General features: G+C 51.9%; 9 protein-coding genes, 1 long non-coding RNA gene and 2 pseudogenes across 27 annotated transcripts; 9 read left to right on the forward strand and 3 right to left on the reverse strand.

Moving 5' to 3' along the window:
• Positions 1-7,950: 7,950 nt before the first annotated feature.
• On the forward strand, positions 7,951-31,179 carry NRBP2 (nuclear receptor binding protein 2). 3 transcript variants are annotated; one of them, XM_062492689.1, is made up of 18 exons: positions 7,951-8,240; positions 20,098-20,220; positions 20,458-20,559; positions 20,676-20,765; positions 21,577-21,617; positions 21,701-21,795; positions 22,307-22,330; positions 22,911-22,994; positions 23,210-23,265; positions 23,424-23,519; positions 25,038-25,170; positions 25,735-25,837; positions 25,929-25,979; positions 26,442-26,577; positions 26,771-26,824; positions 27,647-27,710; positions 28,360-28,415; positions 29,179-31,179. In XM_062492689.1, the coding sequence occupies exons 1-18, from the start codon at positions 8,124-8,126 to the stop codon at positions 29,245-29,247; spliced, it is 1,494 nt and encodes a 497-aa protein (XP_062348673.1). In that variant the 5' UTR covers positions 7,951-8,123; the 3' UTR covers positions 29,248-31,179. The 3 variants fall into 3 exon arrangements, with proteins under 3 accessions (XP_062348673.1, XP_062348682.1, XP_062348691.1); XM_062492698.1 differs by lacking the exon at positions 22,307-22,330; XM_062492707.1 differs by lacking the exons at positions 27,647-27,710; positions 28,360-28,415; positions 29,179-31,179 and having other exon boundaries at positions 26,728-26,824.
• Positions 31,180-31,308: 129 nt separating this feature from the next.
• PUF60 (poly(U) binding splicing factor 60) lies at positions 31,309-53,945 on the forward strand. Of its 4 annotated transcripts, XM_062492649.1 has the most exons (11): positions 31,309-32,688; positions 38,940-39,035; positions 40,348-40,437; positions 41,369-41,419; positions 45,310-45,471; positions 46,511-46,603; positions 47,502-47,715; positions 48,192-48,382; positions 50,278-50,413; positions 50,895-51,130; positions 53,159-53,945. In XM_062492649.1, the coding sequence occupies exons 1-11, from the start codon at positions 32,662-32,664 to the stop codon at positions 53,456-53,458; spliced, it is 1,596 nt and encodes a 531-aa protein (XP_062348633.1). In that variant the 5' UTR covers positions 31,309-32,661; the 3' UTR covers positions 53,459-53,945. The 4 variants fall into 4 exon arrangements, with proteins under 4 accessions (XP_062348633.1, XP_062348643.1, XP_062348652.1 ...); XM_062492659.1 differs by lacking the exon at positions 41,369-41,419; XM_062492668.1 differs by lacking the exon at positions 38,940-39,035.
• A 124-nt stretch (positions 53,946-54,069) lies between these two features.
• Positions 54,070-56,040, forward strand: CCDC166 (coiled-coil domain containing 166). Its single transcript, XM_062515329.1, has one exon. The coding sequence runs from the start codon at positions 54,955-54,957 to the stop codon at positions 56,038-56,040; it is 1,086 nt and encodes a 361-aa protein (XP_062371313.1). The 5' UTR covers positions 54,070-54,954.
• Positions 56,041-57,607: 1,567 nt separating this feature from the next.
• On the reverse strand, positions 57,608-58,930 carry LOC134058206 (NAD(P)(+)--arginine ADP-ribosyltransferase 2-like). The gene is made up of 2 exons (XM_062515342.1): positions 58,189-58,930; positions 57,608-57,693 (listed from the first exon to the last, which is right to left on the reverse strand). Exons 1-2 carry the CDS (start codon positions 58,928-58,930, stop codon positions 57,608-57,610), a joined length of 828 nt encoding a protein of 275 aa, XP_062371326.1.
• Positions 58,931-72,176: 13,246 nt separating this feature from the next.
• On the forward strand, positions 72,177-73,911 carry LOC134058212 (erythroblast NAD(P)(+)--arginine ADP-ribosyltransferase-like; annotated as a pseudogene).
• Positions 73,912-80,737: 6,826 nt separating this feature from the next.
• On the reverse strand, positions 80,738-82,070 carry LOC134051363 (erythroblast NAD(P)(+)--arginine ADP-ribosyltransferase-like; annotated as a pseudogene).
• Positions 82,071-86,081: 4,011 nt separating this feature from the next.
• SCRIB (scribble planar cell polarity protein) lies at positions 86,082-181,423 on the forward strand. The gene is made up of 43 exons (XM_062492721.1): positions 86,082-86,399; positions 103,502-103,619; positions 103,829-103,907; positions 105,256-105,345; positions 106,017-106,073; positions 109,512-109,575; positions 111,129-111,203; positions 111,284-111,428; positions 111,772-111,890; positions 112,474-112,673; positions 113,343-113,509; positions 114,020-114,159; positions 115,293-115,418; positions 116,007-116,228; positions 116,727-117,044; positions 119,476-119,538; positions 130,778-130,867; positions 131,410-131,487; positions 132,647-132,961; positions 133,675-133,755; positions 138,405-138,650; positions 139,231-139,341; positions 140,535-140,711; positions 141,083-141,199; positions 142,713-142,901; positions 143,663-143,782; positions 144,028-144,084; positions 148,054-148,137; positions 153,928-153,996; positions 156,062-156,112; positions 157,037-157,078; positions 157,881-158,006; positions 159,696-159,809; positions 161,038-161,085; positions 161,440-161,605; positions 163,708-163,873; positions 165,260-165,349; positions 165,712-165,903; positions 171,074-171,213; positions 171,606-171,643; positions 172,599-172,673; positions 174,343-174,394; positions 179,251-181,423. Exons 1-43 carry the CDS (start codon positions 86,238-86,240, stop codon positions 179,409-179,411), a joined length of 5,340 nt encoding a protein of 1,779 aa, XP_062348705.1. The 5' UTR covers positions 86,082-86,237; the 3' UTR covers positions 179,412-181,423.
• Positions 181,424-185,044: 3,621 nt separating this feature from the next.
• FAM83H (family with sequence similarity 83 member H) lies at positions 185,045-208,200 on the forward strand. The gene is made up of 5 exons (XM_062505095.1): positions 185,045-185,069; positions 200,969-201,429; positions 202,697-202,861; positions 203,184-203,308; positions 205,377-208,200. Exons 2-5 carry the CDS (start codon positions 200,983-200,985, stop codon positions 208,024-208,026), a joined length of 3,387 nt encoding a protein of 1,128 aa, XP_062361079.1. The 5' UTR covers positions 185,045-185,069; positions 200,969-200,982; the 3' UTR covers positions 208,027-208,200.
• Positions 208,201-208,796: 596 nt separating this feature from the next.
• MAPK15 (mitogen-activated protein kinase 15) lies at positions 208,797-223,637 on the reverse strand. The gene is made up of 14 exons (XM_062505107.1): positions 223,569-223,637; positions 220,141-220,239; positions 219,860-219,889; positions 217,493-217,583; positions 217,213-217,343; positions 216,486-216,649; positions 215,401-215,540; positions 214,205-214,262; positions 213,296-213,433; positions 212,970-213,075; positions 212,248-212,551; positions 211,855-211,997; positions 210,199-210,426; positions 208,797-208,922 (listed from the first exon to the last, which is right to left on the reverse strand). Exons 1-13 carry the CDS (start codon positions 223,635-223,637, stop codon positions 210,220-210,222), a joined length of 1,680 nt encoding a protein of 559 aa, XP_062361091.1. The 3' UTR covers positions 208,797-208,922; positions 210,199-210,219.
• A 6,364-nt stretch (positions 223,638-230,001) lies between these two features.
• Positions 230,002-244,890, forward strand: THUMPD2 (THUMP domain containing 2). 6 transcript variants are annotated; one of them, XR_009933203.1, is made up of 12 exons: positions 230,002-230,259; positions 230,531-230,663; positions 231,896-232,311; positions 233,218-233,295; positions 233,650-233,702; positions 234,010-234,097; positions 234,688-234,759; positions 235,352-235,466; positions 237,179-237,296; positions 238,763-238,975; positions 241,713-241,960; positions 242,443-244,890. XR_009933203.1 is itself a non-coding variant. In XM_062492749.1 (11 exons), exons 1-11 carry the CDS (start codon positions 230,161-230,163, stop codon positions 241,906-241,908), a joined length of 1,581 nt encoding a protein of 526 aa, XP_062348733.1. In that variant the 5' UTR covers positions 230,002-230,160; the 3' UTR covers positions 241,909-244,890. The 6 variants fall into 6 exon arrangements, 4 of the variants coding, with proteins under 4 accessions (XP_062348733.1, XP_062348719.1, XP_062348746.1 ...); XR_009933206.1 differs by having other exon boundaries at positions 242,545-244,890; XM_062492749.1 differs by having other exon boundaries at positions 241,713-244,890.
• A 4,173-nt stretch (positions 244,891-249,063) lies between these two features.
• MIS18A (MIS18 kinetochore protein A) lies at positions 249,064-255,040 on the forward strand. The gene is made up of 7 exons (XM_062515369.1): positions 249,064-249,075; positions 249,806-250,196; positions 250,278-250,344; positions 250,976-251,098; positions 252,136-252,229; positions 252,824-252,941; positions 254,819-255,040. Exons 1-6 carry the CDS (start codon positions 249,064-249,066, stop codon positions 252,902-252,904), a joined length of 768 nt encoding a protein of 255 aa, XP_062371353.1. The 3' UTR covers positions 252,905-252,941; positions 254,819-255,040.
• A 1,267-nt stretch (positions 255,041-256,307) lies between these two features.
• On the forward strand, positions 256,308-264,915 carry LOC134043955 (uncharacterized). Of its 8 annotated transcripts, none has more exons than XR_009933209.1 (7): positions 256,308-256,441; positions 256,952-257,097; positions 258,449-258,555; positions 260,255-260,473; positions 261,202-261,289; positions 261,721-262,963; positions 263,318-264,915. It is a non-coding gene; the product is annotated as an uncharacterized LOC134043955 (long non-coding RNA). The 8 variants fall into 8 exon arrangements; XR_009933212.1 differs by lacking the exons at positions 256,308-256,441; positions 256,952-257,097 and adding an exon at positions 257,112-257,947 and having other exon boundaries at positions 263,318-264,493; positions 264,617-264,915; XR_009933213.1 differs by lacking the exons at positions 256,308-256,441; positions 256,952-257,097 and adding an exon at positions 257,112-257,947 and having other exon boundaries at positions 263,318-263,472; positions 263,644-264,915.
• The last annotated feature ends 12,193 nt before the right edge of the window (positions 264,916-277,108 follow it).

The raw sequence follows: 277,108 nt of genomic DNA on the forward strand, positions 1-277,108 counted from the left end.
GGGGCAGCCACAGCTTCTCTGGGCACCCTGTGCCAGGGCCTCGCCACCCTCACAGGGAAGAATGCCATCCTGATATCCAATTTAAATCTCCTCTCTTCCGGCACAAAGCTGTCCCACCTTGTCCCCTGTCACTGCATGCTCCTGTGAGAAATCCCTCTCCAGGGACCCAGGGGGACCACACACCTCTGCAGCGGTGCCCCTGAGTGTGCGACGTGGTGCCAGCCTGGCCCAGGACCCCCTGGGACCCCCCGGGACCCCCAGCCCACCCAAGGGGGATGGCAGAGCTGCCCTTCCTCTCCCAGCAGCCACAGACGTTCTCTGAGCGTGCAGCCCGATCTCCTCCCGAGCAAACCCCTCCATCCGCCGGAGCACACCCACTCCTGGCCCTCTGTGTCCCTGATAAGGCTGCCCTGGGCACTTTTATCTCTCTGTCACATCCGTCCTGCCAGAGCTGCTCCTGCCTTGTCTTCCTCCCCCCGCTGTGTCTCTGCCCCTTTTCCACAGCGAACCCACGGGGGTTTGGGCATGGCTGGGGCTCAGGCTGCACGCAGAGCCCTGTCTGCCCCTCTGGAAACACCTCCCGGGGCAGCTGAGAACATTACCCTATCCCCACCTCCCTGCTGAGGCTGCTGAACCCGCACAGGCCCTTCCCTCCTCATCCTCACTCGCATGCCATGTGCTCCATGGCACGAGTGTTTGCTCGGGGGCTGCGGGGCATGACTGTGCATTCGGGTTCCTCGTGGTCCCATGACTGCTCCTCCGGCTCCAATGTCACCTGTCCCAGCCCTCTGCGCTGCCTCAGCCCAGCCTGCCCCCCTCACCTGCTGCTTATTGACAAAGCTCTTGATAAAAATATTAAATTGGGCTCCAAGAGCCCCCATTCTCCCTTACAGCTCCCTCCCAGCACACCCCAGTCTCCGAGGCACACAGGGCATGGCTCATGTCTCTGTGTCCCCGGGGCAGCAGTCACAGGGGACAGAAGTTTTCTTTTTGGCTTTGCTGCCACTGGGATCTGCTGGGGAGTGTAAATCGTCCTGGTTTGTCCCAACAGGACAAAAAGAGGGCTCAGCAACGGAGCCCTGGGGTCTCCAGCACCTTTTCCCCAGCTCCAGAGGTCACACCTGACACCAGCTCTGTTACATTTCTCTGCATGGAAGGTTTGACCTGGAAGATAAAAAGGAAAAAAACAGACTGTTATGATGAACCTTTGTCCAATTTTCCACTGAACTGGCTCCAAGTCTTGGTGCTAATCAGAGCTCAGAGAAGTGTTAAAGGTTGTTGGGACAGAGAATTCCCCAGCTGTGATGTGACAGCCCAAACTCCTCCCTCTGGGACAGCCAAGAGAGGTCCTGCAGCCCTAAGTGCTCAGGCTGGAGGTCGTGATGTCCTTCCTGCTCATCCTGCCTGGGTGGGAGAGGTTCTACCACAAGTGGGACAGGGACTGTCCCATCCCTGCCCCCCTAGGAACTGCCCATCCCATCCCATGGATCCCATTGATCCTATCCCATCCTATCCCATAGATCCCATGGATCCCATCCCATCCCATGGATCCCATTGATCCCATCCCCCCACATTGCCTCGGTGTGGGGAGCAGGACAGGGACCTCGGCCAGCTCTGTCTGGGGACAGGGCTCCTTTGGGGGTCCTGGGGAGCTCAGGATCATCACAAAGGGCCGGGGCTGAAGGAGCCAGCGGAGATTTCCAAGTGAAACCACAGCCTGCAGGAGCAGGGAACGAACGCCCTGTCCGCCAAACACGGAATTCGGGGCACGGACACTCCGGGATTGGGGTCTCAGCCACACTCAGCACTGGCTGTGCCCACCCATCCCCACCAGGAGCTCCAGCAGCCTGGCTCCCGGCCTTGAGAGGGGTCCAGGAGTCAGGAACCCCAAGCAGGGCTTTGTGGATTCTCCCAGGGGCTGCTGAGGGCCAGTGGTGGCAGCAGGGGCTGGCACAAACCAGGAGGCCTTTGTGAGTGAGCAGCTGCAGGCAACAGGCAAAGTCTGACTGCTGTGTCCAAAATCCAGCTGTGTCCAAAACCCAACCAGCTGTGTTCAGCACCCATCCAGCCTGCTCCAAAATACAATCACTCTGCTCCCAGATGCAATTCCTGCACTCCAAAATCCGACTGGGCTGCTCCCAAGCACAGCTGTCCCCAAAACGCAGCCAGGCAGCTCTGGTGTGAGCAGTGCCCTGCTCCCGCCTCCCTCCGTTACCTCTGCCCTCAGAACCATGGAATCCTGGAATTGCTGAGCTTGGAAAAGCCCTGTGAGCCCGCTGAGTACCCCCAGCACTGCCGAGGCCACCACTGTCCCTGTCCCTAAATGCCACATCCACAGGGCACAGAAATCCCACAGGGATGGGATCCTGGGCAGCCAGGCCAGGACTCCACAGCCCTTTGGGATCTCGTCCCTCAGTTTGTCCCATGTTCCGGGGCTGTGCCCTGCTATCCCATCCCAGATCCCATCCCATCCAATCCCATCCCAAATCCCATTCCATCCCATATCCCAAATCCCAAATCCTACCCCATCCCCTGCACCCCCACTCCAGGGGCAGCTGAGCCCTCCCAAGGGGATTCTGGCTATTCCTGGGTGGATTCTGGCTATTCCCGAGGGGATACTGGCAGTTCCTGGGTGGATTCTGACTATTCCCGAGAGGGTTCTGGCTATTCCCGAGGGAATTTTGGCTACTCCTGGGTGGATTCTGGCTATTCCCGGATGGATTCTGGCTATTCCTGGGTGTATTCCGGCTACTCCTGGGTGGATTCTGACTATTCCTGGGTGGAATCTGGCTATTCCCGAGAGGGTTCTGGCTATTCCCGAGGGGATTCTGCCTATTCCCGAGGGAATTTTGGCTACTCCAGGGTGGATTCTGGCTATTCCCGAGAGGGTTCTGGCTATTCCCGGGTGGATTCTGGCTATTCCCGAGGGAATTCTTGCTATCCCATTTTCAGCCGTGGCCAGTTCCAGCCCATGCCCTCATCCAAGCCGAGCCGAGGTTCAGCCTCACCTCTGTGCACACCTGGCTCCGTTCCCGCTCTGGAAGCACTTGGGGAAGAGCTGGGGATGCGTTTCCTGCCCGGTAGGAGCGCGGGCAGGGCCGCAAGGAGCAGCAGGAGCCGTTCCGAGGCTGCCGCCCCCCTCCCGGCTCCAGGCACGCCCCGTGCCCCGGGAGGATGGCGGGGATGGTTCCAGCAGCTGTGGAAGCAGCTCCAGAGAACGGCTCTGCCCCCTCCCAGGATCGCTCCGATCCCGAGTGTTGTGTTCCTGCTGAGCTGAACCCCACCCCCTGTCCCCCGAGGTGCTCACACCTGAGTTACCTGCGAGGTGATGCTGCAGGTGAGGATCAGAGCAGGTCGGAGCCCGGTGCAGCTCAGCCACACAAACAGATCCTGCCCTGTGCGGCCCCCGGAGCCCCCGGAGCACTCAGACAGACAGAGCAGCGGGAATCTGTCTGCCAGATCCACGGAGACGCTCTGGCACCCAAACCACCGAACTCGGCACAGAGCGAGCTGTGCAACAACAGTGACCCCATCCATCACAGCGGGTAAAAATAGACCCAGAGCGAGAGGCAGAGAGAGAGAGGGGCCTCCCTGCAGCCGGAGGGGAAGGGACACGGAGCTTTCCCCAGCCCTGGGACCCCCAAACCGTACGGAACCAGCACGGGAGCAAAGCTGGAACTAGAACTGGGGGCGTCCTGATCCTTGGGGAGCAGAATTGGGGTGTCCTGATCTCGGGGGGCAGAGCTGGGGGTGTTCTGGTCCTCGGGGACAGAACTGGGGTGTCCAGCTCCTCAGGGAGTGAAGGTCCAGTGTTCCCCCAAACCCCAGGGCCTGCGTAGGTTCCAGGAAGGGATAAAACCAAACTGACCTGAGAGAGGCTCAGAAATCCCCTCAGGTTCTGCCAGGTTTGGGGGTCCATACCTGGGACCCACATTACAGAACGCCAGGAGCTCCAGGCTGGCTGTGGGATCCCCCCCTCTGCATCCCCATGCTGGGAAGCAGGTTCAGCCCCTGCCAGCCCTGCCAAGCTGGGCAGCACCTCGGGCGGGGTCCTGGTCCAAGCCCTGGCCCTGGGGGACACCTGGGGACGGGGAGGGGGGTGACAGGAGCCCCAGCTCCACACTCCCAGTGCCACCTGACAGGGCAGTGAGACAGAACACAGTAAATCCTGCCTGGCTGGCCTCCCACACACCCCAGTCCTGGATGGAAATCAAAACCTGAACCTTTATACCCATAATCTCATTGCTGAGATCCCCAAATTCCTCAGCTGGGAGCTCTGGCCTGGCCCTGTGCCCAGAGCAGCCATGAGGGAGCTGAGGAAGGATGGGCTGATGGCAGCACAGCCAGGTGAACTCACCTGCATTCCCAGCAGCATTCCCTCCTGGAGCCTCCCAGAGGCAGCCGACCTTCCCGGGGTCCTTGACTGCAAACCATGGCGGGACAGGGTAAGGCTGAGCAGAGGGACAGCCTGGGAGGGGTCAGCAGAGGGAAAGGACAGAGTCTGGAAAGGACAAAAGGTCTCTGCAGCTGCCCCACACCGGGGCAGTCCAGCTGGAAACGGCCTCGTAGGGGCTGGGGAAGGAAATGCAGGCAGCTCCTGGGCATGAGGATCCTGGAATCAGTCGGGTTGGAAAAGCCCCCTGAGCCCATCAGGGGCTCCCCAGCACTGCCAAGGCCACACTGACCACATCCCCGAGTGCCACATCCACGGGGCTGTTAAATACCTCCACGAATGGGGACTCCCCCCTTCCCCGGGCAGCTGTGCCAGGGCTGCACAGCCCTTTCCAGGGAGGAATTTTCCTAACACTCCACCTGAACCTCCCCTGGCACAGCTCGAGGCCTGTTTCTCCTGTCATTGGTGATTTGATGGCTGGGACAACCAGAGGAAGAAGGACCTGCCTGGAAAGGAGCAGCAGGACAGGAATTGCTGATGGGGAAAGACCCCGTGGATGGGACACTGAGAATGAAGAGGTGACGTTGTCTGAACAGGAGATGGTCACTGCTGTGGGAACAGCCACTGCCCCACACCCGTCCAGAGCAGCTGAGGACTCCCACACTGGGAATGCGGAGCTCAAAGTGACCAACCCTGAACAAGGAGATCCAGGGCTGCTGGATCTACTGCTGCTGGATGGGATTTATGTGCCTGAAAGGACCCTAAGGATCCTGTAGGAGCTGCTGGGCTGGGCCAGGCCAGGGACACGAGACTCTCTAGCCATGGATGTGACAACACATGGGACATCCACAGCGAACCTCTGAACACCAAACACTTCTCCCCACGAGGCTGGAAGCAGCTCCCCAGCTCAGACCTGAACCCACTGTGTCCCTACACCCCCTGTGTCCCTACACCCCCCGTGTCCCTTATCCCTGCACCCCACTGCCAGCAGTGAATCCTGAGAGGAAAAGCCCAAGGACTCCATCAGGGGCCAGGCTGTTTTTCATCAGCTGCAGCTCCTGGCAATCCGCAGCGTGGAGCCTCTGGAGCCAGAAGCTGCATCTGCATCTCTGGTTAATAGCCCTCAATCAATTTTTCTCCCACAAATTTGCCTAATGGCTTTTAAAAACCCTTTAAAATCTGCTTGGGCCGCTGCAAACTCCCTGTGGCAACAAATTCCGCCGTGTATCACACCGAACGCTCACCCCAAGGAACAGTAAAAGATTTCCACAGCTCCATCAGGTTTCCAGCCGCTGCCCCGTGTGGAATGAGAGGCCTGAAGAAGCAGGCAGGACAGATGTGCTCTGCTCGGTGCTCCCCAGTGACTGAGAAGGGAGCTGGAGAGGGAAGAGGGAAAAAAAGGTGTGGGATGGTGAAGAGCCTCTCCCCATGCTCACTCCAGCCCTGCTCGTGCCCAGCCCAGGTGCTCTCCCAGCTCAGTAACTGGTTTCCCACAGGAGCTTGTCCACACCTCTGCCACCCCTCCCTGTGCCACCAGAGCCAGAACCACCCAGAAACTTCAGTGGCATCAGCAAACTCCGTCAGCTCATCATTCATCCCTTTCTGGGGGGTGCTGGAGGTGATGAGGGGCAGCTCCACGGAGAAGCTGCTGGCCACAGGCAGGAGATGGCCCCAGGAGCGCCACTGGGAGCCGGAGTCAGCCCAGGCTGGGAGGTGCTGCAGGGGCTGGGAGGATGCAGCAGAAGGGAAAGGTGCCTGGGTGTGGTGAGAGGTTTGTGTTTGGTTACAACAATTTCATTCTTTGTCCTTGAACCTACTGCCAGACTTCACCGTGATAAGAACCAGGGGCTGGCTTCCCTTCCAGCCTGTCTGGCACACATGGGACAAGGTCACCCACCGTGAGAGCCTGTGGCACCTGGCACAGAGCACGGTGCTGTAACAGGGCTGGATGGGCTCTGGGACATGGCTGTGGCCCAGGGGGTGATGCTGCTGGGGGGGCTTTGCCAGGGCCAGCTCGGGGTCACGGTGGCAGCGGGGACTCAGCCAGGTGGGCTCAGACGTGGGGCCCTGTCAGTGCCCACGACAGTGCCACAGGAACATTTACCCTGCTCGGTGGCCCAGCAGGACCTGGTGGTGGCCCGCTCCAGGAAACACCTCCGGTTCCCTTCTCCCGGTCGGGGCCGTGATGTTTGTACCATACCTGGTGTGCACTTCCCGTGTCACCTCAGAGCCACCCTCGCTGTCCCCTCGGTTAACCACAGCAGCCACAAGCTGGAGGGGGGAGGACGTGCCCAAAGCCAGCCAGGCGCCAGTACAGCACGGAAGCAGGGTGGGACAAGAATGGTCGGGCTAAAAGTAACTGGAGAGTGCCAGAAAAAGAAAAAGAAAAAAAAAAAAAAAAAAAAAAAAGAAAAAAAAAAGCCATCTAACGAGCCAGAGACTTCCCAGCGGAGGAATGAAAACATCTGCCGGGCGCGGGGTGGGGGCTGGTCCGGACCCTTCGGGGTGCCCAGGGCCCAGCCAGGGGGTCCTGCAGAGGTCCAGCCCCCGGCACTGGCACGGAGCGGTGACTGCTCGGGAAGATGCCGCGGTGGCCCCGGCACGTCCCGGGACTACTGCGGGGGACAGGATGGGAGCCCCCGAGATGGGGCTGGAGGGGGCAGCGGGCGGGAGGAGGCTGGGCAAGGTAGCCCCAGCGGGATGGGACGGGCCCGGGGCTCCGAGGGGTGGGACAAGTCCCGGGGCCCCGGGCGGGGACAACCGGAGGGGCTGGGATTGGCGGGAGGAGGGCACGGACACGAACCGGACGGCTCCGGGGCGGGCCGAGCCAAGCGGCGCATCCCGGTGCGGGAGGTTCGGGAGGTACCGGGAGGTGCCGGGGGGTGCGGGGTTTCGGGGGGTGCGGGGTTTCGGGGCCCCTCCCGGCGGGGCGGGGCGTGCGTGGCCGCACGTCCGGAGCGGGGCGGGACGAGACCGGGCCGGCCCCGCGCGGCACCGGCAGAGCGCGGCGGGGCCCGGGGCGCTGCGGAACCGTGCGGTGCCGCTGCGATTCGCGCGGCTCGGCTCGGTTCCGTTCGGTTCGCTCCGGTTCGGCGCTGCATCAGCTCGGCTCGATGTGATTCAGAACGGCTCGGGTCGGATCGGAACGGATCGGGTCCGATCAAAGAGGATCGGGTCGGACTAGAACTCGGCACAGCTCGGCACAGCCCGTACAGCTCGGCACAGCCCGGCACAGCCCGGCACAGCTCGGCACAGCCCGTACAGCTCGGCACAGCCCGGCACAGCTCGGCACAGCCCGTACAGCTCGGCACAGCCCGGCACAGCCCGGCACAGCTCGGCACAGCCCGTACAGCTCGGCACAGCCCGTACAGCTCGGCACAGCCCGGCACAGCCCGTACAGCTCGGCACAGCCCGTACAGCTCGGCACAGCCCGGCACAGCCCGTACAGCTCGGCACAGCCCGGCACAGCTCGGCACAGCCCGTACAGCTCGGCACAGCCCGTACAGCTCGGCACAGCCCGGCACAGCTCGGCACAGCCCGGCACAGCTCGGCACAGCCCGGCACAGCCCGTACAGCTCGGCACAGCCCGGCACAGCTCGGCACAGCCCGGCACAGCTCGGCACAGCCCGTACAGCTCGGCACAGCCCGGCACAGCCCGGCACAGCTCGGCACAGCCCGTACAGCTCGGCACAGCCCGGCACAGCTCGGCACAGCTCGGTTAACAGCCGGGATGGCGGTGCCGGAGCCGGACGCGCGGCTGGCGCAGGAGAAGGAGGAGGAGAGCGAGGAGGAGAGCGAGGTGCTGGAGGAGAGTCCCTGCGGCCGCTGGCAGAAGCGCCGCGAGCAGGTAGGACCGGAACGCGGGAGAGCGGCCTTGGGAACGGCGGGCACGGGGACGCCGGGAATTGGGATGAGGATGCGGAGAAATGGGGATGGGGACGCGGCCGCCGGGCCCTGCGGGGCCCCGGGCGGTGCAGGCGCGACCCTCGCCCATCGCGCAGTCCTCGGGCGCGGGCAGCGCCCGCAGGTGCCCCGGACACGACGATGGCCGCGACTGGAGGGCGACGCAGGGAGCGGCTCCGCGAGGAAAGAGCCCCCGGGGGCGGCCGGAGGCGCGGGGAGCCCGGGGAGGGGAGCCGGGCTCGGTCATGCCCCGGGCCGGGAGGTGGAAAGCCGAGCTCGCCTTGTCTCGGTGCGGGCTGTGCCGGTGCGGGGAGCCCGGTGCAGGCTCACCGTGCCCGGGTGTGGGGGGTGCTCCGTGCGGGGAGCCGGGTTTCACCTGGTCTGGGCTGTCTGGAGCACGGATTCGGGCTCACCGTGTGCCAGTGCAGGTGCCAGGTGCTGTAACCGGGCTCATTGTGCCCCATTGGGAGCTCCCCGGAGCCCTGTGGAGAGCCGGGCTGTGCCCCGGGGCAGTCCCCGGCCGGTCCCGCGGCGTGGGGGCTCCGATGCCCGAGGGATGGGACCAGTCGTGCTGGGACCAGCCGTTCTGGGCTGCCCACAGCCACCCCACGGGGCTGCTGGAGGCTCCCGGAGGGTTTTGCTGGTCTGAGCTGTGCCCGGTGACAGCGACACAGGTCACAGAGCGGTGACCCTGGAGCTCCTGCGGGAACGGGGACTTGCCGGGTCACTAGGTGGGGTGTCGGGGCTGCCATCACAGCCCTCCCCAGAGCTGGAGAGCCCCGTTCCTCCTCCCCAGAGAAGGGGCTTAGTTCACTTCAGCTCATCTTCCTATACCAGCAGCATCAGGACTGTCTCCCCATAAATGGGGCTGTAGTCAGCCTGGCTCTGTCAGGGTGCCCAGGAGCAGGGACCAGAGCCAGGGGATGAATCCTGACCCCAGCACTGAGGAAGAGTCACAGACACTGTCGGGCCTGAAGGGAAAAGGCCCATCCAAGGCCAGAGTTTTTAATCTGTCCCTTATCTCCCCTCTCCCCATTAGGACCCGGCCCCAGCACTCAGCTCTGCCCGAAGCTGCATCTCCCAGCCTGTATTCTCAGCCTGGGCTTTGCTGAGATCTTGATAGCCTGCTCCTGGCTGATAAGCTGCTCCTGGCTGATAAGCTGCTCCTGCCAGCGCCGTCAGCACCTGCTATTCCTTCCCTCATGATTCCACAGCCACACATCCCCTTTTCCCGCCATTCCTGCCCCCTCCTCCTCTCTGGCAGACCCCTGCCCCACACCAGGGTTCCTGACCCTCATGAAAAGGAGGGCACTGGGGAGCTGGGGCATGTTCAGAGACAGGAATGGAGCTGTGAAGCGGCTGGAGCACCAGGAGAGGCTGAGGGAGCTGGGAATGGGCTGGAGAATTCCTGAGGGAACTGGAAAGGGACTCAGCCTGGAAAAAAGGAGGCTCAGGGGGGACCTTGTGGCTCTGCAAAACTCCCTGATAGGAGGGGACTGCTGGGGGGGATTTGGGCTCTGCTCCCAGAGAACAGGGACAGGAGGAGAGGGAACGGCCTCAGGCTGAGCCAGGGGAGGCTCAGGTGGGATATTGGGAAAATTCCTTCTGTGTGTTCTGGTGCACGGCGATGTTTAATGTGAGCATTCCAACGCTGATATTGTGCAGATCTGGCCCAGGGGGGTTCATCCTCCCGTGCAGGAGTGGCACAAGTGGGAACCCCCCAGTGCCATCCCCACACCAGCGCTTTGTGTCACCGTCCCTGCGCCGCGCTCCCCATCCACAGGGATTTTCCAGCTGGAGCAGTGGGAAGGGTGGCCTGGCCTTTCCAAGGGCGGCTGGAACAGCTGTTCCAGGAGAGCTGCAGTGGCAGGAAGGCTCCCTGATTGCCAAGTGGAGGAAGTTTTGTGGAGGAGCTGTGTTTGTGCAAATTCACAGATGGTTCGTGACGCGCAGGAAGGAGCCAAGCGCTGGCAGTCCCCTCTCACTGCCCTCAGCACTCCTGGGATTTGTACCCGTGGGGAGCTTCCCTCCCTCTCCTGACCATTCACTGCCATTCCTTATTTCCCTAATCTGGTTTTGCCAGAGGAGTCGAACCCTGTGTGGGACCTACAGAGCTGAGCCCGGGCTGTGGTTTGGAGAGTAGTGGGGTGGCAGTGTCCTGTTGTGCAGACCTGGGAGCTGGGAATGCTGAGGGAGCACAGGCAGCTGTCCCGGGGTCTCAGCCTGGAGAAAAGCAGGCTCAGGAGGGACCTTCTGGCACTGCACAACTCCCTGACAGGAGGGAGCAGCCAGGTGGGATCAGGCTCTGCTCTCAGGGAACGGGGACAGGACGAGGACAAACAGCCTCAAGTCGTGCCGGGAGAGGTTTGGGTGGGATTTTGGGAAAATTCCTCCTGAAAAGGCTTCCCGGGGCAGGGGTGGAGTCCCCACCCCGGGGAGATTTAACATCCCTGTGGGTTTGTGGTGGCCTTGGCAGTGCTGGGGACAGGATGGACTCAGTGGGCTCCAAGGTTTTTCCAACCCAAACCTTCCCACAATTCCATGGTTCTGCATGAAAGGTGATATATTAAATTTAATGTACATTAATGGTGTGGACACAAGGACTGCAGCTTGTTTTCACACACAGGGCTGTGCTGGGCCTGCCCTGCCCCCCAGGAATAACCTCTCTTCCCTTCCTCCTTTGCCTATTTATGCTTTTTTCGCCTATTTATACCTATTTATGATCCTTTATTCCTGGGGGACTTTCAGTCCCAGGTGCCACGAGCAGCTCAGGGAAGGTGTGAGGAGGAGCCCCAGCCCAGCCCCTCTCTGAGCTCTCCTGTTGTTTGTGAGCTGCTGCTGGCGCAGGATTTCCCACGTGGGAACACCGGGGCTCTTTCAGCCTTGCTTTGATGACCTCATTTGCTTTTCCCACTCACCCTGCGGAGTAGGAGCAGAAGGGAGAAGAAACTTGGTTTTTTGTTTTTGTGGAGAGTTCTATGCTTTTGCAGGTGTGCGCAGGGCTGTGGGGGAGCCCCAGCAGCTCGTGCTGGGACCAGTGTGGTTTGTCCCCGTTTGGTTTGGGTTCCCAAACCCTCAGCCTGCCCAGAAATGGGGGCTGTGACGAGCAGGTGTGTGATGCTCACGTGTGCTGGTCCCACCAGGTTCATCTGTGACATATCCTGGGTCCAGGCTGTGATTTCCACACCCTCCCCCTCACCTCTCCCACCCATCCCTGCCTGTCAGCTCTGCCCATGGTGCTCCCTGTGGGAACGCCCTGGATACAGTGAGCTCTGGGATCCTGAAGGCCTTCCCTTGGGATGGGAGTGGGGTCAGGATGAGAGTGGGGATAGGATGGGAGCAGCTCAGCTGTGCTTCATGGACAGAACTTTGGAGTTGTTCCTATAATTTATTCCTCTGTGTGACCCTGGAATTGTCCTTTCCTTGTAATTCTGCTGCTGCTCCCAGTGTGGGATTTGCTTTGGAGCACCCTTGGAGTTCAGTGAGGGAAGGGATGAGGCTTCCAGAGGGACCTGGACAGGCTGGGGAGGTGAACCTTGAGCACCTGGGTTGGGCCCGAGCACAAACACGGGAAGGGGGGCTGGCTGGAGGGAATTCCTAGGGAGAAGGACCTGTGGGTGCTGGGAAAGGCTGGACATGCCCCAGCCATGAGCACTGGGATCCCAAAACCCCCCTTGCTGGGCTGATCCCCCAGCGTGGGCAGCAGGGCACGGGGGATTCTGCCCCTGTGCTCAGGTGAGACCCCACCTGCAGAGCTGCCCCAACCCTGGGCTCCAGCAGCACAAGGAGCTGGAGCTGCTGGAGAGAGCCCAGAGGAACCACGGAGCTGCTGCAGGGCTGGAGCCCCTCTGGGAGAGCTGGGGGTGCTCACCTGGAGAGGAGAAGGATCCAGGGAGAGCTCAGAACCCTTTGCAGGACCTAAAGAAGCTCCAGGAGAGCTGGAGAGGGACTGGGGACAAGGGATGGAGGGACAGGACACAGGGAATGGCTGTCCCAGGATTAGATGGGATATTGGGCAGGAATTGTTCACTGGCAGGGTGGGCAGGCCCTGGCACAGGGTGCCCAGAGCAGCTGTGGCTGCCCCTGGATCCCTGGAAGTTTTCCAGGCCAGGTTGGGATAGGGAAAGGTGTCCCTGCCTGTGTCACAGGGTGGGACTGGGCGTCTTGAAGATCTCCCACTCACATCCCCATCCTGGGATTCTCCAGTTCTAACATTCAGCTTTAACTCATCCTGCAGGATGAGAGAAGGGAAAGAGGGAAACAACATTATAAATGCAGAGAGGAAATGCTGAAGCAGCATTTAAGGAAAATCAAGGGATGTTAAAAAATCGGCAGCACGGGGAGGTTTTGGGGTGTTTCTGTGTGTTCCCACAGATCAGCAAACAAAAACAAACCATGGAAAACCAGTGTAAGCTCTGGAATCCCGTGAGGTGCAGGGGGTTCCCATTTTTAGGCATTAATGAGGTTTGCAGTTGGCAGCAGGATCGCCGGTTCCATGCTGGATGATTTGGGAAGGCTCCAACTATGCAATATCTGCCACGGGGTTATTTTTATTCTTAAAGGCTGCTTTGTTGCCAGCCATCCCCAGGGATCTGGGCTAGGAGTGTGAGGAGCTTTTCCAGTGCAGGGGGATCAGCTGGAGGACTTGGCTCCTTCTTTTCCTGCCATCTCTTTTGTTCCTGCCTCCTCTGCTTCCACAGCTTTTGTGTGCCACGGGTGAACTTTGCAGGGTGAGTTTGGGGTGACTGCTGAGCTCAGCTGATCTCACAGCTGGACTTCCAAGACTTTTGGGTTAATATTCAAGAATTCAGGCTGGTATCCAAGAATTTAGGGTTAATATCCAAGAATTTTGGCTAATATCCAAGACTTCAGGGTTAATAGCCAAGAATTTAGGGTTAATATCCAACACTTTAGGACAGTGAAGGAATCATCCTGCCTGTGCTCTGAACAGGGGTTTTGGGGCTTCTAGTTAAGGATAAACCAAAAGGAAATGAGATTCTAGTGGAAAAAATCACATAGATAAATGTTGCTGGAAGAAGACAGTGGAGTTCTGTCCCCAGCACATGCTCCGGGGGTCTGGCAAGGAACAAGCCTTGGCTGTGCCAGGTTTAGAGTCCTCCCCATCACCCTCTGAGCTCGAGCTGGTGTGGGCAGAGCAGGGCCTGTTCTGGATGGTGCCCCGGGGCTGCTCTCCCGGTGCCACGTTCTCCATTTCACGGAGCCTTTAATCCCTGGGGATCTTACCCAGCCACAACAATCCTGAGCCTTGTTCTCTGCTGGGGAGGGGGCTGACGTCAGCCTGCGGTGAGGCTTCAGTGCAGGAACTTGTGCTTTTTCATGCAGGAACACGTTCCTTTATCCCATCCATATTCTGTAAGGAATTCCAGGCTGCAGCCTCTTTATCCCATCCATATTCCATATGGAATTCCTGGTTACAGCTCCTTTATCCCATCCCTGTCTTACACAGGAATTCCTGGTTACAGCTCCCTTATCCCATCCCAGTTCTGCACAGGAAGTCCTGGTTACAGCTCCTTTATCCCATCCCAGTTCTGCACAGGAATTCCTGGTTACAGCTCCTTTATCCCATCCCTGTCTTACACAGGAATCCCTGGTTACAGCTCCTTTATCCCATCCCAGCTCTGCACAGGAATCCCTGGTTACAGCTCCTTTATCCCATCCCAGTTCTGCACAGGAATCCCTGGTTACAGCTCCTTTATCCCATCCCTGTCCTGCACAGGAATCCCTGGTTACAGCTCCTTTATCCCATCCCTGTCTTACACAGGAATTCCTGGTTACAGCTCCTTTATCCCATCCCTGTCTTACACAGGAATCCCTGGTTACAGCTCCTTTATCCCATCCCTGTCTTACACAGGAATCCCTGGTTACAGCTCCTTTATCCCATCCCAGTTCTGCACAGGAATTCTTGGTTACAGCTCCTTTATCCCATCCCTGTCTTACACAGGAATTCCTGGTTACAGCTCCTTTATCCCATCCCAGTTCTGCACAGGAATTCCTGGTTACAGCTCCTTTATCCCATCCCAGTTCTGCACAGGAATTCCTGGTTACAGCTCCTTTATCCCATCCCTGTCCTGCACAGAATTCCTTGCTGCAGCCCTGTGCTCCCTGCCTGCTGCACGGATGTTCCTGTCTCCTGACTCTCTCCCGTTTCTCAAAGAGGCTCCTTGGCTCCCTGACCGTTCCTTCTGTGCTCCCCCCACCCGAGGTGTTACAATTCCTGGCCTTTGCCATGTTTTCTTCCCTTTCCTGTCTTTATCCGAGCTCTTTTGTGCCTTTCCCTCTCTTTCCCGAGGGATGGTTTTGTTTGCAGGGCCCAGACGCAGCAGCTGAGTCCGGCAGCCTCCATCCCCCTCGGTGCCCCTCGGTTCCTTCCTGCTGCTCTGCTGTAACCAGAGCCCTCTGGCACTCCCAGCGGGTTTTGTGTTCCACTGCTGGGGCTGGGGGTGTCCCAGGCCGTGTTTGAGGACTGGGATGAGGCTGCTGGAATGCTGGGGGTCCGCTCTGCACTGAGTGCTTGGATGGCAAAGCTGTGGCTGAGCTTTCTGCAGGGATGACAGACTGGTCAGATAGCAGACTGGAAACCACGGCTCTCCTTGGCATTCCGGGAGCTGCTCTGCTGATGGCCCAGCTGCTTACAGGGCAACAACACAGAAAATTGGGCAAATTCCTCTGAGCTGGGCTGGTTCCTGCTGTCACTGCTTCTGCCTGGCCCATGGAGGCTGCTGGGCTGGGCTGGGGTGCTTGTCCAGCACAGTCTGGGGTGTCCTGGCCAAGCACTGGAAAGGCTCCCTGGGCACTGTCCCTGCCTTGGACTGGTGGGCACTGGGAGCCTGTGCAGAGAGATGGGGCACAGCGTTGCCGTGGGATGGGGCACAGAATTGCCATAGGATGGGGCACAGCGCTCCCATGGGATGGGGCACAGGATGCCCAGGGATATCAGGATGCCACCTGCTCACCCTCTCCTTGGGCACCTGCTGCTCCCACCTTCCACCCCAAACCCTCTGGGCTCCACTGGCCTGGAGCAGGCTGGCACAGGGATCCTCTCCCAGATCCTTCAGAGCCCTGTGCCACTGCCAGCCCCATTTCCTGGGAGAGGGTGCTGGGCTGGGATGATGCCAGGCTTGTGTCACCTCCCCAGGCTGGGCAGTGCTGGGCTGACCCCAGGTCTGTGTCCCCTCTCGGGGCTGGGTGACCCCAGGTTTGTGTCCCCTCCCAGGGCCATGCAGGGCCTGGGGGTAAAGCAAACATCTCTCCAGGCTCAGGCTGCAGGCTGTGCAGGGAACAGCTTCTCCCAGGAAATAACAACCCTGGTGCTGCCTCATGCAGGATTTCTCCTGGCTCTGCTCTGAGCAGTGGAAAAATACTCCTCTGTCCCTTCCCTGCAGGAGAACAGGGACCACAGTGTTTGCTTGGGCAGCAGGGAAGGGCAGACGTGGGCACGGAGGGAAGCAGAGGCTTCCAGCCCTCCCAGCTGTGGGCAGGGGCAGCCTCCAGCAGCGTTCCCGAGGAGCCCTGCTCGAGATCCTGCTCAGGATCCCACTGGGATTTCACAGCCCAGTGCTGCTGGGGCTGGCAGGCAGGAATCTCTTGGGAATGGACAGTGGCTTCCCACTGCCAGAGAGCAGTGCTGGATTTTGGGACAGGATGGGATTTTGGGAAGGAATTCCTCCCTGAGAGGGTGGTGAGGTGTTGCAATGGAATTCCCAGAGAAGCTGTGGATCCCTGGAAGTGCCCAAGGCCAGGCTGGACACTGGGGCTTGGAGCAACCTGGGATAGTAGAAGGTGTGTCCCTGCCATGGCAGGAGGTGAAATCAGGTGAGATTTAAGGTCCCTACCGACACCATCCTGGACTTTGATAATTCTGCGACAGGGAGAGTTCCTGGAGAAGGGCTGGATGTTGTGGGTGGGGCAGCTCTCGCACTGCCCATCCCGCTGGGCTGCCCCGGCTCTGTTTCCCTGCTCGCTCTGCCAGGCCAGGAGCACAGCCACGCTCTGGGGTGATTTTCCCGGTTTCCCAGCTCTGCTGCTTTCTGCCCCAGCTCTGCTCCTTCCTTGATGCTCCAGGACAGAACTGGTCACCAGTACCTGTCTAGGACACCACAGCTGTGCCAGTGGCAGAGCTCACCCCGTGAGCACACCCTCACCTGTCGGGCACAGAGTTGAATTAGTGCTGAGCTCATGGGTTTGTGACAGACAGGATCAAATGCTTCACTGGAACCAAAATATTTTCCCTCCCGTGCATTCCCCTCACCTGCTCATTGTGTAACAGGATGGCAGGGACAGAACAGGTTTGTCTGGCACCACGGATTCCTGGCAGAGCTGCAGAGCTGAGCTGCTCTGCCGTGGGCCCATGGGTGTCCCCAGCCCTGAGTGCCCCTGCCACGGGGACAGCTGCTGGCAGCGCAGGGACAGGCACCTCTGTCATTGCTGCTGGTTCCAGTCCCCTCGCTGGGGACACAGGGACTGCAGGTGACCCTTCTGGTGTTGAATGGGGGCAGCAGCACGGAGGGAGCCTGGAGTGTGTTCCCAGCTCGGGACAGGGGGTGTGATTGTGTGGCAGCCCCTCACCCAGGGCAAGGGGCACAGGGGGGTTGGTGACCCCTCACCTCCGGGGCCCACGGGCTCTGCCTGTGCTGCCACTCCCCGTCCCTGAACCTTGGGGACCTGCAGGACACAGCTCAGGTGTCCCTGACTGGGGCCTCAGCCCTCTCAGCTCATTTTTTTTTCCTTTCCTGTGTTTTCTGAAGCGATTTCTGTGTTGCAACAACCACCCCTGCCCTGCCTGGGGCCACAGCTGGGGACGGCAGGGCACAGCCTCAGTCAGGGCCAGGGGACACAAGGTTTGGGGGGACAGGGGGTTTGGGGGGACACGGGTGGCCCAGCGCCAGCAAAGGCTCCCCACTTCCCTGCTGCCCACGGGGTGTCCCCGTGGCCGGCGCTCCCTGCTCCCGTGTCCCAGCGGAGGCAGACAGGTGACACTGTCCCTGTCCCTGGCTCCAGGGACACTGAGGTGGGCACGCCAGGCTGGCATTTGCTCCAGAAGTTTTCCAGGTGTGCCGTGCTCGCTGCCCAGCCCCGGGCTCCCCCAAATCCCACCCGTTCCCAGCACCCAAAGACACGGTGGCACCCAGGGCTGAAATAATCGGTGCCCGCAGGGAATGGAGACTCGCGGGATACTCGGTTTGGGTGGGAAGGGACCTCCTGCCATGGGAGCAAAACCTCCTCTCCCCGGTATTCCCGGCCTCAACTCCCAGCTGCTCCCGCAGGCCCCTTCCCGGGCCTGCCTCAGCCCTCGCTGCCGAGAAAAGCCCAGAAGGGAGCGATTGATTGGAAGCTGCAACCCGATCTTTGGGAAACCAGCCCGGCCCAGCGGTGGCCCCGGCCGAGCGCGCTCCGGCAGCAGCGGAGCCTCCCCCGGCCCGGGGCTGGAGCCGCGCGGTGCTCAGTGAGCAGCACCCGGAGCCACCGGGACGGGAGCGGGGGATAAATCACGGGAAATAACAGGGGATAAACCACGGGGGATAAACCACAGGAAATAACGGGGGATAAACCACGGGGGAAAAACCACGGGAAATAACGGGGGAAAAACCACGGGGGATAAACCACGGAGGATAAATCACGGGAAATAACAGGGGATAAACCACGGGGGATAAATCACGGGAAATAAACCACAGGAAATAACGGGGGGAAAACCACGGGAGATAAATCACGAGAAATAAACCACGGGAACTAACGGGGGATGAACCATGGGGGAGCGACCACGGGGGATAAAACACGGAGACCTGCGCCGCTGCCTTTAGTCCCGGTCAGGCAGTGCGGAAACCGCCGCGTTTGTTTATTTATTTATGGAGGCCAGGCCGGAGCTGGGAGCGGGAGCAGCTGCTGGGGATCGGCTTTGTTCTCACCCAGCACAAGACGGAGCACGTTCGTGTCCGCGCCGAGCGGGGAAGGTTCCTCCCCGTCACGTTCCAGAGCCTCCCAGGTCCTGGCAGATCCACCGCCCGAGCCCTCGGACTCACAAAGCAGCTCCTTTGGAGCTGGGAGGAACCCCCCCAGGGCTCCTGCTGAGCGTTACCACGACGAGATGGGCTTTAAGGTCCCACCAACCCAAAGCAGTCTGTGGTTCCAAGACGATTCTGTGATTCCCACTCTGGCTGTGTTTGCACTGGGCTCACTGGGAAAGCTGTGGCCGAGCCCCTCACCGTCCGTGCTGGGCTCTGTGCGGAGCCTGTGCCGGGCAGCAGCAGCAGCAGCAGCAGAAGTGCTTTGTGTGGCTGCAGCGTGAGCTGGGTCGAGAACTGCCTGGGCGTGTCCTGCTAATGAGCTGGGGGTGCTGAGTGCCCATGGCTGCCCGGAGCCCCGCAGGGAGCGGCCCTGGCAGTGGGATGAACCTCAGCAGTGGGATGAGCCCCAAATGTGGGCAGTGGGATGAACCCCAGGAGTGGGACCAGTCCTGGCAGCAGGACAAGCCCCAAACCCGGGCAGTGGGATGAGCTCCAGCAGAGGGCTGAGCCCCAAGCCCCAGCATCAGCACAACACGTACCTGCCCCAGAGCAGCAGAACAATTCCTCTTTTCTTCTGGCTGCCCTTGCTGTGGCACACAGGGTGGGTACTGAGCCCCTCCTCCAGCTGGCAGGAGCTGATGGGGGCACAGCCCAGGCCTGGAGCCCCCAGCCCCGCAGGAAGGGGCAGGAGCAGTTAGGGGCTGCAGTCCCACTCCCACAGGGATGTTTTGGGGTAGGCAGGGTCAGGATGCAGGTCAGGATGCAGGTCAGGATGCAGCAGGCACCACTGCTGGGATGGAGGCTGGAGCCCTGTCCTGGGGTGGGGTCTGAGCCAGGTGCCTTGGAGGATTTACCTGGGCTGGAGGTGGGTCCTGGTGGTCATGGGGACCAGGAGGGTCCATGCAGGATGTCACCTGTGGAGGTGACACCTGCAGAGCTGCTCCACTCGGGGTCCTGGGCTGGGGCTCTGTGGCCTCTGGGGTGGGAAGTCCTTGAACAGATCCTGGGCCTGCACCCAGGCTCCTCAGAGATGATGTGGTGGCTTTGGTTTGTCCAGACCTTCTGCTGTTGCCTGCACAGTGTGGATGTGGGTGGCTCCCCCAGGGCTGCTGGGATGGGGGTGCAGGGCACGTCTCCACCTGTGTGCAGGTATGGAGCCAGTGAGTGTCACACCAGTGAAGAGCCAGAGGGGCCAGTTCAGGACCTGCTCAAGGGGCTGGTTCTCCTGCTCCCTCCTGGCCCAGAGCTCCCACAGGACAGGCACCAGCTGGAGATTTGCTCCACGCTCCAGTTCCCAGCCAGAACCTCTTCCGTGGCCGTTCCAGGGACCTTAATTCCAAAAAAGCTTTATTTATAAGCCAGTGCCATGTGGCCGTGGCAGGGAGTGTTGTAGGAGCATGGAGACTCTGCTCTTCCTGGGCAGGAATCGGGTTTCAGGCTGGTTCATTTATTTTCCATTTGTTTATTTATGCATTGACTCTGGGACGTGTCAGTGTCAATCACTCACTGCTCTGCCAGTGACGCCGAGGTGACTGTGCAATGTGGAACCTCCCAAAGTGCTGGGTTCATGTGGTCAGAGACTCCCCGAGTTCCTAGAAATGCCTGGAAGTGGCTCTATGGGTAAACCAATCACATTAACCAGTAGGGTCTGGCAGATCAGGCCAGGATGGGCTTTTCCTGTGCCAGAGAGAAAAGAAAATGGATTTTTTTGGTGAGTTGCCTGTGCAGCAGGCGGTGCCATCCTGCCCTCAGCATCCCTCAAGCCTTCCCTTTGCCCAGGTGAACCAGGGGAACATGCCTGGCATCCAGAGCACCTTCCTGGCCATGGACACAGAGGAGGGAGTGGAGGTGGTGTGGAACGAGCTGCTCTTCACTGACAAGAAGGCCTTCAAAGCCCACGAGGTGAGACCCTGAGACCCCCACACTGCTCCTGTCCCCTGGCACTGCACCTTCCTTGGCTTCTCCCTCACAGGAAGGTCCTTTGGACATCAGCCCGGTGTCCCTGTGCTACCCCCAGCTCTTAGGGGTGCCCTGCCACACCCCAGCACCTCCCACCTCACCTGTCCTGCCCCATCCCAGGACATCTCACCTGTCCTGCCCTGTCCCAGGACACCTCACCTGTGCTCTGTGTGCCCCCAGGAGAAGATCAAGACCATGTTTGAGCAGCTGGTGCTGGTGGATCACCCCAACATCGTGAAGCTCCACAAGTACTGGCTGGATGTGAAGGACTCCAAGGCACGGGTAGGGGGCCTGGGGGGCACTGGGGGAGTGGGTGCGGACCCCAGCTCTGCTCCTCATCCTGCTCCTCGGCCTCCCTTCCCCACGTGGGGCTGAGCTGAGCCACTCTGCCCTGCCAGGTCATCTTCATCACGGAGTACGTGTCCTCAGGGAGCCTCAAGCAGTTCCTGAAGAAAACCAAGAAGAACCACAAGGCCATGAATGCCCGGGTGAGTTCCTGGGAGCACCCCAGGGGTCCCAGCTGGAGCTGTGTCCCTGGCCCAGGGAGAGTCTCTGGGATTCTATAGGGCAGAGCAGAGAGGGGGTTGCTGTTCCTGGGTCACAGGAGAGCCCAAACTGGATCCCACTGGCCCCAATGTGGGAGTGGCTGTGGTGGGTCACACTGGCCCAGTATCTGTCCCTGCCCAGGGCTGGCACCTGGGGGCAAGGGACCAGCACCACCTGCAAAGCCACTGCCCAGGGCTGGTGTGAGGGACCTGTGGGATGATCCAGAGCCACTCCTGCCATTGGCAGGGCCACTTTTCATGGGACCAGGCTGTTCCAAGACCTGTCTAACCTGGCCTGGAACACTTCCAGGGATGGGGCGGCCACAGCTTCTCTGGGCATCCCGTGCCAGGGCCAAAGCACCCTCAGAGGGATCAATTCCTTCCCAAGATCCCATCTAAGCCTGCCCTGTGACAGTGGGAGCCATTCCTTGTGTCCTGTCCCTCCATCCCTAGTCCAGAGTCCCTCCCAGCTCTCCTGCAGCCTTGAGCCATTTGCCGCAGGGATTGGAACAGGGGACAGGGGCTGCTCCTGTGGGACAGCATGAGGGACACCCCTGAGCCTCAGCCGGGCATAGCAGGACGTCCTTGTCCCTGTCACTGCGCAGGGGGATGTCCATGTCACTGGGAATGTCTGGGAGGGACCCTAAGCCTCAGCCGGGCACAGGAGATGTTCCTGTCCCTGAGAATGGTGGGAAGCCCTGGCCTGGCCCTGGGTCTGTCCTGGCTGATGGATTTCTGTCCCTGCTGTCCCTAGGCCTGGAAGCGCTGGTGCACCCAAATCCTCTCAGCTCTCAGGTGAGGCTGCCCTGGCTCCCTGCCCTGCCCTGCGGGGTCCCAGGGGTACGGGCTGTGCTCGGGACACCTCTGTGCCCCCCCAGCTTCCTGCACTCCTGTGAGCCCCCCATCATCCACGGCAACCTGACCAGCGACACCATCTTCATCCAGCACAATGGGCTTATCAAGATCGGCTCCGGTGGGGCAGCACCGACCCCGCCCGGGGGTCCCCGGGGATCTGGGGGGGTCTGGGGGGTTCAAGGGGATCTGAGTGGCCTGAGGGATCCAATGGGATCTGAGGGGTCTGAGGGGATCTGAGGGATCCAGAGGGGTCAGAGGGGGTACCAGGGGTCTGGGGTGGTGTAAAGGGGTCAGAGGGGGCACAAAGGAGTCAGAGGGGGTCTAAGGGGTCTGGGGGGTGTAAGGGGTTCAAGATGGTCCAAGAGGGCCAGAGGGGTCTAACGAATCCAAGGGGCTTCAGAGGGGTCTGAGGGGGTTCAAAGGGGTCCAAGGGTGTTCAGAGGGGTCCAAGGGGGTCTGAGGGGTCCAAGGGGGTTGGCAGGAGGAAGGGGGCAGGGTCATGCAAGGGATCCTGGCCAGGCAGGAGCCCTGAGAATTGTGGGGTCCCTTTTTGGGGTGCCAACCGTGGTGTCACCTGTTATTCCCCTCTGTCCTCTGCTGCCTGCCCAATGCCTGGCTCCACCTGGCAGTTTGGCACCGGGTGTTCGCCAACGGTGAGTGACCCAGGGCCACCCCCCAGCAAGTCCCCTGGCCTGGGGACACCCCCTGATTCCCTGACCCCCTCCAGTGGAGCACTGCACACAGGGCATGGTCCTGGGTTCTGTGGGGAGGGGGCACATTCATCCCTCTAGGAATTGCTCCAGGGTGGGAGCAGAGGGGTGTCCTGGTTTGGGGTGTGGCTAGGGGGTGGGCGGGGGGCACACACAGACCTCCCCCATCATCTGCTAAGACCCCACGGGTGGGCACACACAGACCCCACGGGTGGGCACACACAGACCCCATGGGGGGCACACACAGACCCCACGGGTGGGCACACACAGACCCCACGGGGGGCACACACAGACCCCACGGGTGGGCACACACAGACCCCACGGGGGGCACACACAAACTCCACGGGGGGCACACACAAACTCCACGGGGGGCACACACAGACCCCACGGGTGGGCACACACAGACCCCACGGGGGGCACACACAGGCCCCACGGCTGGGCACACACAGACCCCACGGGTGGGCACACACAGACCCCACGGGTGGGCACACCAGCCCCCCTCAGCCCCTGCCCCTCCCTCCAGCGCTCCCGGACGATCTCCGCAGTCCCATCAGGATCGAGCGGGAGGAGCTGCGGAACCTGCACTTCTTCCCTCCGGAGTATGGCCGTGAGTGGGACTGGGACAGGGACGGGAACGGGAACAGGGAGGGCAGGGGAGAACAGGTGAGGGCAGGTGAATGCAAGTGAGGACAAGAGTGGGTGTCCCTGGGAATGGTGTGAGGTGGGGTCTCCAGCTGGGCTCTCCATCTGGGGTCTCCAGTTGGGATCTCCAGGTGGGCTCTCAGGTGGGCTCTGTGCTGACGTGCCTGGTCCCTGTTGCAGAGAGGGCAGACGGGACAGCTGTGGACATCTTCTCCTTCGGGATGTGCGCACTGGAGGTGCGGAGTGGGATGGACCCCAGGGAACGGGGGGACCCTGACCCTCTCCGGGGTTGTCCCTTGCCCCTGCCTTGCCCAGGGGTGTCCCTTGTCTGGGGGTGTCCCTGTCCAGGGGGTGTCCCTGGGAGCCCGCCAGGACTGTCCCTGTGTCCCCCCAGATGGCCGTGCTGGAGATCCAAACCAACGGGGACACGCGGGTGTCAGAGGAGGCGATTGCACGGGCCCGGCACTCCCTGGATGATCCCAACATGAGGGTGAGTAAATCCTGTCCTGGGCCACTCCTGGGTGTAAATCCAGTCCTGGATCACTCCTGGGGGTAAATTCCTGTCCTGTGCCACTCCTGGGTGTAAATCCTGTCCTGGGTCTCTCCTGGATGTAAATCCCTGTCCTGTGTTACTCCTGGGTGTAAATCCCATCCTGCCAGTCCCCAGTAGGTTCTGGTGGGCTCTGGCCCTGTCCCATGAGTGTCCCTGCTGTCCCTCACACCTGGGGACACACAGGGGGTACCTGTGTCCCCTTCCCCAGCTCCATCTCACTCCTCAGCAGCTCCAGCTCCATGGTGGCTGGAGGCCCACATGGATCCCAGGGGACAGAGAACATAAAGCTGCCCCATAAACGCTTGGGAACAGGGTTTAATAATGGGACAGGACAGTTTGGGGGACAGTTGGGATTTGGCCAGAGGAAGGCATGGAACAGCTGGAACCTTGGATCCCCATCCATCTACCCTTCCTCTTCCTCTGGCAGTCTCCAAAACATCCTGTAATGAGTTTGTGCATTCCCCAGATTCTCTGGTTTGATCACAGAGTTTCTCCAGGCATCCCACAGTAACTCCTGCCCCTAAGATCCCAGAGTTCCCACATTCCAGGAGAAGCAGGGAGGTTCTGGGAGTGCTTGGAGTCACACCCAGGGGGTTCTGGGGCAGCTGGTCCTGGAGGATCCAGTCTGGGGCCGCCCACCTCGCACCCCTGGGATAATTTCTGGATCTATCCCAGATATCCTGGCCCATTCCCATTCCTGCCCCTTCTCCTGCAGCCTTTGCTGGGCTCACACCCGGGATGGGTCCAATGGGGACCCCCTTCCCACCTCTGCCCACCCAGAAATCTGCTGCGGCTCCCTGTCCTGGGGCTCCTGCTGCACAAAGAGCCCTTTGGATCCCTTTGGATCCATTTCCTGGGAAATTGTATCACAAATAGTGTGACCCCAGGCCTGGGGCAGTGATCCCTGTGCTGGCACTGCTGGGGCACCCCCAATCCTGAGGCAAGTTTGGGGTCCCCAGGTAAGGATGAGTTAGGGGCTAGAATGTGTCCGGGGAAGGAAACGCAGCTGGGGAAAGGTGAGGAGAGGCTGAGGGAGCTGGGAAAGGGGCTCAGCCTGGAAAAAAGGAGGATTGGGGAGACCCTGTGGCTCTGCACAGCTCCCTAACAGGAGGGGACAGCTGAGGGGGGATTTGGGATCTGCTCCCAGGGAACAGCGACAGGAGGAGAGGGAACAGCCTCAGGCTGGGTCAGGGGAGGTCAGAGTGGACACCAGCACGAATTTCTTCAAGGAAAGGGTGGTCAGGGATTGGAAGTGCCCAGGAAGGTGTCCCAGGAGTGACACTCAGTGCTCTGCGTTGGGGACAAGGTGGGCATCAGGCACAGGGGGGACTCAATGGGCTGGGAGCTCTTTTCCAGTCTCAGGGATACAAAGACTGTGATTGTGTGAAATGCTCCATTGAGAGGAGCAGGGGTACGTCCTGCTCTGCTCCAGCTCGTGGCCTGCTCTGATCCCAGGAGTTCATCCTGTCCTGCCTGACCCTGAACCCCGACAAGCGCCCGACCGCCAACAACCTCCTTTTCCACCGGGTGCTCTTCGAGGTGCATTCCCTGAAGCTGCTGGCAGCCCATTGCTTCATCAACCACCAGTGTGAGTGCCCGGCACCACCCCGAGCCCAGCTTATCTTCTCCCGAGGAGCCAGGCTGGCAGAGCTGGGAACGTTCACCTGGAGAGGAGAAGGGTCCCAGGAGAGCTCAGAGCCCCTTGCAGGGCCTGAAGGGGCTCCAGCAGAGCTGGAGAGGGACTGGGGACAAGGGATGGAGGGACAGGACACAGGGAATGGTTTCCCACTGCCAGAGGATGGGGTTAGGTGGGATTTTGGGAAGGAATTCTTGGCTGTGAGGGGAGTGAGGTGAGGCCCTGGCACAGGGTGCCCAGAGAAGCTTTGGCTGCCCCTGGATCCATGGCAGTGTCCCAGGCCAGGCTGGACATTGGGGCTTGGAGCAGCCCAGGATAGGGGAAGGTGTCCCTGCCATGGCAGGGGGTGGCACTGAGTGGGATTTAAGGTCCCTCCCACACAAAACATCCCGAGGTTCCCTGTGCAGAGCCTGGGGAGGGAGGTAGTGACTCCCAGCCCCTCCCTGGAGCAGGGGCTGCAGGACAGGACCCACCCTGCAGGACCCCCAGCCCACACCCCCCGTGCCTCTGCCCCAGATCTGATGCCAGAGAACGTGGTGGAAGAGAAGATCAAGGAGCTGGACTTGAACATGGTGATGGCCGAGATCCGCAGGGAGGGTCGGCCCGGGGCACAGTGGAGGTGAGAATGGGGGAGGTTCCAGCCTGGAGATCCCGGTGCCATCGGAGCAGCCCTGCAGCCCCTGAACTCTCCTGTCCTGTTCCCTGCCCAGGTACTCCGAGGTTTCCTTCCTTGAGCTCGACAAGTTCTTGGAGGACGTCAGGTGGGTTGGAGCTCCCAGCTCTGCCTCAGCTCCCCGGGAATGTGGGGCCAGGATGGGCACAGGGAGTGTCCCTGTTATCCCCTGCTGTCTCCAGCTGTGCCTCATCTCCACAGTGCCCCCGACTGGGAATGTGGGGCCAGGATGGGCACAGGGGGTGTTCCAGCTGTCCCCTGCTGTGCCCTTGGGCTCGAGGAGCTGCCCATCCCCGTTCCCCATCCCCGCTCCCATCCCTGCTCCCCATCCCCGTTCCCCATCCCTGCTCCCATCCCCACTCCCCATCCCTGCTCCCCATCCCTCCTCCTCATCCCTCCTCCCCATTCCTGTTCCCCATCCCTGCTCTCCATCCCTATTCCCGTCTCAGTTCCCCATCCCTGTTCCCCATCCCAGCTCCTCCCAGAGCCAGCTCTGCCCAGGCCATAGGGGATGGAATCAGCTCTTTGTCCTCCCTCTGTCCCATGCCAGGAATGGGATTTACCCCCTGATGAACTTCGCTGTCTCCAGACCCCACGCCCTCCCACGAGCCCTGTCCCAGCCCCAGGAGGATCCCCAGAAAACCAAAACTCCCACACCAGAGCCCTTCGATGTGGAGACCAGGAAGGTAAGGGCAGGTCCAGGTGAGAGCCAGGTGAGACAGCTCCATCCCTGCTCAGGGCCACCTCTCCTGTCAGCCACGGCCCAGGGGACAGCTGGGAGGGGAAGGGTGGGCTTTCGGTAGGACTTCCAAATTCAGTGGGAATTCCAAATTCAGTAGGAATTGCAGAGCCAGAGGGGCTGATCCTGGGCTGTTGCAGGTGGTGCAGATGCAGTGCAACATGGAGCTGAATGAGGACAAGAGCCAGTGGCACGTGAGTTACGGGATCGTGACCCGTAATTGGGAATGGGAAATGGGGCCAGGGAAAAGGGATTGGGAAATGGGGCTGGGGAAATGAGGCTGGGAAAAGGGGTTGGGAAATGGGGCCAGGGAAATGGGGCTGGGAAAAGGGGCCAGGAAAAGGAGCTGGGGAATTGGGGCTGGGGAAAAGGGGACAGGGAAAAGGGATTGGGAAATGGGGCTGGGAAAAGGGGCCAGGAAAAGGAGCTGGGGAATTGGGGCTGGGGAAAAGGGGACAGGGAAAAGGGATTGAGAAATGGGGCTAGGGAAAAGGGATTGGGAAATGGTGCTGGGAAATGGGATTGGGAAATCAGACCAGGAAGTCTGACAGGAAAATGGAAAAGGGAAATCTGCCTGGGATGCTGGACTGGGAAATGGTACTGGGAAGTCTGACTGGGAAAGGCCTCAGCCACTTTACCTGGTACTGAAAGAACTTACTCCTTCCTGTTCTGTACAATGAAAGAATTCCCAAAGAAGCCACAGATTCTTGTGGCCTGTGGGACACAGACCTGCAGTGTCTGGATGTTTCTGTCCCTGGTGTTTCCAGACACTACTGGACTCCTGTTTTTTCTAGTCCAGCTCTTGCAGGGAGCTGGAATTGCTCCAGGGCACCTGCAGTGCCCACAACTCCCAGTTCCAGCCCAGAGCTCCCAGTTCCTGCAGTGCCCACAGCTCCCAGTCCCAGCCCAGAGCTCCCAATCCCTGCAGTGCCCAGAGCTCCCAGTCCCTGCAGACCCCAGCACTCCCTGTGCCTCTGGAGGGGCTGGGATGATCAGACTCTCTCCTGTCTCCACAGCTCACACTCTTGCTCATCCTGGAGGACAAACTGCACAGACAGCTCAGCTATGACCTGCTGCCCAGTATGTACCCACAGGGAACACTGGGGGATCCCTTTCCATCCCTTTTCTTTCCCCTTTCCTTTCCTTTCCTTTCCTTTCCCCTTGTGGTCCCAGCCCTTGCCCCCCTGGGCCCTGTGGCACATGGGAGTCACCTGTTCCCAAAGTGCAGTTGGGAAGGCAGCAGTCCAGGGCTCATCCCAGAGCTGCATTCCCACAGGACCAACAGTGGGCAGGTCCTGGGGTCCCCATGGGGAGCTCCACTCTCACTCCCAGCACTGGCACAGTGTCCCCAGCACTTTTCCAAGGGAAAGCTGAACCCTCCTCTGAGGAAAACCTGCAGGTCCAGCTCTGTCCCGGAATATCAGGAGCTTCTGGAGGCCACACAGCCAGAGCACTCAGCCAAAATTCCCTCCCAAAGCTGGGGAATGGTGCCTGGGAGCTGCTCCTTCCCCAGCCCCTTGTAGGCTCTGCCACAGGCACTGCCCTGGGACTCTCTCTGCTGAGCCAAACAAAGCCCAAAGCCTTTCCAAGGGACACATTGTCCAGAGTTGTGTTTTGGTAGCTTGGGAACCTTGTTCCACCTCTCTGCCCCATTTTCCCAGCTCTCCCAGGTACAGGAGTTCCACGAGCTGTATTCATGTTCATATTCTCCTGCTCCTTGTCTCTGCAGCTGATAACTCCAAGGATCTGGCCACAGAGCTGGTGCATTATGGATTCATCCACGAGGTGAGTCCCTGCTGACCCCAAATCCACAGCTCCCCCAGCACAAGCCCCAGGCAGGGCTGGGATTTCTGTTCCCTCCAGACTCTGCTCCAGGAGTTGCTCCAAGGGGAACTGCCCCTTGTGGCACATGTTAATTAGGTGGACCTTAATTAATTCTGAGTGGGAGAACCAGGGGAGCACCCAGGGAAGGAGGCTGATTCCTTACTTAAGCAGAATCATTAATTTTGGAAAATACCTCCCAGATTATTGAGTCCAACCTGTGATCAAACATGCGAGGTCACCCTGATGACATCCCCAAGTGCCACACCCATGTGTTTATTGAACTCTGCCAGGGGCGGGGACTCCACTGGGACAGGCCTTTCCAGGAGGAATTTTCACAAGACCCCTCCTAAACTTCCCCTGGCCCAGCATGGGGCTGTTCCCTCTCCTCCTGTCCCTGTTCCCTGGGAGCAGAGCCCGATTCCCCCCCGGCTGTCCCCTGCTGTCAGGGAGTTGTGCAGAGCCACAAGGTCTCCCCTGATCCCCTTTTCCTCCAGGCTGAGTCCCTTTCCCAGCTCCCTGAGCCACTCCTGGTGCTCCTTTCTCCACCTCTCTTCCCTCCCCTGGACACGCTCCAGTTCCTTCATGTCCTGTACTTGGGGACTCCAGACCTGCTCCAGGACTGGGGCAGGCCAGCCCAGGAGCAGCTCAGGACTGGGGTTGTGGGAGGCTGGAGGTCTCTGGGATAGCCCAGCAAAGGGAGGATTGTCGCATGTCTGGATTTCAGGACGACTGTGAAAAGCTGGCCACATTCCTGGAGAGCGCCTTCCACAAGCACCGCTCCCAAGCCCTGTGAGCCGGGCACCCCCCTTTCCCAGGGGATCAACGTGCCAGACTGGAGGATCCCAAAGGGCTCCTGAGCCACCAAAGTGCAGCAGGACTCACCTGGCCGGGCCTTGGGCCCACGGTGATTTGCCCAGTCCGTGCTCTGGGAAGACAACAGCTGGCAGAGGACTCTGCAAACACCAGGAATTCATCCCAGAACACTGGGACTCGTGTTCTGGTCCCTGCTCCCAAGGGGAGGTGTGGGGGAGTGGGCAGCACCCCCCAGCAGCCTCTTCCCACTGGGGTTTGTGGAGCTGCTGCAGGAACCCCCATGGGATCCATTTCCCTCTGGGAATGATTGGCCTTTCAAAGCTATTTTTTCCTCTTTGCCATCTGGAATGGTCCTTGCTGAGGGGAGGGGAGGAGCAGGCTTGGAAAGCCCCGGTGTAGCTTCCCATCTGCCACATTCCACTGCCAATCCTGAATTTCTCCAGGTTTAAAATCTCCCCTGTGCTGCCTGTGCTCAGAATCCTCACGACAAGCTGGGGCTGTGTGAGCTGGACATGAAATGGCTTAAGAAGAAATTCCAGAAATCCTGACCCACCACCTGGATCCACACATGTGGATCAGCCGGAATCTCCATGCTCCACAGAGTCCGTGTCATTCCCCAGCTCCTCCTACAGCCTTCCAAAATCTCTCGGCATCTTCAGGAGAACGCCCTGGTGCCTCTTCCTCCCATTCCTCCCTCGGTGATTGCAATGCCAGTCCCTGACTGGAGATGGGAGAATTGGCACCGTCACCACCCCAGGGCTGCCCTCTGCCAGGGACATGCTGACCTGGACAAAAGTGCAAACAGGAATTTGCAGGAGCCATGTCAGGCTGCTCCTGATGTGCCAGGGAAAACTGGGTCTGATATCCTGCTCTGTGCTGTGCCAGGGAAAACTGTCCCTGGCATCCTGCTCTGTGCTGTGCCATTGCTGCTCCTGCTGTGCCATAGGAAACTCGCTTTGGCACCCTGGTCTGTGCTGCCCTGTGCCAGGGTTTGTGCCATTTCTCCTCCTGCTGCTCCTGCCATGCCAGAGGAATCTGCCTTTGGCATCCTGCTCTGTGCTGATGCTGCTCCTGCTCTGCCAGGGAAAACTGACCCTGGCATCCTGCTCTGTGCTGATGCTCTGTGCTGGTGCTGCTCCTGCTCAGACTGTGCTGGGGGAATCCAGCAGGTTCTGGTGCTGTCCTGGTGATCTGCACCATGCTGGTGTTTCATGCCACTGCTCTGTACCAGTGATGCTCCTGCTGTGCAGGGAAAACTGCCCTGGCATCCTTCTCTGTGCTGTGGCAGGGAAAACTGGCTCTGGCATCTTGCTGGTGTTCTGTGCTGGTGCTGCTCCTGCTGTGCCAGGGAAATCTGCCTCTGGCATCCTGGTCTGCACTGCTCTGTGCCAGTGTTCTGTGCCAGTGCTGCTCCTGCTGCTCTGTGCTGTGCCAGGGAAAACTGGCTTGGAAATCCTGCTCTGTGCTGTGCCAGTGCTGCTCCTGCTGTGCTGGGGAAATCCTGCTCTGGTGCTGTCCCAGTGATCTGCACCATGATGCTGCTCTGTGCTGTGCTGGTGCTGCTCCTGCTGCTCCCACTGGCCATGGGAAGGTGCCTCTGGCCTCCTGCTTGGTGCTGATGTGGCACTGCTTGCCAGAGCTCTGTGTGCCACCGCCTGCCCTGCACTGCTCGTGCTTTGTGGTGCTACTCCAGCTGCATCCCACTGGGATTTTATCCATGCTCGGCCAGCTTGGGTTGTATTCCCAGCTCGGGCTGCATTCCTGACTGGCTTGGGCTGCATCCCTGGCCTGTGCTGCATCCCCAGCTCAGGCTGCATTCCCAACCTGTGCTGCATTCCAAATCTGTGCTGCATCCCCAGCCCATGCCAATGTTCCAACCTGACAAATCAATAAAGCAGCCAGTCCAGTCCCACTGGAGGGCTCTGCTCGTAATTCCTTACTCCAGTGAAACCCAGGAGGGATTCAGGGGACACCTCACAGCTGCAGATTCCCCATCCCTCCAGAGCAGACCTGACCCAGGCCCCAAACATTCCAGCACACCCCAGCCCCTCCTTGGCACTTCCTTAACACAACCCTCCCATAAATCCATGGATTTAACACAGCTGCTCTGACCCTGCAATTCCCTGCCCTTGGTGAATTTTAGTAGTCCAAACTTCCCAAATTCTTCATAAAACCTGGTGGCTCTGTGAATTCCTGGGGGGTTTTCCTCAGCCTTGTGAATATTCCAGAGTGGGAATACAGAATCCTGGTGCCAGTTCCACTCTGGAGATGCTGGGTGTGACAGGACCTGTGTCCTGCTGTCCTTCCGGGGCTGCTTGTCCTTGGGGTAGAACCCACAGCTGGCCAAGGACATCTGCTGGGACCATTCCAGAGCTGCACTTCCACCCCCTGGCACTGAGGATGGCTGGGTGGAAAGGGACCTTCAAGACCCCCCCCAGTGCCATGGCAGGGACACCTTCCATGGGACCAGGCTGCTCCAAGCCCCATCCAACCGGGTCTGGAACACTTCCAGGGATGGGGCAGCCACAGCTGCTCTGGGCACCCCGTGCCAGGGCCAAAGCATCCTTACAGGGAAGGATTTCTTCCCAATAATCTATTTATCCCTACCCTCTGGCAGCGGGGAGCCATTCCCACTTGTCCTGTCCCTCCAAGCCTTTGTCTGGAGCCCCTTTAGGCACTGGAAGGGGATCTAAGGTGTCCCCGTAATGCTCTCCAGAACATTCCCAGTTCTCCCAGTCCGGCTCCATTCCCTGTGCCATGGTGTGGCCTTGGCTCTACAATGAAACGTGCACACCAGGGACTCGAACAGAACCAAGAGAAGGGAAAGAGACACCAGGACGGGGACATCCCACTGCAGTTCCCAGCAGCCAGTCCTGCTCCGCCCTCCCGTGACATATCCAGCACCTCCCGGTGCCTACGGCCGGTACCGGGGGGGTTTCCGCGGCCCCTTCCCCCGGCTGCGACCAAGGGCCACACGGTACCAGTCGTATTTATCACGTTTTCTCCCATTTTAGCTAGATTTACCCGGGTTTAATGTATTTTAGCCGGCTTAAGCTCGTTTTACCCGGGACCCGGCCAGTTACAGCCCTGCCCGGGGCAGCGGCAGCTTTAGAACTTCCCAAGGCACCAGGAACTGCTAGCGCGGCACCAGCCCAGAGGCACTGAAGGCCACAGCAGCCGAACTGGAGCCCTGCTCCCTCCGGAATCACGCCACACCATGCCTCACGTATCCAGCAATGACGACTCCAGAGCAGCGCCATCTTAACAGCCGCTCAGGTCACATGACACTCTCAAGCTCTCGCGATACTTTTTCTTGGACGGCCTCCCGAACCCCTTTTCCCGCGCGCGCGCCGCGGAGATCTCGCGAGAGCCGCGCGCTGTAGACAGAGAGAAGATGGCGGCGACAACGACGATGGCGCTGGTGAGGGGGCGATGGGGTGACGGGACTAAGCCGGGCCGGAGTAGAGTGGTGGCCGCCAAGGGGGTCCGCCCGGACCAGGCCCTCTCCGGGTCCTCGGGGGTGAGACGTGGTGGCTCTGAGGGGACAGCGCCGCTGCCCGCCAGTTCTCCTCCGTTTCTGGGCTCCTGTCGCGGTCTTCTCCGTGTGGGGAAGGTGTCGGTGTTTCCCCTCCCGGTCCTGAGCTCCGACCCCGCCGGTTCTCCCCAGCTCCCGCCCCTCTCCTAGGCCTTGCAGGAAGCGCGCTCGGGGCCGCGCCGGCCGCTGTTCCTGGGCGGCTGTGTCCAAATCCATCGATTCAAGCGCTCCTTTCTGAGCTCCTGTTCCCAAATTCGCATGTTTTTAATACTCGGTTTGGGCTAGGTTTCCCAAATCCGCTTGTTTAAACGCTGCTTTTGGGCTCCCGTTCCTAAATCCGCTGGGATTGTGTTTTATGGGAGTTCTTTTGTGGGCTCTGGGTCGTTTTTAGAGCTTTCCTGGATGGGCCGCGGGTGTGAGAGAACAGGAATTTCCACGCTGTTGGTTTTCCTGGGACTGGGCCGTGACCAGAGCCATGGAATGCTGCCGTGGGGCTGCCGGGCTGGTTCTTGGCTGGCTGGGAATGGTGTGAAATGGAAATTGAGTGCTCCGTAGGTACCAGAGCTCGGGGAAGGAGCCCGGGAATGCCTGTGGGGGCTCGTGGTGAATCCCCAGATCTGATGGAATACTGGGCTGGATCCGCAGTCATTATGGTACAGCAGGAATTTATTGTGGTGTTTGTTTCCTGCTTCCCCATCATTGTTTCCATGGAAAATACGGGATTTCTCTGAGGAATAACTGTGATTCCAGAGCAGCTCAGCCTTACTCTGGGAGGCTGCTGGTGTTTCCAGAAGGAATTGTGTGTCCTGAAATTCCTTTTGGGAATTCCCAGGTGTTGGTGCTCCCATTTGGGAGTGAATATAAATAACTCTCACTTAGTTTCCTGCCTCACCTTTCCTTAATCCATTAGATTAGGAAGTTGCCCAGGTCAGTGCTGGGAAGGAGGGAGCAGGTCTTGTTTAGTGAGGTTGCCTATGATTCCACAGGGGATGGGAAGTAAACACCTGGCCTCAGAATTCCCATTTATCCTGGGGACACACCTGCACAGGGATCTCCCAGGTGTGGGTTAGGGTTAGGTGACTCCCTCTGGACACACGTGCACAGGGATCCCCCAGGTGTGGGTTAGGTGAATCCCTCTGGACACACGTGCACAGGGATCCCCCAGGTGTGGGTTAGGTGACTCACTCTGGACACACGTGCACAGGGATCCCCAGGTGTGGCTTAGGTGAATCTCTGTGGGCACACCTGCACAGGTGATAGGCTAAGGGAAGTGGCCTCGGGCTGTGCCAGGGCAGGCTCAGGTTGCATTTCAGGAGGAATTTCCCCATGGAAAGGGTGGTTAGGCCCAGGGAGGTTTGGAGTGCCCATCCCTGCAGGTATCCAAAGAAGGGCTGGATGTGGCACTCAGGACAGGTGACATGGTGGATATGATGGTCTGGGAGGTGTTTTCCAGCCTCAGGGGTTCCATGATGCCCAGAGCAATGGGAATCCCACACAGGCAGGTGTGTGGCTGCCTTTCATATGCAAAAATCAGCTCTGGTGGTTCTGGGGTCCATTTTCCCAGCCTGGAGCAGGTGTTGGGAGTTCCCTGGGAGGCTGGGGAGTGAGGACCTGTGAGAGTCCATTTCACATTCCCTCCTTTTTCTGACCCAGAGGATTTGAGGAACAGCCCCTGTGGTGTTTGCACCTTCCTGGGCTGCTGTCCCAGACTGGCTGTGCTGTGGGACAGAGCAGGGATGTGTGTGGGATTCTCAAGGAACCTCTCTGATCCTGGGTGGTTCCTGGTGTCACTGTTGGCTCTGGGATCACCTGTTGCGGCTGGCCCAGGTGGGATTCTCAGGGAACCTCTCCATTCCTGGGTAGTTCCTGGTGTCAGTGTTGGTTCTGGGATCACCTGTTGAGGCTGGTCCAGGTGTGGGGGCCTTGCCGAAGGATTCTCTGCACTCTGGGACGTTGGGTGGTACCATGGCAGTGCTGTCATCGTGCTCCCCATTCAGTGTGCCCCTCATTTCATGGGTTCATTCCCACATCCTTTGGGATTTTTCCTTTTCTCTCTCCTGACTCCTGGCAATCTTTGGGCTCTCTGCACCCCTGGGAATGGGCACAATGTTCTGGGCACCTCACCAGAGCCATTTGGGAGAGTAAAACCTCTGGGGGGATTTTGGAGCATTCGCTGTCACTATCAGCCCTCACATCTACTCCTCTGTCAGTGCCTGGCTTCCTTCTGCATTCCTAAATCCCAGCTGGGTTGGGTGGGTGGTCTCCAATGGGGACCTCAGTAACAGCCACAGTTCATTCTCTTGGCTGAGCTGTGCACTTTGGCTGAAGTCACTTGGGAGCCTGAAAGGATCAGTCATGGGATCACGGCATCAAAGCCTGCTTTGGAAGGGGAGCACGCTGAAACCTCCCCCAGTTCCACCCCCTGCCCTATCCCTGGGAGTGTTCCAGGTCAGGTTGGACAGGGCTTGGAGCAGTCTGGGACAGGGGAAGGTGTCCCTGCCATGGAGGGGCTGGATCAGCTGTGAGCCCCCTTCCTCACAAACCATTCCATGATTCTGGGTCACTGGCCACATCTGCAGCTGGGGGAGCCACTTGCTTCACAAAGGACCTGTTCTGGGAGGTTCTGATTCCTGCCAATCTCTGGGAACACATCTGGGAAGTAGTGGAGAAGCTTTGGGTGTGCCCCATGCTCTGGATCCTGCATGTGCCAGCAGGAACTGCAGTTCCCAGCTGGGAAGGAGCATTCCACGGGGTGTAGGAAAGGATGGGAAGGAGTATTCCATGTGGGAAAGGAGCTGCTGAAACCATTGAGGAGTACTAAAGGTTGCCATTCCAGAGTTCCCCTGGAATCCTCAAGGGCTTAGATGGAAAACAGGGACAAACTACTGAAATATGGTTGTATCCACCAGGAAGGGCCTTCCCTGGACACTGACCTGTCCTGGAGGAATTTCTTTCTGGAAAGGTGGTGGGGCCATTGGAAGGGGCTGCTGCCCAAGGTGGAAGGAGGTGTCCATCCTGGGAGGTCCAAGGAAGGAGTGGACATGTCACTGTACTCTGAGGCAGGGGTCACGCACGGGTTGGACTCCAAGCTCTTGGCATCCTTTCCATTCTGTGCTGCTCTTCCAGCCTCTCTGCTGAGTTCCTGTTCACCTGTGTGGGAGGTGGAGCAGGGATGGAGCCAAATGCCCTGGCCATGCTTCATCCTTCCTTCTGCACTTTTCTCCTTAAATCTCTGTGTTTTGCTGCTTGTGCTTCCCAAATAAACGGGATTCTGTCCTTTTTCTGTGTTTATACTTCAGAGAAGTCCTCAAGCCTGTAACAAATCTCCAGGAATGTCTCTGAACTCCTGGATTTCAACCCCCCTGAAAGGGCCCGGCCATGCTCAGACACCAGAATCACAGCAGAAATCCAGTTCCCATTTATTTCTTTCCAAAGAAGCTCCTGTTCTCCTGCTTCCTCTACCGACTTTTCTTTTTTTTTCCCACTTTGCTCACTTCCTTCTGGCTGTTACAGGGAATCAGGTTTCAGGGGAGGAGCCTGAGCACAAAGCCCCAGGTTCTAGGAGCAGGGTTATCCTGAGGTGCCTGGAAAGGGCACAGCAGCACTCCAGGCTCTCTGAGGTTGGGGTGGGTTTGCACCATGTGCTGCTTTCCAGGGAGCCCTGAGTGACAGGGTGATGTTCCTTGGGGAACGCCCCATGGTGAGGGGTATGTGGTCAGGAATTCCTGTTGGAGCCATGCCAGCAGTCAGCAAAGATCACCCCTGGATCCACGGGTTCTTCCCAGAGTGATGTGTGGTGGCAGAGAGCCTGGAGCCAGCAGTGCCTGCGTACTGCTGGGTCCTTTCAGTCTCAGCTTTGCTCTCTGTGCTGGAGCTGGGATGTTCCGGAGCAGTTTTTGGAAGCTGTGCCTGTTAATGAGCCCAGCTATGTAAATTTTATTAAACTCAGCTGTGCAATGGGCTGGGTTTGGAACAATCACAAGAGATTGGGCTCCTGACTTTTTTATTTTGAATAGTTACACTCAGCAGCCTTTCACTCTTGTTCTTCTCCTCCCACATCTCAGAGCTCCTAAATTGGAATAACTGAGCTTTTAAAGCTGGAGGAGATGGGAGCAGCAGTGGGGAAAAGAGTTGGTGGACTTTGAAGTTGGCCAGGGAGAGCTCTGGGCCTGAACATCCAATGGCAGAGACAGGGACAGCTGGTGACAAACAGCACTTCAGCCAGGTGGGAATGGACAAGGAGGACTTTCTAAATTAATTTATTGGATGTTCCACAATCAGAATAAATGTTGGAGATGAGGGAGCCTGCTTTTATAAACAAATCAGCATTTCTGCGTTGTGTTTGTGGCTGGGTGGAGGTGGCATGTGGGGACATGATCACTGCTGGCCTCGGCAGTGCAGGGGACAGTTGGACTCGCTGGGCTGTGAGGCTTTTCCAGTCTCAGCAATTCCATTATTCCATATTGCTTTGCTGGTCTTGTTCTCAGCTTGGGTGTGGCCTGTGCAGTGGCTTTGTGCACTTTTGGAGTTTGCCAATTTGTGGCTGCAGTCACCTCTGTCCCCGTGTCAGCTGCCTGTTGGTGCCCTGGTGTTCCCAGGGTATCCTGTTCATCCTTGGGTTCCTCGTGTTCCAGTCCAGCCATGGACTTGTGGAGGGAGCAGGGAAACAACTGCAGCTCTGGATACTGCCCAGACACCTGGAGAACAGCATTTGGTGTTGGGAGGGTTTGTTTTCTGTCTGCTCCATGTTCACTGATCCTGGAAAATGCTCACAACCCCCACGGGGAACTGGAGGCTGCCCAAAAACAAGAATCTCATTCTTGCTGTAAAATAAGAGTCAGAGGATTGAGGATATATCCTAGAATCCTGGAATGGTTGGGGTGGGAAGGGAAGCTATGGCTGCCCCATCCCCGGGAGCATTCCAGGCCAGGTTGGACAGGGCTTGGAGCAGCGTGGGATAGTGGGAGGTGTCCCTGCCCATGGCAGGGGGGGAATGGGATGAGCTTTAAGGTCCCTCCAACCCAAACCACTCCATGATTCTGTGACAATCCAGGAGAAGCTTTGCTTTTGGTGAAGGAAAAGCTCCAAGTCTTGGTTCCTGCTCTGAACCATGGAGGTTTTTCCATGCTACTTCTGCTCAGAGCAAAGACTTCCCACGGGAATGTGTCCAGGAGCACAGGCTGGGTTTGGCCCTGCTGGTTTTGGGGTGGTTGATGGGAAATGGGGAGTTTAGAGAGGGAACCAGCTCTGTTTTGGTGGATGGTGCTGCCAGAACCCACATGAACACCAAAGGCAGGGCCGCATCCTGCTGCTGGGGGCTGAGCTGGGGCCCAGCAAGTGGGATCGCCTTGCTGGAACCCCCGTCCCAGCAAGTGGGATCCATGGTCCCAGCAGTGGGATTGCTGTGCTGGAATCCTAGTTTCAGCTGGAGTGGGACTTCAGACAAGGGCTGTAGTGACAGAACAAAAGGGAATGGCTTCCCACTGCCACAGGGCAGGGTTAGGTGGGATATAGGGAAGGAATCCTTCCCTGGGAGGGTGCTTTGGCCCTGGCACAGGGTGCACCAAGAAGCTGTGGCTGTCCCTGGATCCCTGGAAGTGTTCCAGGCCTGGTTGGATGGGGCTGGGAGCAACCTGGGATACTAGAAGGTGTTCCTACAAGTGGCAAATGGTGGCAGTGGATGAGCTTTCAGTTCCCTCCAAAGCATTCCATGATTCTGTGATTTGGGAAAATTTCAGAGGAAGTTTTAAAGTGAAAACTTGAGAAAGCTGGGTCAGCAGAGCTGGGAGGGAAAAGTGGGAGGAGAGCACTGATAGAGACATTAGTCAGTGGATCTGTTGAGGGGATGGAGATGATGTGAGCAAGGATTGGGGGTGATCTGATCATCTGTTCACAGAAAACGTGGTTGGAGAGCTCTGTCAGTGTCCAATGCATCCCTTGGTTTGTGCAGTTGCTGGGATTGCTTTTCCCACAGCCAGTGGCAGGAATATGAGCTGGTGTTCCTGACAAAAACCTGGGTTTAGGAAGGGGTTTTAGCCAATGCTATGTTCTGACGTGGAGTGCTTTGGTTTTCTGGCAAGGACCAGACAGGTCACTGCCATGAGAACAGTTTTCCTGAGCATTTTCTGTTTCCTTAGGGTACAGAGTCCATTAAGATGGAAAATGGGCAAAGCACAGCAGCAAAGCTGGGGCTGCCCCCTCTCACCCCAGAGCAGCAGGAAGCTCTCCAGAAAGTGAGTAAAACTCATTTTTTAATGAGTTGGGAATTGGCTGTTTTGGGGGGTGGTGGTGTTTGTGTTTTCAGTGAGCCTCTGGCACTGCTGGGGACTCAGCACCGGATCTCTGGGATCGTGGCCATGCTGGAGGGTCACACAGCCACATTTGGGTTCAGTAATTACTTGGTTTGGTTTAGAGTTCATGGGCACTTCGGGGAGCATGATGGGAAATTGTTGTTGGGGTGGGTGAGAATGGGTTTAATTGAAAAAGTAAATCAGTTCAGAAAGATTGCATCCACAGTCAGATGGGAATTCTGAGCTAGGTGTGGGTGCCACAAAGTCACTGGGGAGCAGGACTGGAATTGGGATCTGCTCCAGCTGGCCTGTCACTCTCCACACCAGCACACATCCCAGAATATCCCTGTTCTGGGAGGCTCCATGTGGATGTGCCTGTGCTGTCCCAGCTGTCCCTCTGTGTGTGGTGCTTGGCTCCTGCCCTCATTCTCTCTGGTTTCTCTGGAGCCCAGGGCTGCAAACCCCCTTGTTCATGCCTCAAAGACCTGGGTTAGATCCTCCCATTCCCTGACAGAGGGGCATTCCCAGACACAGCCATGGAGAGCAGGTGCCCAGGGGATGGCTCAGTGTGTGCAGAGGAATGTGCCCAGGTGTGAGCGTGAGGGTTGCCTTGGCACAGAGCCTCCATAGCTGCAATCTCTGGCTTTGCCAGGCTTGTAGAGGACTGAGAGAAACCCCAAAGGAGCCTTGTGAGTGCAGGCAGGGCCAGAGGTGAGCTGGGCATTCAGGGAGCAGGGCCAGAGGTGAGCTGGGCATTCAGGGAGCAGAGCCAGGGAAGAGCCTGGTGTGTTTTGGGAGCAGATCCAGAGCAGGCCAGGTGTGCTGAGAGGGGAGAGCCCAGCCCAGGGTGGCCGTGGGGAGGTGGAGCCCCTTCCCTCCTGTAGCACCTGTCTGTGCAGACGCTCTCTGAGAGGAGAGGACTGGAGGAGGCCGTGCCCCGCCCCAGGCCCTGCAGGTAAGGGGCTGCGGTGGGCTGCGAGGGCGGAGAGGGGAATGCTGAGCTCCCGGTGCATGCTGCTTCCCTGCACTGCCCCTCACCACATCCTGCTGTGTCCCAGGGCCTCCAGCTGCTGGGGAGCTGTGGGCAGTGCCATGGTGCTCAGGGATGGAGCCCAGAAGGTTCTGAGAGCTGTGGGCAGTGCCATGGTGCTCAGGGGTGGAGCCCAGAAGATTCTGGGAGCTGTGGTGCAGAACCAGGCGTCGTTCTCTGCCCCTGTGTGCTGTGCTGCCCCTACAGCCCCTGTTTTCCTTGCAGGCCAAGAAGTACGCCATGGAGCAGAGCATCAAGAGCGTGCTGGTGAAACAAACCATCGCCCACCAGCAGCAGCAGCTCACCAACCTCCAGGTGAGACCCCCCCTCCGAGCTGCTCCCTCTGCCTCGTGCTCCCCCCGACACGGTGGAGTTCTCAGGGCCCTCGGAACCAGAGCACAGCCCTGAGCCTGCAGCTCACCCAGGCCCCCTGACTCACCTCATAAATTGTCCACAGATCTCTTTAGTTCCAAGAGGAAATGGTTACAGATTCCTGTCCTGTTGCACGTCCCTTCTTGAGATATGAGAATCCAAAGACTTTGCCGCGGGTTTTGCTTCTGAGCCATGTTTAAGGTGGTGAAGGCGGAAGGGATCCTGGAAACAGTGTCCTGTCACCATCTCCTCTGCCTGAGGGAGGGTCCCTGTGTCCCAGTGCTGCCCCATTTCTTTCCCCTGCACCCAGGTGCTCTCAATTTTGAAGAAGTTCTGTTGCCTGTTCCTCCTTGTACTGGAATGCCCATACTGGGAGAACCCTTTAACTGGGGTTTGACCTCCCCTCCTTCAGAGGTTTCTGGAAAACATCTCACTGCCTTTCCTCCAAGTCAGGAAGCCCAAAACAAGGGCTTTGCCTGAGGAATCCCTGTGGATGTGCTGAGGCTGGGGCTGTGCCTGGTTCTGAGGGTCTGCTCTAGTCGAGGGGCTCCTTTAAAATGCTGGGGGTGAATCAACGACAGTGGTCGCAGAGGTTACTATTGCCTTGAGTCCCCCCTGGGATCCCACCCTGCTTCCCGAGGCAGCGGCAGCAGCACGAGCCCACCCTGGCCTGGTGGGACCGGACTCGGCAGGGTCCTGGACAGGTCCAGGTGCCCTGGACTCGCCGGACAGTCCTGGGGACCAGGCAGCGAGGGCCGAGGAAGGAGAGGCCTCTCCGCAGGTGCCCCTGTGCCGCCGCTCTGCTTGAGTTTGTACAAACAGCCGTAGTATGCTCAGCTCCAACAGACTGAACTCTGTCTTTACTGTCTTTCAGATGGCAGCAGTGACAATGGGCTTTGGAGATCCTCTCTCACCTTTACAATCGGTCAATAGACATATTCACTTCTTCTGGGGCACTTGTCTTAGTCAGGGCCTAGCGTGGGGACGTTCGTAGTGGTGCCAATGCTCTTGTCCGCGCCCAGCACAGCCCTCCCACATCCCCACCTGTACTGGACACGCCCAGGAGCAGAGCGAGGTGTCACTGCCCCGAGAAGACCCCAGGCTGTGCAGTCTGCGGGGACACTGCCACTCGGGGGCAAAGACAGCTTTAGATTTCCACCAGTTCTGAACACACCCGTGAAATTGTGGGAGCTGCATTTCTAGGGATGCTACAGTTCTGAGGTCCCGACCTCAAACTAACGGCCAAGGTAACTCACCAAGGGGCGATTTCTGGTGGAACGACCTCCCAGCAGCCAGAGCCGGCCGGTGCTGGGGAGGGCCGGGGTGCCGGAGGTTGGCAGAACATGCTGGAGCCCAGGCTCAGACTCTCTTTACTGTGCATGGCCCACACCAGGGCAGGGTGGCACGTTCCAAGTGCAGCAAAAGCAGGATGGAAGGGACAGAACCTTCTGGCAGGACTGAATAGAGAACTTATGTGAACCTTTGTGCCCCTTCTAATCAGAGGCCACAAAGAGCTGAATGACTTGGCACGATCCATCCCCTCCTTTTTCTACAAGTGCTCGACAAAGCGTCCTAGGACTGCTCTCTTCACCCAAAGGTTCATTTGTAAATTCATTTGCACAGTTGTAAATACCTCTCCGTCTTGGTGGAGTGCAGGATTTGTGCTTGCTGTAAAACACAGATGGAGGTTTGAACTCCAAGGAAAAGGGCACTGAAGTGAAGTCCCCCAGAGTTCCTCCTTTGGCAGTGGTGGTGTGTCAGTGGGGAGCTAGAGTGGGTGTTCTGGGGCAGGGGAAAGTTGGAATGGAACAGAGCAGCCATCTTAGTGTGGATTTGGCACAGGTGGTGCCAGAGCTCTCATGCCTGGGAACTCCCCCATCCCTGGAGCTGCTGTCTGACAGTGCTACTCCAGCAATTTAGCCTAAATTTGCTTTGGTTCATTCTCCCCTGCTAGGCACAGCTGAGTTGGTGGCACAGGAAAGTGTTAATGGCTTATGACCCCCAGGGCACCAGGCTGTGACCCCTTTTCCTCAGCCATTGCTCCCTCGGGAGTAACAGCCCAGGAGCAGGAGCCTGGTACAGTTCAGAGCAGTCAGGATGTCCCGTTCTTGGCAGATGCTTCATGCCAGAGCCCATTTGGAATGCACAAAGTGCAGACAGCCCCTGTCCAGCACTTTTCCTGTTGACAAGGCTCCCCAGTTACTTTGTGGAGGCAGCACAGCCTAAACTCCCTGAGCTCTGGGACTCGGGGCCCAAGTTACAGCTTCCCATGGGCTCAGTCCTCCCTGCAGGTGACACATTGTGAGATTCCCATGTCCCTTCACCATCCCCTGGTGTCACTGTGTCATGACTGGTGCTCGTGGTGAGGGCTATGCATCACCTGCTTTGGTTACAAGAGCACCCCAAGGTGGGTTTTTGGCCTGTCCTTAAAATAACCCCCAAGTCCTTTTAGAGCAGCCTTGTACAGCCACAGGTAGGGGCTGCTGCCTGCCTGAGGCTTCAGGTGTTTTTCCATGCAACAGGAGGAGAAACAGGCACAGGGTCCAGTGAAATCAGCCTGGGGCCTGCTGAGAGCAGTGAGATGTCCAGGCAGGAGGCCCTGACCCCAACCTGTGCTGAGCTCAGGTGCCCAGGGCACATCCCCCACCTGGATGCTCCTGTTGGTGACCCACAGATAGCTGGAACCAGCAGGGCCCCTCTCAGCTCTGCCTTCTGCAGCTCTAAAATCCCAGGGTCATTAAGGCTGGAAAAGGTCAAGGTCATCAATTCCCACCCTGTGCCTGTTCCCTACGTTGTCGTGTGCCAAGAGCACCGAGTACCATGTTCAGGTGTTCCCTGGAGGAGTGGGGACTCCACACCTCCCTGGGCAGCTTCTTCCAATGCCTGACCACCCTTTCCAGGAAGGAGTTCTGCTGTCTGAAAATCCCGAGTCCTCCTCCCTCCCCCACCTCTCTTGTAGAGTCCTGTGGCAGGGCAAGGTGGGGATTTCCTCCTGCAGAGGACACCCAGGGTGACACTGGTGCTGCAGACTGAGGGGCTTTGCTGCACCAAAGCTGGGGATGGGCTGGGAGCCCACCCAGGCACTGTCTTGCATGTGTACGTGCCATAGTGCTGCTGGTCACAGCCTGCAGAGTAAAGAGAGCCATAGCCCAGCTGTGCTGGGAAAGCCTAAAGCCAGGCAAGGGGCAAGCTGGATGTCACCTCAGGAGCAGCAGCTGGGGTTTGATGTCACCTCAGGAGCAGAAGTTGGAGCTCAGTGTGACCTCAGGGGTAGAATGCAGCTTGATGTCACCTCAGGAGCAGAAGTTGGAGCTCAATGTGACGTCAGGGGTAGAGTGCAGCTTGATGTCACCTCAGGAGCAGAAGTTGGGGTTTGATGTCACCTCAGGAGCAGAAGTTGGGGTTTGATGTCATCTCAGGAGCAGAAGCTGGGGTTTGATGTCATCTCAGGAGCAGCAGTGGGGGTTTGATGTCACCTCAGGGACAGAGTCTGGGATGGGAGCTGTCCCTGTATGGAGTGGCAGGAGTTAAACCCTCGCAGGTTGTTCCCTCCTGTGGCCAGTGGCAGTCCTGGACAGGTGGAGCAGGAGTCCCTTGGGTACAGGCTGTATCCATGCTGCTGTGCCTGTCACAGATGGCTCCTTTGGGGCTGCAGCATCCCCAGGCAGGGCAGAGCTCATGTGCTCCTTAGGGCACCCCAAAAATCAGCCTTGAGAAGGCCCTGAGTGCTTTCCCTCTGCCCCAGGGGTCCCCAAGCATGGCAGAGCTCTTTAGGGCACCCCAGAAATGGTTTCCTGAAGGCCCGGGTTGTAGCCCCTGTGCCCTGGGGGGGATGCTAGGGAGGGAAGGGGGTGCTCAGAGCTCCCTGCTGTGGTGCTGGGCAGGGCCCGAGGCATCACCTGCTGCTGAGCACGTGCTCTGCACCAGCCTCTTCCTGCCCCAGGTGTGTCCTACCTGCCCCAGAGCCATCCCCTCACATGCAGACAGTGACTCCTCCAGAGCTCCCTCTGCAGTTCTAGAGTTGCTCTGGGGGTGACAGACATGAAGGACACACTGTGCTCTGCTTTTGGGATTCCCTCCTGTAAGGAATGGCTGGATTTGTCTTGAAAGCAGGTTTCCAGGCAGGCTTAGGACACAACAGCAGCAGCAGCAGCCCTCTGTGCAGCACCCGTGGTTGGGGCTGTACCAGTACAGCCAGTGCCGCCAGGCAGGGATGAGTACTGGCACCACGCGCTTCCCAGGAGTCCCACTGGGCCATGGGAGCGTTTGGCTTTGCTGTTGAGCTCTGGAAGTGGTGCCTAGTACTGGATCTCGGACTGCCAGGGGTGGGGGGGAGGCTCTGGTGCCACAGGGAGCGGGGGGAGGTTCCCAGTTTTCCCAGTTCCAGACCCTCTGCTGCCGGGGAGGACGGGACGGGGGTGGGAGTGCCCAGAGATGGATCTCTGCTCTTGGAGGGGGGGGGAAGTGGGAGGGATTCTCCCCGTGCCCAGAGCTGAGTCCTTTGCTGCCTGGAGGGGGAAGCTGCCCTAGAGCCAAGGGATTCCCTCCTGCTGCAGGTGTGGCTGGAGATGAGATCAGGCTGGGGGAGACCCGGCCAGAGGGGCTGGAACCCTGCGTGTGCCCCAGGATGAGCCGGGCTTTATCCGGGAGTGAGCTCCGCTCCAGCGCCCTGTGCAGCCAGCAGGGAACTCCTTCTGATCCAGGCTGTGCCAGAGCTGTGCCAGGGCTGGCTCCGGGAGGGAAGCAGCAGGGGGAGGAGGCCCCGGTGGCCACGGCCAGCCTGGCACTGACCGGCCAGTCCTTGTCTCGCTACAGATGGCAGCTCAGAGGCAGCGGGCACTCGCCATCATGTGCCGGGTCTACGTGGGCTCCATCTACTACGAGCTGGGCGAGGACACCATCCGCCAGGCCTTCGCCCCCTTCGGGCCCATCAAGAGCATCGACATGTCCTGGGACTCGGTCACCATGAAGCACAAGGTGGGGCGGGGCTGGTGGGAGGGGTGGATCCGGGGGAGCTTTAAGGTCCTGTCCCACCCAAACCGATATGGGGTTGCCTGGACCTGGCAAAGAGCACGTGAGCTGTCCTGGGAAGGGGTGGAATTCCCTGGGGGCAGCGAGAGCTGGTGCCAAAGCCCCAGTGATGAGGCATTTTGGGGTCCTCTGCAAAGACATTCCTTTCAGCAGTGTGTCCTAAATGCAAAATACCCATCTTTTCAGGATTCTGGATGGGATACAGGGAAGGAATTCTTCCCTGTGAGGGTGGTGAGGCCCTGGCACAGGTTGCCCAGAGAGAATCTGTGGCTGCCCCATCCCTGGAAGTATCCAAGATGAGGTTGGATGGGGTTTGGCGCAGCCTGGTCTAGTGGAAGGTGTGGAACTGGATGGGCTCTGAGGTCCCTGCAACCCAAACCTTTCCATGATTCTGTGATTCCCAGTCCTCAAGGAACATCCTTCTCTCTTCAAGGCTTTCCAGATGCAGCCAGGAGAGGAAAGGGCCTCTATCCTTATGGAGAACAGGCTCATTTTAGCACTGGGGGTGAATGTTTGCAGCTCCCTGGTGTGCTGTGGGCAGGATTCTGTGGTGGGAGCCAGGAGTGTGCAGGATGCAGTGCACGGAATCACAGAATTGCTGAGGTTGGAAAAGAGCCTTGAGTGCCACATTCCTTGGTCACCTCCAGGGATGGGCACTCCAAACTTCCCTTCCAATGCCTGACCACTCTTTCAGTGAAGAAATCCCTCCTAGTAGCCAGCCTGAAGCTCTGCTGGAAGTGCTGACAAGGCAGCAGCCCTTAGCTGGGGTTTTGCTGTGGGACCTCAGAATCTGAGAGGCTCCAGAATCAGATGTCCTCGGGGGAACCTCTGCAGGCATTTCCTGCCATAATAAAATGCTTCTCTAAGGAGCCTTCTTGGGCCACAAGCAGGAATCAGCGTGGTGGGAATCAATTCCATCTGATCTGTGGGAAGCTTTGGCTGTGGCGAGATTGGAGTGATTGACAGGGGTCTTCTCCCATGCCAGGGCTTTGCCTTTGTGGAATATGAGGTTCCTGAAGCTGCCCAGCTGGCCCTGGAGCAGATGAACTCTGTCATGCTGGGAGGCAGGAACATCAAGGTGAATAACGTGAAAATTCCTAATTCTCTTTTCCTGGGAAATAACGGTGTTACGGCTGGAAATGCTCCCCACGGTACTGGGAGTGGGGAAAGAACCCAAAGCCTTTTCCCTACTGGACCTTGGTGTCCAACATGGAGTATACAGTGGCTCTGGGTCCCTCCTCTCTGAGGAGAAACCCCCGAGTCCCACCTGAGATTGGCTCCAGGGACTCCATTCAGGTTTTCCCACCCACACGTGGAATTTTCTTGAGGATAAAGCAAAGGTGATTCTTTATATCTTATGTGATATCTCTGAAACTCCCTGAGTGTGTACAGAGTCCTGTGCCTGAGGGGGGTTAGGAGCCCTGAAGGAAAGGGGTAGGAATGCTGTGATTTGCTTGCAGAATCTTCAGTCCCTGGAAGTTGGTGTTTGACAGGTCAGGGAAGGTCAGTGGGAGAGGTACAGGGAGGAGGGAGTAGAGCCCTGCTCCATGGATTGTCCATATCACACAGTAATGGAACTGTTCAATGGGAAAATCCCTCCTAGCTCGCCAAGTCCAGTCTGGGACCCATCCCCACCTTGTCCCCAGCCCAGAGCACTGCATGCCACATCCAGGCCTTCCTTTGGCATCTCCAGGGATGGGCACTCCAAACCTCCCTGGGCAGCCCCTTCCAATCCCTGACCACCCTTTCCTTGAAGAAATTCCTGCTGGTGTCCAACCTGAGCCTTCCCTGGCTCAGCCTGAGGCCGTTCCCTCTCCTCCTGTCCCTCTTCCCTGGGAGCAGAGCCCAACCCACCCCCCCCCCCCGGCTGTCCCTTCCTGTCAGGGAGTTGTGCAGAGCCACAAGGTCCTCCCCGATCCTCCTTTTCTCCAGGCTGAGCCCCTTTCCCAGCTCTGTTCCCATCCCTGTCCCTGCAGGTAGGGAGGCCCAGCAACATTGGGCAGGCTCAGCCCATCATTGACCAGCTGGCAGAGGAGGCCCGGGCCTTCAACCGCATCTATGTGGCCTCAGTGCATCAGGACCTGTCTGATGATGACATCAAGAGCGTGTTCGAGGCCTTTGGGAAGATCAAATCCTGCACCTTGGCACGGGACCCCACGACAGGGAAGCACAAGGGCTACGGCTTCATTGGTACGGCTGGGACAGGGCAGGGCTGGGAGTGTCCTCTGCTCTTGGGGCTGGCTTTAGGGCTTGGGTTTTCCACCCTAGTGAAGGAGTTTCAGTGGGAACATCCTCTTTTCTTGGGGGTGGCTTTAGGACTTGGGTTTTCCACCCTGGTGAAGGAGTTTCATTATGTGGTAGGAATAAATTCAGAGCAGGTCAGGGCTGGATTTAGAAATACAATTGATAGTGGCTGTGAGGGTCGTGAGGCCCTGGCACAGAGTGCCCAGAGCAGCTGTGGCTGCCCCATCCCTGGCAGCATCCAAGGCCAGGTTGGACAGGTTTGGAGCAGCCTGGAACAGTGGAAGGTGTCCCTGCCCATGGAAGGGGGCAGAGAGTGGGGCTGGATAGTCTTTGAGGTCGTTTCCCACCCAGAGCACTTCGTAATTCCATGACTGAACAACAAGAGGCTCATTGTGGATGATGTTGATGACTTCTCCCCACAGAGTATGAGAAGGCCCAGTCCTCCCAGGATGCCGTGTCCTCCATGAACCTCTTTGACCTGGGGGGTCAGTACCTGCGGGTGGGCAAGGCTGTGACACCCCCAATGCCACTCCTGACCCCTGCCACACCTGGGGGGCTCCCACCTGCAGCTGCTGTCGCTGCTGCTGCTGCCACCGCCAAGATCACAGCACAGGTGAGACTGGGGGATGGCTCAGGTGAGACTGGGATGGCACAGGTGAGAGAGGGATGGCTCAGGAGAGGCACAGGGACAGCTCAGAGTACACTACAGGTGAGACATGAGGATGGGAGAGGGACAGCAGAGGTAAAACACAAGGACAGCTCAGGGCACAGCTCAGGTGAGGCACAGGGGCAGCTTAGGGTGCCCAGAGCCACTGTGGCTGCCCCTGGATCCTTGGCAGTGTCCAAGGCCAGGGGCTGGATAAGGTTTGGAGCAGCCTGGCACAGTGGAAGGTGTCCAGACCATACTCTACCCAGGATTTCATACATGGAAGCTTGTCCCTGGCACCTGGGCAATTTGAGACACCAGATTTTGGAATGATCTGGCACAGCTGATGAGAACTTTATTTCAAGAGCTGGTAGGGAAGGGTGGAGAGAATTCCCAGTCTGGAAATCAAACCAACAGTGAGGGAGAATTTCAGGAGAGGCTGAAAGCAAGCAGGGAAGGTCATGGAAGGGGGACAGGGATGTGGGCAGGAGCAGCTGTGTGAGCAGTACTCTGGTGGAAGGTCACACCTGTAGCAGGGTGGAACAAGTCTGGAATGGCTTTAGGCTGTTGGGAAACAGGGAAGGGTGGTGGTGTGATGGGTTGGATATTGATAAAGAATTTGAGTTTTCTGGTTTAGTTTTCTGAAGTAACTGGAGCTCCTGGGTTGGGATCACTGGGCACAGATTCCCATGGCTGTGCCCCCATCCCTGCCTTGGGCAGCAGGATCCCCTCCCATGGCACCGTAGCCCATGGAGAAAGAAAATTCCAGTATGGTTTTGGGATTTTCTTGGGCAGGAATTTCTGCTCAGTGCAGCCTCTGGTTCTGCTGCAGTAGAGCTGAGGCTCCAGGTTTTTTGGGGAATGTGTCCCTGAATCAGAGGTGTGAGGAGCTGCCCCTCATGTGGAACTCACAGGTCCCCAGGGAAGATTCCACAGGTCTGGAATCCTCTGCAGACAAGGGAAGGGAGGAAATTGAGGCATGGCTGGAATTGCTTAGATCAAAATCACTTTGGGAAAGAAGTTTGGGGTCTGCTTCAGTCTAGAGATGTGATACAGACACAGATAAATCCTGCTGTTTGGTTAAGAAACTGCACGATCTGCTCCTGTGAGGAGAGTGGCACTAAAGAGAGAGGAGCAGGGGTCACCCCTGTCTACCAGAGGTGGAAAAGTCAGACTGGCAAGGAAGTGAAGCAGGAGGAGTTTTTCAGCCATTTCAATGAGAAGTGGGGGGCAGCTAATGAGCAGTGCAGCCAGAAATTCCAGTGGTTTTATTCCAACACTTTCCCATTACCCTTCACGAGGAGCTTCATTTCCAGTGGAAATACGGAAATTGAAACTGGGAGCAGAGCCCTGGTGGGATGGGTTGGATCCCAGATTTATGTAGAGGAGAGTTGGGATGTCACAGATCCATGAACATGTGGGAGTGGAGGGACAAAACCTTGGGATCTTCTGCTCTGCCACATGAGGGGTTACAGGAGCCCCAAGAACACAAGGATGTGAGCAATTAAATCATGACTACAGAGGCCTGGAAAGAAACAACAGCGAAAACCATTAGGATCCTGGGGTGTGTTTAGGGACATCATTTTCAGTACTCCTGTGGGAGTTGTTCAGCTGGATGCTGTTGGGATTCTGGGCACCTGGAGTCAGGATGTTTGTTGGGATTTGAGTTCCAGGAGAAGGTTTTTCAGAGTTGCTGTTCCCCTGCTGGGCTAGGTGACACCTTGACCTTCCCCAGCGGCACTGGGAGCTCTGGGGAGTGGCAGTATCTGGATTTCCCAGGTGTGGGACATCCAGCCTGGCTGGGTGTTCTGCAGGGAGGCTGCTGGGCAGGGCTAACCCGAGCTTTTCCCTGTGTCCCACAGGAAGCCGTGGCAGGAGCCGCAGTGCTGGGCACGCTGGCCACACCAGGGCTTGTGTCCCCTGCCCTGACGCTGGCCCAGCCCCTGGGGGCTCTGCCCCAGGCTGTGATGGCTGCACAGGCCCCCGGTGTCATCACAGGTGGGTCCCTGTCTGTTGGCACCTGTGTGTTGCTTCCTCCTGGCACCTGTCTGTCCTCTTCCTTCTGTCCAGTGTGTGCTCTTGCCACCTGTGTCCCCTCCTCCTGTCACCCATGTGTTCTCTTCCCTTGTCACCTATATGTATCCCCTTGTTCCTGTCACCTGTGTGTGCCCTGCCTCTTGCCATCCATGTCCCTTTTCCACAGATGGGATTCTGTGCATGGGCTCCACTTGGAGCTGGAATCCTGCTCGTGGCCTTGCCTGGGCAAGAACTTGGATGGATTTTGTTTTATGGATTGATTTTGGTGTCCACTAAATGGGACAGGCCATGGTTTCCCAGCAGGAACACCTGGCATGGGGAGGGGAAAGCTGGATAATTGGCACTGGGTGTCATTGACCACAGCCTGGGTGTCACTGACCATCACCCAGGTGTCACTGACCACAGCCTGGGTGTCACTGACCATCGTCCCTGTGCTCTCCAGGTGTGACCCCTGCCCGGCCGCCCATCCCGGTGACCATCCCACAGGTGGGGGTGGTGAATCCCATCCTGGCCAGCCCCCCAGCATTGGGGCTGGTGGAGGTCAAGAAGGAGAAGGAGGAGGAGGAGGTGTTCCAGGAGTCGGAGCGGCCCGAGATGCTGAGCGAGCAGGAGCACATGAGCATCTCGGGCAGCAGCGCCCGGCACATGGTCATGCAGAAGCTGCTCCGCAAGCAGGAGGTGAGGCCAGGCAGTGACAGCTGCCAGCTGTGTGCCAGCAGCTGGGGGGGCTCAGGGGCACCTCAGAGCTCGGGGGTCTCAGAGGCATCTCGGAGCTTGGGGGGCTCGGGGACACCTCTGAACTCGGGGGGCTCAGGGGCACCTGGCCTTGCTCTTCAGGTTGATTTACATGGGCCTGGAGTGCCAGAACAAGGGGGAATGGCTTCCCACTGCCACAGGGCAGGGTTAGATGGGATTTGGGAAGGAATCCTTCCTTGGGAGGGTAGGGAGGCCACTGGAGAAGCCGTGGCTGCCCCTGGATCTCTGGAAGTGCTCAAGGATGTTCAACATCCTTGGATGTTCAACATCAGCAGGGCTTGGAGCACCCTGGGACAGTGAAAGGTGTCCCTGCCTATGGCAGGGGGTGGAACTGGATGGGCTTTTAGTCCCTCATCCCAAACCATGCTGGGATTCCACGATCTTCCCCGAGTCCCTTGCAGGGCTCAGTGCAGGCCCTGGTTGTGAGAAATGGATTTGTGAAGGATTACAGGTGATTTTCCAACACCTGGTGAGGTGTCTTTGACCAAACTCTCCCTGGTGTCACTAAATCAAACCCTGGTGGGCTTTGGGCTAGAAGGGTGGCACTGGAATGGGCCAGTCCAGTCTATCCCAAATACCAAGTTTACCTTTTCCCCACACCATTCCAGAGTGGGGAGAGTCCTGTCCAGAGTCCCAGAGGAGCCCCCAGTCTGGGGGACAAGGTGGGCATTGGCCACGAGTTAGACTCAGTGGTCTTGGAGGTCTTTTCCCCACCTTGACTGATTCTGTGAAACCCTGAGGTGTTGATCAAACACAAGTTCATGGGTATGGCAGTGAGGAAGAGAACAGGAATGAGGGATGGAATAGAACGTGAAACAGAACAATGGATTCATGGATTTTTGTGGGGACTTTTGGTAACCTTGCTCGGGCATGTCCAGTTTGTTCCTTTGCTGGCATTTCTGACAGATTTTCTGAGCTTTGGCAGGGAATCTGCAGTATTCCTTCCCCATTTGCTAGTAGGGACAATGCTGGCAGCATTCCCTAAGGAATGAGGGCTCCCTCCACTTCCAAGGGGTGCCTGAAGTTAAACACACCTTTGAGATCCTGTTCCAGCAGCCACAACCTCTGACACAGCCACGTTTCCCAGAAACTCATTCTCTGGGACAGCCTGGCTTGGGAAAAGCTGAGCAGAGCTAAACAGCCTTATTTAAGGCTTAAAAAAAAAATAAAACAAAAAAAAAACCAAAAATTTTTAAGTATTTTTAAATAAAATGCTCCATCCCAACCTGTTTGGAATTCTGAGCCTACGAGTGCCCTTGACTACTGGGGCTGTGAGGAGCAGGCACAGGAAATGTGTTCACATGGAGCCTGGAGTGCCCCAGGTGTGTCAGGGCCAGGTGCACAGAACAGCCTGCCCAGAGGGGTGGTGGAATTTCTATCCCTGAAGGTAGCCAGAGGCCACCTGGACATGGCCCTGGAGCTCAGGCCAGGTGAGTTCAGCTGTCCCTTCTGAGATCACATCTGCTCAGATCTGTCCCTTCTGATCTGAGGTTCTGAGGGGCTCAGTCATAGAAGGGCTGGGTGCAGCTGTGTGACCTATCTGGGTATCCTGTTGGGAGCACCCAGAACACCTGGGGAATCCTTCAGCTTTATTGGGAGGGGAGGAAGACAAAGAGAATTGTGATGGAATTGATTGAGGAATTGTTGAGGAAAAGCCAACAATACCTGGATGGCAGCAGCACAGGGAAAATGAGAGTGGTGCCCGAGGCTCATTGTGCTTCCAGAAGAGCCCAGGGGATGGCACACAGCATTTCTGACCTGGGGGGAATTCAGCCCCTCACAGCCATCAGCAAACCTGGAAACTCAGTAATTAATCTCAGTAATGAGAAACCGAGCCATCAGTCCCATGGAACATGCCTGGAACAGCCAGCCTGGGGATTGGGGTGCTCGGCTGTGTCCTCTCACACAAGAACTAACATTTAATTAACTCCCTCATCCCTTCCCTTGCAGTCCACGGTGATGGTGTTGCGGAACATGGTGGACCCCAAGGACATCGATGATGACCTGGAGGGAGAAGTGACGGAGGAGTGCGGCAAGTTCGGGGCTGTGAACAGGGTCATCATCTACCAGGAGAAGCAGGGCGAGGAGGAGGATGCCGAGATCATCGTCAAGATCTTTGTGGAGTTCTCCATGGCCTCAGAGACTCACAAGGCTATCCAGGCCCTCAATGGGCGCTGGTTTGCGGGCAGGAAGGTGGTGGCCGAGGTCTACGACCAGGAGAGGTTCGACAACAGCGACCTCTCTGCATGAACTGACCCCATGGATCTTGGGAATGGGTTTGGGTCTGGGGAACGGCCCCAAATCTGAACCCAGGGCTTGGGTCTGGGGAACAGCCCTGAATCTGAGCCCAGGGCTTGGCTGAGCTTGGTTTCTGGGAATTGGTCCAAATCTGATCCCAGGCCTGGTTGAGCTCAGATCTGGTGAGTCAGCCAAACTCAGGTCCCAGAGCTTGTCCAAGCTTGGATCCAGGGAAATGGTCCAACCCTGGTCCCATGGTTTGGCCAAGCTCAGATCTGGGCACTCAGCCCAGGTCTGATCCCAGTGCTTGGCCAAACTCCAGTCCAAGGATTCAGCCCAACTCTATTCCAAGGAATTCGCCAGGCTCTGCTCCTGGACTGGCCCTGCCCCCCTCTGCCTCCAAGGATTTTTGTAGCCTTGTGTAAAGGACATTCCAGGGCAGGCACAGGGATCTGGTGTCTGGGGTGCTGAGATAAAAATGCAAAGGAAGCTGGTGTCACTTTGTGTGTGTGTGTGTGTGTATGTGACAGGGCTAGTACCTCCCCAGCCCAGGCTGGAAACCTAAGGAGCAAGGCTGGGCCTAAAGAGGTGCTGTGGGTGCCCCTGCCCAGCCCTGAGCTGCCTCCAGCCACACTCAGGTCAGGACCTGTGGCACCTTCAGGCCAGGGGCAGTTCCCCTCCAGGATGGACCCCAAGAGGTACCTTGGGATGGGGGTGTCACCTCTGGGGGCTCCTGTCGTGGCAGAGAGGGGTGCTGGGAGGGAGCCCTGATCCTAGGAACTGAGCTCAGCCTGTGCTCAGGAATTCCACAGAACCGGGATCCAGCAGGAGTCCGGAGGAAATGATCCTTTTCCTTAAGAAATGCAAATCTGAGCAGAATGACTTCCCAGGAACCAAAATGGAATTCTGAGCCGAGCTTCCCTGTGGGAGTGGCTGCCAAGCCTGGGGGTGTCCTGAGACATGGGACAGAACCTGGGAACCACCCAGGAATTGGAAGGGCTCAACCTGGAGCATGGCCTGGACACTGAGATTCCACATCTAGGCTGTAGGGATGGGGGGACCTATGGCACCTGGATGATATGGTGATTGGGGGATACAGAGAGGCTGTGACCACAGCACCTGGGATTTGGACATGCAGACATGTGGGGATGCTGTGCCTACAGCAGCTGGGAATTTGGGATGCTGGGATTTGGGGATGCTGTGCCCACAGCAGCTTTGGTGCTGTTTTGGCAGCCCCGAGCTTTTGGGGTAGCTGCACAAACTGAGCTGCTCTGTCTGGGACACCTGCCAAAGGAGGCTCTGTTGTTCAGGGAAAACACCCCAAAAACGCAGGGTGAAGCGTGGGACCTTGAGTGCTGGAGCTCAGGGGCTGGGCGTGGCCAGGCTGGGCTAGGAGGGGCCCCAGGCCACCACTAGTCCCTGCCCACTGCAGAGCTCAGCTTTAAAGGTCCCTCCCAGTCCAGACCATCCTGCAGTCTCAAGAGTCCAGGTTTTGCAATTCCTGAAGGATGCAGCTCTGGGGGGAGGCACAGGCCAAGAGGCTGCTTGGGATGGGCTTCCACAGCAGAGGGCTCACAAACTCCAGCTCTGGGTTGGAGGAGGGGTCTGAAACTCGAGCTCTCCTCAGACCAGGGCCCCCTGTGTGCTCGGAGCTTGACTGTGATATCCAAATCCAAGGGGAAAGAATAGCCTGTGACTATTGGCAAAAACAAGGAATGGGGAGCAAGGATGCAGTGGCGCGTGAAGAAACAAGTGACACAGAAGACCCTGTCCAGGAGAGGAAGCTGTACCTGCAGGAGGAGTGCAGGATCCTCACACAACACCTGGACACGTACCTGGGGAGAGCCGAGCAGCTCCTGCAGGGAAACAAACGCCTGGAAAAGGAAGCCCAGGGCACTCAGGAGCAGAGCCAGTCCTACCTGTCCTGCGGAGCAAAGCTCAGCCAGGACCCTCCGGGTATGGTCATCACCCTGAACGAGCAGAACTGCCAGGATCTGGCCCAAATCCAGGCGCAGAAGGAGGAGCTGGTCCCACAGTACACTGGCAAGGAGCAGGAGGTGAGGAGCGCCCTGAAGGACACGGAGGCCGAGGCCTCGCTCCTGGACACGGAGCTGGGGGAGCTGGAGCCCTACAAGGAGCAGAAGGTGTGGGCGGAGCAGAAGGTGAAGGCGCTGGAGAAGGAACTGCGGATCACCAGGATCCGCTGTGCTGAGGAAACCCACGCCATCAGGAGCAGGTTCCTGCAGGAAAAGGCGGATTGCGAGCAGGAATTCCAGCAGAGGATGCAGGAGCTCACCTGGGGAGCAGAGGAGGTGGCGCTCCAGGCTCTGATCCAGCACGTGGAACAGGTGAAAGCAGAGAACAGGCTCCTGCGCCAGGAGCTGCTTGGCCTCCTGCAGCACTGCCAGCTGCTCAGGGACACCAAAATCCAGCTGCACGACCAGCAGGAGCAGCTGCTGCGGGAGAGCCAGTGCGCCCAGCGGGCAGCGCGGCTCATACGGGCACGGGGCCCACGGCAGGGACCACCTGCCCTGCTCACCTGCCAGGGGGGCCCACGGACCCCAAATCGCCTGGCTGCCACCTGGAGGAACTAAACATGGCAGCAAGCCAATCCTTTGGGCAGTGGAAGCACCGAGGGCTTGGAGCTCTGGTCGCACGGATCCATAAAATGCATTTATGGACTAGGTCCATATCGATGTTCTCCTTCTGCCCCAGAGAGGTGGTGGCTGCCCCGTCCCTGGAAGGGATCAAGGACAGGGTTGGATGGGCTTTGGAGCAGCCTGGTCTAGTGGAAGCTGTCCCTGTCCCGGCAGGGCTGGCCCCGGACGCGCTTTAAGGTCGCTCCATCCCGAACCATTCCCGAGCCCCGGGGCCGGGCCGGGCGCTCGGCAGCGCCACCAGCTCGTGCTGCCGCCTGCTGTTGGCACCCGGAACTGCAGCTGATGTCCCGCGCTCGCTGCTGCCCTCCGCTGGGCAATTCCCGAACCGCAGCTCCGGGGCGAGTTCAGGAGCTGCGCGATCTAAAGGAGGAAAATCCCCCGCTTTGAACGGGAAAAGTTTCCTGAGCGAACACCAGGTGTTTTCATCAATAAATCGGTGGCGGTGCCTCTGTGCCCTTTGCTCTATTTTATTTTTCATCCTTTGTCTCTTTGTTCTTTTTTTTTTTCTCCCAATGCTTCTTTTGTTTTGTTGCCTCAAATCAGGAACTTCGGAACTGATCGTTCTCCCTTTTTTAATTGCACTGAGCAGCCCCCGGCAGCTCCCTCAGCCGCTCCTGGTGCTCCAGATCCTTCCCCAGCTCCGTCCCTTCCCTGGACACGCTCCAGCCCCGCCAGGTCCTTCGTGAGGGGCTGCAGTGAGCAAAGAAAAAGGGATGAACATTTCTCCATCGCCTCTTTGAAGATAGTGGTTTGGAAAACAAAGCTTTGAGTTGCCTTTAACAAAAATTCCAGCAAATGCTTTATTGTGGGAAATGAGGCGCCCTGCAGGAAAGTCGCCAAAGGAGCTGCAGCAGATTCATTAAGCCATCCAGAAGCAAATTTTGGGAAACTTTTGTTAAGCCAGGCCAGAAAACTCAAATTTTTTAAAACTTTTGATACTCCAGGTGAGCCAGCAGCAATTTTTTTGATACATCAGGTAAGGTAGCCAAGGAGCTTTAGGGGGTGGCCGTGCCGTTGCCACTCCCAAACCCCTCCATGGGAAGTGGCCAGCCGGCCCCAGGCGCTGGCCAGTCCCTGCTGTCCGTCTGTCCAGCGCTGTCCTGGCAGCTCCAGCCCCGCCGTGCTGCTCCTGCTGCCCTGGCACCGCTCCCTCGCCGGGCAGCTCTCGGAGGGGCTACCCCAGGACGGACCCCTCCTCACAGTGACTGCAGTGGCCACCATGGCCACTGTGACCTTGGTAACCACGGTGGCCATGGTGGCCTCAGTAGTTACAGTGATCACAGTGGTCATGGTGGCCACAATGGCCATGCTGATGATGGTGGTTCCAGTGCCCAGAGTGGCCAGAGAGGTCATAAGGACCAAAGTGGCCACAGTGGCAACAATGGCCACAGTGGCCACATTGGCCTTGGTGGCCTCATTTCTCTGGGTGTCCTGGTGGCCTTCATGATCGTGGTGGCCACAGTGGCCTTCAAGGTCACTCTGGTCTTGGTGGCCTCGTGGCTCAGAGCCTTCCGGTGACCACTGCCATGGCCACAGGGGCCAGGAGAAGCCCCCAGAGGTGGGGGGAGGTCCTGGGGAAGGTCCCACCTGCGGGGACAGAGAGCGGGGTCAGAGGGCCGTGGGGGGAGGGACAGGGGTGACAGTGGGGGGGCCCTGGGGGTGTGGGGGCCAGAGGGGGCCATTACAGAATCCCTGTCCCCTGTGCCCAGCCGTGAATGTCCTTGTTCCCCCACCCCCAGGGGGTGTCCCCAGCACGGGATGTCCCTGTCCCTCTCACCTGGCACTGATGTCCCCATCCCCTGTGCCCAGCAATGGCTGTCCCTGTCCTTGTCCCCAGCACTGGGTGCCCACAGTGGGTGTCACCTCTGGGCCAGAACTGGGTGTCCTTGTCCCCAGCCCTCACCGAGTGTCCCTGTCCCCCCTCAGGGAATGTCCCCCTGTGCTGTCACCCCGCAGTGTCCCCCTGTCCCCCCTGTGATGTCACCCTGCTCTGTCCCCCTGTCCCCCCTGTGATGTCACCTCGCAGGGTCCCCATGTCTCCCCCATGATGTCACCTCGCAGTGTCCCCCCCTGTGATGTCACCTCGCAGCCACTCGCAGTTGTAGTTGCTGAAGTTCCCGGTGGAGCGCAGCTCGATGTTCATCATGCCCCCTGCCCGAGTGACATTGGTGACGTCAAAGGTCTCGAAGGGTGGGATCAGCACCTCCCTCTCGCTTGGATTGAAGGAGAATTTCTCGATGTCTGCGCCGTGGCAGGTGTACACGTGGAAAATCGTGTCCGTCCCGTACGCTGCCGAGACCTCTCGGCTCCGCGACGTCGACGCAAACTGACCAAAGCGAACTTTGTCGCCGGTCTTGACCTCGAACTGGAACCCGCTCACCCCCCGGAACACGTCCTGGCACTCCTTGGGGTCTCTGAGCTTCTGGAGGGCCTGGGTGAGCAGAAAATGCAGCGTTTTGAAGTGGAAGCTGTTCCGGTATTGCTGGCGGGAGCTCCCGGCCTCGCGCACGGCCGCGTTGAACTGCCTGTGCACGTCCTTCATGGTGTAGATCATGATGGCGATGGCCTGCTCCTGGCTAAGAGGGGTCACGGGGGTCCCCTGCTTCTGCCGCTCGGCCCTGGCCTTAGGCCAGACCCGGGCAAACTCGACATTCTGGAGGAACTCGGTGCTGTTGAGTTCTGGCAGCGTCTTGGCCATGTCATGGCCACAGGTCAGGTACTGGTCATCAAAGGATTTCTGAGCCATGTCCAGGGGCACCACTTGGATGGCCGCGGTGGCCACGGCCGCTGCCAGCAGTGCCAGGGTCTGAGCCAGGGGGGCCATGGAGAGGAGAGTCGACGGTGGACACTGGGGGACACTGGGGGACACTGCGGGGACACAGAGTGGACACTGTGTGACACATGGGGACACTGATGGGACGTGGGGGATGATGAGGAACATGGGGGGACATGGGGAGGTTTCCTTGGTGAGGGGCTGAGGAGGAAGAGTGGGGTCAGCCTGGAGAGGGGCTGCAGCCCCGGCCAGGAGACCCCTCATCCAAAATTCTGGAGTCACTCCTGAAGCCTCCCCAGTGTCCCCCAGAACCCCAATCCCACTCTCACAGTCCTGTAATCCCCTTCACGGAGTCTTCTCAGCTCCCCTGCAGGACCCTGATCCCAAATCTTGTGGTCACTTTGTCCAGCAATCCCAGTGCCCCCCAGCACCCCAATCCCACTCTCATAGATCTGTGTCCCCCCTCCCGGTGTTTCCCAGTGCCTCTTGTGACCCCAATCCCTCCCCCAGTCCCTTGTAACCCTCCTGGTGACCCCCCTGCCCCACAGGACTCTGATTCAAGGTCTGGGGTCCCCCAGTGTCCCCCTTGTTCCTTCCCATACCCCAATCACACTCCCAGTCCCAGGAGATTCCCGGTGATCCCTCAGGACACTGATCCAGTGCCTTGTGCCTTGTGCCCACCAGTGTCCCCGAGTGCCCCCAAACCCCAATCTCACAGTTCCCTGTCTGTCCCCTCCCCCCCTCCCAAGTGTCCCCAGTGTCCCCCCCGCCCCTGATACCGAAATCAGCCGGAGTGAACTCCCTGGCACACTCGGAGGTACCAGAGAGCCATAATTCTTGATCAGCTCGGACTCAGCAGATCTCTCCTGGTCCTGACCTCGGGGGGAATTTGCCACAGGGTATGTATCCACCCTAATTATAAATATTCATTAAAATGACCTTTTTAGCTAATACAGAACCAGGGCTTTTCCCGTAAATAATTTGCATGGCTCCGCCTCTTTTAAAATAGGATTTTACTGCCCTGGAGGGACATAAAAGGGGCTTCAGGGCGTGGTTTTCCTGAGTGCCCCAATGTCCCTGATCACCTCGGCTTGACCTTTCGCTTTCGGCAGGCGCTGCCGCTTCTCTGTTACAGAACTTGCCAAAATCCCATCGTGGGCTCCAGCTACCTTTGCCCTGCTCTGTGCACGCTTTTACATCCTTTTACATTTTTCTGATACTGCATCTTTCAGCCCTATCCAGCACGTTGAGGAGAACTGAAACTTTCTCTTCTCTCTCTTATTTCTCACCCCCCAGATCCCCAATCCCACAGTCCCACATCCCCCCAGTGCCCCCAGTGTCACCTGTTCCACTGCTCACTGAGTTGCTGTCACACCCCAGACACCAAATGGGGTCCCCTACCTGATGACATCCCTGTAGGCACCCCGAGCCTGGCCATGATCTCTTGGGGGAGTTCCCTGGCTGTGTTGGTGTGGCAGGAGAAGTTCTGGACCCCCAAAAAAGGGATCCACCAACACCAGGAGATATCTCAACCCTTGGCGTGGTAGCTCAGAAAATCCATTTTCCTGCAGTCCCCTGGAGTGTTTCGTCTTTCAGAGGTCCCTGGAGGTGATGGGTTTGAGTTCAAAGGGTTAATTTAAGACATGCCTGGCATTGTGCTGGAACAGACCTGACAGTTCTGTCCTAGGGACGCTGAGTGTCTGAGGCCGCACACCAGTCCCCATCCCATCGACTCCCCTGAGCTTTGCTGGTGCTTCTGTCCTTCCCCAATTCCAGCATCAGTCAGGCTGGGCCTGGCCTGGTTATTGGGAGTTACCACCCACCCACCCTCTTTACTGGGGCCCTTTCCATAAGCAGCCAATTTTCAATTTGCCCAACTCTATCCAGGCCTCACCTCTGGCTGTGGAATTCCTTTAGCAGGAATTAACACCAGGGTGTTTTAGTGCAGGGCTATTTCTGCACCAGATTTGGCAATCCCCAAGCTGCTGTGCCCTGGACTGTGGTACAGCCACTTCTTTGGGCAGCTGGGTGCTATCCAGGAGGGACAATATTTCCTGTTCATATTTAATCAGAGATCTTTCTGCTGTTAATGGATTTCTTTCTTTCCATGTGGCTCCATGGGCATGAGCAATGCCCAAAGCAGAAGTCAAGTGAGTTCCTATGTTTGTTCTTTTTCCTGCTGCCACTTCCAGAGCTCTTGGTGACACTGTGAGCTCTGCTCTTGGGTCCACATCTTCTTGTGGTTATGGTGCGCACAGTAGAAACCGTATACCAAAACCATGAACTTTTGTCCCAATCTGGATTTCCTGGCCCCTTGGATGATGAGAACAGTCGCTGCTGTGGCTCGTGGTCGTTTTGTGATTGAGTTGTTCTGAAAAGCACCCCACAGGTCTCCTGACGTGTCCCCCACAAAGGTGGCCCCGGAGTTCCTTTGATTTGGACTCCTGAGGAAGGACACGTGTTCTGTAACTCAGAGATGGCCCCGATGTCCACATCTCCCATGGGATCTCCAGACTTTCGCAAAGCCTTTTGAGCTTTTTGTGTTCCAACGACAGGACCTGGCCGTGGGAGTCCTGGCTCAGAGGTTTTATTTTCTTGCACAGTTTTGAGATTCATTTTGGCAAGCCCGGTAGCAGAGAATTCCCTGCCTGGCTGCAAGGTTCACTGCAGATGTGTAGTCCCTTGGTGTGCCCTGAGAATCTCCCAGAGGGACTCTGTGCTTCATTGGCTCTCTGCAGGGGGAGAGACGGATAGACTGTGGGAAATTCAAGGTATTTGTTGATTGCTTTGAATTTTCCTTCTGGTCTTGGTTCATTAACTCCTGTAAGATGGGTGTGGTGACTCATGCAGGGCCCTGGAACAGGGGTGAAATTCTCCACATTGATCCATAACGGGTTGGAGTCTTTTAGGGGTTAGAGCCCCCTAAAGGAAGTCTGATGACTTTAGGTATCGGCCCAGGTCTTGGAATTTGGGGTTTGATTGTTGTACATGCTATTCTGTGCCTTCTGTACATGTCCATGCATCTGTTAATAAGATTTCATCTTTTGCCTGAATTTCTGTGAAAAGGTTTTTGGCTTGTGCCACAACATCCTCCGTTCCCCTGGCGGATCAGGACAGGGTGGATTGTGTGGGACTGGACCGTGTAATCCTTTCCTGTTAATTGTTCATCAGTGCTGAAAAAACCGGCACTGGTGCAGGTCAAAACTCAGATTCCCAATCTGTGGTTGGTGCAGTGCCCGTGGAGTAAGAGTTAAGAAAGGAGCACGAGTGATAATTTTCACTGTAAAGTGAGGGCATCTGGATAGCACCAGGAGTCGGCAGCACCAGCAGTAAGGAGATTGTCCAAAAGAGTCCCCTGGAGTGAGTTTTGGAGAGCCATGGAGGAGAGAGGCCACAGGAACCAGAGTGGACACTGGGGGACACAAAGGGGACACTGGTGGTGACACAGGGGGACACTGAGGGGACACAGAGGTGACATGGGGAGGGTTCCTCAGTGAGGGACTGGGGAGGGGAGTGGGGTCAGCCCAGGGGGAAGGGAGGCACTGCTGGCCAGGAGACCCCTGGAAATGTCTGGGGTCCAAGATCCCAAATCCTGGGGTTACTTTTGCCTCCCCAACATCCCCCAACCACCCCAGGGACCCCAATCCCACAGTACCATGCCCCCCCTCCCCCCCCCCCAGAGGCCCAATCCTACTCCCATGATTACAATTCTCCTCATCCCACCCGGGAACCCAGACCAAATCCTGGAGTCACTCCCTAAGCCCCTCACTGTTCCCCTTGGACTGTCACCAGAACCCAGTCCCACTCCCAGTCCCCAATTTCTTTGGTGGCATGCCAGAAACTCAAATCCACGCATCACCCCCTACCCCCATTTTGTGTCCCAGTCCCCCCACAACCCCAATCCCACCATCCCATGCCCACCCTCTCTTCCCCACCAGTGCCTCCCCAGACCCCAATCACACAGTCCCCTGTCCCCACCCCCTCAAGTGTCCCCAGGGTCCCCTCAGCCCCTGATACCGAAATCAGCTGGAGCGAAGTCCCTGGCACACCCAGAGGTACCAGAGAGCTGGAATTCTTGATCAGCTCGGACTCACAGCAGGTCTCTCCTGGTCCTGCAGCTCAGGACTTTCCCCCCGGGTATTTAGCACCCTAATTATGAATATTCATTAAAATAGCCTTCTTAGATAACACAGATCCAGCACTTCTCCTAGAAATAATTTGCATGGCTCCGCCTCTTTTAAGAAATAATTTTATGGTCCTAGAGAGTCATAAAAATGAGTCTTCAGGTCATGGTTTCACCGAGAGCCCCAGTTTCCCAGATCACGTACCTTGAACTTCTGCTTTTGGCCAGCGCTGCTCTTTCTGATCGAGATGTTCTGAAAAGCAACCAAAGGTCTCCTGACATGTCCCCCACAAAGGAGACCCTGGAGTTCCTTTGATTTGGACTCCTGAGGAAGGACACGCTTTCTGTAACTCAAAGATAGCCCCGATGTCCACATCTCCCATGACATCTCCAGACTTTAACAAAGCTCTTTGAGATTTTTGTGTTCCAATGACAGCACCAGGCCCTGGACTCCTGGCTCAGAAGGTGGTGGAGACGTCAGGAGACCTGTGGGGTGCTTTTCAGAACAACTCAATCACAAAACAACCACGAGCCACAGCAGCGACTGTTCTCATCATCCAAGGGGCCAGGAAATCCAGATTGGGACAGAAGTTCATGGTTTTGGTATACGGTTTCTACTGTGCGCACCATAACCACAAGAAGATGTGGACCCAAGGGCAGAGCTCACAGTGTCACCAAGAGCTCTGGAAGTGGCAGCAGGAAAAAGAACAAACATAGGAACTCACTTGACTTCTGCTTTGGGCATTGCTCATGCCCATGGAGCCACATGGAAAGAAAGAAATCCATTAACAGCAGAAAGATCTCTGATTAAATATGAACAGGAAATATTGTCCCTCCTGGATAGCACCCAGCTGCCCAAAGAAGTGGCTGTACCGCAGTCCAGGGCACAGCAGCTTGGGGATTGCCAAATCTGGTGCAGAAATAGCCCTGCACTAAAACACCCTGGTGTTAATTCCTGCTAAAGGAATTCCACAGCCAGAGGTGAGGCCTGGATAGAGTTGGGCAAATTGAAAATTGGCTGCTTATGGAAAGGGCCCCAGTAAAGAGGGTGGGTGGGTGGTAACTCCCAATAACCAGGCCAGGCCCAGCCTGACTGATGCTGGAATTGGGGAAGGACAGAAGCACCAGCAAAGCTCAGGGGAGTCGATGGGATGGGGACTGGTGTGCGGCCTCAGACACTCAGCGTCCCTAGGACAGAACTGTCAGGTCTGTTCCAGCACAATGCCCGGCATGTCTTAAATTAACCCTTTGAACTCAAACCCATCACCTCCGGGGACCTCTGAAAGAGGAAACACTCCAGGGGACTGCAGGAAAATGGATTTTCTGAGCTACCACACCAAGAAGGGTTCAGATATCTCCTGGTGTTGGTGGATCCCTTTTTTGGGGGTCCAGAACTTCTCCTGCCACACCAACACAGCCAGGGAACTCCCCCAAGAGATCATGGCCAGGCTCGGGGTGCCTACAGGGATGTCATCAGGTAGGGGACCCCATTTGGTGTCTGGGGTGTGACAGCAACTCAGTGAGCAGTGGAACAGGTGACACTGGGGGCACTGGGGGGATGTGGGACTGTGGGATTGGGGATCTGGGGGGTGAGAAATAAGAGAGAGAAGAGAAAGTTTCAGTTCTCCTCAACGTGCTGGATAGGGCTGAAAGATGCAGTATCAGAAAAATGTAAAAGGATGTAAAAGCGTGCACAGAGCAGGGCAAAGGTAGCTGGAGCCCACGATGGGATTTTGGCAAGTTCTGTAACAGAGAAGCGGCAGCGCCTGCCGAAAGCGAAAGGTCAAGCCGAGGTGATCAGGGACATTGGGGCACTCAGGGGAAACCACGCCCTGAAGCCCCTTTTATGTCCCTCCAGGGCAGTAAAATCCTATTTTAAAAGAGGCGGAGCCATGCAAATTATTTACGGGAAAAGCCCTGGTTCTGTATTAGCTAAGAAGGTCATTTTAATGAATATTTATAATTAGGGTGGATACATACCCTGTGGCAAAGTCCCCCTGAGCTGCAGGACCAGGAGAGACCTGCTGTGAGTCCGAGCTGATCAAGAATTATGGCTCTCTGGTACCTCCGAGTGTGCCAGGGAGTTCACTCCATCTGATTTTGGTGTCAGGGGCTGAGGGGACCCTGGGGAGACTTGGGGGGAGACAGGGGACTGTGTGATTGGGGTCTGGGGGCAGTAGGGGTGTCATGGGAGTGGGATTGGGGTCCCGGGGGGACTGGGAAGCAATGTGGGGGTAGGGGGTGATGCCTGGATTTGGGTTGAGGCTCTGGGGTGGGTAACACCAAAGAAATTGGGGTTGGAAGTGGGATTTGGGTTCTGGGAACAGGCCATGGGGTAACCGTGAGTGGCTCAGGGAGTGACTCCAGGATTTGGTCTGGGTTCCTGGGTGGGATGAGAGGAATTGTAATCATGGGAGTAGGATTGGGCCTCTGGGGGGGGGGGGGGGGGGGATTGTACTGTGGGATTGGGGTCCCTGGGGTGGTTGGGGGATGTTGGGGAGGCAAAAGTAACCCCAGGATTTGGGATCTTGGACCCCAGACATTTCCAGGGGTCTCCTGGCCAGCAGTGCCTCCCTTCCCCCTGGGCTGACCCCACTCCCCTCCCCAGTCCCTCACTGAGGAACCCTCCCCATGTCACCTCTGTGTCCCCTCAGTGTCCCCCTGTGTCACCACCAGTGTCCCCTCAGTGTCCCCCAGTGTCCACTCTGGTTCCTGTGGCCTCTCTCCTCCATGGCTCTCCAAAACTCACTCCAGGGGACTCTTTTGGACAATCTCCTTACTGCTGGTGCTGCCGACTCCTGGTGCTATCCAGATGCCCTCACTTTACAGTGAAAATTATCACTCGTGCTCCTTTCTTAACTCTTACTCCACGGGCACTGCACCAACCACAGATTGGGAATCTGAGTTTTGACCTGCACCAGTGCCGGTTTTTTCAGCACTGATGAACAATTAACAGGAAAGGATTACACGGTCCAGTCCCACACAATCCACCCTGTCCTGATCCGCCAGGGGAACGGAGGATGTTGTGGCACAAGCCAAAAACCTTTTCACAGAAATTCAGGCAAAAGATGAAATCTTATTAACAGATGCATGGACATGTACAGAAGGCACAGAATAGCATGTACAACAATCAAACCCCAAATTCCAAGACCTGGGCCGATACCTAAAGTCATCAGACTTCCTTTAGGGGGCTCTAACCCCTAAAAGACTCCAACCCGTTATGGATCAATGTGGAGAATTTCACCCCTGTTCCAGGGCCCTGCATGAGTCACCACACCCATCTTACAGGAGTTAATGAACCAAGACCAGAAGGAAAATTCAAAGCAATCAACAAATACCTTGAATTTCCCACAGTCTATCCGTCTCTCCCCCTGCAGAGAGCCAATGAAGCACAGAGTCCCTCTGGGAGATTCTCAGGGCACACCAAGGGACTACACATCTGCAGTGAACCTTGCAGCCAGGCAGGGAATTCTCTGCTACCGGGCTTGCCAAAATGAATCTCAAAACTGTGCAAGAAAATAAAACCTCTGAGCCAGGACTCCCACGGCCAGGTCCTGTCGTTGGAACACAAAAAGCTCAAAAGGCTTTGCGAAAGTCTGGAGATCCCATGGGAGATGTGGACATCGGGGCCATCTCTGAGTTACAGAACACGTGTCCTTCCTCAGGAGTCCAAATCAAAGGAACTCCGGGGCCACCTTTGTGGGGGACACGTCAGGAGACCTGTGGGGTGCTTTTCAGAACAACTCAATCACAAAACGACCACGAGCCACAGCAGCGACTGTTCTCATCATCCAAGGGGCCAGGAAATCCAGATTGGGACAAAAGTTCATGGTTTTGGTATACGGTTTCTACTGTGCGCACCATAACCACAAGAAGATGTGGACCCAAGAGCAGAGCTCACAGTGTCACCAAGAGCTCTGGAAGTGGCAGCAGGAAAAAGAACAAACATAGGAACTCACTTGACTTCTGCTTTGGGCATTGCTCATGCCCATGGAGCCACATGGAAAGAAAGAAATCCATTAACAGCAGAAAGATCTCTGATTAAATATGAACAGGAAATATTGTCCCTCCTGGATAGCACCCAGCTGCCCAAAGAAGTGGCTGTACCACAGTCCAGGGCACAGCAGCTTGGGGATTGCCAAATCTGGTGCAGAAATAGCCCTGCACTAAAACACCCTGGTGTTAATTCCTGCTAAAGGAATTCCACAGCCAGAGGTGAGGCCTGGATAGAGTTGGGCAAATTGAAAATTGGCTGCTTATGGAAAGGGCCCCAGTAAAGAGGGTGGGTGGGTGGTAACTCCCAATAACCAGGCCAGGCCCAGCCTGACTGATGCTGGAATTGGGGAAGGACAGAAGCACCAGCAAAGCTCAGGGGAGTCGATGGGATGGGGACTGGTGTGCGGCCTCAGACACTCAGCGTCCCTAGGACAGAACTGTCAGGTCTGTTCCAGCACAATGCCAGGCATGTCTTAAATTAACCCTTTGAACTCAAACCCATCACCTCCAGGGACCTCTGAAAGAGGAAACACTCCAGGGGACTGCAGGAAAATGGATTTTCTGAGCTACCACGCCAAGGGTTGAGATATCTCCTGGTGTTGGTGGATCCCTTTTTTGGGGGTCCAGAACTTCTCCTGCCACACCAACACAGCCAGGGAACTCCCCCAAGAGATCATGGCCAGGCTCGGGGTGCCTACAGGGGTGTCATCAGGTAGGGGACCCCATTTGGTGTCTGGGGTGTGACAGCAACTCAGTGATCAGTGGAACAGGTGACACTGGGGGCACTGGGGGGATGTGGGACTGTGGGATTGGGGATCTGGGGGGTGAGAAATAAGAGAGAGAAGAGAAAGTTTCAGTTCTCCTCAACGTGCTGGATAGGGCTGAAAGATGCAGTATCAGAAAAATGTAAAAGGATGTAAAAGCGTGCACAGAGCAGGGCAAAGGTAGCTGGAGCCCACGATGGGATTTTGGCAAGTTCTGTAACAGAGAAGCGGCAGCGCCTGCCGAAAGCGAAAGGTCAAGCCGAGGTGATCAGGGACATTGGGGCACTCAGGAAAACCACGCCCTGAAGCCCCTTTTATGTCCCTCCAGGGCAGTAAAATCCTATTTTAAAAGAGGCGGAGCCATGCAAATTATTTACGGGAAAAGCCCTGGTTCTGTATTAGCTAAGAAGGTCATTTTAATGAATATTTATAATTAGGGTGGATACATACCCTGTGGCAAAGTCCCCCTGAGCTGCAGGACCAGGAGAGACCTGCTGTGAGTCCGAGCTGATCAAGAATTATGGCTCTCTGGTACCTCCGAGTGTGCCAGGGAGTTCACTCCATCTGATTTTGGTGTCAGGGGCTGAGGGGACCCTGGGGAGACTTGGGGGGAGACAGGGGACTGTGTGATTGGGGTCTGGGGGCAGTAGGGGTGTCATGGGAGTGGGATTGGGGTCCCGGGGGGACTGGGAAGCAATGTGGGGGTAGGGGGTGATGCCTGGATTTGGGTTGAGGCTCTGGGGTGGGTAACACCAAAGAAATTGGGGTTGGAAGTGGGATTTGGGTTCTGGGAACAGGCCATGGGGTAACCGTGAGTGGCTCAGGGAGTGACTCCAGGATTTGGTCTGGGTTCCTGGGTGGGATGAGAGGAATTGTAATCATGGGAGTAGGATTGGGCCTCTGGGGGGGGGGGGGGGGGATTGTACTGTGGGATTGGGGTCCCTGGGGTGGTTGGGGGATGTTGGGGAGGCAAAAGTAACCCCAGGATTTGGGATCTTGGACCCCAGACATGTCCAGTGGTCTCCTGGCCAGCAGTGCCTCCCTTCCCCCTGGGCTGACCCCACTCCCCTCCCCAGTCCCTCACTGAGGAACCCTCCCCATGTCACCTCTGTGTCCCCTCAGTGTCCCCCTGTGTCACCACCAGTGTCCCCTCAGTGTCCCCCAGTGTCCACTCTGGTTCCTGTGGCCTCTCTCCTCCATGGCTCTCCAAAACTCACTCCAGGGGACTCTTTTGGACAATCTCCTTACTGCTGGTGCTGCCGACTCCTGGTGCTATCCAGATGCCCTCACTTTACAGTGAAAATTATCACTCGTGCTCCTTTCTTAACTCTTACTCCACGGGCACTGCACCAACCACAGATTGGGAATCTGAGTTTTGACCTGCACCAGTGCCGGTTTTTTCAGCACTGATGAACAATTAACAGGAAAGGATTACACGGTCCAGTCCCACACAATCCACCCTGTCCTGATCCGCCAGGGGAACGGAGGATGTTGTGGCACAAGCCAAAAACCTTTTCACAGAAATTCAGGCAAAAGATGAAATCTTATTAACAGATGCATGGACATGTACAGAAGGCACAGAATAGCATGTACAACAATCAAACCCCAAATTCCAAGACCTGGGCCGATACCTAAAGTCATCAGACTTCCTTTAGGGGGCTCTAACCCCTAAAAGACTCCAACCCGTTATGGATCAATGTGGAGAATTTCACCCCTGTTCCAGGGCCCTGCATGAGTCACCACACCCATCTTACAGGAGTTAATGAACCAAGACCAGAAGGAAAATTCAAAGCAATCAACAAATACCTTGAATTTCCCACAGTCTATCCGTCTCTCCCCCTGCAGAGAGCCAATGAAGCACAGAGTCCCTCTGGGAGATTCTCAGGGCACACCAAGGGACTACACATCTGCAGTGAACCTTGCAGCCAGGCAGGGAATTCTCTGCTACCGGGCTTGCCAAAATGAATCTCAAAACTGTGCAAGAAAATAAAACCTCTGAGCCAGGACTCCCACGGCCAGGTCCTGTCGTTGGAACACAAAAAGCTCAAAAGGCTTTGCGAAAGTCTGGAGATCCCATGGGAGATGTGGACATCGGGGCCATCTCTGAGTTACAGAACACGTGTCCTTCCTCAGGAGTCCAAATCAAAGGAACTCCGGGGCCACCTTTGTGGGGGACACGTCAGGAGACCTGTGGGGTGCTTTTCAGAACAACTCAATCACAAAACGACCACGAGCCACAGCAGCGACTGTTCTCATCATCCAAGGGGCCAGGAAATCCAGATTGGGACAAAAGTTCATGGTTTTGGTATACGGTTTCTACTGTGCGCACCATAACCACAAGAAGATGTGGACCCAAGAGCAGAGCTCACAGTGTCACCAAGAGCTCTGGAAGTGGCAGCAGGAAAAAGAACAAACATAGGAACTCACTTGACTTCTGCTTTGGGCATTGCTCATGCCCATGGAGCCACATGGAAAGAAAGAAATCCATTAACAGCAGAAAGATCTCTGATTAAATATGAACAGGAAATATTGTCCCTCCTGGATAGCACCCAGCTGCCCAAAGAAGTGGCTGTACCACAGTCCAGGGCACAGCAGCTTGGGGATTGCCAAATCTGGTGCAGAAATAGCCCTGCACTAAAACACCCTGGTGTTAATTCCTGCTAAAGGAATTCCACAGCCAGAGGTGAGGCCTGGATAGAGTTGGGCAAATTGAAAATTGGCTGCTTATGGAAAGGGCCCCAGTAAAGAGGGTGGGTGGGTGGTAACTCCCAATAACCAGGCCAGGCCCAGCCTGACTGATGCTGGAATTGGGGAAGGACAGAAGCACCAGCAAAGCTCAGGGGAGTCGATGGGATGGGGACTGGTGTGCGGCCTCAGACACTCAGCGTCCCTAGGACAGAACTGTCAGGTCTGTTCCAGCACAATGCCAGGCATGTCTTAAATTAACCCTTTGAACTCAAACCCATCACCTCCAGGGACCTCTGAAAGAGGAAACACTCCAGGGGACTGCAGGAAAATGGATTTTCTGAGCTACCACGCCAAGGGTTGAGATATCTCCTGGTGTTGGTGGATCCCTTTTTTGGGGGTCCAGAACTTCTCCTGCCACACCAACACAGCCAGGGAACTCCCCCAAGAGATCATGGCCAGGCTCGGGGTGCCTACAGGGGTGTCATCAGGTAGGGGACCCCATTTGGTGTCTGGGGTGTGACAGCAACTCAGTGAGCAGTGGAACAGGTGACACTGGGGGCACTGGGGGGATGTGGGACTGTGGGATTGGGGATCTGGGGGGTGAGAAATAAGAGAGAGAAGAGAAAGTTTCAGTTCTCCTCAACGTGCTGGATAGGGCTGAAAGATGCAGTATCAGAAAAATGTAAAAGGATGTAAAAGCGTGCACAGAGCAGGGCAAAGGTAGCTGGAGCCCACGATGGGATTTTGGCAAGTTCTGTAACAGAGAAGCGGCAGCGCCTGCCGAAAGCGAAAGGTCAAGCCGAGGTGATCAGGGACATTGGGGCACTCAGGGGAAACCACGCCCTGAAGCCCCTTTTATGTCCCTCCAGGGCAGTAAAATCCTATTTTAAAAGAGGCGGAGCCATGCAAATTATTTACGGGAAAAGCCCTGGTTCTGTATTAGCTAAGAAGGTCATTTTAATGAATATTTATAATTAGGGTGGATACATACCCTGTGGCAAAGTCCCCCTGAGCTGCAGGACCAGGAGAGACCTGCTGTGAGTCCGAGCTGATCAAGAATTATGGCTCTCTGGTACCTCCGAGTGTGCCAGGGAGTTCACTCCATCTGATTTTGGTGTCAGGGGCTGAGGGGACCCTGGGGAGACTTGGGGGGAGACAGGGGACTGTGTGATTGGGGTCTGGGGGCAGTAGGGGTGTCATGGGAGTGGGATTGGGGTCCCGGGGGGACTGGGAAGCAATGTGGGGGTAGGGGGTGATGCCTGGATTTGGGTTGAGGCTCTGGGGTGGGTAACACCAAAGAAATTGGGGTTGGAAGTGGGATTTGGGTTCTGGGAACAGGCCATGGGGTAACCGTGAGTGGCTCAGGGAGTGACTCCAGGATTTGGTCTGGGTTCCTGGGTGGGATGAGAGGAATTGTAATCATGGGAGTAGGATTGGGCCTCTGGGGGGGGGGGGGGGGGGGGGGGGGATTGTACTGTGGGATTGGGGTCCCTGGGGTGGTTGGGGGATGTTGGGGAGGCAAAAGTAACCCCAGGATTTGGGATCTTGGACCCCAGACATGTCCAGTGGTCTCCTGGCCAGCAGTGCCTCCCTTCCCCCTGGGCTGACCCCACTCCCCTCCCCAGTCCCTCACTGAGGAACCCTCCCCATGTCACCTCTGTGTCCCCTCAGTGTCCCCCTGTGTCACCACCAGTGTCCCCTCAGTGTCCCCCAGTGTCCACTCTGGTCCCTGTGGCCTCTCTCCTCCATGGCCCTCCTGGCTCTCACCCTGGCGCTGCTGGCAATGACCGTGGCCACCACAGCCATCGAGGAAAAGCCCCTGGACGTGGCCCCGAACTCCTTTGATGACCAGTACCAGGGCTGTGGCTCTGCCATGAACACGGAGTTGCCGGCCCTGAACCGCACTGAGTTCCAGAAGAATTCTGTGTGTGCCAAGGCCTGGCCAAAGGCCCCAGCTGAATGGCAGAGTCAGGGATCCCCAGTGTCCCCTCTGTCATCCTCAGCCCAGGCCATCGCCCTCATGGCCTACACCATGGTTGAGCTGTACAGTGAGTTCAACAGGAACCTGAGCCTGGCCAGGCACTCCAGCCAGGAATACCGGGACAAGTTCCACTTCAAAACTCTGCATTTCCTGCTGACTGATGCCCTGGCCATTCTGAGGGCCACTCAGAAGGAGCAGAAATTTCGTTGTGGGTTCCTGTGGGTGGATTAGAACCCGTACAAGGCAAGCGTTGGGAACACCATCCGGTTCGGTCATTTCGCGCTAGGGTCGCTTTGTGAAAGTGTCACCTTTACGCTCGGGACTGCCACGTTTTTTTGAGGTGGACATGTCACAGCGTGGACATGTCACGGCATGGACGTCACGGCATTCTCCAAATATCCCTCAGAGAAGAGGGTGCTGATCCCACCCTTCGAGAAGTTCAACGGCACCCAAGTCATGCGGAGCAGGGACAATGCATTCAGTATTCAGCTCGAATCGATCGGGAACTGCGGCAAAGACAACTGCGAGTGGCTGAGAGGTGGGGACAGCCTGGGGCCATGGGACACCCATGATGAGGCCCAGGGGACAATGACACTCCCTGAGGATGGGGGACAGGGGCAGCCACGATGTGTGTGGGGACAAGGACACCCTGTGCTGGGGACACCAAGTCTGGGGACAGGAATGCCTGTGACAGGGCACAGGGATGGGGACCCCCAAATGTGGGAGGGGATGGGGAAAGGGAAAGGGAAAGGGAATGGGAATGGGAAAGGGAAAGGGACAGTCACAGGGACAATGACATGGACCCCCCTGTTCCAACCCGGTCCCTCCTGTCCACAGTCACTGCAGTGGGGACAGGTCCTGTGTGCTGGATGTGGGTGGGCCGTGACCCCCTTGGCATCACATGAACCCCTGTCACCCCCCCATGTCCCCCCCTGTCACCCTGACCCCTGTAACCCTTAAGCCCACCATGACCTCCCCTGACCTCCCTGGCTCCCTCAACCCTCCCATTCCCCCCCCCCCCCCACCCTGTCACCTGTCACTTCATGGCCCCCATCTCTCCTGTCACCCCTTGCCCCCGTTATGGCCGCCCTCGACCCCCTCACTCCCCCATGGTCCCCCTGACTCCCCTCTTTGTCCCCCAGGTGGAAGCATCCCCAGGGCCTCCTGCCACCTTTGAGGACTCCTCTTGGCCACCACAGCCCTGGCACTGGCCAGCGGGATCCTCTGAGCTATGAAGCCACCAAGGTCACTGAGGTCAGCGAAGTCACTGTGGCCACTACAATCACCAAGACCACCAGGACACCCAGAGAAATGAGGCCACCAAGTCTACCAAAGCCACCACTGCCACTATGGCCACCTTGGCCTCTGTGGCCTCCATGAGGTCACTGTGGCCATTGTGGCCACCACAGCCACTCTGTCCACCATGGTCACTATAAGCACCAAGGCCACTGTGACCATCATGGTCACCAAGACTCTCTGAGCCACAAGGCTACCAAAGCCATTGTGGCCACAGTGCCACAAGGCCATTGTGCAAAACAATTCTATTAAATAATTCTATCCAGAAAATTGCACCCAAAGAATTCTATTAAATAATTCTATCAAAAGAATTCTGCTAATTAATTCTACTAAAACAATTCCACTAATTCCTTCTATCAAAACCATTCTATTAAATAAGTGTATCTAATCAATCGTATCAAAGAAATTCTATTACATTATTCTATCTAAACAATTCCATTAAATAATTGTATCAAAACCAATCTACTAACTGTTTCAAATCAATTATACCAAAACAATCCCATTAAATTATTCAATCAAAACAATTCTATTAAGTAATTCTGTCCAAGCAGTTCCATTTAATAATTGTATCAAAACAGTTCTATTAAATTATTCCATCGAAACAGATCCATTAAATAACTGTGTCAAAGCCAGCAAAGAGAGACAATTCCCAAGCAGGGCTCGATGTGGCTCCCTGTGGAGGGCGCTCAGCCCTCAGACCCGGGGGTGTCTGCGCTCCCACGGAGGGAGCAGACCTGAAGGCCAAAAATTTCAGACACAGCTCTAGAGAAAGGCCCTTGGGTGGCCAAACCCCTCGGTGTGATGGAGACACAAAAATCCAGCCCAGTGTGCCTTGCAGTTTGTCTTATACAATTGTCTTGTTCATCTCCCATGGCTCCAGCTCCATCCCAGGGTGTCCCCATGTCCCAGTGTCCACCAGGGCTGGGGGAGCTGAGGACATCCTGGGGACAGGAAGGCTCAGGGGGGACCCCAGCAGGACACAGCCAGGTGAGGTTGGGTCCTGATCCCAGAGAACAAGTGACAGGAGAAGAGGAAACGGCCTCAGGGGAGGTTTAGGTTGGATATTTGGGAAAATTCCTTCCTGGAAAGGGCTGTTCCACCCTGGCACCGCTGCCCCGGGCAGGGCTGGAGTGCCCATCCCTGGGGGATTTAACAGATGTGTGTGGGACACTTGGGGACATGGTCTGTGCTGGCCTTGGCAGTGCATGAGCAATGCTGGACCCAAAGGTGGGCTCAGAGGCTTTTCCATCCTGCCCAAACCATTCCATGATTCCTTGATGCCCAGTCCATCCTGGCAGCTCCTGACACTCTCCTTGGCAGCCACCAGCCCTGGCCAATATTTCTGTCTCTGTGTTCTCCCTCGAGAGGCATTCCCTGCTCTTCCTTTGCCACTCCCAGGTCTCTCCTGTGTTAAGAGAGTTTTAAGACCAGCTTTTAAGGGTTTTAAGGTGGCACCAGCAAAGGCTTCATCAAAGGCAGGTTTAAAATAAAAGCCAAAGCACAACGAGGTTGGTTGGCAAAGCTCGCTCTGCTACTCACTCAATGATTAAAGCACACAGAGAAAAAACAAAAATCTGACATCAATCAGTCTAACCCCAAAATGAGCCCATTTTAGGGCTAAAGGATCTGACAGGGACAATCCAGCTGTGTTTGCTGCAGTCCCAGAGGTATTAGTTTACCCCCACAAGATCCCTTCGTTTTGGCCCTAGAGAAGGATGGGAGTAAAAGAAAAATGAGAAGGTGTTGTTCTGCAGGTAGTACAGGTCAGAGACGTCTTCAGCTGAGAGAGAGAGAGAGAAGAAGACGGTGAGGTTGATCTTTCAGAATTGTAATTTAATCTCCTCGGGAGAGTTCTCTTCTACTTAGCCAAAGTAGTGGGCCTGAGATATGATTTGCAAGGGTAATAAAGCCCTTATTTTATAGGGCTTTACCTATATGCAACATCTCTCCTGGTCCTGCAGATCAGGGGTGACTTTGCCACATGCAATCTCTCAATCCTAATGATAAATATTCATTGAAATGGGCTTCATAGCTACAACAGAATCAGCACTTTACCTGTCAACAATTTGCATGGCTCTACCTTTCTCAGGAATGAATTTTATTGTCTTGGGGAGTCATAAAAATGGGGTCCCTGGGGGTCATTTTCACTGAGTGCCCCAATATCCCAGATGACCTCACCTCAAACTTTTGCTTTGTGCAGGCACTGCCCCTTCTGTGGTACAGAACTTATCAAAAACCTCACTGGAGCTCCCTTTACCTCTTCCTCCATTGGTTCCAGCCCCATTTATTGTCCTGTGTAAAGACTTTTACATCCTTCTATCATTTTTCCGGGTCAGTCTTGAACCTCTGCCAAGCACCTTCAGCGTGACGGGAAAAGCCACACTGTGGAAAGTCAGGTGTCCACAAAGTAGTCTTGAAACTGTCTTCGAATACAGGGACAGAGTTCCCACAGCCATGCCCCCGTGGGGTTTCTCTCTTCAGGTTCCGGAGGGCGCAGTCTCCTTTTATCCCAAACTCCCGGCCACACGTTGCCCTTCTCCTTCCCCCATTGCTGAGGTACTGGGAAGGTGCAGCCTTCCCAAACCACCTGCCCCTATCCCCCTTGGACCTGGCATTTCCCCCCAGCGTTCAGAAGTTCAGGCTCTCTGGGTTACGCAATAGACTTTGTGGGGACCCACTTCTGCTATTACCCTGAAGTTTGGGAGTTCAGACTCTCTGCTGAAACCACCTGGGTGCTGTGACAAACTTCTGCCTTCTCCTGTGGAGGCACCAAGACCCGTTTTGAAGACAGAGACAACCATTTCTCCTCAAGACCCCGACCCATCCAGTCGTTTTCCAAGGACATCACCGCCCACGTTCCTATAAAATCCTGCCCCGCGAGGCCGCTGATGCCCTGGCGCAAGCTGCCCGGAGAAGCTGCGGCTGCCCCGTCCCTGGCCGTGTGCCAGGCCAGGCCGGGCGGGCCCTGGAGCAGCACGGCCCAGGGGAAGGTGTCCCTGTCCCGGCAGGGCTGGCCCCGGACGCGCTTTAAGGTCGCTCCATCCCGAACCATTCCCGAGCCCCGGGGCCGGGCCGGGCGCTCGGCAGCGCCACCAGCTCGTGCTGCCGCCTGCTGTTGGCACCCGGAACTGCAGCTGATGTCCCGCGCTCGCTGCTGCCCTCCGCTGGGCAATTCCCGAACCGCAGCTCCGGGGCGAGTTCAGGAGCTGCGCGATCTAAAGGAGGAAAATCCCCCGCTTTGAACGGGAAAAGTTTCCTGAGCGAACACCAGGTGTTTTCATCAATAAATCGGTGGCGATGCCTCTCTCTCCGAGCCTCGGGCTGCTCTGTCATCTCAGAAATTCTGTCAGACCCCCGAGGAGCAGCACCTGTGGTGAGCTCCTCTCGAGCTTATCAGGAACAGTGTGTGCTCCCAGGAATTCCTACATGGTAATGAGCAAGAATTTTAAGAAACACCCTTAGGAACTAATTTTTCTGGCCAGAAGAATAGCCCAAGTGGAACATTTTTGCTATCAAACAATGAGTTCCTAACCCAGACTGTAGCTGGGATGGCAAACAATGACAGGACTTAAGAGCCCACCTCATCTCACCCCACTGCCGGGACAGGGACAGCTTCCACTAGACCAGGCTGCTCCAAAGCCCATCCAACCCTGTCCTTGATCCCTTCCAGGGACGGGGCAGCCACCACCTCTCTGGGGCAGAAGGAGAACATCGATATGGACCTAGTCCATAAATGCATTTTATGGATCCGTGCGACCAGAGCTCCAAGCCCTCGGTGCTTCCACTGCCCAAAGGATTGGCTTGCTGCCATGTTTAGTTCCTCCAGGTGGCAGCCAGGCGATTTGGGGTCCGTGAGCCCCCCTGGCAGGTGAGCAGGGCAGGTGGTCCCTGCCGTGGGCCCCGTGCCCGTATGAGCCGCGCTGCCCGCTGGGCGCACTGGCTCTCCCGCAGCAGCTGCTCCTGCTGGTCGTGCAGCTGGATTTTGGTGTCCCTGAGCAGCTGGCAGTGCTGCAGGAGGCCGAGCAGCTCCTGGCGCAGGAGCCTGTTCTCTGCTTTCACCTGTTCCACGTGCTGGATCAGAGCCTGGAGCGCTACCTCCTCTGCTCCCCAGGTGAGCTCCTGCATCCTCTGCTGGAATTCCTGCTCGCAATCCGCCTTTTCCTGCAGGAACCTGCTCCTGATGGCGTGGGTTTCCTCAGCACAGCGGATCCTGGTGATCCGCAGTTCCTTCTCCAGCGCCTTCACCTTCTGCTCCGCCCACACCTTCTGCTCCTTGTAGGGCTCCAGCTCCCCCAGCTCCGTGTCCAGGAGCGAGGCCTCGGCCTCCGTGTCCTTCAGGGCGCTCCTCACCTCCTGCTCCTTGCCAGTGTACTGTGGGACCAGCTCCTCCTTCTGCGCCTGGATTTGGGCCAGATCCTGGCAGTTCTGCTCGTTCAGGGTGATGACCATACCCGGAGGGTCCTGGCTGAGCTTTGCTCCGCAGGACAGGTAGGACTGGCTCTGCTCCTGAGTGCCCTGGGCTTCCTTTTCCAGGCGTTTGTTTCCCTGCAGGAGCTGCTCGGCTCTCCCCAGGTACGTGTCCAGGTGTTGTGTGAGGATCCTGCACTCCTCCTGCAGGTACAGCTTCCTCTCCTGGACAGGGTCTTCTGTGTCACTTGTTTCTTCATGTGCCACTGCATCTTTGCTCTTTGTTGTTTTGGATGCCATATCCCAATCAAACTGTGAAAAACTGAAACAGAAGGAGAAAAGACCAGCTCAGAGGGAACATTTTTGCCCCAGTCCTGCCCTTATGTTTCCAACTGGCTCTTCCATCTGCTCAAATGTTTGACCCAAAACTGTTTGGGGTGGAAGAGCAGATGCCATACCTGGATTTGCATTTCCCATCCTGAGTTGCCTCAGGAGAAAACCAAAAATGCACATTTTAAAAGATTTCTCTTTTTTGTCTTATAATGTTGCTATATTCCTGCAGTTTGGAGGAAAAAGTGGAAGTCTGCCTAGTTCCTCCCTCACTGATTCTGGTCTTTGAAGAGGCAACTGCATCCCAAACCAGTATCTGCTGTCCATAACCAGTTTCTCACATCCCAATTTCAGGAGATTCTCTTTAAAAAAATACTTATCAGCATTAATTTAATGGGATTCAGGTTTTTAAACTTTTAAAGCATTAATTTCAGGATTGGCTGAATTTCTGAACAATTTATTCCAGTGTGGAATGTTGGAATTCAGGATTTAAAGCTGAAGTCTGACCAGTTTGATTGTTTTAGTGAATATTTGTAATTAAAAATTCTCATTTCCTAATACAACTCATGTCAATTCTTAAGGAGAAAAAATGCAAAATTCCAGGGGGTGGGTGAAAAACAGAATAAATCCACTAAAATCCCAGCACAGGCTACACTGATGCTGGAATTTTTGGGGGGTTGGTGCGGGGGATGTGTGAGGGTCAGAGAATTCCCATGTCCCCATGGGAAAAGGACAAAGCTGAGATTGTACAAAATTTGATATTTGAAGGCACTGACCTCCCCGGCTCTCAGGTTTTCCCTGGTCCCAGCGCCTCCCGCTCGCTGCTGGCCGGGTCCTGGAGTGTTTGGAGCTGTGTCCATGGAGATGAGGAGGTGAGGTCACAAGGGGAGGCTGCAGTGAGAAACCCTGCAGTGAGATCCCACCCTCTGCCCGTTCCCCCATGGATCTGAGCCCCAAGGAAGCTCCACAGCAGGATCCCATCCCCTGGGGATCTCCCAGCAGCACCCCCAGATCCTTTCCCAAATTTCCAGCCACTCTGTCCCAAGCCTGGATCCTCCCAGGGGGTTGTTGTGAGCCCAGGGCAGGACAAAGCACTCGGTCACACTGACCCTCACACCACCGACCCTCACTCCACTGACCCATGGATCCCATTCTGGTGTCCAGTCTGGCCAGAGCCGTCTGCAGGGGATCCAGTGTGAGTTGGGAATGGGCATGTGGCTGATGGAAGGGGTCAGGAGGCTGTGCAGCTCCTGAAGGTGATTCAGTTGAGTCTTCAAACCTTCAGCTTTCCCTGGGATGCCAGCTCCCAGGGCAGCATGCTGGATTGAATTAACAGGCTTTATAGAATTTATGTATCTCAAACAGTTAATTATTATTTTAGTAAAAATAATAATAATTTTAAAAAACCTTGAAAACCTTGCAAACTGGATGTGTGCAAGGGTGGGTGTTGAAATAAAAATAAGTTGTTTCCACTTTCACTGAGATGGTGGCAAAGATCTGCAGGAATCAAGACGAGTTTTGTTGTAACTTGAGGTGGAAAACTGGGAAATAAAGCTAAGAGAGGTAGGGGAGGGGGGAAAAAGGATGGAAGAAGCAGGCAAAATATGGGAAGAAGCAGGCAAAATATGGGAAAAAGCTGAAATGGATTTCTTGTTCTCATTCCATATTGTCATGGGATTCCAGGATGGCGGCAGCTTGGAGGGCTTTAAAGCTCCTCTTGTTCTACTCCACATCATGGACAGGGACACCTTCCTCCAGCCCAGGGTGTTCCAAGCCCCATCCAATCTGGCCTTGAACACTGCCAGGGATGGGGCAGCCACAGCTGCGCTGGGCACGCTGGGCCAGGGCCTCACCATCCCCACAGGCAGGAATTCCTTCCCAATATCCCATCTAACCCTGCCCTCTGGCAGTGGGAATCCATTCCCCTTGTGCTGTCACTCCAGGCCTGTGTCCAAAGTCATCAGAGCAGCATCAGGTGGAGAAAAATGAAAACGAAATTCATGGATTGAGTAAGAACCAGTTTCATAATTCAAATGAAAATTATGGGAAGGGAGGGAAAAAAAAATAAATTCCCCACTGTGCCCTTTCCCCCCCAACCCCATGAAGCTGTACCCTGACACCCCAGCCATGGCTCAGGGAGGGTGTCCACAGGGCTTGTCCAGTGTCCACCCTGCAGGGGCATCTCTGCATCCCCAGCCAGTTCTGCCATCCTGGTGACACCAGTGGTTCCATCCCTGACTCCTTGTCTTCACCAAGTACAATGCTCTCATGGCTCAGGGAGTGCCAGTGACAGCTGCCAGTGCTGCCAGGAGGAGTCTAGTGAGGCCTGGGGGGTCTCTGGGGAGGCTTCTGCCTGGGGAGGCCAGAGAAGTGAGTCAGGGGGAGTTCCCTACTTTGTACAAACTAGAATAATAAATAGAAATTCCTCACCTCGAGGTGTAAAGTAGAGCTGCCTTCTGGAAGCAAGCCCAGCATTGGAACAACACCATCCCATCCCACTGATCCCATCCCATCCCATTGACCCAATTGATCCCATCCCATCCTATCCCATCCCATCCCATCCCATCCCATCCCATCCCATCCCATCCCATCCCATCCCATCCCATCCCATCCCATCCCATCCCATCCCATCCCATCCCATCCCATCCCATCCCATCCCATCCCATCCCATCCCATGACAGCAGCTGGAGCTGTGTGATGCCACACACTTGAAACCCCACCACCCCTACCACCTGTCCCTCCACCAACCCTCGTGTCCCACCAGAGCTGGAGCCCTGGTGCCCTCACAGACAGCTGAAGTGTCCCCAGCCCAGGGACATCACCTCGGAGCCAGGTGCAGTTGTATTTGCTGTGCACGCCGTGGGAGCGCAGGTGGATGTGGATGTCATCCCCTTGCTGGGTGATATTGGTGACATTGAAGGTCTCAAAGGGTGGGATGAGAACCTCCTCGGGGTAGCTGGAGAAGTCCCAGATATCAGCACCATGGCAGGTGTCCACCTCGAAGGTGGTGGTGGTGCCGTAGAACTGGCTGACATTTCTCAGCAAGGAGGTGAAGGCGAACTGGCCGAAGCTGATGATCTGTCCGGACCTGCTCGTGAAGCGGATGCCACTGACACCCCGGAACACGTGCAGGCACCGCGGGTGGCTCTGGGCACCCCACAGGTCACTCAGGGTCTCGGTCAGTAGGAAATGCAGCACCTTGAAGTGGAAGGTGTGCAGGTATTCCCGTCAGGAGCGCCCGGCCACGCGCACGGCCCTGTTGAACTCCAGGTACAGGCCCTCCTCCATGGTGTAGGCCAGGAGGGCGATGGCCTGCTCCAGCCGCACACCGAGCCTGGAGAGGGCTGGCTGCCCCACAGGGCCACGGCCTTGCCCCAGGCCTCGGCGTAGTCATTGAGGGGGACAAACTCCAAACTCCGTGCGGTTTAGCGCTGGCAGTGCCTTCACCATTTTGAAGTGGCGGTGCCGGTACTGGTCATCGAAGGAGTTGGGGGCCATGTCCAGTGCAATCTCCTTGATGTCGCTGCCATGTTCCCACCAGTGTAGGTGGATGCTGGTGGCCAGGGTCCCAGCCAGCAGCAGCAGCACCAGTGACAGGAGTTCCATGGTGGGCAGAGACTCACCAGGGATGCCCTGGGCACTGCAGGGACTCTGGTGGGGATGTGCTCGGTTCCACTGTGAGGGGATGAGGAGGTGGGAACAGGGAGAGGAGACAGCTTGGGAGAGGGGACAGCCCAGGGAGAGGAGGTGCAGCCCAGGCTGCACCGCCGGCCAGGAGCCCCCTGGCCATGTCCCAGCACTGCCCTGAGCCCAGCCCTGTCCCATTGTCCCCCCACATCCAGCGCCCCAGCCTGGTCCCCGCAGCTCCATGGTGTCACTCCCAGGACCCGAAAGCGTTACCTGTGCTATGTTCTGGCTGCGGCGTCTGGTGCTGCTCTCAGTCTCTCTCTGTGCTCTTGGACAGGGGACCTGTGGTTCCTCCAGCTTTTATAGCTGGGATGGCTGGGCTTGAATCCAGACACTCTCCCTGCTCCTGGGCAATTTTACTGTCCCCCCCACAGGACTCGGAGAAGCCACCATCCTCTCTAGCCCTAAGGATGGGCAGGAACCCCCTGATAAATCCTCTCAGCCCCCACCCAGGTGGGGAGAGTAGAAGTAATTCAGCAAAAACACAAGCAAAAACTAAAGGTTGCATAAGCAAAGGGGGGGAAAAAAGGATTTTATTCTCTACTTCCCATGAGCAGGTGAAGTCTGTCCACTTCCCAGAAAGCAGGGCTCCAGGACTTGGAGCCATTTCTTCAGAAGGCAAGCATTACAAATAACAAATTTTGTCCCCCTTCTTCCTCCTTTTCTGAGTTTTTATATCTGTGCCAAGGTCATGTGCCCTGGGATATCCCTGTGGTCAGCTGGGGTCCCTGTCCTGGCTGTGTCCCCTCCCAAGGTCCAGGCGCACAGATGAGGGCTGGAAGGTCAGGGAGTCGGTGCTGCTGCAGCGCCAGCCCTGCTCAGCTGCACCAAAGCTCAGGGGTGTCACTGGCACCTGCCCAGGTCCCACTGTGACCCCAGCACTGGGAGGGCTCCAGGGGAACAGGAGATCCAGCTCAGTCACACCCAACACAGCGGGGCGAGTGAAGGTCCCACTGCAGGGCCCAGGAGGGAGAGATGGAGGGGACACAGCCCAGGAGGGGCTGGGGCAGCACCTGGGGATCCCCCAGGAGCTCGCCCCATCCCCAGGCTCAGCTCAGAATCCCTTGCAGAAACCCTTGAAGCTTTCAACAGTGATTAACTTGCGTTTAGACTCTGCAGAGCCAAGGCCTATGGGATGAGGTTCAATAAGGCCACGTTCTGGGTCCTGTTTCTAGTGTCCCCACAGCCCCGTGCAGTGATCCGGGCATAGGACAGAGCAGCTGGGAAGCTGGAAGAGGAACTGGGGGTGCTGGTGACAGTGGCTGAACAGGAGCCCAGGTGTGCCCAGGTGGGCAAGAGGCCAATGGCACCTGGCTTGTATCAGCCAGAGTGTGGCCACAGACCCTGGGGAGGCCTGTGTCACCTCCAGTCACCTCCAGTCCTGGGCCAGTTTTGGGGTATCACAACTAGGAAGGATATTGAGGAGCTGCAATATGTGCAGGGAAGGGCAACAGTGCTGGGGAAGGGTCACCCAGCCTTTCCAGAGCCCTCTGCAGAGGCTCCTGCCCTCCAGCAGATCCGTGCTCCCACCCAGCCTGGTGTTCCCTGTGAACTGCCCTCTATCCCCTTGTCCAGAGTACTCAATATGAAACAGGCCTGGCCCCAGTACTGAGCCCAGGGAATTGCACTGGTGCCTGATCCCAGTACTGAGCCCAGGGAATCCCACTGGTGCCTGATCCCAGTAGCAAGTCCAGGGAATCCCACTGGTGCCCAGTCCCAGCTGGATGTGGCCCATCTCCCACCACTCCCTTGGCCCAGCCATGACCCAGTGAGCAGGGCACCTGTCCAGGCCAGGAGCAGCCAAGTTCTCCAGGAGAATACTGTGCGAAACAGTGTCAAAGCTTTACTCAAGTCCAGGCAGACACAACCACAGCCATTCCCTCAGCCAGTGAGGAGGTCACGCTGGCACAGAGGGAGATCAGACTGGTCAGGCAGGACCTGCCTGTCGCAACCCCGGACTGGCCGGGCTGATCCCCCGGCTGTTCTGCCGTGTAATGGCACTCAGGACCATCTGTTCCATGACCTTCCAGGCACCAAGGCAGGCAGGCCTGGAGCTCCCTGGGTCCTTCGGGCCATGCTTGTGGATGGGCATTACACTGGCATCTCTGGGCAGCCAGGACAGATGATAAATGATGGAGAGTGGATGGGAAAGCTCTCCCTTGACACACACATTGTGTCAAACCCCTGAGCCTTTTGCAGAACTGTGATTCTTGTCTTTGTCCCTGACATGATCTTGCACTTCTGCTGAGGCTTAGGTAGATCAATGAAACCATCCTCAAAGCATCACGTTTGCTTCATTGTACTGCCTCTCCATTTATAGGAAACAGAGCTGGGACCATCCTACACTTGCAAGTACTACACTTGTACAAATGCTCAGAGCTGTCCTAAAAATTTAAATTTCACCTTTTTAATTCTTGATGGCCAGCTTATTGTCTCTCTCACACCACCAGCCACCACGCCCATATTTCCTGGCACCCTTGGTGATTTCTTACAGGGCACAACACCAGCTGATGCATCACCCTAAGTACTGCCCCAGAAATAATAATTAGTATGAAGTCACAGGTTCATGTTCCATGTGGCAGGATCACACTACTACAGGATTGCTGTGACAAGCACAGTAGAATATCTCTGTTACAGACACTGCAACTAAGGCAAATGAAAGCTCAGTAAACCCAAATGTTTAAAAATGGAGTTCCGGGACAAGAGGGGAATGGCTTCCCACTGCCAGAGAACAGGGATGGGATATGGGGAGGAATCCTTCCCTGTGAGAGTGGTGAGGCCCTGGCACAGGGTGCCCAGAGAAGCTGTGGCTGCCCCATCTCTGAAGTGTTCAAGGTTAGGTTGGACAGGGCTTGGAGCAACCCGGGATAGTGGAAGGTATCCCTGCCCACGACAAGGGCATGAAACTGGATGTGCTTTAATGTCTCTTCCCATCCAAACCCTTCTGTGATTCAATTACTTCATTAATTTCTTCTTTCCTTCCTTCCTTCCTTCCCAGCTTCACAGCCTCTGCCCGTTGTGGATGCTGAAGCTGAAAGGTCAATGGCCACTTCATCCTGCTGGCACAAGGACCAGTCCCTCACCAATGTCATGCCAGTGCCCCACCAGTGCCCCGAGCTCTGGTGTCACTCAGTTGTTAGTAACTTTCTGTTCATTGCAGGACTATTTCTGACTCTCCAGTCTGAGGAATGCAGTATCTTTCCTGGCCCGGGTTGGTGTCCCAGACTGTACCTGGGGCAGAGGGCTCTGCTCAATGTCACACAAGTGTGGGTGTGAAGAGTTGTCACCGTCAGACTGAGAGGAAGGAGGACTTGATCTCTGCAAGATAAATAAGAGAAAAATGAGAGAAACAACCACGGCAGGAGCTGGTGTAGAGCTGTGTGCAAGGCAAAAGGAGCTGGAACAGAAAATTGGAGAGGAGATGGGTCTAAGAGCCATGTGACAGTGCTGGGTAAGAGACAGAGCAGGGATAAAGATCAATGAGGACAGACCGGACAGGAAAGAGTGCCAAAGCAACCAGGAAACAAAGCAGGAGAGGGTAGAACAGGGAGGACTGCAGTGTCCTGGGACACTTCGGAGACGATGACTCCCTTTTCATATTGGCTTTTGTCACGAAGCCGTACCTGGGCGCTGTGTCCCAGAGGGGACACATGTGGGCTTTACCGCAGCTGCCGTGCCCAGTGCCGGGACAAGGGATGGAAGCGGCTGCTCGTTGTCTACCCCTACCGCAGAGCGGATTTCCCCGGCCGCGGGTCCCGCCCAGGCACTGCCGCTGTCGCTGCCAGCCCCGGGGCGGTGCCGGGCGGAGCCGTGCAGGGCGGAGCGGACTCCATTTCCCAGCGACTCCGGTTTCCCAGGCACACCCGCGGAGGGCGGTGCGGCCCCGGGCGCAGGCCGGGAGCGGCCCCGGGAGCGGCTGCAGGCCCGGGCGGAGGGAGCGGAGCGGGGGCGCTGCCGCAGGGGGAGCGCGGCCGCCGCTCGGGGCGCAGCCCGGCCCGGCCCGGCCCGGCCCCCGCACATCCGGGCGCTCCCGCAGGCCCGGCCCGTGCTGTGCCGGGGCGGCTCGGCCCGGCCCGGCCCGGCGCGATGCTGCGCTGCATGCCGCCGCTCTGGCGCTGCAACCGGCACGTGGAGGCGCTGGACCGGCGACACTGCTCGCTGCAGGCCGTGCCCGAGGAGATCTACCGCTACAGCCGCTCGCTCGAGGAGCTGCTGCTGGACGCCAACCAGCTCCGAGAGCTGCCCAAGGTGAGCCCCCGCACCGGTACCGCCGCCCCGCGGCTCCCGCAGCGCGGCTCGGCCCGGCCCGCGGGGGCCACCGGGACCGGCACCGGGCCCGAGCGCTGCCCCGGCCACCGACACCGGGCCCGAGCGCTGCCCCGGCCTGCTCCGGCCGCTGAGCCTGAGGCTCCGTGCGGCTACCACGGACTGAGACCCGGCTGAGGCGGAGCCCCTCCGCCGCCGACGCCTTCTCGGCTGCTGATTATCGGGATAAAGGGGTCTCTGCCCGCGGGAGAGGTCGCTTTACCCGAGTCGGTCCTGTGACTCCCACTGCCAAGCAAAGCACGGCATGAAAAAACTCGCATTTAGTCAGTAAATTGCAAAAAGTGTTGAGTAAGTTAAAAGCGATGGAGCTGTTTTGTAGTTGTGATCACAGGGCTGTAGAGATACTCCAAGAGCTGGAGCATCTCTGCCATGAAGACAGGCGGGAGAGCTGGGGGTGTTTGGCCTAAAGAAGAGAAGCGATGGTGAAACCTTAGAGCCCCTTCCAGTACTTAAAGTAGAGATGGAGAGGGACTTGGGACAAGGGCCTAGAGAAATTGGACAAAGGGGAATGTCTTCATACTGCCAGATGGCAGGGTTTAAAGGGGTTATTGGGAAAAAATTATTTCCTGAAGGGTGGTGAGGCCCTGGCACAGGCTGCCCAGAGCAGCTGTGGCTGCCCCATCCCTGGCAATGTCCAAGGCCAGGTTGGATGAGGCTTGGAGCAGCTTGAGATAGTGGAAGGTGTCCCTGCCTGTGGCAGGATGGTCTTGAACATCCCTTCCATCCCACATAATTCTGTGAACTGGTGCCCCAACCTGCACTTACAGCTTCTGTTGCTGTTCTGTTCAGCTGCAGAGCTCTGCACACAGGGAGTACCAGGAGAAACCCTCCATCTGCTGTTCCTTGTCACCGTGGTGTCTGCAGAAGCAGAGAACTGGAGATCTGCTCTGCTACCAGCTTAGCCCAGCATCTTGTGACTCCCAAGGGTTTTATTTTGCAGGGCAGGGCGTTAGCACAGGGTGTGTGCTCATGTTTGGGTCCTGAAGTACCATCCAGCAGGAACCCAAGCCATCATGTTCCCATTCTGCCTGGTAATCTGGTACACAGGATGCTGCAGATGGGAATTTGAACCTGCCTCTTGGGAAGGAAAAGGCCTCAAGACAGGACCGGGCTGTGGGATACTCCAGAGGAAGTTATATTGTATATCCCCTTTGGAAACAGTATGATTTTTTAAAAGCCAGAGAGAGAAGGTGTTTGTGTGTGTTTGGAGAGATGGTCTTCAGGGTATATAGACTGAGTTGTGTGTTTATTAAAAAAATTGAGTAGTAGGTCATTATTTTTATGGAACACTGGTATGTTACAGAATTTGTCATCAAATCTAGATAAAAAAAACCCCTTACAAACCAGAAACTCGGCTTTGATTCAAACAAGTAGTTTGCTTCAGTTTTGTTAAAACATACAGTTGGCGCATCTGCATCTGTACAGATTTTCTTGTTTGGAAGGAGCACTTCTTGCTCAGGTATTTTTGGGTTCTGATTGTCTTTCCTGCTTGTCTCTTCCTGAACTCTGATGAGCCGGGCTGCCTGTGGGATTCATCTCAGAGGTTGTTCAGGGATGGAGACACCAGTGCGATACTCTGAGCTCTTCTCTCAGGTAGCTCAGCATCTTGTTGTACTTTAGGCGGGGAGATTCCCCAGACTACTGGAAAATGTGTGGTATGGGCAGGCTGGCACATGGGAGTGGGTGTAAGTCTTCTGCCGAGGAGGGTGATTGCAACACACCTGTGGAGAACCTGCTGGTCTCTCAGCTCTCAGCTTGGTGTATCCTGCTGAGAAGTCACAGCCTGGCCTCGTGCTGCACTGAGCCCCTTGGAACTGGGACAGACTGGGGTTTGTGAGCTTGGAAGAACATCTTTTGGGTTATAAATGTAGATTTTATACCAACTTTCTACTTAGCCTGTGATGGTGTGGATACAATCCTGCCTGTGATCACAGGCGCTGTGTGCAGGCCCTTAGTGCCTTCCTGAGCCCCCCAAAGGGCTTCTGTTTCACAGAGCTGTGGCATCTGCTTGGCTTGGAGCGACAGAGTTCTTGCCATGACCTGTCCTGGGCTCACAGATTCCTCTGGTGTGTGAGTTCCCCTTTTGGTGTCTTCTGGCAAACAGTTATTAGAAGAACAAGTTGGAAAGAACAGAGAGATCCTGGTCCCCTGGTCTCAGGAGATGGAGTACATCAGGAGAGGCACAGAGAATGGGGAGCAGCAAAGGGTGTGACCAGAGCCAGTGTATAACAGGTCTTGCACAAGGGAGGTGAATACATTCAGGATGTCTCCATCTGTCTGGGAGAGGCAGTGAAACCTGGAGCTGCTCCCCATCCCGTGGCAGAGGCCTAGAGTGTAAATAATGGCCTGGAGGAGTGGACAGGGAGCGACTGACTGCTGCCGCTGCTTGCAGGAGAGCATTGAGTGAAACCAAAAAGGGCTCAATTCAGAGCAAATGGAATTATTTTTTATGTAAAATGTAGTTTTACTGAGCTGCCGAACTGCTTGGCACATGACATAACAGTGCTGTGAGTTAACATGAGCTCAGGAGAGAAGTGGAGCAGTTCACAAAGGAGAAAACCGAAGATGAAGATCTGCAGAGGCACCATTGTGTGTTTGCACTGCATGTCCTGGGAGAGGTTTAGAGAGAGTTTGGCTTTGGACTTGCTGTGTTCACACTCTTCCTTCTCAGCTCCTGTCTGGAGCTGCCAAGGGCTTTCTCTGGCCATGCCCAGTGTCAGCCTATCCCCAGCCAAACCGAAATTCCCTCACAAGGCAGGTGAACATCAGGTGCCTGCAGCTGTGGACAAGAAGGGAGACAGGCAGAGCAGCTCTGAGTGCTGCTGCTCCTGAGAACATCCAGGGAGTTTGGGGGTGCCAGAGCCTTGGAGACACACACATGGGGCAGAGAAAGCAGAATCACACCCCGCTGTCTCTCTCTTCTCCAGCTCCTCCAGGTTCCCTGTGCCATGGTTGGTCCAGAGGCATGGGAGGAGGAGGAGGAGGAAATCTGCAGTTGGTGGAACAAGGAAGCAGGTTTGATCCACCTTAGGTTTGACCCGATGTGTGTAGAAGGTTTGTGTTCACAATGCTTCCCTGAGCTGTGCCAAGGTGTGTTTGGTCCCAGGCACAAAGGTCACTGCAGGAGAGGCATTTTTTGAGGATATTCCTGTTGGTAGGGATAGATACCTAAGGCAGAAGTAGGAATGTGTGTGTAGTATGAGGTGAATATGGTGATGAAAATTGAAAATAAACCGCCCTTCCACCAGGAGGAGGGAAGGTGAGAACATTGGGTTTAGGCACACACTGTCCCTGAAGGAAGGTGGTGAGAAGGCTCTTTGGTGGGGCCAGGGGGATGTTTTCCAGGTGAGGAGCCCTTCATGGAAATGGCTTTTTTGAGAAAGAGACCCTGGGAGGAGGGTTTGTGCTTACCATGAGGGAAGGTGGAGAAAGGGCAGCGTGCTTGTTTCACAGAATGGGACTGCATATGTGGGAGAAGGTCTGAAGGACACAGATGTGCCTGTGAAGATCCGTCAGAAAAGTGGGAATGAGAGAGTGTGCACAGCACAGTTTGTGTTTGAGGGCTCAAGAAGGGTTTTTAGGGAAGACTTATATGTGGAGGTTATTTTTGAGATGAAATGATTGGAGGGGTGGCTTTTGGAAAGGTCTCTTTTGGAAGGCAGCTCTCTTGAAAATGTGTGAGTTTATATGGTTCCTCTTCTGTGGAGCTTCTTACCCAGCACCAGGCAGGTGTTTCAGATGAGCTTTTCTGTGTCCTTATTTCACCTGTTCCAGAAACATGGGATCTCTTGCTCTTTCTGTGGCACCATTTTCCTCTGCAGGATTTCCAGTGCCCTTTGTGCTGCTGCTGTGCTCCAGATCTGATGGGATGCTCTGCCCATCTCCTGGGATTGCTGAGTGACACTGCTGTGCTTTCCTTGCTTCTCCCTTCCCAGCTGCTGAAGTCAACCTGTGTTTCTCTCCATCCTGCAGTGCTGGGTCCTCTTCTGTCTGCTCTTGCTTCCTTGTCACCTGTCCCTTGTAGAAACTTACCTGTTTTGAACCTGAATTTCCCCTTAGGTGTCTCTGCTTGGGCAGTTTGAAGGGATAGATTAAATCTGTTTGGGAGCATCTGCTGCCCCATTGCAAGGATTTGCTGCCAGGGTGATAACACACGATTTAATGGAAAATAATAAAATCCCTTTGATAAGTTGCATTTGCTTCTCACGAGGGTGGTCTGAATTCCAGAGGTGGAAATGACTTGCTCTGTGCTGACTTCTGCTACACCTGTCTTGCAGAGAGTGGTATCTGAAGGATGTCAGCAGGAGCAGGGTGGAGAGCAGGTCCTGCATTAGCAGTGTGGGTGTTGGAAGCACACCTGGCTAAATCACTGTGTTGGAGCTGCGTAACACCTAAGTCATGCAGGCCACTCCACAAGCACTTGAGAAGCACAAGTCTCACCAGGAAGGAATGAACACCAGATGAAATTTGGAACAGACAGAGCTGGTCACAATCCAGAGGGATCCAGAGACTCTTGGTGTGCTTTTGGAGGAGTGTTCCAGTTTGGAGTATGGGGAGGTTGGAGGAAACCTGTGGGGAGCAGAGCTGGTAGGACCTGGTGTAGGAGGACAAGAGGGTGGAGCTGAGTAGGAGCTGAAATCCTGAACAAGTCTGTGCAGAGGGAGGAGACCTCAGAGCTCTGGTGTGTCAGCAGGAGTGTGCACAGGGTCAGGCTGCTGGACATCTCCCACAGGAGTACTGGGCTGGAAATGTCTGAAGCTCTGGGCAGGCTGTGGGCTGTGCAGAGGGGAAACCCAAGGGCTGGCTGTGGTCCCAAGAGTTTTAGCGGTGGTGGTACTGAAGAGGGAAACCCCGGGCATTTCTAATGTAGGGGCTGCAGTTCCTCTGCTTTGTTTTTTCCTCAGTACAGCTCCCATGATAAACTGAGCCCTGTGCAGAAATCACTCTTCTCAGTGCTCAGGGAGCTGATATCCACTTGCACTGGAGATTGTGGGAGACAGACACTGGGGAGAGGAGCCTGTTTGTGCCCATTTCCTGGGCAGGTCCTTCCCTGTTTGGGCTTGTTGCTGTTTGCATCATGGCAAGGCCCTTTGAAACTGGCTGGGTTTCAGCAATTCCTCCTGTGTGGCTGCTGTGGCCTGGGGTGAGAGCATCCCCATCCCATGGCTGGAGCCAGGATCCCACTGCACCCAGGTGAAGCTCCAGGCCATGGTTGCCACTTTCTCAAAGCAAAATGGGGCCTCGCAAAGTTAATTAAGAGCGGCTTTTAGTTTCCTGGCATCTGAGTGCTGTAAGGAGGATCTCGGGGTTTATTTACTTCCATGAAGACTAAAGCTTCTCCTTCAAATCTCTCTCTATTAATAGCCCTTCCCTAAGAAAGTCGGGGAGCCGGGAATCCTCTGTGTCTCTCTGTGTGGAGCCAGCCTTGGAACCTGCCAAGGCTTGGTGTGTGGTGGGCACCTCCTCTTGCTCTGGATATGGTTCTTTCCATCCCAGGCTGTCAAAGCTGTAGCTGCATTTGTTTAACAAAACCAGCCAACAAACTGGTTTCACTCGCTGGTTGTGAGACTTGTGTGCAGAGCTGGTGTGGCTCTCCGTGCTTTTCAAGAGCTCAGGAGTCCTGTGGGTTAATGGGACAGCTGGATGTGTGTTTGTCTCTCCAAAAGCCATATATTCTGGATTGCTGCTGCCCAGAAGTTAGAATAAGTGCAGGCCATCTCCTCTGGTGACAGCAGAAGGTGTAGGATCTGTGCTGGGGTGGCAGGAGCCAAATACAAGCTCAGTCATGGAGAAAAGAGCTGACAAAATTTTTGGATATAGAAACAGAGAACAGGAGAGGCGTACAGGTGGATTTTGCATTTGAGATCTATGGAAGGGAACTGTTTATATCCAGTTCTCTGAGCTCAGCTGTATGTGACAGCTGGGTGTGCTGCCCAGCCTGTGCCTCCCCACCAGCTCAGGTCTTGGAGGAGGTTCAGGTGCGTGGAATAGGAGGTACAGAGGCAGCTGAGCAGGAGAGAGGTTTAGTGGAGTAAAAGGTTCATGAAAATTCAGGTGGCCATGGTTAGAATGGCTCTGTCTCTCACTAGACCTTCTTTGGCACTGGTCTAGTATCTGCAGGTCACTGGTGGAAGCACCTGCTCAGTCTTTCCTGGGTTGTTATAAACCTCTCTGTAGGTCTCTGTCGGGTGATTTAACACCTGCCCTGTCTGTGAGTGCATGGCTGCCAGCTGGGTTCAGGTTTGGCCCTTTGGGGTTCCTGCTGTTGCTTGTGGCTGGTGGTCCTGGGCGAGTTCCCCGGCTTGGGGCTGGTGGTCCTGGGTGAGTTCCCCGGCTTTCTCTGGTGTTCCCAATGCTCTCTGAAGCTTGAATGCAGCATTGCAGAGGCCCTGCCTGCTCCTCTCAGGTGTCTCAAGTTCCCTTTGGCTGCTGCTGAGTATATGCCAGGAAGGATTAGTTCATTGATGGCTGGAGGTAGAGGCAGGGCTGGGTTAACCTCTTCAGGTCTCCTCTGACCTGTTCTGTGTGTTTCCTGCATTTTGGAGCTCTGTTCTCCAAAATGTTCTCCATCTCCCTGGCAGGAGCTTGGCTGAGGCAGTGGTGGGAGGTGTGGTGAATGGGAGGGATGCTGTGTGCTGAGCAGGGGAATGTGGCATCACAGCATCTCTGACTCCTTGTTCCATTCCTGGTTCAGGGCATTTATTGCTGTGTGTCTGAGCAGTTCCCCTGGGAGTTGCTTCAGCACCTTCTTCCTTGTCCTCTTCCTGCTCATAGGAGATGTTTGGGTCCGTGTCCTTCGCCAGAGGGACACTTAACTCTTCTCCAAGACTTCTCCAGTCCCCCAGATGTGTTTTCCTGCACCACAAGGGTACATGCCATTGAGCCCCCAACTTTGCACAAGTTTTTGGGCTTGGTCTCATTGCTTTGTCTTGGATTCCTAGTTAGACCTGGGTTTTTTTGGTTGTTTTATGGTGCTTCACTGTGCTGGAGATGTATCTGTTGGTTAAACCTATTAATGATTTCTGCCTCAGGAAAACATAATCTGATTGGAAACAATTGCAACAGGTTATTGTAGAATACAACTTTTGGCATTTTTCCCTTTGCTAATAGCTGGGACATTACACATCAGTCAATTACTTTCTGCAATTGCAAGTTGACCCTTCTGTCCTGAGAGGATGGTTTAGAAGTAGATGGTGTCCCTTGGCTGAGTGGGAGGAGGTGATTCCTGAGGTGCTGGTGGGAAGACCTAAATGCTGGGTGCAGATCAGGAAGGGGCAGAGGTGCTTGGGCAGTACCTGCAGTGTGCTGGGTTTGGCTGCTTCACCAGGATGCTCAGGTGTCTCCAGATTAATGCCTTTGCAGTAGGGTCACAGAATCCTTCAGGCTGGAAAAGTCCTACCTAGGACTGAACACCATTTCGTCAACTAAACCACAGCACTGGGTGCTGGGATTATTTAATATATTCCATTTCATATATTTAAATGGAAAATGCCCCTGAACGCCCTGTGCCTGCCACAGGGAGTTCTGGTTCTTCTGACCTGCCCCATCCCACTGCACAGACCAAGGTGGAGGCTGTGAGTGCTGGGATTGCAGTCAGGGCCCCTCTGTTCACAGCCATTGTCGGCTGCTGTGTCCAAGATCAGAGTGAGAGCATCCATCACTTCCCAGGCCTTCGTAGCAGTGGGATGTTAATTGTGGTGTCTCGATTTAATTCTGGCTCGGGATTGCCTTTCTGGGGGCCTGACTTGGTTTGTTGTTGCACCTGGAGCAGAGTTCCTCCCTGCTCCTGGCTTTGTCCGGCTGTGCTGGGGCAGCTGCTGTCCCCCTCTGAAGGGGACAGCATTCCTCAGCCCTGCCTCAGTGCCTGACAAGCAGCAGCTGCTGAGCCTTTGGCTCCCAGACTGCTTGCTTTGTCTTTGCTGGAATGTATTCCCAGCACTTAAGTACTTTTATATATTTGCAGTGCATTCCTCAGGGGCTGATACGGGGTTAAATAGTCGGAAATCCGCCGGGCTGCAGGGAAGGCTGTGTCCTGCAGCTGCTGGGGCTGCTCTGCTCTCCTCCTGGCTCTAGGGTGTGTGGGGCATGTGGGGCCACTCCTGTCCAGTGCCCTCTGTGCCCCTGGCCCACCTGGCTGGACCCCTCTATCCCCCACAGTGCCGCGTGTCCTGTCCTCCTGTGCCCTCTGCCGTGGGTCTGACTGCAGCCTGAGTGTGCTTGGCATATCAGGGGTGTCTTTGGGACTCCTCTGAATTGCCACCTTTCAGGTTTTGGTGACCTGCAGCCAGAGAAGTTCACTAGCCTGGAGCTAGTTCAGGACGTGGCACTTCCTGTGAGGAGTGGAGAAGGAAACACTTGTGGGGTGGGAGGCAGCTGGCAGGATCTGATGTTGGGGGGCAGGTGGTCTGTACCCAGTGCCTGAGGTGTTGTCCCACACCTGCTGAGGTGGGTCAGGCCAAGTCCCTGGTAACTGGCACCTGGATGGTGGCTGTGGTGCCCTCCCTGTGGCACCAGGGTGGCCCCTGGTGCTGGGCACTGGCCAATCTGCTGGATCTGCAGACTGATGTTCTCACCTCTCAGCAGTGTGATAGCTTGTTTGACCTCTACTCATGTTAACTCAGTTATCCTCAGCAGATTTTGGTGATTCTTCTTGAATTAAGCTCTTCTGGGAATAGCCATTGCCCCCCTGGTTTCTCTCTGTAGGGGAAGGTGTCTCTTGGGTTTGCTGCACTGGTGCTACCTGGAGTGAGTCCTGCTCTGCTGAGGGAGCTGTGCTGCCTCTGGAGCTGGCGTCCTGCCCGTGCTACCCAGCCATGGCATACAGGTCTTTCTGGTTCTGTGGCCTCACCTGTGCCATGCTGACTTTGAGCACGGTGACTAGGAACTGCTGGGTTTACCTTAGAGCTGATCAACTCCTGGGTGTTTTGCTCTGCAGTTGCTCCTTCCATCTCTTCCTGCCCTATCCCAGGCTGGATTTCCCCAGAGACAATGCCACTGGCACAGGCTTTGCAGAACTCTCAGCACACGTGTGAAAGGAGGGGCCCCAGGTCTCTTCACACTTCACCTGTAGGTGTCTGAGCCAAGGCAGACACATGTCCCAGTGCCTGGCTATGGAGCAGTCTATGCTTCCTCCAGGGGCAGGTCTTGAGATGTCAAGCCCATGTTTAACCAGGAAAATGGGAATGAAACACAAGGCTCAAGTACATGAGCTGGTTTTGCTGCCAGCATTTGAGGAGCTGCTGTGTTGCAGTGCTGACAGATGGATGGACAGACACCTTCTGCCTGCAGTGCAGGGTCCCATGCATTCACCCAGCCTGGAAACAAACACAGAACTCATCTAGGAGCCCAGCCCATGGTGGCATGGGAAGCAGGCCCTCTTGCCCATGAATCACAAGAAGAATTGTAATTATATTCCTGATACACAGTCTGATCCTGCCTTTCATTAAACATGTGCTGTCCTGCTGGAGGCAGGGACTCTTCTGGCAGGGCTGGACAGGTGGACTTGAAATTCTCTGAAAGGAAATAAGAGGTGAGGAGCCTGAGGAGGACCTTAGCATGGACACTTCCAGGATTGGAAGGGTTGTCAAAACCTCTGTCTTGGAGTCCCTTAGCTTGTTTTGGAGGAGTCATCACACAACAGGCCCTGCTGGGGTGCTTGGTCCCTTGGAAAATCACCTGCTGCCAGCATTACTGGCTCAGGGCTAATGTCTCAGGGCAGCCTGGGTTGTCACAGGTGGTTTTTGAGGAAGAGGAGGTGTCCGAGCCCTGCCTGTTTGGGCAGCAGAACTGGGAGCCGTGGTGGTTTTGCTGCAGAAGCGGAGTGTCTGTCCCATTCCAGAGCCAAGACTGTGTTTGTGATGTAGAGCCCATTCCTGATTTTCAGCTCTGGTTTCAGAGCCATTGGCCTGAGTGTGAGATTGTTGTGGCTCTGTAGTTAAGCTGCTGCCTGACTCCTCTTGCCCTGACACGTGTCCTGCTCCCCTCCAGAAGTGCTGCTGTTTGTCACCTGGAGCGATTTGGAGGTGTTGCACTAAAACCTGCCTAAAGTGTGCTTGGCTGAGGGGAAGGATGTCCCCACAGCTGTGGTGGCATTGGGCAGCCACCCCCTTCCTCTCTGCTGTTGTCAGGAGGGGTCCTAGGGCCAGCAGCTCCATGAGCTGAGGGCAGCATGGCTCCTTCTCCATGGAAGCTGGTAGAGGAGCCCAGGTGTCTGTCTGTCCTCCTCTCTCTGTTTTGACACATGGAGATGGCTCTCCTCCAGGTACAGATGGGAACCTGGGGCTGGTAACTGCAAGGAGAGCACAAGGTGATGCTGGGGGACAAAGACCCTCATGTCCTAGTTCCCTTCCCATGGCATTATGAGATTAGGCATCAGGTGAAGGGGAGAGCTGGAGCTTAGCCTTGGCTCGGCCACAAACCCATTTTTAATGCCTCAGGAAAACAAAGGTTTGGAAAAGTCATGATGCTGATCTGGGAGGGGGGGCGTCAGTCTGCATGCAGATGCTGTTGTGTTTTCCAGTTCCCAGGATCAGCACCTAAGTGCTTTTTCTCTCTCCTTGGCAGTGAAGATGCATCTCCTGCAGGTGGGATGGGAGCTGTAGCACCCAGGGGCCTGTGCTGCCATTGTGGGCACAGTGGATGGGCGCAGGGCTCTGTGGCTGCTGCAGGTCACAGACACCAGCAGTCTGCCAGAGGAGCTCAGTGGCTCTGGTGGATCTGTGTCCCTGACCCTGCTGTGCACCTTCAGGGAATGGTTGGCTTTCCAGCCCTGCCCTTGGAATTTTGCTGTTTCTGGGAAACAGCATAGCTGAGTGGTGGCTCAGAGGGTTTGTCCCAAGCCTTTTATCCATTGTCCTTTCTCCTTATTTTCATTTTCCACCTCTTGGTCTGACTGAATAAGTGAGCGGGGGGTGGACCAAGGCTCTGCCAAGCATCACGCTGCAGCAGGAGGGAGACATGGGGGTGGTGGCTGAATTCCTGGCATCACTGGACACTGTGGTTCTCTTAGATCACCTAACAGCTCCAGCAACCCTTTGTTCATGTCCTGGGGCTCTGCTGCAGCCTCACCACTATTGCCGAGAGCTTCACAAACATGAACACAGACATGTCACATCAGCTGGAGAAACAACTTGAAGGCTTGACCAGGGCAGACAGGGGATGAAATCTGCTCCAGACGGGTCCTTAAAGACAAGAGAATGAGCTTAGAAGGCCCTTTGAGATTCTGCTGTGTGTATACATGTTACATGTTCCTCTGCTGTGAGTGTGTACGTCACAAGACATTGTGCATGCACATGCTGCCCTGAGTAACGTGCTGTTGCTGACCTTTCTCTGAGCAGAAGTTGGACTACCTGGTCTTAACAGGTCCTTTCCAACCCTCAACCCCTCCCCTGGATCTGCCGGACCTGCCCCCGTGTCCCTTCCAGGATCCCCTCCCTGTATCTGCTGTACCTGCCCGTGTCCCTTCCAGGATCCCCTCCCTGGGGATCTGCTGCACCTGCCCCCATGTCCCTTCCAGGATCCCCTTCCTGTATCTGCTGTACCTGCCCCTGTGTCCCTTCCAGGATCCCCTCCCTGGCTCTGCATGTATTTTTGTGCTGCGGGTTGCCTTTTGGAGCTGCTGTACCTGCAGTGTGTGTCCCTCATCCTCCTGCACCTTGGTGGTTTTGAAGCTGCTGCTGTCCAGAACATACCCTGCTTTCTGGGCATGCCTGGCAGCTCTGCTCTGGTGTCTGTAGGGCCTGGGTTGCCTGCCTGGTGCTGCTCCGGGCTGTGAGGGCAGGTGCAGCTCTCTTGTGCAGGGCAGGAAGTGGCTGGTGCAGCCAGGTTTGGAGCAGGACACTTGCTTGCCCATGCTGTGAATGAGGAAGGGGTGCAGGGGTCCTGCTGTCCCTGCTCAGGAGTGGGTCATCTCCTAATGCTGGCCATTGCCTCCTGCAGTGCCACCCATCTGTGCTGCCGGTCACCCTGCCTTTCACAGCCAGGAGGGCAGGAGTTCATTCCTGGGTCAGTGGGCATATCCTTCTGTCTGGGAGCACTCTGCTTTCCTGTGGACCTGGAGCCATGCCCTGACCTGGCTGAGGTACAGGCACACCTCGTGACTCCTGAGCTGCCCAGGGTCAGGGACTTTGGTGCTTGTGCCTCTTGCTGGCTGGAAAGCTCTGCCAGTGGGTGTTGGGCATCCCTGTGTTGAGTCATGTCCAGGGTGAGCCCTCGGTGCCTGGGGCCCTGGGCTGCCCCACTGCCCAGGTGTTGCACTGCTCAGCAGGAGCCAAAGGTGAATGTGCCAGGGGAGCCTGTGGTTGCTGCTGCCAATGTGTCTCGTTTCCTAAACCGGCTGAGCCAGTTCCTGTTCCTCTAGGTAACCTGGGCTCCCAGCACGGTGGGAATGTTCCTCGGGCAGGACTAGCCTCTCCACTCAGGGGAGCAGGGTATGGCCAGGCTGGCTCTGCTTGGCTGCAGCGGGATTTCATTTGGGAGGGGTCATTTTGTCACAGTGTCATCCTGCTGTGACCACTGGGGGTTTTTGTTTTGTAAACTGGTGCCAGATGCAGTTCTCTGAATCTAAAGGCTCACTAGTAATTGCATGGGACTTTGATCCTTTCTCACTGCTGTATAGATCAGCCACTTGGAGCGAGTCCAGAGGAGGCCACAGATGATTTAGTGGGCTGGAGCACCTCTCCAGTGATGAAAGTCTGGGAGACTTGGGATTGTTCAGCTGGGAGAAGAGAAGGCTCTGGGGATACCTCAGTGCAGGCTTTCATTACCTACAGGGGCTCCAGGAAAGCTGGAGAGGGACTGCACAAGGGCTTGGAGTGACAGCACAAGGGGAATGGTTTCCCACTGCCAGAGGGCAGGGTTGGATGGGATACTGGGGAGGAATCCTTACCTGGGAGGGTGGGCAGGCCCTGGCACAGGTGGCTGCCCCTGGATCCCTGGAAAGGTTCAAGGCCAGGTTGGACAGGGCTTGGAGCAACCTGGGGTAGGGGAAGATGTCCCTGCAAATGGCAGGGGGGTGGCACTGGGTGGTCTTGAAGGTCCCTTTCTACCCAACCCTTTCTGTGGTTTGGCATCCCAAAACTTCCAGTCAAAACAGAGTTCAGCACTGCAAACCCAGTACCAGATGCTTCCGTTCTACAGCTAAGGGAACAGAAAGCCACTCTGTACCAAGGACAGTACGCAGAGAGGAAGATACAGGTTGTAGAGGGGAGCTGTGTGACTTGTGGGTGTGTGGTGATTGTGGGCTGTCACTGGGCAGGCTGTGGCTCACAAGGGGCTCCCCAAATTCTGCTGGTTCTGTCTCCAGGGTGATAATGGCCACACTCAGTATCTGGCTGGCAGCAGCAACAAGGGATTTTAGTGGTTTTAGAGAGGTTTTAGTGGTTCCTGCAGAGGGCTGTGAATCACTGGCTCCCCTCTGAGGATAATTATTTGGTGGACCCAAGGGCTCAGAGGAGTTTTGGTCCATCCCCCATGGTTGAAGGTTTGACCAGACAAAGCCCTGACCAGCCTGCTCTGGCCTCGTCCTGATCCTGTCTTGAGCAGGAGGTTGGACTGGAGCTCTCCCAAGTACCTTCCAACATGAATTATTTCATGAAACTGTGATGAAGCTCTGTGATATACAAATGATTGGAAGGACATTGTACCAGATTATATTTCAGTCCCTTTTGACTGAAAAATCCATGGGTTTGTGTTGCCTTTTGTAATTTTTAAAGATTGAAGTAACTGGATTTTGTTTCAGAACTTAGTGAAAACCCTTGAATGTATTTGCCTGCATTTGGCTCTCAGGGGGTTGCTGAGTGAGGATGCTTCATCTGAAAACCTGCTGCAGTGCCTGGTTTTCAGTTTTCTGCCCTTTTTTGCAATGTTGTAGTTTTCTGGAACATTTCTTATCCTTTGTCATCTGGTTCTTTACGAAGTCTTTGTACTTGTCCCTATATATATCTATATTAATGTATTTCCAGTTGGTTGCACTGTGGCTGCTCTGCTCCAGGCATTGTAAGAGTTTACGTCCCTGAATTTTAATTGCAGGACAGTTTTCTAGCTGTTTTCTCCCTTATCTACACTGTGAATACTCCCATGCTCCAACAGAGAATATCTTTGTAATGCACCCTGCTTTACAAAGGCTTTTACCCCAATTTACACCCAACTGCTATTATGTTGGAACCCCCTAATCTTTAGCTTTTTTTTGTCAGTGGTAACTTCCATCACACTCTGAGATGCTGGATTCCTGTGTGCTGGAATCTTCCTGTTCCGATTCTGGATTCCTGTGTGCTGTAATATTTCTGTGCTGGTCCTTGTGGGCTTTGGGCTTCTGGGCTGCCAGGAAACAGGGAAAGATTTGGCTTACCTTTCTTCCTTTTGCAAACTTCTATTTTTAATCTGGTCTGAGTCCAGTTTGGACACTGAGGGCAGATTTGGTGGTGTTTTATTTTATAAATCAGAAAATGTGGAGGTTGGGGGAGTTTCTCTTTGTTGGAGATGTTCAGTGTGATGCCAAATCCAGGAGTTTGCTTTGCCAGCTCTGGGAATTGGGGTTAACTTTGATTAGTAAAAGGGATAATTGCCAGTCTCCAGAGACATGTAATCAAGGTTTCACTCTTAGTTCTTAACAATTTTTAAGCCAATTTGTCCTCATTTTCAGGTGTCACAAATGAATCTCGTGTGCAGCCTTTGCTTTGGGTTGTTGGGCTGAGCTGAAGTCCTCAGCTCACAGAACACTGAGCTGGAAATTCATGTCAGAGACAGCGTTTGCAGCTCTTGTCACATTCTCTTGCCATCTTTTTCTGGCAAATACAAAACCTGAACTCAAGCATGAAAACACTGTAATTCTCACATTTAATTTTTCTGGCTACCACTCTTGGGCTGTTGGCTGGTTTTACTTTTTGTCACATCTACGTAATTTATTCAGGTCCAGTGTAACTGATTCTGCCAAGTGGGATGTAGTTCTTGTGTCCTGCTGCAATTCTGCACGTGGGCTGTGCCCAGCCCTGGCAGAGCTGGGGGGTTTAGAAACCTTTTCATTTTCTTTTCAAGAAAAAAGGAGAAGCTGGGAGCTGCTACACCACATAGAGCCTAGGTTTATTCCTGTTTGCTCTAAATGTCATTTAGAAGTGTGGCCATGTGTTCTGGGGCAGAAGTGGGCTGTGGATGTTCAGTCCCTGTGGTTATTTTCCAGTGTGCAGATTCTGGTCGGTCAGCACGATGTCTTGCCTGGAATTTCCTTGCATTCTAAAATTAGGAGAAGGCCCTAGGAAACAATAGCAAATCAAGTCTCAAAACTCCTGCTCCCCTGAACCTTTGTTGTCATTTAGACTTTCACCCACTTCCTTTTCACTGAGCTGGTCTGCATTAGATAAACAGAGTTAAACAGAGCTGGTGCTGGCCAGTGGTGAGAGGGGTTATTTTTACATTTATTTACTCATTACACAGTTATTACAGTCCTTTAGGACATCAGAAGTGTGAATTTCCTATCAGTGCTGTCCACCCCTGATCAGTTGCCATGCACAGTGCTGTGGAAGCCAGACAGTGCCAGGGCAGCAGGGGCTGTGCTGTGCTTTGGTGCCCCTCAGACACACACACACTTGTGCCCAACAGTGTGTCCCGACTAGGGCTTGGGATCTGCAGAGGCTTGGATTGTGCAGGAACTCCTCCTTACCCCACCAGACCCACCAGTGGCTGTCACTGCAGGAGGGGTGAGCAGCTTGCCTGTGCTCTGTGCCTCTTCTCAGCGTTATCCCTGCTCCCCTTTTCATGCACTGCCCTCCCTTATCTGCTCTTGTGTTCTGTAGTGTTGGGGTGCTGAAGGTGCCCCACACCTGGAGGTACCTGCAGGTGTCCTGGGGAGGTCTTTGCCAGCTCTTGGGCAGGTGGGCGTCTGGAAAGGCAGAGGAGGGAGGTTCAGAGCTGGTTTGATCCCTCTGTGTGTGCTGCAGGAGTAGCCCTGACTTTGGCTGTATTTGTGTCCCATGAATGGTCCCAGGGTTGCCTCTCCTGTGCTGCTGTGACCCCCTCTCTGCCTCTGCCCAGGACAAACACGGGTGATGTAATTTAGAAATGGCCTGTGCATGTCACTGCACAGACCTGAGTTTGTTCTTGGTCACTTCAGTTTTCTGCAGTGGCCCTGCATTGTTTGTTACTCCCAGTGCTCCGAAACAATACAGGAAATGCAGCAAACACCCCAGCCCTGGTTCCCATCCTGTCCAGGATCTGACCTCTGGCAATGGTTAGGATCAGCTGCAGTATGTGGTCAGTTGATAATTACAGTACACTGTGTTTAGTGAACTCAATGGGGATGGTGGTGTCCTGGAGGAGTGACTGGTGGATCCTGGAATTTGCCATTTGTAGCTGATGGAATTCTGGGAGCCCCAAGGGGTGTGTGAAAAAGTCAGGTGTTGGGTGGCCCTTCCAGTCACCGTTCCTGTGGCTCTGGTGTTTCTAGAAAATAATTTTTTTGTGCCTTCTCTAGTTCTGTGTTACTTGGGGCTGTAGTGACAGCTCACCTGGCACAAAGGGCACAAATCCTGTCCCTGATGGTGTGGGGACCTGCCACTGACATCCTGTCCAGACCAAACATCCTGTGCAGCAGGAGGGACAGCTCTTTGGGCTGGTAGTCTCCTTGTGTTTGTCCTTTGTTGGCTCTTCTGGAGCTGCCTGACAAATTCAAATGTCTGCTGCAAGCTGCTTTAGAGTAATTCCCCCGTGGTGCTGGACTTGAGAGCCTGAGGTGAACTGTGGTAGGAAAGAATGCTTTCTGAAAGAATGCACACATGCTTTGTGTCCTGTGCAGGAGGGAGGAGAACAGTGGGGTAACAAATGATCAACCTAAACTCATGTATGCCTTTTTTTTCTTTTACCCTCAGCCCTTGTAACCCTTCATGGAGATCCTGATTCATGCAATGCCTGCCCCTGAGGGCCTGGCTGGGATGGGGTGGGGGGAACAGCCAGGGGTGGATGCTCAGGCTTCTCCTGGAATGAGGAGATGGGTTTCCCCCAGGACTGACCCAGCTGTGTCACTTCTGTCACAGCCTTTCTTCAGGCTGCTGAACCTGCGCAAGCTGGGCCTGAGCGACAATGAGATCCAGAGGCTTCCCCCCGAGGTGGCCAACTTCATGCAGCTGGTGGAGCTGGACATCTCCCGCAATGGTAAGTCCAGAGCTGGGCAGGAGCAGTGCCCAAGCCCTGCAGTGCTCCCTGTGCCCTCAGGAGCAGCAGTGCCTTTCCTGAGTCTGTGAAGCCATCCCTTAGGGCTCCTCAGCTGTGACAGTGTCTCTGTTACCATGTCTCAGGCTGTCACCACTACCTACTGGCCCATTTTCTCAAGCCTCTTTTGTTCTTTCATCTATTTTTTCCAGACATTCCAGAAATTCCTGAAAGCATCAAATTCTGCAAATCCCTGGAAATCGCAGACTTCAGTGGGAATCCTCTCTCCAGGTAGGAAAGCAAATGGAACCCATTAGTCCAGCTGAGGAGAACTGAAATTGCACATTCTCCCTGACTTTCTCTGGGCTTCATCCTATAATTGTCTCCCTGTGAAGCCAAGGCCTGGGATTGCCCTGCCTCTGCCAAAGCTGCAGGTGTCTCCTCTGCTGGCAGGTGGAACTCTTGGTGTTGGGAGAAGCTGGTGTGTGCTTCATCCTTGGGGCCTGTGGCTGTGAATGATGAGCTGCTGTAGTGGTGTTAACAGCGAGGACTTCTGTCCTCTTGCAATCAGTTTGTTGCTCCCTTTGCACTGATCACAAACCAGAATGGGTGTGGACTTGTGCTGCACGGGAGAAAAAAATCTGCATGCCATCCTCTGCACCCCAGAGCCTCTTTTGGGCCCTACTCTCAGCCCTTTTTGTCCCCTCTTAGCCCCTTTTCCACCTCTCTCTTACTCAGAACTGAGGACAGCCATGCTTTGAACCCTATGTTTGGTTGTTTCCCTCTTACTTTGGTGCCCAGAGCTGTGCCCAAGGAGGAATCTCTGACTTGTTTTTCAGTACTCTGTCTCTGGAGCTTTTAATACAAAGTTGGAATTCAGTGTGGCTCCCCTGCCTTGCTGAGCCATATTTTCAGGCACTGTTGCTTTGCTGCTGGGGTCCCTGCAGCTGCCAGTCTGGCTCACTTCCCTTTGTGCTCAGGGCAGATGCTGTCCAGGTTTGAGGCACATTTAACTCTGCTCCCTCCCCTGTTCCTGGGCACTGCTGGGCTGGGACAGGCTTCCCTGGTGGTGACAATCCCTGTACCACAGGAATGACCAGCACTTCTGCACTAGCTGTTACTTGTCAGAGCTCTTTTTGGCTCAGGGTTCAGATGAGTTTGGGGTGGGTGGTAAGGGGGCTCTACGAGCTGCCTGTGGAGGCAAAGGAATTTCATCTTCCAGGGTTTTTCCCTTTTCTGTCACACCTTGCGTCTGTTGTGATGGTGCTTGGTCCCAGAGAATGCTGTGTGTCATCTGCAGAGATATCCTTTGTTGGGCACTTGGAATGCTTGGGAGCCCTCCTCCTTTCTTCCAAGTGTAAATGATCCCATGATATGGTTTAGTCTGGGATGTGTGCTCAAGCACTGCAGAGCTGAGTTTGCAAACCTGGACAGGTAATGTCTGGTGCAGGGGGGTTTTGTGGTCTTGGAAGCAGAACTTGTCCTGCATCAGCAGCCAGGGTTGGTGATGGTTCCTGTTCTTCTCCTTTCCACATTTGATGCCAACTGGGATGAGATTTGCTTTGGTGAGATTTAAGTATTTTGGGGGATTCTGTGCTTTGTACCCAGGATTAATGGAGTTTTGTTCATGTTCTCACAGGCTTCCTGAGGGCTTCACGCAGCTCCGAAGCCTGGGCCACTTGGCCTTGAATGATGTGTCCCTGCAGAGCCTCCCCACTGACATTGGGAAGTGAGTATGGGCCTATTCTGGCAGCAGGGAGGGGGCTGGGGTGGGGACACCTTGCTGGTGGGATGAGGACAGTGGCAGGACCTGGAGGGACAAGGCAGGTGCAGCTTTGCCCTCATGCTGTGTGAGCACCTCTGAGCCTTGGTTTGTTAAAAGACTTTCCTACAAAGGCTCCTGTCCTGGTCCCAGCTGCTTCTCCTGCTGTGGTTTGTGACACAGCAAGGATTGATCCAGTCTACTCCCATCCTGTTTTTGCCCTATGTTCTGAGTGCCCATTTGCCCCTTTCCAAGCAGGTGTGGGCTGCCTGATGGCGTTTGATTCAGATTTATGCTGCTGGCAAGTGGCTTCAGTGGGGTGCAGGGCCTCTCCCGTGGGGTTTGGCTTCCCACATGTGAAGGATTTGACCTTTTTGGGCAGACAGTCCTGTTGTGACAGCGTGTTCCTTGTCCTGAGTGTGGGCATAGCATTGTTCGTTGTGACTGCAGCAAGCAGTGTCCACCAAAGCCATTTACATCCGTGTTGTTTATGTTCCTCCATCTCCATCCATGTGTGCACATTCCTGCATTGCACAGGACGTGAGGGGTGGTTCCAAGGGAAGGGAGATGAGCAGCTCCTTGTATCCCTGAAGCCCTGTCCAGTGAACCTGGCTTTCTTGCTCCCTTTTCTCTTGCAGTTTGGCAAACCTGGTGACTTTGGAGCTACGTGAGAACCTGCTAAAGACTCTCCCCACGTGAGTGTCTGTCTGGGGCCTGTAGGAGTCTCCTTCCTGATCATTCTTGCTGCTTCCTCAAAAACCAGTGCAGGCACCATCACTTGGCTTGGGAGGGCTCAGGCTGGGCAGAAATAGGCTGCATCTTGCTGAATTTCCAGAAACTGGGGCAAGGATGGAGAGGATGGTGCAGGGCTGGGGAGCAGCAAAGGCTGTTCAGAGCCTGTATTCAGCCTGTGTAAGGATTGATTCAGAATAGACAGGGTTCCCAAAAACAAAGCTGCTGGAAATAGTGAAAACCATTTTTCCTGAAGAGGTGGAGCAGGCAATGGATTCTTTTGGAAGGAAATAAAACTGTGGATGGGGCTGTAGGAGGAGCTCTGTGCACTTTGAGGTTCAGGATTTAAAGAGCAGCAGGGTACAGCTAAAGGGTCTGTTTCGCTCCTGACATCTGTTTTGTTGGATATCCCTCCTGGTTGCTCTGGATGGGATAACTGCCTTCCCTGCAGCAGATAAAACATAAGCCAGCAAGGGAGAAGAGGTAAGTGTCCCATGTTCTGGAGCTAGGGATAGGGATGGGTTCCTGCCAGGGAACATGATTGGTGGAGTAATGATCTCAGGTGGATGGACATGGAGAACTTCAGTTGTTACTTTAATCTTTGCTTTAGCCCATCAGAGTTTGAGTTTCCTACTCTCCATCAGATCTGTCAGCTTGTTTCCTGCCTGCTTATGCATCCCACTGGTGATTCCCTCAGCTTTCCTTGGATGTCCCCGGAAGGGATTCTGCCCAAGTTGTTTTGGGGCCCCATGCACTCCACATGAAGGTGTGATGTGTGCAACTGTTGCCACCTGTCCTCAGGGCTCTCTTACTGGTCCTGGCAGGAGCTCAGTTTGTCTGCTGGCACTTCCCCCCACGGTTACACCCTGTGGAAGCACGATCAGAATCACACCATCACCTAGTCCAGTGCCAGTGAGCAGATCACCTCTGCACAGCAGTGACCCTGTCACAGAAAGGTGATAGGAGAGGGCAGCTGAGATGGTCCCATGTGGAGTATCACCACGGAGGACAATTAGAAAGTTAAAGCTCCTTATCATAGAACCCCAGGCTGGTTTGGGTTGGAAGGGACCCTAACTCATCGTGTTCCAGCCTGTTGCCTTGGGCAGGGATACCTCCCACTAGACCAGGTTGCTCCAAGCCTCAACCAGCTTGGCCTTGAACACTTATTCTGGGCTGAGAACTGGCAAGCAGGAGGAGTTTGGTTCCTGGTGTTGGGCTGCTCAAATGTCTGTTCTTGTCCTGCATGTTCATCCAGGCAGGTAGCACTGCTGGGTTACACTGTGTCAGCAAAGAGTTGCAGTAGCTTCATCCAAACCTGGGTTTTCAAACTGCAGTGAAGATATTCCCAATAGCATTTTGCTGTCTCAAAAGAAACACCGAGTCTCAGGAGGCTTGAGAATTCAGTCTGTGACCACACCCCTTGGGTTTTCATGGAGATCTCTCTTGCCCAGTGCTCCCATGTTGCCCTTTGGTAGATCTGATGCCATCCAGCAGGATACTTGGAGTGTGCTATGAGGTTTTGGTGGTTTTCACTGGAAGGTTAATCCAGTCTTGATACTCATTCTGTTATGTAAATTCAGCTTCTTTTCATTTTTCCCAATTCCCCAAATTCTAATTCAGGATGATTTTCAAAAGTAGAACGTGGATCTTGAAGGCCAAGGTAATTCTGATCAGATCCATCAGCCAATTACAAGATGGCAGTGGATGGCCAAAAACAGTGGTGCTGTGGGGTTTTCTGCCTGAGGCTCTGGTACTTACTCTGGCTGCACATTGTGCCTAAGAGCAGCTCTAAATGAGATCAGGTGGCCTTGCCAAAGAGGAGAATGACTTAAGCAGCAAATGGCTGGTGCTTTGTTCCCAGGGCTCCTGAGCCCAGTGGATAGGTGAGCTCCAGCGCTGAGAATTTGAGGCAGCATAATGCATCAGTGTCCTTTTGGTGATTTTTTTTTTTGTTTGTTTGTTTGTTTTTGTTGTTGTTGTTGTTGTAGAGCTTCTTGAAAGATCCAGCTTCCAGTGGCCTTTGTTGCCAGAATTCCATTTCACTGGTCAGTCTTCTGATACTGATTGAGTTCTGAAATGGCTCAGTTTGTACAGCTGGTGATCACCCCTCATTTCTCCCATGCAGACGGGACACAGCCAGAGACTTGGGAAGGGCAGCTCTCTGAATTCTTATGGAATAGTGCGGGGTGATCTATACTGAGACCTTCTGCCCGATGTCATCAGTGGGGATTCCGCAGCTCACTTGTTCCTCTTTTGGGAATTCATGCTGTGGAGGTGCAAAGGGACAGTTAAGGCTGCATCACCTTCAGAGTAGTTAGAGTTGATGTACATTCATGGTGAAGGAGTGCTGTGCAACAGGATCCTTTGGATGGAACTGTTGATAAACTTTTGCTGGGATTTATCTCAAAATCCACCACTGCATGCAGGAGGAAATTATTTTTCCTGCATAACCCAGATGTTTTTACAGCCTAGCCCAGGGAAAACAGCTCCCTTCTATTGCAGCCTTGGTTTGGGTGGCCTTGAGAGGTGGACCTGTTTCCAGAGAAATATGGGGATTTCTCTATTGGAACAGTTCCTTAAGACGAGAATGAAGCTGTTCCTGCTGGGGGGAAGTGAGCAGGGCTGGCAGCTCCACCTGGGCACACAGTGAGGGAGGGGCAGCAGCCTCTGGGGAGGTGGTGTTGGAGCTGACGTGTCAGACTCAGGTGTGAGGACAAATGAGCACCTGGGCCATGTTGTGGGAACCCACCCCTGGGTTTGTGGGACTGCAGGCCTTGTCCACCCCGAGGTGTGGAGTCTGGGGTGCTCAGGGCACATCCCTGGACCACTGGTGGGGACAGGCTGCAGGTCCTGTGCAGTGTCTTCATCATGACCTCTGTCTGTATGCTATCACCTCACCTGAGACATCAGGCCACTGTTGTCTTCAGCAGCATGAGCATCCTGTCTGGGGAAACTGAGGCTGCTGAATTTGTCATTCCTCCCTGTCCCAGCTGTGCTCCCCTTGCCCCCCAGACATGTCTTGTCCTCTGCTGAGTGCCTCCTGTTGCCTGTCAGTCTGTACCCAGGTCCCTGTCCTTGCTGCAGTACAGGCAGTGATGTGAAGGTGTGGCTGGCCACCCATTATGTCTTTATTCAAAAGCTGTGTTATGGTGGGAGTGGGGAAAAAAGCAAACTGTGGAACCAGGCCTGCTGGTGCCCCTGAACCCAACTCCCTGGGGCCTGGCTTGGGGAAGGGACCAGCTCTACAACCTTGGGCTCAGAGGGACCGTGAGAGAGGTCAGGAGTGCCCCACCTGCTTTAGGCATTCCTAGAGATCATGTGATTTGTGCAATGTGTGTCCCAGATGCTAACCTTCCACTCTTTATTTCTTGTTTTATCTCTCTGTCCCCTGTGCCTTGCAGTTCACTCTCCTTCCTTGTCAAGTTAGAGCAGTTGGATCTCGGTGGCAATGACCTGGAAGTACTGGTAGGTGAGGGCTGGTGGGGAGGGATTTGGGTGGTTGGTAGGGGCAGATCCAGCACCTCGGTACAAGCAAGTGGGTTTCTACCTGAAATGCAAAGAAAGAGACCCTCAGCTTATGTGGGGAGATTCTGATCTGCCCAGCATGGCTCACTCTTCATTCCCAGATGAATTTTGTCTTCATGTGTCAGCCCTTGTGTCTTGTGTCCTGCTGGGCTTACACACTGCCTGCTCTGTCCTTTCCAGGCTCTGGGATGGTAATTCTTCCTGTCTGGCTGCCAAGGATCTTTCCAGCAGGACTCTGGTGCTTCCCTTCTCTGTCCTGCACTGCCCCCAGCTGTTTTTCTTCTCATCCAGCTTCCTGCCTTTCTCCTTTCTGACATGATTTCTGCCCCACAGAGTGCTGGGACATTCCATGCTGTCCATGGCAGTGAGAGTAGCCCAGAGTGGGGGCTCTCTCCATGGGGGGCTCAGCATGTGGAGAGCAAGGGCACAGTCTCAGAATTCAGGTTATCTGGGCATTTGGGGAGAGCCTGTGACATTCTGTAACTTTGCAGCTGTGCATTAAGCTATTGCTGGATCTTACTCTTCTTGTTCTGGAATGGGTATTGGTAGAAACCCATCAAAGTTGGGAGGCAGAGGCATTTGTGCAGCTGAGCTGTGCACAGGCTGAACTCACCTGTGAGAACTGGTGTGTGACACTTGAGCCATGCTCCAGTGGAGCAAACTCCAAACCTAAATGCTGCTTGCCTGGGGGGCTGTGGGATGTGAGCGTGTGTCTGTCATGGCTGATGGTGCCTCTGTGTCATGTTGAGTTGGCCAGTGGTACCCAAATGTTTATTTTCACATCTGAGAGGAGTAAGATGCATTTCTTCTGTAAGGCCAGAATTTCCAACCCCCTAGAATCATGGGATCATTTAGGTTGGGGAAAACCATCTGAGACCACTGAGTTCAACCACTCTTCCAGCATTGCCAAGGCCACCACTAACACGTGTCCCCAAGTGCCACATTCACACAGCTGTTAAATCATACCAGGGGTGGTCCCCAGGTGGGGACTCCACCTCTGCCCAAGGCAGCCTGTGCCAGGGCTGGACAGTCCTTTCTGGGAAAGAATTTTCCCAATATTCAACCTAAACTTTAGGTGGCACAGCATGGGACCATTTTCCTTTGTCCTGCCCCTTGTTCCCTGAGAGCAGAGCCTGATCCCCTCCTGGCTCCATCTTCCTATCTGGGAGTTGCAGAAAGCCAGATTTCCCTTGAGCCTCCTTGTTCCCCAGCTCCCTCAGCTGCTCTCCATCACCTGTACTGCAGGTCTAGTTCTTGCCTTGCCTGCTGACACAGTCCTACTGCTGCTGTGTTGCCCATTGGAGCTCCTGCAGCCCGTGGGCCATCCCAGACACGTGTGCTGCCGTCTTGCAATGATCCATGGATGGTGCTGGGAGGGGTGAGAGGCAGAGCAGTGCCTGGCTTTGCAGAGAGGGGTGCATTTGCAGCATCCTCAAGCAGCTTCTCCCTGTCCCTGGAAGGGACTGATGCCATCCCTGTCCTGTCTCCTGCAGCCGGACACTCTGGGTGCGCTCCCGAACCTGCGGGAGCTCTGGCTGGACCGGAACCAGCTCTCGGCACTGCCGCCGGTGAGTGTCTGTCCAGCACACCTCCCCCCCTGCCCCTGTCCCAGCTGCTCCCTGAGCCATGGATCTCCTCTCTGGTCCAGGAGCTGGGCAACCTGCGCCGCCTGGTGTGTCTGGATGTGTCTGAGAACAAGCTGGAGCAATTGCCCAACGAGGTCAGCGGGCTGGTGGCGCTGACGGACCTGCTGCTGTCCCAGAACCTTCTGGAATGCATTCCAGATGGCATCGGTGAGCGGTGTTGGATGGGGAGTGCTGCAGGACTTCACTGCCTGGGCAGTGCTCCTGGAGGAGCTGCAGGAGGGTGTCTGTGGCAGGGGATCAGGGGTTCGTGGACAGAGCACAGTCATGGGGAGCAGAAGCGGTGGGGGGTATGGGTGAGCAGAACTCTGCAGGAGAGTTCAGGTGCTTCATGTGCATCAGGCGTGTGTGAGGGCTGTGAAAGGTCTGCTGGAGGAAGGGCAGAGCCTATGTGGTTGGGTTGTGTGATCCTTGATGGGATCACAGGCGGGTGAGTGTAGAACAGCATCCTTCTCTCTGGCACAGCTCACACCTACCTTGTCACCCTGGCCAGGTCAGCTGAAGCAGCTCTCCATCCTCAAGGTGGACCAGAACCGGCTGACAGACATGACAGAATCAATTGGGGACTGTGAAAATCTGTCTGAGCTCATCCTGACTGAGAACATGCTGACTGTGAGTACACAGCAGCCACCTGCCTGTCCCATGCTGTCCATTGCAGCAGCCTCAGGGATCCTTTCCCACCTTCTGCCCTCTGAGCTGAATCCCTGAGCGTGCTCCAGCTGCTTCTGTACAGTTTCACCAAGTTCACAGATGTTTGGAAGCTGCTTTTTCTCACTGATTTTTTTTCCCCTAAAACGTTGTCTGGGATAGCAGGGATGCTGGAATTGCCCATCCCAGCTGACAGGTGCAAGACCACATCCCAGGCTGCACTGGTGAGGGGTTTGAGGTAGTATGATTGAAAATGGCCCTGCTCCAAACTGTGATATGATTGGTAAAACATAAGGATGGGGAATGGGTGGATAAATAGAAGGGAAGTCTTGACCAGTGGTGGTTGGAGGGTGCTGTGCTGTGTTGAGGGGAAGAGTTGGCATGGATCAGTCTATGAGCCTGAGGGAAAACCTATCCCAAAGATATCTCAGCGTTATCCCAAATGCATCTGTTGGGGCAGAAGGCAGCTTGTTCCTCTTTGAGGGCTTTGCGCCTTTTACCTGTGCTGCCCTTTGCTCTTGCAACTACTGACTTGGCTCCCTCCCAGGCCTTGCCCAAATCCCTGGGCAAGCTGGCCAAGCTGACGAACCTGAACGTGGACCGGAACCGGCTGACGGCGCTGCCAGCAGAGATTGGGGGCTGTGCCAACCTCAATGTCCTGTCCCTGCGGGACAACCGCCTGGCCCTGCTGCCCCCTGAGCTGGCCAACACCACCGAGCTCCACGTCCTGGATGTGGCTGGGAACAGGTGAGCAGCAGCAAGGTGCACAGGCTGGGAGATGCTGGGCCTGTGTGGTCCCAGGATTCATGGTGCGGAAAAGCCCAGGCTGGTTGCTGAGGGCTTGAGTTTTGCTATGAACCCCTCCTCTGTGTCACCAAAACACAGGGTAGAGGTAAGGCAGAAGTGTGAGGGCATTTTATCATCTGTGAAATAGAGACCAGGGGAAATCCCTGGTCACTGGCCTCCTTTCTTTCCTGCAGATTTTGTGGGTTTGTGTCAGTAGTCCTTAGGTGGTTGGTGCCAAAGCCTTGTTCGTGCAGTGTGGGTGCCTGGGAGCTGTTCTGAAAGGTCCTGTGGTTTTGTTCTCTGGGATTAGTATTTCTGGGAGCAGTTGGACGCTGAACAGAGGTTCTGTAGGGAACATTCGATACACTGGTCTGTGAGAGCATTGTTTTCCTGTTTCTAAGACCCTCCACACTGTGGAGGGAGCTGTCCTCTGCTGAAGGCTGATGAGGATGGGGTATTGGAGCCCAGTCCACAGCCGTGGACAAAGTCAGCTGTTCCAGTGGGCAGGACTGAGGCATCCACAGCGGCTTGGCTTTGTCCCTCTCTCTTCAGGTGGGGCAGCCTGGAGCTGAGGTGAAGCTCCTTGCTGACCAGGTAAGTTTAACAAGAAGTTGCTCTTCTCTTTTGCAGGCTGCAGAACTTGCCCTTTGCTTTGACAAATCTTAATCTGAAAGCCCTGTGGCTGGCAGAAAACCAGTCCCAGCCCATGCTGAAATTTCAGACCGAGGATGATGAAAAGACAGGAGAAAAGGTCCTCACTTGCTACCTGCTCCCCCAGCAACCCTCTCCCAGCCTGGGTAAGAATCTGCATCATAAGCATTGGCTGCAGAGCTTTGTGCTCTGGAGGGGCTGAGACCTTGCACCTTTCTACTGGGCTGGACTGTCTCTTACTGGGATTCCTGTGGCAGATCTGGGCTCTTGTGTGCCTGGGACACCTTTCCTAGGCAGTGACTGTTAAAACTGAGGAATTGCTTTCTGCCAGGTGATAGGGCCCTGCAGCCTCATCTTTGAGTGTTCTGCTTGGATCTACTGATGAAGCAGTTATTTTTCATTGTCCTGTCAGCATGGTATTCCTGCCTTAATTCTACCTTTTTCTGCACTTCTGGGGTAAAGAGTGCAAGAGCTGAAGCATCAGACACTTCTGTAGAGGCTGCTTGAGGTCTGGTGGGACATGTGCAGAAGGTGACAGGATGCTGAGCCTTTGTCCTCAAGGCCTCTGATGCCATGGGCAGATACAGAAAAAGTGCCCTAATGGGATAAGAACTGACTTGGATCTAAGTCTACAGCCCTCCTCTTGCCAAAAGGAGCTCCCACTGTGTTATCTTCCTCCCCAGAGAACCTTCTGCAGAACAGCGTGGATGAGAGCTGGACAGACACCAACTTAAACAGAGTCAGTGTGATCCAGTTCCTGGATGAACCTAAAGGAGATGATGATGAGGAGTCTGGAGCTGAGAGACGAGTAAGAAATTCCTGGAGGCTTGTTGGCTCCCTGGGGAAGCACAGGGACAAGCTAAGCTTTCCAAAGATGGAGAGCCACTGTGGTGTCCACGTTTCACCCTGTGACACTGCTGCAGGCAGATGTCCCCGGTCTGAAGCCATTCAGTGCCCTGAGGACCCAAGCAGGAGTGAAAGCCGTGGTGGAGTCATATTTTGAGGCTCTTCTGTGGGAGTGGAGTGTTAATGTACCCAGGGAGCACTCAAAATGTCCAGAGGTCCCAGCAGAGCACTGTCAGGATAGAGTTTTAGCTCACCCCCACCATGGGGAAAGGCTGCCCAGCCAAACCCAGGCCATCCCCATCCTCCAAGTGTGGAGGCAGTGCAGCTCATGCTGTGCAGTGTCCTGTTAGTAAACTAAACACTGTAAGCAGTCTCAAATCCTGCAAGAAGTTGTTGTACTTCCAGTGCAGATGCAAAGGTCAGGACAGAAGTTTTCAACAAGTGCTCTGAGGGTTTCAGTCTCTTCCAGGACTTTATTTCTTTTTAGTTTGTGGGAAGGCATCCTTGAGTTCTGAATCCTTCTAATGAAGGGTGTTTTCAGCTGTCCTGGCACTGTGTGTGTTCTGTTGGCATTGGGAGGTTTGGGTTGTTTTTTTTTAATTGTTTTAAACATTGTTACTAATTTTAGAATGCTGGTTTTCTTGACTCTCTACCTGGGATGGAGCTCACTGAGTAGCACCAGTTCTGGTGCAATTGGGCTTGGCAGACCTGTTAAGTACAGAGGAATTAGGAAGATATCCCAAGATTTCTCACCTGTGTTCTGGAGGAGTTTCTGTGTCAATAGTTTTTCGTTTACTAAGCCTGAAACACCTCTTTAAACTTCCCAGCTCTGTCATTCTTCTCAAACCCCCATCAGCTGCAGAGCAGGATGATGTCCAGAGAGCTCTCAGGGTTCCCTGCCTCTGTTCTTTCCCCTCCCCAGCTGCAGGGTTAGGTGTAGGGCCTGGAGCAGATCCTGCAGCAGGATGTGTTGGGGCTCTGGCTGGCTGATAAAGGTGTTGGTCACCTGCAGAGGTTCATTCCCGAGGCCTGGCACAGGGTGCCAGGCTGGAATCCCCTTGCTAAGGGGTTTTTCTCTGCCAGGGCCTGCAGCGCCGAGCCACCCCTCACCCCAGTGAGCTGAAGGTGATGAAGAAGGTGATCGAGGTCCGGCGCAACGAGGTGAACGCTGCGAGGGCTGATGCCAACCCCAGCTCTCCCAGCTCAGATGTGAGTGCTGGTCACTGGGGAGTGGGTAACCACGGAGAGCACTTGGGTCAGAAGAAATCTTGCACACCACCGAGCTCCACGTCCATGCCGTGGGCAGAGACGTCTTCCACTAGGAACATGTGGCATATGTGGGAAATGGGGAGGTAGAAAGGACTGACTTTTGGGAAGGATTGAGAGGGACTGAGAATGGATTGCCTGGGAAGGTTGGGAATCTGCCTTGAGATGTTACGGGGAGCCTGTGAAATAGAGCAGGAGATGGAACCAGGAGACAAACAACAGTGTAAGGGGAACTGTGCGTGTAAGTGCCAGTTTTGTCACAGCACAGAGAGAGGAAGAGAAGGATCTGCTATTCTCAGTAAAGATGATGGGAATAGAGCACTTGGGGGAGGCACCTTGCTGCCCTGGTGGGAGCTGAGAATAAATTCCTACACAGGAGGTGGAGCAGCGTGGAGCCAGGTCACATGGAGGGAGCTCAGGAGGGGAAGCTGTGGGCAGCCTGAGGAAAAGCTGGTTCTGTTAGTGCTGGGTCATTCCCACTTCACTCCAGTCTCTGGTGTTCCATGCTGACCATCACCACCATTTTCTCAGGAGAAGAGGCTGAGTGCCACATCCAATCGCAGTGAGGACTCCCACCTGTCCACCAGCACGGCCTCTGTGGAGGGCAGGGCAGAGGACAGGGAGCGGGGCTGGCCCAACGGGCAGGTGCCTGACCTGCGGGACCTGGACAAGCAGGTGAAGGCCAAAGAGGAAGAGGAGCGCAAGGAAGCTGCTGAGCAGGAGGAGGAAGATGCGGAAGTGGAATACAATGAGGTAGGAGCCTGGGAATTGCAGCAGGGTCATGAGAAAAAAAGTGAAAGGACCTGGAAGTTTCAGAGGGAGTGGGAAACATGCACAGGTACATGGATGTGAGATTTGGGCATCACTGGAGGCAGATCAGGCCGTAGAAGGCGGTGCAAGCAGAGACTGAGGCAGCTTGTGGGAGCTGCATGCATGGGAGACTGGGCTGGACAGGGTGGGAGCCATCAGGCTCTGGGAAGACGGGGATGGCTGTGAGAGGTTTGAATGCCCTCCATCCCTGGAGCTGACAGAGGCATGGCTGGGGGAAAGCATGGTTATGGAAAAAGGCAAGGATGGGGAAATGGTGGAGCGTGGCTGCCACTGGGTGGAGCATTGCTGCATTTCCTGAGCACACAAGCAGTGACACTGGCTCTGCCTGTGCCAGGAGAGGGGTCACAGGGACAGCAGGCTCTGTGTGCCACCCCTCTATTCCGTGAAGCTCATGGCAGTTCTGGGGCTTTGCTGTCACAGCCCACTGTACACTTTGCTGAGGACACGCTGATAAGGAGTGAGGATGAGGATGAGGATGAAGAGCGACCATTCCCAGTGGAGAAGCAAAGGCTCATCCGCAAGGACACGCCCCATTATAAGAAACACTTCAAGATCACTAAACTGCCCAAGCCAGAGGCAGTGGTGGCACTTCTGCAGGGGCTGAACAGTGATGGGGTCCCCAAAGAGGAAGAGGAGTTGGGAGGCTGCAATAGTAACACAGAGCCCAGGGATCAGGAGGAAGCATGGGATGAGGATGACAGAAAGAATGGAGCTTTGTCTGCTCAGCCATCCGTGAAGGTAAGGTCTTGTGGGGAGGGAAGGTCAGAGGGAGACAGCCCTGCCCTCTGCTCCCGTGACTGAGCAGCCAGGTTGACATGGTACTGATGAAAACCACTGGCAAGAGGCTCCAGCACTTGGGGATGTGCTGAAGGTCACTGTGGGACAGCTGAAGGTCACTGGGCCTCGTGGGGTTGTGAAAGAGCTGTGCTGTGCTGCTGTGTCTGACACCTTCACTGCATCTGGGTCCTTGCACCATCCTCATCCCTTGTGCTGTTCCTGTGCTGCAGGGACGGTTCTGTCTCATCCCTGGTGGGTTCTGCTGTTCCTTCCAGCCTCCTCCTCACTTGCTGGTTGTTGCTGCTGGTTCACAGGAGGATGGGCTTTGTGCCTGTGTGGATTCAATCTTAGACGGACATTTGGGCACTGACACTTGTTGGCACAGTGCTTCCTGGGGCATGTCAGTGCAGCCAGGAGTGTGCCCTTCCCTGTGCTTCCACCCAGACACAGCCTGAGGGAGAGTGCACTGGGATTTAAGGGAGCTTGTGCTCTGAAGTTTTGGCTTTACTGGTTATGCTGGGGCTTAAGAGGCAGGGGGTCCTTGGCTCTCTTCAGCTGAGCCCCCATGTGTGGTTAGGGACACACAGAGGTTCCTGCTTCAGGAATTCCTCACAATGGAATGGGAATACCTGGATGAGGGATGCCTCATGAGATCAGCCCAATTCTCACCCATGCTGGTTAGAGGATTTTAAGTTGTATTTGGTGGGCAGAGGTGAGGATTTGGCTGAGTCTCCATCAGTTTGACATGAGCAAGTCTCACAGGTGAGATGTGGGTCTCTGCATGTGGAAGGTGCTGGAGTAAAACCTGCTTCTGCTGTAACTGCACAAGCTCTAGGGCTGGCATCATTCCCATCCCTGCTGGAGCTGGGGTTGCCCAGGGAAAGGTCCTTTCCCTCAGTGGGTGCTTGCCTTGTTTGAGTCAATGCAGCTCATCCTGTGCTCCCTGGGGATGGAACAGTTTTCCCACTGCTGGTGAAGTTCCTCAGAAGGAATGTTTGAAGCTGTCCCAAGTCCCCTTCATCTAAGACCTGTCATACTTGGGAATACCCTCACCTGAAAGGGTTATTGTAGCTGGGGACTCAGAGCTGAGGAGGCAATGAGTGTGTGATGCCTGTCAGAAATTACCCTGGCTGTCAGCTAAGCCTTCTGCCTGGGACTCAGTTCTCCTTTCTGTGGGTCTTGAGGGATGCAGGTTGGCTGCCTGCTCATGAAGACATTTATCAGCTGCCTCCTGAGCTGTGTGCCAGGAGTGGGGATGTAGGGAGCAGTGTCCCTGTGCAGGGAGGCTTGTGCAAGAGGTGCATTGGAGGAGGAGGCAGGACAGGCTGTGCAGGAGGCTGAATCCTAAAACCAGAGGGTTTTGTTGCAAGGGAAGTTGGTTTTTAGAAGAAATCCTGAGGTTTCCTGTGCTTGAGAGCAGGGTCCCAGGTGCCTGTCAGGATGTACTTTTTCTCCAGAAAAGACTGGTGCAGTTGTGATTGCTCATTCCTGTGCAGCAGCTTATGGCACCACAGGCTTCTCGGGGCTTTCTCCTGTGTTTAACCCTTCTACCTTCCCAGAGTGACCTGGTGTGGAGGGGATGTAGCTCCCCATACCAGCTCAGGGGTCAGGGCCTCAGGGTGCTAGCATGAACAAAAGATGGCCTGAGGGGTGCTCCTTGGCAGGAGTGCCCTGGCACTTGGCACTCAGGAGCCCATGAGCAGCCTTGGCACTGCTGGGGTGCTGAGCAGGAGTGGGGGCTGCTCTGGTGCTGAGGAGTCAGCTCTGGAGCTGTGGTGTGAGGGAATCAGCCCCGGATTGTGAGCTGTGGAGCTCAGCAGTGGCTCTGGGAGCTGTGGAGCTCAGCAGTGGCTCTGGGAGCTGTGGAGCTCAGCAGTGGCTCTGGGAGCTGTGGAGCTCAGCAGTGGCTCTGGGAGCTGGACCAGCTGTGGAGCTCAGCAGTGGCTCCAGGAGCTGTGGAGCTCAGCAGTGGCTCCAGGAGCTGTGGAGCTCAGCAGTGGCTCTGGAGCTGGATCAGCCCTGGAGCTGTGGAGCTCAGCAGTGGCTCCGGGAGCTGTGGAGCTCAGCAGTGGCTCCAGGAGCTGTGGAGCTCAGCAGTGGCTCTGGAGCTGGATCAGCCCTGGAGCTGTGGAGCTCAGCAGTGGCTCTGGGAGCTGTGGAGCTCAGCAGTGGCTCTAGGAGCTGGATCAGCCGTGGAGCTGTGGAGCTCAGCAGTGGCTCTGGGAGCTGGATCAGCCCTGGAACTGTGGAGCTCAGCTGTGGCTCTGGGAGCTGGACCAGCCCTGTGTGCTGTGCTGGTGTGTGTTGGGTGGTGGTGGTGGTGGTCGTGGTGGCGGGTTTGGTTGATGCTCCACTAATCCGCATGCCTCTTTGCTGGTTCCTGTCCTAACAGGGGGTGTCGTTTGATCAAGCCAATAATCTGCTGATTGAACCTGCTCGCATTGAGGAGGAAGAGGTCTGTACCACTCCTACTGTTCTCTCTCTGCCAAAAATCAACCAGCCTGCTTGATTTGCTTCCCAGCCTCACCCATTGTTGTAGGGGAAAATCTGATCTCTCTGGGTCAAGTGGCTTCTGGACCTGACTGATCACAATCACAATGATTGTTTCCTCCTTGCTTTCCCTTTTTCTTCCTTTCCTATCCCTGAGGTGAGAGTGGCTGCTGCAGAGCAGGAGTGAGATGGAAATGATGTAAAAACCAAAAGGGGTGAGATGGGCAGTTGGGTTCCTATTTGCTATGTGTTGATGGAGAAGTGTCAGTAGCTTTGTGCAGGCAGGTTTCCCAGGAGCTGCTGGCCCCAGAGTGCTCCTGCCACTGACTGGCAGAAATAGCATCCATGCTGACAGCTTGCATGGAGATTTTTCCCATAGGATAGACAGTGTAGGGCCACCAGACCCATTTGCTGCGTGGGACTGTTGGCCTGAGTGTCTCTGAGAACTTGGCTCTGCTGTTCCCTCAGGTGTAAAAGAGATTTTGCTTGGTTTTGCTTGGTGTGGCTGCTTGGAGGCCCCAGGTTGGCTCTGGTGCCCCTTTGCAGGGATTTGTTCCCATACTGTGAGGAAGAATGTGGTTGTGCAGCTCCCAAGGACCAGCATGCTGGAGATCTCCCAGACTGGTGGTGGTAGCTGAAGTCACTCAAGGGCAGACCAATTTTGGGAAGTTAATTTGGAATACTTGACTGTCCTACAGCTCTGGGGAATGCTCAGCAAGGAACCTTCCACGAGACCAGGTTGCTTCAAGCCCTGACCAGCCTGTCCTTGAACACTTCCAAATGGCATCTGCCTGATGCTTCAGGGATGTTTCCTTAAGAAGGGTCAGTGGGCCGATGGACCTGAGCAGAGCAGAAAGCCTGGTGCCCTTGAGCTGCACTGTTTGAAGTTCCTGATACTGCTATCACATTCCTTTTATAATTTAGTATAGCCCTGAGAGAAAAGGTACTACTGATTCCTGACAGTGTGTTCCTTAATCCTAAACCGCAGTTGAACTGGAGACTGAATTTGTTGGAGCAGGACTAGAGAGATAAGCCCAGTTTATGTCAGCACCCAAGGTTGGGTACATCCAGAGCTCCTGCTGCTGTTGGTGCCAAGGGAGTTCTGCTGCAGCAGAATAATTTTGTTAAAAAAAGTTAAAGTTAACACTTTGTTAAAGTTAAAACTTTGCTAATGTGTGATAGCCCGTGGTGGATACCTGCCTTCCAGGGCTGGCTCTGTTCCAGTGTTCTGTCTCTATTCAGATCTCCCTTGCAGAAATGGCTGTACTGGGATGTGGAGAGGCTTTGAGAGGAGAAAAACAGCGTGTTGAGCACCTGTTTCGTGGTTCACCTGAGCTCTGTTTTCAGGTAGTTCTGATGGAATAGCCTGGAAAGCTGCTGGGCAGGTTGCAGGAACGGTGGAAGGAGGGTCCCAAACTGTGTTTTAGTGGCCAAAGCTGCTTTGCTGTGGCAAAGGCTGGTGCCGTCCACATCCTTAGGTGTGCCCACCTTAACCCACGTCCTGCAGAGCTCCTGCAGGTCCAGGGGCTGCAGAGGACTCTGTGCTGCCAGAGGTGGTGCTGCTGGGGAACATGGACAGGACTGTCTCTTGCTCTGCCCAGGGACAGGAGGAGCTGCCATCCCACTCCCTGGGAAGGAGAGAAGGTTTCCAAAGATGCTGGGTGTCTTCTTTGCTGCTGCTGCTCTGCGGTCAGGAGGAAGTCAAGTCTTCTCCTTGGAGAAGCCTCATCCTGTGAAAACTGCTCAGGAATGTTTCAATTTGTGTTGGGGTGCCAGCCTCAAGCCTGGCACCAGTTAGTATTTGCTAGCAGCAGATGTGACTGCACAGCCTGGTCCTGAAGCATCCTGTGCTCAAAGAGTTCTGTTTTGGACAGGCTCCACAGGCAGTGGGGAGCACTGGGATATGCTGGGAGCCATCCTGTGCATCCTGGAGCATCCTGAGCTCAAAGGGTTCAGTTTTGGAAAGGCTCCACAGGCAGTGGGGAAAACTGGGATGTGCTGGGAGCCATCCTGGCCCTCTGCATGGGGTTGTTCTTTGCTCTGCCTACGTGGAGCTCTTCCGCTTCTCTGGTTTTGCATTTACAGGGTGTGTGCTTCATCAGGGTATTGTCAGACTTGGAATTCTTATGTAGCAAATTTGATGTTCCCACAATGTGACCCATAAATTTTAAACTTGGAAAAGTTTGATAAACCTTTTGTGTGGTGGAGAAGAGGTCAGGTGACCTGTGTTTGCTCACCTGGCTTGACTGGAATATGACAGAGTGGAGTCTTTTTGATGTTAAAAAAAAAGATACAACACTCCCATTTCTCTTGTTTAATTTTTAAGATGATCAAAGTTCCTGTTGAGCAAAGAAAATTGTGCTGTATTTTCTGTTTTAATTTGTCTGGCTTTTAATTTATTGCCATCAAAATGTTTTTATGACCTTTTCCTTACTGACTTGGAGGGTCCTCAGTGTTTTTATAGAATCATGGAATGGCTTGGGTTTAGAAGGGACCTTTTAAATGTCACCCAGTGCCGCCACCCTGCCACTGGCAGGGGCACCTTCCACTGTCCCAGGTTGCTCCCTGCCTTGTCCAACCTGGCCTGGAGTACTTCCAAGGATAGGGCAGCCACAGCTCCTGTGAACAACTGGGGCCAGTGTTCTTCTACCTTTCCCAGGCCATGACCCTCTAGTTTGGAGGTGAGTTTGTGATCTCTCCCTATAAATGTACAACTTCAGCTCTGGACCTGTGTTAAGGCACGATTTGGACACAAGTCACTCCCAAAGTGTTGGAGATTATGATTGATGTGATTATGATTGATGTGGTTGCTGCTTGCTCATCATCACTGATCCCTGTCTCAGCTGCCAGTTTTGTCTGATCCAGAGTTCTCTGAGGACCAAGGAGCAAACTGTGGGATCATTTCTCACGCAAATGCAGTCCCATCTGCAGTTTCCTTTCCCTGCTCCAGGAGTGGGACAGGATCCTTTTGGTTCTGCTCTGTCACAGAATCATCTTGTTTGCCTTCACAAGGAGGCAGAGCAGGAAGCAGCAGAAAAGTGACTGGTGAAGAGAAAAGTACATATTTAAACACAGTGCTATAGCAAATCCAGTTCTCCCTTCTGCACTAGGCATGGGGCTTTGCTGCTTGGTTCCAGGGTTATGTACAAAAGTCAGGCATTCCAATAACGCCTGAGAAATTCCAGGGGCTGATGCATTTACCTGCCTTAAAACTGGTCCCTGTTTGCTGCAGCATGTTCTGACTGTCAGTGGAGAACAGGAACTCCCAGAAAGTTCCAAGACACTATACTGGGAAACACTCCCCAGCTTGGAATGAGGCCAGACTGGGATAGGTTGGCATTTCTGGAAGATAGAATTTAACTGAGAAAAGGCTGTGCTCAACTCAGGAACAGCAAAGCTGAGTTTGCAAGGAAGATGACAGATGATTTGGAAGAAGTGCTGAAGTCAGGTCTCCTACTATGACTGGCAGCCCAACACTGTGCTCTGCTTAACAAGTCAGTCAAACTTTTTATTAAATACAGATTGTCTCATCCTGTTATGCAGTGTGTGCATACACATCCTCCAGAGAGAACCCCAAAACTTCCCCATATTTCTGCTTCTGGAGTGATTACAAAACTTACTTTTAATCTGTCATTTGTTAATTCATTGTTTTCATTGCATTTTATCTTGTCCAGTCTTTCCCCTGCTGGCTGACCTACAGCCTGCTTGTCTTTGGTGTAATTCTATGGAGACCAGTCCTGACTTCTTCCTGCCTTACTTTTGCTGGACTAGAGAATCCCATTTCCTCTGGTGTTCTCTGGTAAGAGGGATTTCCATTTGTTCCCTGCCTTTCTCACTGCCTTTTCTTTTACCTGATCTACCTGAGCTCAGGTTTGGTGACTGTAGAAAACATGAGAGAGTTTATCCAGAGCTTAGATCACTAAATTCCATACTTGTTTTTCCATTTCGAATATTGCAGTTCCTGTTCCTGGATGGAACCAAGCCTCCTCTTTAGCCACCCTTGCTCATACCCTTACTACACCTTTTGCTTTCCTTCTATATCCTTCAGGACCTGGGAGTTTTGGCCTCCAAACAAGGTGCATTTAGAGATGTCTCTGCCAACATGTTTTAAAGCAGGTGATGCCAGGTTTAGTGAAAATTTTCCATTTATTCCACTATTCCTTGGATAAATGCTCTCTTCCTGCAAGAAGAGAGCAAGGCCTGCAAGGCCTGCCCTTAGTACATCATTGAAGTAGATTTTGGGAGAGTTGTAAACCCCCCAGTCTTTTATGTCTTGTAATTATATATTAAATGATGGGCAAAATGGACCTTTAGAAAAGTCTGAAGTTGCTGGACTGAGAAGAGTCTGCAGTGGAATTTTATAGTGGAAAATATAGTGCAAAAAAATGACTACTCCAAGGATTTCACCACAAAAGAAGGGTCAATAAGAATAGGAATAAAATTCTGTGCTGCTGAAGAGATGAAATAGAATATATTCTGGTGTTACCCGTTCCAGAATCTGGGTGTAGATTTTTTTGTCCTGTTTCTGGCTCTGAAATAGTTTGAGGTTTAGTGGCTTTGGACAATGCTTTTTGCTTCTCTTTAAGCATTTCAGTGTTTTCATTTCCAAAGTGACCCTGTCATGCTGCATTCCATAGTCTGGTCAGGCCGGATCCTTGCAGGATTCCCTTTTTTTATTATTTCTGTGCCATGACAAAGCTGGCTCCCAGTTTGATAAGAAGGAAACAGCAGCTTCCTAAGTCCCAGTTTGTGGAGTTCATTAATTCAGTAACTAATCCTAATGGAATCATAAACCAGCTCAGGCTGAAGGGGCCTCAAAAGGTCCAAGGTTTTGAGGGGAAGGAACGTGGATGAAATTATCAGCACTCCCTCACACCCAGGGATGTGACTCAGGACCTCCCTGTGGAGTTTGTCCCAGTGAAGGATTGTTTTTACTGCAAACATTTATTTCGTGCATCAGGATGAAATCATACCTTTATATAGACACACAGCAATACTCTGGATCTCGATATGAATCTCTGTAGCCATGGCACACAGCTACCAGACACGAGTCTCATGTGACACCTGAATATTCATGGGTCTGCAGGAACCTTGGGTTTTATTTGTGCTTCAAATGAGACCATATTCCGTGTTCTACAAAGGCATCCTTGCTTCCCTCTCCTTTTGGGAAATGTGGTCACTGTCCCTGAGTCTGCTGGGGGAGGGATGTGCAGGGGCAGAGCAGCACCCTGAGCATGGCAGGTCCCTGTCCCATCTGTCCCAGTGCTGCTGTCACTAGTGGGGCTGTGGCAGGTCCCTGTCCCATCTGTCCCAGTGCTGCTGTCACCAGTGGGGCTGTGGCAGGTCCCTGACCTGTCTGCTCTGCTGTCCAAGGTCTCGTTTGGGGTTCTCTGCTTTGCTTTGGTTTTGTGCAGGTGTTCAGTGAGAAGTCAGTAAGTGCTCAAACTCCTCTGTGCTGTGCCCACCATCTCTGCCCTCCAAATACCCTTTCCTTTGAGAACTAAACCCATTGGAACAGTGGAAGGAATAACATCAGAGCCAGGAAACCTCCAGCCCATGTCCAGGGGCTGCTCTCCTTCCGGGGCTGCTTTTCCTTCATGTTCCTTTCCCACTGTCTGGGGTTAATTTAGCTCTCAGCAGTCACAGAGCAATCTCCCATCTGCCTTTTGCTCACTGATATTTTCAGCCTGTCCCCATGAGCTGTCACAGACCAAAGCCAGACAGATTTAGCTCTTCTCATCTTTCCTGCTGAATCAGTGCCTCCAGCTCCTGCTCTTCCATGTCCCAGCTGTGTGCACCGAAGGTGAAGAGAATCCCAGAATTACTTAGGTTAGAAAAGACCTCCAAGACCATCGAGTTAAACCTCTGACTGATCCACACCTTGTCACCAGAGCACCAAGTGCCACATCCAGTCATTCATTGAACGCCTCTAGGGCTGGTGTCTCTAACACCTCCCTGAGCAGCCCCTGCCAATGCCTGGTGACCCTTTCTAGGAAAAAATTCTTCCTGATGTCCAACCTAAACTGTGTGGCTATAATGTGACAGTTATGAACTGACATGATATTTTACATTACATGGACTGAACGTGTGTTGGAGCGAGGTGACAGCAGCTGAGGGCCCAGACCTCAGCAGGATGAGAAAGGATCCTTTCACTGGTGGGTGCTCAGCTCCTGGCACTCTGGGGATCAAGATTTCTGGGCTGTTCATGCCCATGTATGAGGCACCATGGAGCTGCCATCCATGATTTTGTTTGATCCTCTCCCATTCTTTTTACACAATTCAGTCCCACAGAATCTAGTGGTAATGAATTATGTAGTTTACTTGACCTTTATATGAAAAAGCATTTTTTAAGTCTGCCACTGATATTTCATTTGGTATCTTACGGATTTCCATTGATTGCAAACATGGAACAATCACCTCCTATAAAGTTATTACTGGCATGAAAAGATAAAAAGGGTCTCTCTTGGAAGGCTCCCAGCCTCCCTTATATGGAGTTATTTCAATTCTGTCTGCTTTAGAGTAAGGCCACACCTGATACATGTTGACAGAACCCAAATTCTTGTTTCTCTCCTGCTGACTCTTACCTGGTACCTGTCCAGCACACACCTGTATTAGCATTGGGTGATGTCAGTGCCCAGTCTTGGAGCACAGGTTCCATGTTTTGCACAAGTCTGCTTAGTGAATCTTCACTTTGTCAGCCATGTCTGGAGTCTTCTCAGAATGAAATGACTTTTCATTGAGAAATGACTTTTGACTTTTGAGAGACCTGGTTTTCATAAAATTCAGCTGTTTCTCGTGAAAGCCTTTTGTGTGCCTGGTAAGAGCCCACATGTGTTCCCCATTTACTCCTCTGGAGTGGTGCCTGGATGAGGAGCTGGTGGTTACAGACATGTTTCTGGGTAGGCTCAGTCCATCAGCACAATATAAGGAGTCTCAGGGTAAAAAAAAGCCCAGAATTTTGGGAATGCTCAATAAGCATCTCAGAGATCTCAGGCAAGTGTTGGGATTCTTGAACACAAGTTGTCCAGTCCTTTTGATTTTTGAAAAGGTTATTGATGATATTTAATGGATTCTTCAGCTGCTGTTGAAGTGGGATCCCTCACCTTCATCTGGCATCTGTCCCTTATCACATGTCTGTCCCAACATAAATCCAAATTATTTATTGCAGTGTGCGTTTCCTGTGTCAGTGTGACAATCTCAGATAAATCTTTTGGGATATATAAATGTGAGGATTGAACAGTTGGGAGTCAGGGACTTAGTAAGGTTGGTAAAGACCTTGAAGCTCAGCAAGTTCAGTTACCAGCCTAGCACCACCACCATGTTCATCATTAAACCATGTCCTCAGGTGCCCTATCCACATGTTTTTTGAATGCTTCCAGATATGAGGACTCCACCCCTGTCCTGAGCACTCTATGCCAGGGCTGGACAGCCAGTTACAGGAAGGAATTTTCCCAGTATCCCACCTAAACCGCTCCTGGCACAACTTGAGACTGTTTGCCCTTGTCTTGTCCCTTGTTCCCTGGGAGCAAAGCCTGACGCCCACCTTGTTCCATCTCCCTGTCAGGGAGTGGTAGAGGCTGAGATGGTCCCTCCTGAGCCTCCTTTTCTCCAGGCTGAGCACCCCCCCACCAAAGCTGCCCCAGCTGCTCCTGGTGTTCCAAATCTCTCCCCAGCTCTGTTCCTGTGTCTGGACGTGCTGGTGCCCCTCAATGTGTTTCTTGCCCTGAGAGGCCCCAAATTGACCCCAGCTGTGTGCATCCACATGTATAGCCATTCATAAATTGATGCCTCTGCTGGCAGAAACTTGCTGTCTTCTGGATGTGAAGCCCTTGAACCCTAGTCCTGTGGGTGAGTTTGGAGGGAAAACTTGGTATTTCAGCAGCTCTGAGCTTTGTTTCTGGACCCCTGTGGGTGCCATGGTTGGTCACTGCCTCGGTGTCATCTGTGCCCCTGACAGGCTGCAGGAGTGAGTGATGAGTTGTATGGCACAGCAGCACATTCAGACTGCCCCAAATCTGTTGGGCAGCACCCAGATATCCCTGGCTGCTACTTGGAAGTGAATTTGTCCAGGTGTGCACCGCTTCTGCTGTGTACAGTTACTTCCTGAAAGCTGGGAATTCTTGGGAGGAGCAAGTGAATCTCTTAACAGAGAAGGGTGGGTGGATGAGCTTCAAGGTCCCTTCCCACCCAAACCATTCCATGATTCCATGTTTAAATGCAGTTACACCAAAAACCATATGAAAACTGTGTTGAGGTGGCCCTGGTTCATGTTTGGTATGTCCCCCAAGAGGCTCAGAGCCACAGGCAGGATGGAGGGGAAGGGATGGAAACTGCTTGCCTGGGTGTGGTCAGTGCCAGTGATGGTGAATGGGTTCCTGGTGGGAGCCCAGGGGGAAGGATCAGCTCAAAGCTGATGTGGCAGCTTTTTCATTTTCCCCACTTTCCCCCTGGCACTGCAGCACTTACCTGTGCAGGGCTGGGCCCCTGTTGAAGAGCGGGGAGTGTGGTGCACTCTCCAGAAGGTTTGTCCTTTCTGCAAAGGAAGAAGCACTGAGTTTTGGTGGGAAGCAGCACCAATCAGATCGTTGGGGGAAAAAGCCTCCAAGAGTAAAATACCCAGTGAAGTCCACAGCAGGAGCAATGGCAAGGAGGGAGCTGAGCTGTCCCTGCTGGGGCAGCTCTGTGCTGTGGTTTCAATGCCAGTCCAACATTGTGGCAGTCCAGGCAGCCCAGGAGCAGCCTTAGGAAAGAGGAGCTTTGGGGAACAAACAACTTAAGGGTTTAGTGCAAGAAACAGCCTGAGATGTTGCCTGCAACATCTGCAACATGAAGGGCCATTACAGGCTGCTGGATCCAGGTCCTTCTTCTTAAGGTTCATATTCACATCAGTTACTCTTTCCATAGACCTCAAACAAACATCCACCAATTCAGCTCCTTAGCACACTGTTTTTTGTGGGAGAACTGATTTGCTTTGGAGTTTGAAATATTCTTTTCAGCCTACATATATGTATTTCTAATTCAAGCCCCTTTGCTGCAGTTGTCTCAGTATTTTTGATCTGGCCTGTTTTCTCCGTGGTGTTTTGCTTTTCAGTGTACACTGATGGACAGAAAGTTCTTCTCCCTCAGGCCAGTTGGCTTTTCTGGCAGGTTTCCCCATATTTTTAGTCTGGTTCGCTGAATGTGTGAAATCCAAGGCATTTGTGGTATATCTGTCTTAGTTTACAGCATCAGCTTCCCATGCAGCTGGAAGTGACTTTCTGTGACCAGTGACATCAGACAGTCGTCAGTTGTTGTCCAAAATGATGATCCTGTCCAGTTGTGTTGGGCACTGAGCAGAACCATCAGGTGTATTCCTGGGGAATACCAGGATCCTGCTACTAGACTAGTCTGTACTCCTTGCCTGAAGACCTGGTTTTCTATCATCCTTAGCAGCTTTTGTGTTGGATGTAGAATTACACAATTTCCTGATCACCAGGATCATCATCATCATCAGCTTCTGGCCCTGCACAGAACAACCCCAAAAATCCTCCCATGTGCCTGAGAGCATTGTCCAAATGCTCCTTGAACAATGCAGATGTGAGTCTTTAGAGCATTTCTAGAGTCCAGTGAGTCTGGATGGAAAAACATGGGGTTTGTAATTGGTTCCTAATAGACATGGTCATGCAAGAAGCATTTCTCAGGTCACGAGCTAGTTTGAGTTGGGCTGTCTCAGACATGGTACTGTCTCATCACTACCCCATTTCTGTCTTACTTGGGTATTCCAAAACTTGGAATTTTACTCAATTTCTGGCTCTTGCACCAGAGCCAGTGAACTGATGGTAGATCTAGAATCAGGGGTTTCCCTGGGAAGATCCCAGAGTGTTCTGCTTTGCTGTTAACTGGATATCAAAGGAACTGGCACTTATTTCGTATTTCCTGCAGCGTTTTTTGGGGGAGGTTTTTTTTTTTTTGTTTTGTTTGGTTGGTTGGTTTTGTTTGGTTTTTTTTGTTTGTTTGTTTTTTTGTTGTTGTTGTTTTGGTTTTTGTTTTGTGGGTTTTTTTTCTGGCTTTTGTTTTAAACTTAGCAGAATATGGAGCTCCACAAGACGTTGATTCTGTCATTGCAGAAGAGAGAGTGGGTTGGAAGAGTTAAGGAAGGTGAACTCCTGCTTCCTTTGCTGCCCATGCTGACACTGTGACACTGACACTTGACATCTCTGCAGCAGCCTCTCTCCATCCTGGGCTTTGTTTCCAAAGAGGTGACATGGAGGACAACAAATTTGGTTCTCTAGAGGAGTCTGTGCTCATTTCTGTCCTTACCTCAGCAGCTCCTTGGCCCTGAGAGAGTCCTGTCTATCCTGTTCCTTTCCCTGTATCCTACCACATGCTCCCTGTCTTCCTTCTCGTGACTGTGGCATTGTGAATGGCTCATGCTGGTGTCCTAAAAGAAGCAGCTTCAGGTCAAGTCAGCTCAGCTGCTGGCAGTGGGCATAATTGGGTGTGTAGAGGTGGAAAGTAGGAAGGAGACTTGTAGATTGCTCAGCTGTGATCCTCTGCAGCTGGGGCAGAGGGAAGCAGAGGGTGTGGGCAGAGCAGATGGGGCTTTTTGTACTTGGGTGTTGATTTCCATCAGTACAACAAAACCAGGTATCCATCCGGAGTATTCTGGACAAGGTGCCATCCTTGTCACTGCACACTGTGCTGGGGTGACCTAGAATGCCCCACTGGCTGATGGAATTACACTCAAAGGGAGCCCCATGGCAGAGCCAGGCTGTGGTGTGAACGCTGTCCCTGTTCTGTGACACAGTTCCAGTCCGTGGCTGCCCAGTTTGCTTTGTGGTGGAATCCCCTCCTGCTGTATCCATCGTGAGCAAGCTGACTGTGGGGTCAACACTCAGCTGTGGGATGGGATTTGTGTGTCTCATGTGTTGTGGTGGTGCCTCTGAGGCATGAGTGCCATGGCTCCCCCACAGTTGCCATGCACACCCACAGGTGTCATGGCTCCCCCACAGGTGCCAGAGCTCCCCCACAGGTGCCATGCACACCCACAGGTACCATGGCTCCCCCACAGGTGCCGTGCACACCCACAGGTGCCATGGCTCACCCACAGGTTCCAGAGCTCCCCCAGTGTGCCAGCAGGTGACTGGGAATTGCTGTTTTCTGTTGGAAGAGCCGTCCCCGTAGTGGGTGCCCTGACCCGTGACCACTGTCCCTTCTGCTTCCAGCTGACCCTGACCATCGTGCGGCAGACGGGGGGGCTGGGCATCAGCATCGCGGGGGGCAAGGGCTCCACGCCCTATAAGGGGGACGATGAGGTAAGACCTGTGCTGTGCCACTGCTGACACACCTGCCCTCGGGGACTGGCTCTCCATAGCTGGAGCTTGGGTGTCCTCACTTGTGAGCGTTTGAGGCCGGGTGGGAGCAGCCCTGAATCCCCCCAAAGCCGGAGGCTGGCGGGGTGGAGCAGAGTCCTGGCCCTGAAGCAGGGTGGTCTGACCTGGAGCAGCCTTGGGAGCAGAGGGTTCCTTCCTTCCTTCCCAGCTGTGTCCTGGGGCACCGAGCGTGGGGTTGTTCCCCACCTGGTGGCATCAGCTGTGTCATGCCAGTTCTCCTGGAAGAGGGTTAAGGTGTCATTCCCTGGTCCTGTGTCTTACCTGGGGTCAGCCCTAATGTGGGTTTTCTGTTCCCTTTTCCTGGCTCCTGAGCATGATGATGTGGTTGTCATGTTCCCCTCATTCTGGGTTCAGGACTGGCCAGGGACTGACTCCTCTCCTTGGAGCTCAGGGGGCTGAGGGGTCTTTCCCCTCCAGAGGGGCAAGGAATGGGCTCTCCACATAACAGATGGTTTTGTTTCCAGGGCATCTTTATTTCCCGTGTGTCTGAGGAGGGTCCTGCAGCTCGTGCAGGGGTCCGTGTTGGCGACAAGCTTCTGGAGGTAAGGACTTGACTTCTGTGACGAAGTAAATGCTTCTGATAAGTTGGAGTGGAGGTATGAGGATTGGGAATGGATTTGCATCACATATGTTATAGACCAAATTAAACATTAGGAGATGTGTAAGAGCTAAACAAAATCCCTTTGGCTCAGAGATTGTTTTTTTAATTTATGCTACCGTGAATCTTCCATTGCTTTATAAGCTCCTGCATTTACTCTGGCCCAGCTCTGAAGTGTTGTGTGACCCACGTGTGAAGAAATCCATCCCCAGTGAGCTGAGCTCTGCCTACCTGGGCGGGCAAAAGCGAACCCTTACCTAGGGAGCCAGCCAGGGGAATTGTTTAGGTGGGAGGGGACCTTAAAGCTCATCTCATTTCACCCCTGCCATGGGCGGGGACACCTCCCACTAGACCAGGTTGCTCCAAGCCCCATCCAACCCAGGCTGCCTGGGCCTGATCACCTGGTTCTCCCTAACGTGCCGCACTGCAGGTGATCTGCTCTGTGACATTCCCCACACTGAGGGATGTCACACTGCCAGCTCCAGGTGTTTCTGTGGTGTAAGCTGGGGGATGTCATATCCGGAAGGTGAACAAGGGTCAACCTGAGTTGTTTTGAATTTTGCTGAATTTTGTTGGTGGAGATGGTTCTGTGGGGGGTTATTTGTCTGGGATGTTGCCTGTAGGTATGATAGCAGTGTAGGGAATTTAGGATTCCCTGTGCAGAAGGAACTCCTCTGAAAAGGCCTTTCCTTGGTTGCCCTGGCCTGGGACAATTAGCAGGTGATGTGGGAATGCATGAAAACTTCCCAGAGGTCTGGGCACACCTGTGGGAGCAGGGCCCAGGTGGGGTGTGGCAGGGCTGAGCCAGTTCCTTCAAGCAGCAGTGGCTGAGTTTGGGACTTTTGTGAGGTTTGGAGCTTTGTGTGAGGTTTGGGGCCGTGTGTGAGGTTTGGGGCCGTGTCTGAGGTTTGGGGCCGTGTGTGAGGTTTGGAGCTTTGTGTGAGGTTTGGGGCCGTGTGTGAGGTTTGGGGCTTTGTGTGAGGTTTAGAGCCACGTGTGAGGTTTGGGGCTGTGTATGAGGTTTGGGATTGTGTGTGAGGTTTGGGGCTGTGTGATGTCAGGGCTCTGTATCAGGCTGGGGCTCTGTCCCTCTGTGCCCCCAGGTGAACGGCGTGTCCCTGCACTGTGCCGAGCACCACGTGGCCGTGGAGGCTCTGCGGGGCTCGGGGAGCTCGGTGTCCATGACGGTGCTGCGGGAGCGGATGGTGGAGCCAGAGAACGCCATCACCGTCACCCCTCTGCGCCCCGAGGACGATTACAGCCCCCGGGAGCGGCGCGGGGGGCTGCGCTTCCCCGAGAGCCCCGAGGCAGCACCGGCCACCGAGAGATTCTCCACCTGCCTCATGCGCAATGAGAAGGGCCTCGGCTTCAGCATCGCTGGTGGCAAGGGCTCCACTCCTTACCGGGCTGGAGACATGGTCAGTCCTGATCCCCCAGGATTCCCAAACCTTCCTCATCCCTGGGCACGCAGCAGTGCAGCCTGGCCTTGGGCTGGTGAGCCAGGTGGTCTCTGAGAGCCAGGCGTTCTTATGTCAGGGAATCATGGAATTCCAGTATGGTTTGGGTTTGGAGGGACCTTAAACCTCACCTATTCCATCCCCTTGTCTTGGCCAGGTTCCACTGTCCCAGGTTGCTCCAAGCCCTGCCCGCCATGGCCTTGAACACTTTCAGGGATGGGGCAGCCACAGCTTCTCTGGGCAACCTGTGCCAGGGCCAAAGCACCCTCACAGGGATCAATTCCTTCCCAGTATCCCATCTAACCCTGCCCTCTGGCAGTGGGAAGCCATTCCCCCTTATGCTGTCACTCCAAGCCCTTGTCCCAAGTCCCCGTCCTTCTTTTTTATAGAAGGAGGGGGGCTGGGGCTCCCAATCCATGCCAGTGACATCTAATCCTACTGCTGCCCTCTTGGCACAGATTCCAGGCTCGGGGCCACGGGAGGGCTTTGCTGCCAGAGGCTCTGGGAGCAGAGGTTTGTGTGGAGTGGGGAACAAACGGGAAGCGTCAGGGTAGGGGCAAGGTCTGTGGAGGGGAGAGGACTGGGACCTGCCTGGTGTCTGGGAACAGGTTTGGAGAGCCAGGCTCAGGTGAGGGAAAGCCCAGGCCGCTCTGACCTTCCTGACTGTGCCCCAGGGGATCTTCATCTCCCGGATTGCAGAGGGTGGTGCGGCCCACCGGGATGGGATCCTGCACGTCGGAGACCGAGTCATCTCGGTGAGTGTGTGTGCAGGGAAGGGGCTGGCTCAGCCCGTGCCCTTCCTTGTGCAGGGGCTGCTTCTCTGTTACTGGAGCTGGATTTTGGGGCTCCTTTCTTCAGCTCCTGAGACTTCTGGGAGAGCATTTCATTTGGGTGGTTGTGCCCTATCTGATGGTAGGTGCAGTTACACCTCACCTTTCCCCAGATGCTTTATGCAGGTACATTCCCCAGGAATGGCATGGAGGGAGGGGACCCGGCAGCGCTGCCCCAGCCTGGTGTCCCTCTGGAGCCCGGGCTGCAGCTGGGGGCTTGGCCACGGGGAGAGGGGGGGCCCCTTGGGACACAGTGGGGCGGCAGGGTCAGCGTGGGCTGGAGCAGAAGGAGCTGCCCAGGGGTGCTGTGGAGCAGTGCAGGGGTACCTCAGTGCTTCTCTGCTTCACCTGGAGCTCTGGCCTCAGCCTCCCGTCCTGTCCATGTGGATCTCACTGCTCTCACCTCGTGTCTCTGCCTCCCCTCCTGCCGGAGCTCTCATGAGCTTCCCGACCCCTTCCCACGCTCGCATGCTGCCTCTGAGGGAACCCTCCAGATCCTGCTGCTGGTGGTGGGTTTCTGGCCCAGCTGCTGTGGTAAGAGCACGTGTTACCACAGTGCTGGCGTGAGTAAACACTGATACAGCCTCGTCAGTGCTGGCTTCTGTCTGCTCTATCCCTGGGCTGGGGCTGTGTTGTATTTCCTCAGGCGCAACATTTTAGTGGAACTTGGGCCCAGCTCTGACACTGATATCGTGGCAGGAAGCTTGAACTGGGATAGCATCTCTCCCTCCCTTCTACTGCTCCCCACTCCCCAGAATCAAGCTCTGACCCTGATTAATGCCAGACAGACTGAATTATTTTGGAGATTTGCTCATGTTTTGATGCTCCATGGTATGGAGGCAGTACTGAGGCCCATTATTTGGGGCTGGTTTGCTCGACCTGTGGAAAAAGGAGACACAAAAAACAGATTCAAAAGTCAAACCTGTCTCCATCCTGCTTCAGTAGCTCTATTTATATCCATAGGCAGCTTCATAGGAAAAGCAGATCTAATTCCCTAGTAATAGCTTGCAGCGTATTCCTTATGGGATGTGTGATCTCAGGGCTTACAGAGTTAGAGCCTCTGCCAGATTTTGACATGGCAGAGGCGTTGCTGTCATTATTGCTGACACCCTGAGTGGGGTACCCTTGGTTACCTGTGCTGATATATGTGTGACCATACAGGTTTGGTGCTGAGCACCAGCTGAAGCTCAGATCCCATGCTCACCTCTGATGAGTGCAGGAACATGTCACCTTTTAGAACACTCACCAGGACTACTCCCAGAACTTCCAAGCCTGCTTACCACACTCTTTCAAAGCAGCAGTTGCCAATTTTTATTGGAAGGCTTCCATGATGCCATGATTTCTAGGATGTGGGTGCAGGTTACCTGTACCTGCAGTGGGAAGGGGAGGACCCTCGCTCGGTAGAGGGCTCATGGGTCCCACAGGCAGGACCCATTTCCAAAGCCATGGTCTCCTGGTCATGCTCAGCTCTCACTTTGCCAAAGAATTCTGTTTTCTTAAGAAAATAAATACAGCACAGCTCCCTGCTCTTCCCCTGTGCTCTAAATCCTCCTGGGCTTCTGCTCAGGAGAACTGGGATTGCTCCTTTGCCTTTCTTAGGGGAGCTTTAGGTACATGGATTGAAGAGCCCAGCCTAGGTCTCCCCTTAGTTAACAGCCCTCAACATGCCCCAGTGACTGTCACTCCCTCCCCAGTGTTCCTGTGTCTCTTGGGAGTCATTTTTGTGGGGGGAGTGCTGGAGAGCTGGAGTTGTGGGACGGGAATGTAGCAGGGAGGGTGCAGGATTGGAAGCAGTTCCTAAGGGCAGCTAATTTTTTGGGGGATGGGACTAGGAAGAAAACTGATTGTTTAGGGAGGTTTAGGATAGTGGTTGGTGACACATGAAGTCCTAATGAGGCAGTGTGTCCCTTAGAGATTTGCCAGGATAATGTAATTCCCTGGCACACAGAGAACCATGTGGATCAGGGAAAGGACAGATACTGTCCCTTCCCCATGGCACTTGCTGCATGCCTGGCCTTGCTCTCTAGCTAGATAAAGGCCATGGAAAATGAGCTGCCCAAAAGCTGTGTAGCCACCAGGATTGCCAGCTAGTGGAGAGCTACTGGGTGAAAAGCACCAAGGGCTGTGACTTTTGAGACACCTCTTGACCCCTGGAGTCCTGTGGCCTGGTCCCTGCTCTAGGGAGGCATCGCTGTGCCCTTATGGTCCAACCCCATCTGACCACTGTCATCCCTCCAGGGGCAGGAAAATAGCAGAGGGGATGTGAGCAGAGAGATGAGAGTGGGTCGTGCTGTAGGTCTGTGTGTGCAGCACCATTGCAGTGTCATAGGGTCAGAGCAGGGCTTGGGTTGGAAGGGACCCTAAAGATCATCTTGTTCCCACTCAGTGAGTATGTTTGGCCTTAATCTGGTGATAGAGCCAAGGAGCCAAGTCTCTTTCGTTCTGCCTTTGTTAATCATCAGAGCACCCGAGGAATCCTCCCTTCCTAGTCCCCTGGACACACAGCTGCTGCTTTCCCTGCTCCCAGGTGCAGCCATCAGCAGGAATAAATGACTACAGACACAGCTGGTCCCAGCTCACAGAGGCAGGAGGGGAGCAGTGCCTTTACAGGTGCACACCTGAGCACAGGTAGTGCTCACAGGGCAGGAACAACAGCCAGCTTCTCCCTGGTCCTGCCCTCTGGCTCGTGGGGATGCAGCTTGCTGGTGGAAGGTCCACACATCCTCCCTCCCTCCAGCAAATGCTCCTGTCTGCAGTTCTCCAGCCTCTGCTCCAAGCAGCGAGGTCTTTCCAGGCTCTTTGGTCAGATCCCAAGCCTTTCATCCAGCTTCTGGGACACCTCTCGAGTCTTCCCTCGTTTTGGATTCCTTCTTGCTGGCTAGTCCAGCTTGAATTTTTACCAGTAGCTTTCACACATGTGCCCAGACCAGGGTGAATTGACACAGTAAATACAGAATGTGGGGAGAAGGCAGAGCAGATGTAGACTCAGGCCCAGGGCTTGGCCAGACCAGCACTGACCAGCAGCCTCTTGTTCTCCCCTGTATTTCCCTGTGCTTGTTCCTCACCTCCAGTCCTCTTTCTGTTCTGCTAAACGTCCCATAACAAGTGCTGCATATTCCCACAACACCTCCTTCAAGCTTCCTGCAGCCACTTAGCCCTTTCCTACAAGAGATGTGCTGACACAGCCCCTTGTAAAGTCCATTTCTCCTGTGAATCGGTTTGGCTGCATTTCTCTAATGTGGGTGATTCCTTTGGGGGATTGTTTTTGGTGAGTGCTTTAAGGATCCATTGGGACTGTCTGAGCTGTGTGTCTGTCACCTGCATTGGTTAAGGGCTGTGCACCTGTGTGGTTAATTTGTTACTTTTCCTGCTTGATGCCATGCCCTGTGCTCAGCAGCCACTGCCCAGGTCCCTTTTATCCTTCCTTTTTTTGTGGGCATGTGCCAGCTGCTGTTCATGCCAGAGGTGTCCCTCTGAGGACAGTGCTCTCAGCAGAGGTGACACTGGAATTCCCAGGACAGGGCAGGGCTGCTTGTGCATTTTCCTCCTTGTCCTAAGGAGAGCAGTACCCACAGCTGTGGGTGGGACAGGACAGATGGGGTGAGTGCTGGGAGAGTCTCCACAAAGCCCTGGCATGTGGTGCATGCCAGCTTAGTCTAGAAAGTGCTCTCTGTAAAGGAGCTGGGGAGTAATAATATTTCTGGGAATTGGGCAGGGGGGAGTTGCTGTGACTGTTACAGTCACGTTGTTATTTCATGAGCTGATCAAAGCCCATCTTGGCAGCTCCTTTTTTCATGTCATTACTGTTCATTTTGAAAGCTTTTCCAGAACCTAATGACTAGAAACTTTTAATTTTTCAGCTTCAACTTTTTCCTGTCAAGTTTTGTTGTTTTGGCTGTGTTCTCTCAGCTCAGCTCTCCTCAGGTTTCTGCCCCTTGTACAACCATGAACAGTCACATCCTTTCTAGTGCTTTAAGTTTCTAGGAATGTAGTTTTAAATCTTAATTTTGTAGGAAAGGCTGGCTGTCCTTTCAAATCTCTCTAACTGGGGTCACTTCTAATGCCTTAGGGGTGGCATCTCCCCCAGGTTACCATGGCCTTGCCCACCGTGGGCAGGCCATGGTGCAGTGACCAGTGACAGGTCCTGTCACCCATCACATCGTGCTTGCAGTGTCTGTGTGGGGGCTTTGGGTGGCCGATGAGGGCGGATGCTCAGTGACAATGCAGCAGGCGCATTGGCACGTGCTTGTGTTGTGGCACTGCTACCACAATCTCTGGTATTGCTTCTCCCGTGGTGAGACATTTGGCTGCAGGAGGTGGAACATCACACCTGGGCTGCGTGGTCCCCACGTCGGAGGTGTGCAGGGAACGTGGGAAAGGGTCAGGAAAGCTGACTAGGAAGGGAATTGGGATCAGTGGGAATGAGCAGGTGCCTGCGTCCCTTTGCCAGGTCGGAGGGAGCTGGGAGAGGTACAAGGTGCTTTGGGGTACAAGCCTTTGGGCAGGAGCCCCGTGCCAGCAGGACAGGGCTCCCCAGGGGCTCTGTCTGACGCCAAGTTTGCGGGTTGTTCTAGATCAATGGGGTAGACATGACAGAAGCCAGGCATGATCAGGCCGTAGCGCTGCTTACCGCGGCCTCCCCCACCATCGTGCTGCTGGTAGAGCGAGAGGGCGCGGAGCAGCCCGGCGAGGGGGGCTCGCCCCGGGGCCGCATGCACTCCCCCCCACCCCCAGGCCCCGGGGACAGCCACAGCCCGCCCGAGGACACGGCGCCGAGGAACCACCTGTGCAAAGGGCTGGAGGATCAGTACCCTGTCGAGGTGAGCCTGGCTTTGGGCTGGGGATGCTGCAGTCCTGGCTGTGTTCTGCTTGAAGGATCGGTGTTGGGATGGGGGCCAGCCTGCTGGGCTGCCGGGGCCTGGAGATGTCACTGTAGAAAGGCTTGGGCTTGGGGTGGAAGGGACCTGCAAGCCCATCCAGACCCACCCCCTGACGTGGGCAGGGACACCTTGCACTATTCCAGGTTGCTCCAAGCCCCATTCAACCTGGCCTTGAAAACTTCCAGGGATGAAGTAACCACAGCTTCTCTGAGCAGTCTGTGCCAAGGTCTCCCCACCCTCATAGGGAAGGATTTCTCCCCTGTGTCCCATCTAACCCTACCCACTCTCAGGGGATCCCATTCACCCTTGTGTTACTCCAGGCCCTTGTCCAAGATCCCTCTCCAGCTCTCTTGCAGCCCCATACTAGCTCCTCTCCAGGTTGCAGAGTCCCACATGGGGAGCCCCTTGTCCCCTGAGTGTTCACCTTTGCTCACCCATGCAAAACACCCCTGGCTCCATGTTTGTCTATGTCCGTGGTCCGTATGTGATATCCTTTGACACTGCTTCTTGTTCCCCTAAGGAAATTCACCTGGTCAAAGCAGGTGGTCCCCTGGGCCTCAGCATCGTCGGAGGCAGTGACCATTCCAGTCATCCCTTCGGGATTCATGAGCCAGGTGTCTTCATCTCCAAGGTAGAGTCCCAGGAGAGCTGCTCTGAGTGTTCCTGAGCTGTTGATTGTTGGGATTAAGGTGAAGGATTTTGATGTGAGTCCAGATGTACAAGATGGATTTGTGAAATGAGGGCACAGGAGAGGGATGTGTGAAGGGTTGTTTGTACTGGATGTGCTGCTGCTGGAGCCATCTGAGGGCATGTAAAAGCCTCAAACCTGTATAATCCGTGTTGAGCCCTTTGGAAGGATCCCAGTTAGCTTTTGAAATTGCTGAGTTCATGTTGGCTTTAATGAGTCCTAGGAAGATGCTGACATTGCAGAAAGCCAGTCATTACTGGGAAAGTGCTGATGGCATGAGTGTGTGACTACTGGGGTGCCCACAGCTGCTCTGCTGCACTCAGGCCAGCGTCCTTTGATCCCACATTCCTATTCCAGTGGTGATATCAGCTCATGCCATTCAGGGGCAGCACACAGGCTGGCCACTGGCTGCAGCCCATTCCCTCACAGTCTTCCACATCCACGCTCATTAAAATAGGGATGCTGGAGAAGACATATCTGCTGAGCCCTTTCTACTTCCTGACTTCTCTTGTCACGTGGAGATGCTGAACCTGACTCCTCTGACACCCGTGGCTGGGTTCACACCTTGTCAAGGGCTGTTTGGAATTATAGGAGTGATGCCTCCCAAGTCTCTGCCTTCATGTGCCCATTTCTTGCAGTGCATCAGCAGGTCAGTGAGGCAGGATTTGTTCTTCTCAAAGCCAACTAACTCTTTCCCACCATCGCTGCTTGCCCATGTGCTCACAGATTTCACCCTTTCCTTGCTGACTCTTTAATTTCACCAAGAGCCCAGGTTTGGTTATATGTTCAGACCCTCTGTAGCTCTCAGGAGCCCCTGTAGAGCACTGGGTGAGGACTGGAGTAGTACTGGTGCTGTCAGTTCTGGTTACAGTCACAGGCAAAATAATGGCAACACTGGCACAGGATTTGTTCAGATTAAATTTGGAATATGAGAATAACACATGGAATAACACTTCAAAGCACATCCCACTTCATTCTTTGCCAGTGTTCCCAGTTATGTCACCTCTTAGGGAATTTTGTCTGCAGAGAGAGGAGTCAGAATAGGCCTGCAGGGTGTTGGAGGATGCCCAGGGACACAATCACATCTCCAGGGAGAGATGGATTTCCCTCCTGTAGCTGTGTGGATGTCTCTGCAGGTCATCCCGCGGGGGCTGGCGTCGCGCAGCGGGCTCCGCGTAGGGGACAGGATCCTGGAGGTGAACAGCATCGACCTGCGCCACGCCACGCACCAGGAGGCTGTGAATGCACTGCTCTCCAACGCCCAGGAGCTCACCATGGTGGTCCGCAGGGACCCTCCTCCACCTGGGATGCAGGTGGGTGCCGAGTCAGGGTTGGGGGGAGTCACACAGGGTGGTTTCTGGGGGCAGTTTCTTAGCAGGCTGGAGCTCTGGGACTAGGATACAACCACACTCCTGGTTGGAATTTCCTTCTCCTTTGGCAGAATCCAGTCTCTTTTAAGTGCATCTCCAGCTGGGACGTGGTGAGGATCTCTTGCCATGGCCTTGATGACTTTGTCATCAGGGAACAGAAAGGGGCAGGTCCTCACCAACAGGAATATGAGGGTCAGATGAGGGATAGGGCTAATTCAGGCCCTTATCAGGACATTCAGAATTGTGGTCACTCCGAGGAGTGTTCCTTCAGCTGAACTTGGCCCAGAAACAAGGAGATTCTTCTCTGTTTCCAGGAAATATGCATTGAAAAGGCTCCAGGAGAGAAGCTGGGCATCAGCATCCGGGGTGGAGCAAAGGGCCATGCTGGCAATCCATTTGATCCCACTGATGAAGGCATCTTCATCTCCAAGGTACCAGAGCAGCACTCTGCAGGCACTGCCAGGGAGAAGGGTGATGCCTGGGGAATGTTGAAATGTGCTCTGAGCTTTCACTGATGCATCAGTTCTGGAGATTCTCCTTCCAGCACTGCAACAAGTCCTTGTCCTTTCATATTTCCTCCTCTACAACAGCTACATAGTTTCTTATTTTATTTCCTGCTTGCCTTATTTTGCTTTGTGTTTCTTCTTTTGCGTTTTGTTTTTTTTTCCTCTAGTGCAAACCCACACATCTTTCCTTGTACCCAAATTCCTACTGGTCCCCCTGTGCCTGTGGCTTCCTGCCCCCTTAGACGTGCAAGCTCTTTCCCCCTTCCATGGAAAGCATCAGGAATTCCTAATTTTTTCTCCTGTGCCATGCACTTGTGTGTAACTTTTTTTTCTTGTTCAACTTATGCCTATGCTTACCAATTTATGCTCCTCCCAGCCCTTTCCAAAAAGTTTTTATTGCTGCTTCTTTGCTGGCAGCAGAGCACAGCAATAAGTGGTGTCATTTTGGTCTTGCTGCTGACAAAGAAGACTCTGGGTGTTCTCCTTAGTGTCACTGGTTCCCTCTTCAGCTTTTTGGGGCAGAAACTGATGGGAGTTATCCTCATGGCTGAAGACACTCCATAATTGGCAGTCAGCCCTGTTGCTGTTGGTTGCTGTTAAGGCATGGGAACATTCAGCATTTGTTGTTATGTGTCTGTAACTGTTTTATCTGAGTTCTAAAGTTAAAAGAATAAATTCCCTCTTTCAGAGTGACAGTTGCACATTCACCTGGGACGTTTGTAACAGCAGGAAAAGAAAACCTGAGATTATTCTAACTGACAGTTATTTTGAGTAATTGGGTTTTGTCTCCTGCAGCGTTTCAGTATTTGGGGGTTGGAAGGGTCACACTTTAGCTATGGCACAGAGTTAGTTTACCCCATCTCTCCTTCCTGTTTTTCCCAATACTTGTTTTAGCCTACAGACAACCAAAATCCTGAACTTTCCTGCTCTCCCTTGAGCTGTGTTACTCCCCTCAGCCTCTCTTACCTGACCTATCCAGAGGGGTTTTCCTGCCTCTGATTTTCCATGGATATTTGTGGTAACCAAGAGACAAAATGGTGCTTTTCTTCTCCTTTGCATCCCTGCCTCCTTCCTCCTTAGTTTGTCTTCATTTGCATTTCCATTGTGTCTCTCTCCCACCACAAAATGTGAGATGCATTTCTGGGAGATGCATCATGATGTGACAGCTTTTCCTTCTCACTTGTTTCTTTCCTTGGGACAACACATTTCAAATTCACATTCTTTTATCTCACATACAAGATTCTTCCACACCCGTTCCCTCCACCAGCCTGCACAGGATCTGTCCTGTCCGTGGTACCTCCAGATGCTTCCCCTGACTTGCAGCTGCAGGCTGTGGTCCCGTTCCCTGTGTGTGTTGTCCACTCCTCCCCACCACGGCCCCCACGCTCTCCTGTCTGCTCCTTTGGCTGCCCAAAGATGACCTTTTGGTGTGTTCCAGGTGAGCTCCTCCGGGGCTGCTGCCCGGGACGGCCGCCTGAAGGTGGGGATGAGGATCCTGGAGGTGAACCACCAGAGCCTGCTGGGCATGACGCACACGGAGGCCGTGCAGATCCTGCGGGGCGTGGGCGACGCGCTGCTCGTGCTGGTCTGCGACGGCTTCGACCCCAAGGCTGCGGCTGCCATCGAGGTGAGTACTGCAGTGCACCTGCCCTTGGGGTCACCTCACCCTCCCCGCATGGATCCCACCTCTTTCTCCACAGAACGCTGCATTTTCCCAACCTTTTGCTGTACATTTTTTTTCATTTTCTGAGGCCCCAGATTTCAAAGTCTGACCTATGCTATGAACTGGAGGGGATCTTCAATCCAGAAAAGCAGCAGTCCCTGAGGACTGTCTTTCTCCTGTGGTTCCAGAGCTGTCCCACAATAGCAGTACACTGGAAAAAAAAAATTCAAGCTCATTTTCACTAGCCTATTTATGCCCATTTTTTCTTGGCCAGTGTTACATTTACAGCAAATGATCTTTATTGATGTTAATCTTTCCCCACAGGATAAAACTTCCCTGGAGCAATCCTGTCCCCTCTCAGAATTCTGTTTCCAAGGCTTAGCTAGTCAGGTTTTGTATTCTCCAGTAGAACATGAAACCAGTCCCTGCTCACCTTATCCCTTTCATGTACCTGGATGAATTTAAATTCTGCTTACTTAGACCTTGGCTTCCTCAAATAATTGTCAGCCTAAATGGCAGGGATGGAACTGGATGCTCTTCAGATCCCTTCCAACCCAGAGCAGTCTGGAGTTCTATGGAATAAGGTTTCAAGTTGTTGAAAGAGTTCTGGTTCTGGCTTGCTTGGGATTGTCCTGGTACTCTGTATCTGGGAGGCTGGAATAGGGAACTTTTGGAATGGCACTTTGTGGGCTTCCACCAGGTGTGATTTGCCATTTGCTTTGCAGATGTCCCCAGGAATCATTGCAAACCCTTTTGCTGCTGGCATTGGGCGCAAGAACAGCCTGGAGAGCATCTCCTCCATCGACCGGGATCTGAGCCCCGAGGAGCTGGAGATCCTGCAGAAGGTGTGTGCTGTGCCTGAGCTGGGAGCATGGTACAGAGTGGAAGCAGTTTCTGGAAATCTCTAGTGCCTCCCTTGGTGCATGCAGCCTGTGGTGTGCTGTGAAGTGGACATGGCATGGGGATCATCAGGACCCAGCACTTGGATCAGGAACTTGCTAGGATGGGACTGACACCTTCATGAGGTTCTAGATGCTGCAGGTGTGGAGAGAGCACTGGGTGAGGTGGCTCTAACTCTGCTCTCTCCTAGGAGATGGAAATGGTGAGAGAAGCCACTCAGTGGGAGAGAGAAGAAATGGAGAAAGTGGTGAGAGTTTATTTGTGTAGCAGAATCTGTTTGTGGCAGTGGCTCTGCCGAGCCTGTGAGTCCCAAGGAAGGTGTCACAGGTTATCTCTGCTCCACTGTAGTGCCATGGGGACTCTGGAGCTTTGCCCTGGTGTCAGTGTGTGGGAGTTCTGGATCTCTGCCCCCTTGTCAGTGCCGTGGGGTGGAGCTCTGGGCATTCCCTCTCTGTAGTGCACTGCTCTGTTGCCCTGGGTGCTCTTTGGCTCTGCTGTACCTCCCTGTGCACCTCTCTGGTGATGTTCCTGTGGTATTCGCAAAGACCACCCTTATTACTTGCTGGTACCTTCTGGCCAAGCTACAGCTTCAAGAAAATGGCCAATGAGCTTGAAAGTCCCAAATTTAATCAGTTTTCTCTGTCCAGCACCCCGTGACTGACGGAGCCTTTGTGAGCAAGATGAGAACACACAGCTCCAAGCTGCCCTGAGTGGAGAAGTGATGCTGTTGATCAGTCACAGCTTTGTGCTCCTCAGTTCACCTGGTGGTTTTTCTGCTTTGCTATGAGAGTTTTGTGTCTCTGCCCACTGGCTCAGCCTTGCACAGAAAGAGAATTTCACAGAAGAAGAATTTCACAGAAATAGATCAGCAGACTCAAACCTCTTGAGCACTTAGAGTTTCCAGTCATCCCTCTTAAAATAGTAATTTATCCAGTCAGAGTCACTGGAAGAAGAGGGAAAATTGAATTCTTCAGTGTTGTCAGTGGGGAATCTGCTCCCCAGGCAGATGTGTGTGTACATTTTTCAGGTGTTTGCTCAGGTTTCCAGTTCAGATACACCTGAAGTCCCCCTGGTTTCTCTCTGCAGCTGCAGTTCCTGAGTTTGTTCACATTTGTTGCCCCACGAGAGCAGGGTGAGGTTGTTGGCAGTTCTGGATGGAAGTCGAATGACCTTACAAAATGATCCAGTTGAAGATGTCCCCCATTGCAGGGGGTGGACAAGATGACTCTGAAAGGTCTCTTCCCACCCAAAGCATCCTAACTAATTTGGGTGGGAGGGACCTCAGCAGTTCTCTTGGTTCAGCCCAGAGCAGAGGCAATTCAGATCAGATTTAGGTTTTTCCTGTAAAATGTCTCATTCCTTGCCTGCGAAGGAACTCAGAGTAGTTTGATGTAGTTTCAGCAAACCTGATTTCACTGTGTTTCTGTCTGAGCAAAGGATATTCCTGCCATTTAATGTTGGCAGTATATGGATTGGAATACAATCCAGGAGACTTCAAGTATTGTGGGATAGTATCAGCATTCCTAACACCTGTGAATATACCAAGTGCAACCCCAAACTATGCTGCTCAGGCTGAGGAGGTGGCATTTGTCCAGGCTCAGGTAGAGAAAGACTTTGCCAAATTTTATACTGAGATGACTTTAAAATACTTGGGTCAAAAAAACCAAAAAAAAAAAAAAACAAAACAAAATAAAAACAAACAAACAAAAAACACGGAAAACCCTTTATGATTGGTGAAGTAGCCTTGGCCATATCTCATTTTAAAAAATGCTGATGTATTTTGGTGCCCCTTCCCTTGGTGTGCCAGGAGGAGGCAGAAGTGGATGCTCCTTGGACCTCCTGGGATCCTGAGGGCCCTAAGCAAAGATATGTTTTTCTGCTGGGCCTTTTCAACCTTGAATCTGGGATTATGTCTCTAAAGCTGGTTTTGATTATTAAATTTATCCCAGTGATGGAGCCAGCACTCCGTAGTGGCCATTGGAATAGTGAAGAAAGTTCCTGTCCCAGTGTCAGATCCCTGGTAATTTCTGTCACCATTTTTGGACCATTTTTCTTACTTTTCAGTGTTTCATGTTCATTCTTGCACAAGAGCAATAGAGACCAAGCGTGTCTCCAGCCCACAGCAAGCTGTGAACTGAATAACTGGGAGCAATTATGCCTTTGCTCTATTCATGGTAGAAGTTTTCAAACCCATTCACTGCTGTCACCTCTTGCCTCCAGTTCTCTGCTAGTTCAGTTTCTAGTAGAAGTGTCAGTAACTCCGAGTCTCTGTGGATGCATTCCTGGTGCTGTCTCCTGGCTCTGTGGATATAGTTATTTTTCTAGTCTTAATCCAGATCCTCCACAGCTATTGTCAGAGATGGATCTGAGCATGCCACAGCTCCATCTGGGCTGACTGGTGCTCCTGTCACTCCTCAGAAATGACCTCAGAGAAGGGTCACACACCAGATCAGTGTCACCTGGAACCCTCATCCTGCAGAGAACTCTTGGCCAAGCAAGCCTAACCAGATTCAGAATAAACTTTACTTTAAATATCTCTCAATACCCTTTTGGGAGTTGTTATCCTCCAGAGCATTAGTGACTTCTCATACTCCTTATCCTTGCTTGGAGGTAAAGCGGTGATGTGGGGCAGTGGGAATCTGTAATGCATGGAATCTGTGAAAGAAAAGGGCCCAGGTGCTCAGCAGAATTTTCAGCTGACTCCCTCTCAGCTGCCTTCCCCCTCCCATCCTCCTATTGTCATGACTTCTGGACCATCTGCTTGGGAAGAGCAGCTGGGAGGTTCCATGCACAAGAGAAGGGAAGGATGCTGCTGTGCTGTCCCCAGGCCTGGTTCTGCCTAGAGGTGCCAGGTGACAAGTCACAGAAATATCCAGTCCTTAGGACAAGTCCTGCACGAATTCCTTCCTCTTGCAGCCTGGAAGCAAGGCTGTGCTTGGGGCTTTTGGAATTGGTCACTGGTCACTCTCTAATGCCCTGCAGTGCTGAGTGGCCACAGGCTGACAGCTGGTGCTGAGCTGACCTTGTGCCAAGGCCTTTCTGTCCCTTTCTATGTACCTGCATAATTCTGTATGTGATGCTATAAGCCAGCAAGGCTGTGCTCTGTAGATTTGTTTTTCCATTCCCTTCCAGCCTGTCCTGTCTGTGCTCCATCAAGGTGTCTTTTCCAGCAGCGAGCAAACTCCTCCTCTCCCTTGGTGTAGCTTATGCCTGGGGGCACTGTAGCTCTCCTTACTTTCCCCAGGATTTTTCCTGCTGAGGATCTTGGGGACACCTGTTCTCCCTCTCACCTGTGGCACCCTGATGATCTTGTTCTGTCCCTGTCCTTTCTGCTGGCAATAACAGTGCAAGTTCCTAACTCCAGCTCCTCCTTCCCCAGTCCCAGTGTCGTGCTGGGGTTCTGCTCCCCCTCTGCTGGTGCTGGCACTGACCTGTGTCCCCTCAGCAGTTCCTGCCCAGCATGTGTGACCTCTGTGCCTCTCTCTTGTCTCTCTGCTCTGGCTCTGTCTGTCCCGTGGAAGGAGCGGATGCGTAGGGAGCGGGAGGCAGCCACGCAGCAGCTTGAGGAGGAAGCAGAGGTGAGCAGCACAGGGGAAGGGCTGGAGAAGTCCCCAAAAAGAGTTTGTCCCCCAAAGTTTGTGTTCTTCACTCCTTCCCCTAAAAGGATGTGGCTTTGGGGATAAGAGATCAGAACTGAAGAAATGTGTAAGGATTGAGGAAAACGGGCTGGGTTAGAAACCTTGGCTTCTATTTAGGGTTAGAAAGGCAATACATGGGAAGCAAAATTGAAAGAAGTTGTACAGTGACTGTGAGTTAAGGTTGGAAAAAGGAACTGTAGAGGAATTGCAGACTTGCATTGTTACGTGTGTCCAGATCCAGTCATTCCAGATGCTGTTGGAGCAAACAGGTGGGTATGGCACGTTCTCTCCTCCATAAGGAAGTGGACTTGGGGGCAGGAGGGGGATCTGAGCAGTAGTGGGTGGCCACAGCAATATGTTCTCTGTGGGGCTTCTCAAGCCTGGCTCCTCCCATGAGTTCACATGGTTGTGTTTTGAACAATTCCAGCTCTTTTTCCAGGCAGTGGGAACTCTGACGAGTTTGGAGATAAGGCTTTGGTTATTACTGGGGTGGTTCCCTTTCATTGCTCTTTGTCATTGATTTAGCTGACTTTGGGCCTGACTGTTCCTGGTGTTTGTGGTTTCTTCCCCCTCTCCAGACTGTCCCCAGTGAACCCCTGCGCTTGGACTACCGGACCCTGGCAGCGCTGCCCAGCAGTGGCCTGCAGAGAGGCAACCGTGCTGTGAGTGGGGGCTGAGGGTCCTGGGAGGCTGGGAAGGGGGCGTCCCTGCAGGGGAGGCAGTGAGGGGCTGTGGAGGTGTGATTCCCCACAGGGAAGGTCGCAGTCCTTCCATGACCTGCCCTCCATCTGTGCCGTGGTGTGAGAGGTGACAGCATCCTCTGCAAAGGAAAACTGGGAAGCAGAACTGTGGGAGACTCAGGCACTGAACCAGGAGGTAGCTGTGAAAGAAAGATGGGAATGAGAAAATGAGGAGAGCAAGAGCCAGGCAGCTTTGCCTTTTGGGAGGGGAAGTGGTAAAGTTTGAGAAGATGCAAAAAGATGCAGAGTTGGGAACAAGGCAGAAAGAACAGCCTGGTGAGAGAGAAGGGGGTGTGAGTGGGAGAGTGCAGGGATTTGTTGTGGAAGGAATAGGCTCCAGAAAGCTGCCAAGGAGGGAGAGAAAGATTCTTCCTGACACAGTGATGACAGTGTTGTGTGTACAGCTCGGTTGTAAATCCATTGTGGGGTGGTATTTAGGAAGGGTGAGGGTGCTGAAACTGAAAGTATTAAAAATAGAAAAAGTTTGAGGCCAGGTTGGACAGTGCTTGGAGCCATCCATCTAGTGGAAGTGTCTGCCACTGGTGCTCTAGTGGAAATGTCCCTGACCATGGCAGGGGGTGGCACTGGCAGTCTTCAGGGTCCCTTCCAACCCAAACTACCCTGAGATTCTGTTAAAGCCAAGATTCCCCCAGCAGTGATGTGACTGTGTCATGACTGAGCCCTGTGGGTTGATGTATGCTGTTGTGTATCATGACTCCTGCAGTGGACATTGCTCTCCTGTGCCCTGTCTGACAGCTGCTCATATGCAGGGGCAAAGAGAAATTTCAGATTTCACAAACTTCAAAGATTACAAACTTACCTCTCTCCTGTGTTGTTTAAAATCTCACCTCTCCTTTTCTTTCTTTTATCTTTCCTGCATCATGCCCATTCTACTGGGTTTCTGCCTGCTCCTTCACACATCCTCAGTCTTCTTCCTTTACTCCTGTTGCAGTGAGATCTCCCTTTGCTGTCATCATCCCATTCTGCATTCTCATTCAGGTGTTTCAGGATCATCTCTGTTACCTTTCCTGTCTCCATCTTATTCCATGCAGACAGGTCTCCTCTCCTGTCCTCTTTCCTCTGTTACTCCAGGACTTACTCCAATAACAGCTCTGCTTTGGCTCCAGCTCTGCCTCCTTTTGTTCCCACACTTCCCAGCTTTTGGTTTTTCCCTCTTGCTGTTCACACAACAAAGCAATATCAGGAAAAGGTTTATTTTTAGCATCTCTGAGTGTAACTCAGGAGCTGGAAGAGGGGCAGAGTCAGGCCCAGGCAGCAGCTGCCTCTGTGCAGAAGAGCTTGAGTGTGGTCCAGAGCAGAGCAGCATTTGGGGCTGTGCCTTGCAGGCAGTGTGAGCCTGGGAACGCCAGGCACGGGAATGTGGGGCCGGGCACGGCTTCTATAAATGTTCCTTTTCAGGGAAGGGGCCATGGGTGCCTGTGCTTGTCCAGCTGTCACCAGCCCTGCCTTTGCTCTGGTTTGAAAAGTGCCTCTGCCTGGATTGTGGGGACAGGGAGGTTCTGGTGGTCCTTCAGAAGCTGCCCTGGCCTGTTAGGTGACTGCTGAAGACTCAGACAGAGTCAGTCCAGTGGTGGAAGAGCAGGAGGGTCAGTGATAGATTGTCTGTCTCTGGACAGCCTCATCCAGATAACTGGTGCTCTTGCCCTGTTCCCTTTGTGGTTTTCTCTTTCTTCCTGTGTCCAGGCCAATTCTTACCACAGATGTTCTCTGAACAGTGACTGGGTGTCTTTTACTGCTGCAGAGTTCTTGGTGAGGGAGCTGCAGGGAACTCTTCCTGTCCTCAGCATGCCACACGAGGATCAGTAGGGAACTGTTCCTGCTGTGGAGCAGGAGGGAGGTGCAGGTCCATCTGTCCACTGTGGAACAGGAGGTGTAGATCTCTCCACTGACCACTGTAACTATGGGTGGAATTTGTCATGAGGATTCCCCAAGAATAGCCACCAGAGCAGGGTGCAGGTTGTCTGTCTTGGATCAATCCATGTTGCTGCATCTGGGTCCCTTCGTGAGCAGGATTTAACAAAGGCTCATGAGATGCTCATTCTGTTTGTCCACTGTTACAAGTCAAACTGAAAATCCCTGTTGGAAGCAACATGGGATTGCTTGTTTGAGGGATGCTCTTTGGCCATGCACCCATGCATTGCAGCCTCTGGATAGAAGCTGTGGCTGCCCCATCCCTGGAAGTGTCCAGGGCCAGGTTGGGTGGGATTTGGAGCAACCTGGGATAGTGGAAGGTGTCCCTGCCCATAGCAAGGGGATGGAACAATATGAGCTTTCAGGTCCCTTCCCACCCAGACCATCCTGGGATTCTGTGACTCTCTGACATTTCCCTTACAGAAGTCAAAGAGCTGCTACAGTCTCTGTCTTCTGCACTGAACAGGAATGAAAGCCAAACCTGTGAGGGATTGATCACAGCAAAATGATCAAAGTCTAGTTTTGCTTTCTGGACTGTGAGAAATGGAGAAGATTTGACATGTCTCAATACTAGGTCACATTAATTAGTTAATTAGCACACTGTACTTTCTGTTCTGAATATTTCTCTTCAGTTTCTAGCCATTGATTCTTTTTTTTTCACTTGTTCATCGTATTTAAATTGGATTTCTTTCAGTGCCAGGAAGGATGCAGGGTCACACATGTCTGTTCTGTCTGCAAGCTGGGAAAGCTCGCTGCATTGCCCAAATTTTTGCTTACCCAAAATAGAAATTGTGTCTTGTCTGACAGCAATAGCCCCGGTGAGGCCAGGGAGCAAGGAATCCCTCACAGGGACATGTTACAGCAGGAGCTGGGGCTTACAGTGAGACACAGATCCAGCCCAGTTCCAGTCAGGTCCAAGAACCAAACAGGGACTGAGGCTCCCCATCGACTGTCAGGCATTATGGCACTCTGGGGAAAAGGGGTTAAAAGGAGGGTTTCTACATTGAAAAATCACACAGCCACAACAGCAGAATTTCTCAGGGTAGCGCAGGCTGCACTGGTGAGGAAACATGATATGAGCCAGGGCTCTGCCAGCCACGGAGGTTGGGTTGGGGGTTAGGGGAGGGCCTCTGAAATTCCTGAGCCTCCCAGCTGCCATTGTAGTCAGCAGCCCACCCTTGAGAGCTATTTTGGTGACCACTGCCATGACACAGGAGCTGAAGAATTTGCTCTGAGTGGGAGAGGTCTTTCTGCTCCCTGGAGGCACTTGGATGGAAGCTTTGGTCTGTGCTCTCTGCCTGTCACTGCTGCCCTAAGGAAGGCTCCGGCTGGGGTAACAAACTCTCTTCTATGCATTAAGAGGAAGGGTCAGGCTTTGTTTGGGCTGTGTGCACTGGTCACGAGCAGAGCTGGGACTGCCTCAGTCCTGCCATCAGCAAGAACCACCCAGAGGGTCTGTGCTCTGTCCTCTGCTCTGAGCTCTGGTGTTTGGGGTGTGTGCTGATGCAGTGGGGCTGGTAAAGCATGCTCACCTGTGCAGGTGTGCTGGAAGTGCACGGGCTGGGTGTTGTGTGACTCTGTGGCAGTGTTGGGATGACAGCAGAGGCTGGGCCGTGGGTGGTGGAGCTCAGTGAAGGGGGGGGTTGAACTGGAGGATCTCCAGAGGTGCCTTCCAACCCCAGCTGTTCTGTGATTCTGTGCTGAGGTGAGCGGGATGTGGGGGAGGGGGGGGATGTGCTTGTACAGGTGTTAGAAGTGGGTGTGGTTGGGGAGCAGCTGCAGGAGCTGGAGCTGTGTGTGAGCTGGAGGAGGGCAGGGAGCCCTTGTGCCCGTCAGCTTCCTGGGTTGTGTGTGCACAGCAAGGTCCTCTCCTGGGAGTGACGCTGGGAGTCACAGATTGGTAGCAGAGCAGGAGAGAGGGTCGGGATGCTGTGCGGGCATTAGCACTGGAATTCTCTCCCCTGTCCTTCAGCAGCTTCTCTATATTTTCTCCCTCCTCTTCTTTACTGTGTTCTCCTTATTTCTCTCCGATCCTTCTGTTTCCTCTCAGCCTGTTAAGTGCACTAAGCCCAGCTGCAGCATGGAGGGTGACTGCACGGTGCTGTCCGCTCCTGTGCCATGGGACAGCCGGGAAGTGTCCCCGGAGCCGGCGGTGACCGGGCCCCCCCAACCCCCTGCACCTCCCCAGCAGCCCCAGGGAGACAAGCAGGACCCCGAGGGGTGTCCCTTGTCCCAGGAGCAGCTGCCAGAGAAGCCCGAGTGTTTGATCGACTCGCAGCCCATCCCCTTCAGTGAGAACCCCTTTGTGGTGGCCAACCGCAGGGGCAAGGCCACGGGCACGGCTGGCCTGGGGGGCCCTCCCCTGGGCTATGGCAGGGGGGGCGTGCTGAAGACCAGCCTGTACTCCAAGGCAAGCAGCGTGTAGTGTGTGGCATGCACTCACACAGCCCGGGCCACTGCACCCTACTAAACCCCGGTGCCGGGCAGCACGGCGCCCGTGGGCCGGTTCCCCCATCCCCAGTGCTGCCTGCAGGGCCACCATGGCATCCTCCAGCCACTAACACACCCTGATGATGGTGATGTGTGCGCTGCTGAGGGGACAGGATGGCATCTGTGACTTCCCTGCTGTCCCTCCAGGCCTGGCTGGGAGCAGGGGTGTCCCTGCCCGTGGGGCTGGCAGGGCTGGTAGAAGATCAGTGCTGGTGCCACACTTGTGCTCCTGGGTCTGAGCACAACCCTTCTTAGACATCTGCAAAGCACAGTAGATCCACAGCCCAGAAGCTGCTCCTCCAAGTGACACTTGGAGGTAGATTAAGACTTTGGAATTTCAAGGGAGAGCTTTGCTTTCTGCTCTGGGAAATCTGTATTTGACATTTCTGCTGTTGCACAGGGAACCTGTGGTGGAGCAGGGACTAGACCCAAAGATACCATCCTCCAGATGAGCATCACGTTGCTCTCCCTTTCTTTTTAAACCTTTTGGGAGGTCTGAAAATCAAAACAGCTCCACATAAACAGCCGCATACACAGCAGATAAACCAATCAACAAACTCAATCCTCAGCTGTAGGAATCATGGAGGTGTTTTAGTTCCTTGGTAGGAATTTCACAGGTGTGTAGCCAGGTGAGCTTAGACCAAGGTGTCTGGAATCTGTGCTGCAGTGTAAACTTCAGGTCACTTCATGCTTGGTGTGTGAAAATACTGACTCGATTCAGCTGACCATGTGCGTGGCTGTGGTATTAGTGACTGGGAACTGTAGGCTTGCCTGAATAGTTCCCTAAATCCCAATGACTTGCTTCTACCTTAAGGCATTTGAAGTACTTGTGAAATGTGCTCCTCGGGGTGCAGGTGGCTCCTGCTCTCTGTTCAGCTGCTAGGGCAGGCTCAGCTGAGCCTCGGGGCCAGAGGTTCCTCTGGAAGCCAGGAGAGCCCTGTCTCCCTCCAGCCAGGAGTGGCTTTTCTTGCTCAGTGTCTGTACAGCAGCAGGTTTGCCTGGACGTGACCCTGCCTGGGAGTACTTTGGGGGGTCAGGGAAGAGGATTCCCGGGAGTGCTGTGGGGCAGAGGCTGTAACCTGATCCAGCTGGCCTCGCAGGGCACTGGGATATGATCCTGGTTCCAATGTGTACTGTCATTGCCTTGCTGTTCCTAGTGCTTTTTGGCATGTGCCAGCTGCTGCTGGGCCCTGCTAACCTTGCTCCCTGGATGTCCAAGGTGTCCCAAACCCCCTCCTGCTGTAGAGTAACACTTGAGCTTTGTCTTGAGCTTTGTCTTCTCTCTTTCAGGCTCCTGTGGGCGACTCTGGGACAGGAAATTCCAGGCGTGAATCCCCCTATTCTCCCAGTAATCCACAGGTGAGACTGTCCCCAGGACAGGTGATGTGAGAAGGGCAGGGAGGCACTTCCAGGGATAAAGGACAGAGGTAGCTGAGGGCAATTTCCATCCTTGAGTGACTCTGTCAGGGTGGAGGGGATCCATCACAGCAGGCAACCAGAGAACAAGAGAAAAACTCCCTTCAAAATGTCTCAGAGAGCCAGGAGGGTAAATAGCTGGTCATAAATGAGCTCTGAGGGGTAACTTAATTGCAGGGTGATGAAGAGGGGCTACATAGTGGTGAGTGAATGATCATTTTGGACCAGTGCCTTGTACAGAGATTCTTTAATCCTGGCAACTGGTATGTGGTAAGAAATGGAAGAGTCAGGATTTGGAAAAGGCTCTTGGGTCTGTAAACCAGGGCTGCCCACTGGTGCCCAGGCATGCAGAACATCCCTGGTTCTGTCAGAGATTGGAGGTGACCTACATGTGAACTGCTGGGCAGGAAGTGGAAGGTCCTGCTGCAGCCACTTCTGGGTGACCCTGCCCTCAGAGAGTGATTTGCTATGCTCCTTGCTAGAGGCTTTCCCTCTGGAATGGGAGGTGCCTTTGTTTCTTGGAACTTCTGATGATTTTTTCTTAATAAACATTGCCTCTTATCCCTTGACATTCGTATACCTTATTTATCTCTGAACTTTCCTTTTCAATATCTGAGTCTTTGATTCTCCCTGTCCATCCCATGGCAGGAGGTGTCACAGCTCAGTTGAGCCTTCTGAAGTTAAATGAACTTAAATGGATTTTTGAATTTTCCCTTTACAGTCGTTGCCTATTACTGGGTTTTATATTGGGGGCCAGAGTGAATTTCCAGATGTACTTTGTTCTCTGTCCTTAGTCATTTTGTGTCTGTTGCATTCATTTTGGAGTCCAGCTGCTTTCCCCACCAGCTCTGGCACTTCCCTGGTCTTTAGTGAACCGTTTCAGTTCTCAGAGCTGGACAAGAGCTCTTGAGGTGAGCAGAGTCACCTTGGGGTGAGGTGAGACAGGCTCAGGAGAAGGGTCAGGACCATGCAGGATGCAGTAGGAGCAGCACTTCAGTCCATCTTCTTTTTCTTCTCAGCCTGTCTCACATCTCCTGCAGTTCTTGGATCATTTAGAATTGAGTGTTCCTCAGGAGCACAGCAAGATTAGAAGAGGACACTGTTATAGCTGAGCTATTCCAGTGCACTTTGTTCCAGCTGTGTTTCCCTACTTACATTTCTCACATCAGCTGCGTTATTTCTAAGTTTTCCTTTACCACAAGTGCCAGTTTTCTTTGAGATTGGTTTTCACAGACTCCCAGGATGGTTTGGGTGGGAAGAGACAAGACAATTTCATTCCAGCCCTCTGTGATGGGCAGGGACACCTTCCACTATCCCAGGTTGCTCCAAGCCTGTCCAGACAAGCCTTGGGGACTTCCAGGGATGAGGCAGCCACAGCTTCACTGGGCAACCTGCGCCAAGGCCTCGCCACCCTTGAAGGAAAAAAAATTCTTCCCAAAATTTCCTCTAACCCCACCTTTGTCAATGAGAAGCCATTCCCCCTTGTCCTGTCACTCCAGGCCCTTGTCCAAAGTCCCTCTCCAGCTCTTTAAGGCAGTAGAAGAGGTTCTAAGGTCTCCCTGCAGCTTTCTCTTCTCCAGGCTGATCAGTCCCAGAACTCTCCTTTTCTGGGGATTCAGGAGTCTTGACCTTCAGGTTGTTGCTCCAGAGCAGGAGTTCTGAGGAATATTGTCTCTTATTCTCTGGCTCCATCTATTGTTAATTCTTTGGTTTCAACATCTTGTAATCCATCCAGAATTTATTGGCTTATTTCAGACAATTCCGTGGCAGAATAGAATCCTTTGTCCTGAGTTGTGATGGTCGTGCCTGGCCTCAAGTTCTGCGAGGGGGTGGGGGGAGGCAGGAGGTGTTTGAGGTGGATCTGTGTGTGCCAGGCAGGGCAGAGGGGCTTCCCCCATGGTGGGGACCCCACCAGCTCCGGCTGCTGCAGTCTCTCTGCTCCTCTCCTGTGGAAAACCCAGTCTCTCCATTTTCTCTCCCGTTCTCTCCCCTGCCCGTGCCCCTGCAGGTGCCCGCAGCCCCCCGGCCCGCTCACCTGGCCGGCAGGGAGACGCGCTTTGTAAGTGCTGTGTGTGCGCTGTGCCAGGCTGCTCCCGCTGCTGCCCTGCCTCCCACAGCCCCACGAGGGCCTGGCATCCCCTGGGGCTCCCCGGGGCTCGCTGGGGAGCAGCAACCCCCTGGCACCTGGGCACGAGGGGCTGCTCCCTGGGAGCTGCTGCTGGGACGGCACCGCCAGAGCTTCGGGGAGGAGCTTGGGGGGGATGGCTTTGCTGGGGCTGGGGCAAGTGTGGAGGGTGGGGATATGGCCTGGGAATGTGCCAGGAGCAGGGGATATGCCCAGGGAATGGGCCAGGAGCAGGGGATATGGTCTGGGAATGTGCCAGGAGCAGGGGATATGCCCAGGGAATGGGCCAGGAGCAGGGGATATGTCCAGTGAATGGGCCAGGAGCATGGGATATGTCCAGGGATTGGGCCAGGAGCAGGGGATATGTCCAGGGATTGGGCCAGGAGCAGGGGATATGTCCAGTGAATGGGCCAGGAGCAGGGGATATGTCCAGGGAATGGGCCAGGAGCAGGAGATGTGTCCAGGGAATATGCTAGGAGTGAGGGATATGTCCAGGGAATGGGCCAGAAGCAGCGGATATGTCCAGAGACCAGGACATGGGGATGTGAGCAAGAGACAGGACCAGGGACTGTGACCATGGACCAGGAGCAGGGGCTGTGCCCATGACCAGGACTGTCCCAGAGCTGGGGTCAGAGTTTGAAAATGTGTAGAGAGCTGTGAGGGCCTCCTCACATAGCTCAAGTGCTGAGAGAGGCTCATGGAGGAGGGCTCTGACCTGTCCTCACTGGAAGAAACAGGTATTAGGGGGTAGGGGTTCTGTGGGACCTGGAGCTCCCCACACAGGGTGTGCAGTGGGGCAGGGGTAAACTAAAGGCTTTGGGATGGACTCCAGATTTACTCCTGTATTTCTGTTTGCAGGCTTCCATTAACTTCATTACATCTCAGGATGACAGTAAATCAGTGAGTACAGCTGCTTTGAGACCTGACTGTGGTGTCCCTGTACATCCCCCCACCACATGGAGCTTGTTTCTTCCTCCTGTTGGCTCCTATTCTGTCTCATCTAGTCCTCCACTATGCCTCAAGTTTGTACAAATGCATCAGGTCTTAAATATGGTCCATCTGAAAACCCAGCATGACTGTTTTTGCAGCTTTTATTCCTGTGTCCCCTTGCAGCCTCCCCTCCTGCAGGTTTTGCTGGGTTACCCAGTTCCTGCTGCCAGTCTCTCTAGCTGCAGATGCTTTGTTCACTTTCACACAACATACAGCAGTGATGGTGATGCCTAGGAGTTTTAGGCTCTTGCCTCTGCTTCACTAACCACATTTCTTGTCAGAGCTCTGACTTGATCTGGTTCACTTCCATCCACAGCTTCTGCCAGTTCCCATTTCTGAAGGATGTTTCCTTACTTCCATCCCTGGTGCTCACATTTTCCAAGCACTTACCATACCCTGCAAACCCTTGTAGCTGCTGTTAGTGCTTCCTTTTGTCCTGGCCTTCTCTGTAATCCACTGGTCCTGTGTAACCCTTCTTTGCTGGGTCTCTTCTGATGTTGGCTCCAAGGGCTCTCCCTGCCAGTCTGGCTGGCAGCTGGAGCAGCCAGCACAGCTGAGGAAAGAAGTGGGAATGCATGGATTTGCATGGTTTTGTTTATTCACCTGCATGGCAGACACCTCACTGCCCTAACTGCTCATTTCTCTTCTCTCTTTCTCCCTCCCCCTTCTGTTCCTCTGCCTTTCCCCTGCTGTCCCGGGGCACTTGGAGCAGACCAAGCCTGGCGTCATTCAGCCTCTGTCCCGCGTGCGACCGAGCGCTGCATCCCACAGGTCAGAGGAGGGGGACAGCCCCAACCCCTTCCAGCAGCCCGAGCCCTGCTTCAGGATCCACAGCTCTGTAAGTGGCCTGGGATTTCCTCCCTAAAGCTGTGTGTGTGCCCCGCGTGTTGTGGGGCAGGACACCCTCCCAGAGGTGACTGTGCCTGGGCTGGGGCTAGTGGTGTCCATGCACCAGTCTGGGCTCCCTGAGAGGGGACCCTCACTCCTCACAGGCAGGGCCAGCTCAGTGCATCCCTCATTTCTCTGGGCCTCCTCAGCTGCCCCACGTCTTCATGGCCCTGTCCCAGGAGTCAGCAGTGCTGAAGTTTTTGTGGCCAAAATCCCTGGAGCAGATACAGGTTTAGAGCTGTATTTGTGAGCTGTTGAGTTCTGTGGAGACATAAATCTTACAGAACCTTGGTAGATGTCTGGCACCTTGGAGCAAAAGCCATCCTGCTGATGGGTTTTATGGTTTGCAAAATGATTGGTTTTGAAAGGTTCGTATTCCTGGGGCTGGTTGTTGATAGGAGAGAAAAATTCAGGTATTTTGGTCTTTGTCATGACAGAAGACCTGTGTCCCTTCAGTATAAAAATGGAAGGAATAGTGGAAGGTGTCCCTGCCCATTGGCATAGGGGAGGGACTACATGGGCTTTCAGTCCCTTCCCACACAAACCATCATGAATTCCATGAATCCAGCCCTTCTCTCCCTATTGGAGCTGGTACAGTATGATGCCAAAACAGAGACCTGATTTACAGGCAAACAGCTGTACAGAATCCATGGAACTGGGCAAGGTTCTCATTTCACAGTCTCTTCTGATCTCACTGTGCTGTCCTTTAGCCCATGGAGGAGCATCATCAAATAGCATTATTTAGCCCTGGTCCAGGACTAAGAAAAACCAGAAGGCCTGGAACTGGATTAATGCAGCTGGAGGGTAGGGGGGATGAGCAGCTACAGGGGGTTTACTTTCCAGCAGGAGGAAGGCTGCAGTGTCATTGCCCCCCACCCCTTCCGTTTTTGTGATGCTTTGAGTCACCCCAGTGCTGCTTCCCCCAGAGGTGGCAGGATGGGGCACGGGGAAGGTGGGTGAGGAAGGGACCAGCAAAGACAGTGACAAGCAGTAGGAAGGTCCCCTTGGACCTTGTCAGATGTTTCCCAGTAAATGTAATTCTGCAAAGGGAAAATTTGAGATTGAAGCAGATCTCCTCCACATCACAGATCCCTGGATCAGATCATGGAATCACAGGGTGGCTTGGGTTGGGAGGGACCTTAAAGACAGGGACGCCTTCCACTAGAGGGAATCTTGTTCAGCCCTAAATAGAAGTCAGAGTCAATGTGTAGCTGTCCTGTTCTACCCCAAAAAACCCTGATTCAGGTAGGCACTTGCTGGTTGAATTGGGTGGAAATCCTCAAGGACTGGGACAGCAGTGTGCCCTTGGCCAGAGGATCTGGCCCAACAACATTCCCAGCAGGTTAGTGAAGATCTGTGCCACCAAAAATACCATTCCTTCAGCATGAAGGAAACAGAATGGGGCTGTGACCCTCGTGCTGCTGTGTCCAGTGTGTGTGCAGTGCTCTGCTCCTCGTGTTCCTGCCCAAGGCTCAGGAGAAGCCTTCCCAAAGCTTACATATTCCTTACATGTTCCCTAACATATTCCTTTCCGTACCCCACTCGTCAGGCTCTGCGGGCCAAGAGTTGCGCTGGGTTTCCCCCACGTGGGTTTTTCCCCCCACCTGTGCTCACCTTTACCTCCTGTCTGTCCCTGTAGCACAAACCACGGCCACCGTCGCCACCCTCCCCTGACGAGGTCCCCATCAATGTCAAGCAGGCCTACAAGACGTTTGCAGCAGTGCCCCTGTCCCACCCTCTGCTCGGGACACAGGTAACATCAGCACAGCTGTGAGCAGCCCAGAGGTGACAAGGGAAGCAGGTGGTGATTGGTTCCCTCCAAGGAAGGCTCCTGTCAAGGAGGGACGTGTTAAGGTCCTGTGGAAGCTAGAGTGTGTTGATGATGCAGATGCTCACACTGCCAGAATCCTGTCTGTATCAGGTCCTGGAAGCTCACAGGATCTCACAGCATTGTTGTTTTCCCCAGACACTGGGATACTGATGTACAGCCATGCTGTTCTCATGCAAAGGAACTCTGAAATTCCAGACTCCAGGGCCAGGCTAAACCTGTGCTGAGACATTTTTTAATAGATTTTGATCTTCACTGGAACTCTCTTCCTTTTCCCCTCCATCTAGCTGACTCCTAGAACAGTCCAGGCTAAGTGAGGCTTTGGAGGTCATTGCCTCAGTCTGCCATGCAAAACAGGGCAGCCTTGGATGTTAGAATCCTAGAATCCTGGTAGTGGAAGGGACCCACAAGGATCATTGAGTCCAGCTCAGGACATGCCCAAGAATCCCACCATGGGCCTAAAAGCATTGTTCAAATGCCTCCAGAGTTGTAGGAGGTTGCTCAGGCAGATTTACTCGAGTTCTGAATTTTGAATTAGTTTTTGGAGTGTGTTTGGATAAAGCCAAAGGTCATCTCCTTCCTTTCTTTTTGTGGGTTCCTTTCAGTTTGTCTAATATAAAACTTTCTTCTTTTCCATAACTTGTTTGCAGTTCTCAGTTTACCTCTAGGAATTCCTGGTTCACAGACAGATTTTGTGGATCAGTTTCCTCCCCCTGTAGTTCTGTTCATTCAATATTCTGTTATGCATCCCAGTAAATACAGATTTCTTTCTTTCTCGTGACATCTCTCTTTCTCTAAAATAAATTTTGGATGGTTTTGTCTTTGATGTAAGCCAAGTGTGAGTGAGCTCCCACCAGATCCTGTGGACCCCCTCCAGCTCTAGCTCAGCCCCTGCTCCTGTTTTGTGCCTGTTTCCCATGTTTTTCAGTTTGTGCCCTTTCAGAAGCTGTCACACCTGGTTCTGTTTAACCATCACTTCAACATAAATCCTCACTCCTGACCATTGCTAAACCTTGTTAAATCTGTGTGAATTCTGGGACAGTTTCAGGAGCCTGTGTCAGCTCATCTGGCCCTGGGGACATGTGGCTGGAGGATGGCTGGGGAGTGGCTGGAAACTTTCTTTTAGACCATGCTTGTTTCTCTCTGTTCCTAGGAATTGTCTGGTCAGAGCAGCACAGAAAATAGCAAAATGGCCTTGGAGGTGGGTCTGGGGGCTGGAAGAAAGGTGGTAGTCACGGGGCCTGTGGATGGGGAGATGGAGTCACAGTGTGGGAGGGCTGGGGAGGAGGAGAAAAGTGTGCGGCAGCTGGCAGAGTAAGGCTTGGGGGGACATGGGGAGGGTGCCCATGGGCAGTGCTGTGGCTGGGTGGGCAGTGGGCAGTGCTGTGGCTGGGTGGGCAGTGGGCAGAGCTGTGGCTGGGTGGGCAGTGGGCAGTGCTGTGGCTGGGTGGGCAGTGGGCAGTGCTGTGGCTGGGTGGCCCCTGGGCAGCCTGGGGTTGCTGGGTGGGCAGTGCTGTGGCTGGGTGGCACGTAGGCAGCAGTGTGGCTCTTGCAGGTGGCTGCACACAGCCCTGGGGGACAGCACAGCCCTGAGCAAAGATCTTTCCGTGAGAGGCAGAAGTATTTTGAGATCGAGGTGAAGCAGCAGCACCTGGACAAGCCTCCCAAGCGTGTGTCCTTGGTGGGGGAAGACGACCTGAAGAAAATGAAAGAGGAGGAAGGTACATAGGAATATGTGCACAGAACTTTGTCCTGTAAAGTGATTCCTTTCCTGCAGACATGCAGCACTTCCAGAAGCCTGTGAGTGGTTATTGTAAGACCTGGGAATAATTTGAAATAAGTGAATGTTGAAGAATTCTGTGGATGCTCCACTGATACTTTCTGGGTTGGTGGAAGTGCTGTAGTTTCAGGGTGTCCTGTATCATGGAATTGCAGAATGGTTTGGGTTGGAAGGACTTCTAAGCCCACTCGGTCCCACACCCTGCCACAGGTAAGGACACTGCATTAGAGCAGGGGCTCCAAGCCCTGTCCAGCTTGGCCTGGAACACTTCCAGGAATGGGGCAGCCACAGCTTCTCTGGGCACCCCATGCCACCACCCTCTTTGGGTAGGATTCCTTCCCAGTATCCCACTTTACCCTGCCCTCTGGCATTCCCCCTTGTGCTTCACTCCAGGCCCATGTCCCAAGGTCTCTTGGAGTCCCTCTAGGTACTGAAAGGCTGCAGTAAGTTCTCCTTGCAGCCTTCTCTTCTCCAGGCTGAGCAATTCCAGCTCTCACAGCCTGTCTGCAGAGTAGAGGGCTTCAGCCCTCAGGAATATTTTAATATCCCTGCTCTGGACTCCCTCCAGCAGCTCTGTGCCTGCAGCTGGTAAACACCTGAGTGACGTTTTTACAGCCACTGCAGACAGTGAGTCTGTGCCAGCTGCCCAGGTGAGTGGCACCCTCTCACAGGACTGGCAGCAGAGCTCTCAGACCTCTCAGTGCTCAGTGTGCTGCTTTAGGAGGTAAATTGCTTGTCTCTTTTTTGATGTAATTTCCTCCTGCTTGAGAGTTGTTTTAGGAAGTGATAAGGAACAGTGTGGAGTGGAAAAAAGCGTTTTTACTGAGCTCTCCCACCACTCCTCTTCAAATCATACCTGGACCTGGCATTGTGCTGTCCCAGCTGTGGAACCTGGAATTTGCTCTAGTTACATTTCATGCCATTAATGGTTGCCCAATGTTCCAGCCTGTCTGGATCCTCCTCTAAGGCCTCATGCCCTCTGAGAGAGTCACCAGCACCTTCCAGTTTGGCATCATCAGCAAAGTGTTACTACTGCATTCAGTTACTGCAGCCAAAAATAATTATTAATAAAAATCTTGCCCAGAACTGGCCCCAGGCCTGAGCCCTGAGGATCACCGCTGGGGACTGGTAACCTGCAGGACACCTGCCCCAGAGAGCCACCTGCTCCTGTCCCTGACCCTCTTGTAATGTGTGTGTGTTCACAGCAGAATTGTCCCTAGGGCTGCAGCCATGTGTGCAGCCAGCACCAGCACCCCACGCCTTGGTTCCTCCAGAACCAAGTAGGAAGGTGCAGATTCCCAGGGCTGCTCCCTCTGGGAAAAGGGCAGAAGAAACTGTGCCAAATTTCTAGTTTGAGCATGGGAACACTGGGGAATCTGCTGGAAATCTGCTCATGGAGCATCAGGGACAGGGACAGAAGTTTGGTGGACAAAGAAGGCAGGACTGAGGAAACAATGCAGAGTTTGTTTCATCTGAAGCATTAGTGGAAGTGTGGAGGAACAGAGGTGTTCATGGATAGGGAATGGACTGAAACCAGCTGAGACATGCAGGGATGAGAAGCATAAGGACCTGCCCAGAGGTGCCATCCTGGGAGGTTCAGTGTAAAAACCTGCCCTGAGGTGCCATCCTGAAGGGTTCAATGTAAAAACCTGCCCAGAGGTGCCATCCTGGGAGGTTCAGTGTAAAAACCTGCCCTGAGGTGCCATCCTGAAGGGTTCAATGTAAAAACCTGCCCAGAGGTGCCATCCTGGGAGGTTCAGTGTAAAAACCTGCCCTGAGGTGCCATCCTGGGAGGTTCAATGTAAAAACCTGCCCAGAGGTGCCATCCTGGGAGGTTCAGTGTAAAAACCTGCCCTGAGGTGCCATCCTGAAGGGTTCAATGTAAAAACCTGCCCAGAGGTGCCATCCTGGGAGGTTCAGTGTAAAAACCTGCCCTGAGGTGCCATCCTGGGAGGTTCAATGTAAAAACCTGCCCAGAGTGCCATCCTGGGGGGGTTCAGTGAATGCTTTGTGGTGTAAGCTGGCTCCCGTCTCCCTTGGCAGCCCGCAAGCTGCAGCAGCAGCGAGCCCTTCTGCTGGAGGAGGAAGCTGAGGAGGATGAGGAGGTGAGGCAGGTTCCTGAGGCTGTGCAGTCCAGTGTCATCATCGAGGGTGTGGAATACAAGGTCGAGAGGCTGAATGGGAGGAGCATCCCGGCTCCAGCAGCTCGGTAAGACAGGACCACAGGCAACCCTGTACCACCCGCGTCCTAGAGGTGCCCCAGGAATTCTCAGGGAAAATTTCTTCAGTATAGAAAAGGACAAGTTTTCCAGCTGGTTCTTTTCAGGGAACAGTTCCTTCAGCTGTGCCCAAGGGTATGTAGAGAGGTTGATTTTTAGACACAGATGCTTCAAGGTAAGCTGAACGATAAAGTGACACTAAAACAGGTTTGGGGTTTTTTAGGCTTTTATTTCCCAGTTCTCTGGAACTCGTCCTCCAGGTTACCTTGATGGTTTTTTCCTAATTCTTGGGCATAGAACTGAGGAATGAGACCAGGGTTCTCAAAGGCTCCAGATAAACTAGGAGTGCACTAGAGTAAAGCTGAAGCTGTTTTTATCTGTCTTTGACGTCTTTGATACAAACATTCTCCTCTCCACAAACATTTTCAGTCACAGTGACAGAACACACCCTGGCATGTGGACTCTCATTCCTCTCTGTTGTTTCTGCCCAGTCTCAGCTGAGGAACTTCCCACATAATGATGCCCTGAGACTTTCCTTGCCCCTCCTGTGCTGAGGCAGCTCCAAGGAGGAAAGCAGTCATACACAGCTCCTTGGTTCTCTGGGAAGTCCCACTTACCCTTCCTGGTTTCATACTGAGACATGGGATGCTGAAGAACAGGAAGGCTGGATCCAGCAGATGACTTTCAGTTGCTTATTTTTTATGCTTGAATGCAGGGGAGGCAGTGGAAGAGACTAAAGTTGCATTTCTTGAAATAATCTTTCTCATGCTGGAAGAGAAACTGAAATTTAATTAATTTCAGTTAATTTAATTGATTAATTAATTTAATTTCATTAATTAATTAAAATAAACTTGAGCAGTAAAAATCAGGGCTGAGTGTCAGCCCCAGGTCTCCTAGCCAGGTTCCAGCCCTCAGAGCAGCTCCGTAGCCCATCTTGTGGAAAAACTTGTAATAATCAAATTAATCTGTTACTGAAGGTAGAAAATCAGGATCAGGTGACTAGTGTTCCAAGGTGAATCTTTCTTGGGCCCCTCTGTTTGGAATTTGTGCCACATCTAAGAAAGCCAAGTATGCGGTCCAAGTTCCCAGGACTGAAGGGTAAGATCTGTAGGAAAAGAAAGCCCAACAAAAAAATTTTTAGATAAACTGAGGAAAAACATGTGTATATGTTAGTGGCTGGCTGACCTCCAGCTGCAGGAAATGATCTCTGATATTCACGTGGACATTCAGAGATTCCCCACAGGAATGTTCACAGCAGTGGTCACAGAGGGCTGTGCCTTCACCCTGGAGCAGTTGTTGCTTTCTCTGCTGTCCCCCACTTTGCTGGGTGTGCAGTCTGTGGTGCTGCAGCTCACCGGGGTGTTTTTCTTTCCCAGGCCTTTGGAGCTCAGTGAGAACAGCAGCTCACAGAGGAATTCCCTGGAAGAGGGGATCAAGTCTGAGCAGAGAACCAACTCCATGTCGGGGTGAGTGGGTCAGCTGGGGCAGGGGCTGGATAGTTCCTCCTTTTTTAGCAGCCAGGCACTGCAGAGGAAGGATCTGGGGGAGGAAGGAAAACTGATCAGAGCCAACTTTATAGAATCCCAGGTTGGGTTGGAGGGACCTTGAAGACCATCTGATTTCAACCCCCTACCCTGTGGGGGTTGCTCCCAGGACAGTCCAAGCCCCATCGAGCCAGAAAATCCTTACAAGAAACTTTGCTGTGTTCTGTGTCCTCCCCATGCCACGGCAGCCCGTGGAGGTGGCACTGAGCACTGCTGAGAGCTGGCACTGCAGGCAGGTGAGCCATACTGGCCCCACTCCTCCTCTCTCTGGTTCTCCCGGGCAGGCTGAGCCCTTTGCTGGCGGAACCAGGCGCTCCCGTGCGCACGGCCAAGGCCGAGCGGCGGCACCAGGAGCGGCTGCGCATGCAGAGCCCGGAGCTGCTCAGCACCCAGGACAAGGACAAGGACAAGGAGCTGTCCCCAGCAGAACGCCGGGCTCTGGAGGCAGAAAAACGGGCCATGTGGAGGGCAGCACGGTGAGCCAGAGCCCCTCTGCTCCTATGGGCCAGAGCAGGGGAGCTGCTGCATGTCTAGGACTAGAGGGGGTAAAACCAGGGAATAAGGAGAGTAAAACCAGGGAATACGGGGAGATAAAACCAGGGAACGAGGGAAGTAAAACCAGGGAACGAGGGAAGTAAAACCAGGGAACGAGGGGAGTAAAACCAGGGAACAGGGGGATTAAAACCAGGGAATAAGGGGAATAAAACCAGGGAATATGTGGAATAAAACCAGGGAATAAGGGGAATAAAACCAGGGAATACAGGGAGTAAAACCAGGGAATAAAGGGAATAAAACCAGGGAAGAGGGGGAGTAAAACCAGAGAACGGAGGGAGTAAAACCAGGGAATATGTGGAATAAAACCAGGGAATATGGGGAATAAAACCAGGGAATATGGGGAATAAAACCAGGGAATAGGGGGAATAAAACCAGGGAATAGGGGGAGTAAAACCAGGGAATAGGGGGAGTAAAACCAGGGAAGGGGGGAGGTAAAACCAGGGAATGGGAGGTGGTAAAACCAGGGAATACAGGGAATAAAACCAGGGAATATGGGGAATAAAACCAAGGAATAAGGGGAATAAAACCAAGGAATAAAGGGAATAAAACCAGGGAATACGGGGAGTAAAACCAGGGAATACAGGGGGTAAAACCAGAGAACAGGGGGAGTAAAACCAGGGAATACAGTGAATAAAACCAGGGAAGAAGGGGAGCAAAACCAGAGAATAGGGAGAATATATCCAGGGAATAGGGGGACCCTTTCACAGAGCAGGGGAGCTCCTGTGTGTGTGGAGTCTAAAGGGAGTCAAGCCAGGGACAACAGGACCCTTTCAAAGCCAGATGTTGTGGGAGGTTGTGTAGGACCTGTTCAAGCTCTGCAAAGCACTGATGGTGTGGCTGAGCCTGTCAGCCCAGGGGAGGGGAGAGGGCTCCCAGGTTCCCCCAGTGCCTGCGCAGCCACAGACACAGCAGCTCACGATGAACACGAGCACAGCTGTGTGCTGGGGTGGGTGTGTTCCTTCCCTCAGCACAGCATTCCCACCTTATTCCTAACCCATGTGAAATGGTATTATACTGAAGCTGCAAAGTCACATGTCCAAAATGAAAAATGGAATTTCATATTTCCAGTGTTGCTGGGCTGGAAATCATGCTGCAGCCAGGACACTGGCAGGATCAGGCCATTCCCATTCTTACCCACATGAGCTGTTCCATCAGCTATGAGAGTGACTAAAAATTGTTCTGGAAGAAGGAGAACTTCCTAATTCAAAACTTAAAACTTGAAGCTAGTCCAGACATTTACTGTATCATAGAATTCCTTCCAAAAATTAGTCCTAGTGATAGTTTCTCTTCTCCTGATACTCCTGTAGGGAGACTTTCAAAGGACAGTCTGAACTGTCTCTTCTGGGGTTTGGATGAGGGTTTTAGATAAGACTGGAGGGATCACCATGAGCAATTCCAGTGTTTGTGTTTGACATGGATGATCATGGGGCTGTTGCTCCTGGGGAGGCTCCAAGAATGGAGAACTGCAAAGCAGATCCTCAGTGAGAGCTGGACTGTTGTTCTGGGGCTTTGAGCAAATTTTCTCTGAGCTGGTTTTCACAGAATTTCAGGATGGTTCGGGTGAGAGGGATCATCAGGGTCATCCAGTCCCACCCCCTGCCATGGACAGGGACACCTTCCACTGTCCCAGGCTGCTCCAAGCCCCATCCAGCCTGGCCTTGGACACATCCAGGGATGGGGCAGCCACAGCTGCTCTGGGCACCCTGTGCCACGGCCTGCCCACCCTCACAGGGAAGGATTTCTTCCCAAGATCCCCTCTAACCCTGTTCTCTACAGTGGGAAGCCATTCCCCTTGTGCCGTCACTCCAGGTCTTTGTCCTCCAGGACAAAGTCTCTCCCCAGGTGTCTTGGAGCCTCTTTAGGGACTGCCTTGCTCTGCCATATCCTTCTGTATGAGGTTGGAGAGACCACCAAGTTCCTTGTGCTGCAGGTGCTTGGAGAGGGCTGAAATCACATCTCTGTCTCAGGAAAAGCTGTCAGTGTGAAATAGTGCCAAAAGCAGCCATCAGTGTGGCACTGTGCAAGCGCCACAGTGCCAGACATCCTGCACAGACTCATTCTTGGTCCTGGGACCTCCTGTCAGGCCTCTCCTGGAAATCCACATCACTGTGCTTGGAGAGGGGTAGTGGCCAATCTGCCATGCCTTCCCAATGAAACCTGGAAGGGTTTCACTCCCTTGTGCCTCCACTTCCCAGGTACATTCCTCACATGATGGGGAAGGCTTTCTGACATCTGTCTGCTCTGATTCATGCCTAAGCATGAGTGTATCCAAGGAATGCCGGATTAGAAGCTGTGTTGAAGATGGGTGTCAGAAGGAGAGCAGGATGTTGTCCATGCAGACTTTCAGAAGCAGAGTCCATGCAGGGACACTGCTGCTATCCCAGATGTGCAGCTCCAGTCTCTGGACTCTGCTCTTCCAGGAACTTGGTGCTGCCAGCAGATAAATCTGGAAAGTCCTGGGAGGGGAGAGGATGCTTCTAGGTGATGTGATGATATGATTTACTCCTGTAGTGTTACTGTTTATCTCTCCATGGTCTTGGGCCAGCTGGGATTTGGCTGGAGTTGCTCAGGGCACAGTAAAAGTTTCACATGACACATTGGAGGGTTAGGGAGTGTGGAGCACCATGGGTTTGTCCACTATGGGCAGAAGAGAGATCTCTCATCCCAAACCTTCACTCTCTTTTAAGTGTGTTTTCTCCATGGAAAACAAGGCTAGCAAAATAAGAGCCTTCCTGAGGAGGGAACACCTGTCAAGGAGAAGCTGCCTGAGCTGTCAGATCCAGGCTTTCTGGGTTTCTGTTTGGGAGACCAGGGCTTCAGCTCCACTTTGCTTCCAGTGCCGAGGCCCAGCTTTTTGTGCAGCTCCTGGAGAAGAGCCTGGATCATGCTTTGGGCAGGAATCAGTCACTGCCATGTTCTCCCTTCTGTAGGACGTGGAGGGACTGCTCCCTCCTGCCACAGATCTCCCTGAAGGATCCAGTAGTCTCAGTGATTCTTTCCTAGCTCTGGAATGGGCACAGTGATGATCAGGTCCTGTCTCCAGAGGCCCCCATGCTGCAGGGGACATTCTGCACTGCCCCACACACAGGGCTCAGCCCCTCTAACCCATGTTCTCTCCAAGTGCCACTGAGCTTGTTTCTCCCTTTCTAATCTCCTGTCTTTGCTTCTTTCCAGTTCTCTGCTCTGTGCTGTCACTCCTGACCCCATCAGTTTGCACCTACTTGGGCTTTCCTTGTTCTCCCTGTGTCATCAGTGCTCTGCCAGGATGTGTGATGCCCTCCTTCCCCCAGCAGCCCTGTGCTCTGTGGAGACACAGAGACCCATGTTACACACTGTTCTGGGCATACACAGCCCAGAATGGAATCATTTGGGGTGGACCTTAGAGCCTGTCTGGTTCCAGCCCCTGCCACAGGCAGGGACACCTTCCACTATTGCAGGTTGGCTCCAAGCCCTGTCCACCCTGGCCTTGGACACCCCCAGGGCAGGGGCAGCCACAGCTCTTCTGGGCAGCCAGTGCCAGGGCCTGCCCATGCTCACGAGGAAGGGTTTTTTCTCAGTATTTCATCTAACCCTGCCCTCTGGCAGTAGGAAGCCATCCCCCTTGTCCTGGCACTCCAGGCCTGTGTCCCATGGGCAGAGGGAGGTTCAGAGGCTCTGGTGCACACTGAGGGGCAGGTGCCCTGACAGGCCCATGAGCATTTTGGTAGTTTTTCTCCCTCACACACACTGGTTTAGGGACACACTCGCCCTCATTTACACATGTCCCAGGACACAAACTGTGTGTCATGTGCTTGGCCGTTTTGTTCCCCTTTTCCCATGGTCCAGCCAAACATGGAACACATAATCAGTGTCCCCCATGTGCCCACAGCCTCAGCCTCACTCATACCCGTTAACCACCCCACAGCCTTCCCTGTGGGGCTGTAGTTGTTTCTGGTCCCCTCCCAGCATATGGGGAAGGCAGCCCTGGATGTGGAGGCTCTGATGTTCCTGGGCACCATCCCACATTGCCCCTAGGGGTTCCTGCTGCCTCAGCAGTGGCCAGGGTTGGGCAGGATCAGATCTGGGACCCAGCGTAGCCAAGGCTGCCCCCGTGTCAGACCTGTACTTCCCCTCTCCAGGGTATGTTCCTGTATCTGTTTCTTTCTTTTCCTGTTCTTGTCTGCAATGTTCATCACCATCATCTCTTCCTCCTCCTCCTTCTCCTCTTCCTTCTCCCGCTCCTCCTCCTCAGATCCTCAGCTCTTGAAGACAGTATTAAACAGTACGAGCAGGATCTGGCCAGGAAGCTGTACCAGTCCCGGCAGTGGGCTCCTGCTCCCGGGGCCAGGGCTAGCCCAGTGCAGAGTCACGCCTCAAGAATCCCTGGGTCAGGAGGCCAATCCAGGTGTGCATCGCCCCCTCCCCACAGCTGCATGCTCCTGTCTGTGTCCCTGTGCCCCAGCTGGGGCCTCCTGGGGCAGGAGGATGTGGGAGTGGTCCCAGAGAACAAGGGGGGATGCTGGGGCTGTCTGATGGGGAGAAAGGAACAGACATCTCTGAGGGCTGGACCCATTTTTTCAGAGCTATTTCACAGAATCCCAGAGTGGGGTTGGGAGGTACCTTAAAGATCATCTTGTTCACCTCCCCCTGCCATGCCAGGGACACCTTCCATTAGACCGGGCTGCTCAGGGTCCCATCCAGCCTGGCCTTTCATGATCTCCTGATGGCTGAGGAAGGTTAAGGTGCAACACACTGAGCACAGAGTAGAGTAAAGCCCCTGAGGACTGATCCTGCTCGTGTGATCCTTGCAGTTTTGTCCCCAGCTCGGGTCACTGTCCTGTTGTGTGGCACTCTGGGGCTGCCCGCAGCTTCTTAGTGTGTTAACCCGTAGCTTCAGGCTCTGTGTTTGACACACGTGATCAGATGTGTGTTTGGGGATGGCAGCCAGCCCCGCTGTCCTCCTGCCTGCATCGGGGACCCTCGGGGGCTTTGTTGCAGCCATCTGTGTTCAGCCCACGGGCTCTGGCACTGCCCTGCTGCACACAGATGGTTCCTGTCCCCACACAGGGCAGTCACTGATGGCTTCTTCTCCCCACCCCATTCCTGAGGCAGGATGAAATCACTGGAACAGGATGCTCTCAAAGCACAGATGGTTATTGCCAAGTCCAAGGAGGGGAAGAAGCGCAGCACACTGGAGCAGCTGGCAGAGTCCCCTTCACCCGCTCCGACGCCGTCTCCAACGCCGCTGGAAGGTACTGGGCAGCTGCTGCAGGGAACCAGGCAGTGCTCCTTGAGCTTCACCCGCTCACAGACACAGCTGTGGGACGAAATTCCCTCCTTCAGCCTGCTTGGAAGGGCCCTGGGGGCACGTGGCATCTCTCAGCACAGGGCGTGGGCCTCAGCTGTAGGACATGTGATAGCACCTGAGGTAGAGGTGAGGTTCCAGGGTACCAGGGTGGAGACACAACCAGCATCCTGATTTTGTGAAAAAGCAGTAAAGAGGTGTTTGCTGGGAGGGCAGAAGGCAGGGTCTGCCCCCAGTGTGGTGTCACCACAATGAAATGCTGCTGAGGAAGCAGCTGGTTCAGGGGGTGTCACACAAGCCACCCTGTCACTAACTGTGCTCTTCTGTCACCTCTTGCAGATTGCAGCCCCAGGAATGTCACTTCCCCAGGAAGGCTGGTATGATACTCTCCTGCTTGCTTTTTTCACCTTTCCTAAATCTTGGGATTCCCTGGTTACTCAGCTGTGCCTGGGAGCTGTGGGTCCCTACTTAGTCCTTGAGCCAGGCCTGGCTGCAGGGAATGGTGAGGGGGTCAGTGGATGGAACTTGGCCAAATTCCTGCCTAAAGGCACCTCCCTTTATTGCGGCTCCCATGTGACATCTGCTTTCTGTTTCCCTATTTTGTCATCCTTACCATGGATTTTCACCTCCTTGTTCAGAAAGATTTCTACCATGGTCAGAAACCTCTCCTGAGGTCCATAAAGCCTTTCACCATGCTCAGAGGGTCTTTCCCCAGGTTCAGAAAGGCTTTCCCAGGTCCAGAAAGCCTTTGCCTGAGTTCTGAAAGCCTTTCACTTCAGGGACTTTTGTCCTATATTTCCTCAACAGCCCAAAAGAGACCTCCAGCTGCAATCAGCATTTTCCTTTTCCTAAGCCTGAGTAAATGCCATGGGACATTGTTGCACAGAACTGTAAAAATTGGTGAGACAGAACAGGGAAAGCAGGTGGAGGAGCAGCTGCATAGAATGAGCCTTGTCCTGCCAGGTCACACCATAATGCAGCTCTGGACTGAAATTCTGACTCTGCTTCAGCTATCAGAAATCTTCCCACGAACTTCCCCCCAAAAATAGGTTTCCTACCTGACTCGGTGTGCATTAGCATTTCCCTGGAGCACGTGAAGTTTCCTCTGTGACTCAAAACCCCTGTCCTGTCACTAGAAGAGCTCCAAAGGCAGTGTCCCAGGGATGCCCCATGTTCCAGGCTCTATCCAGGCAACCCTGCCTCTCCCTGAGGATGTCCCCCTGCTGCTGCTGTGATCTCTGCTTAGATTGCTCAGCTTGCTGCTGCTTCTCCATCCATTTCTCTCCCCTCACTCTCTCTTTTCTGTTTCTTCCCTTCTGCTGTCCCTTCTAGTCAATGTCTGAAAAGAAGTTTGACTACCGGGAATTTGCTGCTATTCCTTCCTCCAAACCTGTTTACGAAATCCAGGTATAATCTGCATGCTGAGCCACCTTCAGATAGGTCAGGGCTTGGCTTGGTGGAAGAGCTGCGGCTGAGGGATTTGGGGAACCCTCTGCAGAGGCCTTGCCTGTGTAGGGGTAGTGACACCAGTCTTGCTGAAAACTGAGGGCTTATTATTCAGCCAAGTGGAATTAGGAAAAAGTTGGTCCAGATGGTTTTAAAATGAATGACAATAGCTTTGCAGATATAAAACATCTGCATCTTCACCAGAATGGCTCCTGAAATATTTTTAAGTGAAAGATGAGAACTAAAAGGGAAGAAAAAGTTAGAGAAATGATGGTTAGCAAATGCCAAATTGGGGCAGATGTGAACTTCCAGCTGGGATTTTTCTGGTGTCCTGTCTGAGGAGCAGCTGGGCTGCCTGTTCTCAAGCTGTAGTTCTGCTGTGGAATGAACACCTGGTTCTGAGAGTGAATGCCATGGTGAGGTGCTTCTCATTCCTAAAATGGCCTATTTTAAGCTGCTTTGTCATGGAATGCCAGCTCTGGAGGTGGTCCTGACCCCTGGCCCCTGCTCTGGGGGCCTCTGGAAGCAATCTTCTAGGGCTGGGAGCTGTGACTGCATGGCTCAGTCAGTCACTGATGCCATTTGTGCTAGCTGAATTGAGCAGATAACCCCATGTCTAAATGGCTTTAGGTGAGTTTTTTAGTTTTGTATACAGACCATGAAGCTGATACCCACGCATGGAGAGTCAGCAAGCACTGCCATATTGTGCTTCAACTCGCTTTGGGGACACACAGATCCCAGCCCAGGGTGTGTCATTCCAAAGACAGGCTGGCTGTGGCCAAGCTGCAGTTTGGGGATTCTCAGGCAGTTTGACTTTATTTGGTGTCTGTTCTTCACTGACACCTGTCCCTTGTGGTATTGCTCTGCTCCTGGAAGTCATTCATCATTTTCTTGGAGTGCCTTCCTTTGAGATGTGCCCTCTCCAGGTTCTGTTCCAGGTGAGTTGGGGGCTGGCTGCTGGAGCCCCATGGCAGCTCCAGACCACCCAAAATCCCCCCAGGGGAACTGGCACTGGGTCTTCAAACAGCTTCAAGCACCTTTGGAGAAGGTGCCTCCAAAGGAGGCTGCACCTCCAAATCCTCAGGTAGTGTCTGTGGGCCTCTCTCAGCAGTGCAGTAGTTCATAGAATCCTGGGATGGTTTGGGTTTCGAGGGACCTTGAAGCTCATCCAATTCCACCCCCTGCCACGGGCAGGGACACCTTCCACTGTCCCAGGCTGCTCCAAGCCCCATCCAGCCTGGCCTTGGACACTGCCAGGGATGGGTCAGACACAGCTGCTCTGGGCACCCTGTGCCAGGGCCTCACCACTCATAGGGAAGGATTTCTCTCTCATATCCAACATAAATCTCCCCTCTTCAGCTTGAAGCCTTTTCCTTCACTCTTCACACTTTCTGCCTTTTGTGTTACTGCCTCTCCTCCTCCACACAGGCCAGGCAGGGGATGCTTGACTCAGGCACGAGGGATTTGTGCTGAAGTCTCTCTGGCCATGTCCCCACTGTGGCAGTGCCTGTGAATTCTGTGCCTGTGAGGGCAACAGGTTCTCTGCAGGGAGGTGGAGGTGGGGAATTACTGGACACAGGTATTACAGGTGTTACAGGTGTCAATGATCACATCTGCTGTTCTCTTCCAGTCACCTGATGCAGCTGATGACCTCAGATACGTTGGTGACAGGCACAGCTCAGGTAAGCCAAGAGGAGTCCTGGCTGTACTACTGGCTCCTGCTGTGGTTCTAGAGGGTTCCCCTTGGCTTCTAGAATCACCCTGAGAACTTCACCTTCTGTTGCTTGAAGCAATGTCATGTTTTGTCTGTTCTAGAATGAAAACTCCACGCTCACCATGTTCATTTTGGGTAGGATACTTGCATTGTGCTTCAATGATGACTAATTTTTCCAGTGTGGTGTGTTACAAGCATGACTGGTTTTCTCCAGTTTTGTGTCCTGGAGTAGAGTGGTAGTAGGATGTGGCAGGGAAGTTTTGACCTCTGTCACCTGCTGCAGGTGCATGATGTCCATCATTCAGGGGCTGTCTTGTGCCCATTTTGGAACAGGGAATCATGCAGTGAATCTGTCCTTGCAGCCTTGGAGCAGTTGGTGCTCCAGCACCTGTTTGGCTCCAAGTTACACTCATGGTTCTGTGGGCATGGCCATCTCAATCAGCAGGAATTAAAGGTCTGCAGCTGGATCTCCAGGCTGTCCAGCTGGGGTGTGACTGCCTGTCCCCAGCTGTGACAGACATGTGAGACTCACTCAGTTGGTTCCAGTGGTTGTAGCAGCATCATGGAGCTGGGCAGAGCCTGCTCTGTAGGAGCACTCCTGTTGCCTCTAATGATGCTGGTTTGCTTCTACCCATTTTGCATGTTTCACCCCTATATTTGGAAAAAAAAACCAGTTCCTTTTATCTTGACAAATTCCTCTGAATACAGGTTGCATCCTAGACAGCTGACCCATGGCTGAGCTGTTTCCAGAAGGAGATTTTGTTGAAGGACTCAACAAAAACTTCCTTTCCTGAGAACTGTATCTGTTCTTCATCCCTCAGAGTCATCCTCTAAGCTCTGGGTTATTCTCTTGAGGCTGTTTGTTCAGTCATTGCAGGGAACTGAGAGGTCAGGAAAGGTCTGGGAAATACCAGCTGCTGCTTAGGGCATTCAGACCTCACTGTTACCTGTCAGTGCTCTGTTGGGTCCTCAAATGGGATGAAAGCCAGAAAGAAAAGAGTGTGGTGCTCATTGAGAGACCCAGCCCTTGGTCCTGAAGTAATGTTTAAATCACCTGTGATGTGTGTGGGGCCCCAAAAAAGAAGCAGGTTTTCCCACATCATCTGGAGAGGATGGCAGGTGAGGATGGGACCAAGCTCTCCTGACTTTTTTAGAACCCCCATCCCATCTCCCTCTCTCAGGCAGTGCAGCATTCCAGCCAACATATTCAGAATTGTCCTGGATCATGGAATTATGGCTTTTTGACTCACAGCAATAACTAAACTTCGTGCCAGCAAGCCATTATATCAGGAACTCTGAGAAAATCCAACTGCAGGAAAGTGCTGGCATCTCACCCTTGTCCTCTTGTTCCTCTTGTCCGTGCAGAAACAGTTCCTTCCATTCTCTGGTCTCACTTCATGGTCATCATCTCTTACATGTATTTAAAAGCCTTTATTCTAAGGTTTCCATTAAGCTGTGGAGTTACTGAACTGCAGAGCAGCATTTTTAGGATGGAACCAAGCAGTGTGCTCGTGTTACGGCGTAACTTTTCCAGTTCACCTGGAGACTTTCTCTTCCTAATCCTGTAACCCTCAGGTTCCAGAAATTCCCCTGATGACTGTGTGTTGCTCCCATTACTGGAAACCTGCTTATGGGATGTGTCAAGCTGCTTTTATCCCTGTGGTCTTTGCCCATCTGGTGTTTGCAGCAGCTTCCGCAGGAATGGACCCTCCTCATCCTGCACCTGGCCTAATTGCTGCTGGGTAATGAACTTTGCAGATTGCACTCAAAGGAACCAAACGTGGTCTCTTCCCCCTTGTGGCTTTAATTTATCCCTGTACAGCCTTTTTAGCCACATCAGTGCTCCAAAGACTTGCATCCATCCTTTTCTTCTCCAGACTTGCATTTCACACGTTCTTGCCCACCAAAATGACAACATTTCACAAAACTGGAATCTCTGGATTCATACCATGGCAATACCTGTGCTTTCCTCCAGTATTTTCTGATTTCTCTCAGGATGGGATACATGTAAATGAGGCCTGTACTGGTTCAGGATACACCAGGATCCTTTTTAGCTGGAAGTTGGTTCTTAGGGTAAGACCATAAGAAACAGGGAAAATGAGCTTGCATAGAGTAATATTCTCCATTTTCTGGGCTCACCTATTGCATAGGCATGCCTTGAACCAGGTGTTGTGTCTGCATCAGCAGTGGAATGAGCATCTGTAAAACTGTCCAGATTTTTTTAATCTTCCATGGAGTGTTGTGATATCAAGTTCCACAATGAGGCATTTTATTTACTGTATTTTTTCCTTGATAACTCCCTTGTGTCTTCTGGAATGTGATGAGTGACTGTGTCTCACTTGCTCTGCCTGTGCCAGTCACATCAGCCAGTGGAGCAGCAGTTCCCTTCTTTCCAGGCTGGCAAATCCTGATTCCTCTTTGTGGAAATAATTCCCACTCTCATCTTGACCTTTCCTATTTTATCAGTGTCTAAGGTAGAGGAGGGGACCAGGACTACCTGCAGTTTGTGCAGGAGGAGAGGACATTGTGAATTGTGTTCTTCCATCTTTTCCCATACCTAAACCTCTAAGTGAAATGGCATTGCTGGGGAGTTGTCAGTATCAGAAATCTCTGCCAGTTCCTACAGAACCAGTCAAGAATGCTGTGTTTCTTTTATGCAGTCAAGATTCTATTCCTTTTATTGAGCTTAAACATTATCCAGTAGTGTAAAAATGAACTTACTGAGTCAGCACAAGGTTCTGGCTGATCTGGGCTGTCATGGGAGCCACTGGGAGTACCAGAAAAGGACACAAAAGAAGAAATGCACAAAGTAGTTCCTTCCAGAATTGCTCCAGGCTGCAGCGATCAGTGGGTTTGCACTTTCTAAGACAGAGGCATTGATTTTAGAGTTCTTTCTTTAATCTGTTCATGTCTGCAGAAAATTGCCCCTTCCATGTCATTTTACCCCTCATCTGTATGAATCATGATGCACTTTGTTATAACTGAGCTTCATTTGACTCCCTGATACATCCTGGTGGCATCAGTAGTCTCTCCTGATGCAGCCTTCATCACTCCTCCTCCTCCTCCTCAGCTGTAGGATCCTGAGCCAGGTACAAGTCCTGGCTGCTGGGTCCTGTGGCAGCACCTTCCTGCGCTTTTCCTCTGGTGGAACCACTTATTTGCCCACCAAACTTGTTTTCAGTAGAGCTTTTCCCAGGGTACAATCCAAATGTTTTTAAAGTTTAGTGTGCTGTGTGGGAATCACTAAACCTGCATGTTTGGGGGCTCCTTTGGCCTAAGAGGGTCTAAAAGGACTGACTTCTCTCTGAGCCATGGGATTTCCTCCCTCACCCACCCAGGCTGGAATTTTGTCTCCATGTGCCCACATGTTGCTTTTATACCTGTGTGCCTTGTCAGAGGATCACTCACCTGCTTCCAAACCCCAGCGTTCTTTGAAGGGCTGGCACAGGCTGGGAGGGCTGGGAGTGTTCAGCCTACAGAAGAGAATGCTCTGGGGAGCCTAAAGAGAGCTGGAGAGGGATTTTTGGCATGGGCCTGGAGTGACAGGACAGGGGGAATGGCTTCCCACTGCCAGAGACCTGTGTGTGGAACAGAGAGTGGGACACGGGGCACAGCTCAGCAGACTGAGCCTTTCAGCTGACAGATCTTCATGGATCTCTCTGTTTGAGGTTCTCTGCTACATCCAAAGGCTTTAGAGAGATTTCCCATGAACCCATTTGCACTTGAAGCTCATGGACTGCCTGTGCCCTCCTGGGTTGTCTTTCCAACAGATACTGGGGTGGTTGAATTTGCCCCGAGGACCAAGGCTTGTGAATGTGAGGCTGTTCCCATCTGTCTATGGAGATCTCATCCCCTCAGTCTTCCTGGTCAGGAATGTCACCTGTCCCTGCAGTCCTGACCTGTGAGCTCTGGTCAGCTCCTCAGGCCTCTCAGGTGCGGCTCCCTGCATCCAGCTGGGCACTGACACAGAGGGTGACTCTCAGTTCATTGCCCCTTTCCTTCCCTAAGGGTCTGGATCCTCCCATTCCAGCACTTGAGGCACAGGAGCTGTTCCACTGTGTCTCTGTGGTGCCCGTAACTTTAAAGCCCTCCTGACCAGCTGGGCCAGTCTGTGACCAAAGATGTTCCACCCCTCCCTGACAGAGGGACCCCTCAGCTCCCTACAGGGTGGATCCATGGTCTGGAGAGCAGAAGCATTTCAGGACACTTGGTTTTTCATATAGCTTGGCACTTCCAGTCATGTTCAGTGAATGATGGGTGTTACAGGCAGGTCTCTTCACACATGGCACTTCCATCCTAGGACCCACAGTGGTTACCACATGAGCTACAGGTCACCAGGAAGTTCTGGGCATGGAGTTATTGTGAGTGACTGAGCCCAGTGCTGTCCCAAATCTAGAGCCTGGGAATGCCCTGGAATACTCCCCAAAAGTGTTCAAGGCTGGGTTGGACAGGGCTTGGAGCAACCTGATCTAGTGGAAGGTGTCCCTGCCTGTGGCAGGGGTGGAATGAGATGAGCTTTTAAGTGTTTCTACACAAACCATTCTGACATCCTATGATAGCCTTAACATCTGCATTAACTGTGCCAGCTGTGTGCTGCCAGAATCACAGAGTGGTTGGGCTAGGAAGGGACTTCCCAGATCACACAGTCTCACCCCCTGCCCTGAGCCGGGACACCTTCCATTAGACCGGGTTGCTGCAAGCCACAGCTCTGGGCAGCCTGTGCTAGGGCCTCACCACCTTCACAGGGGAGGATTTCTTCTCAGTACCTTACCCAACTTAACCCAGCGCTTTTTCTGCAGATGTAAACATTTCTTGTCATTGCAGTTCCCCGGGAGCAGGATGGGCAGCCAGAGGAAGAGGACACACTGGGAACACGGGATCCATCAGCACCAGCTCCCTCAGCCCTGGAGGACATGGCCCTGTACAGCAGCAAGCGGAAGCTCCGGCACAGCCGGCGCAGTCTGGAGACCGCTGTCCCCACATAGGTGACCCGGCACACCTGGGCAATGAACTGGCCTGGCACAGCCCTTCCGAGCTTCCTGTGCTCCAGGGACAGCACCAGGCTGCCCCTCTGCCTACAGACTCTGGATGGGACCTGAGCCTCCCGTGAGCTCTGTGGCCAACTGACTCCTCTGAGGCTGCCTCGTTTCTCACCTAACAGTGCACTGGGGCACATCCCAAAACTGGGACAACACTGGACTGACTGCTGGCAGATGGAGAGGAAGGGTGGCCAGAACAGTGGGCAGCTTGTTAGCCTGTAAATATTGTGTGTGGGGAACGGTAGGACAGGGAGAATGTAGGAGTGTGAGAGTGTGTTGGGCTCCAGCTGTTACTGCCTCAGCTTGGGTTTTGTAGTGGTTAAAAGGAGCTTCTCCTCTGGTGGGAATCAGGAGGAAGGCCCAGCCTGCCTTTACTCCTGTTTCATTTCCAGTCTTTTGCCAAAAAGCATCTCCTCCCACCTCCTGCACTGTGTCACCTCACTTCCCTTTGGGAGTGTTTGGGAATGGGAAGCTTGGAGGCAAAAATAAGGAGAAAAAAAAAAGAAAGAAAACCCATCAGAATTCCAGCAAAGTGCCTCCCTCTGCCACTGGCACGCTGTGCTCCAGGAAAACAGAGGCAGCTCTGCCACCTGCCTCTGTCCTGGTGGGACACTGCTCCTGCCAGGGCTTCGCACTGTCTTGGGGACAGGTCCCTCCCTGGATGGTCACGTCCCCCTTTGTCACACACAGTGTGAGCCACTCCACGAGCACACAGGTGGAGGAGTCTGTGTCCTGTAGCACTGGGGCAGGAATGGGACAGAGCCCACAGCCATAGCAGGGGTGTAGGGGGTGTGTGACAGCAGTGGGGAGCAGGACACTTGGGGTAGGACATGGTGGCAGACGTGGGAGGTGTGACAGCAGGTACCTTAGTGGGTAGGGTTCAGGAACTGGGGGTGGGTAGAATGTGGCGTTGCTGGGGTCAGATTGGGAGTTACAGGATTTTACACATGGGAGATACTGGTGGGGAGTCCACAGTGTCCATGCTGGCTGAGGGTGGAGTGGGATGTCACAGGGTGCCTGCTGTGGGCTGGCAGGGAGCACCAGGAGCACCACAGAGCAGAATGGGGCTGGCCTGTGCCTTGCAATAACTACATAGTTCCACTTTGCCAGCTCATTGGTTTCAGGCCCCTTTCCATGGAGGACATGGAAAATGCATGTTTGCCCATGCAAGAGGGAAAAAGGAAAATGAGAAGTGAGTGGGGGTGTGAGTCCTGGTTTCCACATGTGGAACAAGGGCTGTCAGCAGGTTCTATATCATGTGAGCTCTACAGATGTGGAGGTCACAGCTGCTGCTCCCAACTCTGCCATCAACCTCTGCTGCCGCTAGTGAGGGGAAGCAACCCTTTTTTTTTTTTTTTCACTGCCTCTAACCGTGAGGAAGGTCTGAGCCCGGCACAATCCCATTCCCTGTCCATTGGTGCTCTCTGACTCTCCAGTAAGAACAGGGTTGGACCTTGAGCCTCACAGTGGCTGGGCAGTGACAGGCACTTCTGCTTGTATATTTGCTGAAGGAAAGAGCTGGATGCAGTTTTTTTGGGTGCAGCTTTTTAGTTGAGCCTCTCCTTTCATGCCAAAATCCAGCAGATCATTTTAACTGACTCTGTATGTTTTGATTTTACAGACTTGTGAAGGGAGAACTCTGATAATCTCACACTGCAGCTGCAGCTGCTTCCATCATCAGCAAATTGAGCTTTTCCTTTTTAAATCTAATTTTAGCATTTGCTTTTTAACAACAGCAGTTTTGGAAACAATCCTGGCTGGGTTTTGGTGACTAACTTGTGATTCTTCTCTCCCTTCCCTGTGCGATACCTGGTGCCAGGCTCTGGATTCTCTCCTGTTCTCTCCCAAGAGACTCCAAGGGAAAATTAGCGCATCAAGACTGTAACTAGTGAAATTTGTACAACCAAAGAAATCTATTTTGTGGTTCAAGGATAATAAAGTTTACTTTACATTTTAGAGCCTTTAGTCACAGTGGTTTGCCCTGTGTGAAGTCTGCAATTCCAGTATCAACACTTGGGTGATGGTTACTCACCACATAATCCAGCAAAGGTGCTCCTAAGTGTTCCTGCTTTTGGGAGCAGAGATTAATGCACACCCAAATTGCTACCAGCTGTGACAATATCAATATTCAGGGATGGGGGGAAAAAAAAGCAATATGAAACACAGTGATACCAGAAAGATCTTCAGTCTCTTGGCTTTCCTTTCTTGGCTATGTTTAAAAAAAAAAAAAAAAACCCAACACTATTTTGTTTACATTATTAAAGTTTTTTTAAAAGCTTGACTGGTAAAAACCAATCCCATTTCCTGTAGCTCAGTCAGGTTTTTCCTGGTTCAGTGGATGGGCACCATACTGTGCCACCTCAGGGAAGGAGGAGCAGTCTCAAGAGCATGGATTTCCTTTTCCTAGAGCCAGGGTAGTGCCAGACCTCAGCCTCATTCTTCCACCTGTGTGACAGGTATGTATGGAAAGGGGGCTTGGCCATGCCTGAGGTACCTCAGGAACAGCCTTGTTCTTGGTCAACATGAGGATTCAGGAGTCTGAACTGTAAGCTTCACACAGGCTCTGTGCACCATCCTTTGCTGTATTTAATGTATCTGTTCTCTCTCCACTTAGTTTGCAAGGCCAGGTTTACTACCAGGTTTCTCTCTTAGGGTGTATAATTTGCCCACCACAACTAAGTAATAGGAAATTGTAATGGGAAATAGTTAGCCCTTCAGACAAAAGTACACAGAAATATCAATTGAAATTTTTTATTTAGGGATATTTATTTAGGGATTATTCATGTAGGGTTGGAACTAGATGGTCTTTTAAGACCCCTTCCAACCCAACTCATGCTATGATTCTGTGATTTATATATATACAGGAACAGAAATAACCCAGTTCATTATACAGAGAGAATGCAAAGGTCTCCAAGGCTGCACAGGCAAAGACCAGAGCACAGCTGGCTGGGTTGGAAGGTTTGCAAGAAGCACTCCTGCAGCTGACTGCCTTGTGCAGCATCAGCGAGTCGCAGATGGGCTCTGGGGGATGGAGGAGTAGGAAATGTCGTATCTGGACACAACTCCAGGTGTGAACCCACACAGCCTACCTCTCTGATCCTGCTAAATGCAACTCTTCTTGGTTTCAGGAGTCAATCCTGTCTGGTATGGGTAGGTAAGGTGAGGGATGGCATTGTTGTGCCTTCCCTGCATTTCCCTCCACATATAAATAACAGCAGGCCTGGAATAACTGTAGGATTCTCTTCAAGGACTGTCTGCCGACAGAGGGGAGGGGCTGTCATGGAAGCTGCAAACCAGAACAGATTTACCTGTTTCTTAGCTCTGAGAAACCTGGCCCTTGGAACACCTTGGAGGCTGGAGAATGTTGAATTCCAGTTTTGCCCACTGCCCTCTAGCTGCTTCTGGAGACAAACAGCTGGAGGAGATGAACCTGTAACTCAGGCTGTAACTCAGTGCCACTTTTGTTTGATGCAGTTTTTGTTGATTCTGTGCTGACAGTCACCGTTAGTGACGCACATGAAGCACCAAAAGACCCCCAAAGCCGGAGCACTGCAGGATCTGCCGTGCCACAGCTACCACTGCCACCACCACCGAAGTCTGCTTTGCCCATCTTTGGGCCTTGAGCAAATGGCTTCGGGTCCTCTGTTCTGGTGCACCACAACTCCATGTGTATTAACAGTGTTGGTGGATCAGCTAGGAAGAGGGGCAGCTCCCTGGAAGGCAGAGGACGGACCCGACGGGGCCAGAGGGCTGGGCGGGCACCGGGCGCGTGTGGCTGAACGACGACTGCGTGTCCGACACCTGGCCGGGGCCCTGGCTATGCAGGGACGGGCGGGGCCGGGAGCGGGACCCAGAGCGGCCGGGCCGGCCCGGGCCGGGCCGGAAGCAGCGGGGGCGCGATCCTGTCACGTGACTCTGTCACGTGACGCTGCGCCCTGCCTCTCCTCGGTGACGTCACAGTGAGGCGCGCGCGGAGCCCGGTGGGGGAGGGCGGATCCCGGGCGGAGATCCTGGGGAGGGGAGAGTGAAACGTTCTCTGTCTGCAGAAACCGTTTACCTGCAGTTGTGGTGAATTATTTAATGACTTTAAACCAACATTCTAAGTCGGGACCCGCTGTGCAGCGAGGCTGTTTCTCTTCAGGGAGGACAGAGGAGGCGCCCAGTGCAAAATCTGGTTTGCCTTCTGTTCACGCTGCTGCACAGTTTGTACGAATCACGGAATTACAGAGTAAACTGAGTTGGAAGGGGCCACAGGGATCATCGAGTCCAGCTCCTGACACTGCGCGGGACCGTCCCCAGGACTCCTACCATGTGCCAAAGTGTATTGGCCAAACACCTCCTGAGCTCTGACGGGCTTGGTGCTGTGAGCACTGCTCTGGGGAGCCCGTTCCAGTGCCCAGCCAACCTCTGGGTTAAGAACTTTTTTCTAATTCCCAACCTAACCCTCCCCTGACACAACTTCAGGCCATTCCCTTGAATCCTGTCAGTGGTGACCACAGAGAAGAGAACAGTGTCTGCACCTTGTCCCCTCATAAGGACGTTTCAGACTGTGACAAGTCTGGACTAGAAATTAAAATGTGTCTCCCGTGATTGTTGAAGATAGAAGCTCTGCCAGTGCAAGGATGAGCTCTGGCTCTGGATATCTTTGTTCCTGCAGGGGAGCATTAACTGGCCCAGCCAAGCAGGTCTGGATTTTCTCTTAATTAGGTCATAGTGAATGTTCTGAACCCCCCCTGTCTTCATAGGGGACCCTCCAGTGTGGTCAGAGGTTAAGGCCAGGTGACCTGATCCCAGGCACCAACCTTCCTTAGGTCAAGGACCCTTCCTGGGTTTTTCCCCAGAAGGAAAGGTTGGCTGTCAGGGCTGAACACTGGTAAACAAAAAGCCAGCAAACCCTCACAGCTTCATGCCCAAACAGTGCTGCTATATAACACTGATTCTTTGCAGATTATTTCCCATCAGCCCCATTAATTGAAGGCAGTTTTCTTTAAAAAAGCAACAACTTCTAACAGTGAAACTGTGCAAGACCACATTACTGTTCCCACTCCCAGGGTTACATGAAGATGTCAGTTCTGCTTGTTAGAATAATGTGGGATTTTTCCACAGTTCTTCATAATAAAATCTCACTGTGAAGAACTAGAGGGGATGACTCATGCAACCACTAAAAAGACTTTTCCAATTCTGTTAGCACAGCAGGGGGTGGGAATTGGATTAGGGACCTGCGAGTTGACTGACCGAGCCTGCAGGCACTGCAGAAAAAATCAACTCAGTGCTTAGTGCCAGTCAGTGCCTGGGACTCCTTGAAACTGAGCTGGCATAATAACAGGCAGATCACGTTAAACAGCTTCAGAGCAGACAGACAAAGGGTGAGAACAAAGCTGCACTTAACCCAGATAATCTGATATGTACAAATGCAGAGCCTGAACAGATCAAACCCAGAGTGGCAGCTGGGATGAGTCACCAGTTTGGAGTCAAGGGGAAGATTCACCACCTTCTCCTCCATTATCAAAGAGCCTGTGGATGTGCACTACTAAAGAAGTGACTCTGGAATGAGTTCCTGTTCTCCAGATTACCTTGTTTCTGCTCATGGTGCCTTTGGGGAAGGTAATGTGTCTGTTCCTTGCATTCTGTCAGTGATTACAGTGGGCCACCAGCCCCCTGGTGGATGGAGCCAGGGGCCAAGTGTGGTAATCACAAAACGATGGAATGTTTTGAGTGAGAACGGACCACAAAGCCCATCCAATCACACCTCCTGCCACAGGCAGGGCTACCTTCCACTATCCCAGGTTGCTTAAAGCCCCATCCAACCTGGCCTTGGACACTTCCAGGGATGGGGCAGCCACAGCTTCTCTGGACAACCTGTGCCAGTGCCTCACAACCCTCAGAGGGGAGAACTTTCTCCCAGTATCCCATCTAAACCTACCAGAAGCCAAGCTCCTGTCAGGTCAGATTTCCATTTCAGTTTTAAAATAATGGAATCACAGAATCATTACAGTCACCCTAAACCTAAGAGGATCAAGACCAACTACCAGCCCAGCACCACCACCATGTTCACCACTAAACCATGTGCTTGAGTGCCATATCCCCACGTGTTTTAAATTCTGTGGCACTTGAGGACACAATTTTGTTCAATCTCCTCTCGATCAGTGCTGCAATCCCCTGCAGTGCTCCTGTTTCGCCTGCTGCCAAAACTGAGGGCTACAGCAGTACCCCAGCATGACCTGTCTGACACATGTGGGCTGTGTGGGCTCACGGGAAGAACAGTGCAGCAGAGCTCTCCCTGCTGCTGCCCACCCGTTCAGGCTGGTCACTGCCATGCTGTGCTGGCTCCAAGAGCTGCAATCCCAGCAGAAGCAGCTACCACAATCTGAAATTAGGTCTCACACTCATTCCACACGCTTTGTTTTAATCCAGACATCATCGGTCCGGGACACAAGTGTCCCTTGTTTGCAGGCTGTTGGCAGAGGGAGCCTAGTATGACACTGGTGACAAACAGTAATTACCCAGATTACTGTAGTAATCCAGTGTAACAATGCAAACACATTGTAATTCATAAAAACCAAACAAACACCACTTACACATGTACACTGCATTTACAGTGAAAGAAGATTCTCTAAAATAAATAATATTATCTTGGAAATACTACAAGAAAATAAACACAACCAACATGCAGAACAGAAAAGCAACAAAGCTTTATTAGTAATTCCTAAGTGGAAGGATACAGGCCTTTTTATTCCATTAGGAATAGCTTTAAAATCAACAGTTCCAGGTAATACTCACTCTGGAGTGCAAAAGAAATTGGGTCAGGTGAAGTCGAACCTACTGTAATGAAGTACTGGTGATGCATTTGTGTATACAGCAGTAGTGAAACTGAAAGTAAAAGCATCCTGTTTGATATTCCGATTTGAAAGTTGGTTTTGAAAAGCTGGAACAGAAAAGGTCCACAAATACCATTTAAGTGATAGGGAAAAGAGAAAATGAGAGATTTAAAATGTATTCTGTTTAATAGTGAGAAGGCTGAAAGGTGATAATTGTATTTACCTTACTGAGAAGTACTTTAATCAAATACAAGTTATGATACTTAATGAAGCAGATTAAACTGGTGTGAGATAAAGGCTGAAACAATAGTGTAGGGGGTAGTTCTGACCACAAACTCTGTGAAGGCCAATGTGTTTTTACTGGGATTTCCCTCACGTAATAATATCTCAGAATAACTCACACAGGTCCTTGCTTGGTGATAGAATCTAAAAGCCAAAGTTCACAAAGATTTTAAGTTCCTTTACAGTTCATTCCAGACTACAATTCATCATTATTTAAGGAGGTTTGCAAAGCTACACACTGAAACGTTGTAGAAAAACTAATGAAACAAAACCTGACTTTCCGAGGGATTTCACCAATTCATATTTCAGTATGATACAGACAAAAGCTTCAAACTCATATTGAAACTGCCTTTCCTTATAGGGAGGATTGGTTCAGCTCATTCTGAATCACAGCTTCATACCAGGGGCACTGCTTATCCAATCTAAATTTATATCTGAGCTATCAGATAGATGATGTAGCTCCCTTGTATCCAGTGGGGTTCAGCTACAGTTCATCTTTTTGGTCTGGAAGGTCTGAATTGCCCCACGTACATAGTGACACCATTCCAAGATTTATGGGATGAGCATGGGATGGCTGGTGCTGATGCAGCCACCTCTGCAGTATTCACCAGTGTCCAGTCTGACAGATTCTACCTTTAACAGGCATATCATAACCATGACACTACCAGCAACATCATCAGTCTTGGGGGCCTCAAAACAGATCCTTTGCAGTTTCCTGATCAGAGAAAAGGTATTATACCAGGGAGGTAAACAAAGACATTCCATTAGAGAGCAGAAGTGTTCTGCTGACAGGAAGAGTAACCAAGCAGTTGATGAATGGTTACCTCAATTCCAGTGTCTGAAGGGGCTCCAAGAGGTCTGGACTTCAGACAAGGGCCTGAAGTGACAGGACAGAGGCGAATGCCATCCCACTGCCAGAGGGGAGTTTAGTGGGGATGTTGGGAAGGAATCCTTCCCTGTGAGGGTGGTGAGACCCTGGCACAGGTTGTCCAGAGAAGCTGTGGCTGCCCCATCCCTGGAAGTGTTCAAGGCCAGGCTGGATGGGGCTTTAAGCAACCTGGGATAGTGGAACTTGCCCATGGCAGGGAGGTGGAATTGGACGAGGTGTAAGGTCCCTTCCAAACCAAACCGATCCATCATTCAATGATCACTTAAGTCCAGCTGCTCCCCCAACACTCCCGAGACCATCACTAACCCACGTCCCCAAGTGCCACATTCACACCACTGTTAAATCTCCTCAGGGATGGGGACTCCACCATTGTGTGAGGCAGCTGTACCTGGGCTGGAGAGCCCTTTCCTGGAGGAATCTTCCAAATATCACACCTAAACCTCTGCAGCTTGAGGCCATGATCTCTCATCTTGCCATTTATTACCGGGGAGCAGAGCCTGGCCCCTGCTGGCTCTACCTGGCTCTACCCTCCTGTTACAGAGTTGTAGAGAGCAAGAAGGTCCCTCCTGAACCCCCTCTTCTCCAGGCTGAGACCTCCAGCTCCCTCGGCCGCTCCTGGTGCTCCAGACTCTTCCCCAGCTCTGTTCCCTTCTCTGGACTCGCTTCAGCCCCTCAGTGTCCTTCAGGAGAGGAGCCCAGGCCTGCCCCAGGCCGGAGGTAGCCCAGCAGAGCCGGCACACGGTGCTCACCCCTCCCTGCCGCTGCGAGCCCTCAGCCCCGGCCCGCTCCGCCTGCCGCACCCCCGCCTGAGTCAGCGCCGGCCCGGCCCTCGCGGCGGCGGCTGCCGGGCGGGACGAGCTGGGACATGAAAGGTGGAACAGGCGCTGCCACGCCCGAGGCTGCGGGGAATCTCGCTTAACCCTTCCCTGCCCGGGGGCTCCGGCTCCGGGAGCTGGGACGGCGATGGGGGTGGACAGGAGGCCTCAGAGCCCCTCCACGGCACCCCCAGGGACAGGGGCGGCACAGCGCCCATCCCGCTGCCCCTAACCTCTCCTGGTGCCACTGCCCTGGAGCTGCTGCTCGTCTGTCCCAAACACACCCAGAGCACGAGAAATGCCCGAGGAGCCCAAATCCCCCTTCCCGGGAGCCGCAGGGTCACGACAGAGCCCTGCTCGGGCCTGGGCTCGAGGTCTGCGGCCAGGGCTGTGCTGGGGGTCTGTGCCAAGGCCCGGCACAGCACAGGGGCTGCGGCCCGGCCCGGCCCTACCCTGCCCCGCTCTCAGTCCCAGTCCCGAGCTGGTCTGACAGGCTCAGGGCAGACGGGAAGGGAGAGGCCTCCGGCGGCTCAGGAATGCGCAGCCCTTATCTCTGGCTCCCTGCGCGCCCGGGGAGGGAACAGCTCTCCGGAGTTTGCCTTTCGCTCTTACTCACCCCCGCTCTGCCCTGGGTGGAGCCTCGCTCGCCTGGCTCCCAGGTGAATCAGGTTGCAGGCACGTCCAAGTGAGCAGTGAGTGACCCACCACCTGCCCCAGCTCACCTGGGAAGGTAGAGAAGGGTGGAGATCTCGTGGTTACCTACCTGCATGGCCGCCTGAGCCAGAGAGTGACCCACTACGTACCCACCACCTGCCCGGCCTCCCTGGTAAGGTAGGAGAACGGCAGATACCTCCCGGGGTACTTGTATGGCTGCACGAGGTGGAGGGCAAGGGCTGGGGAGGGCCTGTCTTGCTCATCTGCACGGGGCTGAGCACCTGGCATCCTGGACAGGGAATTCTACAGGCAGCCAGCCCATGGGCAGGAGATGTCTGCTTCTATGCAGTGGCAGGAGCTCGCAGTCATGCTACAATGGTGAAAAAGGAGAGACACAGGAGGAGAAGAGAGGGGCAAGGGGGGGGTGAAAGAATGTCCCAGTGCTGGCAGCAGGGAGTGGGTATGGGGAAGAAATGGACCCACGATGTCCCATTGCAGGCAGCAGCGATTGGAGATGGTGAGCGAAGGGACCTGGAATGTCCCAACTGTGTTAGAGATGGCAAGGGAAGGGACCCTTTTGTCCTCAGATCAAAACTACTTATCAAACACCACACAATTGTGTCACTTCCCCTTTGAGAAATCCCTAAGGAGCAGATATTCCCGAACTCAGTCTCATTCTTTGGGAAGAGTCTTGCAGCCTGACTGAGCTCCCCATAATGGAGCCCAAGCTGGCCTCCTCTTTGGACCAGGAATGCTGTAGGGATGTATGGCCAGGAGATTGGGACAGACGGGATGTGCTGTGGGGGCTGAGGCCTACAGTGGGCAAGGAGCTGGGAAGCAGCTCCCAAGGCCCCTGCATTCAACACACATGGGTTGGGTGTGCATTGAATGCTGACATGGCCCACGAGCCCTGGCACAGCTGAGCACGGACAGATGCATGTGGACAGGCGTGCACAGGCATATGGGCTAGCAATTGCTGAGTTTTCCATAGTTGTGAGGAGAGGAGAGGAGAGGAGAGGAGAGGAGAGGAGAGGAGAGGAGAGGAGAGGAGAGTTCCGTGTTGCTCACTCTAAATTGGCCAAGGTCAATAGGGGTCAATTATGAATTTTGCCTGGCCTGAGGATTGGCTTCTCCTAGAACAGTTAGAAAGGGAAGAGGCACCTGTGAAAGAAGTACTGATCACATTCTTCTGCTGCTGAAAACATCTAATTTGTGGAAGCTGAAATAAGCTCAGCTGCATGACAGGCCAAAAATAGGTCAGTAATAGCAAACTACCCCAAATCAGAGCAGTGACAGCAGTGCTAAACACCAGTTCCCTATGCGTATGTTGTTTCTGGATCAGAAGGCAGGAAAGCACAGTGTGACCCAACCACCTTGGATGGACACATGGGAGCTGCATTTTAGGGAGAGAAAGTTGTTTCCATTTTAGTCTCACTTCCATTTACCAGAGGGACTTGATAATTGCATTTGAGGGGTAAAAAGAGAGTTGGATTTGCTGTGACTTGGCAATAGGACTATTCTGAGGGGGGGAAAAAAAGACTTGCTCTTCATATGGTTTAGGGGAAATTGCATGCCAAAAGAAAAAGTTGTTCCCCCATCCCTGGAAGGTTCAAGACCAGGCTGGATGGGGCTGGGAGCAACGTGGTCTATTGGAACTTGTTCCTGCCCATGGCAGGGAGGTGAAACAAGATTGGTTTGAAGGCCCTTTCCATCTCTAACCAGTCTCTGATTCTGAGATTCTATAGGTGTGGAAATGTCTGTATGCTTGTGTCAGAGCAGGGTCATGGCTCAGGACAGATTTACCTATGTTCTAGACATAATTTTTCTGGCAACTACAACTTTCCAGGCAATGGCAATTCACCTCCAAACCCTGAAGGATTGGAATTCTTTGCATTTTACATGGGACACGTCTGGACTGCTTATCAGGCCCCATATGCAGGATTTTTATAGTCTTAGTGAGGAAGAGGAGATCGATGAATGCATTTCTAAAATCAGTGTGTGTGGAAAGTAAAAGTTAAGGGCAGCACATGGTTCTCCTTCTCCAAATTAGACCTTACACTGTTTGTCACTTTTTTTAAGTTCTCTGTTTTAGGCTTCCTTATACTTGCTACCTTTTGAATAAAAACCCAGGGAAAGGGATTGGTTGAAGGATAGTGAATGTGGCATGAGCATTGCTGTCATAGATGTGGTGCTTGGGGACATGGGTTAGTGGTGGCCTTGGATGTGCTGGGAGGGCTGTCGGACTCGAGGGTCTCAGGGCTTTTACAACCCAAAGGATTCTGTGATTATTCAGGTAATCTGCTAAGAGATACCTTTTGTACACAGGATGATATTTCATTTCCAGCTGCTGTAAACATCAGGTTTTGTGCTGGTGACTCCCCACAGCTCAGATTGCCCTGTCCACTCTGTGCCCTCACTGCATGGGACAGTTAAGGCTGACAGGTTCACGTGCTGCCACTGTGGGACATGTTGACAGGTGTCTCAGTAACCACAAAGAAAATTACAGCACGTAATTCTTCTGCCACTTTTCCCTTCCTCTGGCCTACAGAAAGATCTCCTGGATATGCTGAATGTCTGGCCACTTTTCTGATTCTCCAGCAAAAAATGTTCTGTGGGATCCCTTGCCCTAGTAAGCAGGGATGAGTGAGAGTGCAGTGGTGTTGGAGGTGCAGACCAGGCTCCCAGTTCCACACTGCCACGTGCCTGTAGCGTTCAGGGCGTTCACTGTTCACCAGAGACACAGAAAGAGTTCTTGGAGCCATTTATCAGGGTCAGCTGCCACAAGTATGAACACAGAAAGTGTAGCTGCTCTCTCTGGAAGCTCAGTGAAAAAATTGATTAATAGATTAACTGAAGCAATTTTTCATCTGATGGTCAAAACTTCTGAAGTGACACTCGCAGCAGCAGGCAGAGCTACTATCTTTTTTTTTTTTTAATGATGACTGAGATCCACATAAGACCATCCGGAGTGAAGAATGGTTGGCATTTTCTCAGATGGATTAACATGGAGTGATCAGCTGTTAAGTTGGCCAGAGGAGAAGGTCTGGTAGCATTATATAGCATTTTAACAGGAATAACAAATTCTGACCAGAAATTTTGACAGTAATTCAGGCTTTGAGCTTACTGTCTGAAGAGGACATTGAGGAGAACATGGTGAGAGTCAGGAGGAAATGCAGAGAGAAGAATGGAAAGAATAAAAATAAGAATTGGGACTTGTCAGAGGCAGTTGTAGCTGCTAAAGTTTCTGTTCCAGGTTATTGCCCATATTTCACTGTCCTGTTCGGAGAAATGTGCCTGAGCCTTGCTTGGTGAGAAGAACAGTTCATAGGAAGGTGTCCAGCATCCATTATCATGCAGCCATGGAATGGTTTGGGTTGGAAGGGACCTTCAGCCATCACCTGCAGCCCCCTGCCATGGATACCTTACACTGTCCCAGCTGCTGCAAGCCCCATCCAGTGTGGCTTTGGGCACTTCAGGGATGGGGCAGCCACAGCTGCTCTGGACGGCTTCCTGTTTGCCCCAGCTCTTTTATGACTTCCTGGCCACATGTTCTGGCCAAAGTAGGAAATTCTGGGCTACACTTCAAAACTACAAATGCTGCACCCCTGTGAGACTGGCAAGATCCTTTTCAGGATCACTTCTTCTTTTCAGGAGAAGTTCAACCCTTAGGACAGAAAATGAGCACATGCAGAAGCAGCTTCTGGAGAGGACGAGCATGTCCTGCTGTTCATACAGGTTCTTCCTCTGCAGAAAGATCAGACGGCACTCGCTTGTCCTTCCAGCACACAGTGCAGAATTAAAAACCCCACACCTTAAACCGTATTTGAGGAGACAGGTCCCTTCCCAGGTCATTTACCAAATACAGCATTTTCTTGACAGCAAGCTAACACTTTCCATGTCTCATTGTCACCATGTCTGCTCCAGTCATTTTCCCTCAGGCATTGCTGTCCTCTCATAAACCCAACCCTCCCAGAACATCAGCAGTCTGTTTGCATGTTTGCATAGGGTCTTTCCTGTTTTTGTTTGTTTGTTTGTTTGTTGTTTTTTGTTTGGTTGGTTTTTTTGTTGCTGTTGTTTTGTTCGGGGTTTTTTGGGGTTTTTTTTGTGTGTGTGTGGGGGGGTTGGTTTGTTTGTTTGTTTGGGGTATTTTTTGGTTTTTTAGGCCAAATATTTTCTTTTAAATAATTGATTAGTAGACTTTGTGTATTGAGACATTTTGGAAATACAGGGGATTTTTTCACAGCTTAGCCTAAGAGATGTCAGTGATGTACAGGCCAGGTGAGACCCATCACAGGGATCAAAAATGCCTTGGTTCATTTTTTGCCCATGGTTTGGAAGTCCTTCAAGTGTTGATAGCACTGAGGGGTTTGTGGCTGGTGGTGCAGAGTGTGGGCTAAAGAATAGTCTGTCTGTGCTGCCTTTCTTTTCTTGGTGGTATCTAGGGCAGTGAAAGCCCAGGAACTTTTGTCCGTATTTGCACATAAGGGGTCTGGGGAACAGATTGGCACTTTCCAGACTGTGGGATCCAGCCCTGCTTCCTCCCAGGCAGTTCCTTCCTGGGTGCTACAGGCCCTGAGCAGCCTCAGCTCCTGGGAGTGTCCCAAAGCAGCGGAGCAGGTCCAGCCAGGGAAGGGATCACCTGAGCGAGGCAGCCTGGGAACTGGCTGTGCAGGCAGAACACGTAACAACAAGCACTGGAGTCAGCACTGGGAAGGCAGATGGAGCCAGCCCCAGGTGCTGAGGCATCAGCAGGGCTGGCACCAGGCACAGCAGATGAGAGAGAAGGGGAGTACTGAGCCTGTTCCCTTTTGCTTAGACTGGGCAAACATGGTCCAGCGCCCTTGATTCACACCCAGCACAAAGGCTCTGGAGAAAGGCAGGTTCTTTTGTTTATTTATTTTAGTCTGTAGGGCTTTGTGGTGATTCCAGCATGTCTGAATCTGTGATTTCCTGCTGCTCTGTTAGGAAAAAAAAAGCCAAAACCAGTAAAAGTCTGTTGAAATGGAGCACAATATGGACAGGCACCAAATGCTGCCCAAGTCAACAGGTTTGTGCTTTTCCCAGCTTCTGCTCCTATAATGAATCCAGAGGTAAAGGGACAGTTTTTATGTCCAGCTTCATCTGTCAGCCACTTTTCCTCACATTAAATGTTCCATGTGGTTGAGTGTTTTTCTGTGTGGAGGAATCTGCCTGACTCTTCCCTTTACTAAGAGGGTCTGACAGGTTTTAGGAATCTCAAAACCAAATGCATGTGACAGGTATCACAGCCAGTAAAGTTGCTCCCATTTATACCAGTGGGAACAAAGGCAGATGTCAGGCCAAGCCGAAGGGAGATCTCCCTTGGAGAGTCCCTCCTCACCCCCACCTTGATCTTCGTAGCACAGCGATGGTTGAGACCTGCATGCTCCTTCCTTTCCACCTGTTCCTCTCCTTCTGATGTTTTTTTGGTAACGGAGGGGAGTGACTCCACTGGGACTCCTCATGCACCGGCACAGCAGCAGCAGGATCAGAGCAGCGGCAGCAGCAGGAGCAGCAGCCAGCGCGGTGTCTTGGCACAGCCCAGGCAGACAGGCGGAGGAGAACTGAATCCTGCTTCTCCTCAGCCCATTCTATCGGCCTTCATCTCCCACTTGTTAAGTTTCCAACAGGCTGCTTCGTGCTCTTCTTTATCCACTGCCCTGGAGCATGGGAGGAGTTACTGCAAACAGCCTGCTGTTCTCCTGCGGCTTCCTCCTGCAAAACCTGACCACCAGCCCAGATCAGTGTGCGAAGGAGAGTGCCAACAGTACTCATACCACCTTCTTTCTGTGGGGTTCTTGGGGCTTCCTGTGCAGGGCCAGGAGTTTGACTTGATGGCCCTCATGTGTCCTTTCGAGCTCGGGAGATTGTGTTTTTTATCACACCATTCTGTGTACCTGTCTGTGCTTGTGCTTGTCCCAGCCATTGTCCTGGGATAAGGATTTCTTGGGGAGGAACTCAATTTTGCAGATCTGGTTCTAAAGGTTCTGGTCATGAGTGGTGATACTTCTAAATTTATGGACATAATTTCATGGAATGATCACTTAGGATAGCAGAGGAGTGCATGAAATGCCAAATAATGGTAATAGACTTCTAGAATGTGGAAAAGTGACACTGTGACACATAGGAGTGGGCTTGAACCCTGCTGCTCTGTAAACAGTCTGGGACAGCTGGGGGTGTTCAGCCTGGGGTAGAGAAAGCTGCAGGGACACCTCAGAGCCCCTTCCAGGGCCTGAAGGGACTCCAGGAGAGTTGGAGAGGGACTTCGGACAAGGGCCTGGAGTGACAGGACAGGAGGAAATGGCCTCCCCTCTGTCAAAGAATAGTGTTTAGATGGGGTATTGCGAAGGAGTTGTGGAATGTTTTGGGTTGGAAGTACCTTAAATCTCATCCAGCCTCACACCCCTGCCATGGGCAGGGACACCTTCCACTAGCCCAGGTTCCTCCAAGCCCTGTCCAGCCTGGCTTTGAACACTTCCAGGGATGGGGCAGCCACAGCTTCTTGGGGCAGCCTGTGCAGGGCCTTACCACCCTCACAGGGAAGAGTGTGTCCCCAGTGTCTGATTCGTCCCCCTGTCAAAGTTGCCTCCATCCTCTAAGTAAATTCTGGTATAAGGCATTGATGGTTCCAAGCAGGATTTTGGTAGGATGGATTGCGTGACAGGGTAATGGGGAATCTCGGAGTTAAAACAGTTGAAGTCTGAGCACTGAGGCTTTATCAGGCTGGTTTGTTAATATCTTGGAGAAGAATTAAGACAATACATGGCTTAAACATGAGCATGTGTGTTAGAAGATGAATCATATTCCATATTTCTTGGATATTATTATTTTCCATCTCCTGTAAGGTGGTGCAGATAGGCACATTATACATATGCATTTGGTCACTGATCCTTGCAGAGTAATCCTGGTTCTGAAACTTGGGCGTTTTGGGACATTCCAGGTGCCTTTGGGCATCTAAAGCACAGCAGGGTGACACCAGCCTCACAGAGACTCACAGGCTCCTCGGCAGCAGCTGGAGGCCAGGCAGGGTACCTTTGGGCATTCCAGGTGACATGGAGCACCTCTCTGTGAACGCCTCAACTGCTGCCCTGGCCATGCTTTGTTTGCACTTTATTTATAGTGACTTTCCCAAGACCTGAGGGCCTGGTGATGGGGAGAAGTAGATTTTCCCCCTTGCTGCCTAATTTACCTTCTGGAGTTTTTCTTTCCTTGAAGCATCAGGGGTTTGCCTGCAGGATCAGTAGGGATGTTGCCAATGTGCTCAGTGGTCCAAAGAACGTCTCAGGTCCTGTATCAGTGTTTCCTGATCAAAAAATTCAGCTTAAAGCAATTGTTGGGATTTTTTCCCAGATCATCTGTAGCAAGATTCCTTTCCTTTCCTTTCCTTTCCTTTCCTTTCCTTTCCTTTCCTTTCCTTTCCTTTCCTTTCCTTTCCTTTCCTTTCCTTTCCTTTCCTTTCCTTTCCTTTCCTTTCCTTTCCTTTCCTTTCCTTTCCTTTCCTTTCCTTTCCTTTCCTTTCCTTTCCTTTCCTTTCCTGTCTAATGCTGGGACAGTTCTCTCCCACTCTTCCTGGGAAGCTTTTCCTGATAAAATTGTGGCTGTTGAAAGCATGGAGGACTTTGGTGGTGTGCTTGAGCTTTCTTCTTCCCTTCTGGAGGTGCACTGCAGGGTTTTTGGACTGCAGGGCCTTAGTTTTCCAATACTGTCATGGAAATGGAAGGATGGATGTTCAGGGGTTCCCTCTGGCTGAATCCATCACACAACTGCTCACAGCTGCAAGTGCTAGGTTGACATGAGCTCATCTCCTCCTGTACCCACTGACAGTTCACTGCCTGAGCTGTAACTGCACACAGAATATCTTGTTATCCATTATAAAGAATATTTTGTTACCCATTATAAAGACCCCTAAGCAAATTGCCACACCTTATTCTTTTTAGTATTCTAATTTTTCCCCAAAATCCTCATTAGTCGTGTCAGAAGATTTTTGTAAACTGGGACCAGTAATTAAAATAAAATTAAATTATTAATTAAATAAAGTAAACAAGCATGTCAGTGTAGGAAGATAGGTTGAAAGGATAGTGCAGGATAGTTCAGAAGGCAATCTCTCCTGATGAATTACAGCAGTACTGATTACTGAGAGTGGAAACATCTGTGCCTGCCCAATGAATTTGGGTGTTATAAAAGAGTGGGTTAGCTGGTCACCAGTCTTAGCTTGAGTTCGAGCTTGAGACCCAGATCCTGCTGGCTGTGGTAAGGGACAGACAGGGTTAGGCAGCTGGGAAAGGGACAGCTTGGGGTTTAGCTAGTCATACAGAGTGAAAGGAGTCAGAGCTGTGTGGAGCTGCCTGTAAGATCAGGAGTCAGTACTGTATTAAGCTGCCTATGAGGGAAGGAGTCAGAGTTGTTGGAAAGAAGTGTACTGAAAGAAGGCATAAAAAGTTTTTTTAATAAAGGACTGATGGTGATGCTAGTCCAGTCTGTCTTGACATTACTGCAACACATCAGTAAGTAAAATTTTCTATTAATTAGTAGTTACCGGCTGAAAATCTACATTTGGGGTATTTTAAGTTTGTGACTTAGTTTCTTTGACAGTTGTGATGGTTCTAACAAGGAGCCAACCCCTGCTTAGAGTCACAGAATCAGAGAGTAAGCTGAGTTGGAAGGGCCACAAGGATCATGGAGGCTAACTCCTGGCCCTGCACAGGACCACCCCCAGGTGTCCCACTGTGTACCTGGGAGTATTGCCCAAATGCTTTTTGAACTCTGCCAGGGAGCCTGTTCAGTGCCCAACCACCCTCTGGGTAAAGAACCTTTTTCTAGTTTCCAACCTAACCCTCCCCTGATCCAGCTCCAGCTGCTCCCTTGAGTCCTGCCACTGGTTACCACAGCTGCAGACAGGTGATCCCAGGAGCTGGAACAGAGCAAAATGAAATTAAAAAAAAAAAATCCATTACCTAAGTGCAGAGTCCATCTGAATTCAGCAAGATGGGCTGTAACAGAAGAAATTTTATTTATTCCTTGACCTGAACTCATCTCACACCCAGGAAAGTTACAGATCATAAATATCCTTTGGGGTTCCAGATGATTTCTTCCCTTCTGCTTTACCTGAGAGGGAAGGATTTTGGAAGATTAATGAAATACCCAGAATTTTGTGCATGTATATATATATACACATATGTGTGTGTGTATGTGTGTGTGTATAGCTGTTTATTTCTTTGTTTACTTATATGTATAAACCATCATTTTTCATGCAAACTGAGAATTCATCAATGTGGTATTGTTCTTGTTGCAACCCAGGGAATTAAAGGATGCCAGCAATTAATGGAATAATGGAAGCACAAGATGGTTTGGGTTGGAAGGGACCTTTAAAGCTCATCTTGTTCTACCGTATGTGCTGGGCAAGGACACCTTCCACCAGACCAGGTGGTTCCAAGCCATGGAGCACATGCAGAACTGGGGCAGACACAAGGGCACAAACACAGTTTCTGGGGTTTTTTTCACAGTTCGAATTCATGGGTCTATTTTGGAGGAAAAAATACACACACAGTAAGTGCAGAGTTTTCCAGGCTCCCTCCGAACATCCCCTGCAAGCTCCCCCTGATCATCCCATCCAGGCCAGCAGCCCACTGTGTTCAGTGGTACCAGGACACCCACACCTCCACATCCATATTTTCCTGGTGCCTCAGAGAAACCCATGAGGATCAGTTTGCTTTCACATCAAATTTACTTCTTTGCTGGTACCATTTTCCCTTCTTACTCACAAATATACTGAGCACCACTAGCAGCTGGGGAACTTGAGTGACTCCTCACAGTAAGAACTGGGAGCAGAGCCTAACCCCCATCTGGCTGCACCCTCTTGTCAGGGAATTGCAGAGCAATGACGGAGTTCTCCCATATCAGCCCAGCTGAGCATGAGTGTTTCCTGATGTCCCTCGGAACCTACCACCTGCAAGGGTAATTTTCTGCCCACTTAGTCTTTGTGCTGGCAGCAGAGATGCTCTGGTCACAGTTTGTAAATGTCTTCTCTAGACTGAGGAATCAGAGTTCAGGCATAAACTGCTGTTTTTTGGGATGTGAGGAATGAAACGTCCATATCCTCAGCCCACTCTGGCTGTGTGTTCCTCCTGAACCTGTGTAGTGCTGCTGTTTTCTGTGGTCCTACCACGTAACAGTCAGTATTACCTGGTGCTTATTTAAAGCTCAGTATTCTCCCTCTTCTTTCATTACTGTAGTGAAATAATTATATTAATCAATATAAAACTGCATTTCCGCTTTTACCAGCATGACATTTCTTCTGCTGTTCTGATTGTCCAGCAGTACCACAGGGTTCTTCTGATGCTTCTTCCTTTTAATGCTGCAGTTGGTCGTTTGTCTCTCACACTTCCCATCTCTGACCACTGTGAGCAGTTTGCTGTAGGACCATTGTCCCCTTTGTGGGTTATATCTTGATGAGTTGGATATGTTGTTCTTCTATCCAAGATTGATGGAATATGGGATCAAGTCCTTAAAGTGACATGATACTGCTGAAATAGTTAAAAGCAGGAACATTGGTGACTTGAGCATCCTAAAATCACAGAATCTTAGGATGGTCTGAATGGGAGGGGACCTTAAATACCATTTTGTTCCACACCCCCTGCATGGGCAGGGCACCTTCACCAGAGATACATACTGGAGTGCTCTGTACTTTTTTTCTCTTACACAGAGGAAAAAAAAAAAGAATTAGAGTGGGAAGATAAATGGAGACAATTTAGACTGTAAAGGCAGCTGCATGTGTGGACTATAAAGATTATTATCTGTTGCAATACATCACATGTGGACCTGCTGGAATTTTCCTATCCTTATATTAAGACCATATTTTTTCCTGTTGTATCATGCAGCTTTACCAAGAGTTTCAGTTTGGGGCAGGAGTAACGCAGCACTGCTGTGTGCTAGGCAGGTCTGATAAGCACTTCAAACTAGTTTATCCTTACAGCTCTTAATGAGTGATAGTCTGAAGTCTTTATCTTCCTCTAAATCCATGCCAATCCCTCCCATTCTGGAAGCAGAAGTGTTGTATGGCAACGACAGCAGCAGCAAACCTCACCTTCTGTACTCACTCTCAGTAACCAAACTTAGCAGGAGTCACTCACTCTTTTGGGGTCATGAGGAAGTAAGTCTCTGCTGGCACCTCAGTGGTGGGGTGCAGGAAAAGAACATTCCAGCATTGACATTAGTTCAGAGTCTAAAGCCAAAGTGCTTTGAGCAATGTGTGAATCAGTCAGATTTTGTTGTGGCACAGCAAGCTTTTCCTTAAAAAATAGGTTAAAATCAGATTTGTCTATAGTCTCAAATAATTGTCCCCTATAGACAATTATCAAATATTGCATGTAAGCCCCTTTAGCTCTGTTTTTTTCTCAACATGAGGCAACTGAAGAAGTGATCACATCCCTTGTTTTTTATTTCTTCATTCATCTCATGAAGACTCCTCTGCCTTCTGACTGTGTTACGCCAGCAGGACACCCCTGTACTCACCTGCACCCACACGCCACCTGCTTCTGATCACATGCTGAAGTGGTTATAACACTCTATTTGTAAGGGTCCAGAGGGTGCCCTTGTGTTCAGGCAAGCACTTTTGGTTTACGGCCACATTATACATAGTAAATAACTTCAGTAACATTTGGAAATTAATTTTAATGGAGTGTAGATAATAACCACCTACAACTTTGCTCTTGACTTGCAAAAAATTATATATTGAAGCTTAGCAACCAGCAGCCTAAAAGAGAAAGTTGGGCATTCTGTTGGATGCATTGGCCTTGCTTATCCCAGTGTTACTTGGCTGATTTGTTCCTTATTTTGGCCCAAAACAGTTAACTGTGTGAGGGTAGTGATTAAGTGACTCACACCTTTGCCTAATTTTAGGCTCCCATGCCTTTGGATTGAACTTTCTCCAGCATTGCTCCATGTTCTTTTAATCTCTGCCTTTGCCCTATGAGAAGATGTGTTGCTGTCATGACACTGCTTTCAGGGATGCGTTTTCTTTCCCTCCAGCTTTCCCTTCCCTGATGGCTCGTCGATCCCAAAGCTCCTCACAGGGGGACAACCCCCTGGACCCAAACTACCTTCCCCCCCACTACAAGGAGTATTACCGCCTGGCCCTGGATGTGCTCACAGAGGAGGGCAAGGAGAGTTACCAGCGCTTCCTGGCCGAGGAGGCAGCTCCTGATTTCCTCTGTGCCTCTGAGGTCGATCACATCATCCAGAACCTCCAGAAGCCCCAGTACGCCAACCAGGAGGGCAGCACAGACACTGCGGGTGACAATGACATGGACGGATCCTCTGGGACTTACTGGCCCATGAACTCAGATCTGGCCATTCCTGAGCTTGACCTGGGCTGGCCAATGGTCTTTGGGTTCAGGGGAACAGAGGTGACAACACTGGTGCAGCCACCCCCGCCAGACAACCCCAGCATTAAGGAGGAGGCTCGCAGGATGATTCGAGCAGCTCAGCAGGTGAGACAGGGAGAGCCCAGCTAGAGCAGAGGTAAAATCACACATGTGCCAGAGAAGCATCGGAATAGAGAATCATAATGCAGTGGTTTGGGTCAGAGGGACCTTAAAGCTCATCCACTTCTACCCCCTGCCATGGGTAGGGACACCTTCCACTATCCCAGGTTGCTCCAAGTCCTGTCCAACCTGGCCTTCGACACTTCCAGGTATGGGGCAGCCGCAGTTTCTCACGGCAGGGAACAATTTCTTCCAAATATCTAACTGCCCTCTGGCAGTGTAAAACCACTCCCCCTTGTTTTGTCACTCCCTGTCCAAAGTCCCTCCTGAGCTCTCTTGCTGCCACTTCAGGCACTGGAAGGAGCACTTCTCCAGCCTGAGCAACATCAGGTCCTCTGCTAATTCCCTCAACTTTGTTTCCAGAACCTGACAAAGGAGCAGGATGATTCAAATCCACCATTCACTGCACCACAGCTTGTCTCTGCTCTCCTGTCATGGCACAGTGTCCAAGGCCATGCTAAAATACACCAAGAGTTCACAGAATCCCAAAACATGAGAGAGAAAAGGGGCCTCTGGAGCTGGTCCTGTCTACCCCCCTGCTCAGAGGAGGGTCACTTAGGATGTGTATTTGAGCATCCCCAAGTGTGGAGACTAAACCTTTCTGGACATCCTGTTCCCATGTTGGTCTCCTTACAGTCCCAGAGGCATTTCTGTAACCAAACTGTAATTTCCCGTGTTTCAGTTTGTATCTTGTCCTCTCCCTGGGCACCACTGAGAAGAGTTTGGCTCCTTCCTTGCTCGCTTTCCATTGTGTGTTTGTACTCAGGGAGCTGGGAAGGATGGGACAGTAGACCTGTGAAGCTGCTTCTCATATAATCAGCACATGGATGCAGCTGAGTAGTAGCTGCCTGAATGCTGGCCAGGAAGTTACCTAAAAATGGCATGTGAATGTTGACTTGGGGGGACCAGCTCCATAGACCATCCAGTATGATTACATGGCCAAAAAACTCAGGAATCATGGGATGCATGAGTCGGGAAATACAGAGGGAGGTTTCCCCTCACCTGCATACACAGAATATGCACCTTCCTGGACAGAAATTCTCTTTCCAGTTTGGGGCCCACAGTGCTTATCGAGACCTTTAACTGGGACATTTCCCGTTTCAAAAGGAAGCTGAGATGGGGACAGTGCAGCTTTGGAGTGTGAGAAGCTGGGAAACATGGTTGGTCAGGACATGAGGCAAGCACAGGTGGCTGACTGCAATCCCTTCCCCAGGTGGTGGCCATTGTGATGGACATTTTCACGGATGTGGATCTGCTGTTTGAGGTTCTGGATGCTGCTTCTCGCCGAGTGCCCGTCTACATCCTGCTGGATGAAATGAACTCCCAGCTTTTCCTCGACACAGCTGCCAAGTGCAGAGTCAACCTGAACTATGTGGAGGTGAGCAAAGACCTGCCCTGATTTGTGTCCGAAGGGGGTGTGTCCTGCAACACAGAGGGCCAGTATGGCAGGAAACACCTTAGAAAGGGGAGAACAGGCCGTAGCCTGGTGAAAGTTGAGTGTGAAGACAGTGAGGAGAGCTGACATGGGGTGAAGACTGAAGATGTGCTGAGAGGGTTTGTACATCGGTGTGTCTGCAGGCAGAACCCCTGGAGCTGGAGGATAATCGCAGTGGCAAGATGGAGGTTCAAAGGAGTCAGGGAAGGAGGGGCAGGGGAGGGAATGAGGGTCCCATCTGAGTCAATGCCTTTCTGGTTTGCAGTTCCTGAGGGTGAGGACAGTGTCTGGCCCAACCTACTACTGCCGCACAGGGATGTCCTTCAAGGGGCACCTGAAGGAGAAGTTCCTGCTGGTGGACTGCATGGTGGTGCTGAGTGGCAACTACAGGTGAGGAGCTCTGTCCAGTTCAGAGAGACACTTAGGTGCTTTGTGCAAGTGGCTGGCTGAAGAGGAGCTCAGCTCCCATCTGATCCATTCCAGGGAGAATTTGCCATAGCCTAAGGAGTGTTAAGATTTGCATCTTAGTCTGGACCAAATGAACTTTGACCTCCACTCTCAGAATCATCAAATCACAGTATGGTCTGTGTGGTAAGGGACTTTAAAGCTCATCTTGTTCCACCCCTACAGCTCCACATGGGCAGGGACACGTTCCACTAGGTTGCTCCAAGCCTCATCCAACCTGGCCTTGGCCACTTCCAGGGATGGGGCAACCACAGCTCCTCTGGGCAATAGAGGTGGGTGGTTTTAGTTAGGACTGAGATCAGCCATTAACACATTACTACCCTTTTGGGAATAACAATCGACCAGCTAAGGTGTTCATTTTTTGGCAGAATGTTTTAGTGAACTGCAGTAGAATTTCTCCTCCACATATTAAAAGGGTGATAGGGTAAACACCTGTCATGCTCTAAGAATGTAATCACATAATCACAGAATGGTTTGGGTTGCAGAGACCCTAAAGCTCATATGGTTTCTCCCCCTGCTGTTGGCAGGGAGACCTTCTAGGCCAGGGTGCTCAAAGCCTACCATGAGTTGCTTCTTGTGGTGGGAGATAAGCAGATAGAATTAAGCGTATTTTAAAACTCAGTATGTGAAGAAAAGAATTATAAGACTCTGATTAAAGTGCACATTCCTTGATAATAAGATTCCACTTTGATTTTATTCCCTGACGTTTGAGAAGAATTACTGATATTTGATGCTGTACCAAACAACTAACTGTTCTGATTGGATAATTTTTTGTTTACAAGAGCATCAAGTTAATTGTTCAGGACTTCTTCTACCACACTCCCATGTGCTTTGGGCTTTCAAATATTGTATCAGTTCTGAAGTGGGGAGTTGTGGAAGTGTTCAAGATGAGGCTCAACAAGGCTTGGAGCAACCTGGGCTAATGGAAGGTGTCCCTGCACATGGCTGGGGTGAAACAAGGTGTGATGATCCCTTCCAACCCAAACCAGTCTGGGATTCTGAGAGACAGGCTGGTGAATTGGTAAAGCAGCATTCTGGCACTTCCACATGGGTATCAGGGACAAAAGTTTTGCTCACTGAAGGATACTGAGTAGTAAATATTTTGGAAAAAGTACTCCATTTTGCAGTGGAGGTAGATACACCAGCTAAAGAACTCCTTGAGGCCAGACAACCCCAAACCAAGCTTCCCTCACATTAAGAATTAAAATACTAATTAAAAGAAAAAAGACAGTAATTCTAAGGGTTTTGGTTAAGCCCAGCAGGCAGCCAAACTTCACAAAAATGTCCCTCATGGTTCCCAGCAGCATGTGGTAGAGAACTGTAAAGGTCAGAACACTCTTGGGTTGTGATACAGTTTTAACAGCTACAGCAAACCTGCACACACCAGTAAGGCCAAATAAGGGATCCCTTACCCACTTCCCATTGGCCAGCAGATGGGAAAACAAAAGCAGAGCTTGACTTGGGAATATGGATGCCATAACACTGAACATCTTCCTTATTTCCAGCCCAGCTCCTTCTGTTCAGTCCCCCCCAAACTGTGTGGGTGGAAGAATTGTGCCACCCCAGGAGTAAGATCTTGGGTTTGTTTTTTTGGAGGTTCCTGTTGACACATCTCCCCAGTCTTTGGGGTCCCTGGACTGGTGTCACCTGCCAGGTGCTGAGTGTAAAACTGACTTTTGTCCAGGTCATTACTGACAGGGATAAAGACAGGAACATCTACTTCACATAAGGATTATCATCACCTCACACTCTTGAGTGACATGACTGACTGGCTCTCTGCTAAGTTATGATCCCAAATCAATCAAGCTGTTAGGTTTGGGAACAGTTATATGTTACAAGTAGCTGCAGGGAAATTTTCTGTTGTTATTTTGCCCTATTTCTGCTCAAGCAGAAAATTTAGAATTTGCTTCAGGTGAGAAAATGTTTTAATGAAAACAGGTAGAGCTGAGTTAGTCAATGGTAATACCTTCCATCACTTCTGTTCTCTCTGCAGTTTCATGTGGTCCTTTGAGAAGATTCACAGGAGCATTGCGCACATCTTCCAGGGTGAGCTGGTGGCCAGCTTTGATGAAGAATTCCGCATTTTGTTTGCACAGTCAGAACCTCTTGTTCCTCCAGCCAACGTCTTGGCAAAGGCAGAGAACATGTTTGCCATGGCTCCTTTTGGCAGTAACATGCCTTTCTTTCCCAAAAAAGGCCCCCTGATGTTCCAGAGGGATGAGAGTCTCTTCCCCTCCTTCATGGACAGAGTGGATCCGGACAGGTACTTCCTCTCCAATTTTCGACGGGATGACATGCTACGGCACACTGTGGAGGGGTCAGCCATGCGGATGTATAAAAAAGTGGAAATGGAGAATTCCCAGGTGGATCCGGTCAGGGGTTTCCTCCGTTCCAAGCAGCTGGAGCTGGACGCTTTTAAGAGACACAGTTTTGCAGAAGGAACGTTTGAAAATTTTGCTTCTGCCAAGCAGTACACCCGGCAGATGTTCATGAACAACATGGACGAGTTCAAAATCCAGTCCAGTCATTTCCAGAAGGACCAGTTCTACCAGTATCAGTTTGAACATCCCCATCTTTCTGGCAGACCTCAGGGATTCTTTGATAGGATTCGAGGGGGGAGGCCAGGATTCAATGAACTAGAAGACTACGGAGAGGGACCCCGATACCCTGAACTAGAGCCCAGTTTCCCACAAGAGAGTTTCCCCTTACGGCTGGATTACGTGCCCTCAAATTCCTCCAGGGAGGTGAGACACGGCTCTGACCAACTGAACCCTGCGGGCAATGGCCCCATGGGAATGATGTTACGGAGGCAGAATATAGGACAGAAATTCATTTGCCAGACTTCTCCCACGCAGAAGCAGAGCCTGGAGCAGCGCCTGTTCCTACAGGACAAGGACGAAGACCAGGATGATGACAAGAACACGCAGGAAAACAGAACAGGGTTACGGAACTGGAGGATTTCTTCGTATCTCAGTGCGTACCAGTCTGAACCAGACGAAGGGCTCCCGATGCCAATGGAGTCTGAGGCATATAACGATGCTCTTGGGGATCCTCTCACAAAGCACCCCACTGACCTCGTCCCAGCCTTCAAACCCCCCACACCTTTCAATAGCAAGCCACTGGGAATTGACAGTGCCAAGGAGTCTCCAGATTCTGATAGAACAGGTGAAGAAACCTCAATAATGAAACCAGATGCCTTCAGGTCCAGGATAAATCCCTTGATCCAGAGGAGCTCCAGGCTCAGGTCCTCTCTGATTTTCAGTGCCGCCAAATTAGATCAGCCCAACACCACAATGGAAAAGGTGCAGATGATCCAGAAAGAGCAGATGTCCAGTGAGTTAACAAAGGACAATGAAACCATCAAGACAGCTGCCTCCTCCAAAGTGGCCGAGCTGCTGGAGAAGTATAAAGCTGTGGGCAAGGACATGGAACGGGGCACTGTCACCCACACCAAAGCTGTTTCGGGTTACCTGCAGGAGGAATCACAGAATACGGAGAAGAAATGTACCAAATCTGTGCAGTATAAGATTCTGGAGAGTAGAGTGCTGGACTCCAAAGACTCCTGCAGTACTTACAAAATGCATGGAGAGCTGGACAGAGCATTTGGAATAGCCTCATCCACCCCCCAGCTTGGGGACGCATTGAGTAAAGATCCCCTGGCACATCTTGGCACTAAGGTGGACAAGCTGTCATCCCGATTTTACCCCATCGAGAACAAACCTCCTCTTCCAGAGAAGGAGAGCCTGATATTTGTAGGAGACACTCAGAAATTGGCTCTTCCAGAGAAGAAGGACAGAGTGACCTTCAGAGAAGACTCTCCAAAATTAGTCAATACAGAAGTGAAGAAACCGCAGGTCAGGACAAGTACTACATCCTCAGTTCTAGAAAGCCTGTCTAGAAGTCAAGGGTCTGACAGCTCTCTCAACAAATCTGAGGAGGACTGTTCCAAACAAGAGCAAAATCCCATGGAGTTCTTAAGAAAAGGGTCGCTACGGCTGAAGCAGCTTTTGAACCCAAAAGGTGAGAAGAAATTGGAGGAGGAACCTGCTTCTGAAAGTGGGAAATGTGACAAGCAGACAGTGGTGCTCAAACGATCATCCACAGGGGACTGCCAGGAAGTGATGGAAGAAGAAAAAAACCCCAAATTTGCAGCAGCACCCCCACCCAAGAGCAGCCAGACAACACAAGGGAGGTTCCCTTCCTCCACAGCAAACATCCTGTACAGCAGCAACCTGCGTGATGATACCAAGGTGATCCTGGAGCAGATCTCTGCCAACAGCCAGAAGAACAGAGCCGAGCTGGCCAAGCAGCTGCCATCCACCAGCAACCCTGACCTCTCCAGGTCGACCACAAGCTTGGAAAGAAAAGGGGAAAAGGAGAAAAGCTGCAACATCCACAGGTCTGAGAGCTTTGGGAGCCAGAAACGGAACCTCCAGCGGCAGCCGTCAGAGGATAGAGACACCCTCCTGAAAAAAATGGAGAACATGCGGAAGGAGAAGCGAGTCTACAGCAGGTTTGAGGTGTTCTGCAAGAAGGATGAACACACGAGTCCCAGTGAAGAGGAGTATGACACAGATGCAAAAGACAAGAAAATGGGAAAATTCATGCCCAAAATCCTGGGGACCTTCAAGACCAAAAAATGATCCTAGAAATCCTATTTAATTCCACTTAATCACTGACTGTCACAGGGAAATGAGGAAAAAACTTGTCTATGATGGCTACAAACCCCAATGGCAGTGCTCTTTTTGGTTAGTGAGCAGAAATGTATCCAGCATGAGCCTCTCACAGCACAGTTTGCTCAATAAAGTCAGGTGGTATCAAACAACCTTATCACAGTATGTTCCAAATAAAACAATTAAAATGCCAACATGCGTAAAAAACAAGTCTCTGTTGCTGTACAAAATTAACTGATAGTCTCTGTTAAACCCAAGGAATAATTTCAGCAGACAAAACCACTCAAATTTCAGAAAAAAAAAAGAGAAATAGAAAATTCAGTATTTAAGTTTGGGCCAGAAAAGATAAATACAGACACACACATAGGTGGTAACTGGAAAAAGTATTTAAAGCTCAGGGGTTTCTCAGGTGAAGTTCCTCTTTTTCTGTATCTCACAATGAATCAGACATAGCAGGCACCTTTTTGAAAGTTTACATACAAAAAAAAATAAATAGTTGTAATCAATGTTTTGGCCTAATCTTGTGGTTCTGATCTTCTCCAGCAGCACAGGCCCAGCTTTTGTATTTAGCAGTTCCTGAGCCTGTGGGTTTGTTTGTGGTTTGTCCTTTGTTTATACGGAATTACTTGCTTTAGAGGCTGAGCTAAAAGAAGCTGCTGAGGTGCTGTTGATGGAGAAGGAGCTTGGTTTTAAGAGGCCTTTTCAGGTGAGTCTGAGTTGAAATAAGCATCTAAAGCAAAATCCTGCCTTGGCTCAGTAGTGACTTCCTTGACAGTGTAACTGCAGCTCATGAGGTGACAGGTTTGGAGCAGTACAAAAGGCTGAGAGAGCTGGGGGAATAACATTCATCACAGGCAGAGTAGAACCTAGGGACAGAGACAAGAGCTTCAAGTTAATGAGGAGAATTTATCCAACATCATCAGTGAAACAGGAATATAAAGTTTCCTGTAGTCCCACTGTAGACTGGCAACACCTTTACGATGTCTCAGCAATAGTATCTTGTGAAACCTTGCTTTCTGAAAGCAAAAACAGTAATACTCATTGAAGAAGACATCCCTACTAATAGGCAGTTTCCCTCTCAATGCAGCAAATGCTGCTTGAAAGACAAAAATTTTCTGCAGTGCAATATGAAGGATTTATTGTTACAATATTACACACTAGAGAAGCTGTAAAATATTGTAGAAGAACCCACTTGTATTTCAAATGCTTTTCTACTTGATTTTAACATACCAGACCATAATGAATTCTGTTCAGCTGGCCTAGAACAGTCATAGAAATGAGTAAAATCGTAAGATTATCTGTGAAGAGTTAGGTCTTCATGGTCTTCAGAGAACAGTTACCTGTTCTACTCAAAAAAATATCCACCATTTAGGCAGACTGCTGAAGAATCCTAGAATGGGTTGGAAAGGTCCCTTTAAAGATCACCCAGTTCCAACCCCTGCCTGTCATGGCAGTGACACCTTCCACTATCCCAGCTTGCTCCAAGCCCTGTCCAACCTGCCCTGGAACACTTCTTGGGATGGGGCAGCCACAGCTCTGGGCAACCTGTGCCAGGGCCTCAGCACCCTGACAGGGAAGAATTTCTTCCCAATACCCAATCTAACCCTGCCCTCTGTCAGTAGGAAGCCATTCCCCCCATCCTGTCACTCCAGACCTGTGTCCAAAGTGCCTCTCCAGCTCTCCTAGAGCCTCTTTAGGCACTAGAAGGGGCTCAAAGGTCTTCCTGAAGCCTTCTTTCCTCCGGGCTGGACACCTCCAGTTCTCCCAGCCTATCTCCAGAGCAGAGGGGCTCAAGCCCTAGGAACATTTTCTTGGCTTTGCACTTGGCCTTGAACTTCAGGAGGTTCCCCTGGACTCTGAATATGCCTAAAAACTACTCAAGCATCAGAATAATGACATTTTTTGCAGTAATTCAAACAAGGAGTATGAACTGACAGCATTCACTGTTCTCAGAGTGTGAGAGCAAACATGCTCTGTTCTTGACTGCTGAGACTGGAAGGCAGAGGAGTTGGATTCCCTTTCCTATTAGCTTGTCCAGAGGAAAGGACATTGTCCTAAGCAGTGAATAAAGCATTTCCTCATATTTTGCTCTCCCCTGCTGCCCATGCTTAGTCAGGGGCTGAGGGTTGAGCTGTACTTCACCTGTCTGGAGCATCTCCACAGTCACTGCTCAGGGTTTTTGGAGGCCTTTGCTATCGGAAGACTCTGCAGTGCAGATTTACTGATGGTTCCATAGGCCTGGGAGTAGCTTCCCATGGATGCCCTTGGATCACCTGCAGCTTCCACATTTGCAGTGATCTGGAACATCTTCTTACTGGGCTTCAGAAGGGGATGAACATCTTTGCTGTGACGCTGAGAGTTTCTGGGATTCTGTGTGAGAAAGAAAAGCCAAGAAAAGTTAACCTGGAATCAGCTTTCTGGAATGCAAATAGGACACAGGTTTGGCTTTAGTCAGCACTATCCTCTCAGGAAACAAACACAAACTCAGGGCACATATAGGCTGATCTTCTCCCTCTTCCGCTCTTCTTGTCACAGAAAGTTGGTCACAGTTCCCTAAAGATTCTTCCAAATACACAGGCCATCTGTAGACCTGCATGTGCAGCAAGCTCCACAATCCCATCTTGGGGAATAAATGGCTTCTTTTTCTCTCAAAACATTTTGGAAGGGATTCCAAATCAGAGGGGCAGAAAGGTGGGTTGCAAATGTGCTACTGGACATGCTTGAAAGTTTCTAACAACCAGGGCTAGTGGAAGGCGTCCCTGACCATGGCAGATGGGTGGAATGAGATGAGTGTTTAAGGTCCCTTCCAACGCAAGCAGACTGTGATTCTGTGAATGTGGTGCTTCCTTCCATACTCTTCCTGTTTCATAAGCTTCCTCCAACCACCTCTGCAGGTGCCAGCAGGCAGCAGGCAGCCAGCTCAGCAAGAAAAAAAGCAGGAGCAAGAGGTCATTAAAGAACCCAGTGAGGGTGAGGACTTTTGCATGGAAGCATGGCCAAGATCAGGGGAGAGGGAGGAGCAGAGAGGACAGGACTGACACCCTCACAGCTCAGCAACAGCAATCTGTTAGAACCACAGAATCAATGAGGTTGGAAAAGCCCTCTGAGACCACTGAGTCCAACTGCTCCCCCAGCACTGCCAAAGCCACCACTAATCCATGCTCCCTAGTGCCACATCCATGTGGCTGTTAAATCTTCCCAGGGATGAGGGAGATTTAAACTCCACCACTGCCCTGCGGCAGTCTGTGCCAGGGCTGCATAGCCCTTTGCAGGTGGGTTTTTTCAATATCCAACCTGAACCTCTCCTGGAACCACTTGAGGCCATTTCTTCTCATCCTGTCACTTGTTTCCTGAGAGCAGATCCCAACCCCCACCTGGCTGCACCCTTCTATCAGGGAGTTGCAGAGTGTGACAAGGTTCTCCTTGAGCCTCCTTTTCTCCACAGCTACTGCTGCTCCAGACCCTCCCTAACTCTGTTCACCTTCTCTGGATACACTCCAGCCCCTCAATGGGGCCCCTCCTTTCTTCTTTTGAAGAGCCCAAACTTGCCCCCAGGACTGGAGGTCCCTCAGCAGTGTCTAGCATAGGGGACAGGCACTGCCGTGGGCATCTGGCCACACCGTGGCTGATACAAGCCAGGTGCAATTGGCCTCTTGCCCACCTGGGCACACCTGGGCTCATGTTCAGCTGCTGTCATCAGCACCAGCGGGTGACCTTTTCCAGCTTTCTAGCCTGGGGCACATGGAGTTGCTGTGACCCAGGTTACCACAAGTAAAGACTAGAAGTAAAGCTACTCACATTGTAAAGGTTCTGCACACTTGAAGGAGAGAGCCGAGTGTCTGGCCATGTCATTTGTCTCCCTAGTTTCTCATTGTTGGAGATTCTGGACTGTTGAGGTGGTGCAGAACAGTTCCTGATCCCAGCACCAGGATTTGCATTTCCTGCAGAAGGAAAAACATGAGATAAAGTAGGAAAATCAGAAGAACACAGAACACATTTACTGAGGCAGAGACAGTCCCATACTCAACACTCATTCAACAGTGTTTTGTTCTTACATCATTTCCCTCCCCCACTTTCAGCCCCTCACTTTACCGTGTAAATTCCCTTCATTTCTTTTACAGCACTCATTCTCTCTTCCCCACAACAATACCCAAGGTGGGTTACACCCCAGTGTAGGAGTGTAGTACCTACTCTGCACAGTAGTGTGTGTGATGGGGTTGTATATCATTACACTAATCTGTGATCTCTGACACATAGTTCTGGCCAAATCCTTGTTCTGGCTGGATTCTGCTGGCTGGACCCCACCTGTGGCTCCAGTGTGCACATGTGAAGGGTTTAGAAGAGGGCGTGTTGGTTCTTGCTGGCCCTTCTTGGTGGGTACAGTCACTGAGCTGAAACCTGGGAGAAGTGTGTTGGATTCAGACTGGCTCAGCTGAATGTTTTCTCTCTGCACTTGCTCCTTTGGAAGGCCCTTTGATTTCTTTTCAAGGATCATCTGCGGAACAGAAAAGCTGGTTAGACTTAATACAGCAATACAGCAGAAAAATAAAACATCAAAACAAAGAGGAATACTTATACGTATCTGCAATTTATTTTACAGGGTAAATAACAAGTGTAATTTTGGAACTAGATGATCTTTAAAATACCTTTCAACCCAAACCATTCTGTGAATCTTTCTCAGACATCATGCTTCAGAGATTTTTCTTTGCCCTGTGGGAATTTGACATGTAAAGGTCTCTCAAAGATTACAACAGTATGGAACTGGCTGATCAAACACCAAGGTGTAACTGTGCCAGGAGGTATAGAAAGCCCAGGGGAACACAAAGACAAGACGATGACAGAGTTTCTTAAGTGTGTGCACGAATGGCAGGTAACCTGGAGGATAAGGATCTGGGAAAACTGGATGAAAGTACCTCATATAATTTATTTCTATATTCTGCCACAGACAGCTGGACATCATCACCCAAAGGAAGGATCACATCAAAATCCAAAGAAGGTTCCCTGGAAGGACAGTGGAATCTGAGAAAATGAGAACACATCATGTAATTCACTGACTGGAAACAGAGTATTAAAATTTGAACAGGATTGTTAAACAAATTCGTGTAAATAGGGTTGCAGAAAATAAAGAATTAGCTTTGCCATTTTTTCTGTAATGCATTTAAAGAAAATTTGTGCCAAGAGCATGTTAGTAATGTCTCAGAAGACATCAGGGGAAGCTGCATACTGGTGTCACTCTCACCTGCTCACATAAGGATGCTGCAGAGCCTCCTCTGCTGTGAGGCGTTTGTCAGGGTTAAATACCAGAAGTTTCTTCAGCAGATCCAAGGCAGGCAGCGGAGTAGAGGATGGGAAAATCTCTTCAAATGCTACTCGCTGCCTAGAAGTCAGAAAAAAATGATACAAGCTCTCAGTGTCTAATTCCCAGTGAAGGCAGGAGTGAAAGTTCTGGAATCATATCAAGGTGACACCAGACATGACTTCACTCACAGAGTATGTCATGATCACTGAATCCTAGAATGGTTTGGCTGGGAAGGGACTTTAAACCTCATCACTTTCCAGCCCTATGATCCCACAAATCTAGACCTGAGATTATAGAAACATACTTCTCTGTAATTAACGGAGAAGATAAAATTGAAAAAACTGGTTTTGCATTTTGAAACCCTAACTGTAATTGTTAACATAATGAAGAAAGTATATTTTTAAAAAATCAGTTTTAAGCACCAAATCTCACTCATATTTTAAGTAATTTTTATTTAAGGAGACAACTTGGAGCCCTTTCCAGTGCCTTAAGAGGCTCAAAGACAGATGAAGAGTGACTCTGGCCAAGGGCCTGGAGCGACAGCACAAGTGGGGAGGATTCCCACTGCCAGAGGCCAGGGTTAGCTGGGGTATTGGGAAGAAATTATAGCTTATGAGGGTACTGAGGAACTGGAATGATTTCCTGGAGAAGCTGTGGCTGCCCCATCCCTGAAGGCCAGGTTGGATGGGGCTTGGAGCATCCTGGTCTAGTGAAAGGAGTCCCTGTCCATGTCAAGGGGGTAGAATGAGATGATCTTTAAGATCCCTTCCCACTCTAACTATTATGTGGTTCCCTGACTCTATGGTCCTACATTAGATGATCTGAGACAAACAAACACCTCAAGCTTACCGGGAACTCATGTGGTTAATAACTGAGGCCTTGTACTCTGACTGCAGAGCCAAAATATCTGCAATAATAAAAAGATACTGTTACTGCCAAGATGAGCATTTGCAGAGCTACACAGTTTATGAAGGAAAGCCAATATTTGATATTAACATAGGAAATTGTCCTCATAAAAACTTGGTCAGAGATCTATGGAAGGGAGATGGAATATTTACTGATGAATTTTCTAAGCTGATTATTGAATTCCTATTTATTAATCATACACTTCATAAACTTGCATTCTCACAGTAACAGATGCACAAGCATCACAGTATCTGAATTTCTTATTTTCCTGTAACACCAACATTAAGGATGAAGATTTTAATTTCTTTGGAAAGGTACCAGAATGAATGAGAGATACCTTCTCCCCTTGAGAGATATGAGAATGAGAGATACCTTGCTTCCCGAGCGCGCGCCTGGCTTCCCACTTATTCTACACCTCTCATGTCTCTTCACAGCGCCAGACTAGAGTCAAGCTCAACAGGGTCTTCTTTCCCCGCTGATTCCACCAAGCCCATTCCCTTGGCTGTGGTTTTGCTGGATAGTAGGTAGGGACAGTGGGAATCTCGTTCATCCATTCATGCGTGTCATTAATTAGATGGCGAGGCATTTGGCTAGTTTTCGAGCGGAAACACTCGTTTCCACACCTTTTCCGGGTTAAGTAACGGTGGCTCATCCACCAGGGTCGAAATCAGTAATTTTGTCCAAAAGGAGATGTAGGATTGGACGTTGTCATGCCCACGCCGCACGGCCATGCAGCGCGCAGAAGTGAGAATCCCACCGAGAGTCCTGCCTCTCTCAGACTCAGGTACAACCGAGCGCTACCAGTGATGTGGCCCTGTGACAACATGAATGCACCTGCCCTGTCAAGACAACCTGCACCGTAGCCATTATGCACTCTGGGGTCGGGTGCAGGGCCTTGTACTCCACTACTCGAACGCCACTGGGTTGCGACCAGCGCGGAGCCCCTAAGTGGCAGCACTCAGCATCCAGTCCCGGCGCACCCACTAGTGCCGGACGTACGCGACATGGGAAGCAAGCCAGGCACACTGTGCCCTGCCACACAGTTGCTTCAGTTAACATGTAGTTGACATGACAAGCAGCCAGGCTTCTTCCACTCTTAACCTCTTCTCTAGATACCCTTCCCTGCAGCAGAGTCCTACCTTCTGGGGATGGAGCAGGGATGACCCTTAGGATCTGCTCTATTTGATTCATTGTTGATGTTCCAGGAAAAAGGGGCTTTCCAAGCAGCATCTCTCCAAGAATACAGCCAATGCTCCACATGTCTACACCCTTAGTGTAACTACAAACAGGAACAGAACAGAGGTTGGATTAAATCAAGCAAGTATTTTCTTGTACCTGGTATTCACATCACCTACACTGATTTATTTGCTAGAAAGCATGCTTGGTGTCTTCTCAAATATAATTGCTCACAGGTTTGAACTATAAATCAGGTAACATTAGGCAATCATGAGACTGGCAAGCATGAAACAGAAAAGAGATTTATCCTACTCAAAGTCTAGTCTAAGAAACTACAAAAGGAAATATATTGCAGGGAAATGCCGTAACAAGGTAATACATTAAAGGAAATTCCAGAACAAGGTATTATATCCTTTTGATATGACCAAGAATGAAGATACACATTGTTCTTTGGAAACAGCTGACTTTGGTCATAATGCATGTACAAAGTAGTTACAATTACTTAAGAATTACATTTTTAAGCAAAGTAAATGCCGAATAGTGGATATAGGACAGTTTGCAAAACATCCACATTTAAAATTCTGGATACTACCCTGCATCTATTTATTTGCTTTTCTGGTTTTGCATATTTAATTTTTAAAAAAGGACTAAGCTTGACTGAGAGGCAGCTGGTTTCACATTTGATTAGAGAATATTTTGTGAAAGTCTATCAAAAAACACTGCTTCAATTTGGAAAAGAGGACTTATGCCCTCAAGCAGACTTTGTAAAGTTGTGGATTTAAGGGAGAAGAAGTGAGTCTGGTGGGAGAAAGGGTGACAAACAGATGAGCTGCTCATGTATGTGCACTGACACTGTAAGAACACAGGAGGGACATGTTCATGTTCATAAGAGGTTTTTATGTCACAGAAGTCTAACTGTATACTGAGAAAACAGACTGCTGACATGACACTCTACCTGGTGGCACTGAAAACTAAAAGACTGAAGACTTTTAAGACAAAAAAATTTACAAGTGGAGGAGAAGTGCCAGGCTGGCAGCCCTTCACTCACTTGCGAGAGGCCAGCAGGATCTCGGGCGCTCGGTACCAGCGCGTGGCCACGTACTCGGTGAGTGCAGGGCTGGGCTGCTCCTTGCCCAGCTGGCACAGGGAACGGGCCAGGCCAAAGTCACACAGCTTCACACAGCACTGTGCATCCAGCAGGACATTGGAAGGCTACATTGAACAAAGCAGAATTAATTAGCCTTTTACTCTCTGAATACCAGAAGACTGTTATCAAGATTCTTTTACTGGTCTCATACTTCTGTATTTCTTCATACTTTTCCTATGGAGACAGCCTGGGACAGCTGGGGGTATTCAGCCTGGAGAAAAGGCTCTAGGGGAGCTCTTAGAGCCCTTTCCAGTGCCTAAAGGGGTGCCAAGAGAGCTTGAGAGGGACTTTGAACACAGCCTTAGACAGCACAAGCAGGAATGGCTTCCCACTGCCAGAGGGCAGAGTTAGATGGGATATTGGGAAGGTATTCTTCCCTGTGAGGGTGCTTTGGCCCTGGCACAGGCAACCCAGAGAAGCTGTGGCTACCCCATCCCTGGAAGTTTTCCAGGTCAGGTTGGACAGGGCTTGGAGCAACCTGGGATAGTGGAAGGTGTCCCTGCAAATGCCAGGGTGTGGGAATGGATGGGCTTTGAAGGTCTCTTCCATCCTAAATCAATCTGTGATTTTATTTAGTGCTCAACAGAACACTGAGGAGTGAAGGATACAGGCCATGACCAAAATGTACCTTCTGATCCCTGTGAATAACATTCCCCGAGTGGATGAATTTAGTTGCCTTCAGGAGTTGGTAAAGAATGTAACACTTGTGGATGTCTTTCAGCAAATTCCCCTTCTTAATTACAGCATGTAAATCTGTCTCTGTAAGATACCAGTAATATATTGACATCAGTAAATGCCAGTAGTATCACAAACATTCATGTATATCACCACCACACCATCAAAGTGATAACAAGGATAACTCCTGAGACAGGCTGGGTTTGAATGGCTGCTGCAATGCTGAGTCTCACCCATGGACTCGAAGATGAGGTAGATGTCCTTGTCATTCTCTGCTTGGATAACATCGAGCAGCTTGATGATATTTGGATGTTCCCCAAATTCCTGCACAGAGAAGAGACACAGCTGTCAAAATCATGTGTTTTGCTTGTGAACTATAAAAAGGGGCAACAATCTATTTAAGTTTGTATTATTGTCTAGAACAAACATTAACATGCTATTTCCTCCATTAGACCTCCTCTGAAATAAAATTTTAAAAAGAATTTGTTTTGTAGCAGGAAACCAGTCAGTTAATAATAATAATAATAAAAAAAAACTCTGTTAAATGAGACATTAGTTCTAACACTCCCTCTATACCATTTATAATGAAGTCCAGTCCCTTTTATGCACCTCACATGAACCAAGAATTATTGTGGCATGAAAATAGATCATAGCTGCCCTCAACATTCATAGGTAAAAACCCAAACAATCAGAACATGTCCATCTGAGGGCTGGCTCAGACACTCATCGGCTGCTTTAAGGAACTGACTGCATGGAGATCAGACAACACACAGAGATACCTGAACACAGGTATTACACTGCAGGTGGAGTCCATCCTCACATTTTTGTAGACTGACAATCCTCATGGGATCATTAAGCTCATCCCTAGCTTTGACAGCTTTTATTTCCAACTTCTGTGCAGCCAGGGACACGGTACACACTTCATAATACTCAAACGTTTTATAACGTGTAATATCTAAGAAAGCTTAAAAAACAACACATTCACCTGCAGCAACCTGTGAAAACACACCCACAAAGCAGTGATACCCAGCCAGGCCATCACACACTTTGTTTTCATTCTGAGCATAGTCAATACCCATCCAAATGATCTAAGGAAGGTTTTTACCCAAAAGGGGATATTGTTCTAGAGATGCCGCTAAATCTTGATAGTGTTACTTGAGTCCTGTTTGGGAAGAAAAATTCCACTGTCTCACACTGCCTTGCCCTGAAACTGATAACAGAAAGTAATAAAAAACACTTCAATCCCTTCTAAAAAATCACATTACCTTGAAAAAAAAAACAAGGAAAAAATTCTTTGCTCAAACAATAATAATGCTACTAACATACTTACCAAAATGACATTCTAAAACTGGCCTAAAATGCCCCCATAGATCTACAGCTTCATCAAAAGCAAAAATCAGCAAGCAACGACCAGAGCATCAGAGAATCATTCACACCCCACAGTCTACAGCAACTTCTCAATTAGAATAATTGAGAAACATAAAACAATAACCTAGTCCACCAAATGACCTTGTGATAAACATCAAGATTGAACAAAGCAATCATTATGAACAGACTAACAAAGACAAACACGCAGTTATGAATAACGGAGTATTTTTCACATCTTTTCCTTTCTGAGCCCTCAGTCTCCAACCTCAAGAGGTTTAAAATAAGAGGGGAAACCAAAATTCTTTAAGTCTATTGAGCACCAAAAGTTACGGAAGTACGGGCTGAACAGCACATTAACTTCCCTCTCCCTACCCTCTGCTGCCAAGTGACTCCTTCTTTCCTTCAGAAGAAATACCCTTTTTTTCCCTGCTCCTCCTCCACCCATCCATTCCAGGAGTGCTGCACTTTCAGAGATTATCTTAGCGGTAATTCACTTCTAAGGAATTGTTTGCATTTTTAGCTTTAAAGTTTGCAGCTTCTATTTCGACCTTCAAGAATTACTAAAGTTTAAAAAAAGACCATCTCTTTCCTACTTAAATTTGGCAGTCTTAGGAAATACCTCTTCTGTGAACCATGCCTCACTTGTGTCCTTAGAAAATTACAAGTTATACCAACATTATTCCAAAACATTTATGTTTCTACATGGTAAGTCTGAGGAGGAGTGGACAGATAACTGGAATGCCACTGATAAGGTAAATTACATCAAAACAAGAGTAGTCTTAAGTTACTCCTTGTAGAACTTCACTTTTTCTTTTGATTATTTTAAGTGATTGAATTGCTTACAGCATGATGGAAGAAAACAATTTTGGAGTTTTCAATCCCTCTACCAACCCAGCTCCTCTTCCAATCAGGCAGTTAAAATGTAAGAGAAACAGTTTCAATCCACACAGAAGCAAGAAGTGACAGAAACTGCTGATGTGCTGATGCTGCAGCAGACACATTGCTAAAAATGGGGAAAGAGCAGGAAGGAGTAAAAACAAGCCCAAATGGAGAGTGTTTCATTCAGGTGGGCTCACCCTGAAAGGCTCTTTGCCAAGATGGTGCAGAAAAAAAAATTAAAGATTTATCAACACTAATCAATGACTGCTATACTTCGGAAAACAATGGGAAGAAAAAACTTAAGACATGAGAGGTTAAAAAAAGTTAGAGAAGAGTGGGAACATGGACATTACCTGCAGGAACATGATCTCTCGAAATGTTCTCTAGAAATAAAGAAAAAACAGTTAATTATCACCTCAAGAGAATGGCAGAACAGAGATGCAGTTCAGTGAGGGTTAAATCCACTCATGCCACGATACACAAATCTTGATATTGACTGCTTGTTTTTATCCCAATATAGCTGCAGACTGTATTGCTACATGCATAATTATCATCTTTCAGAGCCAAAAAAATCCTGAAAATACCTATGGAATCCCACCACATCGCAGAACATATCAGGACAATAATTTCTCACCTGAGCATCTGTTCTGTTCCTGAAAGCATCAAAAATCTTTTTAACAGCAACTGTATCTCCTGTCTTGCGGTCAATTGCTTTCCAGACGATGCCATAGGCCTGCAGAGAAGCACAGACAGGTGAGCAGTGTGCTGACACCTGCACCCAGCTCAGGCCTGCAGAGAAGCACAGACAGGTAAGCAGGGTGCTGACACCTGCACCCAGCTCAGGCCTGCAGAGAAGCACAGACAGGTGAGCAGGGTGCTGACACCTGCACCCAGCTCAGGCCTGCAGAGAAGCACAGACAGGTGAGCAGGGTGCTGACACCTGCACCCAGCTCAGGCTTGCAGAGAGGCACAGACAGGTGAGCAGCGTGCTGACACCTGCACCCAGCTCAGGCTTGCAGAGAGGCACAGACAGGTGAGCAGTGTGCTGACACCTGCACCCGGCTCAGGCCTGCAGAGAAGCAGACAGGTGAGCAGTGTGCTGACACCTGCACCCAGCTCAGGCCTGCAGAGAAGCAGACAGGTGAGCAGTGTGCTGACACCTGCACCCGGCTCAGGCCTGCAGAGAGGCACAGACAGGTGAGCAGTGTGCTGACACCTGCACCCAGCTCAGGCCTGCAGAGAAGCACAGACAGGTGAGCAGGGTGCTGACACCTGCACCCAGCTCAGGCCTGCGGAGAAGCACAGACAGGTGAGCAGTGTGCTGACACCTGCACCCAGCTCAGGCCTGCAGAGAAGCACAGACAGGTGAGCAGGGTGCTGACACCTGCACCCAGCTCAGGCCTGCAGAGAAGCACAGACAGGTGAGCAGGGTGCTGACACCTGCACCCGGCTCAGGCCTGCAGAGAAGCACAGACAGGTGAGCAGGGTGCTGACACCTGCACCCGGCTCAGGCCTGCAGAGAAGCACAGACAGGTGAGCAGGGTGCTGACACCTGCACCCGGCTCAGGCCTGCAGTGGAACCAGAATGTGTTCCATGACGGACTGGAAGCAGAGGTGATAGAAGCTGATAGAAGAAAGATTAGTCCAAGGAGCCACACTACTCAGGGGACGGACTGAGAGAGTTGGGATTGTTCAGCCTGGAGTAGAGAAGGCTGCAGGGAGACTTTAGAGCTCCTCCTAGTGCCTGAAGAGGCTCCAAGAGAACTTGAGAGGGACCTGGGACAAGGGCCTGGAGTGACAACACAGACTGGAAGGGCTTCCCACTGTCAGAGGTCAGGGTTTAGATGGGATTTGGGAGGGCAGTGAGGGCCTGGCACTGGTTGTCCCAAGAAGCTGTGGCTGCCCCTTTGCTGGAAGTGTCCAAGGCCAGGTTGGATGGGGCTTGGAGCAACCTGGGCTAGTGTAAGGTGTCCATGGCCATGGCCGGGGGTGGGAATGTGCGGGCTTTAAAGTCTCTTCCAACCCAGATTATTCTGTGGTTCCACAACTCTGTAGGGAGAGCAGCCCTGAGGAGAAGGACTTGAGGGTGCTGGTGGACGAAAACCAGGAAATGAGCTGACAACATGCACTAGGAACCCAGACAGCCATCCATGTCCTGGGATGCATCAAAACAAGGGCAACCAGGGGATCAGGCCCAGCCATTTCAAAATTGTGACAGGCAGGTCCTCCCTGACCAACCTGATCTCCCCCTGTGCCAGTGTGACCTGGAAAGGCTGCATCGATGGGATGGGACCGATGGGCCAAGCCCAAAGGCACAAGGGTCAACAAGGCCAAGGTCTTGCTCTTGGGTCACAACAACCCCATGAAACATGCCAGGTTTGGGACAGAGTGGCTAGAATGCTGGAAAAGGACCTGGCAGTAGTGGTGACAGTGGCTGAATATGAGCCCAGGTGTGCCCAGGTGGCAAGATGCCAATGGCACCTGTTTTTTACCAGCCATGGTATGACTGGCAGGTCAAGAGACATAATTCTTCCCTTGCATTTGACTTTGGTGAGATTCCCACCTGGAGCACTGCATTCAGCTTGGAGCTACTCAGCACAAGTAAGATGTGGAGCAGTTTGAGCAGGTGAAGAGAAGGGCCACAGAAATGCTCTGAGGGCTGGAGGCCCTCTGCTCTGGAGCCAGGCTGAGCCAGCTGGGGGTGTTCAGTCTGGAGAAGAAAAGGCTCCAAGGAGAACTTACTGTGGTCTTTCAAAACTGAAAGGGGGCGGTAAGAAAGATGGAGAGACTTTTTACTGAAGTCTGTAGTGACAGCATCCCAGAATTGCTGAGGTTGGAAAGGCCCTCCAAGACCACTGAGTCCAACCACTGACACAGCACTGTCAAGACCAACACTAAACCTTTTTTTCAATTAAAAGCTGTGTTGTCAGTTAACGGAACATAACTTCTACCTGAGTTTTCCCTATTCTAGATGACTGTGATACTTGCAAATGATGATTATTCAGTCTTACTTGTGGTAGAGATCCAGTTTTTTATTTTAGGCCATAGATTTTAATCTTGACTTTCCACAGTCTAGGAGATGCTTTACCTTTGCACAAAGGGATCACATGCCACTCAGAAATGCTCATTTAATGCTTAAATACTTGTACTAAGCAAAAAAGCTGCAGTGTATGGTTCTAGTGATTAAATACTCAGGTAAGGACATCAAGGCAGACTTCCCAGTTACATGTGTGGTCCTGGAGCATGGGATCAGAACCTTTGCTACACATCAGGCAGTAAGACAATTGTACAAGTACCTCAGGTAAGTGCTACAGCACTACCCTGCTGGCAATTTGGAAAGCCTCAAGTTGTGCCAGGAGAGGTTGAGGCTGGATATTGGAAAAAAAGCCCTTCTGCAAAGGGCTGTGCAGCCCGGACACAGACTGCCCTGGGAGGATTTAACAGCTACTGGATGTGGCACTTGGAGACATGGATTAGTGGTGGCTTTGGCGTTGCTGGGGGAACGGTTGGACTCCAGAAGCTCAGGGGGCTTTTCCACCTCAGTGATTCCTTGACTCTGTAAACATAATGAGGGAAATACTTAAATACTTGTATCAATGCAACTAAACAATAGCCGAGAGCTGTCAGAATAGAAAAGCAAGTAGCTCGGGAGGGTTTAGAGACTATCTGAGGAGATATATCTTAGAAATTACCATTGGCTCACATATAAAAATACATTTTATGAATTAGTTATGAACTGATGCAGCATGATCTGAAGTGATAGGGTTACCCTTCTACTAAACGTAGAAGGGTTTGGCAAGCACAGAGATAAGGTACTTTGAGACTCAGATCCATTTTACTATTTGCTTATGTGCTCTTACAGTCCCTCGGAGTTCCCTTGGGTCACCTGGCGCTTCCACCGGGCCCTGAACGAGAGTTTCCACAGGCGCCTGAACTTCCAAACACCGCCTCAGCTCTCCCAGGCCGCCTGGAGCTCTCACGATACCCTGAACTCCACACGGGCCCCCCGAATTCTCATGGGCGCTCCTAGCTCCCACAGGCCATCCCCCGCCAGGCACTCACCCCCTTGCCCAGGCGCCTCTTAATCTCGTATTTGCGGCACACGAGCGGCTCCACCTCGGGCGCGCTCATGGCGGCGCCTCCCTGACGGCTCGAGCTGCCATGGAAACAGCCCCGCGCGACGCATGCGCACACAGCCCGAGCGCTGAGGGAGGGGGGGCTGGGGGTGCTGGGCCTTGAGGGAAGTCCAAGGGAAGTGGCTGCTTTACCCTCGCGGCAGCGTTAGCTGGGATTTGGGCAGGAATCCTTCCCTGGAGTGAAGCACAGGGGCAGTGGCTGCTTTACCCTCGCGGCAGCGGTAGCTGGGATTTGGGCAGGAATCCTTCCCTGGAGTGAAGCACAGGGGCAGTGGCTGCTTTACCCTCGCGGCAGCGTTAGCTGGGATTTGGGCAGGAATCCTTCCCTGGAGTGAAGCACAGGGGCAGTGGCTGCTTTACCCTCGCGGCAGCGGTAGCTGGGATTTGGGCAGGAATCCTTCCCTGGAGTGAAGCACAGGGGCAGTGGCTGCTTTACCCTCGCGGCAGCGGTAGCTGGGATTTGGGCAGGAATCCTTCCCTGGAGGGTGGGCAGGCCCTCGCACAAGGGTGCTCAGTGAAGCCTCATCCCTGGCAGTGTCCGAGGCCAGGCTGGACAAGGTTTGAAGCTGCCTGGGCAGTGGAAGGTGTCCTATGGCAGGGGGTGGGACTGGGCGAGTTTTAAGGTCTATTCAAAGGTTAACCCTTCTGACATTAAATTATACTTCTTTGGTTTTTTTTTTTCCCCCAATTTTGATTCTTCCTCCTTATCCCCACCCAACTTCGAAGAGGCTAGTGTTTATTTATTATGACACTTTTCAGTGAGAGTAAACACTTTTCATGTTCTCTAGAGCTCTGTTTTATGCCTTTGTGTTTTATAGCAGGTAGAGATTTCCGAAGTCTGATCCTTGTCCAAATTAGATGGTGGCAATCAAAATTGGTAAGACAAATGCACTCACGAGATACTCTGTTGTGACTTTTTTTCTTTTTAATCAGAATATTATGAACGTGGATTTAGTGTAATGGATTTGTATGACAGTAAATGTTTCTTCAAGATTTGCCTTCAGTTTTATTAGTGAACTGGCATCTTTGGTCATACCAGGGTTTGGATTACTGATGTATGCTTGCATCACTGACATAATTCATTTTGTGTGGAAGTTTCCTTTATATAATAATGATTTCTGACTCTTATGAAGCTTGTTTCTCTTGGCCCATGATTTTTAAGAAATCGCATTCAGTTTAATTTTAAATGTTCATTTGGGATTCCAGAAGGGACTCAGTAATTACTTTAGGCTGTCCTATTTATGTCTAATGGGATACATTTATGTGCCTTATCCTGTTCATATAGACATGAAGTTGTATGTGTGCACTTGCAAGCAAACACCAAAGTGCAGGTCTTGGTTGTGACAATTACTCTTCTCAGTGTGGTTCATTACCCTTTGGCATTACGGGTACCAAGATGGGAAAAGTCCATTTGTCTGGCATCCCAGCTAGTGAGGCTGGTGGAGTGGTGCTTCTGAGACTACTGGTTCAATTCTCACCTCTATCCAAATTCCAAGTTTTACCAGTGACTTCAGCACTTAAATCTGATTAAAATATGGTTTAGACAACAGCTGCCAACTCTTGACTCTTGTGAGGGCCTTCTGCATCCAATGCTGTCCTGTGGATGGTGGTGATGATAAGAACCCTTGTATTGTATGAGCTTCTGCTCAAGCTTCTAAGTCTTCATTAATTTGATGTTTAAATTTTATTTAAAGTTTATTGTAGTGAGATTTTCTGGATTGGTAAAAATTATGAATTTTAAAGCAGGATTTGTGTGGTGATTGTTCTGGTATTTTTCTTCTGGGTAAAGCTTTTAACAGTCCAGAAAATATTTCTGTATTTGAATGTACTGAACTCAGTAAGAACAGTACAATCTAATGTTTTCACACCTGTTGCCTCAGGCTCTCATCTTAGAGAGGGGGTGGGTGCTAATTTACACTTCTCTCATTTTTTTTTAATTCATTTTATGTGATTTGAGTCTTGTCTATTGAATAATACACACAACTGCACAAAAATATTAAATAAGTAATTCTCAGACATTAACTCTGAAAGCTTTTCCATGAGAATCTTGAGTGTTTCTGTCTTCTCCAAACACTTCAGTTCCTTATGGTTGCACATTGCATTTACAGACTCCAGATAAAAGCTCTGTTTTCCATTAGTATTAGTAATTCCCAAAACTCACAAAGATTTAGTTGGCAATCAAGGTAAAAGCAGTCAAAATACTTCTCAAAAGTAGAAGACTGTTGAAGTCTGCCCTGTCCTATTTGACTGAAAGAGCACGTTACTTAAATAACAGCATGGATTTATGTAGGAAGTGAACTTGTACTAGTTCATTTTTAATTTAATTAACTGAGTGAGTTAGGACGTTATGCAGTGTCAATCGAAGTCTATTCTGTGAACTGCAAAGTAAACTCAAGTTCACCTTGGGAAGAACAGAAAAGTAAAAAGTCTTAATCCAAAGTTTCAGTAAATCTTAGGATGAAAACAGTATTTTAGTGCTGCTAATTGATTTTGGATAAAGGGACATCAAAGAAGACCAGCTGTGATTGAGACTTGTATATGTTTTCAGACGTTGCAAAAGCACATTACAAGAGCCAAACACATTGGTTTTATGCCCACTACATAACCCTGCAATGTTTTGTAAGTCTTTTGTAGAAAGTCCTAATTTTAAAAAGTAGTATTTAAAGGACTTCCTAGCCATCTGCAGGGCTTTTTGATAACAGGAAGTCAAATGGAGGAACTTTGGAGCATAGTTACTTACAAATAATTGTTCAGTTGAAGAATTAAGTATAGGGAGATGAGAGTTCATGCCTTATTTTGATGGCAATGTTGGAAATAATAAGAGAAGACCTAACGCTATGCTCTGTTTTTGAAAATGTGTACTTTTGTGGTCCTGAATGAAAAGTGGGGCTGGGAAATTCTGAGGTATAAGTTTAGCTGTTACAAATTGTTTTCTCTGTGAAACAACACTATAAACACAGACTGGAGCAGACTGGTTTCTGTGGACTGTTTGAAAGGAGCTTGGAGGATTGGATTCAACCAAAAATCTCAACTAGAAAGAATTTTATATGAAGCAAGAATTACAAAGTTTATGCTTGCTGTAGTACAGGACTAACCAAATACCTGCAAGAAGTCTTTTAGAAACATGCTTAGCCATGTTCTAAGGGGCTTAGAAACATGGCTTTGTTCTTCTCTTGTCTAACTGATGGGAGGGACTAAAGTTCTAAGGTGTTCTCAATGCTTTCTCTTGACTGCATAGAGAAGTCTAATGTCAGTTAAGTCAGCTGAAGAAAGCACAGGTTATACCTGCAGGGAGACATCCAGGCCGGAAGTGCTTTTATTTTGCAAATGGCTTCCTTCCAAATTTGTCAATTTGAATTGTAGGTGCAGTACAAGTAATTTAACTGCTAAGTGTTCTATTTCAATTTTGTGAGAACGAACAGCATTTATACTCACTTCTAGGAATTTCTTCACAGCAACTGTTTTCGATCTAACTGAGGACAACATGATCCAATGCTTTATTTCCTGCAGAAGTCCATTACTATCCCACTCTCTGAGCTGCATGTTATTTTTGATATCTTGGTGTTGTCAGCAGTTCACAAGTTGTCTGATCAAGGTAAAAAGGCACCTTGCACTCTGATGCGAAGCACTCCAGAGGTCTCATTGTGACATTTGTGTTCCTTTTGGATATGCCTTGAACATGTATGAAAGCCAAAGGATGATGCAATTAAAAACAAATTTCCTGAAGGAGTCATAGGTGGAAGTATGAATATTCATAAAAGACTAAGAGAAAAGCCATGGTAGTTTCTTCCACAAGTTTTCATTTGAAGAGGATAAATGTGGAGACCAGCAATACCTGAAACTGTGTATCTGCAACAGCTACAAGTGAGGGATGCAGGATTTAAATTTTGGATATAAATAACATGCTGATGTTAGAAATTAAGGTTAGGAGATCAGAATGTATCCTCATCACAGTAAGTGTTATACCAGGGTTAGGTCATAGGAATACCATTGCTTTTACTTTACAAGGAATTATACAACCACACTATTACACAATCATGCAAATGCCTGCACTCTCAGACTCAAAATGTGTTTTGGGTTTGGACAGTCTGGTTTGATGCTAACATTTCAAATCCTGAAGTTTTGTTCACATGTCAAAACAAGAAAGTGAAAAGAGGATATAATAGTACAGATAAAACTGCATAAAGATCAAGTTTTTGGTTTTTCACTCTTCACTTAATCTTGTTATGGTAGTGCTCAAAAAGTGGTCCTGAACTGGGGGGAGTTGAAATACTTCTTGAAACAGTATGTACAAACGCCATTCAGCATTACATACAATTAGTCCACCACAGTCTGTTCAAATAATCTTAGCGCTCTGAAATTTCTTATAAGTTTGAAGGTTGGAACACTGCTCTTCACTGCTTTGTGTCACCTGTAATGTCACATTTTTCAGGAGATTGATGTAAATGCTAGTGGCTAGCTTTTTAGTATCTGCGATGAAATAAGAACCATTGTGTAAAGGGATACCATTTTGTATTGCAAGATAAGCAGCAAAACTCTAACCTCAAATACACTGCTTTTATAACTTGCTGATGCCTAATTTTACTCTAGTAGGTGAAAAAAAACCCCAGTTTCTTCATCTAGTCTACATTTCTGTTTACTGTCAGTTTATACGAACCAGCATTTTTTCTTTTGTCATTTCCTCAGGATATATGACTCAGACCCCGAAAAAGCAAATATACTCCAGGTGGAGCACCTGGAATGTCTGAAGAACTACCAGAGTTCAAAAGCTGTGTCCCCCACAGTTAGTAATTTAAATCCATATCTCCATGTAAATGTCATCATAGCTGCCTGAAAGAGAAAATTGTAGATAACTTGAAGAGTGTTCAAATGCAAAATAATTAATTCTAGGCAGAATTCTGGTTTCTGTCTGCTTAATTTCACTATCCAAACAGTTTTGTCTGTGCCTTCAGGTTTGTTTTAAGTCCCTGAATAGCAACAACTATGTGCCTAAAAGGCCTTATTAAAATTTCAAACAATGTTAAAATATTCAGACATTGATAGTTATTGTTCCAATAGGCACTATACAGTTTTAGCTGTTCCCTATAATCGAGTCTCAAATATTGAAAAAGAAAATTAATGCTTGTGTTTCTAAAAATAAGTAATTTAAGCAGTTTAAGGAGTGGAAGATCAAAATATAAATTGCAGGGAAATTACAGTAGTCTGATACTGAAAAAGCTCCAAAATTGCTTTGACTTTGGTTTTTCTTACAGGTTGACAAGCTGTAGCATTTATCTGACAACAAGAAATGAAGATAGTGATTGCAAGATACATAAAAATAGATCTGGCCTGAATTATTGATGCCTCATATATTTGTGTTTGGACTGTCAGATGCACCTGTACCAAACTTTGTGCCATTTAAAAATATTTATATATTTTGAAGTAAACCGCAATGCATATTAGCTTATGTTCCTCAACACTTCGTTGACTGTGCAGGTTAGTGCCAGTGTTCTCTCATTTGTCAGTGCAGGGTACAGGGCCTGTGTACAGTATTGAGGCTGAACTATGATTTTTTTTCAATAATCTCACACACGCCTGCTAAACCTTAGGAATGTTACTAATAATTACAGAAACCCCTTCAGTGGCAGAGAATCTTTTTTGCACAGCAGTCTTAATAAACGTACTATGTACTATACAACAACTCTACAAAATGCATGCTTAAGCTATTTAAGCATGAAATGCAGGAGTTTGCTGAGGTCCTTGCATCTTTACAATGCTGGTTTTGTGTGAATGGCACAAGGACCAACTCAGTAACTTTATTTTCTTTGCCTAAAGTCTTAAGCCTACCGTTTACAAACATTTGAAGAAAAGGCTGTAACATATGCAATTTGTCTTAGCTACATAATGCAAGCTTCTGGCTTTTATTTTTTTTGTGAGATTTTTCTTTTTTCCTTGGAGGAAAAAATCTCTACTGAATTCAGATCCTCGGTATTCTGCTGGCTGCTGTCTGTCTTGTGTAATTTACTACATAGTGAATTTAGATTTCTGAACAGATCTATTTGCCTATCCTTTTTCCTCTGAAGTTGCAGGTCATGCCAAAGGAACACCTGAAACTTCCTACCGAAGTGTTTGTGTAGAATAACAATGGAAAGCATTTTTTCACTTCTAAATTTACAATGAAAACAATCGTGTGTACTATATTGTATGTATCTGTATTATTTATATACAGTCATCAGTACACAGGACTAATTGTACACAGAATAAGAGCCACTGCAAGTGCCTGAGCCCGCCCTGCTGAGCAGTTGGTGACAAGTATCTTGTGTATTTCTGTACGGCAAATGCATTTGTCCTGCACAAGCAGCACGTACGGGTTCGGTGTTCAAAGCCTAAGTAAAATAAAACATAAGAAACAATACAAAACACAAACGCACGAGACAAAAACCAGGAGCGTTTAACTCCCGTTCCCGACGCCCGGGCCTGCCCGTGCGCTGCCGGCGCCACCCCCGAGGAGGCCCCGCCACAGGCCCCGCCTCGACAAGATGGCGCCGGCGGAGCCCGGGCGGTTCTTCTGCACGGCGGGCCGCGGGCTGGAGCCCTTCCTGGCGCGGGAGGTGCGCTCGCGGCTCGGCGCCACGGAGGTAAGCGGGGAGCCGGAGCCGCTGCCCACCCGGGCGCTCCGGTCCGCTCCGGCTCAGCGGGGAACGCGGCAGCGTGCGCTGCGCGGCCCGGACCCGGCGAGCACGGGTCAGTGCTCCGGGAGCTGCGGGGCCGGTCGGGGCCGGAGGGGCTCCGCAGGGCGGGCGCGGGGAGCCGGCAACCGTAGGGGGCTGGGGCGGCGCTGCCCGCGGGGCTGCGGGAGGGGCTCACCCGAAGCCTCTCGGCCGCGTCCGACGGTTGTTCTCCCCGGAGGTGGACTGCGTCTCGGGAAAGGTGTTCTTCCGGGCGGCGGCGGGGCTTGGCGAGTTGCGGAAGCTGCGGTCGGGGGAGCGCCTGTTCCTGCTGCTGAAGAAGCACAGCCCGCTGCCGGTATCCGGGAACAGAGGTACGGCCCGGACACGGGCTGCGCGGGAGCGCGAAGCCTCGGTTTGAGTCCTAGTTATAAATTTTGAGGTGTTTGTTTTTTTTTTTTTTTTTTTTTTTTGTTTGTTTGTTGTTTTTTTTTTTTTTTTTTACTAGTGGGTGAGGTTCTAATTGACAGTAATCGATTCTGAAGTGTGTTTCACCCACGTGTATTTTCAACATCTTTTTGACCTGGAAAGGGCTTTTAAATTTTTTTCAATAGCTACGTTCTGGTCTGTATTCTGCCGGCACTGAATGTGTATGTGTAGTTTTGAGACTCTCCCCCTGCCCCGTCCCAAAAAGAGAACACCCCACCGGAAAACCAAAGTTTAGTTGTGGATCTCTTGTATTTATTTTAACAATAAGTCTTATTTTCTGTTAAACAAAGTGAATCCCGACCTATAGCTTGTGTCAATTTACTGTTAAGTACACAGCTTCCTTCTAAGTCTTAGCTACTTGGGTTATCCTGTCTGTCAGTGTTGGAATGAGAATTTCAAGTTAATGGATTGATGTCTGCCTGCCGGTGAGTTTTTATTTGCCATATTATCTTCAGCTTTGAGGATGAAATTTGGTCATGATTCTAAACTTTTAAGTGATAACCAGAAATTTTCTAGATAACTAGGACTTTTTTTTCTTGACCATCTTTGAGGTATTTAAGTGAATTGGCCTCTGTGTTCCTCATGCCTCTCCTAAGCTTAGGACTGTCCGCACCTGTAAGTCTTAAGTGTGTGTTGCAGGATTGAAGAAAGAGTGACGAATGGCAAGCAGAAGTTTTCTCTTTGAAAGAATAAACTTGTTTTTGCCTGGGGTGACTCAAAGTAATTGATGTTTGTATCTGTCATTCAATTCTGGAAAGAGTTCTGTGTCCCTTAATCCTGGGCCAAGTGCTTTTTGGGGAGGATGGTTTGGTAGGCTGGTCCCCTGTCCCTGGCAATGACTCTCACAGGTGGTCTAGTTTTCTACAGCTGCTGAATTCTTGTGCAGAATTCAACCCTTGCGTGATTGAATCTTGGGTGTGCAGAACTTGCAATCAGAGGGATGCCCGTGTGGCTTCTGGTGGGTATGTGGGTGCTGAGAGCTCAGCTGTGCCTGTGGTGTCAGCTGCTGGATTCGCACATTACTGAACTCTGAACACAGTTGCTGTTAACAGCTGGTCTCAACTGTAGGGAAATGCAGTGCTGAGGCTGAAGTACTTAACTGCTTTTTTTCTTACAGGGAAGATGCTTCAGGAGATTAAAAGCCTTGTCATTGAGGAACCGAAATACTGGCTGGAGGTTATCTCTGTTTGGAGAAAGCTTCACAGACACGAGGGGAGAACAGGTGATGTCTCTCAAGAAAATGCATCGGGTCTGAAGAGGAAGTCACAAGAAGAGACAAATACTGCAAGTAAAAGGCAGAGAACAGAACAAGTGAGAGCAATTGTGTCTGAGGAATGTCAGGTGGAAGATGGAGAGACCTGTGTAGCACCAGAGAGAATGAGCAGTCAGGAGTGCTGGATTGAGAGCAAGACTTCCTCAGAATTCCCTTCCAAAGGCAGTGGAGAGAATCCTGCTGCGAGTGAGAAGCTTTGCTTCAGTTTCAGAGTGTCTTGTCGTTGTAGTGGAGCAATTGCCAAAATACTTACTTCACAGGTATGCTGAGCTATCTGTGTTTTAAAAGAATTCAGCAAAGGTGAACAGAGATTTGTAGTTTGATTGTTATTTTGGTTGTATTGTGCGTTCTGGAATAATAAACTGAGGAAAGCTATTTCTGCATTTTCTTAAAAAGCCCTTAGCCTGAATTCACCTTAAACCAGTGGAAATAAAAATGCTGGTTTTAATTTCTATGCACTATTACCCTTAATGTTTTTCAAATCAATACCTTTTATTAAGGATTAGCAAAGGTCAGAGTTTGAAGTTTCTGGGCCTATGGAGGCTGAGGAGTGATCAGATAAGCTTACAGCTACTTAAAGGGTCATTGCAAGGAGATTTTTTTGCTACTAAAGCTAGTACCTTGGTGAGGTGAGACACATGAGCCTCCCTACAGGAGTGTTTGCCTAAATTTGTGCTATGTTTGAACTTACACTCTGAAGGTAATCAGAGCTTTCTATGCATAATGAAAACATTAAAATTGTGAGTTGCAGTGCATTTGCAGATTTTCTCTTGGGTAATCTGTTTTAGAACCATTGAAAATATTTTGTGCATGTAATTAAGAATTCCAAAACGGTGGTAATTCCAGAATATTCTGAGTTGGAAGGAGCCCACAAGGATGAAGTCCAGCTCAAGTGAATAATTTGTTGTGACTTGGTCAGGGCTTGCACTTAGCCTTTCCTGCTGCAGTTGAGCATTGGTTGTTTGCCATGTGATATGTTTGCTTTGCCCCTCACTCACCTGCTCTGCCCTGTTATACCTCTTCTGGTGTGAATTGAGGGAGTTTTTCTCTAAGGCACAGAGTCTTTTCCCAGGGATTTCTGAGGGTTGTGCATCCAAGGCTGTGATCTGCAGTTTTCTGAATTGTGTGTTTTTTTTATTGCCTGTGACTGTTCCTCCCCCTTGCAGGAGATTGGAAGAGCCATTGGCAAGGCACTTGTGAGGCAGTGTGGGTGGCGTGCTGGCCTGCGGGACCCTGACCTGGAGGTAGTGGTACTTGTCTGTCTGTTGCTGCTTGCAGAATTATCCCTGACACCTTTTGTTTGGTTCTCTGTCCCCTTTGCACGTGGGATCATGGCCTCTCTCTGCTTGTATTTGCCACTGAATTTAGCTGGAAATCAGCTGGTAGTGCTGAGCAAAGCATGTGTGTGGCCCTTGTGTGTGTGCTTTCCAGAGCTCTGGAATAAACACCAGCCTGGCTGCATGGGCCTGCATGGCAGGAGAAACATCCACAGAGCAGGTGTTTCAGGATCCTGTGTCTGGTTTAAATGAGTTAAAGCTAGAGTTGTGTCAGTTTGAGTTGTTGAAATGTTTTGGTTTTTTTTTTCTTCCCACTTTTAGATCTTTGTACATCTTAATGACATTCACTCTGTGGTGGGGGTTCCTCTTTTCAGGTAAGCATTCTCCCCACCATATTTGTTATGGCAGTATCAGAACAGACAAGATTTGTAAATATTGCTGTCCACCATGAGTATTTATCTTTTGGTTTGATAATCACTGGTTGTCAGATTTGTCTTGTCATTTGCCTAGATTTTAAATGAACACACAGACCAGACTTTGCAGTGAGTTACTAAAAGGTTAAAAGCAGACTTCTCTGTATCTCACTAGATCTATCTAGTTCATTTGTTCTTTGACATTACATGGGCTTTTCTGGGTGGTTCTGGTGTTTTTTTAATTAATTTTTTTGTTTGCTGTCTGCAGGCTTCCATTGGCAAACAGAGAGTATATCAAAACAGCAGGACTGCGGTCAACGGTCGCATGGGCCATGGCATCTCTGGCTGAAATCAGTGTCAGTGAATGTTCCTTGCAAAGAAATTGAGTCCCGAATGAAGGGGAGAGGGGTGCTGCTCATCGGGGCTGGATCTGGATGCTGTGAAGGATTGTGGTGATTTTATGCCCCATTCTCTAATGCACGTGGACAGGGTCTGCCATGCTTGTGATGAGAATGTGCTGTCACCTGCTGTTCAGCCAGGTGCCTGCTGTAATTCCAGGTGCTTCTCAGCAGAGCTGTTAATCCTTGTACAGATATATGTCTAAGTGGCAAGATTTTTTTCATTGTCCAGTGACAGTGAGAAAATGAAACTCTGTTAGGTGTTATTTTCCAAGGACATGTGATCTCTTTTCACTGATTAATTTGGTACCAGTACCTGTCTGCAGTCCATTTGTAATGCGTCCTGATTGTCACCTCAGGGCTGTCTGTAGTGAAGCTATTGGTGCTTGTTACTATATTCCCTTACAAGCAAGTTTAGTCTGGGAATACCAGTGATTATCATTAACCGGCACTGGATTCAGTGGGATTATGTACACCCCTCTGTAAGCTTTGTCCTGGGTTAAGGAGTCTGTCTTGCTTGGGATGCAGTCACACCTCTGTTTTTTTAGGCTGGTGCCCTTGTGCTGGATCCCATGTGTGGGCTAGGAACAATACTACTGGAGGCTGCCAAGGAGTGGCCCGTAAGTACTCCTGTCACAGCTGGCTGAACCTTTGCAGGGAAACTGGTAGTTGTGATACAGGGTTTTCTCTCTACCAGTTAGGCCAAAGTCCATCACTGGAAAGGTGAAACCAAATTAGTCTTTCTAGGCAGCTGCTAAAAGTGTTTTAGTACAATCATTCCCCCAGTGAATGTCCTGCAGGCTGGTGCAGCTATTGATTGACACTGCAGGGTTTGTGTGATGCAACCATGGACTTGCAGAGCTTCCTGGGCTTATCCTGGGATCAGAGGAGTCGATGTGATGGGACAGTGTCAGCATTAGAGGCAGTGGGACCGGCTGTAGCTAGCTGGGGTCTTGCTGTTAGGACATGCTCTTGATATTTCTGTCATTTCAAATGTCTTGAGCACACCAAGACATTAAAGGAGTGAAGACAGCACATATTTCCTTTCTTCTTCCATCCTCTGGATTGTGAATTGCTCTGTGTGACAATAGCAGGTGTCCCAGAAAGGGGGTTGTCTTGCAGGAGTTGTGCAACAAGGCAATTCTGAGAAGGGTTTATAAAATAAATAACCCAGTTGTTAATGAAATTACTTTTCTCTTTCTCTCTGAACAGGAAGCCTGTTACTGGGGTGCTGATATAAGTAATTCACAGTTAGAGGGTGCAGATGAGAACATTAGAACTGCAGGCTTAATGGATAAGATAGACTTGCTTAAAGCTTCTGTGAAAGGTATGTCTGTAGGTTTTCCAGGTGAATTGTTTTGTGTTTCTGGGATTGTACAGGAAATGTAGGTTCTCTTGATGTGATATGTTGTAGTGCTAACTCCCAACAAATAGCTGGGTGGTAACTCTGTAGTGCTAATGCTTGTGAAGGGATAATTATTTGTTCTTCCTCCCTGCTACTTGCACCTGGGAACTTTGGTAAGAATGAAGTCAGCAGAAGGCAATAAAAATTATAATTGTCTGGCATGGACAGTAGTTGTCTCTCTTAATGGTAAATGTATGAATACTACGAAGAGTATGTACCATGTGAAAGTTCTTTGTATCTTAATGGGACACAGCCAGGACAAACCCTAATAAAAAGCAGCCTGTAACTTGAATTTACCAGATGAGTAATTGTGAGGACTCACTAAGCTAAGCTGAATTGCTCATGTTTTGCAGTAGGGGTATTTTGAATGGTAATGCCTTTCTCCTATAAGAGGGAATCTGTTTGCTCTTAATTCACAGGGTAGTCTGTAGAGGTCATCATTTCTTGACCTTATTGTGGACCTCAAAGTCTGAGGCTAAATTATCGCTGTACGAAATTCATGACAGGCAAGCTGGGTGTTGTTCCCTGTGCGTGAGTGATGAAGCGTGTGTAATTTTTTTACTTTGCAGTATTTACTAGCAAGAAATTACTTATTTTTTATAAAAATGTAGGTTTCTTTCTCACTTAAAATCAATGTTTGGCTTTGGTTTCTAGGATAATGGAAGGTACTTAGGTGCCAGGTTTTCTAAATTGAACAAGTAGTTGGTATCTTTATCACTGGTCAAAAGCTGTTATTTCTGTATGTCTTGAGCAGGACTGTAGGTGACACGTCCTTTCACTTGCAGATAAAATTGATACCCAGTTGTTGTGCTGCAAGTGTTGACCCAAGAATGGTCTGGGAAGCATCTCCAGCTATTTCTAGAGAAGTTGGTGTAGAATCTCAGCAGAGTTTAGGTGAGGAGGGACTGTTGGAGGTCTTTAGTCCTGTTGTCTGCTCAGGGCTGTGTCTGGTCAGTTTTGAGCACCCTGAGGGATGGGAGACCCACAGGGTCTCAGGAAGGATCTCGACCTGGCCTGCACAGCCTGGCATGTGGCCAGCCTTCATCACCACAGGTGCAGTGCTGCATCTTCTTTGGGGGAACTGACATTTGCTGGGATGCAGAAACTCTAAGGCAACACTACAAAGACGCGAGCTCTGACAGAATCCAAGAGATTCTGGCTGTAACCAGATTCCTGGGAGGAGAAAAGGGGGATGGAGAGGAGTTTGGTGTGGTTCCTTGCCATCCACACATGCACTTGAGCATTTGCACTAAGTGCTCACAAAATTAACTCTTCTTTTGTGTTTTGCTAAATTATTTTTGTGTTTAAGAGGTACTGTGTGTTGAGATGCAGCAGTTAATTTGGAGCCATGTAATGCTCTATAGGTGAGTCTTGCTGCAGGGGCAAACATCATCAGGAGCACGGAATCTGCAAACTAAACAATGCTGTCATGCATTTATCTCTTCCCAGTCTGCAGAGGGATGGTGGCTCTAATAGTGTTGTTTGTGAAAGCAAATGCAGAAGGAGCTGTGAATCTGGGTGCATAACCCAAAAAGAGCTGGCAGTGTTGAAAGGGGGACGGAACTATAGCTGCTGTGCAATCTATGTGCTATTTTTCAAACAGTCAGAGATAAAAACCTGCCTTTATTGTGCAGCATTGCCATTGCCTTCAGAAAGCTTCGACAGTGTTATTTCGGATATTCCATTTGGGAAGAAGTTCAAGACCACAAATGATGCCCAGGTCCTACCAGATATTCTCCAGGAAATGGAGAGGTACGTGTAGACTTTGACATGCTTGGGGTTTGATGGAAGTGTCACAACAGTTTGTGATCTAAGCATACAGTCAGCTTCAGAATTGCTTTATTCCAAGGTCTGTAGTCTGACCCTGTGCAGGCTGTGGAAGTCTCAGCCCTTTATTTCTCCCTTAGAGACTGTTGTGTTGTGTCTTGCCAGCTGTGAGTGCCGATGGCAGCACAGGCTGACAAGGAATGATCTTGTGCGAGCCATGCTCACAAATGCTCTTTGCAAGGCATGATGGTGAAGTATTTCTGAGCCACACTGAAAAGTGTGGCAGAAAGGAGAAAAAGGAGAGGCCTACCTGCAGCAAGTTAAAGCATGGCCAGGCACATAAAGCTGTAACACTTTTTCAGTTGAGGCCTGCTTGTTTTAAATCATAGGCTTGATGTCACAGCCAAGCTTTGACCAAGCCTTCCTTGACAGGAAGGATCTCAGACTAGGAAAAGCATTATGCATTTTCCTTGCTATCCAGGAATATTTCATTAACAACCTGGTCTGATTTTAGGTGTGTCCTTTCATCTCTCACCGTGTCATTTTGTGGCAGAATTGAGCTAAGGTAATAGGTAGGCTGCTTCTAACAGACCATTTGAATCATCTTCCCCTCTGCTTCTTGCCTGAAAACAAGTCCTTTCTCTAGGACTGGTCTTCAGTGGGTGTTGATCTCAGTCACCCAGTGCAGGAATGTGGTGGAGAAGGTGACGTGGTTCCACAGAAAGGTGTGACAATCTTACTGTGCTTGCCTTATTAGCTCTGTTGGTCTATCCTAAGCAAAATATACTCTTGGGAAGGTGGAGATGAGGAAGGGACCATTATCATGAGAGCCCCACCGGTAAAACTGTTCAAAGTACTTGTGGTAAACTGAATCAGGGTAGTATTTTTTTCCCTTCTTTCAAAGCCAAGTATAATGTTTGGACATATACCTAGAAAAATTAATTACAGACAACAGTTACTTTTCCTTTGTTTCCTGAGTTTGAAAGCTATTAAGGATCATTGGAACAGGGAAAGGGCAGACCTTTTAAAGTTTCCAAAAGGAAAGGCCAGTATCAGAATTACCCTACTAATCTGAGAAGCCCTTGCTGCACTGGGTGTCTTTTCTGTTGCAATCTCCAAAAACCCTAGTCTTGGTGCTTCTCCTCAGTCCTTGAAAGAATGCTGAGGGGCGTAAAAAATGAGGCTATTTTCCCTACTAACCCAATAGAAAGAAGTGCTAACATCAGAAATGTTTTGGAGTCAGGGCCTGTTCTTCCATTTAGAAAGAGGTAAGAAGATGCAAGATTTAAATTCCTCTTGGAGATGCAGCTCACTGAGTTGAGCTAGGACACACTCGGGTGTTTTATTGAATGCAGGTGGCATCTGAAGCATCATCAGTGTTCAATTCTATACAGGCAAAGGGATGCCAGGAAGGAACGACGCCTAACCTTTATTTTTCCTTTGATTGCCAGAGTGCTTCGTGTTGGAGGGACTCTCGTGTTGCTGCTGAGCCAAGAGCTCCACAGACGTGCAGATGGTTTGACCAAGTATGCTGGGGGTGACCCTGCTGAGGCCTCTGCTGACGGTGACAGTGGAGCAGCCCCTGCACCAGCCCCGAGTGTGAATGGGAATTCTTCCTCCTCAGCACAGGAGGGTGGAGAACCTGTTCTCAGCAGACATTTCAGGTCTCTGGTGCCAGAGGGTGTCTATGCCATTAGTCTGGGGAAGACTGATGCTTTCATACACAAATACAGGAAGGTGTCTGATGCTGGGAACTGGGAGCTGTCTGGCCTTGGGCTGAAGGGAACTTGAACCCCAAGATGCTTCAGGAGCATCACAGCAGGACTCGGTGGAACCCCGCTGATGCAGACAAATCCAGTGCCTTCTATTAGATTGCCTCATGTTCTTTGGATGTCCTAAGGCACTGATTTTTCTCTCGTTTTTAGGAGAGATGGAAGATGCCTACCAGTGTTTCAGCCAGTTCTACTGTATTGTATACAGTGAAACAGGATGTAGTATACTGTAATTAGGCAGAGTCCTCAAATCCTTGTTTAGGCAAAGCTGCTCCGTTTTGGGAGGAGTTTCTATGGGAGATGAAGTCTTTATTTGAAGAACTGCAAAACCAGATGTGGTAGCCCATGATCTTTGGGCTGTCCACTCCAGCTCTTAATTTTAAAGTAATATTTGAGCTACAGCTTTGTCTATTCTAGCTATTCTTAATATTCAGATTGTTCTTAGGTGAAGGGATAGGCAAGCCACCTGAGTTGCTGAGAAGGAAGAGAGGACAGAAAGAGAAATAAGCAGCACTGACAGCTAGAGTTGCCACAAGTCCCAGGCGCCTGGGCCATGACTCTTATATGTCCTGGGTCCTCCCTGCCTCTCCCCCTCTCTCCCACAGTTGTGACACATTTTTTCCTTCCTTGTGCCTTTTCTCTCAATTCTTCTGTCCCATCAAAATAGGGCTTTTGGAACTTTATCAGCATTAAATAAAGGGCCCAAGGCAATACTTAAATCACTCTGCCCTTTGGGTTTCTAGCATCCTTTGTACAAAAGGCTGAGATAGTAAAAACCAAAAATGTTTGTACATTTCCTGTGAGAACTAAAAGACTTCTCACTGCTCACATTTCTATATGCATCTGTGTCAAGTTTTTGATGGAAGATCACCTTAACATTATTAAATCCAACTCTGTTATTTTGTTGACTTCCACAGACTTTCTCTCAAATGTTTTTACTGAGAAAAGTATAAAATTAACTTTTTGGGGGGTTAAATAGAAGTAAGATGCAAATGAGGGAATTGCTTCTACATGTAAATATTCTTGTCCTAGAGGAGCCATCATCTCTATACCAACTCTGCACTGAGTTAAAAAATTAAATTTCTTTAGAAACCTGCAGCCCCTTCAGAGGCTACATTTTGTGTCATGTAGAATTCCTAGGGGCTGACATCAGGAAACACCTCTTCTGTAGCCTCATAGAGGCTGTAGCTCAACTCTGTAGCCCAACTCTAGCTGAGCTCAGCCGAACCGAGCCGAGTTTAGCCAAATGTAGCTGAGTTCAACCGAACCGAGCCGAGCAGCGGTGAACGCAGCGAGCGACACCGGGTTCAGGCGAACCTAGATGAGTGTAGCTGAGAATAGCCGGATTTAGTCGAAGAGCCTAATCTGGCCCAATTCAGCGAATAGAGCCGAGCTCCGCCGTAGAGCCGAATGTAGCCGAACCGAGCCGAGCTCCGCCGAACGCATAGAGTGGCGCTGTACGCAGCGAGCGGCACCGACCCCGGCCGAACCCAGCCGCTGCTTTTGTGCCCAGTACTTAGCGCGAGGTCAGTCACTGCCTAGCGAGCTCCTGCCTGACCCCGCACTCCCGTCCGTGTCCGTGCGATGGCCGGGCCACCCGCGGGACTCGGTCGCAGAGAAACGCCGAGCTCTGCGTGTTTAACGTGAGGCGGCCCCGCTTTCCTGCGCGGTGCCTCTTGCTGAGCTCCAACCGAACCGAGCTGAACCGACTTCTGTGCAATCTAGCCGAGTTCAGCCCATCTGAACCTAGACGAGCTTGGCTGAACACAGACGAGCTTAGACGATATGAAATATTGCTGAACTTGTGGTTTCTGATGTGTAAAGTGACAAGGACTCTGCTGAATTCCAGCACACGAGCAATAACGGCAGCAAAAGCTCTGCCTGAAGTTAATTTACTCCCTTGGAGCAGGCCAACATCACAAAAGGCAAAGACACTGACAGTAGGTAGGCAATACTATTTATTGTTTTCTTCCACCACTCCTTGGTAAAACATTATTGACACCTTGAACATCTCCCACAGCATTCCCAAACTCCAAACCACTGGCATCGCACTGTGATTCCAACACATTCCGGTGGCAAGCGCTCCGTCCCGGGAGCTGCCCTGGGTGCTCTCATGGCCGTTAATTAGCACGAGTGTAGTCACTGCCTAATGAACTGCCCGACCCTGCGCTCCTGTTTGTAGCCGTGCTGAAAAGAATGAGAAGGAGGTGTCTTTACAAACAAACTATAGGCCTGCTGATGGATAAAACCAGATACTGACAGGTGAAAGAAGTAATGACTGGAACCATAAATTCCAGAGGAATTTCACTAATTGACACAGACTGTTGCTCACCCAAGGCTGTGCTAAATTCCTGGACTTTGAGAAAAAGAACGAGAGACAAAGAGAAAGAAGGGGCAGGGGAAGGGGAATGCACATCATTAGAACAAGGTCTGTATTAGGCGATTTGGGAAATCTGTACCTCTCAAGCAGTTCAGCCAGAGGGGAAGAGAGAAGGAAATGTGGCTGGGAAATTAGGATAAAAAGTAGGCTGCTTCCTCCAACAACTTGAGAGACTACATGGAAAATGCCCATGGGCTCTCCCTTTATTCGAATAAAGTTACAGGACTTCTCTGTCTCCTTTTTGGACAGGAACCTCTGGTGTTTGTGGATTAATTTTCCTGACAGTGTGATGGCCAGGCCGCCCATGGGACTGGGCGGAAAGAAAACACCGAGCTCGGCATGTTTAACGCGAGGCCCAGCCTGCGCCGCCCTCAGGGAGCCGAACCCGGCCAAGCTCTGCGAACACAGCGAGCAGCACCGAGTTCAGCTGAACCGAGCCGAGTAATTAAAAAAAACAGAAACAAACCCTCAAAAGTCTGAGCAGCAGGCCAGCACAGGTAGGCAGGTTTGGAATTTTCTTTGCTATGCTGCAGGTGTATTCAAGACATCTTTCCTCTTTGTTTGACAGAACCAAGACAAAAAAAAAAATACCAAAACAGGATGTTTTCTCTCCAGTCTATCAGACAGCTAAATACCACCAGCTAGCTATCCATATTTTAAAATCAGCTGGAGAACTTGCATCCTAGAGGCCTGGGGACTGCCTGAGGGGAACTGTGGCCAGGTCTGTTAATTGTTAAGCAACCCTGGAAAGCAGAGGTTGGAGGAGGCTGGAAGAGTTCCAGTGTCCCAGTACCCAAAGAGACTGACCTGGTCAAGCCAGGTCACATTTAGGCAGTGACACGGCCCAGGCAAAATCACAGAACTAAAGCTGAGATAAGATACAACTGAGAAAGTCTTTCAAAGGACAGGAAAGCTAATTCCAGACTCTGTGGGTTTGGACGGCCAAGTACAGTGACAATATCTGATGTCATTTTTTAAGGGAAGTGGTATTTGAAGGATAAAGGCATCTGCACATCTGTGATTTACTATGAGGGTGGTCATGCACCACATCCAAATACTGAATGGAGTTTCTTACTGCAAGAGATCTGTCTGGAGCCCGCAGAGAGCCTTGGGACCCTGGACTGAGCCTCTCCGAGAGCAAGAAACATTGATGAGGGATGAGATGCAGATCTTCCAACTCTCTGGGCGTCCAGCTTGGGTTTCTCTCCAACATTACACCATCTGGTAGAAAAGTGATAGCCAGAAGATTTGTGTTGTGCATGGCTATCGGGAATGCACAGCCTCCAGTGAAATGGATGGGACACCTGGAAGAAGCTCGCCCTGTCCTCTTTGCACAGTGTGAAGTTCCAGCCTTGGCCAGGAACCATCTCCAGCCACAAACCCTTGTTTTTCTGTATTGTTTTAGATGTTAATACACATAATTGAAGCAAATGTTAATGCTCTGCATCCCAGCAGTGTGATCACCTGCCTTGGCATGTTTGAAATCATTGGTCCCATGCTCCAGACCTTTTTTCTTATTTCTGTGGGATAGTGCAGTGCTGATAAAAGGGACTGGGACATGGATACCTCACTGCAGGGCTTGTACAGGCATCAGCCTTCCCCCCTCTCCCAAAATCATCCATCAAAATTGGCACCAAGTCATTCAGTATTGCAGAGAAGTGTGTGGTGCAATCAGATAATGGATTCAGGTCCAGGACCTCTCAGTGTCTAAGGATTCAACTGTGCCATAAGTAAACAGAGCTGTTGCATCGGCCTTGGGGAAGACACTTTGACAGTGACTTGTTTCTGTGCAGATGCACAGGTAAAAACAAGGGACTCTGCTGTGGAGGATGGTGCACCCTTGCCAAGAGAGTTAACCCTTGGTGTTACGCAGTGGGCGAAGAGATGGGTGTCATGCATAGCCAAAATTGCATCTACACTGCATCAAAAGAGGTGGTGGGTGGGAGTAACCTGCCAGGGCAGGGGGGATTCTGCTCCTCTCCCCCACTGGTGAGACCCCACCTGCAGAGCTACCTCAGCCCTGGGGTCAAGCACAAGAAACATGTGGAGCTGTTGGAACAAGCGCAGAGGAAGCCATGGAGATGCTCTGAAGGGTAGAGCCCCTCAGCTCTGGAGCCAGGCTGGGAGAGCTGGAGGTGTCCACCTGCAGAAGGCTCCAGGGAGACCTTGCAGCCTCTTCCAGGGCCTAAAGGGGCTCCAGAAGAGCTGGAGAGAGACCTTGGACAAGGGATGGAGGGACAGGACGGGGAATCCCACTGCCAGAGGGCAGGGTTGGATGGGATATTGGGGAGGAAATCTTGGCTGTGAAGGTGGAGAGGCCCTCAGGTTGCCCAAGAGAAGCTGCCTCCTCTTGCCAGGATGTGGGCAAGCTGGGAGAGCACATGGGGTCCTGCATGTCCCTTGGCTTGACAGAGATGGATGAGCACAGAAATGATGAAGGTAAAAGTTCTCCAGCCTTGACCAGTGACGGGTGACGGGTGACGCGAGCATGCATTTGTTATATCAGGATTATCATAAGAAAAGAGACGTGAGGTTTCCATATAGATATTGGATGGCTGTCATGCCAAGGGCAGTGGGTGGGTGACACAGCAGAGAGGATGACAGGGCAGGGGTTGCAAGTTTACACTAGTGGCTTCTTCCAAACACTCTGAGATTTTCATGTACACAGATTTTCCAACCAGTTTTTTAGGAACAGTAAAGTTTTGGTAACATGCCTCTTTTTGCCTTCAATTTCATGTTCATTTCCATGTCTGTTGTGTTGTTAGTCTGCCTCCTGCTTTATGGTTTATTTGGGTAAACTGTTTTTTTTTGGTGTTTTTTTGTTGCCTTTTGTGAGCATGCCAGAGGCCCTAGGGTGCCAGTAAATGAGAATATTAGTGCTCCTTTTGATTGCTGTTTCCCTCTGCATGTTTGTGACCTAATCCTGAATCTCTGCCCAACCTGCTGAGCTGAATTTTCTGTGTCCTGATCTGATAAAGGAGAAGCAGTAGGCAAATGCTTTAGGAGGAGCAGTGGGTCAAGAGACACTCCAACCAAATACTGACAGAAAAAGTATCACCTCTGTGCAGTTATAAACATTGTATGTCATTACTGGATCACTCGAGACAGTGAATGTTCCCTGCAGGTTATTTTTTCTCACCAGAAGCTACTTACTTCTTCTCTGGTTATACTTACTTTGCTGGCGTTGATCCAGAGCAGGACATACACAGTAAAATAAGGAAAAGAAAGGTCACGAATGCAGCAAGGCCGACCCAAAAGGCAATGACGATGGAGTCTGTGGACACAGCACAGTAATTCTGTCACATGCATTTTTCATGGCAAAAATAAAACACAGCAAGATGATTTATTATCTCTAGTAAAGGTATGCCATTTGATCATTCAGCTTCTCCTTTTAGAGAGAGGAATCTAAGTGCCTATTTGTTTAAAGTATTGGGAGTCTCCTTACAGTGTATGGTAGGTAACAAGGATGAGGGAGGGATTGGGAAAAGCCTTCAGAGTATTGTGGTGACTAGAACTGTGCAGATATTTGAATATGGTTCCTTTTACACCACCACAAGGAAGCCTGAGTGGTTCCTGCCTAATCCTGCAGGATCTTTAAGGAGAGGCCCTCAGGAAGGGATTTCCAGCCTTGGAAGCATTTTATACCAAGAGAAATAGCAAGGGAAGTTTGTTGCAAAGTCCCTGTGACCCTCCCAGCACATCAGTGCAGTGGGAAAGAATGTGCCCCTTGCCCTGTTCAGCTGCAGTGCCCCTGCAACCATCATAAAATAGTGCAGGATGTTGCCTGCTTTGCCAGGAGCAAATGCTTTATTTAAGGAAGAAGAGGATTCCCAGTGCCAAAGTGTGTTCTCAGTTGGTTTAGTGGGAGTGTGAGGTAGCTGGGGGAGCAAAGGGAGCTGCTCCTTCATGAAGGCTACAGCACAGTGCCAATTGTTGCCTGAGCCTTGGGCTCACTGAGGGAGGGGACAAATCTGCTCCTGCCTCTGCAGCACATTTGGCCACTGTTTCAAAAACCCTTCCTGGGATCACTGTGGTGGTGGTGGCCTTGGGAAGTTTGGGTGCTCTGCCCTGGATTCACAGCCGGTGACTCACTTTAGATGAGGTGGAAAAAGAAGGGTCACTGACTCCAGAGACAAATATTGACCAAAATAAAATAAATCTTCCCTCTGAAAGTACAGAAAACATTGTGTTCTTTGAAACAGGTCCAGTATGTTTGATTGAGTGTTTCTTTGTGAAAAAGTTCAGTATGTGTTGGCATCAAAGCCACAAAGAGATTAAGGGAATTAGTCCAGCTCTGTATAAACCCAAAACTAGAGCTGGCCCAGCTGTACCCTTATCAGAAACCTGACTTTTGGCTGGGCTACTGAGAAATATCAGTGAGGAGGGGCAGCTTATATTATTCTTCCTTTACCTAGGAATATTTTGAAAAGCCCAAAGTTTTGAAGTGTCCCATGCCATTGGGGAAGAAATTAAGAGTTTGGATTTATAGAATTCCCAATCAGAGCTATTTTGGCTTTACCTTTTAGAAACAGTTTGAATACATTTAATGGAATTCACTGAAGCTAAATAAATTGGCTCCAGGGCTCAGGTGGAGCATGAACCAAAATTTCCTGGGTTTAAAATCTGCAATTTACTTACTTTTTTTTTTTAAACTGGAATAATATATTTTTATATTTTACCAGTGTATAAAAAGCTTCTCTGTTGCTACATTTTACCATCACCTTTTGTGCATGTGTGTGTGCATGTTTCTAAATAGCGTATAAAAATTCATGCACCAATTAAGATTTTTCATTATTTTCGTACAAAATGGAGAGAGATGCTCAACATTACAAATAGAAAGCAAGACCACGGGGTTTTATCTGGGTTTTGATTAATTTTCATAAGACAAATTCAATCTCACAAAGTTTCAGGGACCAGCCACACAACAGAGGAAAAGAAGTGCAGAGATTTAGTTCTCATTTTCACATTGAAAAAATAAAAAAAAACCTAGCAGGCAAAACTGAATTAGGGAACTGCAATCCCATCCCAGGGTTATGGCAGCTGTGCAGTTCCCTTGGGCTCCCCAGCAATGAAGCACATGAGCACATGAAGCCAATAATCCCAGCAGCGGCTTCTCGAGGTATAAGAATGTAAATACTATGCAAAGACAGGAAAACCTGCAAAGTACAATCATTGCTTGACTGGTGCTTTTAGTCAAAATGAGGAGAAAACCTAACCAGCTGTGGAATTGTTTCCTTTGGTATTTTCACTAGAACTTGTAACCCACTGTTCTCCCACTGGTATTTGGAGAAGGAAGAATAATAGTGCCAAGAGGATGCAGCCTCTATTCCTCCTAAGCTGCTGACAGGGAAAAATGTATATTTTCATCTCTTTAGAATATAAAAATGCCTGAAAGGTGGCAGACTTCTCTACTTCTTTAGGGAGAGAGAATAAGTGGGACAAGAAAGTCAATACAAGATCAGTTTTTTTAATGAAAATAAGTCTGATGAGATCATTCATGAGGCCACATGGGGTAATTTCCTCCTCAGAACTGTCAACAAATTTAAATTAAATTCATCAGAGAGTGAGCATCTTGTCTCAGAAGCTCGGTTTCTACAAATTTCAAGAAAACAGGCAGCTGAAGAAAGAGAAATATCCCGTAAATAGTCTGGGAGGGAAGTATATAACACAATATGTCTATAAAGCTATAACACAAATGTCTGTGTTGTATAACACAGTCTGTGTTAAATAACACACCTGTTATGCACCAGGTGATCCAAATGGTAGAAAAATGTTATGAAGGAGAAAACAGGGGAAAGGTTTATTCCTGATTTTTGTTTTTTGCTATGCCAGCAACACCAGAGACTTACATCTAGTTTAGCTTAGCAGTTTCCCTGGTGGAATTTACCCTGGGTCTAATAATCTGCCCTGACTTTAAAGTTAAGAGAATCAGAGGAGCTGCTCATAACTTGCCTGGTCCCAGCAGCACCAAATGTTGCTTTACAGCATTAGAAGGCAAGATTTTCTGTGTGGAAGGATGTGGATATTCACACCACTTTCATTAAGGTGTTGTGCTCTAAGTTTGGAGGCAATAAACCCTCGGCTGAACTGAATGCACAGAAAAGCTTTTCTAGAGGTGGTGCAGGGCAAGTGTCTGCTCCGTTTTCCTACTGCTGTACAAACAAGTGAAGGATAAGCAGCTCCTAAAACAGGCTAATTCAACCCTCACCATCAGAAAGGCTGCTTGTTGCATTATTAGAGAGAGAGAGAGACATGAAGATGTTCTGAAAGGCCATCACATTTTCCTGGAATATATAATAATTTCACTGCAATAACCTTGGGAAAAACAATTTTAGTCTCTGAAACCACATCTGAACAGCTGAAGCCATCTTCAGTAAACTCAACTGCAATGAGTGAAGCCCATAACTCTGGTAATTAACTGAAGATACAGCCTCAGGCAGAGGCTTGACAGAAATCAAGGGAAAGCACTGCCTGCAGTGTGACTCCAACACACCTTACCAGCTCTCCCTTGGTCTTTGTGAGTCCATCCACCACCCTCAGTTAATCCATCATAATGCAGCTTGTCATTTTACCTTAGCAAAACCTAACCACTGAAGTTCCATTAGAAAAACCAAAATTATTTGCCACTATAAGTAGCCATAAAAAGACATTGTTGTTTCACTGTGCAAGGCCAGGTGTGAAATGGAACAAGCTATTGCAAGGTGAGTTGGGTGAATACTACTTCATATCTTTTGAAAATAAACTGCAAAGCCCAGCAGAGCCAGTTTCCACAGCAGCAAAGCATTAACACAATAATGGATGTTATTACTTTATTAGTTCAGCAGCAGTAAATCAAAGGAAGAAAGAGAAAAGAATATGTTTACAGCTTACTGTTCCTGGCAAGTGGAAAAACACAATTTCTTTACTAAAAGTCTGAATGTTTACCAGTTGCAATGTCAGCCTTGTCCCAAGATGAAAACACAATATTTTTTATTAAAACCTCTGTTCTTTCAGTGAACTTTGGTGACAGTAGCACACAGGTAACTAGCACCCCATACTACAGATTCGCAAGTCATCAAATTTCCCCTTAGCAAATGACTCAAAAAAAAAAAAAAATCTGTCCTTGTAAACAAAAATTAGAGTCAGCAGTCGTACAGCTTCAGATACTGTAAGATAAAGCCCAGAGTGCGTGTTAGTAATTAGCCAGCCTGAAGGCTGAATTGGCAGACACCCATTCTCAGAAACCATGCACTGGCATGGACTCTATTGCAAGGAAACAAAAACAGGTAGTGAGACAAGCTATGCAACATTTTCCCAGTGATAGATTAGCATCTACTACTCCACAATACTTACATTTATTAACCTCCAACTTGCTTCCATCTACTGGAATTGGATCTACGTAATCCCAGTAATATTCATAAGACCAGAAATACTCGGAGGAGTTTGTCCTGTTAGCCATGTCAATGGTGCCTTTTAAGCCAGCTCAGAACTCTGACCCACTGCTTTGCTTCATTGTACTTCAGTGCCCTCAGAAAGAGAATTGCACAATTGATGCCTCTGCCAATCACGCTGGAGTCCCACAGCTCAAGGACTGCCTTGGGACTAAGAACATCTAGTGGCAATGAGTATTAATGTATGGCAGAGATGTAAGAGCAGCCCTAAAAATGCAATCCTCGCTCCTTGTCAGACATTCATGTTTTAAACTGAGATGGGTGTGCGGTACCCTAGGGACAGGGTGGCTAAGTGCCAGCTGGGTCACCAACCCTTCTCTCAGAGCAGTGCACTGTTCCTGGGCGCTCCTGAGCACAGCTGGGCTGAAAAACATTCCTGAATGTATCCGCATGGGAAGGACTGGGCTCTGGAGGGGCTCTGGGCACAGCAGGAGTGGCTGAGGGCACTTGGCCTGTAGAGCCCAGGGGAGGCTGGGGTCAGAGCTCCCCGGGGCTGCAGCTCCTCCCGACAGGCAGCTCCAGACTCTGCTCCCTGGGGGAGACAGGGACAGCACCCAGGGGACGGCTGGAGCTGTGTCTGGAGGGGCTTATGTTGGATACCAGTGAAAGGTTCTTCCCCCAGAGTGTGCTGGGCCCTGCCCAGGCTCCCCAGGGAATGGGCACGGCCCCGCAGAGCTCCAGGAGCGTTTGGACAGCGCTGCCGGGGCTGCCCAGGGTGGGATTGTCGGGGTGTCTGTGCAGGGCCAGGGGTTGGACTGGATGGCCCCTGTGGGACCCTGCCAGCTCAGGACGTTATCTGAATCAGGTGTGAATTGGTAAAACGCTTCATAGGTAAGGGTGTACTGGAAGAAGCACATGCTTTGCTTTGGTTCCACCCTTTGCTTTGGTTCCGTGACCTCCTGCGGTCCAAAGGCCCCATGGGACGTACGGGGTCGCCTCCGGGGCTGCCCGGAGCAGGCCCGGGACCGGTTCCGGGGCGGCCCTCGGCGGGCGGGCGGTCCCGGGGCGGTGTTTTGCGTCACTGCCGCTTCCTCGGCGGGCGATTCGAAGGCGATGTCGGGGCCCGGGGTCGCTGCCGCTCCCTCGGCGGGCGGGCGGGACACCACGCCGCTGTACCCGGAGCTGGAGCGCTCGCTGTCGCTGCTGGAGCCGGGCAGCGGCCGGGCCGAGCAGCAGCGAGAGCGGCGGGCGGGCGCAGCCCCCATGCCCATGGTGTTCATGTGCGGCGGCTGCCGGCGGCCCGTGGGCGACACCTCGAGCTGGGCGTTCAATGACGAGGAGAGCGGCTGCATCCTGCTGCACAGTGAGTGCCGGCCCTGCAGCCCTGGCTCGTCCCTACGATCGCTGCCGCCATCCCTCTCTCCCTCGCTCTCTCCCGCTGCAGGTGCAGCCGCCAGCGTCGCTGTGGACCCGGAGCGGAAGGTCTCCAAGCTCCCCGGCGAGTGCGGATGGTGAGTGCCGGTCCTGGCTGGGCACAGCCCCGGGGCAGTCGGGGGTTCCCGGGCAAGGCGCTGAGACAGGCCGGGTAAAGGGCCCGGAGTGCTCGTGTGCCGCCCAGAGCCCCGGAACGCTTATTTGGGGTGGTCTGTGCGTTCCGCTTATGGCCTAATGTAAAGGTATTTCTCCCAAGGACATGTCATGATAGACAAGGGGAATGGCTTTAGCATGAAGGAAAGCATTTTTCGAATAAATATCAGGACAATATTTTTCCCTGTGAGGGTGGGGAGGCCCTGGCATAGGGTGCCCGGAGAAGCTGTTGCTGCTCCATCCCTGGAAGTGTCCAAGGGCTGGTTTGGAGCAACCTGGGCTAGTGGAAGGTGTCCCTGGCCATGGCAGTGGTGTAATGGGATGGGATTAAGGTCTCTTCCACAGTTTAGTGATTCTGAGGTCTTGCTGAGGTCAGTCAGCCTGAGAAGCTGTTGCAAATTCAGGCTGAAAGATGAGTGCTCATAATTTACGCCGTGTAAAGCAAGAATGAGTGCTTAAAATTTTTTTAATGCATGGTTTTTCTTTAGAAAAGGGATGGGGAGAGGTGCTTCCTTTTTTTTTTTCTTCTGAATAAATGTAATTTCTTATTTACAGCATGGTAGAAACCTTATTCTGCTCTGGCTGCTCAAGGACACTTGGCAGCATCTACAGGTGTACCTCAAGGCATCTCGACTACAAGAGAGATTTGTTCTGTTTCAGCGTTGACTCTCTTGAAAGGTAAATGCGACATGTTTATGGGTCAGCCTGCCAGCCCCACTTCACTCACCAGGCATCACACTGAGGGTGGTCCCGTTACATCTCTGACAAGTCTAGAGGTAGCTTTTTCTCTGTCCCAGAGTGGTTTTCTGTATTGCTGCTGTTGGCATCATAGTGTTCAGCTGTGAAGAACCTGTGTAAGGCAAATCCTAGGGAAAAAAAACAAACAAACAAAACCAAAACAACCCGGTCTGCCTTTTGTATGAGAAACTGCCTTCCAGCCAAGAAAATATCCCCAGGTCCAGGGCACAGGAGGGTTCCTTCTCATTGATCAGAAGAGTACACAAAGCAAGCACCAAATTGGCCTGGCTGGAGCCTGTGAGGGGTCAGCATGATCAGCAGCAAGTGTGACCAGAGGGGCTCAGGCAGAGCTGGGGGTGGGTCTGACCTGTACTGGCCACCTCTGCTCTGTCCTTGCCAAGGCAAATCTGGCAACTGATAACTGAATATGTGCTTGAGACTCTCACTCATCTGTCTTCAAGTCTGTCTAGAAAATGAAAGTGTGCTTGGGTTTAGTTGGCTTACAGCACTTAAAAGTGGTCTTGATGTATTCTTCCATAACAGTATAACTGAATTTAGGCTCCATGCCACAGTTCTTTTATGCAAGCATTATTTTAATAGACAGTGATTTTTCATCTGGACTAGTTTTAATGTGTCTTTTTTTCTGACATTCCCAATTATTTTGCTGTATTGCTGTGGATGTTCACCCTCGTAGTCTGGACAGTGGGTTTGTTTTTTTTTCTTCACAACTATGATATTTTGTTTTTTCCATGGCAGTTAAATTCTCTGAAGCACTAACCTGGCTGCAGAATGGCACTTTCTGGGAGTAATGCTGCTTCTGCCAGCCAGTGCTACACTGTTCTTGGTGTCTGTGAAATTTTTCACTGTATCCTGTAGCCCTGGAAGCCGTGGCTGTGTCTCAGGGCTCCGGAGCAGTGCTGTGTTTGGATTTTTTGCTTCAGAGTGGGAAGTGCACAACCTAAACTGTGGCATCTCAGCTATATTCTAGGAACCCCGGAAAAGCAAGCTGTTATTCCTGAGGAACCACTTACTCTTGAAAGTCGAGCTGTCTTGCAAGACATGCTGCAAAGGGTAAGATTTAACCTGATACCATTTTTAGTTTAAATCACCTCTGTGAAACTTTAATATGCTTCAATAGTTTCTGCAGAACAGCTTATTTCACCCAGAGCAATTCCGTGCCTTGTGACATGCACTGGATGGCATCATGTCATTGGTGTCTTGTGTTATCCAAGATTTTCAGTAACTTTTCCTTCAATTGTCTTGGTATTTAGCATTTTCTGTGTGTCAAGCACAGCATTAGGTTCTTAGTCTTGAAATATTACATCATAAATCAAGCTGATGTTTTGCTCTACTAAAATCTTGTGAGTGTGGGTAGGAAGAGCTGGAAGCAAATAGTGTAAGGAAGGTGACTGTGGAAGCTGAGGGTTGTCCAGCAAAAGCCGAGCGTGTGGCTCTGACACTTAGCAAGGCTGGAACAAGTTCCTGTGTGGACAGGGAATATTAGAGTTGGGTGAGCTTTCAAACTATGAAAGTAGCAGGGAAAGAAGCACATGAAAGGCATTGGTGATGTGAGATCAGATTTGAGCCCTCTCTGACATCCACACATGCTCTTTGTGTTGTCAAATTCTGTGTGTAACCAAATACCTTTCCCTGGTTATTTTGCAGGTAGATCTGATACTCAAAGCTCTGGAGACAAGATTGAGCACTATTGAGTCACGTGTGGCTGCTCTGCACAGGCAGGTCTGACAGGAAATGCTTGTTGAACTGCAGGAGAATGGCCAAGGTGAAACTTGGCCCTGGAATCCTCTGGGGTCTGTGGGGACATTGCAAAGATGTGCAAGGGCTGCAGGACATGGGTGGAGCAGTGCTGACCCAGGCTATGTCCCAGACAAGGAGTTCTTCCTTTGTCCCTTGAGAGGACACCTGAGGGTTTATTTCTTAATAAGGACTTCTGATCAGGCAATCTATAGTCTTCTGGTTTAATGTAAATATTTATTTAAATTTTTGTCTCTGAAGGCAAAGCATTTATCTCCTGACCTCTCTGCTATTCAGTATTTACTGAACTGGGTGTACATTTTCCTAAGCTAATAAAAAACCTCCCTGAGATTCTGTATTTTCCAAAGGAAAACATGAAGTCACTTTTCTTCTTCTTGTCTCCATAGCTTTAGTTTGACTTGTGCTCAAAGGCAGGAATGACTCCATAGCATGTGGTGAATTGTTATTTTGGTAGGAGGTTTTTGCAAGTTCAGGGCTAAAATGCAGTGTAAGAAAAGGCACTTTTTTGTAGCATTAGATAAATGTTTTTCCATGAGGTGTTGAAGGTCAGTTGTTTTATAACTTCAAAGGGAGGAAACCAAACCAGGCTGACGGTGACACTCCTTTCAGCAAGGTTTGGTGTATATTTGAGCAATTAATTCATCAGGGTTTCTTTTGTGTTCATGCTGCTGTTTTGGTTGTGTTTGGTTTTCTGTGCATTTGACTAATTGTCAGTGTTTCTCATGTAGTATGAATGTTCCACCTAGTGTTTTTCAATAAGAGCAAGAAATTGTGGTATAAAGCAAGAATAATCTCAAAAAGTGGTTTGGGTTTTGTTTTGTTTTGGGTTTAGTGGGGTTTTTTGGGTGTGTGGGGTTTTTTTTGTTTTTGTTTTTTTTTTTTTCCCAACACTACTTAACTTTACTGTATTTAACTTTAAAACTGTGAGTGCTAGAGTTTTCTCCAAAAATTTTGGAATTAATTTCTCCATTCTGCCACATTGGTAGGCACTGTTTCTCTTAGAAAAGCTACAAAGCTTCTACTCTCCCCTTTCACTGCCCTGTTAGGAAGTACTGCTCCAGTTTAGCCTGTAGTGATGGGTCTAGCATCCTTTTCTGTTCAGGTAACTAAAACATTTTGTCTTGGATGTACCTGCCGCAGGAGCTCACATTACTCCAGTGTAATTTGTGAGGCAGTTTCTGCTCTAACAAGTTTTTGAATGCTGCTCAACAGCAATAGACCTCATTCTGGACATCAGAAGAGAGCCATGATCTGCCCTTTAGTTGAAGATGGGCCCCTGCTTTATGTGGGAGGTTGAATAACCCAATGTTTATCAAGCCGGAGGTGGTGTCTTAAGTGGGTTCTTGTCTTTGTTCAGCTATGAAATATATGGTTTAACTCTACATTTGATAGGAAGGACTAAATTTGCTGGCAACAGTCATCACCTCTAGATGTAAACATGCACATGGAGGGCACCAGACTGGTTCAGAGCTGGCTCCCTGAAGAGACTCAGCAGCTGAGTTCCTTCTGACACTTGTGTGGGTGCATTTCTGACATCTCTGTTCTGTGTCCCCACCACAGCTCCTGTGTCCAGGGAAAACCAAGCGTACATATGTGAGAAGTGCTTGCTTTTCTCCAGGCAAGCACGTGAATTTCAGAACTTGAAGAAAGAAAACCCCTGGCCCACCTGGAATGATTTGGGTCTCAGGAGGCACCTGGGAGAGTCCTTTTGTGTCCTGGGTGGGACTGTGGCTATAAAAGGGGTAAAGGCTGGAGCAGGGGGGCTCAGTGCACAAGGAAATTAACCTTTGGGGATGATCTTACAACTCTACTTAAAGCTTTATGAATGATGATGTTTTTTTGGAAGTAGGTTGTCCTAATCCATTTTCTTTCCTCTCCCTGCAGATTCTACCTGCTGAAAGGCTGAGGTGAGAGCAGGATCTGTAAAATCTCTGACTGTCTGTTTCTCCCTGAGGCTGAAGCCATGTTTGCTGTCAATGATTACACAGTCAAAGATGCTAAAGACTGAAAAATTTGGGTTTTTTTTCCTTGAAACCCGAGACTCTCTCTGCAGCTGTGCCCTGTATATCTCTTAAAAGAGTTCCTGGGTTTAGAAAGGTTTTTACATCCTGCAATGTATAATTCAAATAAAAAGAATTGTACTGTGTCAATGTGGTGTTAATTACCTTGAGTTGGTTAATTAAAGCAAATCATTGCTACGGGATTTGATAAGAGCATCCCTTGGTTGGAGCAGGCAGCTCTGAATATCTGTTCATTCCTTTAATTTCTTTCAGTTATTTCTTAAGTAGTTACTGCACTTAGGATATATAATAAGGACAACAGCGTTTCTGCTCTGCTGGATTGGGGAATCCAAGCCCAATTCCTTAGAGATTGAGGAGATGGGGAGCTGAGCTTCAGGCTAGGTTTTGACAGTGGGAATTTGGTGAGGAAAAAAAATAGTAGAATGAAGAAAGTAAAAAATTGTATATATTTTGTACTATATAACAATATGAATTGAATGCATAAAATATGTATATATTTATGAATATTAATATAAATTAAATGGTAATATATATATCTAAAGGGATTTTTTTGTTTTCATTTAATTAGAGGAAGGATTTCTTTAGTTTTGGTTGTTTTTTTTTTGGGGGGGGCATTCATTTAGGGGGATTTCCTGAAGGGATGGATCTCGTTGTTTCATCCCCCCCCCCCCAATCCCTTGTCTGTCTGTCTGTCTGTCTGTCCCCAAAGCGCCGCAGCCCCGGGCTGAGCTCGGCGGCAGTGCTGCCGCCTTGTGGGCACAGCGCGGTACTGCAGCCGTGCCCCGATCCCGTGCCCTGCTCCTTCCTCCTCTCTGCTGTCGGGTGCCAGGGGTGGGGGGGGGGTGGTCGGGGGGAGTTCCTGTCAGACCCGGCAGGCCTGCTTTTTCTTGTTGATTTTTCAGTTTTCAGAGGAGGAGGGTTTTTGAGTTCTGGTGTCTCTCTGTTCCATCCTGCTTCTTGTCTCCCAGCCTGCCTGTATATTTCTCTTTCTTCCTTCCTCTCCTTTTCCCTTTGTCCTGCACCGTGACCGTATTTTCGTCCCTTTCACTGTCCCTTTGCCTGTAGCTGTGTGCACCTGCTGCCCTGTGCTCGTCCCTTACTGTACCCTCTTTCGGCAAGCCTCCGTTCAACTCGAGTTCGCGGCGGCGCCGACTGCGCCGGTCCGCCTTCCACCCGTGCGCGTCATCGCCCGGGCCCGCCCACCCGTGTAGCGTCATCGCCCCGCGCCCGCCCACCGTGTCGCGTCATCGCCCGGGCTGCCACCCCCCGTTCCGCGTCATCGCCCCGCGCCGCCCGGCAGCATCATCGCCCCGGCCCGGCCGCATCAGCACCCCGGACCCCCCCGGCAGTATCATCCCCCCGGCCCACCCGGCGCGCGGCATCATCATCCCGGGCTGCCGCTCCACATCACCACCCAGGGCCGCTTCCCCGGCTCATCTCGCCGCCCCGGCCCGCCCGGCTGCATCGCCGCGCTCCCCCGCCCCAGGTGAGCCTGCAGGGGGACTGCTGCTCTTTGGTGTTCCAGGGCTTGCCTCAGAATGGAAGAGCCTTTCCTTTCTCTGTGCAGTTAAAAGCAAGGGGCTGCCCTAATTGTAGTTTTTCTTTCTGACCCTTTTTCATAGGGAGGTTGTGCTTTTTGGGTATTCTGTGTCAGTTTTCACTCTTGGCCAGAATTTTCTGTGGTTCTGGTGGAGTGTGGTGGTTGCTGCTCCTTGCCGGGGGACACAGTGGCCTTGGGAAGCATCTCTGTAAATCAGAGTTATGCTGGGTTGATGCCTGAAAACTAGGTGAGAATACACTACTCCGCAGTGTAAGGCTTACAGCGCAGGTACTTGTTTATTCAGCGCCACGAGTGAGGGGGATTGCTCCACCACAAACTCACTCGTCCATTCTTTGCACAGTACTGGTTTGTATGCTTTTTTTTTTTAACTTGGTGTGCTCATTCGTCTTTCTTATCCTTCATATTGTAACATATTTTCTAATTACATGATTACAGAAGTCCTTGTGGCACAGGAGCCGTGCTGCTTGCAGATGTTTAGAGAAATTGGATTCGATGAGTTCTGTAGAAATATTCTGCTTACCTTTTAATCTTCTGGAGAAGCTGGACTGGAACGTGGAAGCTCAGGGGAAACCTTCCCACAGGTATTTGTATTCAGTGCCGTTGTGTGCATCTTGTTTTCCTCGTTAGGGAAGGGACTCGTTCGTGTTGGTTTTGCTTTTCAGTCAGCAGGGGTGCAGGTATTCAGGGCTCAGCCTAAGGAAGATTCCAAAGGGAGTTTTAGGGATGGCTGCGGCTGGCTTTCCCAGAGTCGGTCTCATTCATTTTGGTTTTGTACCCTAAACAATTTGACACTGTTTTTTTCCCCAGGATTTAGCAAGACAATCCCAAAGTAAAGTTACCTTGCTGTTATTCCTGGGAATGTTTTTACTCTGTTGCCTGGAAAGGCTGACCTGGAACAGAGACTAGACAGAGTAAAAGGAATAAAAGAGGTATTTATTGAAAGGATACACTTTGGGGCAGTGCGACATCCCGGCCAGGACTACACCCAAGTCAAATTCCACGTGGATGTCAGTAACAAGTCTTTACACTTTTATAAGTTTTGGTTCATCTCCATATTGGGGTTTATTATCCAACCACAGCCTCAGGCTATGAACTCTCAGCCCCCTGGCTTGCTCCCTTTCCCTCACCGTTGCTTTTGCTTTTTGGGTATCACTTGTCCTTGATTGTCTAGCTAGAAAGGAATTATTTTGTCTAACTACCCTGTAAAGAGAATTTACTAACACCTAATATGAAGTTTCACAGTTACACACTAAGCAGCAGAGATTCTGAAAAATATAAAAGCTAAAACTTTTAAAGCTCCAGTGTGTGAGCTCCAAGTCCCTCCGTACCTGAGGACTCAAAGGTGTTCGGGTGTGACAGCAGATGGGAAACCTGTGATGTGCAAATCACCCAGTTGGAAGCGGTGCTGGAGCTTGGAGTGTGAGGGGCTGGGTGAGTTTTTATCAGTGGCACGTGCTGGGAGTCTATATATCATGATGATTTTTTGCCTTTTCTCTTTACATTCCTTTTATGTATCCTTAGCATGCATCCTTGTAATTGTTTAAACCTGGTCTATTAGCATAGTCCTGGTATACTGCTGGGCAAGAAGATCAAGCATCCTACAGGCCTCCCAGCTGTTGGCTGGAAAGCCTGGCACAGTCTTGAGAAACCAAGGTTCTTTCCTTGGGAGGGTATTTTGTAAAGCAGGATTAAGCCCCACCTGAGGGGGAATACTTTCAGATAGGGAGATGCCACGCCACTCACTGAAGCTTCTCTTTGGGCTGTCTTGGTCGGCGGTGCCGACGTGCAAGGTCCGTACAGTTGTACACACGGTGCACTGGCTGTGTGCATTTCGGGTGTTCCTCCTTGACCACTTGTTGCACCGAGGATCCTTGTTAAATACCACGGTTCAATCCCTTTTATCGGTTAACCATGTTTGTCTCATCTTTCTAGGACCAGGGAAAAAGGCATCAAGTGAGTGGTGTGCCCTGGGGACAGGCGGAGCCTGTCCTTACCCGTCTGCCAGGAGCATCTGAAGGAAAGCAAACACAGAGATTGAGGTAAGTCGGTTGGCACAGGGGATGTGCTGTTTCCACAGGGCTTTTATATGGCAAGTTTTATGGAAGATGTTGTTCCAAGGGAAATGGTGCTTCATGTGTGAAGTTTTACTTTCCTGTCACAAAGCTTTGGGAATGCTCAGGGATGCAGCATGGGATATTTGACCTGTGAAATGGGTCCTATTTGGTGTAAAATAGCAATTTTTTTTTTTACTGGTTTGTGGTTTTTCTGCCTTTGGAGGAGTGTGAGGCTGACCGGTTCGGTTGGTGTCTGGGAATGGGAAGGGTGTCCTGGGTTCCAGCAGCACTCCCAGGGCTGCTGCTTTCAGATGCAGCGCTGAACCCGGCAATCTTCCCGCTCTGCAAACGTGGGAGTGAGTGGAAGAGCAAGTGGCAAAGCTGGGCTTTGCTCCTTAAATCCCAGAACAGCTGGGTTTAAGTTCTGTCAGCCAGAGGGGGGAATGAACCCTGGTGCCAGGGGCCATCCTGGGGGCACTGGACTGGTGTTAGCATCTTCTCTCTTATCTTTTGCATGATGTGATTGTCACTTGATGAGAGAAGGCAGAAAATGAGGCAGGAGGGGGAGCTCATTTTGTTTCTGTGAACTCCAGGCTTGGGGCAGCTGCAGAGCACTTTGGTTTCAAAAACTGCTGCCCCGACACAGTGAACTTGGCCCTCTCTTGGGCACTTTGGGATCCCTCTGTGCCGCTCTTCCCCCGATCCTTCACCTGCGAGGTGCGGGCTCAGAAACCCCTGCCCCTGCTCGACGGGTTTTTACATGTACAAATTGATTTTCTTAGAGAAGCCATCAGGCGTAATGAGAATCTGTGGAAAACAGGGGGTTGGTACACTAGCTGATAGTAGGTCTTGGGCTTTTCTTCTTTTCTTTAACTTGTTCTTAAAAGGAGCCCTAAACTGGAAAACTGAATGGGGAGGGGAGGGGAGGGGAGGGGAGGGAGCTGCTTTTCATTTTTATGAATTATTGCTTTGGATTTTGGTACGTCAAGTGACACCACCAAAATAAGATTGGAAGAACCAAGCTTCAGAACTCTGCACTTAATTCTTTTAGTGTGTTTGTGTGGATGCAGGAAATGCCAAATCCCAAAGCAATTCTATGTCTGTAACATGAAGGTGTGGGGTTTTCACATATGCTTTTATGGTCTGAAGGCTTTTCTTGTGTCCCAAAAGCCACAAGGAACCTGCCAGAAGCAGGCCTTCGTTGCATATGTGGGATTTCATTTTGCTCTTGGACTCTTCCCTCCGATCTTCTCTCGAGTTCTTGTTCCAGAGGGGCTCTGACAAGGGGTGCGTTACCTTGATAAATGGGAATGAGATTGGCCAAGTCTGTCAGGAAAGCAAAACCATCCCTGAGGTTTGTTTGGCCAAAGATGGACCATGAAGACGTCTGTACTGGCGGAGGCTGTGAGTGCTGATGCTTTTGGGTGGTGTGGTGCCTCTGGCCCCTTACAAGTCAGGGCGAGGCTGAAGGAAGGAGGGAAGCTGCCACAGCTGCAGGTGAGGGCAGTGTTGGCTGTTTCCAGCTGCTTGGTGCAGAACTGTGAGAACTGGAAGAACAGCTTTCCTCCTTCTTTCTCTCCATCACTGGGCACGAAGGATATTAGGATGTAGCTGCACTAAGTTGTGTCATTTGTGGGTTGTTGATTGGTTGTTGTTTCTTCTGGCTTTTTTACGTATTTCCAAGTGGTGGAGTGAGGAGAAAGTTGCTGGCTTGCGTGATTTCTGACTGAGCTGCCACAGAAACGGGCATCTGTGTGTGCACATGCTTCCTGGCAAATCCAGATGTGACGTGGAAATCCTAGGGGAGGATTTCCAGCCTTGACCACGCGTGACACAGGCTTGTGAAAATGGAAATGGCCTTGGCAGAAGAGCAGCTGTGAAGTGAAGCAGAACTGCAATACAGGTAAGCAGAAAAACCAAGTGAAGTGGTACTTGTTGGTCCTGCGTGCGCCTCGCGCCTCTGCCTGCTGCCAGCACTTGGTGGTGCAGCTCAACAGAGTCCCTTTCAGTGTTTGTTGGGTTTGATTTCTGCGGTCAGTTCCTGTAAACAGCTCCCCTCCTTTACCGCACCCATCCCTGGTGTGGGACCAGACTCACCCTTAGCGTGGAGGAATTCTCTGCTCCCCTGGAGAGGGGCTGAAGGCAGGGCTTATGAGCAGAGGGAAAACAACCAAACCGTGGGCACTGTGTCCTGCATGCACGCAGCACCACGTGTTTCCCAAGTTCCCAGCACTGATGAACGTGAAAAAGAAAATGCCTGTTCCTTCACTTGTCCAGCTCTCCCCCCTGCTTCCCCTGCTCTTATCCCTGGTGTGCCAAAGTCCTGCATCTCCCTGGCTCTGCAGCTGCAGCCCACCTTGTCCTGCCTGTGGCCAAGAAAATATGGGCCTGAGAACACAAAGTGCATACAGTGCAGAAGAGTCTTTAGGAAAGACATCCAAAGAAGGGACTGTGCTTTTCCTGTAGTTCTCCTTCCTGTTTTCACCTGGGCTGGAAGGATGGGCATGGCCAGTATTTATTATATGAAAGTGATGTTACTAAATTTGTCCAGAAGTTCTGATTATTATTATCATTATTACTCATTTTCTGACAGAAAACATTCTCATTTTGCCTTTCCCACGTTGTTTCCAGGTGCTGCCCAGGACGGACATCTGTGGCCTCAGACAGCGATTGCCTGGGAGGAAGGGAAGGCTTTGCACAGCTCACCTGCACAGCTCAGGTGGATGGGACAGGATTGGTGTGACCTGAGAAGGCCTGAACAGCTGTGTCTGTGTTCTGGAGTGCCTTGAAACCTTTCTCTTGTCAGGTTTTGGAGGGGTTTCTCTTTGGGTTTTCTTGTGATGTAGCACCCCGGGTGTCCCTTTGTGCAAAGTCCAGTGGTGAAGGATTGAGTGAGTGACAAGTGGGGTCTGGCATGAAAATGGTTCTGTTAAAATGGAGCAAAGAATGCAGTAAGAAAAACGAGCATCCTTGTAATGTCTGAAAGGGTTAGGAGCAAGAATGCTGGAGAAGGGCACTTTTATATTTGAATTGGTGTCACCTGTCTCGGATCAAGCCCCACAGTGAGCAGTCCGGAGCAGAAGTGTGAAAGCTGGGATCCTTTGACTTCTGCAGGGGACTTCATTTTCTCTTTCTCTTCTTCTCTTCCAGGACTGGAGAAATGGTTCCACTCCTCCCATCTTTGCCAAAAGCTGTGCTGTTTGAGGAGCCAGAGCCAAGGTGCCTTCAGCACCAGGGCTCTGCACTGGGGGGCTCCCGGTCCTGCCCGCGCAGGGTTCCCCTTTTCCTCCCCGCTGGGATGAAGTGTCTATGGAATCTGGGATCTGGGTGAAACTGCAGCTCTGCTGGTATCCAGGGACGTGAGGTTCCGGGGGACTGCGTTTCCCTGTGGCTTTCCAGGTTGGCAGGAGCCGGAGGAAATGGGGTGCCAGAGCCGTGCCCCATCAGGCCGTGTTTGCCTCTGAGGAACAGAGAGTCCGGGCTGAGGTGAGATTGCCAGGAGTGCTTGGATGGATGAGCTGTGCGGGGAACGGGGAGCTCGGAATCGCAGCTGCTGCTGGATCCATTGCCTTAGGTCTGCTCCGTCTGTGTCTGTGCCAAGTGGGATTTGTGCTGGGGAGAGAGGGGCTGTGGGGAGCCAAAGGCAGAATAAATCCTCTCTGGGGATGGGCAGCGAAGGACTGAGTAGCAGGGAAGGAGAGGATTTCTAAAGGATACGACTGTTTCTGCCAAGAGCGGGGTGGAGCAGCGATGGGGGTGGTTGGGTTTGGCCTGAGCTCTGTTATTCTTGGTGCCATTTTAAAATTCTGTCGTGTGATTTACTGTCTGGGAGCTTTCGAACGAGAGCTGACGGAAATGTAGGTTAAGCCTTGGAAGTTGGGTCCATTGACTGCAGCAGCTCGCCGAGGCTGGAGGCCTGGGGTGATGGCTGCTCCCAGGAAAGGTTACTTATTTATTGATACTGTGTCACATTTCCCTCAGCGGCTGCCAGCCCGGAATGGCTGTGAGTTTGTGCTCTTCTCAGTGGGGGATTGGAGAAGGTTTTGGCTGTAATTAGAAGTGGGAGAAAAATCCTGCTAAGTAAGTGTCTCACCTCTGTCCCCCCTAAGTTATCCCAGTTTTTCCCAGCTTGGAGCTGCGCAGAAGTCAGGCAGGGGAAATTACATCAGGGATACAGCTGTCAGTTCCAAGGCAGAGAGAGAAGATGTAGCAGCCAAGGGCAGGGGAGGGGAAAGGTTTCAGAAAGCATTTCTGTGGTGTAATGAATGCCAATTTCTGCTTGCCCAGGGAGAAGAGGACGAACTCCCAGCCATTCAGGCCTGACAGTCCCCTGCAGCGAGAGCTCAGCACGCATCCCCAGAGGCAAGTCCAGCAGGAGAAAGAAGAGGAAGAGGTGATTTCTTTTGCTCGCAAGTCATTTCCAGTTCTGAAAGCCCAGCCAACATTTGCTCTTGATTGTGGTCGGGTGAAGCACGAGCAGCGGGCACGGGTCGTGCCGTGGATGTAGCCGCAAAGCCCGGGGTCATTGAGAGGGGACACGAGAGGTGTTTGTGTAGGAAAATGCCGAGGGGATGTCCAGGGGAGCGAGGAGGCATTTCTGAGGGGATTGCTGAGGGAGTTGAAGGGAGCCCGGCAGAGAATTTCTCTGGGAAATTTCTGCGAGGGTCCTGGGGAGCGCAGCCAGGGCTCTCCAGGGCTAGCAGGCAGGGCTCAGCCCTCGGGACTCTGTGTCTTCCTTCCCTGGCAGCAGCCAGCCGGTGAGGAAGGGAGGAGAGGCTCCGTGCCGGATGAGGCCCACGGGAGAGAGTGAGCAGAGGAGCAGCCTGGGGCTGGAGAGGGGCAGGAGAAAGGCAAAGGGACCTCGCTGGGGTCACAGAATGGACACTTGGATGAGCAGTGCAGGTGAGGAGTGGATCGGAGTTCACATGCAGGGAAAGAGGGAGGGGATCTTTTGGAGGGAGGAGCTGAGGCGATAATGAGTTCGCTGAGCTCGGCACATGTTGTGTTTGCACAAAGCGGGAGCAGAGGTGAGGGGCGATCCAGAGGCAGCCCTGCTTGACCTCTGAATTCCAGGAGGGTCTGTCAGCACAGCGAGCTAGCAACTGATGGGGATAAATAAAGCAGCCGTGCCTTTCTGGGCCTCTGCATGATATTCACCCAGAAGCTGCCTTTCAAGGACTGAAGTGGAACAAAAGGTATAAAAGAAATGTCATTCCCAGAGGGAAAATAGTTGCATTTCTCTTGTGTCTGCTTTTTTTTTTTTTTTTTACAGTTACCTCAAAATTCCCGGATCCAGAACAGCTACTTTGAGTTTTGGTAGAGATTCCAAAGCAGGATACAGTAGGTTTCAAAGTACACCTTGTAAAATCAATCATTTGCCTGCAGCATGCAGCATGTAGGTGTGATGTCTGTAACTGGTCTTCATTGATGCAGAGGTACTTGGAAAAAAATGTTTAATTTTTCATCTCTCCCCAGCTTCATTCTTCCTAAGTGTACTTTTTATTCAGCAGGACTCGGATGAGAGAGAGAGAGAGAGAGAGGAACTCTCTTCACATCAGCATCAAAGGAAAAAGTGTTCAGCTACTTACAGTCCTAGTGACTGTTCTGTGTAAAAGCAGGATTGTTTTTCCATCAGACCTTGCGTGCCGTACCAGTCTGTGCGTTAACAGGTGCCTAAGAAAGGTCAAAAGGGAATAACTCCATGTCGTTCACTCGTGTGAATCTTGGTGGGGATCAGAGCCGAGAGTGAACTGCAGTGAGGGGGGGGTTACTGAAGCCCCAGTTTGTTTCCAGTGAGCGTGGTGTTGTGGTGTTCAAAGTTACAGGTGCCTGCTGGCCTGGAGCTGGATACTTCTGCCTCTGCTTTCTTTGGGGGTTGATGATTCCTTATGTTTATGTTGGTGTGCCAGACAAATTGTTAAAGGTATTTCCATCAGACCTGGTTTGAATGTGTTACCCCTTCATTTAATTAAAAGAAAAAAAGCCCCGCTCCATCACTGCTGCTGTGATGTGTGACAAAAGCCCATCTTCCCTCCACTGGGAATAGGTGAGAGATGGAACTAAACCCCGAAGGATTTTCTGCTCACTGATGGCACGTGAGTTTTCTTGGGAATTCTCTGCCAAATGTGGTGAATTGTTTTTGAATGTGGCCATGAGGGGAGTTGAACGTGCCCGTCCAGATCTGCAAACATGCAGTGCCAGAAGGAGAAGCCTTGAAATGTAAACCGGGGATTTATTCACCTGACTCACAGGTGTGTGTGCTGTGCCCAGGTCCCCTGTCCAAATCCTGGGCGGGGAGAAGCCAGGACTGCACATTCCTCATGATATGAATTCAGGATGTTTTTTGGGTCGGGGTGGGAGGGGGGGGGAGGTAAATAAAAACGAGATGCCAGTGAGGGAATTGCTTCTACGTGTAAATATTTTTGTCCTAGAGGAGCCCTGCCCAGTCTGACTGCTGCCCAGTGCTGCTCCCTGACTGCACGCTCTCTTGGTGAGCCTCTGTCCTGCTGGCCGTGCCTTTTCTGTCCCCGTCCCCGTGCCGCTCCTTGCCCGTCTTTACCCTCCCGAGCACGTGGCGTGGTCGATTCCTGTCTCCCGGTCCTGGTTTCCCTTTTTGTCTCTGTGTCCCTGCGTCCTTGCTGTGTGTTTGGGACTCCGTCTTTTTGTCTGTCCTTCTCCGTGCCTCACTCGTGTTCCCGTTCTGTTCCCTGTGGCTCTGTGGTGCTCCCCGTGCCATTGTTTCCCCCGGGATCCTTGTGTCCCGTTCGCTGCCCCTGTTCTTTTTTAATCCCTCTCTCGTGCTGCCCATCTAGCATCCCTTTTTTGTGGTTTTGTTTTCTATTTTTTTTTTCCTCCATTTCATCCTGCACCCCAATCTTCGTTTTCTTTCCTGTGTCCTCTCTGCTGCCACTCTCTGCCTCGTGTCCTCTGTGTCTGCGGGGCTGGGGAGGAACTTCAGCCCTCCTGGGGGCTGCCCCCCCCCTACCCCTTTCCTTGTGCCAGCAGGGTCCCTTTTTGGGGGCATGGACCCGTGGGGAGGGTTCCCATCAAGGGCCGTGCTGCCGTCCAGGGCAGCTGGAGCGGTTCTGTGCCTTCATTTTGGGGGTGAGGGAAGAAGGCTGAGGGGGGGACGGGGTGGAGACTCGGGGGGCTCCGATGTGTTTCGGGGCAGCCCGAGGTCCCCGGCAGAGGGAGCCACGCTGCGGGGCAGGAGCAGGGGAGTGGGGAATGGGGGGGGGGGCCGTGCTGGGTGCCCTCCCCCAGAGGGACCCACGGGTGCCAGGACATTCCCAGGGAGGGGTGGCCGTAGAACACGTGGGGAAGGGGAGCAGGGGAAGGACCCGAGTGTGGTTCAGAGGGAGTGTTGGATTGGTTTGTATTTGGCTGCAGTTGGGGTTTTACAGAGCTAATAGAAATACGAAACATAAAGGATAGAAAAAAAAATAGAAAAAAATAAAATAGAAAAGATATTGTAATAATACAACAAAAAAATGTACCTTTGTAGTACATAACATAGATAATGAAAATATCATCTCATGTTGAAATGTAAGTTGTAAATATGAGAACAGAAATGTAAAAGTATTTAAATGGAGTTAAAATCAATGTTTCGTTGGTATTATTTGGTTAGAGATGGGGGTTTTTTAGAAATAAGAGGAAGAAAACTATAAGTGTGGAAATAGATAATAATCTATTTATACATGAAATTATGTATTCATTACAGCTATAAATGGATTAATAATAGTAATAAATGCTAACTTTAATATTGATATAACAGACCAATATATTCTGTTGATAGATTACATTACCATTTTAATCTAATAGAATGACTATTCTAATATTAATACATTTCTTTAAAAATATATTGTTAGAACTAATCATATAGTGACATATAGATTTGTAACTATGGAAATATCAATGTGTGTAAGTGTACATATAAATACGAAATAGAAATATAAGTATAGAACAATTAAAAAATATAAATATATTTGTGTGACTATAAATTGCAGAGATGGGTAACACATTTCTATCCAATATACAGTATATAATATAAAGAATGAAAATATATAATGTGTAAACGCAAGTTGTAAATAGGAGAACAGAAATATAAAAGTATTAAAACATAGTTTAAAATCCATGTTTCAATGGTTTCATTTGCTTAGAGGTGGGTTTCTTTGTAAAGAATATCAACCAAAATATAAATATGCAAATAGACACTCTATGTGTTTCTATTTCTTAAATTGATTTCTAAAGAGATTTGTACTGCTAGTAGATTCTAATATGAAGGTACAGTATCAATCTGTGGATAGATTGTAATTTTCATCTAATTAATCTTATAACTACATTTATTTGTAAATCTATATAAATGTATCCAGACATCAATTTATAAATAGAAATATGCCAATTTGAATATGTGTAAGTATACATCTAAATATGAAATAGAAAAAAAATAGAAGTGTAGATGCAGTATTTAATATAAATAAAATTGTATACTGAGTGGTTTATAATGTGTAGACTGTATGGATATATGAATTCCACGTAAGTATGCCAAATATAAATAGAAAAATGAATTGAAATATAGTTTTAAAATAAAGGGGTTTTAATTTTCTGTTTTGTTAGAGGCCGGGCTTTTCCATAAATGATATAAAAATGTGAAGATATAGAATATATAAATGTGTGTGCGTGTGTGTGTGTGTGTGTGTGTATACATATATACACACACACATAAAATATAAATGTTAGTAATATAAAGATTTCTTAATAAAAATAATATTGTACCCATGTTGTAATTGATGCCAATACACATTAAATTCAATATCCAAAAATAGGTATTGATTATGAATATAAATTAATTATTAACAAACATATATATATATATATCTAATGGGTTTGGGGTTTTTTTAATTTGTTCATGGCAGGGATTTTTTTAGTTTGGGTCGGGGTTTTTTGGGGGGCATTCGTTTAGTAGGATTTTTTAAAGGGAGGGACCTCGATGTTTTTTGGCCCCTTGTCTGTGTGTGTGTGTGTGTGTGTCTGTGTGTGTCTGTGTGTGTCTGTGTGTGTGTGTGTGTGTGTGTGTGTGTGTGTCTCTCAGTGTGTGTGTCTGTGTGTCTCTCTGTCTGTCTCTCTGTCTGTGTGTCTCTCTGTCTCTCTGTCTGTGTGTGTCTGTCTCTCTGTCTGTGTGTCTGTCTCTCTGTCTGTGTGTGTCTGTCTCTCTGTCTGTGTCCCCCGTGTCCCCAAAGAGCCGCAGCCCGGGGCTGAGCTCGGCCGCAGTGCTGCCGCCTTGTGGGAAGAGATCGGTACTGCAGCCGTGCCCGGAGCCGGAGCCCGGGCAGTGCTGCCGCCTTGTGGACACAGCGCGGTACTGCAGCCGTGCCCCGAACCGGCGACGGGCTCCCCCTCGGCGCTGCTGCGGGAGGGCGGTGGGGGCGTGTGACCTTCTCAAGATGGCGGATGGCCCAAGGTGACGATGCCGTTCCACTGGAACTGATGCGACGCTCGGGACGGCGGACGCAATAGGGCCCCGGCAGAGATACGCTGGGGGGTGTGTGTGTGTGTGGGGGGGGTGTGTGTGTGTGTCCTTCTTTTCCCGCCCTTTTTTTTTGCCGTCCTATGTAGAAGGTCGGGTGAGTGATGGCCAGGTCGCCATCTTGGGAGTGGCACGCTGCAATTTCCGCCCTTCCTGGCGCCAAATGTGGTCCTGGCAGAAGCCACTTCCGGTGGCGTTGCCACCGTTGTTGTGGTAACTGTAAAGCCCCAGATAATGGTGTCTATTGAAGGCGCCTGCCTGAATCCGACCCCCGACGCCGATCGCGCGCTCTCCCGCCGCCTGTCCCACGAGCCATTTCCAGCACCGCTGACCAGTCCGCGCCCGTCCGCGCCGCGTAAAAGGCGACGGAAAATCGCGCCGAGAACGCGGGATCGGTTTCGGGGCCGGATTCAGGCAGGCGAGTTGAATAGTCGCCAATGTAGGGGGCCTTCTTTTTTCACCTCCCGAAACAAAGATGGCGGAGGCACCGGAAATGGCTTCTGCCAGTATCAAAGATGGCGGCAGGGAAGGGCGGAAATTGCGTCTCGACCTTCTCAAGATGGCGACTCAACCGTCACTCGCCCGACCTTCTACATAGGGCGGCCACAAAGGGGCGGGGAAAAAGAGGACCCCTCACGGGGTGTCTACTGCATTGCCTGCCCGCGACGCCGACGCCGATCGCCCCCCCTCACTGCCCCGGCGCGATTTTGCGCGGCGTTTCCCATCGTGCCCACACGGTCTGTGGGCTCAGCGGCGCCGCGGACGCGCGGGAGCCCGGCGGGCGCCGACAGGCAGCGGCGGGCCCGCCCCTCTCTCTGCCGGGGTCCTTCCCCGGCCGCCGTCGCGGAGAGCGACTCCCGTCCCGCCGCGCCACCTCTCCGCGCTCCCGGTTCCGCTCCCCCCCGGGGAACGCATCGACGAAGGAAGAGCGGTCGCCCAGCTCCCGGAGCCATCGCCCTGCCCGCAGCCGGGAGCAGCCCGCAGGAGGAGGCAGCTGCTCTCTCTGCCGGAGAGGTGAGAGGGGCGGAAGGACGGGGCGGGGTGGGAGAGCGGGCACGGGAGAATTCCCAGGCACAATTCCAGCTCCCCCTTTCAGCTGGCAGCAGCCCGATGTCCTCTGCATGCGGCAGCAGCTGCAGCGCTGGTTTGGAGCAAGTTGCCATGGCATTTTATGGCAAAGGTGCCCTTTCTAGCCGGGAGCCCCGGCTGGGTTCCCTGGCTGGGAAAGTCCTTGAAGTAGCCAAAGGGAGCAGCTGCTGAGAATTCCGAGCCCGCTGTTCCTGTGGTTCTGGATACAATGTTTCAGTAGTGTGTGCTTCTGTCCTATGTGCTGCTAGATGTACTTTGGAGCAAGTTGACTCTTTCATCTCTCCCCACCTGCATTCTTCCTAGGTGTACGTTTTATTCAGCAGCACTCAGATGAGAGACAGGATCTCTGTTCCCATCAGCATCAAAGGAAAAAGTGTGCTCACACAGACCTAAGTTGTTTGGTCAAAAAATTCTTACTTTGGTTTGGTCAAAAAAATGTTATTACTGTGTGCAAACTCACGGGGAAGATTTTATTCAGCATCACTCAGTGGGACATGAAAGCTCCACTTTCCCTTTTCTTGAACAGTCTGAGACTCAATATTACTTGGTATCAATTTTATTACAGGCGATTTGAACTTTTTGAAGAGCCAGAAGGATTGTTTGTGCATGCGTGTGTCACTAATATCCCTCCTCTCTCCAATGCAGGATGGGGGACAAAAGGCTGCAGAGCTTCCTGCAAGGGGCTGTAAGTGCAAATAAAGAGGAGCCAGAGGTTTAGTTGATATGAAGCACTAGTTCTGAAAAGAGCCTGATGGATTTGCTGATACCAAAACCAGTAGGAATAGGAGACTGAACTCGGGCATGGTGATGGTCTCCTTGGCTTTAAAAAGCTTTAATGGCTTTAAAGGGCATTTCTCTCAGACCTGGTTTATTTTTATTACCTTTCATTACATTTTAGAATAAAAAAGCCCCGCTCCATCACTGCTGCTGTGATGTGTGACTAAAGCCCATCTTCCCTCCACTGGGAGCAGGTGAGAGATGGAACTAAACCCCGAAGGATTTTCTGCTCACTGATGGCACGTGAGTTTTCTTGGGAATTCTCTGCCAAATCTGGTGAATTGTTTTTGAATGTGGCCATGAGGGGAGTTGAACGTGCCCGTCCAGATCTGCAAACATGCAGTGCCAGAAGGAGAAGCCTTGAAATGTAAACCGGGATTTATTCACCTGACTCACAGGTGTGTGTGCTGTGCCCAGGTCCCCTGTCCAAATCCTGGGCGGGGAGAAGCCAGGACTGCACATTCCTTGTGATAGGAATTCAGGTTTTTCTGGGGGGGTCGGGGTGGGCGTTAAATACAAATGAGATGCCAGGGAGGGAATGGCTCCTACGTGTAAATATATTTGCCCAAAAGGAGCCCTGCCCAGTCTGACTGCTGCCCAGTGCTGCTCCCTGACTGTACCCTCTCTTGGTGAGCCTCTGTCCCGCTGGCCGTGTTTTTGTTTTCTGGTTTTGTTTTGTTTTTTTTTTTTTTTTTTTTTTTTTTTTTTTTTTTTTTGTTTTTTTTTTTTTTTTTTTTTAATTTCATCCTGCACCCCGATCTTCATTTTCTTCCCGTGTCGTCTCTGCTGCCACTCTCCCTTTCTGCCTCGTGTCCTCTGTGTCTGGTTTATAATGTGTAGACTATATGGATATATGAATTCCACGTAAGTATGCCAAATATAAATAGAAAAATGAATTGAAATATAGTTTTAAAATAAAGGGGTTTTAATTTTCTGTTTTGTTAGAGGCCGGGCTTTTCCATAAAGGATGTAAAAATGTGAAGATATAGAATATATAAGTGTGTGTGTGTGTGTGTGTGTGTGTGTGTGTATACATATATACACACACACATAAAATATAAATGTTAGTAATATAAAGATTTCTTAATAAAAATAATATTGTACCCATGTTGTAATTGATGCCAATACACATCAAATTCAATATCCAAAAATAGGTATTGATTATGAATATAAATTAATTATTAACAAACATATATATATATATTTATATATATATATATATATATATATATATATATCTATCTAATGGGTTTGGGGTTTTTTTAATTTATTCATGGCAGGGATTTTTTAGTTTGGGTCGGGGTTTTTTGGGGGGCATTCGTTTAGTAGGATTTTTTAAAGGGAGGGACCTCGATGTTTTTTGGCCCCTTGTCTCTCAGTGTGTGTGTGTGTGTGTGTGTGTGTGTGTGCCTCTCAGTGTGTGTGTCTGTCTCTCTGTCTGTGTGTCTCTCTGTGTGTCTCTCTGACTGTGTGAGTGCCTCTCAGTGTGTGTGTCTGTCTCTCTGTCTGTGTGTCTCTCTGTGTGTCTCTCTGTCTGTGTGTCTGTCGCTCAGTGTGTGTGTCTGTCTCTCTGTGTGTCTCTCTCTGTGTGTCTCTCAGTGTGTGTGTCTGTCTCTCAGTGTGTGTGTCTGTCTCTCTGTCTGTGTGTCTCTCTGTCTCTCTGTCTGTGTCCCCCGTGTCCCCAAAGAGCCGCAGCCCCGGGCTGAGCTCGGCCGCAGTGCTGCCGCCTTGTGGGAAGAGATCGGTACTGCAGCCGTGCCCGGAGCCGGAGCCCGGGCAGTGCTGCCGCCTTGTGGACACAGCGCGGTACTGCAGCCGTGCCCCGAAGCGGCGACGGGCTCCTCCTCGGCGCTGCTGCGGGAGGGCGGTGGGGGCGTGTGACCTTCTCAAGATGGCGGATGGCCCAAGGTGACGATGCCGTTCCACTGGGACCGATGCGACGCTCGGGACGGCGGACGCAATAGGGCCCCGGCAGAGATACGCTGGGGGGTGTGTGTGTGGGGGGGGGGGGGGTGTGTCCTTCTTTTCCCGCCCTTTTTTTTGCCGTCCTATGTAGAAGGTCGGGTGAGCGATGGCCCGGTCGCCATCTTGGGAGTGGCACGCTGCAATTTCCGCCCTTCCTGGCGCCAAATTTGGTCCTGGCAGAAGCCACTTCCGGTGCGTTGCCACCGTTGTCGTGGTAACTGTAAAGCCCCAGATAATGGTGTCTATTGAAGTCGCCTGCCTGAATCCGACCCCCGGCGCCGACCGCGCGCTCTCCCGCCGCCTGTTCCACGAGCCATTTCCAGCACCGCTGGCCAGTCCGCGCCCGTCCGCGCCGCGTAAAAGGCGACGGAAAATCGCGCCGAGAACGCGGGATCGGTTTCGGGGCCGGATTCAGGCAGGCGAGTTGAATAGTCGCCAATGTAGGGGGCCTTCTTTTTTCACCTCCCGAAACAAAGATGGCGGAGGCACCGGAAATGGCTTCTGCCAGTATCAAAGATGGCGGCAGGGGAGGGCGGAAATTGCGTCTCGACCTTCTCAAGATGGCGACTCAACCGTCACTCGCCCGACCTTCTACATAGGGCGGCCACAAAGGGGCGGGGAAAAAGAGGACCCCTCACGGGGTGTCTACTGCATTGCCTGCCCGCGACGCCGACGCCGATCGCCCCCCCCTCACTGCCCCGGCGCGATTTTGCGCGGCGTTTCCCATCGTGCCCACACGGTCTGTGGGCTCAGCGGCGCCGCGGACGCGCGGGAGCCCGGCGGGCGCCGACAGGCAGCGGCGGGCCCGCCCCTCTCTCTGCCGGGGTCCTTCCCCGGCCGCCGTCGCGGAGAGCGACTCCCGTCCCGCCGCGCCACCTCTCCGCGCTCCCGGTTCCGCTCCCCCCCCCCCCCCCCCCCCCGGGGAACGCATCGACGAAGGAAGAGCGGTCGCCCAGCTCCCGGAGCCATCGCCCTGCCCGCAGCCGGGAGCAGCCCGCAGGAGGAAGCAGCTGCTCTCTCTGCCCGAGAGGTGAGAGGGGCGGAAGGACGGGGCGGGGGGGGAGAGCGGGCACGGGAGAATTCCCAGGCACAATTCCAGCTCCCCCCCCCCCCCCCCCTTTCAGCTGGCAGCAGCCCGATGTCCTCTGCATGCGGCAGCAGCTGCAGCGCTGGTTTGGAGCAGGTTTCCATGGCATTTTATGGCAAAGGTGCCCTTTCTAGCCGGGAGCCCCGGCTGGGTTCCCTGGCTGGGAAAGTCCTTGAAGTAGCCAAAGGGAGCAAAGGGAGCAGCTGCTGAGAATTCCGAGCCCGCTGTTCCTGTGGTTCTGGATACAATGTTTCAGTAGTGTGTGCTTCTCTCCTATGTGCTGCTAGATGTACTTTGGAGCAAGTTGACCCTTTCATCTCTCCCCACCTGCATTCTTCCTAGGTGTACGTTTTATTCAGCAGCACTCAGGTGAGAGAAAGGATCTCTGTTCCCATCAGCATCAAAGGAAAAAGTGTGCTCACACAGACCTAAGTTGTTTGGTCAAAAAACTCTTACTTTGGTTTGGTCAAAAAAATGTTATTACTGTGTGCAAACTCACGGGGAAGATTTTATTCAGCAGCACTCAGTGGGACATGAAAGCTCCACTTTCCCTTTTCTTGAACAGTCTGAGACTCAATATTACTTGGTATCAATTTTATTACAGGCGATTTGAACTTTTTGAAGAGCCAGAAGGATTGTTTGTGCATGCGTGTGTCACTAATATCCCTCCTCTCTCCAATGCAGGATGGGGGACAAAAGGCTGCAGAGCTTCCTGCAAGGGGCTGTAAGTGCAAATAAAGAGGAGCCAGAGGTTTAGTTGATATGAAGCACTAGTTCTGAAAAGAGCCTGATGGATTTGCTGATACCAAAACCAGTAGGAATAGGAGACTGAACTCGGGCATGGTGATGGTCTCCTTGGCTTTAAAAAGCTTTAATGGCTTTAAAGGGCATTTCTCTCAGACCTGGTTTATTTTTATTACCTTTCATTACATTTTAGAATAAAAAAGCCCCGCTCCATCACTGCTGCTGTGATGTGTGACTAAAGCCCATCTTCCCTCCACTGGGAGCAGGTGAGAGATGGAACTAAACCCCGAAGGATTTTCTGCTCACTGATGGCACGTGAGTTTTCTTGGGAATTCTCTGCCAAATCTGGTGAATTGTTTTTGAATGTGGCCATGAGGGGAGTTGAACGTGCCCGTCCAGATCTGCAAACATGCAGTGCCAGAAGGAGAAGCCTTGAAATGTAAACCGGGATTTATTCACCTGACTCACAGGTGTGTGTGCTGTGCCCAGGTCCCCTGTCCAAATCCTGGGCGGGGAGAAGCCAGGACTGCACATTCCTTGTGATAGGAATTCAGGTTTTTCTGGGGGGGTCGGGGTGGGGGTTAAATACAAATGAGATGCCAGGGAGGGAATGGCTCCTACGTGTAAATATATTTGCCCAAAAGGAGCCCTGCCCAGTCTGACTGCTGCCCAGTGCTGCTCCCTGACTGTACCCTCTCTTGGTGAGCCTCTGTCCCGCTGGCCGTGTTTTTGTTTTCTGGTTTTGTTTTTTTTTTTTTTTTTTTTTTTTTTGTTTGTTTGTTTTTTTTTTTTTTTTAATTTCATCCTGCACCCCGATCTTCATTTTCTTCCCGTGTCGTCTCTGCTGCCACTCTCCCTTTCTGCCTCGTGTCCTCTGTGTCTGGTTTATAATGTGTAGACTATATGGATATATGAATTCCACGTAAGTATGCCAAATATAAATAGAAAAATGAATTGAAATATAGTTTTAAAATAAAGGGGTTTTAATTTTCTGTTTTGTTAGAGGCCGGGCTTTTCCATAAAGGATGTAAAAATGTGAAGATATAGAATATATAAGTGTGTGTGTGTGTGTGTGTGTGTGTGTGTGTGTGTGTATACATATATACACACACACATAAAATATAAATGTTAGTAATATAAAGATTTCTTAATAAAAATAATATTGTACCCATGTTGTAATTGATGCCAATACACATTAAATTCAATATCCAAAAATAGGTATTGATTATGAATATAAATTAATTATTAACAAACATATATATATATATTTATATATATATATATATATATATATATATATATCTAATGGGTTTGGGGTTTTTTTAATTTATTCATGGCAGGGATTTTTTAGTTTGGGTCGGGGTTTTTTGGGGGGCATTCGTTTAGTAGGATTTTTTAAACGGAGGGACCTCGATGTTTTTTGGCCCCTTGTCTCTCAGTGTGTGTGTGTGTGTGTGTGTGTGTGTGCCTCTCAGTGTGTGTGTCTGTCTCTCTGTCTGTGTGTCTCTCTGTGTGTCTCTCTGTCTGTGTGTGTGCCTCTCAGTGTGTGTGTCTGTCTCTCTGTCTGTGTGTCTCTCTGTGTGTCTCTCTGTGTGTCTGTCTCTCAGTGTGTGTGTCTGTCTCTCTGTGTGTCTCTCTGTGTGTCTCTCAGTGTGTGTGTCTGTCTCTCTGTCTGTGTGTCTCTCTGTCTCTCTGTCTGTGTGTCTCTCTGTCTCTCTGTCTGTGTGTCTCTCTGTCTCTCTGTCTGTGTCCCCCGTGTCCCCAAAGAGCCGCAGCCCCGGGCTGAGCTCGGCCGCAGTGCTGCCGCCTTGTGGGAAGAGATCGGTACTGCAGCCGTGCCCGGAGCCGGAGCCCGGGCAGTGCTGCCGCCTTGTGGACACAGCGCGGTACTGCAGCCGTGCCCCGAAGCGGCGACGGGCTCCTCCTCGGCGCTGCTGCGGGAGGGCGGTGGGGGCGTGTGACCTTCTCAAGATGGCGGATGGCCCAAGGTGACGATGCCGTTCCACTGGGACCGATGCGACGCTCGGGACGGCGGACGCAATAGGGCCCCGGCAGAGATACGCTGGGGGGTGTGTGTGTGGGGGGGGGGGGGTGTGTCCTTCTTTTCCCGCCCTTTTTTTTGCCGTCCTATGTAGAAGGTCGGGTGAGCGATGGCCCGGTCGCCATCTTGGGAGTGGCACGCTGCAATTTCCGCCCTTCCTGGCGCCAAATTTGGTCCTGGCAGAAGCCACTTCCGGTGCGTTGCCACCGTTGTCGTGGTAACTGTAAAGCCCCAGATAATGGTGTCTATTGAAGTCGCCTGCCTGAATCCGACCCCCGGCGCCGACCGCGCGCTCTCCCGCCGCCTGTTCCACGAGCCATTTCCAGCACCGCTGGCCAGTCCGCGCCCGTCCGCGCCGCGTAAAAGGCGACGGAAAATCGCGCCGAGAACGCGGGATCGGTTTCGGGGCCGGATTCAGGCAGGCGAGTTGAATAGTCGCCAATGTAGGGGGCCTTCTTTTTTCACCTCCCGAAACAAAGATGGCGGAGGCACCGGAAATGGCTTCTGCCAGTATCAAAGATGGCGGCAGGGGAGGGCGGAAATTGCGTCTCGACCTTCTCAAGATGGCGACTCAACCGTCACTCGCCCGACCTTCTACATAGGGCGGCCACAAAGGGGCGGGGAAAAAGAGGACCCCTCACGGGGTGTCTACTGCATTGCCTGCCCGCGACGCCGACGCCGATCGCCCCCCCCTCACTGCCCCGGCGCGATTTTGCGCGGCGTTTCCCATCGTGCCCACACGGTCTGTGGGCTCAGCGGCGCCGCGGACGCGCGGGAGCCCGGCGGGCGCCGACAGGCAGCGGCGGGCCCGCCCCTCTCTCTGCCGGGGTCCTTCCCCGGCCGCCGTCGCGGAGAGCGACTCCCGTCCCGCCGCGCCACCTCTCCGCGCTCCCGGTTCCGCTCCCCCCCCCCCCCCCCCCCGGGGAACGCATCGACGAAGGAAGAGCGGTCGCCCAGCTCCCGGAGCCATCGCCCTGCCCGCAGCCGGGAGCAGCCCGCAGGAGGAAGCAGCTGCTCTCTCTGCCCGAGAGGTGAGAGGGGCGGAAGGACGGGGCGGGGGGGGAGAGCGGGCACGGGAGAATTCCCAGGCACAATTCCAGCTCCCCCCCCCCCCCCCCCCCCCTTTCAGCTGGCAGCAGCCCGATGTCCTCTGCATGCGGCAGCAGCTGCAGCGCTGGTTTGGAGCAGGTTTCCATGGCATTTTATGGCAAAGGTGCCCTTTCTAGCCGGGAGCCCCGGCTGGGTTCCCTGGCTGGGAAAGTCCTTGAAGTAGCCAAAGGGAGCAAAGGGAGCAGCTGCTGAGAATTCC

The sequence above is a fragment of the Cinclus cinclus genome, chromosome 1, assembly GCF_963662255.1.
Source record: "Cinclus cinclus chromosome 1, bCinCin1.1, whole genome shotgun sequence".
Lineage (NCBI taxonomy): Eukaryota > Metazoa > Chordata > Aves > Passeriformes > Cinclidae > Cinclus > Cinclus cinclus.

Bases quoted from the DNA above. Each gene is read 5' to 3' on its own strand.
- NRBP2 (XM_062492689.1), top strand. From the start codon at position 8,124: ATGGCGGTGCCGGAGCCGGACGCGCGGCTGGCGCAGGAGAAGGAGGAG. The intron at 25,838-25,928 runs GTGAGAATGGGG...TTCCCTGCCCAG, and splicing joins CGGCCCGGGGCACAGTGGAG to GTACTCCGAGGTTTCCTTCC. The intron at 28,416-29,178 runs GTGAGTCCCTGC...TCTGGATTTCAG, and splicing joins ATTATGGATTCATCCACGAG to GACGACTGTGAAAAGCTGGC.
- PUF60 (XM_062492649.1), top strand. From the start codon at position 32,662: ATGGCGGCGACAACGACGATGGCGCTG. The intron at 39,036-40,347 runs GTGAGTAAAACT...TTTTCCTTGCAG, and splicing joins AGCAGGAAGCTCTCCAGAAA to GCCAAGAAGTACGCCATGGA. The intron at 51,131-53,158 runs GTGAGGCCAGGC...CTTCCCTTGCAG, and splicing joins AGCTGCTCCGCAAGCAGGAG to TCCACGGTGATGGTGTTGCG.
- CCDC166 (XM_062515329.1), top strand. From the start codon at position 54,955: ATGCAGCTCTGGGGGGAGGCACAGGCCAAGAGGCTGCTTGGGATGGGC.
- LOC134058206 (XM_062515342.1), bottom strand. From the start codon at position 58,930: ATGGCCCCCCTGGCTCAGACCCTGGCACTGCTGGCAGCGGCCGTGGCC. The intron at 57,694-58,188 runs GTGACATCACAG...CTGTCCCCGCAG, and splicing joins CAACTGCGAGTGGCTGCGAG to GTGGGACCTTCCCCAGGACC.
- SCRIB (XM_062492721.1), top strand. From the start codon at position 86,238: ATGCTGCGCTGCATGCCGCCGCTCTGGCGCTGCAACCGGCACGTGGAG. The intron at 141,200-142,712 runs GTACCAGAGCAG...GGTGTGTTCCAG, and splicing joins AAGGCATCTTCATCTCCAAG to GTGAGCTCCTCCGGGGCTGC. The intron at 171,644-172,598 runs GTATGATACTCT...TGTCCCTTCTAG, and splicing joins TCACTTCCCCAGGAAGGCTG to TCAATGTCTGAAAAGAAGTT.
- FAM83H (XM_062505095.1), top strand. From the start codon at position 200,983: ATGGCTCGTCGATCCCAAAGCTCCTCACAGGGGGACAACCCCCTGGAC. The intron at 201,430-202,696 runs GTGAGACAGGGA...TCCCTTCCCCAG, and splicing joins TGATTCGAGCAGCTCAGCAG to GTGGTGGCCATTGTGATGGA. The intron at 203,309-205,376 runs GTGAGGAGCTCT...TTCTCTCTGCAG, and splicing joins GTGCTGAGTGGCAACTACAG to TTTCATGTGGTCCTTTGAGA.
- MAPK15 (XM_062505107.1), bottom strand. From the start codon at position 223,637: ATGAGCGCGCCCGAGGTGGAGCCGCTCGTGTGCCGCAAATACGAGATT. The intron at 217,344-217,492 runs GTGAGACTCAGC...GGTATCTTACAG, and splicing joins CCTCATCTTCGAGTCCATGG to AGACAGATTTACATGCTGTA. The intron at 213,434-214,204 runs GTAAGCTTGAGG...TCTGACTTCTAG, and splicing joins ATTAACCACATGAGTTCCCG to GCAGCGAGTAGCATTTGAAG.
- THUMPD2 (XM_062492735.1), top strand. From the start codon at position 230,161: ATGGCGCCGGCGGAGCCCGGGCGGTTCTTCTGCACGGCGGGCCGCGGG. The intron at 233,703-234,009 runs GTAAGCATTCTC...TGCTGTCTGCAG, and splicing joins GTGGGGGTTCCTCTTTTCAG to GCTTCCATTGGCAAACAGAG. The intron at 235,467-237,178 runs GTATGTCTGTAG...TTTATTGTGCAG, and splicing joins GCTTAAAGCTTCTGTGAAAG to CATTGCCATTGCCTTCAGAA.
- MIS18A (XM_062515369.1), top strand. The intron at 250,345-250,975 runs GTGAGTGCCGGT...TCTTATTTACAG, and splicing joins CTCCCCGGCGAGTGCGGATG to CATGGTAGAAACCTTATTCT. The intron at 252,230-252,823 runs GTAAGATTTAAC...GTTATTTTGCAG, and splicing joins TGCAAGACATGCTGCAAAGG to GTAGATCTGATACTCAAAGC.